The 264,553-nt window shown below is 44.5% G+C and overlaps 3 protein-coding genes and 1 long non-coding RNA gene across 6 annotated transcripts; 2 read left to right on the top strand and 2 right to left on the bottom strand.

The window, feature by feature from the left end:
• The first annotated feature begins 1,177 nt into the window (after nt 1-1,177).
• Nucleotides 1,178-11,820, top strand: Gem (GTP binding protein overexpressed in skeletal muscle). Its single transcript, XM_015993836.3, has 5 exons — nt 1,178-1,354; nt 2,639-2,975; nt 7,996-8,072; nt 8,833-9,037; nt 10,475-11,820. Exons 2-5 carry the CDS (start codon nt 2,648-2,650, stop codon nt 10,750-10,752), a joined length of 888 nt encoding a protein of 295 aa, XP_015849322.1. The 5' UTR covers nt 1,178-1,354; nt 2,639-2,647; the 3' UTR covers nt 10,753-11,820.
• A 9,214-nt stretch (nt 11,821-21,034) lies between these two features.
• LOC102915641 (Na(+)/H(+) exchange regulatory cofactor NHE-RF3-like) lies at nt 21,035-22,886 on the bottom strand. The gene has a single exon (XM_006974941.4). It carries the CDS (start codon nt 22,884-22,886, stop codon nt 21,327-21,329), a length of 1,560 nt encoding a protein of 519 aa, XP_006975003.1. The 3' UTR covers nt 21,035-21,326.
• A 28,150-nt stretch (nt 22,887-51,036) lies between these two features.
• Cdh17 (cadherin 17) lies at nt 51,037-146,720 on the top strand. 3 transcript variants are annotated; one of them, XM_076563887.1, is made up of 18 exons: nt 51,037-51,108; nt 87,312-87,381; nt 91,852-91,950; nt 104,996-105,130; nt 105,998-106,136; nt 108,067-108,225; nt 108,318-108,517; nt 109,685-109,816; nt 110,119-110,269; nt 113,747-113,962; nt 117,678-117,754; nt 119,664-119,855; nt 126,431-126,675; nt 129,878-130,008; nt 132,393-132,632; nt 143,042-143,158; nt 143,289-143,402; nt 145,789-146,720. In XM_076563887.1, the coding sequence occupies exons 2-18, from the start codon at nt 87,334-87,336 to the stop codon at nt 145,887-145,889; spliced, it is 2,496 nt and encodes an 831-aa protein (XP_076420002.1). In that variant the 5' UTR covers nt 51,037-51,108; nt 87,312-87,333; the 3' UTR covers nt 145,890-146,720. The 3 variants fall into 3 exon arrangements, with proteins under 3 accessions (XP_076420002.1, XP_076420000.1, XP_076420001.1); XM_076563885.1 differs by lacking the exon at nt 51,037-51,108 and adding an exon at nt 76,597-76,726; XM_076563886.1 differs by lacking the exon at nt 51,037-51,108 and adding an exon at nt 86,946-87,211.
• LOC121827538 (uncharacterized) lies at nt 59,656-68,262 on the bottom strand. Its single transcript, XR_006069836.2, has 4 exons — nt 64,807-68,262; nt 62,815-62,970; nt 61,723-61,876; nt 59,656-61,243 (listed from the first exon to the last, which is right to left on the bottom strand). It is a non-coding gene; the product is annotated as an uncharacterized LOC121827538 (long non-coding RNA).
• Nucleotides 146,721-264,553: the final 117,833 nt, after the last annotated feature.

The raw sequence follows: 264,553 nt of genomic DNA, 5'->3' as shown, positions 1-264,553 counted from the left end.
GCACCCACAGAGCAGTCCAGCGGCTGCAATAGACACTGGTGCTGCTGGCTGCTTCTCGGGAGCCACCAGCCAACCCAGAGCAGAGGCTGGCTAGAGAAGCAGATGGATGTGTTGGACAGGCTAGTACGGACTCTAAACACAGCATGTGGGAAATGCCCATGTCCCTGGGAAATACCCATGTCCTGGGGAAGGGGTCACTTTGAGGTGCAGTTTAAAAGTTACTCAAACTGGGCTCTGAATGCTGCCCCTGCCACCAACCCTGACCTTGGGCAGATTCCTTTGTAGCACCTTTTGTCCTCAATCTATAGCTGCAGTAAGGAGCAAGGTCCCCGGGGTCCACCAGCACCACAGGTATCTTCGTAAATGTTAGGCGCAGTTATGATCTTGTGTCCGTCCTTCACTCGCAGGCCTCTCAGGGGATTGGGACTGAGTATCTCCGCAGGGCTGGAAAGCCCAGGCTCCAGGCCACAGTTCCAGCCATGGCAAGCAGCTCGGTTCTGAGATGCGCCAACTGGGATGTGATTAGATTTCTGATTGAGGAGCTTCAGCATTGTGGCCAGGACAGGAGGGCAGCAGTGTTTATGGCAAGCTGCTTGGAGCCAAACTGCCCTTTTCAAGGTCTCCCCAGCTCTTTCCTCCAGCCCCTTGTCTTTGGGCCTCGGCCAGAAGAGGGAAACAAGGCAGTATGGTGCTCCCCGTCTCCCCAATCCAGACAGAGGGGCATAGGAAGCAGGAAGAGCCCGATTGCCTCTCAGAGCATGCTGTAAAACTGGCCTGCCCACCCAGAGTGGCTCTAGCCCCATCCTGGAGGCCCAAGTCTTGCTCACTCAGGCGGATCTGCTTTCTTGGCAAAGCTGGACTTGCAACTCAGGCCTGTCTCTTTTCCCCATCCTTTATTCAGACAGCTCACAAGTGCCCTGCCGGGAAGGGCGATCAAGTAGCACTAAGTGTATTTTTCCAGTGTCCACCTGGTAAAAAGAAAATAAAACAAAATCAAGGAGGCCAAGGACTGAACTTTCGTTTTTTTTTCCCCCCTCTCTCCCCTCAAGGGGCGAGGGGAATCACATGGCCGGGAGTAACTGATTTAGCCAAGTGGCTGCAACTCAGAGTTTGCTGCAGAGCCGCCCCCTCCCGGCGGGAGCGCTGACGTCACGGAAAAGCCCCGTCGCGGGGCCGCCGGGCGCGCTATAAACGGTGCCGGCCGCGGTGGCTTTGGGAGGCGGCAGTGCCAGCGGATACCACACGGCCTCGGGCTGCGGAGCCGGCATCGCAGGCGGGCATCAGGCACCGCAGCAGGCAGCAGGCTTTGTGCGGACCGACGGCGGACGCCCACCCAGCGGCCGGGTGCAGCCAAGTAAGGGGGCATCGCGGCGGGGCATCCCGGTGGGAGCCGCGGCGGGGAGGGGCGTTTCTGGTCGCTGAACTTTTTAAGTTGGGAAGGGAGCCCCTGGACCGTGATGTCTGTGCTGGGGGTTCTGCCATGGGAGAAAGAAGTTCAGGTGCAAAGGATGCGCTCCTGACGGGGATTCCCTAGTTCAGTCCGGAGGAGTGTCACCTTACCGATTGGGTGACCAAGCGGCCAAGTCCGCCAACCCAGGGACTGTTTTTATGACTTAAAAAGAAACCGGCTGGTTCTGGCTGGTGGCCTAGGAGTCGGGATGTGGAGTAGGGTGTGTGAGCTCAGTGCGATCCTCGCGCTCACTCGGGGCACTTGCTGAGTTAACCATGGATGCTTCTGCGTTCTCTCGGGCAGTTTTGGAAGAACAGACTGCTCTGTCAGGCGAGGAAGTCTTGCAAGGAGAACGTTGTAGGAAGTTGTTGAATGTCGTTTTGCTGAGTCTTTGACCTTCTGATTTACTTCAAGAAGGTGGAACTCTGAGCCAATGAAATCTTGGCGTGGACGAGATTTTGTTGAGAATGGAGCACTTTTTGTACAAGTTTGAAGTGTCCAGATGTGAGCAGGTCCTGCCACTGTCGGAAGGACTAGGCTCAGGACTCCTATGTTAAACAGTGTCCCTGAGCAAGAGGGCAGAGGCGAGGCATAAACCTCAAACAGAAACGGTCCCACTCCCCAGACAATGTTCTCCTCAGGCAGCTGGGGACCAACAGGGCAACTTTACTAAACATGGAAGTTCCCCCAAAGTGCCTGTCCAGTCCAACCAGGGGAGTGATGTCATTGCCACGTGTTTCCCACTGAGGCACAAAAGGCTGCGAGCCGCTGGTGCGATTAAGAGCCATGTTTAGACAAGAGCGGCTAACCTGGCCAGCTGGTCCCCAGCAGCACTGACTTGTTGCTGGCGTAAAGCTGTTGCTAGAGACAGTGGGTTCCTTCCAGCTGCCACTGTGCCAGCTCCCAGTGGGATTTTCAAAGCTCCTTTAAGGATGGAGGAAGGTTATGAGCATTTGGTGATGTTACGGGTATGGCAAATGACAGCCTGCTTCAGAAGCCAGTTACTGTATGTGTGTATAGTTGAAAATTCTGCTTGCTAAGGTCTTGGGTCCTGTTTCATGGGTGTTCCTTATATTAAGAGTGCTCAATTCACACCCATCAAATGGAATGCCACCGACAACAGCGTTTGTGCCCCCTTGGGCCTAACTCATCCTTATTAATATTGGGATCTTGACTCCTTCTTCCTAGGACCCCACAATGACTCTGAATAACGTCACCATGCGCCAGGGCACTGTGGGCATGCAGCCACAGCAGCGCTGGAGCATCCCTGCTGATGGCAGGCATCTGATGGTCCAGAAGGATCCTCACCCCTGCAGCCTCCGAAACTGCCACTCTGGCACTCACGAAGACCACTGCCGGCAGAGCTGGTCCTCCGACTCCACAGACTCCGTCATCTCCTCGGAGTCAGGAAACACCTACTACCGAGTGGTGCTTATAGGGGAGCAAGGGGTGGGCAAGTCCACCCTGGCCAACATCTTTGCAGGTGTACATGACAGCATGGACAGCGACTGTGAGGTCCTGGGAGGTAGGTAGCCTGGCACTGGTGGGCTTCTGTCTTGTAAGCTAAAAAAACAAAGGTGGGTGGGGTATTTTTCTGTAGAGCTGGAAGCCAGGCATAATGGCACACACTTACAGTCCCAGCACCTGGAAGGCAGAGACAGAAGGACTAGGAATTCAAGGTCATTTTCAGCTACATAGTGAGTTTGAGGCTAGCTTGTGCTATGTGACTCTGCGGCAAAAAACAAAACGAAACAAAACAACCCCCCCCCCCAAATAAATCAAAACAAAATGTATCTTAAGAATTAGGAGAAAATGAGATGCTTGACACTGAGATGGGTGGCAGAGGTCAACCCCAAGTCCTGGCACAGGTCCTCAGGACAAAAAAGAAAAGAGAAGAACATGTGTGCACAGCACCAAAATCTATTGACCTGAGCCATCAAGGGGCTTTCTGAGGTCAAGTCGGAGGGGTCCAGGGAGGCTGACCCTGACCTGGACCATTCAGTGCAGATACCTTTTCTGTGACTATGCATTTCGGGAAAACTGATTTCGGGAAAACAAAAAACCTGTTAGAGTGCACCGATTAGCTTGTGTCCACTAACATTAGAAGCATTTGCAAGAGTAACTAGGTCAAATGCTAAACTTGAAGTAATAGAATTCAGAAACTGAAATATAAAAATGATGAAAAATGTCCTGTGTAGAGTCCGACAGGTTTTCCACATGATTTTCTCTATATGGTCTTATTTCAAGTATTTATTAATTCAATCCTTACTTAATTCTAGACCTGGTTGATAAAAACATATATTACACAACAAGTCCTGTATATTCTGGGGTGGGAATCACAGCTCTAATGATTAGTTATTTTTGTGCAGTGTCCTTCAACTAGAGCTCCAACACATGCCCAGGTCAGCGACATGCCCCTGGTCACAGCTGCAGAAATGGAGGGAGACTGTCCAGAGTTTGATACCTCACATGGGCTGTCCCCACTTTCGGTTAAATGGACAACGTCATGGCAGACTTTGGCGTGGGGAGATTGAGGGTGGGAAAGACGGCTTAGTGGTGACTCATTTCTCTCTATTCCACTTGTTCGAACTCTATTCCTCACGACAATGGCCCACTGCATCCAAAGATTTCATTGTCCTTGGTTGTCTGGGTGTGAGGAAGTCCACTGCTTCAAGAGGCAGCTCAGGGGCAGGCCGTGAATGATGACTCACGGATGCAGCATCCGTTTCTCTCCTCACTTCCAGACTCTCAGGGACGATAGCTAAGCCAGAGTCAAGGGAGAAACAGGGCTGGTGTGCAGTTGTTTTGCTCGTAGTACAGGCCGGTGGGTTCTAGAAGGCAGCAAAAGAGGAGGAGGGAGCTGATACTCAGAATGGGCATTTGCGGTGGGAGGGGCCTCGGTGGAGTGCCTTCTGTTTGCTGGTGTTTACCTTGGTCCTCACAGAATTTGTATGCCCACGCATGAATGGAGTCTTGGAGAGAGTGAGTGGCAGATGGAGAACCACCCATTTGGGGAAGCTGGGTGTGGAGACTGGGGTTTTATAGTTTATGTTGGTGCTTTTTCACTCATTCTACCATGTGGGGCCATGCTATGTGGTGGCACTGTGCTAGGCATTTCACATGTGCTTTTGGCAGTTCAGACAAGGACAGAACTAATATGGCGTTAGCATCCCCACTTCACAGGTGTTAGGATGGAGGCTTACAGAGTTGGCTTGGATGCAAACCCACTGTGGTTTAACTAAAAACCCACATTCTTTCACTGTCCTCTGTTGCCTAGGATTTAACGTCCCAGGTGCTGTTAAGTACATAGCACGTGGGATGACCCTGTGCAGGCTTTGGGTACCCAGTGATGGCCGAGGATGTGAAGCTAAGCGCCAGTGGCTGTGATTTAGAGCAAGTACTGGGAAAGCAGTAATAAATTGCTCTGAGGGCTGATATAAGGGAGGGATTGGCTAAGCGTTGTTGGTTTATTTCTTTAAAGAGGGGGGAGTTGAAAAGTTAGTGGATAATAGGCTTCTAAATGTGTTTGCCTATTTGAAGGAGTGGTATCTATGCAGAGGGTAATATCCAACAGGCACAGAGGGATAGGCCTGATTTGCAACTGGAATTGGGGAAAATAGGAAACATTTTTGGAGAGAGAAAGGGAAGAAGGGCTTTTCCTTAACTGCCTACTCAACTGAGCATCTGATAACGAGAAGCTTCTCAGTGCTGGATTCACCCCATCTTACTTCTAATTGAGTGGCTTAATTCATTTGTTTTAGAAGTGCACCCTCGTTCACATTGACTTGTTAGCTCTGTGTTTCCCCAGAGGGAGGTTTTCCCAGGCACACCCATGCATTGTTCTCTTCCTTTCAGCATTAACCAGGGGGATGTACATGATAGTCTCCCCATCATTTCTCCTAATAAAGATGGATGCTGTTCCAGCCGATCGCAATAGTCTTATGGTTCTCTGTGCATATCTAATTCTATCTGTGCATCTACCCATTCATCTATTCATCGACTCATTCACTGTAAACAGTTACTTAATATGACCACAGCACTTGGTGAGGCACAGTGGAAGTGGAAGCCACGTGCAGAGCCCTGGAGCTTCCTCTCAGCAGTCTTACGATGTTCAATGCAGGTCAGACATACACCAACTGGAAAGCAAGCCAGGATGAGACACTATCTTGAGTTACAAGGAGAAAGTGGAATTTGGCTGTGGAAATCAGAAAAGGCTTGGTGGAAGAGGAGGTCTCTGAGCTGACCTTAAAGACAAGTAGGGTTTAGAAGCCCCGCGCTAGGTGAGAAGATACTCAGTACACGGGGAGTCTGGCAAAGGGCTCTGGATTTGGAATGGGAGGAGTGCGTTTAGATCCCCCACCCCTAGGTGACACAGACTAGCTAAGTGCTCTTGGGCCGGCTTCCTCACCTCAGGCGGTACTGGGGAGGTACTCCTAGGGTGGACTAAGGACAGAGCAGTGAGCATGTTAGCCCAGCGCTGGCCTGTAGTACACACAGAATAAACGTTGTTTACAGCTGACTCCGCACCTCCACTGCTCTGTGTTCCTGTAGTCTGTTTGTAGTTCAGACCCCATGGCCAGGAAACTGAGCCTTAGGAACTCACATCGTCTAGAGCCACGTGGGTAGGAAAGGGTAGCTCCCAGATGTGAATTCAGGTTTGGGTGCCCACGGCCGCAACACCGTGGCATTTGCTGCTCATTCGTTTAGTGCGCAGGTTTATACTGAGCGTATACAATGGGCCAGATACGTTATGGGCTGGAAGGGGACAGAAAACAAAGCAGGCGCAAATCTCTGTCGTAGGGAAACGCCTGCGGGGGAGGGGTAGGGGGAGGGGGGGAGAAGCTAGCACAGTGGAGAGTACCGGCATGTGTTGCTTGCTAGGTGAGATGCTAGTGATGCAGCGATGCATAGAGAGGAAAAGAAGTTCAGACTCTAAACTCACACCCAGAAAGCATCCTTAGCGGGGACAAGCCTTGCAGACAGCTAAAGAAACAGACTTAGACACAAGGACCAAAAAGAGATAAATTGTTATGAAAGCTATAGTTTTTAAAAGTTGGGATTAAAAACAGGAAACCCAGAGCAGGCACGGGGTCGTCGTACAGCACTGATGGGAAATCCTCTCATAAAAACCGCAGGACGGCTCACCCCTCCAGGCCTGGCAGCGTTTTCCAGGAGCTCCTCTGGCCCTCGACTGCTCTCACCCTTCACCTACAGCCAATCCAGGCCCAAGTTCAGAGAGAGAGTTTCCATTACCAAGGGAAGCTGCGGTTGTACTTCAGATGAAAACACAAGCTGTCTTATGTTAGGGAACGCGTTATGTGTTTATTTTTTAAAACGAAGAAGCCAGGTGTGATGGCACATTCCTGTCATCCCAGCTCCCAGGAAGCGACTCCAGGCCAGCCTGTGAATTCTAGGCTGGCCAGGGCTACTGGCGAGAACCCATCTCAACAGGCTACCGCAGAACCAATGGGCCGAGGGTCAAAGAAGATGACAGTCCAGTTAGGGACAGTCTCCAAATAGGGTTTCCTTGTGTTTCTGCAAAGAGGAGAAACATTGCTAAACTCAGAGTCCCTGAAGTTTCTACTGAATGAATGTTCAGGGACCACCCACTGAAACACACAATGGATTTCCCACGAGGCCTATGAAAATAGAGCTTACAGTTAAAACATCCCATGATGGAGCTTATCCTTAATACTTTCTCATAGCTTCATCCATTGGATTAGGGTCAAAAGTTCTTAGGGAGTTTATTTATCCTTATAAATGGTTTTCCTCCAAAAAGGCTCAATAATGATAAAAACAATTTCCGTTCAATTCAAGTAATTTAGTCATCCACATACAAAACATGTGGAAGATCCCTTAGTAGGACGGGAGGAATGCGTGCCACATGTTGAAGGAAAGCAATAGTTGTGTGTGTGTGTGTGTGTGTGTGTGTGTGTGCACATATGTGCATGCAGATACCCAGAGAGGTCAGAGGTCACTGAGCCATCTTTCTAGCCCTTACAATAGTAATTTATTTTTGTAAATGTTTGTATATTTACATAATTTGTTTTATATGCACTAAGTACATTCTCTGTCTGTCTGTATGTCTACCTTTCTCTCTCTCACTATGTGTGTGTGTGTATGGGAGGTACATGTTCATGTGAGAGCACGTATGTATGGATATGTATGCATATGCTCATCGGTGCCGGAAGTCAGTCTCAGGGGTGGTTCTTCCAGAACCATCCACCTTGTTTTGTGAGACAGAACTCCTGGGCTTGGAGCTACCTGAGCTGGCTCGGCTAGCTGACCAGCGGACCCTAGGGATATGTCTGCTTCTGCCTCCCCAAAGCAAGGAGTACAGGTGCTGACCACTGTGCTTGGCTTTTCGCGTGGGTGCTGAGGACTGAACTCAGGTTCCTGTGCTTGCCCAGTCAGCACTGTATTGACTGAGAGCTGCCTCCACAGCCTCCGTGGAGCGTAGTTTCTAGTGTGAATTTAACAGAGCCTCTTGTGCCAAGGTAATTCTTATTCACCTGACTCTGATATCAATGTTCTTTCTTTTCTAGAAGATACATATGAGCGTACCCTGTTCGTTGATGGAGAGAGTGCAACCATTATCCTCCTGGACATGTGGGAAAATAAGGTATGTGGGGCCTGTCACTGTCAGGGTGTTCTTTTAGGGCTTGCCTTTCAGCAGGCTACTTGGTGCCAGAGTGACCTTGTCCTACATAGTGGATGTTCCAGATGAGGCGGGCTCATTTTCTTGATTAAAAGCATTTACTTCTGAAGAACGAGACTGTGCCGAGGAACAGGTCGTTCACAGAGGAGCCCTAAAGAACAAACAGATTGCAGTGGTTTGCCCCGATTCTATTAAAAACCACAAGAAGCATATTTGTTTTAGGGAAAGTTCAAACAAGCATGGCCGCTTAGTTTCAACGACACCAAACCACCTTGTGTGAAGCCGGCCTTCTGGCACTGCTTCCAGCAGGCCGTGGGCAGGCTTTAGGCCTCCCCGCATGTACGCAAGATCATTTGTTTATTGAGAAGCCTCCTGTTCTCACAAAAGGGTTCTTAATTCTACCCCTTGGGGAAAACAAAAGGAAACCTTTAGGGAGTCAGAAAAGGCCTATTTTTGGCAGGTTAGTTAGATTGAAATTGGAAATACTTCTTGTCAAAGTCGTTATATATCATATCAGCTCAAGCTGTAGTAGTAATTGGACTACTAACAATGCAGACTTTTTTTTTTCATCCCTAGACATCTTGGAGGACCAATGCATTTTGAGGTGTTGGAAGCAGTTTTCTTCCTTTCTCTTAATTGGGATAGACATAGAGTTGTTTGCAAAAAACGACATCTCAATTTTCAGGCTAGCCTGAGCTCATGGAAGGCTTTCTTATTTCATTAGGGGGAGAATGAATGGCTTCAGGACCACTGCATGCAGGTTGGGGATGCCTACCTCATCGTCTACTCCATCACAGACCGAGCAAGCTTTGAGAAGGCCTCTGAACTAAGGATCCAGCTCCGCAGGGCCCGGCAGACGGAAGACATTCCTATCATTTTGGTTGGCAACAAAAGTGACTTAGTGCGGTGCCGAGAAGTGTCCGTGTCAGGTGAGAGGGTGTGCGTTCCTGGGCACTACCCTTGCACGCACACACTGGCCCACAGGCAGGTTCTCTTCCCCGTCCCCCTGCGAGGCTGCAACCAGGGGCTGGGGGTGGGGGGTGGGGGATGCTCCGTGGAGTTTCGTGTCGAAGACTCCCATGGTTCCCAACGTCTGTAGTAGTCATCTCGGGTTCTCCTCCTCATCCTCTGGTCTACCTGATGGGTTCCAGGCTCCCCACTGCCCTTTGGGTGTTCTCCTGGCGTTACTTTAGGGACGAGAGCATCCTCAGGAATCTACTGACAGTCTTAACCTTTGTTCCTTATCCTTCCCTTCTGAAGCAGATCCCAAGTTCAGGGAAGCAGCATGCTAATGCAAGGGCGGGGAGCTCTGGGTTGGGAGACAAAAGAAAGTACTCAGGTTGTTACTCCATCTAATACTCTCTAACCCCAGCCCCTCCTTCCTAAGCTTCTGTGAGGGCATCAGACTGATGGGACCACACATGCGTCTTCGTCCTTGTTCAAGGATAATTCCTAGTTGATGAGTGTGCCTCCGTATTCTTTTTAAGGGCCCTCGAGATTGTGTTGGCTTAATGTAGATTTAGTACAGCCCTAAAAATAAAACATGGCATTTTCAGTCCCTGAAGACAATTTTTCCAACCAGTTGGATTGTCTTGCTAGGACACAACAGTATTCAGTGTTTAGATCTGTTCAAACTGAACCTTGGATGCATGGTTTTTAAACACAATGGAGTATTTGAAATTGAGAGTTATAGAAAAGCTTATGTAGTTTTAGAAAGGTTTGATGTAACTGTATTATATATTTATAAAATAATTTTTTCCTCAAATGATCTCATCATACCTTTTTTATTTTTATTTTTTAAAGAGGAAAGCTAAGTAGTAGAATTAGAATTAGAGTTTTTGGTGAAGGAAACTGAGTCAGGAGAAAGAGTGTAAGCTTGAGTTTGGAGCAGGCCTGGGCTTTCTGTGTCTGTCAGCTGTGTGAGTTCCTTCATGGTTTTAAAAAGCCTTGCCCGGTTTCTTCATCTATGTGATGAGGATAATGGCATATTTTTTGAGATTGTCACGAGCAGTGGAAAGCGTTTGGAAGGAGCTTGGCCGGGTTTTGTGAACGTAGCAAACCTTTAGAAAGTGTAGACTCTGGCTTTTGCTGTTGTAATTAGTATTACTGCGTTTGGTGGAACTGCACTCTCACATAGCGAATTTGCAGTGAGCCGGATCTGGCTGGCTTCCTGCGATCCTCCCATGGCCTATTTCTACTCATCCTGGGGAGGCTGCATGCCTTAGTGCCTCTCTGTACCTGTCCTGTAGTCTACTGCTCCATGTCATCCTAGTGGGGTTTTAGAGAAGTGTCCTGCAGCTCCGCCACGCTCTGCAGGCTCATGCTCCGTGACCTCTCTGACTTTCTTCTCTCCTTCCTCTTTCCAGAAGGGAGAGCTTGCGCCGTGGTGTTTGACTGCAAATTCATTGAGACTTCTGCGGCTGTGCAGCACAACGTGAAGGAACTGTTTGAAGGCATCGTGCGGCAGGTCCGCCTGCGCCGAGACAGCAAGGAGAAGAACGAGAGGAGGCTGGCCTACCAGAAGAGGCGGGAGAGCATCCCCAGGAAAGCCCGGCGCTTCTGGGGCAAGATTGTGGCCAAAAACAACAAGAACATGGCCTTCAAGCTCAAGTCAAAATCCTGCCATGACCTCTCTGTGCTCTAGGCAGCCAGTGTCACCCAGATGTCTCCCTGATGGACATCGCTGAAGGCCTTTGGGACCAGTGATCTATATTAGATTGAATACATAAGCATTGTGAGCAGCGGGTTCCCCATTGCAGATGGGAACCAACAGGTTAGCCTCCTGGGCAACCACATGCACAGACAAGGAAAGATCTTTGTCGAGAGTCAGTATTTATTCATAGGAATAGCTTGACCTGCTACATGGACGCCTGAGACTCATTTAAGGGCATGTTTGGGGTTCACATGGGTTTTTTCCCTCTTTTTTGGGCAGCAGAATATTGAAGCTTATGAAGAATACCTAGAACAGGAGTGTCTCATCATTGGGGTTTTGCCCAGTTTTGTTCTATGTGGATTTGACGCCCGTGAGTCATAAAGCAATCTAGGGAACCGGTGGGAGTTTATCGGGAGGAGGAGGGCTTTCTGCATACCTCACTCCCTGGAAGGACACGTGTAGGGCTGGCCCCATCACATTCGGGACACCTACTGCCCTGTCCAGCTGTGAAGGGTCATGCTGGCATTCGCTGGAAACTAAGGCTTACTAACAGTTTTTGTTTAAAGACCACAGAGATTTGTAGACTAAGAGGCGATAGATGTAGCACTTATAGGTTCAAAAAATTGTTTACTTATGTGTCTTACAAGTGTTTATTTTGAGGAAACTATTTTCATCAAATTCTACTTGGTTAAATCTTCTTTTATGTTTTGTTGTTTTTGAAATCATGGAGCTATCATAAAATATTTTTTAAAAATCTCAACTATTGGTAACCTGGAGTGCAAAATGATTGCACTTTAAAGATAATCAAAGGTTTTTTTTTTTTTCCCCAAAGCATAAAAAGGCCTCATCCTTTGGATTGATCCTTGTATGCCACAGCTGTGTTCTATTTATTATTATTTTGCAAATAGCCATTTTAACATTTGATAAAGCATATTTATGAACATATTTCTTACTGAGAAAAATGTCTGTTTTATTACCTTTTTTATCTTTTTCAAAATATGCAAGTTTTTACCTATATGTCTTATAATAAAATAAATAAAATCTATGAGAAAGAAGGCATTCCGTTTTCCTCTCCAAAGGAGATAAGTGTGCTTATTTTCTCTGGCTTTTAGAACAAGCTGTGTTTCTAAGGGACAGTGACACACTTCTCCTGTCGTTAGTGGTGCCTCAGTCCTCAGCTGTTTTTTTCTGAAGCCCTGACTTCTATCCTTTGGAATCATGGTTCACAGTAAATAAGGGATATTTTTGGCTGATTGAGTTGGGAAGTATTTGGGGGTCATATAAAGCTGAGCTATAATCAAAGCCGATTGACCTTCCACTTTGGGTCTGGAAAATTCCTGATGGAACAGATGGACCTAGCTTTGTCCCTTGAGGGCTCATGGTCTTCGGCCGACCTAAAGCATGGGGATTAAAAACTCACTCTCTCTCTCTCTCTCTCTCTCTCTCTCTCTCTCTCTCTCTCTCTCTCTCTCTCTGTTAGCTGAGGGCAATGGGGACTGGTGATTTCCAGCCTGATATCTAGCCAGGCAAAGCTTAAAGCTTTTGCCCTCTCTGCCACTAATATGGCTTGACCTGACCCCCAGGACGCCTCTGCAAGGGCAACATGTGAGATTTGTTGGAATAGAACCTGCTGGTGTTCGTTTTCTGGCTCCCCCCAAAGCCTCCTTCCCTTTCACCCCACTGTCTTTCTGAGGTGTAGATATCCCAGTAGTGACACACCCACATGATCTCCCGAATCTCCGCACGCTTCTGCAGTTTTCAAAGGTGGCTGCCATGTTCTGTTTGGCGCTTCTTTTCCAAGTTGAGGGCGAAGGGTCCACGCCTATCCACTTCATATCTTTGAATTGCTCTTGAAACTGCCCAGCGAGCTGACGGGAAAAGCCAGGCCGCACAGGCCTGGGATGAACTTTGGCCCTGCCTCTCCTTGAGGCAGAGTGTGTCTCTGGGTTGACAAGCAAACATCTCTGGTTTTCCCACCTGTGAGACGGCCTTGCTAAGGATACCTTCCTGTGAGGCGGCTGTCAGAGTGACTGACATCTGTTCCTGCCGTGCAGTGAGGGGCTCTGGAAACGTCAGTTCTCCTCACTCCTTGTGTGTATCCTTCTGTGAAGTTAGAACCGGCTCGAGTCTGCTTCTCCCAGTTCAGATAGAAACCCCTTCAAGTCCGAGGCACCAGGCCTTTCATTTCCCGACACCTCTGCTTTTCAGTAGAGCACCTTGCACCGGGACTTTCATGGATGTTTCTTCTTGAATTTCACAAGTCTTTGGTGGCTCTATGAGGGAGACAGAGTTCCCCACAGCACACACACACACACATACAACATACATTGCCTAGTATGCACATCGTAAACACATAGCATACACACCATGCAGACGAACTGCAAACACAGCACACACGCTACATACATGCATTTTCATGTTAACTTTTCTCTGTTTTAATACTCAACTTTCACCAGGCAGTGGTGGCACATGCTTTAATCCCAGCACTCAGGAGGCAGAGGCAGGTGGATCTCTGAGTTTGAGCCCAGCCTGGTCAATAGAGTGAGTTCCAGGACAGCCAGGGCTACACAGAGAAACCCTGTCTCGAAAAACCAAAACCAAACCAGAACAAACAACAATAAAAACAACTCAGCTTCCTCAACTGTTTCCGAAGCCCCTCTCCTTCCCTCAGTGGCTAGCTATGACACACTCCTGCCTCAGCGCCGTGGTCCGTGGTTGTCTGCAGGCACAGCTTGACCCAGGCCCGAGACCACAGGCTGCACTACACCAGAGCTTTTGGTTAAGTGCTTGGGCTCCGGATCAGACAGACTTGGGTTTTGGCACACTAGGCACCACGAGAGTGACGTCTCTATTTCCTCCCAGCCTCTTTTTCCCATCTGTAGAGTCGGGAGAACAAAACACCTTATGGGATTTGGTGAGGCCGGTGCTGCTTCCCGAGAGAGCTGTGACCCGCCCTGAGGTGCGGCAGAGGCCCCTCCTCTCGCCCATGCTCCCTTTAACCTTATCACACACCCAGGCACTGCTGGGGGCTGGGAACATTATGATGACTAAGGCACTGTCCTTGTCCTCAGAAACCTCATTAGCAGCAAATTGATTGTCCCCAATGAACGAAGAAGGCGTCATTGGAAAAGGAAGAAAACAAAACAAAATATGAAGAGTATTATACATGGAAGGGATTGTGTTTGCTTCCCCAAGGTAAAATTCACATGAGAGAAACATCATGAAAATGATTTGATTAGATGTGAAGGAGGAAGCCGGGCGTCAACATTTACCTTCGAGGGTCGTAGGGCACTGGAGAAAGGTGAGTTTCTAGTCCAGTCTTGCTTACTAACCCATGAGCTATTGCATGCAGGAAAGGAGGCAGGCCATGAGACATTTGCTTGGTTAAAGCCAAGTGATGGGGTACATGCCTGTAATCCCAGCACTTGGGAGACTGAGGCAGGAGCACCATGAGTTTGAGACAAACCTGGGCTACAGAGCCAGAGCCAGTGCAAGTAAAAATAAATGACTCAGCCATACTTAGGGATCCAGCTGTGTAAGGGACCAGTATGGGTTATCATGGCAGGGGTAGCCATAGTGTTGATGAAGACAATTGTACAAGAACCCGGAGTGTGATGTGGACGATAGTAACATGTGAGACGGGAGTGAGGGAGACAGAGATGGAGAGAGAGACAGAGACAAAGACACACAGAGACAGACAGACAGAGACAGAGAGATAGACACGTACACATACACAGACACACACATACAGAGACAGACATGCAAACAGAAACAGACAGACACACACACACATACACATACATACACACACAGAGAGACACATAGAGAGACAGAGACAGACACATACGCACAGAGACAGAAACAGAGACAGACAGGCAGGCACACACAGAGACAGAAACAAAGACAGACAGACAGACACAGACATACACAGAGAGACACACAGATAGAGAGACAGAGACAGTCAGTCAGTCAGACAGACAGACAGACAGACACACACACACAGAAAGAGAGAGAGAGAGAGAGAGAGAGAGAGAGAGAGAGAGAGAGAGAGAGAGAGAGAATGTGTAACAGTGATCTTGGGTCATAGAGAAACGGCCACCAAGAGGCTGAGACAATGAAGTTACATATGGAAGACTACTTGGAGCCACCAAGGCTGGAAGAGCTATGGAAGGGTTCTCACGAAGCGGGTCTCAAATGGCGGTGTCTAGAACTGCAATAGCACTGATTCCTGTTATTTTAGGCTCTAAGCTTATGCTACTATCAGCAGTGCTAGGAAACTAAGCACCCCAGGACATTCAGAACAAGGGTCTTAGTTGACTGAGCCTACTTCATTCATCACTCAACTGCTGGGAATATCATGAGCTCTGAATGTGAAGACCTCACTTAGTTTCCTTATTAATTCATCTTCTAAGAGGCGGGGAGGAAGTGGACCGTCAGATAAGATGGGAGAAGTTTCAGGGTACATTGAGTTTCAAGCTGGGAACTCAAGTGACTAATATTTCCAGACAGGGTGTGCCCCTGAAGCTGTCTCAGGACCTCTCAAGAATTGAGGAAGTTGGCTGGAACTGGGAGGGGAGGACAGATCCACCTCAGGTGAGCAGCAGCAGATGCCACTGCTTGGACTGGAGTACTGAGTGAGGCGGTTTATGCAGAGCGGAGTCGTGAAGTCGTTAAGGCTCCCTTAGAATGCGTGTGCACTCTAGAAAGGACACTGAGGACACTCGTTCACAGCAGTAGAGAACACACGTGGGGTCCTAGCAAAGCAGCAAGACTTGGTCCCCACAAATGCCAGAAAACAGCACAGAAGGGCTCGGGGCGAGACAAAGATGCCCTGGGAGCAGGCCAGGCGCATGTCCGCCATGCTTTCACAGGAGTAAGGATGTGGGTTACAGGTAGAGGACTGCCCAGAGGACAGTCACAGAAGACCGGGTGCCCCCAAGTCTTCAGTGCCTGGCTGATCTAACCCACAGAAGCAGACAAATATGTGCAGGGCACCTGTTTTTCTGGTCAGTGGAGGGAAAACTAAATATATGCAAATCAAGGATTTAAGGTTTTCCATAAAGGAATATACAGGTGATTCTGTCTGTCTGTCTGTCTGTCTGTCTGTCTGTCTGTCTGTCTGTCTGCCTCCCTCTCTCTCTCTCTCTCTCTCTCTCTCTCTCTCTCTCTCTCTCTCTCTCTCTGTCAGTCTTCATTCATGTTGGAGAACTGAGTACAGAGTAGCTTCACATGTCAATGAGACAACTAGACTCTTATCTCACTTTACAATATTTATGTTCCAAAAATAAGGAGGCTGTCGGTAGCATAAACTATTTCAGAACACACCAAAGACACTAAGCATCTTAGAGGCACATCCCCTTTCTGAACTTCACCTAGGCCACCATTACTCAGGGTTACTGGAGCAGTGGTCACATAAGTAAACACCAAAGTGTCCCTACATCTTTTAGTCTATCAAGAGTTTAACCTCTGGGTTTACTATGAGCCTATAAGGAAAATCACAGCGTGAGAAATACTGAGGAGTGATCCTCTAGCATCATCCACAGGCCCCATGCTGGCGTCTGACTTGGAGAAAATGGCTAGCTTTCACATGATGTTGGTGGATGTCCCTCTGGGGAAATGACCTCCAAAATTCACCAAGGAAGGGCACATGTGTGACTATCAGAAAATGGACACGGAACAGGGTGAGGAGGCATCCCACTTAAGTCATCGGCTTTCATTTGGCTAAAAACACAATCATATATATTTGAAAGTAGTCATTTCTTTCTCCATAAACACTAGATCGGTCAAAGCAATGAGGTGGGAGTGGAAATCCAATGAAAAAAATCCAGAGGAAATTGCCGTGTGATTCATCTATTTGATTATAAGATGGAGCTGGTGGCCTGCCATAATGTGTTTCAATATTTGGAAATAGCTTGTGAGGATCTTGGATTATAGGAGGAATGATTGGGAAAATGGAGTTCTGAGCTGGGTTGGAAAAATAAGAATAAGTGAAACCAGGGCCTCAAGATATTTTTGGACAGGAACTGCAAACGTCCAAGAATAGAGACAAGGAGGCAGGCAGCCCTGACCTCGGCCATGCTGCAATTGCATGGGGCGCTGTGAAGGGCATATGCTAGCTGTCATGTGTGCATTATCTGAGTCACCGCCGACAGACTCTGTTGATGAGGATGGGAGTGGCTAATGTTTATTTTGGGCTCTGTCACATGGCAGCACATGTAGATCTCTTGACTGCAAAAGATGACTCAAACTTAGAGGTTGAGAGGACCTCGCTATGCCCCCCCCCCCCCCCCCCCCCCGCCTCCTTTAGAATTACCCTGAATCTGACACCTAGTGGTATTTGCTCCAGGTAACTCAGTAGCCCAGATGCCTGGAACCTTGGGCTGTAGGTGTCAGATCACCATGGAGACCTCAAGAATTCACTGCCATGTCACCTGGGTGCACATGTGGCAGGCAGAGGGACTTTTTGGTCACTGTGCTTGTGGTATATGACATTCTCTAGGCCTCTCTTCCTAGCACACACCTAACCACTCACTTGTCCCAGGCTTTTTGGCTTCTGCCAGATGAAAGTTGTTTTAGGGAAGTAGAGATATTTTATATCAGAGAACACTGGGCTCAGAGTGGGAAGACACCTGCCCTGGCTTTGCTATTAATGGACTCTTAAATTCCCGATGCGAAAGAACAATGCCAACTCCAGAGGGTTTCTAAGATGACAGACTGGGGTAAGTGATAAAGACTGGGTATTTATTCTCTCCAGGGTCATCAACATCCTGTGCACACAGCTGGCCCCAGGCCTTGCCCACACTTCTCTTGCATTGATATTTAGGGGAGAATTCCAGGCATTTCACTTGCGTGGGGAGACCCTTGGGGTGGGTGGGTCTCTTAATGACCACCTCCAGCTTGTCCAGCCTTGCCCAGCATAGAGACAGACACTTCTTTTTTTGCCTCCATTGCACTGGCCTTGATCACTGTCCCTCAGAATATATAAAGTCAGTTAAAAACATTAGCTGTTGGGAAAGTGCCAATGCCATCTCGTCTGGCAACCAAGGGAGGGAACTCTTAATTTGATTTCTTTGTTATGCCTTTGAGAGCCTCCTTACAGATTGTCAATTAGAATGCTATTTTTGGTGCTGAAGACAACAATCTTTGACTGATTAAAAACCCCAGTTTGATGGTGCTCTGGTTCATTCCCCTGCTTTTGAGGAGAACAATGCTCCACCCCATAGATAAATAGGTCCGGGGGCCTCACAGGTGTTTCTGTGAGTAAGGCAAGATGTTTGCCACAGAAGGCAGATGCGGGCTGTACACCTGTGTGGCAGGGTGTAGTAGGACTTTACTTTGGCCACCAACTTCCAAATAATGACACAGACACTTATTAATGATGAAAGCCTGGCCCTAGCTTAGGCTTGTCCCACTAGCTCTTATAACTTAGATTAACCCATATTTTTAAAACTACATTCTACCACATGGCTTTTATCTCGCTCCCATTCTATGTGTCTGACTTTTTCCCCATCTCTACGGTGTCTCCTGTGTGCCTCGATTATTCTCTTCCTTTCTTTGCTGGAAAGTCCTGCCTATCTCTCCTGCCTAGCTATTGGATGTTCAACTTTTTATTACACCAATCACAGAAATACATCTTCACACAGTGTACAAATATCCCACAACATTTCCCCCTTTTTGTCTAAGTAAAAAGGAAAACTTTTAACTCTAACATAGTAAAACTATATACAATAAGAACAATTATCAAATAAGGATTACATTTACAATATCCAGTCTATATTTGGACAATTTGGAGAAATTATTCTATTATCTATTTCATCTTGATTAATCTATCATTTTATACTAAAACCACTTTTTATTATAACTCGTATTACCATACTAAAAACACCTTTTAGACCTTCAAACATTTTCTTAGATTAAAAACTTAAGCTTTTATGTTTCTCAACCTTATAAACTTTACATCTCTGATGTAAGTTCCTTTTCTGAATTTGGTAACAAGGAAAACTATAACTATCTAATCTTCAACCCCACCAGAGACTTGAGGAGGAAATAATATTACCTGAGTAAACAGGAAGAGCAAGCAACTTCCAAAACTAAGAAATGACAGAGACATCTGGCTGCCTGGACAGTCACTCAAGTTTCCTTTGCAGTGTTAGAGCATCCATCTTTGGCCTACAGGTCTAGAATATCTAACAGACTTTTTTGTGAAGCAGGAAATTTTATAGGACTGTCGTACCTTGTCTTTGCGAAGTTCAGCAGTTGCCTTTTTGTGTGTCTTGCTTGTCCAATTTGGACAGCACACTGTCAGCAGTTGAGGCAAGGGCAGTTTCTTGCCCAGTGGCTAACTCTTCCACAATAAAAGCAAACTCTATATGGATGCCCATCATTCTTTTTAGAAGTAGATTGGTGCTGCCAGGAACAGACATATCCCACTGTCATGAAAAGCCTTAGATTATTAAAACATCTTAAAAGCTGTATTCTGTAGGCCTCTGAAGTGTTTAAAGACCATCTGTCTATCTAAAATATATCTGTTTGACCTCGAAAACATAACTAACATGGCCTCAAATTTGATTGTTTGATGACTAACTGCTAACTTGTATTTCTTAATTATCCTAAACAGTTTGTAGTAATAACTTTTAAAGACTAGAAATTTATATTACATTGTTAAATGAGCTGCATAGGTACAATACCTTAAACAAAAGTAGAAATATATATAATAACAAAAGTAATCTTAAATTTGTATCAATAACAAAATATCTTTTTTTTTGAGACAGGGTTTTTCTGTGTAGCTTTGGAGCCTGTTCTGGAACTTGCTCTGCAGAACAGGCTGGCCTTGAATTCACAGAGATCTGCCTGCCTCTGCCTCCCAAGTGCTGGATTAAAGGCATGTACCATTTGCCCAGCAACAAAAATATCTTAAATAAGAGTAGAAACATATTTTGAGTATTTTCTAACAAAAATAATCCTAAATTTGTATCAATATACAAAATCCATACCAATGTAAAATATTTGAGATTAATAGTTATTTTTTAGTTTAAAGTAGATTCAATAATCTACTCTTTTATCCTATCATTCTTACAGTTCCCCTTTTTTCCCTTCAGAAATAGCTTCCTGAATTTAATATTCTTTGCTCAGTTTTTTCCCTGACCATAACCAACAACAACTCCTAATCAATGCCCCCTAAATAATGACAAACATCCATAACCCACCAAATGACCAAAACCTACCCATCCTACCACTTGAGAATATGGGCATCATGTTCTGTAGATTGCTTCCTGTTGTCTGGGGTGGTGGCATCTTTAGGGGACACTGAGAAAATTGGGACAATGGTCAAGTCCTGGGAGAGCTAACTCTATTATTTTTTGTTTAGTCTCAGTGTAGTGGGAAAGTATAGAGCTTATCTGAAATCTTGGCTGTATAGTCTGTGAGGATGGACCATCTGAGCTAGCAGCTTGGAAGCTGTTCTGAATATAGAATTTCAAGAAAACTACAACAAAGGTATTCTGAGAGGCTGGACCACCTGGGCTACTTGTTTTTATTGGTGTCTGGTCATTTTTTTTCTTGAAAACACACAGACTTTTAAAGGTAACACACACACACACACACACACACACACACACACATACACGTTAACACAAGTATGAAATGTGCAGTATGCACAAGTCAGTTAAAGATGATTTTGTTGTTTTATGTTTGAACAGATAAAGGCATCTGTTAATGTTATAAGTTTGTATAACCGAACTGTAATATAAATCTCTCTTCATCCATATGAAAGGATGGCATATAATAATAAGTCACGAGGACTCAGTAGCCAACAAGATTTATCATGTGTCATTCAGTCTCAGAGCTGTTTCCATAGTAGAGGGATCAGCATATATGTCACCTGTCCTGTAGTCTTTCTTGGTTTCTTCACATCTATAGCCAAGATTTTCAGGAGGCCTCTCCTGATCAAATTTGATCTTCACTAATTTTGAAGAGAACCATAATTTTATGTTATGTGTTTTTGTGGAAACAAAGGCATAATCTCTCGCCCAATGCAACACATTTTCTGACTTCCATTCTGAAGCTGAGACACCTCTAAAGTATATAGGCTGGTTTACTTCATCAGTCCCTTTCAAAATTCAATGTCTCTCAGCAGTTGCCATTCACTCAGCAGCATTCAAAAAATTCAAAGTCAACAAAACACCATACAGGATCCAGATGCCCTGTGTATTTCCCATCTTTACATGGCTTTTTAAAATATTTCTTTACTCTCTCTTTTAAGATTTTATTATTTTTTTTTTTCTGCTTGAAACTTTTATTAGTCACACTCACACATACACAAATGAATCATCTCTGGTGCTCAAGATGCATACAGCAAAAATGGAAAGTTGTACTTGGGCAGATATCACATAGAAAGAACCTGGCCACTCCCTCCAGCTAAATTGAGCAGCCCTTACAAAGGCAGACCGACACTGGAATGAGTGATTCTAGAGGTCGAATGGGGCCAGCAGGGAGCGCCTTCCTTGAAAAGGCAGTTCCTGGACATGCAAGAGGAATTCAGTAGCCAAAACCACCGTTAGTTCTCATCACATCTCTGTGTCTTCAGAGTTGGAAGAAGAATGAGAGGCTGTGCTGTGAGTTCGTTCTCTTGCTGTGTGGGGGTCAAGCTCTGACTCTGCTGACATTCCTCCTCTGTCCTCAGAACAGGCGTCCAGGGGGTCAGCCATGGAGGAAAAGATGGGGATTTTCTTAGCTTGGAAGTAGTTGTAGGCCTTCTTTCCACAGACCAGGAGAGTGACGTGCTCCCCGCTGCTCTTGATCCTGTCCACCACTTTCTCGTAGGGTTCCTCCTGCACGCTCTCCCCGTTCACTTCAATGATGACGTCCTCGTTCTCCAGCCCAGCCTTGTCCGCAGGGCCACCCTCCTGTACCTCTTTGACATAGGAGCCTGGCTGACCCCGAATGGCATTCAGGTGGAAACCATAGCTGTCGTCGACTTTAATCAGTCTACAGAGCTTGGGTTTATGGTCCCCCGCATCCTCCACAGTGTCTGGACTTGTGGCCTCCAGAGGAGCAGCCACAGGAGCTGCAGCTTCCCCGACAGAACCATTGGGCAGTTCTTGACTTTGGCAGTAGAGAAGTGGAGAAAAACGAGCCAGTCCATAGATGCTGTCCGCCTCTTTGTCCACCACCAGCAGTGTGGTCTGCTCTCCGCCCTCCTTGATCATTTCCACTACACTGTCGTGATCGAGGCCTTCCACGGACACGCCATTGACAGCGACCACCAAGTCGTTGTTCTTCAAGCCAGCTGCCTCGGCTGGACTTCCAGGTTCTATGTCCTTGGTGATCTGACCTTTCTGTCCAGAGCCTGCCCTCAGGTAGAACCCGTAGCCATTGCTTCCCTTCCTGATCTCCACCACCCGGGGCTGGTGGGGCAGCAGTTTCAGACTGGCCGTTTCCCTCTTGAACTGTGTCTTCTGTTCATCATGGCGCTTGGCAGTCTCCTTGTCCACAAGGAGGAACACGATACGGCTCCCCGCCTTCTTCACCTTCGCCACCACTTCCTCGTGATTGGCGTTCTCTACGTTTTCTCCGTTCACTTCAACCAAGAGATCGTCGGCCAGGACCCCAGCCCTCATGGCCACTCCCTGAGGTGTGATGTCAGTCAGGTACACGCCCTTTTTGCCTTGGATGGTTTTCAGAGAGAAGCCGAAGCTGCTGCCCTCCTTCACCAGGTAGCAGAGCCGTGGCTGGGCGCACGTCTCCACTGCCCCATTCATTACAGGACCTGGTTTCTTATCATTCAAAGCTGGCTCCCTCTGGATCGGATCCAATTCTTTCAAGTCCACCTTTTTTTTTATAGCCTTCTCGTAGGAGTCTCCATCCAGAACCAGCAGAGTCACTGAATTCCCGCTCTTTCTGACCAGATCCACCACCTGTGTGTGCTCTTCCTTGTCAACAAAGACACCGTTGATCCTGAGAACTCTGTCCCCATCCAGGAGCCCTGCTTTCTCTGCGGGGCTCCCCTTCTCAATCACCCGGACCAGGTGGCCATCAGTGTCCTTCTCAATGCGCAGGAAGAAGCCATAGTTCTGCCCCTCTTGTTTGGACAATTTACACTCTCTGGGGCTGAAGGTGGAGGCCATTTCCTGTCTCCATTTGGGTACAAGGAACCAAACTCCAGTCTCCTGCAAGAGCAGGGCACATTCTTCACAACTGAGCCATCTCTCCAGCTTCCAAGAAGACTTTTATAGCCATCCAGATGTGGTAAATGTTCAGGGCATAATGCTACCTCATGTTGCAAAAATCCGTCCTCTTACTTCTGAGTGCACAGTTTCAACCAGATTTTATTATTTTTAAACTCTTAATTTTTTATGACTGTCTATTCCAAGTTTTTACTGTATCTGTTTAAAGGTTTTTTGTTTTTGTTTTTGTTTTTCAGTCTGGATCACTTTTTGATTGAGGGACTAGGAAGCCATGTTTGGCTCCATGTTTGTGTGTTTGAAACTTCTTTTTAAAGCTTTCTTGGGTCCTATGTGGAAATACATGCCCCACATTGGACGACATATGTAGATGGACTTTACTTTGGGCCGCCAGCTCACAAATAATGACATGGAGACTTACTATTAATTATGAAAGCTCGGTCTTAGCTTAGGCTTGCTCCTAACTAGCTCTTATAACTTAAATTAACCCATGATTTTAAATCTACATTCTACCACATGGCTTTTCTCTCTCTCCAATTCTATGTGTCTGACTCCTACATCTCCATGGCATCTCCTGTGTTCCTTGATTATCCTCCTCCTCTCTCTGCCTGGAAGTCTATCTTCCCTGACTAGCTCTTGGCTGTTCAGCTTCTTATTACACCAATCACAGCAATACATCTTCACAGTGTACAAACATCCCACAACAGCAGGATGGTTGACAAGAGCAGATGAAGTAACTGAGAAGGGGCAGGTTCAGAAATGCAGCTGCGTAATTCCCAGCTGGGTAAGTGGGGTAAGTAGTACCTTCAACTTTTTTTCTTATTTTCTGTGTGTGTGTGTGTGTGTGTGTGTGTGTGTGTGTGTGTGTGCATGTATGTGCACACACATCACATGTGCATGCTCTGGCCAATGTGTGCACATAAGAGGGCCACAAATTTGATATGAAGTATCCTCATCATTCTCCACCTTGTTGTTGTGAGACACAACTGAACTTGAAGCTTACCAGTTCAGCTAGTCTTGCTGGCCAGTGGTGCCCCAGGAGTCTCCTGTTTTTGCTTACCCCCCATGCTGGGGGTACAGACACATACTTGGCCTTTTTTTTAAAGTGTGGGTGCTAGAGATCCAAACTCAGGTCCTCATGGTTTTGCAGCAAGCACTTTACTGACTGAGTCATCTACTCAAACTGCTTCTGCTTTCTTTAGCCAGATCTTTACATCTTAATGAAGAAATTAAGTATACACATTAAGTAAGCCCTCTATTATTTTATATTTCTATTCTCTGGACTTCCCAGAGAACATACGCCTTGGCCAAAGATGTTCTCCCTTAGCAACCGAGAACAGGTTGAAAATGAAAAAAGCCTTTAGTAAGTTCTGAGATGATGAGGTGGCCTGTGCTCTGAAGGTGAACAAGATGGTCTGCCATGCTGCAGGTCAGCAGGCCCCACCTCTTTGAGGAATGTTTTGTGGCAATATTGCCAAAGGCCTCTTGTCTGTAATCTTGTGCCTAAGCTTCTCAACTTCCAATAGAGGGGTAGCCTTAACCCCTGTGTCCCCCAGGAGTACCTCATAGCTATCTGAGGTGTTGGGGGTTGAGTGCAGGGTCTTGTACATGCTGACAAGATTGAGCTGCACCCCAGCTCTGCTCCAGGATGCTTGAGGTGAAGACAGAAGCCTATTTTCTCTCTGTGGGTCTTACATTTTCCTCTCTTCCACAGCTCACAGAGTCGGGCATCTTCCTGTCATGAGGAGTTGGGTCTGTGTCTGCTCTTTCAAGCATAGGCCTTACTCTCCTGAGCATAAGATCTCACCCTTGAAGATTCAATAGCAGTGTCACATGCCAGTCTTTCCCGGAGTGTGTTCTTCAGACCATTTGCTCTCAGTTAATGTGAACTGTAGTGACAGACTGACCTTTTGGCACTGAACAACCAATTGGCGTGTTTTTCCCTGGGGAGGATCACCTCTCTCCAGCCCAGCTTTCCTCAGTTGCCTGTTGTTATTTGTGTAGGGTTGAGGCCCTGTGGACTTATGCCCATCCAGTTTGGCATGCTCGTTGGTGTCATCCTTGTTCAGTTCACATTTGGGCACTCATGCTGGTGAGACTTTGTGGTTATAGCTTCTGATTATTTTGATTATATTCTCTCCCCTCCTCCAACTCCTCCCAGATTCTCCCCCCTTCCCTTCCCACCCAGCCTCACTTTATTTCCTCATCCCTCTCAAAAAATCAAAACAAAAACAACCAGTAAGACAAAAAGATACCAAAACCAAACAAAAAGCACATAAAAACCATGGCACCTATTTTATACTGTCCAGTTACTCCTGGGCATGGGGCCTGTGCTGGAGTGTGGTTGATACGCTCAGGTGTAAACTGCAAACAGCTTCTTGGTTAGGGTTGGAACTTTGTGTCCACTTCCCTTTCTCGGTGCTGGATTTTTCTTGGTTTGAACCTGTGCCAGTCCTGTGCATGCTATCACAAGCTTTGTGGGTTCATATGTGCATCAGCCCTGCTGTGTCTGGATGGTGCTGTTTCATTGGAGTGAGTCATATGCCATTTCTAGCTATTAGTCTTTCTACTTCCTCTTCCACATGGATCCCTGGTCCTTGAGGGGAAGGGTTTGATGAAGATATCCCGTTTAGGACTGAGTGATCTAAATTCACTCACTCTGCACATGTCTAGTTGTAAGTCTGTCTTAATTCCTATGTCCCACAAGAAGCTTCTCTGATGAGGACTGAGCAAGGCACTGGTCCATGGGTATAGCAATATGTCATTAGGAGTCATTTTATTACTATGTTCCTTTAGCACAGTGGTTCTCAAACTGGTGGGTCATAAGCCCCTGTAGATCAAACAACCCTTTCACAGGGATCACCTAAGAAGAAAGGATCACCTAAGAACATTGGAACACATGGATATTTACATTACACTTCACAACAGTAGCAAGATTATAGTTATGAAGTAGCAATAAAAATTTTTATGGTTGGGGGGGTCACTATAACACAAGGAACTGTATTAAAGAGTTGCAGCATTTGGAAAGCTGAGAACCACTGATTTACAGAGCCTTTTTTTCTTGGAGTCCTCCATCCCCTCTGGCTCTTACACTATTTCCAGCTCCTCTTCTATGGGGTTCCCAGAGCTTGGAGAGGAGGTATTTGATGGGAATATCCCTTAGGGCTGAGTGTTCCAACCTCTCTCACTCTGTATATCATATCTGGCTGTGAATTGCTATATTTGTTCCCATCTGCCACAGGAGGAAGCTTCTCTGATGATGGCCGAGCAGGGCACTGATCTATGAGCATAGCAGAGTTATTAGGAGTCACTTTATCATTACTATTTTTTCTTTTTTTGGTCAGTATTATTTGATTTTACCCTAGGTCTCTGGGCTATCTAGTCTTTATGGTTAGGGGTCACCACAACATCAGGAACTGTGTTAAAGGGCTTCAGCATTAGGAAGGTTGAGAACCATGCTTTAGCAGAATAATAATAGTAGGTAGGTTTCCCCATAGGGTCATGACTTACCTAGTCTTTTGTTCTTAACCACTTTAGCAGTGTCAGGTATGGACTCCATCTCATGGAGCAGGCCTCAAATCCAGTCAGCATGTAGTTAGTTACCCCCATGACGTTTGTTCGACACTTACACCAGTATATCTTGCAGGTGGGTCACTGTTGTAGGTGGCAGGATTTGTGGCTGGCTGATACTGATGATAGCTTTTGCCCTCTGGTGTATAAAGTACCTCCCCATACCATGAACACTAGGCAGCAGTGGTGAAGTTTCTAGTTGGGCACCAGCTCAATCTTCCCATGCTTGATGACGTAAGTAAGCTGTGTCTTCAGGAACAGGTCTTACGTCAGTTTATAGAGAGTAGCAAATGGTCTTGGTAATAGCCTGTGATATTTGAGGTATTTGAGGAAACTTTGGGACCCTTTGGCCAACGGCTCAATAGGAAGTAGCCCATTCCTGTCACTGGAGGTTTTATTTGGGGGCATAAAATTTCTAGTTGGGGCACTGTCTTCCCTATTATTTGGTGACTCCATTTAAATTCTGTAGACAAAATTCTAAACAGTCTTAGTAAATAAGAAACACAGAGCCAAATACAGAGGTAATAGCCAAAGAAATCAGAGAGCCACAACTAGCTTTATCTTACCACCAGCAGTAGCTTCCCCTGAGAGAGAGAGAGCTTCTTCCTATCTGATTTGTCTTTTGATTGCCTTTCTGTTCTGCCTTCTCATTGGCTCTAAACCCAACCACATGACTTCCTCATCACTGCCTGTCTATACAGACCTCCAGGTCTCTATGGTTGGTACTGGGATTAAAGGCTCATGTCACCACAATTGGGTGTGTCCTTAACCACACAGAGATTAAGGGTGTGTGCTACCACTGCCAGACTTCTGCTTAATGGCTATTTGACCTCTGATCTCCAGCCAACGTTATTTATTAACATACAAATAAAATATCACATTTCATCATGAATAAAATATCACCACATTTTCCCCTTCATTCTAATAAAAAGAAAAAAGAAAAAAAACCCTATAACTAATATAAGGAAAACTATATACAATAAGTACAATAATCATATACAATAAATATAAGCAATAAATACCTCAACAATGTCTAGTCTATTTGACATTGACATTTGACAAACTCAGAGAAAATATTCCATTTTCTGTCCTATTTTGGTAAGTCCAAAATGTACCTGATTCATTTTTTATCCTAACTTATATTACTAACAGAGAACTATCTTATAATATCTTTCAAATTTATACACTTACACCTCTTTAGTGAGTTTCTTTTCTGAAATTCTTAACAAGGAAAACTATAACTACTAATTTTCAACTAACTATAACTATAACCATAACTATCTGATTTTCAACTCCCTCAGAGACCCAAGAAGGAAATAGTAAAATATCACAAAAATCCATATATACATGTGGGGTTTCCATATGGCTTTTCAAACAGCCTTTAGTGTAAGTTGTCCCTCTCCATATTCCCTCCTTTACCTTGCCCATCCCCCCATTTAATTCTCCTATTCCAGTTCATCCCCCATTCATCTCTTTATAACAGCATATCCTATTTCCTTGGAAGATCTCCTGGCCCCTGGCCCCTTACTAGCTACCTAACCTCAGTGGTTATCATACTGAAACATATCTAAATCTTAAAAGCTAACATCCACACAAAAAGACAATATTCATAATTTTGAGGCTAGGTTATCTCATTCAGGATCATTGTTTCTAGCTCCACCCACTTACCTGAAAATTTTAGAATTTCCTATTTCTTAAATAGCTAAAAAGTATTAAATTGTACAAATATAGTACATTTTCACTCTCCATTCATCAGAGGTCAGACATCTAGGCTGTTTCCAGTTTCTGGCTATTATGAATAGAGCAGCAATGAACATGGATGAATAAATATCTCTGAGTAAGAGAGGTATAGCTAGATCTTATAGTACATTGATTTTCAGCTTTTTGAGGATGACCACATTGATTTCCATAGAGCTCACAGCACATGGGTGCAGAGCTCATAATGCATGAACTCATAGTACATGGGTACAGAGCTCATAGTATGTGGGTACAGAGCTCATAGTATGTGGGTACAGAGCTCATAGTATGTGGGTACAGAGCTCATAGTACGTGGGTACAGAGCTCATAGTATGTGGGTACAGAGCTCATAGTATGTGGGTACAGAGCTCATAGTACGTGGGTACAGAGCTCATAGTATGTGGGTACAGAGCTCATAATGTCAGACATAGAGCTCATGGTGCCCTGAGGTAGAATTCATAGTATGCTAGTATAGAAGTCAATGTAAAGAGTCCATAGAGGCCTCTATAAAACTTGTAGTTCCTTGCTAAGAACTCACAGTACTCCTGAACACAGCACAAAGTTCCTAGGCCAGAGCCCAGAGCACACTGCGTAGGTGGCAGAGACTCCTATAAAAAGGTCTGAATGCACAGGTGTAGACATCATACTGTACAAATATACAAACCATAGAGCACATGTACAGAGCTCATAGCACCCATCCAACAATCACAGTGCATTGTGTTCATGACATGCACCTATACAGAGCTCCCACTGCTCATGCACAGAACACAGAGTACCCCATCTAGACATCAAGGTAACCTGCATTCACATCACAGTCCACCTATGTCAAGTTCACAGTGTCCAGTGAAGACATCACAGTGCCCCATGTTTATGACAGTGCACCTGTACAGAGCTCACAGTGTCCTATCTCAGTATCACAGTTCCCTGTATTCATGTCACAATGGACCTTTACAGAGCACACAAGACCCTATCTAGACATAATAGTGCCCCATGTTCAAGTTACAGAACACACAGTACCCTGTATAGATATCACAGTGTCTTGGGATCATGCCACTGTGCATGTATATAGGGAACACAGTCTAGGCACCATGGTGCCCTATCTGCAGATCACAGAGCACCTGTGATGTCTTGACAGGGTTCTGTGCACTCTGTACAGGTTAACTGTGACAGGAACACAGGGCACTGGATGTCTAGAATGGACACTGTCAGCTCTGTACAGATGAACTGTGATCTTAACATAGGTGTACCTTGTAGATATAATGGTGTCCCATGACACAGTACATCTATGCAGAGTTCATAGTAACCCATCTAGACATCAAAGTACACTGTGTTTGTATCAGTACATCTGTACAGACAGTACTTGGTCTAGACATCATGGTACCCTGTGCTCATGTCACAGGATACCTGTATAGAGTCCACAGTCACACTGTGGACTAGATGTCACACTGTCCTGAGATCATGCCGCAGTGCACCTACACAGAGCTTATGGTACCCCATCCAGACAACACAACTCCCTGTGCTGCTGTTACAGTGCACACGTACTGAGTTCACTGAGCTCTGTCTAGTCATCCCAGTGTCCTGTATGCATGTCATAATGAAACTGCACGAAGCTCAGAGTACCCTATCTAGACATTATATTGTCCCGTGTTCATGTCACAGTGCACCTTTATAGAGCACAGAGTACCATGCAGACAGCATGATGCCCCACGCTCATGTCACAGTGTATCAGCACTGACCACATAGTGCCCTGTCTAAACCTCACAGTGGTCTATATTTATGTCTCAGTGCACCTGGACGGTGTGGTGATACATTGTGAACCCTAATAAACTTGCTGAGAATCAGAAGACAGAGCCAGCCACTACATTAGATATAGAGCCAGGCAGTGGTGGCACACACCTTTAATCCCAGCACTTGAGATCTCATGCCTTTGCTTGGGAAGCACACACACCTTTAATCCCAGGAAATAATATGGCATGGCAGAGAGAGGTATATAAAGTGTGAAGAAACAGGAACTCACTCTCTTGAGTCTGAGGATTTTGTAGAGATAAGAGCTAGTGGCTGGCTGTTCTGCTTCTCTGATCTTTCAGCTTTCACCCTGATATGGCTTTGGTTTTTTATTAAAAGACCATCTAAGATTCAAATGACATCTGGTGTCCAACTTGTGGGGCACAAATTCACAAAAAAGCTGCTTGCCTGTGATGTTGCAGGCCCTGGCTCAGGCCCAAGCTGCATGTGGCTGGAGTCTCCACACCGCGTGGGCCAGAATTCCTAACCCACTGGCTAAGTTTCTGTTGCAGCCTCTCTGCAGCGAACTCCCCAGGCCCAGGCTCCAAACATGCAGGAATTAGCTGCTTTTGCACATTTCCCATGCACACTGCTGGCTCTTTGGCTTCTCCCCTCTCTGGGTGGGTCGTGGCTTTCTCTGAGCCCTCTGCTCAGACTGCTGCCACACCATCATCTGAATCATCACTGTCAGCAGACTTGGTGAGTCAACTGGGATTTCTTAAAGGGAGGAATTAGTTAAAAGAAAGTTTTTTCCCCACATTGAAAAATGGGAAACATTTTTACAATGGAGGGGGTTTGGCCGCTGTCTGACTATACATTAAGCAGTCTGAAAATGGAACAATTAAATGAGAGGATAATTAATGTAGATGGGATTTATGTAATGTCAATTATAAATATTATTTGTTTTATCATTTTTGTTTTATCATTAAAAATGTTGGTTAATATGAGTGCCAAGATAAAAGTTTTAGAAAAATTTGTTAAAACAGATCATAGATATATTGAGACCCAGACAGAAGAATTTAAAGGTGAACCAATCTCAGCATTATATTATATGGTTACAGAGAAACAGCCTAAGGCTTTCAAACAGCCAACCTTAATCTACCTAGTAACCTTACAGGAACTGCCAAGTGCTCAAGGCTGTGTAAGAGCTGACTGGACTCCTATGCAAATGTTAGATTTGAGGGGATTCAAAGAAGCTATACTGTCATATGGTATGCATTCTCCATTTGTGAAGCAGATATTAAACTTGTGGTCAACTTGTAACCGAATGATCCCTCAAGACTGAAGAGATTTGGTTACAGCAGTCTTAGAGGCTGGTACCCAATTACAGTGGAGGACCTGGTAGAAGAAGGAGGCTAAGACCATTGAACAATGGAATAGGGCTAGAGGTATGGGAATCTCCCAAGATCAACTTTTTGGAGAGGGAGATTGTGCTAATTAATGTAGAAAGGTAATCTCTATATGATGACCACACCCTGGCTTTATGCCAAATGGCAGCCTTGAATGCTTGGGACAAAATTGAAGATATAGGAAATAAAATTGAGTCATTTACAAAAGTTATACATGGCCCAAAAGAAACCTTCACTGATTTCTTACAAAGACAGACTTTAGCAGTAAATAGAATGATACCAAATTCAAAAGCTAGTCAGATAATAATTGAATCTCTGGCTTTTGAAAATGCTAATGCACAATGCAAAAGGGTAATTAGGCTGTTAAAGGGGAGATAAGCATCCTTGGAGGAATGGAGTTGAGATAAAATTAATATTGAATCTCATGACCATGATGATGCTTGAATAGGAGAGGTGATTTCCAGAGGTTTGAAGAAAAATAGTAATGTCAAATGTTTCAATTGTGGTAAACAAGGTCACCTAAAAAGGGACTGTAAACAGGGCATTCCTAGAAACAAGGTTTATTCAAGAAATAACAGCAACAGAACACTCCTCCCTTCTGGATTCTGCAGAAGGTGTGGCAAAGGCAGACACTGGACTAATGAATGCAGATCAACAAGGGACAGACAAGGTAATCCTTTGCCTTTGCCATCAGGAACCTCCCTGAGGAACCTCTTGCTGGCCCTCATGACAATTTCAGTTCAGTTCTTTCCTGCCATCATAGAAGAAATTCCTTCCCAGAGGAATTAAAGAACCTAGTGCCTATTGTAAAAAGCCATACTGCTTAAGATGATAGAACAACTTTAGAAAATAGAACAAGGACAAGCAGCATGTGAAGACTCCGATTCAGGCCCAGCGGCGGCCCACAGAGGTTGACAGGCCCGGCGGCAGAGACAAGCAGACGCAGGTAGGCCTGTGGCGGGGGCCCGTGGAGGTAGATGGGCCCAGCGGCGGCAACCGACAGGGATATTCAGACCCGGCGGCAGCCGGCAGAGACATCCAGGCCCAGCGACGGTCCACAGAGGTAGACAGGCCCGGCGGCGGAGACAAGCAGACCCAGGTAGGCCTGTGGCGGGGGCCCGTGGAGGTAGACGGGCCCAGCGGCGGCAGCCGACAGGGATATTCAGACCCGGCGGCAGCTGGCAGAGACACTCAGGCCCAGCGGCGGCCCACAGAGGTAGACGGGCCCAGCAGCGGCCCGCTGAGGTAAACGGGCCCGGCGGCAGCGGCCAACAGGGACATTCAGGCCCGGCGGCAGCCAGCAGAGACATTCAGGCCCAGCAGCGGCCCACAGAGGTAGACAGGCCCGGCGGCAGAGACAAGCAGACGCAGGTAGGCCTGCGGCGGCGGCCCGCGGAGGTAGACGGGCCCAGCAACAGCCCGCTGAGGTAGACGTGCCCAGCGGCGGCAGCCGACAGGGATATTCAGACCCGGCGGCACCCGGCAGAGACATTCAGGCCCAGCGGCGGTCCACAGAGGTAGACAGGCCCGGCAGCGGAGACAAGCAGACGCAGGTAGGCCTGTGGCGGCGGCCTGTGGAGGTAGACGGACCCAGCGGCAGCCCGCTGAGGTAGACGTGCCCGGCGGCAGCGGCCGACAGAGACATTCAGGCCCGGTGGCGGCCCCCAGAGGCAGACAGAACCAGCGGCAGCTGACAGGGACCACAGGCCCGGCGGAGGACCGCAGAGGTAAACAGGCCCAGGGACGGAGACAAGCAGACGCAGCTTGGAACAGGGACGCCCCTAACCCCAACAACTGGGGAAGAAGCTATCTCCGTGGGTCAGAACCAGAATGAATCTGAACACTCCATCTGAGGACAACCCAGGGCCCAGCTGCTGATCCTGTGAAACCCAACAACTTGGAGGTGTTGGTGAGACTACCCTGCTCAGCTGAAACCCATCTGGGAGAGGATTCAGATGCCTACAGTTTAAAGTCTGAAGAAACAAGATCAGCTGAGGAGTTGACAAATGAACAAAAAGTGACCTGAGAACACAGAAGAAGGCGCTACCCAGACACCAAACCAGATCACCAGAATCATAAGTATATAATTCACCGATCGAAATCAGCTGCCCCTGAAGAAATAGCCCAATAGCACCAATTTAACCAAGAACCACTACTAAACCAAGACTAAAAATTAGAACAAGAGAGGCACTCTCAGACACAGACACCACCTGCACCTCACAGAGGAAGAGATGAGCAGACGCCAGTGCAAAAATACAGGCAACAACATAAAGACCTATATGGCAACATCAGAACCTAGTGATTCTACACCTGCAAGACCTAAACATACCATGACAGAAGAAGCAGAAGAAATCAACCCTAAAAATGACATTAAGAAGATGATAGAGGCCCTTAAAGAAGAAATAAAACATTCCCTCAATGAGGAAATAAAAACTTTCCTTAAAGAGGAATTGAAAAACTACCTTAAAGAGGAAATAAAAACTTTCCTTAAAGAGGAAATAAAAAACTCCCTTAAAGAGGAAATAAAAACTTCCCTTAAAGAGGAAATGAAAAACTCCATTAAAGAGGAAATAAAAAACTCCCTTAAAGAAATGGAAGAAAAAACGAACAAAAAATGGGAAGAAATCAAAGAAAGCCAAGAAAAAGCAATTAAACAGATGAAAGAAACATTCCAAGATCTGAAAAATGAATTTGAGACAATAAAGAAAACACATGCTGAGGGAATGCTGGAAATAGAAATCCTGACAAAACGAACAGGAACTACAGAAACAAGCATAACCAACCGATTGCAAGAGATGGAACAGAGAATCTCTGACACTGAAGACACGATAGAGAAAATAGATTCGTCAGTCAAAGAAAACAATAAAGACAAAAAAGTCCTAACACAAAACGTCCAGGAAATTTGGGACACCATGAAAAGACCAAACCTAAGAATAATAGGGATAGAAGAAGGAGAAGAATACCAACTCAAAGGCACAGAAAATATATTCAACAAAATCATAGAAGAAAACTTTCCTAACCTAAAGAAAGAAATACCTATGAAGATACAAGAAGCTTACAGAACACTGAATAGGCTGGATCCAAAAAAAAAGTCCCCTCGCCACATAATAATCAAAACACTAAACACACAGAATAAAGAAAAAATATTAAGAGCTGCAAAGGAAAAGGACCAAGTAACATATAAAGGCAAACCCATCAGAATAACACCAGACTACTCAATAGAGACTATGAAAGATAGAAGATCATGGACAAACCTCATGCAGACACTAAGAGACCATGGATGCCAACCCAGACTATTATACCCAGCAAAACTCTTAATCACCATAGGCGGAGTAAACAAAATATTCCAGGATAAAACCAGATTTAATCAATACCTGTCCACAAACCCAGCCCTACAGAAAGCACTAGAAGGGAAAATTCAACCCAAAGAAGCTAAACACATCCATGAAAAATCAAGCAATAGATAATCCTACACCAACATACACCACAGAAGGACAACACAACACAACCAAAAAAATAACAGGAATTAACAATCACTGGTCATTAATATCCATCAATATCAATGGTCTCAACTCACCTATAAAAAGACACAGGCTAACAGAATGGATTAGAAAACAGGACCCATCCATATGCTGCATACAAGAAACACACCTTAACTCCAAAGACAGACACTACCTCCGAGTAAAGGGCTGGGAAAAGGTTTTCCAAGCAAATGGACCTAAGAAACAAGCTGGTGTAGCTATCCTAATATCTAATAAAATAGACTTCAAACTAAAATCAATCAAAAGAGACCAGGATGGACATTACATATTCATCACAGGAAAAATCCACCAAGATGAAGTCTCGATTCTAAACATTTATGCTCCAAATACAAAAGCACCCACATTCATAAAAGAAACACTACTAAAGTTTAAAACGCACATCAAACCCCACACATTAGTAGTGGGAGACTTTAACACACCACTCTCACCAAAAGATAGATCTACCAGACTGAAACTTAACAAAGAAATAAAGGACCTAACAGATGTTATGACTCAAATGGACCTAACAGATATCTACAGAATATTCCATCCTAACACAAAAGAATATACCTTCTTCTCAGCACCCCATGGAACCTTCTCAAAAATTGACCACATGCTTGGACACAAAACAAATCTCAACAGATACAAAAAAATTGGAATAACCTCCTGTATCTTATCAGACCACCATGCCTTAAAGTTAGAACTCAATAACAACAAAAATTATAGAAAACCCACAAACTCATGGAAACTGAATAATACCCACCTGAAACATCAATGGGTCAAGGAAGAAATAAAGACAGAAATTAAAGAGTTCCTAGAATTCAATGAAAATGAAAGTACAACATACCCAAACTTATGGGACACTATGAAAGCAGTGCTAAGAGGAAAATTCATAGCTCTAAATGCACACATAAAGAAGATGGAGCAATCCCATACCAATGAATTAACAGCACAACTGAAAGCTCTAGAACAAAAAGAAACAAACTCACCCAGGAGAAATAGACGCCAGGAAATAATCAAATTGAGGGCTGAAATCAATGAAATAGAAAACAAGAGAACAATACAAAAAATCAATGAAACAAAGAGTTGGTTCTTTGAAAAAATCAACAAGATAGACAAACCACTAGCCAAATTAATCAAAAAGCAAAGAGAGAACACCCAAATTCACAAAATCAGAAATGAAAAGGGAGACATAACAACAGACAATGAGGAAATCCAGAGAATCATCAGATCATACTTCAAAAACCTGTACTCCACAAAAATGGAAAACCAGGAAGAAATGGACAATTTTCTGGATAAATACCAAATACCAAAATTAAATCAAGACCAGATAAACCATTTAAATAGACCAATAACCCCTAAAGAAATAGAAACAGTCATCAAAAGTCTCCCAACTAAAAAAAGCCCAGGACCAGATGGTTTTAGTGCAGAATTCTACCAGACTTTCAAAGAAGAACTAATACCAATCCTCTTCAAAGTGTTCCACACAATAGAAACAGAAGGAACACTACCAAACTCTTTTTATGAGGCTACAATTACCCTGATACCCAAACCACACAAAGATGCAACAAAGAAAGAGAACTACAGACCAATCTCCCTCATGAACATTGATGCAAAAATACTCAACAAAATATTGGCAAACCGAATCCAAGAATACATCAAAACAATCATCCATCACGACCAAGTAGGATTCATCCCAGGGATGCAAGGATGGTTCAACATATGGAAATCAGTCAATGTAATACACCATATAAACAAACTGAAAGAAAAAAACCACATGATCATCTCCCTAGATGCTGAAAAAGCCTTTGACAAAATCCAACACCCCTTCATGATAAAGGTCTTAGAAAGAATAGGAATACAAGGAACATTTCTAAACATAATAAAAGCAATTTATAGCAAGCCAACAGCAAACATCAAATTAAATGGAGAGAAACTCAAAGCGATACCACTAAATTCAGGAACAAGACAAGGCTGTCCACTCTCCCCATATTTATTCAATATAGTACTAGAAGTTCTAGCTAGAGCAATAAGACAACAAAAGGAGATCAAAGGGATACAAATTGGCAAGGAAGAAGTCAAACTTTCACTATTTGCAGATGATATGATAGTATACATAAGTGACCCCAAAAACTCTACCAGGGAACTTCTACAGCTGATAAACTCCTTCAGTAAAGTGGCAGGATACAAGATCAACTCAAAAAAATCAGTAGCCCTCCTATACACAAATGATAAAAGGGCTGAGAAAGAAGTCAGAGAAACATCACCCTTTACAATAGCCACAAATAATATAAAATACCTTGGGATAACACTAACTAAACAAGTGAAAGACCTTTTTGATAAGAACTTTAAATCTCTAAAGAAAGAAATTGAAGAAGATATCAGAAAATGGAAGGATCTCCCATGCTCATGGATAGGCAGGATTAACATAGTAAAAATGGCAATCTTACCAAAAGCAATCTACAGATTCAATGCAATCCCCATCAAAATCCCAACACAATTCTTCACAGACTTGGAAAGAAAAATACTCAACTTTATATGGAAAAACAAAAGACCCAGGATAGCTAAAAGAATCCTATACGATAAAGCAACCCTTGGAGGCATCACCATCCCGGACCTCAAACTCTACTATAGAGCTATAGTAATAAAAACAGCTTGGTACTGGTATAAAAACCGACATACGGACCAATGGAATCGAATTGAAGACCCTGACATTAATCCATGCACATATGAACACCTGGTTTTTGACAAAGGAGCCAAAACTATACAATGGAACAAAGAAAGTATCTTCAACAAATGGTGCTGGCATAACTGGATGTCAATAGGTAAAAGATTACAAATAGATCCATATCTGTCACCATGCACAAAACTCAAGTCCAAGTGGATCAAAGACCTAAACATAAATCCAGTTACACTAAACTTAATAGAAAAGAAGATAGGAAGCACTCTTGAACGCATTGGCACTGGAGACCATTTCCTAAATAAAACACCGACAGCACAAACCCTGAGCACAACTATTAATAAATGGGACCTCTCAAAACTGAGAAGCTTTTGCAGGGCAAAAGACACAGTCAATAAGACAAAAAGACAGCCAACAGATTGGGAAAAGATCTTCACCAACCCCACATCTGACAGAGGATTGATCTCCACAATATATAAAGAACTCAAGAAACTAGACATCAAAGCACTGAACAGTCCAATTAAAAAATGGGCTAAAGAGCTAAACAGAGAATTCACAAAACAAGAACTACAAATGGCTGAAAGACATTTAAAGAAATGCTCAACATCCTTAATCATCAGAGAAATGCAAATCAAAACGACTCTGAGATACCACCTTACACCTGTTAGAATGGCTAAGATCAAAAACACCAATGACAACCAATGTTGGAGAGGATGTGGAGCAAAGGGAACGCTCCTCCACTGTTGGTGGGAATGTAAACTTGTACAACCACTGTGGAAATCAGTATGGCGGTTTCTCAGAAAATTAGGAATCGAACTACCTCAAGACCCAGCCATCCCACTCTTGGGCATATACCCAAAGAATGCTGATACATACCATAAAGATACATGCTCAGCTATGTTCATAGCAGCACTATTTGTAATAGCCAGAACCTGGAAACAACCTAGATGCCCATCAACGGAAGAATGGATGAAAAAAATGTGGTACATATACACAATGGAGTACTACTCAGCAGAGAAAAACACTGAAAGCATGAAATTTGCAGGCAAATGGATGGAACTAGAAAAAATCATCCTGAGTGAGGTAACCCAAACCCAGAAAGACAGTTATGGTATGTACTCACTCATTGGTGGATTCTAGATATAAAATGAACAATCAGACCACAACCCATAGAACCATAGAGCTATATATATAGCATGGAGGTCCCTAGGATGACTGTGGCATATAATCAATTTCAGTTTTACTCAATTATTGAAAAAAAATAGCCAAATGAATGGAAACACATGAACTATGAACCAAAGGCTGAGGGGCTCCCAGCTGGATCAGGCCCTCTGAATAGGTGAGACAGTTGATTGGCTTGATCAGTTTGGGAGGCATCTAGGCAGTGGGACCAAGTCCTGTGCTCATTCCATGAGTTGACTGTTTGAAACCAGGAACTTATGCAGGGACACTTGGCTTAGTCTGGGAGGAAGGGACTGGACCTCCCTGGACTGAGTCTACCAAGTTGATCACAGTCCTCGGGGGAGGACTTGTCCTGGAGAAGGTGGGAATGGAGGGTGGGCTGGGGGTAAGGGGAGGGCGTGGGAGGGGGGAGAATAGGGGAACCCATGGCTGATATGTAGAACTGAATGGTATTGTAAAATAAAAAATATATATCACAAAAAAAAAAAAAAGAAAATAGAACAAAAACTCAAGGAGAAACCACAAATCAAAATTGATAAAGATTAGATTTGGAAAGTACCCAAAGATAGAGTTGGGGGAGGGTTTTGTTTTTGTCTTTCAGGAGAATGAAGGTTAAGGAATCTAAAGAACACTGGACAAATGAGACATCTGAAGAAAAAGGACAAATTATCCAGAAAACTTGTCCTAAAAAAAGATTTTCTGCAGTGAACCATGACCATACCTAATAGTTACCTTTGAAGTCTTTGAAAAGATGCTGTGATCCCAAAATCACAATTCCACCTGGACTATGATAATGCCATCAAGCTGACAAACACCACCCAAAGATCAGCTTTGGACTACAAACTGCCCAGGACAATATCGAGATGGCTAGCTGAGATGATACAGCCTCATAGACTACTTCAATTAGGACTTGACCATAATCCTAAATTTTCTTTGTGTCCCCATAACACTACCAGTGCCCCCAATCAGCCAGAAGTAGCCTAGAAAACTACACACACATTCCCAAAATATGGATTATGGATGCTTGTCTTTGTTTAGGGATTGGTTAAAAATTGTTATTGGTCATAGTCAATCTCTTTCTAAAAGATAAAAGAGGATGTAGATAAGAGGTAGATTATTGAATCTACTCTGAATAAAAAAGAGATATAAAAATGATAGGATACAAGGGTAGATTATTGAATCTACTCTGAAAAAAATATAGAAATGGTGGATAAAGGGTAGATTATTGAGTCTACTCTGAAAAGAAAAAAGGGAAGATATAGATATGATAAGATAAAAAGGTAGATTATTGAATCTATTTTTTAGAAAGCAACTACTAGTTTTAAATATTTTACATTGGATTGGAATTTTATATATTATATACAAATTATGTATATTGATATAAATTTGAGATTTATTTTGTTAGAAAATACTGTACATATATTTCTAATCTTGTTCAAGGTATTATACCTATACAGCTCATTTAACAATGTAATGCAAATTTCTAGTCCTTGAAAATTATTATTACTAACTAATTTAGTATTTAGTCACCTATTACAATCAAACTTGTAGTCATATTAGGTATGTTTTCAAGGTCAAACAGAAATATATTTTAGATAAACAGGTCATCTTCAGACACTTCAGAGATCTACAAAATATGGCATTTAAGATGTTTTAATAATATAGATTGTTTTTTTTTTTGTGACAATGAGACATATCTGTTTCTGGCAGTACCAATCTACTTCAGAGAAGATGATGGGCATTAAAAAAACTCCATATGGAATTTACTTACTTTGTGGCAAGTTGACTACTGGGCAAGAAAATACCCTTGCCTCAAGTGCTGACAGTTATTGTCCAAAATGGAGAAGCAGGACACAAAAGAAAAGACTGTCAACTTTGCCAAGACAAGGCAGGAAGGCCCTTCAGAAAATCCTGCTTCATAGACGAGTCTGTCAGCTATATGCTAGGCCTATAGGACAAAGATTGATGCTCCAACATTGCAGAGAAATCTTGGATGACTGTCCAGGCAGCCGGCTGTTTCTGTCATTTCTCACATTTTTTGAAAGTCACTTGTTTGTACTTCCTGCTTACTTAGGTAGTATTATTTCCTTCTCAGGTCTCTAAGGGAATGAAGATTAGATAGTTATAGTAATAGTTTTCCTTGTTAACAAATTCAGAAAGAAACTCACTAAAGATGTGTAAAGCGTATAAGTTTGAAAGACATAAAAAGATAGTTTTGGGTTGGTAATACAAGTTAGGATAGAAAGTGAATTAGGTACAATATTTTGGACTCACCAAAACAGGATAATTAATGGAGTATTTTCTCTGAATCTGTCAAATGTTAATGAACTGGACATTGTTAATGTAATTCTTGACTGTATATATTGTATATACTTATTGTATATAGTTTTTCTTTTTTTTTTTTGGTTTTTCGAGACAGGGTTTCTCTGTGTAGCTTTGCGCCTTTCCTGGAACTCACTTGGTAGCCCAGGCTGGCCTCGAACTCACAGAGATCCGCCTGGCTCTGCCTCCCGAGTGCTGGGATTAAAGGCGTGCGCCACCACCGCCCGGCTATAGTTTTTCTTATATTAGTTATAACTTTCTTTTATTATTTTAGACAAAAAAGAGAAATGTGGTGATATATTGTGTACCCTAATAAACTTGCCTGAGGATCAGAGGACAGAGTCAGCCACTAGATTAGACACAGAGCCAGACAGTGGTGGCACACACCTTTAATCCCAGCACTTGGGAAGCAAACATGCCTTTAATCCCAGGAAATAATATGGCATGGCAGAGAAAGGTATATAAAGTGTGAGGAAACAGGAACTCACTCTCTTGAGTCTGAGGATTTTGTAGAGGTAAGAGCTAGTGGCTGGCTGTTCTGCTTCTCTGATCTTTCAGCTTTCACCCTGATATCTGGCTCTGGGTTGTTTTTTTTTTTTTTATTAAAAGACTGTCTAAGATTCAAACAACAGGACAGAGTACACAGTATTCTGTATATCTATCACAGTGCCCTGTGTTCATGTCACAGTGTCTCTGTAACAGAACTCACAGTGCTCCATATAGAGCAGTGATTCTCAACCTTCCTAATACCTGTTAGTATACTTTCTCCTGTTATGGTGACCCCCAACCATAAAACTATTTTTGTTGCTACTTCATAACTGTAATTTGGCTAATGCTATGAATCATAATGTAAACACCTGTGTTTTCTGATGGTCTCAGGTGACCCTCTGAAAGGGTTGTTTGATCCCCAAAGGGGTCATGACTCACAGGTTGAGAATTTCTGGTCTAGATATACCAGTGTCTTTATGTTCATGTCACAGTGCACCTGTACTGACCCCATGTATATCGTTCAGACATCACGGTTTTCTGTGTTTGTACCTGTACTGGGCTCCCAGTAATATCTAGATCAATGGTTGTTGACCTGTGGGTCATGACCCCATTGGGGGTCAAATGACTCTTTCACAGGGGTCACATATCAGATATTTACATTATGATTCATAACAGTAGTCAAACTATAGTTACGAAGTAGCAATGAAATAATTTTATGGTTGGGAGCCACCACAGAATGAGGACTGTGTTAAAGGGTCTCAGCATCAGGAAGGTTGAGAACACTGGTCTAGACAATACAGTACACTCTGCTCTTGTGCTGGCACACCTGTATAGAACTCACATTGCCCCATGTAGATATCACAGTGCACTATGTTTATGTCATAGTACACACATACATATCTAACAGTGTCCCAGCTAAACATCACAGTGCCATGCATTTATTTTATCATGACCTGCTCAGAGAACAGGACAGAGTGAGACATCTGTGTTATTTCGCAGGGCACCTTTACAAAGCACACAGTATAACACCTAGACATCACAGGACCCTGTGTTCCTGTCACAGTGCACCTGTACTGAGTTCATGGCACTCTGTTCACACACCCACAGTGCCCTCTGTTTATGCCACAGTTCATCTTTGCTGAGCAAACTGAATATCCTGCCTAGCTATTCCTATGTTAAGATCACAGTTCATCTGTACTGAACTGACAGTGCCCGTTCTAGATGTCCAGTGCCCTGTGTTCCTGTCACAGTGCACCTGTACAGAGCACATGGTACCCTGCCCAGACATCATGGGGCCCTGTGTTCCTGTCACAGTGCATCTTCACAGAGCCTACAGTGCCACATATAGACATCACATTGACCTGTGTCATGTCACAGGGCACGGGAACAGAGCTCACAATGTCATGTCTACACTTAACAGTGTGCTATGATCATGTCGCAGTTCATCTACCCAGAGCTCACAGTACCATCTATACATCACAGTCTCTGGTGATCATGTCACAGTGCTCGCAGGTCAGTCTAGACATCATGTGCCCTGTGTTCCTGTCAAAGTGCACTTGCATATACCTCAGTGTCCCATCTAGGCAGCACAGTGCTAGGCATTCATTTCACTGTCACCTGCTCAGAGGACAGTGTCCAGTGTAGACATCACAGTGTTCAGTGTTCACTTCACAGTGCGTCTTTCTGAAGCACACAGTGTACTAGACATCAGAGTGCCTCATCTCCACATCACAGCACTTCGCATTGTCACAATGCACCTGCGCCAAGCTCACAGGGCTCTCTCTAGACATGGTGGTGTCTTTATGTCTCAACATCACAGTGACCTGTCTTCACATCACCATGTACCTGCACAGAACTCACAGTATCTCATTTTGACATCACATTGCTCAGTATTCATGTCACAGTGTGCTGAGACAAAGCACCCACACCATCTAGAGAGCACGGTGCCTTGAGTTCATGTCCCAGTGGAACTTTACAAAGCATCATAGTGCCCTGTGTCCATGTCACCCGTACACCTGTGATACATGTGCACCTGTACAGAGCACACAGTAGCCCCACGTAGACATCACAGTACCCTGTGTTCATTTCACAGTGCACTGCAACGAAGCTCACGTCTTGACATCACATTTCTCTGCGTTCATGTCACAGTTCACCTCTACAGAGCTCACAGTGCCCTATCTAGACATCACAGGGCCATGTCGCCTGTCACAGTGCACTTGTCACAGCCTCCTACAGAGTTCTTAGTGCCCCATCTAGACATCACAGTGCCTTGTGTTCGTGTCATAGTGCATCTGCAGATGCACCCCATTTAGACGTTATAGTGTGCTGTCCTCCTGTCACAGCCCGCAGCCTCCTGCCTGTATTCCCAGTGCCTCTGTTCATGTCACAACATACCTGTTCAGAGCTCACGGCAGCATACAGACAGTAGTGTACGGGTGTATCTCATAGTGCCTTGTACAGGGCTCACAGTGAGATGTGCTGAGGCCATAGCAAACTTCATAGAGCTCATAGTGCCCTAGACAGAGCTCATTAAGACCCATAAAACACAGTGTCCTTTAGAGACTTCAAGTCACCCCACCCACACTCAGAGTACACAGTAGTAAGAGCATAGTGCAGCTTTCCCGAGCTCCCAGTGCTGTGTACAGAGTTCACAGTCCATCTCGTAGTGCCTCCTTTTCACTACACCCACATAGTGCTCACAGTAACCTACTTAGAGCTTGCTGTTCCTGCTACACATTTCACAGTGCGTTCAGCGTGTGTGTGTGTGTGTGTGTGTGTGTGTGTGTGTGTGTGTGTGTAGTGCCATATGTATAACATATAACCCATAATGTAGCTCCCCTGACACATAATGCCATGTATCAGGTTCATTCCGCACACACATGCAGTTCCTAGTCATGTACACAGCACACAGAGATCATGGACCTCTGTGCTGAGTTCACATGATCCCTGCATTGCTGTGGGATGGTCTGTATGTCAAATGTGTTGCTCTGATTGGTTAATAAATAAAACACTGATTGGCCAGTAGCCAGGCAGGAAGTACAGGCAGGACTAACAGAGAGGAGAATTGAGAGAACAGGAAGGCAGAGGGAGAGACGCTGCCATGACAAGCAAGATGTAAGGTACCCGTAAGCCATGAGCCACGTGGCAAAGTATAGACTAATAGAAATGGGTTAATTTAAGATAGAAGAACAGTCAGAAAGAAGCCATTAGGCCAAACAGTTTAAATAACATAAGTGTCTGTGTGTTTATTTTATAAGTGGGCTGTCGGACTGCCGGGGCTTGGCGGGACCTGGAGAGAAAACTCTCTTGCTACACTGCATGGGGCTTGTAACGTGTTTGTATAGAGTTTGTAATGCCATGTGCAGCTCATAGCACCCTGCGTAGAAACCACAGACCTGTGTTGCATCAGAGTGCACCTGTGTAGAGCTCCTGACACTATATATAGTTCTAATGGACGTCTTTATAATTCATAGTGATTCTGAATAGAGCTCATAGTGGCTGGTTGTCGCATATAATGAAATTCCAGAGCTCATAGAAGCCTGTGAAGAACTCACAGTGCATATGTGTATGTGTGTGTGTATGGGTGTGTATGTGTATGGATGGATGTGAAGTACACAGGTTGTAATGCATCAGAATAGAGCTCCTATTGCTGTGTGTAGGACTCAGTGCCCTGGCTACAGCTCTTCGTGTGTTTGTATATAGCACAGAACATGTACCCATACTCACAGTGCACTTTATAGGTCACAATGCCCGATATAGAACTTGGTGCCTTGTATAGTTGCAATAGGCTGTCTAGATCTCATGTTGCTCAGTATTGCGTGAACATTGCCTTTTATAGACTCATCATGTATGGAGCCCATCATGTTCCTGAACAGGGATTATTACTCACTTGCTGAGAGCTTGAGTTAGTTTTACATATGGTGGGGTTCCAATTTCATTTTTGCATGTGACTAATAGGTTCCTTGTATTAACAAGAATGTATTAGATCTCAAGCAATAGAAACTAACGGAAAAGGGAAAACGATGGGGGAAATGTGGTTCAAAGTGCTAAATAAGGCAGAATGCTTAAACCTCTGGTTGTAGAGGATGTAAGAAGGCTTGAGGAAGCTAAAATAGGAACTCACAGGTTGCTTCTGTGGGACTGTATTCTGAGAAAGGCAGCTCTGCTGGAGAGCAGATGAAGTCCCAGGTGAATGTGTATTATTGACATGCAAGGCCCAGTGTCTCAGACCCACAGAATGGCAAAGCCTCCCCCAGGCAGGCTCAGAGGATTGGAGAGACCTTGGTCAAGTAACAATGTGGACAGTGTGTGTGGAAAGTAGCAACCAGAGCTTCCTCCTCGTGGATGACTGCAGCCCAAAACTGCTCCCTTACAGTCTACAGAGATGATCAATATCATGATACAGAGATTAGGCAGCCCACCTCCACACTCAGCTGTATGCACTGAAGGGCTGAGTTCCCCAGCTGTTGGCACATTTCCATCATAGTGTGTGACCCACCTGACACCAGCGTTTCTATATGTGTGTCTGTTACTTCTTCATTTCCGTTGTCCCATCAGGTCAACCCCAAAGCCACACGCAAGTCGTGGCACAGCTCCAGAAATCCTCAGTGTATGCTTCTGCACCGGATGGACTAGCGGCCTGTAGGTGGAATGTGTGTGAGCGGCCAGGCAGTTTTGTCACTTAACGGTCTCAGTAAACAGGACCACGTGGAAGGCAGGGTTAGGAGAGTGGAAGGGGGCGTGGCTTCTCAAAGGAAAACCTAAAACCAAGGCAAAGGCAGGTCGAACAGCACACACCCTCTGCTCTTCGCCACCATGGTTTCCCCTTCTCTGTTTTTCTTCTTCCTTCTCTTTTCTGCACTGCAGAGCTTTTCAGAAGTTGAGGCTGCCTCATGATTTGCAGGCACCAAAAAGAGAGGATGTACATTTTCCAGGAATTATTTTTCCAAAACCCTTAGGGGCATTGTGTGGGAGAAAACACTCTCACATGTTAACAAAGCGAACACAAACTCTGTGTGCTCTTTATTTACTTTCTAACCTGGCACAAGCTGGGGTCATCTGGGAAGGGGGACCCTCAACTGATTAAATGCATTTGTCAGATTGGCCTGTAGGCAAGTCTGTGGGCATTTTCTTGATTAGTGATTGATGTTCGAGGACTCAGCCCACTGTGGGCAGTGCCATCCCCAGACACCCGGATGGTCCTGGTTTCTATAAGAAAGCAGGCTGAGTGAGCCATGGAGAGCAAGCCAGTGAGCAACACTCCTCCACTGTCTCTGCATTAGGTCCAGTCTCCAGGTTCCTGGCCTGCCCCTCCTTCATGATGGATTACAAGCTGTAAGATGAACTAAGCCTTTCCATCCCCAAGGTGCTTTTGGTACTGGTGTTTGTCACATCACTAGAAAGCAAAGCTAAAGTCCTCCGAACACCGCTTTGGTGTTCTGCTCTAGACTTCGGGACAAAGGCCTGGTTTCACTCTGGAGGCAGAGAGAACTATCTTTCCAATGGTAGCAGCTGACCTTCCAGCTTCCAAAAGATGTCAACAGCCTGCAAACAATCCAGTCCTCACAGAGCTGTGTTCAGAGGCTTCTGTAAACCAGAGGAGAGTCTGGAAGGCATGGCCTGCCAACTGTCAGCCTGACTGTGGCTAGGCACCTGATGTGCTAAGTCTGGAGTTGTCTCCCTGACTCGAAGGGGGTGAAGGTGGAAGAGGTGGGCTGTGCAGGAACCTGAACTCCCAGGGAACGGCTGAGTGGCCCCCATCTGCAGAGCTTGTGGCTTTCAGACTCAGTGCCTTTAGATTTTCTGTTGCAGCTTCTCTCCGGCAGGCGGCAGAACGTCCACCGTCTTACAGGTGCTGCCGCGCACACGGGGGAATGGTCTTCCACCAGGAGCAGCTCCCTCAGCAGAAGCAGACAAGCAGGGAATGTGATTGGTTCTAACCGTTAGCACCCAGTGACGCCCTGTGAATTGAGCTCTCTGGAGTCTCTTAGGGTCCAAGGCAGCTTTCGAAGTCTGTGATCTCCGGACTTACCTTGCTGTACAGAGATGCAGTCTGGGAGATTGCAGTCTACATACCAGTGAGAGCAGCTGGGCCCAGGACAAGTGAGAACCAAAGTCCTGGAAATGATGGTGCTATTCTCCAGGAAGTGGATCTGGAAGCCACACTGAAGGCCCCAGCTCAGCACCAGCTCTTCCGTAAGTGACTCATCACCTCTGTGCCACAGGACATTTGTCCCTATAAAAGTTAAGAGAGTTGGGCTAAATAAATGTATTCACAACCAAACATTTACCAAGCTTTGATTCTGGGCCAGGCCCTGGGCTAATGGGACATAACATTATATCAGGCTTGTCATGTGCCCTTGTGACATGCCTTCAGGGTCTATCTAAGCCTGTAAAACTTAATGCCCAATGTGCAGAAGCCCTTGGTCCCGAGCACTGTCAGACTACACTGAGAGGCAGGTTCTCCTTCCCACTGGCTGGAGACCCAGCGGCTTGTCCAAGGACACACGGCTATGAAGTAGGTCTGCACTGATCCCAGCCTTTTGAGTCTCGGGCCGGCCTGTTCTACTCTGTAGCTTGCGGTCACGCGTTCTATCCCCCTCCTAGACTTTTCCACCCACGAAATCACAGCTATCATGTGCTGCCACTTTGTGTCCTGTCACACGCATTGTGCCAAGAAGGCCTTAAAGCCACATCAGTAAGTGCCACTGTGTTGGTAGTTTATGGAGGAAGGAACAGGTCATCAAAGAGGTGGACTAGAGTCGCAGCTCTGATCTGAGGCCTGCGTGAGGTTGCTGTCAAACTGCCCTCTTGAGAAGAAGATGGGCAGGCTCTCTTCTGTCACAGAGGGAAGGCTCTCTTTGGTAGGATCCTTCTTGATCTTACACTGGAAGAAGAGGGCCAGTCCAGAGGAGTTCAGGCTTCTGGCTATGAAGAGACCTTGGTCAAGGCCGGTCCCTAGGTTAAAGGCCTAGAAAGTAGGGCCTTTATGGGAATGATCATGGGTGTTCAAGGTCCAGAAATCATTCCAGACCCCTCGATATTCCATAAGCCCAGAGACCTCTCCTAACAGCCAGCTGAAAGAGGGCATGCCGCTGCTTCTGAGAATGATAAAGTGAGGGAGGTGAGAAGGGGTTACAGCTCCCTTGCCTTTGAACCTGCAGCCTAGGCTCCTTCACCTTCAGGATCCAAAAGGCCTCTCTTCCTCCCCAAGCTTGGGGTTCTTGCTCCATCCTCTCTCAGACCTCTGAGAATGTAGTCAACTTCAGTGCAGCACCCTCAATGCAGGACTTCTGCTCAGCTCCACGCTGTCATACACGGCCCACGTGGCTCATGTCTGCCCTGTGTTTTCAGACACTGTTTCATCAGCAGCACCCACTGAAGCAGCTGAAGACTCTTTTGCACAATGAGGAGCCTTGGGCTTGGAGTAGTGCATTAACTTAGCCGTGGATGCACTGGTAAGGCGATTAGATGATTCTGGGTCCCAAGGCAGAGAGCCTATGATGCCACACCGTCTCTTCCCACTTCCCCAACTCTGGATCTTTCTAGATTCATAGGGCTTAAAGTCAGGCTCTGTAGCTAGAGTTTTTCTGCCTTGCCCACAGTCAGGACAAATCTTTGTCACCCGCCAGTCCCACAGCCGCTCAGACCCAACCAAGTAAACACAGAGACTTATATTGCATACAAACTGTATGGTCGTGGCAGGCTTCTTGCTAACTGTTCTTATAGCTTAAATTAACCCATTTTTATAAATCTATACCTTGCCACGTGGCTGGTGGCTTACCGGCGTCTTTACATGCTGCTTGTCCTGGCCGTGGCTGCAGTGTCTCTCCCCCCTTCTTCCTGTTTCCCCAATTCTCCTCTCTCCTTGTTCCGCCTACACTTCCTGTCTGGTCACTGGCCATCAGTGTTTTATTTATATAGAGTGATATCCACAGCACTTAAAAAAAATGGTTAAGAGATTTTTTTTTAAAGATTTATTTATTTATTATGTATACAGTGTTCTGTTTGTATGTATCCCTGCAGGCCAGAAGAGGGAGCCAGATCTCATTATAGATGGTTTTTTCAGCCACCATGTGGGTGCTGGGAATTGAACTCAGGACCTCTGGGAGAACAGCCAGTGTTCTTAACCTCTGAGCCATCTCTCCAGCCCCGGTTAAGAGATTCTTGTGTCCCAAATCAGAAGAGCCCTCTGGTGTGGGACAGAGAAAAAACAATATTTTTATTTAAAACAGGTTGATTATAAATGTGATCTCTTTCTAAAAAAGAAAAGGGGATATGATATAGATATATAGGAGGATATAGAGATGATAAGATAAAAGGGTAGATTAATGAACCTATTTTTAAAGAACAACTTGTTTAAAATGTTTTACATTGGTATAGATTTTAGTTTATGTTTAAAATGTTTTACATTGGTATAAATTTTAGTTTATTGATACAAACTTGAAGTTAATTTTGTTATACTGTATATATATATATATGTATATATATATATATTCTTGTTTGAGGTATTATGTTTAACTCATTTAAAATTGTAATGGATAATTAAAAATAGATTAATAATTAGTCATCTATGATAATCATATTTGTAGCCATGTTAGTTAAGTCTTCTAGGTATACATAGATATATTTCAGATAGATAGGTAATCTTCAAACACTTCATAGACCTAGAGAATATGGCATTTAAATAACTTAGAATTCTGTTGACATGAGACACAATTGCTCCTGGCTGCATCAATTGATCCCGAGAGAATGTTGGGCTTCTAAGACATTTCCATTTAAAAGTTTGTCTTCTTGGCACAAAATGGCCTACTGGGCAAAGAACTGCCCTTGCCTTGACGGCTGACAGTACGAATGCAATGCTGTCCTTTCTGGACAAGCGGGACACAAGGAAAGCGACCACTGTACTCTGCCAAGACAGGGTAAGATGGTCTTTCAGAATTCCTGCTTCTGAAATGGTCTGTCAGATACTCTAGGCCTGTAGCCAATTTGAATACACCAACAATGCTGAGAAACATTAGGTGACTGTCCAGGCTGCCAGCTGTCTTGGTCTACTCTTGCAAGATTCCTGAAAGTTGCTTGCATCCATCTACCATTTCTCAGGTACCATTATGTTCCTTCTCAAGTCTTTGATGTGGTTAAAGACTAGATAGTTGTAAGTTGTAATTTCCTCAGTTATGATAAAAGATAAGTTAGATATAAAACCTTAAACTCACAAATATAAGATAGATAAAACATCTTCTTTAATATTGTAATTGTAATTCTTGCTCAATAATTGTTTTGTTATATGTAATTTTACCATGTTCGAGTTAAAACCTTCCTTTTTAAAAAAAGAAGAAAAGGGGAAGTGCTGTGGATATCACTCTATATAAATAAAACACTGATGGCCAGTGACCAGACAGGAAGTGTAGGCGGGACAAAGAGAGAGGAGAATTGGGGAAACAGGAAGAAGGAGGGAGAGACATTGCAGCCACGGCCAGGATAAGCAGCATGTAAAGACGCCACTGGTAAGCCACCAGCCACGTGGCAAGGTATAGATTTATAAAAATGGGTTAATTTAAGCTATAAGAACAGTTAGCAAGAAGCCTGCCACGACCATACAGTTTGTATGCAATATAAGTCTCTGTGTTTACTTGGTTGGGTCTGAGCGGCTGTGGGACTGGCGGGTGACAAAGATTTGTCCTGACTGTGGGCAAGGCAGAAAAACTCTAGCTACAAGGCTGCCTATGTGTTGGAAGTGAGGGAGCCCCCCACCTATGACCCTGGGTGAGTGTGGTGGCAATGATGGGTCTTAACTGTTGACTGAAAGTTGAACCTGGGTTTTCATCAGCTCCCAAGCAGCTGTGGTAAGCCTGTACCTTTTTTAGGCACAGGAAATGTGTGGGATACAGGGAGCCTCTGAAGGAACCTTTTAAGGTAGCCAGTGGCTAGCAAGCAGCTACGGTGGAGTAAACAGACCTGCCTAGAGACGAATCTGCTGGGCCTTTGATGGCTGTGAAGTCAGTCTCTCTGTGACAGATGCCAAGGGAGATCCCAGCTGCCACAGAGATGGGAATGAGGCCTGTGTCTGTGAGTCACCAGGCAAGGGACTCAGCCATACCTTGAAACCAAGCTGGCCCCACAGCCAGCTTCCACAAATGCAAGACTGATTCTCACACACGGGAGGCTGCAGACCAGGATTGCTGTCAGCCTGGGACTAAGGCAGCACATTCAATTACTCTTTATCTGCTTGGCCTGCTGAGCTGAGGGCAGGGCCCCCACCTCACTGTGAGAATCAAACTCTGCCAGGGCCTCAGGGACTGCAGCTCCATGCTGTAGCCTCCAAGCCACAGGAGAACGGATTTGAGAGCTTCATAAAAAAATGAGAAAGCCCAAGCAGCTGGGGAGCAGTGGGTGCCGTTACCATTCTGTCCTGGGAGATCCAGGGAGCCCAAATTGAGCCTGTTTTCTTAGACTATGAAAGAAAACTCAGGTGGCTTTTCAAAAGCCACCTCAAGAAACGTATTTTGAGGAGGCATTTCCAGCAGGAGAGAGGGGTGAGGACATAGTTTCCTGAGGCTGGCTGTGGCCACAGCATGTCGGGGCTTTTCTCCTCCCCTCACAGAGAACCAGGAATCACTCGCCTCAGGTGAGGCTTGCTCTGAACTTAGAGAAAGCCTTCTCTGAGCAGGAAATGTTGGGTGTTGTCACCATCCCATTGCTTCTGAGTTGAAGACTAGCGATACCAGGTGAGGGCAGGGCAGACGAGTTGGACGGCACAGAAGCAGAAGCCCTGGGTCTCGTCACAGGTGGTGTATAAGGGGCCTGGGAAGCCTCTATATCATTCACAGAGGGCTAGTTTGGCTGGGAGGGTCAGTTCCAGGGATGTGGGGTCACGCTCTTCAGGGTATAGGCAGGCCTGGAGTATGGAGTTTTGAGAATAAGGTTCAGAACTTGGAGCACCAGCTAGGTACTGCCCGGACTTTCGATGGACACAAACCTGACTTCACCTGTCTTGGAGCAGCTGCTGGAACCCAGATTGCATGCTATCAGGATGATGGGTGTCTCCACTGGAGTTGGTGTGAGGGCAGATGAAATGAGATTGGATTATTGGTCTGGGGCTGCTGCAGACAGGTTTCGGAGCCTCTCAGCCTATCAGAATCATCCTTGCCTTTAGCATGTCTCTATGGACCTACCAAAAGCCCCTTCCGGGTACCGTGGCCTGCTCATCCCACTCCTTCAGGCTCTTGCAGGAGAGGGGTGTCTTTTTCTTGGTTGCTTCTGCATACCTCTCCGGACCCTCTGTTCTGCCCTCCACCCCATTTCTTAAGCCCCTGATTTTTTACTTTCTTCAGCAAGGAAAGCATCAGCAAGCAAGGTGTTTACTAAAGATCTGAACCTCTTTGGGGATGGTTCAAGCCATTCACAGCACAGAGCAGATGACAATCTAAAACTGAGTACTTGACACTGTCCCCAGCCACCTTTTCAATCTGTTTTCATCACAAATCACCCCCAGATTCCATGGTCACAGCTCTTTGCAGTCTGCTGGGTGGATTCTGGTTTCAGCTGAGGGTTCCCCCAGGTCTTCAGTGAACCATGGGCTGTGTGCTGTTCTTGCTGGAACTCATCTGTGAGACTCTGAGACAATACATTAAAAACTGTGTATCCACTGACCTCAGAACAGATGGCTCACTGCCTGCAGTGGTGAGCAGGACTGTCTCTGTGGTATGGTTAAAATCTAAAAGCTAAAAACTAAAGGAAGATGCTGAGTTAAAAGGAAATCTCCCCTGCATGAGAAGCAGCATGTCTGCATCTCAGTTCACTTTCTCAGCAGATCCCTAATGATGTCCTGTGATCTCAAAGTAGCTACGTAATTAGAACACAGGGCAGTGGAGTGGTGAGGCTTTTTGCCTTGAGAGTCAAACTTCCTGGCCAGAGCAGGCCGCTGGCGGAGTTCCTTGGTGTGAGTTTGTTCCAGCTCCTGGGTCTGAGGCTCCTTATCTAGAAGACTGTGAGAACGACAGCATGTTCCTCAGAGCCTGCCATTCTCAGACCCGGATGAGTTAATGCATCATAATTCTTGTTCCTGGTGCAAGATTCTCTTCCCACGAGTCCTCACACGATTACTGCTTTGTTGCTGGTGATGTGGTTTTAGAATTGAAGTGCCCCTCTTCTGCTCTCTATTCATTACTTTTACATCTAAGGGCCCGGGACTCTTCTCTGTGGCTCTGATTTAGTACCAGCACAGCTGCCCTGGCAGAGGTTTATCTCCTGCACTGTTTTCAGCTCAGCTGGGGTGTTCAGAGTGTTGGCAACTGTTCACTGCCTGGCTGAGGAAGGCAGGCAGGCATCTCTCCCACCCAACTCTCCCTGAGGAATGCTGTGCAGAATCGGTCATCCCTCACCCACTCTAGTTGATTTCCATTCCATGGGCTGATGGTTGCCTGTCATAGCTGTATCTGGGTTCTCTGCCAGGCACTCAGCCTCTCCTCCAGGCCCCTGCCTACTGAAGATCAGCTGCAAAATAGAGGAGGCAAAGGATTCAGTTCACCTCTTGATGTACCAGGCTACTGACAGGTGACAGACCTGTAGTGAGATAGCCTTCCCAGTCCAGATCCCAGCAGCAATCTTCAAGACGACAGCACCAGTGCTTCCATGACAATCAACCCCTTGATGTTTCCACCTCTGAGAACCAGCCAGGAATGGGAGCACATCTGAGGCAGGCCCGAGGACACAGGCTTCTAAGGGGTACCACCACTGCTTCCTGCCACTGCCTGGAACCAGCTGGAGGCCATGGAGCAGCTGTGCCCATGACTGGCTGCGTCTCAGCAGCTCTTTGGAAACCTCTTCGATGTTGATGGCAGCACCCATTACCTAAGTTCAGATGGGCAGTAATGAGAGCCCTGAAACTGGCTGTGTGGTGGCCTTTCTGGGGTTACGGGCAGAAGCCCCAACAGAAGACAACAGTCAAGGGTGTTGGGACACATGGGCATGCCTTCCTACCAGAAGCATCCTCAAGACTCTTTATAAGGGTTGCTCTAGCTTGCATAGGCTTGATGAACAACCAGCCAAGCACTCCTTCTCACAGTGAGCTCAACCAGAGATGAACCTATGGGTCTGCAGACTATCAGATCCCCACTTTACTTTTGAAGACAAAAGACGGCACATGCCATTTCTTACCAGTCTAGGTCTATAATCAATCTAGTATAATATGGTCACAACAGCAGTTACTCATGCATAGTCAGGCCCCTTGAATGTGTTATTTGTGTGTGTGTGTGTGTGTGTGTGTGTATGTGTGAGTGTGTATGGAGGGTGGGGGCCAGAGGTCAATCTCGGGTGCTGTTCCTTAGGAGCTGTCCACCATTTATTTTTTAGGCAGGATCTCTCCCTGGTCTGTAGCTCACCAAATAGGTTAGGCTGGCTGGCGGTGAGCCCAGGAATATGTTCATCTTGCCTCCCAATGCTGGACTTACACACGTGTGCCACCATGCTTGGCTTTTTACGTGGGTTCTGGAAATTGTAGTCAGGTCCTCATGTCTGCAAGGCAAACACTTTACCAGGTGAACTGCCTCCTTAGGCCTGCATGAAGGATTTTTTAACCATAAAATCTCTAGATGCCAAGTGCTCCCTGACTCGATGAGCACTGCTGTGGCACTGCTGTGGCTCCGGCCTGTCCTGCTGCACTTCTTCCTAGCAGCAGTGCGGTGTCAGGGAAAGTCTGTCTTCCACTCATCCAATTGCACAGTCTGTCCAGTCCAGCTCTAAGTCTGATTCTCCACAATCCAGGAGATGGTGTGTGCGTGTGATGACCCTGTTTAGATCCAGTGTCAGAAAAGTCAACGTGGTCAAGGGATGTGGCATCCTGGGTGCTCAGGTGTTCTGTTTCTGTGGCTGCCACATAACCACTGCTGCTGAGCAGTTTGTCAGATTAATTTGGTGAGATGCATTTGCCATTCTGTCTCTTTGGATATAATTGCGTTGTGATGATGAGTCACAAGCCTCTTAAGAGAGCATGCTGCCTTTGGGTCATTGGCCATCAAATTCTCACTGTATTCTGTCACTGCTTTCTCATCAATAGGGTGCTAAGTGCATTATCTCTTATTGCATCACTTGCCACAGGGGGAAGAGGGCCTACACTTGTCTAGAGTATTGTTCATGATCTGCTTAAAAGTGATACAAGGAACGGAGCTGGCAAGCTCCCTCCCTCCTCCTCCCTCCCCGCACCTGTCCGGCTCCTTGAATGCTCTCACCTGCCCTTGCTCTGACGCATGGACTGCTCTGGGCTGTGAGCTGTCTTCTGACTCACTGGCCTTTCCAGATGGCGAGGGTGCCTTTTCGTTCAAGGATGACAGTGGTTATCAGAAACTTCTCTGTGTGTGACTTTTATACAGCGACACTAATCAGTGGTGTCTGTAGATCACTGTCCCATGGCAGCAAAGGGAACTTCCAGGCAAGATCATCTTCCTGGGGTGCATGAGCCTGAACAAGTTACTTCTTTTTATCTAATGTCTTGTATTAACATCTTTCTTATTTAGAAAACCATGCTGCTACCCTGTCATGGCAGAGGAGAGGGTCACGTGGTCTATAGTCCTAACTCACAGGCTAGAGTTACAAAGGTTTGTAACTCTGCTGTGGGGTCACATTTTCCATGCAGAGATTCAGACAAAGCTTTCTATAGCCCCAGACATCCCCTGGTTCTGGCAAACTCCCATGCCTAGCCTGAAGAGGACAGTCACCTTGAGTTTCCATTCTCCTCTGACTGCTCAGCCTCCAGCTTCTGTCCCTGCTGCATTGACGGGGTGGGACACAGCTCAGCTGAGGGGCCACACAGTCACAGGATGACTGGAAAATCTGCCTCATGTTTCAGGGTCCTAATTCATCAAGCTTTCTGTGTGTCACAGAAGTGCACATGACACACGCAGAGTGAACAACCACCCCACACCCTCTGCCCCAGAGAAGTTAGTGGTGAAAAGAAAAACTCACCCCATAGCCCTCTGTGAACCCAGGAGAGAGGGAGGTGGGAGGGGCAGGCTTGCATTTTTATGTTTCAATGTTCTTATTTTTAAATCTAAAATCCAAGGTGGAATGTTCTAGTGTATCCTCATCCACCCTCCTCCTCCTCATCATCCGTTTTGGCCTGACCTTTCACCTCTGCTTACCCTCCACCGCTGCACCCACCCGAGGCAGATCCAGGACTAAAACCCATTTCATCCACAACTCTTCTATGTCTATTTGGAAATCAGTGTTTGAAAGCCCACCTACCACCATCAGTTTCTGGGGACACAGGAAGCGGTGGCTTGGGTGTGGCTTTGTCTTCAAGGGTTGGTGAGCATGAGCCTGTCCTGTGGAGTCAGAGTGGGAGGGGCCTAGTGGAAGGGGGTTGTGTAGTGGGGTCACGACTGCCTTTGGAATTTTGGTTTTTGGAGTGAATCCTAACAGAAGTAGGATGTTCCATGTTCCAAGGCAGGACTATCTTAAGAGCTTGGTCTCTTTTATATATGCCACTTGTTTTAAAACATTTTTTATATTCTCTCTCTCTCTCTCTCTCTCTCTCTCTCTCTCTCTCTCTCTCTCTCGTGTGTGTGTGTGTGTGTGTGTGTGTGTGTGTGTGTGTGTGTGTGTGTGTACACACACGTCTCTCTGGACCATGCATGGCACATGTATGGAGGCCAGAGGACAACCTATGAGAATCAGTTTTCTCCTTCCACTATGTGGGCTCTGGGTCTTGAACCTGGGCCGGCATTTTCCGCAGCAGGCTTCCTTACCTCCTGAGCTGTCTCTCGGCTCATTTTCTTTTCTTTTACTCTGCTAAGAGGCAACACATCTCGGGGCTCTTGCTAGGACAAGGTCATCCTCCAGTCACCAGAATTCTGTACCAAATAGGCCTCCTTGCTTTATAAAGCAACTGGGGGAAGGTATTTAGCTATACAACACAAAAATGGACCAGTACAATCCATTGTGCCAGTAATGGTTATAAAGCAATATTTCATAATTTCTTCACGTGTTAGCTAGAAGAGTCCCGTAAAGAATAACTTGATTAAGCACTGTTTGGTGGCTGAGTAAGTGCATCCGTGGTTGAGAGCTGGCTTAGCAGTACGAGGCCCTCCGATCTACCTACAGGATGTCACAAGCTAAAACAAAACCTGTCTACTTACCCGAGACAGTATATTAGCCAGCACGCTTGAATTCTTGATTCTGCTCTCTATTTATGCTTATAGAATAAGAAGTTGGTTGCCTAGCATTCTCCAATGGCGTTTAAGTGGCATATATTATTGAATACAATTGTGATTTCATGGATGCTTAACATATTCAATGTGTTAAATTCATTGACATTACTCATACCCCACCCCCCATTTTCTTGAGGTAAGGCCTTTCTACATCGCCCAGGCTAGCCTGGAACTCTAGATTTTCATGCTTTCATGCCCGAGTGCTGGACATTTGTGGGCCATCAGTCCTGGCTTGGAATCATTATCTTTCCTGCTTCTCTAGCTTTCCACATGCTTCGCCAGGGAAAGGCGAAGCTTTCTGGCAGGCTTCTGAGTGCTTGATCTGCCCAGGTTTGAAAGCTTGATGTGGTATTAACAAATGCCACAGTACATCTTGTGTGCTTCCCATCCTGGACCAGTAGCCATCAACTTCTTTAAATATCTGTAAATATTTTTTTTGCATAGAAGATTTATTTCTTTAAATATCTTTTAAAATGAGATTCAAAAATTATCAGCTGGTGGAAGGACAGCTCATTGCTGAAGAGTTGTTCATCATTTCTTCCTTCCTTCCTTCCTTCCTTCCTTCCTTCCTTCCTCCCTCCCTCCCTCCCTCCCTCCCTCCCTCCCTCCCTTCCTTCCTTCCTACCTTCCTTCCTTCTTTTCTCTCTCCCTCTCTTCCTTCTTTCCTTTTTCTGTGTGTGTGTGTGTGTGTGTGTGTGTGTGTGTGTGTGTGTGTGTGTGTGTGGTATGAGAGAGAGTTTGTATGCATGTGTGTTTGCATGTGTGCATGCGGAGGCCAGGCTCAATGTTAGATGTCTTTCTTTTTTCTCCTTTGGGACATGGTCTCTCAATGAACTCCTTGCCCACCAGTTGGCTAGCAAGTCTCCTAGCAAGCTATGGACATGCTCCTTGTCTCCACCCCACCGGGGCTAGGGCTGTAGACATGTGCAACCAAGCCTGGCTGTTATGTGAGTGCTGGGGACCCCCGCTCAGGTCCTCAGGCTAGCGTGGCTGGCCCCTCACCTGCTGAACCATCTCCCCACTTCTGCTGAGCATTTCCAGTCTTTTTCAGGGGGAGGAACTAATGACAATACTAAAGATTAAACATATCCTGAGTTCACACTAATATTGTGAATTTAGTTTTGCAGGCCTTTTATTTCTCATCGATTTTATAATCATCTTTTTTTTTTAACCTACAATCTTGTTTCTGAACAAGAGTAACAGTTATTTCCCCATTTTTATACTCCACGTTTCAGAATGGTAGATCAGTTCCTTGGTGACAGTATGATTTCTGAAAACAGCTTAAGAGTTTGTAAAGTTGTATTTTGTTCTTAAGATCTTCCTCATGGAGTATACAGTCAGATAACCATTTTGTATTTCAATTAGATTAATTCTTGAGCAATTAGACTTCCAGCTCATACAGTAAAGCTCATTTGTCTAGGTTTAACGTCAGTTCTTAGGAACTGATCCTTTCCATGTTAACATTTTATAATTATATAAGTCATTGGTACTGATATAATGACAGATCTGTACAGTACATTCTTATATTCAGAGACAGTCCAGCTTCTAGCCCTTTCCACTTGGTCCCTCTCTTGCTGTGGTAATCCAAAAAAGCAGTTTATCTTTCTGTTTCTTAAGGTAGACGCCAAGGCACACATGACTATTCGCATGCACACATGTACTGTTTATGCTTTGTTTCTCACCCCTTGTAGGTGACAGCATATTTGTATGCATATCTAGGGGGATATTAAGGATCAAACCCTGGGCCTCACACTTGCTAAGGACAGACTACTGCATAATTTTTCTGCTGTTTTTTCACGTAAAAGCCTAGAAATTGGTCTATAATTGTAAATAGAGGTCATCCTCACTATATAGCTCAGGTTGGCTTCACACACGTTAGTCCTCCTGCCTCAGCTTTCCTTGTGCTGAAATTACAGGCTTGCTTGACTTTAGTGTGGCATTTCAGTCCATGTATATAATGTGTAATGATCATGTTAGGGATCATATCCACCATCAGACCATGTTTATGGTGTACAATGAGACACCCATTACCTCAAATTCTCATTTCTTTGTGCTGAGAGCTTTATGAATCCTCTTTACTACTTATTAAAACATTCTATACTGTCATACCTTACTGTGATGCAGAATGCTAGAGTCTATTTCTTTACAAATCCTCTTTACTAGTTATTAAAGCATTCTATACCGTCATACCTTACTGTGTTGTAGAATGCTGGAGTCTATTACTTCTGCTCAAGAAAACCTGCTAACCATCCTCTTTATTCTCCATCCCCTACCACTTCCAGGCTCTGGTGGCCACTATTTTACCTGCTACATCTATATGGTTAGTATTTTGTCTGTTTTTTGCTTTTCAAGACAGGGTTTCTCCGTGTAGCTTTGGGTGTACTGGAACTTGCTCTGTCAACCAGACTGGCTTTGAACTTAGAGATCCACCTATCTCTGCCTTTTGAGTGCTGGGATTAAAGGCATGTACCACCACACCCAGGTTATGGTTACTCTTTTTATCTTTTACATATAAGTGAGAACATGCAGTATTAATCTTTTTGTGCTGGGTTATTTCACTGAGCATAGTTCCATCTATAAACAACAGGGTTTCAATTTTTTTAATAACCGAATGATATTCAACTGCACACATAAGCCACATTTTCTTTATTCATCTGTCTATCAATGGACAGCTAGGTAAGATCCATATCTTGGCTAACTGTGAAGAGTATTGCAATAAATGTAGGATATAGGTATGTTTTCAGCATACCAAGATTTCCTTTTCTTTGAATATATGCTCAGCAGTGGGTGGTGGGTCACATGGTCTGCTGTTTGCACTATAGTGGCTCTACTCAATACCCCCACCATCAGAGCTTTCTTTCTCCACATCCTCATAGCACTGGATCCCACCTGCCACCCGCCCTCATGATGTTACTTCCAGACAGAGCTGCTGTGCTTTGCTTTGTTTTTTTCTAAGAGGTCAGTCTGGATGCTTTGGTGGAGGGAGGGGATGGCTACAACAGGGAACAAGCTGAGCATTGCTGACCTCAGGTGATTGATTGTACATAGGGTTCACGATATTTTCTGATTCTGTTTGGAATATCCCACAGTCTGAGGTCCCATCACTGCTGCCTCAGGAGCCATGCCCTCCTCTGGGTCTAGAACTGCAATGTTTGGAGAAGAGCACATTTCTTGGAGATGAGGTACTCATGAAATCACAAACAGCTGTAAGTAGTGTTGCCTGGCCATGCCTGGGATAGCTCAGCTACAGTGAAGGCAACCACTTCTTCCTTATGGTGGGACATGACCTTCCAGCTGAGAGTGCTCCTAATAACCAGTTGTTCCATGGCAATGGAGGTCTGGAGGAAAGACAAAGGGTGTCCACTGGAGAGAGGATGGAGGAGACCCCTCCCCACACACCTCAGGCCACAATGGCTGGGCCACCTCTGAGTGGGATAGCCACCTGGGTAACTGCAAACTCCTAGAACAGAACAAAGTAAGAGAGACAGTTGGAGAGAATGTCATTGGGGTAGACACATTGATATTCTTTATAATTATTGTTTTATTACTTTTGTTCAGGTGTTTTGCCTACATGTATGTCTGTGCACCATGTGAGTTCCTGGTACTCACAGAGGCCAGGTGTTGGAACTGGACTTGTAGATAGTTGTGAGGTGTCATGTGGGAGCTGATAATTGCATCTGGGTTTTTTGGAAGAGCAGCCAGTGCTCTTAACTGCTGAGCCATCTCTCCAGCCCCCACATTAATTCCTATGATCTTTAAGTTGGTCAATCTTTTTAGTAGACTTGGGGAGCTCCCATAGCATTATCCTTCTTCATAGGAAGGCAGAAGAGGATGAGATTTCACCAAAATCCAGAACAGCCAGAACTCCCATGATTGCATGCAGCCAAGGTTCAGAAACTCTGAATGAAAGTCATTATGTCTATGAAGCAAACTACTCACAGGTGTAGGAAAGGCAGGTGTCATTCAGTCCATGTCCTGTTAACTGCTGTTGGTGTTCTTTGGTCTACTATGGTTATTTAGAAAAGGTGCAGCCACCTGTCTTGTAGGTCTGGTTGGGTATAATCCTGGTTCTATGAAATTGTGTTTCTCATGACTGGAGGAACAGAATTGGAAAGATTCCATTATAAAAGGCTTTTCTCTGAAGTATGCCTAAAGCATGAATCTAATTAATCTTAATAATAACAACCCAGAGTCAGATATTGGGGTAAAAGCTGAAAGATCAGAGAAGCAAAGGAGCAGCCACAGTCACCTCTTACCTCTCTGACTCCTCAGACCAAAAAGGCTGAGCTCCTGTCTCCACCCCACCTTATCACTTCCTCTCTGCCCAGCCATATCACTTTCTGTCTCCTGTTTGTAAAGACCTCCAGACCTCTATGGTTAACTAGTGGCTCTGATCTTCAGGCAAGCTTTATTTGTTAGAACACAAACAAAATATTTCAACATTTCCCCCCATTTGTCTAAAATAAAAAGAGAAGGTTATAACTAACATAGAAAAACTATATACAATAAGTATAATAACTATATACAAATATATGCAGTCAATAATTACATTAGCAATGTCTAGTCTATTAACATTTGACAAATTCAGAGAAAATACTCTATTACCTAGCCTATCTTGGTGAGTCCAAAGTGTTTTACCTAATTCACTTTCTATCCTAACTTGTATTACCAACCCCAAACTATCTTTTAATGTCTCTCAACCCTATACACTTTACACCTCTTTAGTGAGTTTCTTTTTTGAATTTGTTAACAAGGAAAACTATAATTATAACTATTTAGTCTTTAACTCCATCAGATACCCGAGAAGGAAATAATATTACCTGAGTAAGCATGAAATACAAACAAGTGACTTCCAAAAAACTTGAAAACTTACAGAAACAGCTGGCTGCCTTGACAATCACCCAAGGTTCCTCTGCAACATTGGGGTATCTGTATTTGGCCTACAGACCTAGAATATCTGACAGACTTTTCTGTGAAGCAGGGTATTCTGAAGGGCTGTCCTACCTTGTCTTGGCAAAGTTTGGCACTCACCTTCTTTTGTGTCCTGCTTGTCCAATTTGAACACCATACTGCCAGCAGTTGAGGAAAGAGCATTTCCTTGCCCAGTGGCTAACTTTTGCCACAAAGAAAGTAAAGTCCATAAGGAGTTTCTTCGATGCCCATCATCTTCTCTTAAATAGATTGGTGCTGCCAGGAACAAACATGTCTTATTGTCATAAAAAAAAAAGAATCTATATTATTAAAACATCTTAAATGTCATATTCTGCAGATCTCTGAAGTGTTTGAAGACTACTTGTCTACCTAAAATATATGTTTGGCCTTGAAAACATACCTAATATCACTACAAGTTTGATTGTAATAGGTGGCTAACTACTAACCTGAATTTCTTTATTATCCTAAATAGTGTGCAATAATAACTTTCAAGGACTAGGAATTTGCATTATATTGTTAAATGAGCTGTATAGGTATAATACATTGAACAAGAGTAGAAAGGTATATACAGTATGTTCTAAGAAAAATAACCTCAAATTTTTATCAGTATACAAAAGCCCAAGGCAATGTAAAATATTTAAAACTAGTAGTTGCTTTTTTGGTTTAAAAGTAGATTCAACAATGTACCTTTTTCCCTATCGTTTCTATAACATATATGTAGTATAACAAAAATAACTTCAATTTTGTATCAATATACAAAAATCCAAGCCAATGTAAAATATTTAAAACTAGTGTTTGTTTTTTTTGGTTTAAAAGTAGATTCAATAATCTACCCTTTTATCCTATCTTATCTATACCCCACCCCCCTTTTTTTTTTTTGGTTTTTCGAGACAAGGTTTCTCTGTGTTGCTTTGCGCCTTTCCTGGAACTTGCTTTGGAGATCAGGCTGGCCTCAAACTCAGAGATCTGCCTCCCAAGTGCTGGAATTAAAGGCGTGTGCCACCACCACCTGGCCTCCCCTTTTTTATTTTTAAACAAGAACCCTGGATCTAATCTCTATTGTTCAGCTTTTTTCCTGATCATTACCAATAACAACTTGTAACCAACCACCTTAAACAATGTTAAATATCCATAACCCACTCAATGACCAAAAACTACCCACCTCACCTTTTGGGAATGTGGGCATCATGTTCTTAAAATTACTTCCTACTGTCTGGGGGTGATGGTATTTTTGGGGTACCCTGAAAAAATTGGCATAATTATCAAGTCCTGGGAGAGCTAGCTGTATCATTTGTTGTCCAGTCTCTGTGCAATGATAAAATGCAGGGCTTATCTCAGGTCCTGCTAAAGTAGTCTGTGAGACTGGACTGTCTCAGCTATCCACTTTGAAATTGTCCTGAGCAGTTTGTAGTCCAAAGCTGATCTTTGGATATGCTTGTCAGCTTAATGGTATTATCATCATCTTTGTGGACTCATCATTGTGGAGTCTCATCCTCCTTTTGGAAACTTTAAAGGTCACTGTTAGGTATGGTCATGGTTCACTTCAGAAAATTTAAACATTTTAAATGTCATATACAGCAGATCTCAAATAAGTTAAAGGATCAATATTTGTTAGTACATCCAGAGTACAAAAATTTAATTCATATTTACCTGATAGAGACTCAAACTCAAAATCATGTACAGGAAGCTAGATGAAATCTTTTTCTAGAATTAGTTAGTACTCTATATGACCATTAATATCATGACAAAAAGTTCAATACAACTTTTGATATAAAATTTTTACCTTAAGAAAAGTATTAAAGAGTCAAAATAAAACCAAAGGATTATGAGATTAGTGGCAATAACATAGTCCCTAGATTTTGGTTTGATTTTTCTTCTGTCCCATATTAGATGGCTCTTCTAATATGAGACAGAGATTTTGGATTTCACTTTAAGAAGCATGCTTGGGTTTAGAGGAGGAGAGAGCTACACTCCAATTCCAAAGCTAGCTTTAATTTTCAATTGAACTGGAGCTACAAAAATACCATTTGTATTATATGTCTATAGAGAACAGCAGAAACAAACATTTGGGAAGATTTATGAAATTTTTACCTGTTGGAGATGTGACATACTAATAGGCCAATGTACTCTTTTTCTTGGGACACTTTCTGGATGATTTGTCCTTTTTCTTCACATTTGTCTGAAGATTCCTTAGCTAGATGCCTTCATTCTCCTGAAAAGACAAAAACAAAATCCTTCTCCAACCCTAATTTTTGGGAAGTTCCCTTTGGGAAAGTTATATCTGATCAAATGAAAAGCATTTGTTAGTTTTATAGGTTAGTTTAGGTTGAACAGCCCTGCTGTTTGATGAACTATCATCTCTTCTAATCAAGAGGTCTCTCTTGCTAAAATCTAATCTTTATCAAGTTTGATGATACACATAGCTTTTCTTCTCCTGTGGAAAGAAAAACAAAACCTCTCCCCAAAATAACATGTATTCTGGTTTCCATTCTGAGCTCAACATGTCTTTAAAGTATACAGGCTGATTTAATTCAGTAGTTTTTTCTATTATCTAATGTCTCACCAAAGCTGTTGTTCCTTTCTCATTAGCATTTAGAAAATTTAAAGTTAATAAAGCACTATGCAATCTATTTCTGGGGGGTATTTATTACTCCTTTTTATTAAGCATATCTTTTAGAGTTCAATTTGATCTTTCTATAACTGCTTGCCCTATAGGATTATGTGGTATACCTGTAGTATGATTTATATTGTAATATGCAAGAAATTGTTTCATTTTTCTAGAAACATATGCTGGAGCACTGTCAATCTTAATCTGTACAGGTATAACCATTATGGCCATAACTTCTAACAAATGTATGATTAAAGAAGCAGCCTTTTCAGAACTCAAAGCAGTTGCCCATTGAAATCCCGAATATGTATCTATGGTATTGTGTACCTATTTTAATTTTCCAAATTCTGCAAAATGAAACATATTCATCTGCCATAAATTTATTGCTGTGTTAACCACATATGGCTTTAATTTTCCTTTCTGTCATTCTGGCCCTATACATTTGACCCATCTCATGCTCTGTTTTACCTGAGATGATGTTCCAGTCCCTAAAACTGAACATTTACCTTTTTTTTTTTTTTTTTGGTTTTTCGAGACAGGGTTTCTCTGCATAGCTTTGCACCTTTCCTGGAGCTCACTTGGTAGCCCAGGCTGGCCTCGAACTCACAGAGATCTGCCTGCCTCTGCCTCCCGAGTGCTGGGATTAAAGGCGTGTGCCACCAACGCCCGGCTACATTTACTTCTTGAAGAGGCCAATTTGGATGCTTTATTGTTACATCTGCACCTGTGTCTACAAGACCTTAACTGACAATGTCCTTTATTTGTATTTTTAATTTGGTTTTTGATCATTTATGGAAGTTTGCCAAAATATTTGCTTTATGATTTCTCCTAAAACTTTTGTTTTATCTTCTATAGCTGTTCTATCATCTAGAGCAGTATGGTTTCTTACAAGAGGCATTGGGTCCTTTAATTGCTCTGGGAAGGAGTTTCCTCCATGGTGACAGGAAACAACTGAATGAAATATGACATGGGGACCTTTGAGAGGTCCCCCACAGGGCATTTCCCAATGGCAAAGGGTTATCTTGTCTGTCCCTTGTTGATCTATATTCATTGATCCAATGTCAGCCTTTGCCACATCTTCTGCATACTCCATAAAGGAGTGGCACTTTGTTTGGATTAGTCCTAGAAAAAACATTGTTTCTAGGAACACCCTGTCTACAATCCCTTTTTAGGTGACCTTGTTAGCCACAATGAAAACACCTAACATTTTGATTTTTCTTTAAGTCTCTGGAAATCACCTCTCCTATCCAAGCATCATTATGATTATGAGATTCAATATTGACTGTATCTTGGATCCATTCCTCTATGGGTGTTAATCTCGCTTTTAACAGCCTAATTACCCTTTTCATTGTGAATTAGCATTTTCAAAAGCCAGAGATTCAAATATTATTTGTGTAGCTTCTAAATTTGGTATTATTCTATTTACTGTTGACATCAATCTTTGTTAAAAAAAAATCAGTGAAGGTTTCTTTTGGGCCCTGTATAACTTTAGTAAATAACTCAGTTTTCTTTCTGACTTTTTCAATTCTGTCCCAAGCATTCAAAGCTGCTGCATGGCATAGAGACAGAGTATGACCATCATATAGAGACTATTTTTGTACATAAGCATGATTGCCTTCTCCAAGAAGTTGGTTTTGGGAGATTTCCAGACCTCTAGCCTTACTTCATTGCACAACCATTTTAGCCTCATCTTTCCACCAGGTCCTCCACTGTAATTGAGGACCAGGCTCCAAGACTGTTGTAACCAAGTCTCTCCAGTCTTGTGGGATAATTCTGTTACAAGTTGACCATGAGTTTAACATTTGCTTCACAAAAAGTGAATGCATACCATATGAGACTGTTGCTTCCTTAAATCTCCTCACATCTAACATTTCCACAGGAATCCCTTTAGCTCTTACACAGCTTTGGGGATACTCTGTCATTTGGCAGTTCCTGCAAGGTGACTGGATAAATTAAGTTTGGTTACTTGAAAACCTTGGTTTGTTCATCTCTAACCTTATAATGCAATGCTGAGATTGGTTCTATTTTAAATTTCTCTGTCTGAGTCTGATTATCTCTATGGTCTGTTTTAATAATTTTTTTTTTTAAAAAACTTGTATCTTGGCACTCATATTAACCAACTTTTCTAGAAATAAAATAAGAATGATCAAACTGATAATGTTTACAACTGACATTACATAAATCCCATCTAAGTTAATTATCCTCTCATTTTATTGTTCCATTTTTAAAACGTCCATTGTGTAATCATACAGAGACCTAACTTCCTCCATTGTAATAGTGTTTCTCATTTTTTAACGTGGGAAAAAACTCTCTCTCTCTGTCTTTTTTTTTTTTTTTAACTAATTCCCCCTTTAAAGAAATCCCAGTTGTCTCACCAAATAGGCTGAGGATGATGGTGAAGATGTGAGGCTGACTGCTACTGCATAGAACAGTAGAATACTGAGCAGGTTTTCAAGGCAGCTCCTTAGTTTGGCAGCAGCCCGAGGAAGGTGTCCAGGGAAAACCCACAACCCACTGGGAGAGGGAACCTGGCATCTGAAAAATGCACACAGGGGATTATGAGGAAGAAGCACACGCAGCAGAGGCTGCCTGAAGGTAGAGATGGCCGGTGATGGGGGGCGAACTCCGGCAGTGTTTGGAGCCCAAGTGCCTGTGGAGTTTGCCGCAGAGAGGCTTGGGGAAAAGAAAGGAACCTAGCCGGCAGGGCGGTGACTCCCGGCAGGAGTGCAGCTCCGGCTTTTGCCAATGGCTACAAAGCCACAGGCAAGAGGCTTTTTCATGAATTTGCGCTCCAAAAGTTGGACCCCACATGAAGCTCAAATCTAATTAATCAATAACAAAAACCCAGAGTCAAATATATATAGGGGTAAAAGCTGAAAGATCAGAGAAGTAAAGGAGCAGCCACAGTCACCTCTTACCTCTCCAGCTCCTCAGCCCGAAAAGTGCTGTCTCAGCCCCACCTTATCACTTCCTCCCTCGGCCCACTCATATCACTTCCTGTCTCCTGTCTGTACAGACTTCCAGACCGCTATGGTTAACAGTGGCTAGCTCCACCCTCTGATCTTCAGGCAAGCTTTATTTGTCAGAACACAAACGAAATATCACAACATATACCTGCCTAATCCAGGATAAACCGGGTGGGGTTTACTGGGGCTCAGCGTGTGCCCAGGTGGTGCGGTAGGAATCTGGGCCAGCAATGTACTTCCTTCTTCCTTTAGTGGAGGGCCGGTGGGCCTCCTTTACCCGGAACCCCGAGTAGGGGAAAGTCGTGATGTTTCAGTTCCTGTCAGGTAGCGTCTGGAAATTTGGTTGTAAGGTAGACTGGCTCTTTGGAAGTTCTCCTGGGTTGATGTGGGGCCTGGGCTTACTGAACTAGAAGGCAAAACGGAGGACAGTTTGTTTTCTTGGTCTCCTGAGTTATTAGGTTTAGTGACACAGAAGAGAAATAGCCCTGTGAGGGGCAAGAGTAATGGCCAGTTATAGCATGTGGTCTGGCTAAGCATGAGCCAGGAGGGCTGCCGGGACCATCATGAAGGGGTAGCATGCAAGAAGGGACGTGTTTTAGAGGAATTAGTAAGGCTGGGGCTGGAGAGATGTTTTGGTGGTTATTAGTGTTTGGAAGGAGTCTGGTGGAAGATCCACCTCAGCTCCCTTCCCATCTCTTTCCCTAAACCAGCCCCTTCAAAGTCTGCCAAACACAGCTGCTCCCCCAGAAAGGCTCAGGAGGACTCCCACAGGGGATATGTAAGCTGCATCCCAGGAAACATGCTCGTGGTTCTTCCAGTCTTGTTCTCTTCTCCTCTCTGCAGGGAATTACCCGGGAGCACTTTACCCATTAAACCTGGGAATTTCCTGATTCAGTCTAATTCGGTTTGTTGCTGCAACAGAGAGGCCTTCAGGAGGCCTAAAACTTATCAATGAGCACTTGCTGCTCTTGCAGAGGACTAGAGTTTGGTGCCCAGCACATACAGGGAAGAGTTCACAATTGCCTTTAACTCCAGCTCTAGGGGATCTAATGTCCTTTTCTGGTCTCTGTAGGCCCCCACACACATGTGTGTATGCACACACAAATGCATACACACACACACACACACACACACACACACACACACACACACATAATGCAATAAGACAAATCTTAAAAAATGTTAACTGTGGATTGTGGAGTTTGTTGTGATTATGGGATGTAGGTATAGCTGTGGGTAAATAGATGGTCAGACCTCTGATCAGAGAAGAGACCTGAGCTGGAGAGAGAAATTTGATACACCTAATCTCCCAGAGTGAGGTGCAAAGTAAGATAATCTGGGCTTGGACCCAAGGAGCCCAACATACACAGTGGCAAGGGATTGCCTCCACAGGCAGAAGAAAACCAGGACAGTTCTGGTGAGGACACCCTGGGACAAGGGTGACTTATCGAGAGCTAGTGATGGTGTTGAGTGCTATCAGAGGTCACAACGGCACAGACCAAGAGTGCCATTCTGATTTTCACAAGACAGTGGTTGGTCATCTTAGCAAGTGCTCTTTCTGGTGGTGACAGATGGATGTTTCTGTGTGGAGGATGCCAGACACACAGATATGACCACTTAACTAGATGTAAGCAAAAGCTTGTTTGGTGAAATCCAATGAGAGGTCTCAGAAAACCAAGATCACTATCAGCTCCTGGAATTTAAAGAACATGCAAGGTCAAATCAAGAGTTTATCTGACTGTGAGAAAAAATGTCTGTGGCTGACTGGGCATGCTGTGTCTGCCAGATCCGGCCTGATAGTTGTCAGAGATATCTCTGCAGAAATGGGTCCTGCATGGTGGGAAAATGTCTTAACAAGCACAGGCCTCGCTGAAGAGTGTTTACTGTGACAGAGCACTAAGCTAGTGCTGCTCATGTGAGGGCTCCTGCATCAGAAATCTAGAGTGTTGGTGCAATGCCAGGTCCCTGGGGTTCCAGACCTACTGAGCCAGCACCTCAGGATGTAAGCTAGGCTTGGAAAAACTCTTCCGGTTTGGAAGGCCCAGCAGGCATCTGACTGGTACACAGCTGGGAATATGAGTGCTTACTACTGGGGCCCTTCCCCAGTTTCCTCATGCGGTTAACAGGAGCCCGATTAAGGGTCAGCGTGGACTAGCAACTACAGATAATTCAAATATCCGTGGAATGAACAACTGCTGCCTGGGTCTCTATCTGCCAGGAGGACATGGGGCTTGGGGTTTTGTTATTAGCTTCAAACTTCTTTTTTTTATTTTTTTATTTTAAAGATTTGTTTTATTCATTTTTGATTATTTATCTGTATATGGATTTGTGCAGATGAGGCCTGAAGAGGTCAGCAGATCTCTCAGAGCTGGAGTTACAGGTAGTTGTGAATCGCCTGATGTGGGTGCTGGGAACTGATCTCCAATCCTCTGGAAGAGCAGTATGCATACTCAATTACTGAACCCTCTCTCCAGCCCTCAAAGTTCTCAACTGAATATTTTTAGCACCAGTATAAGGTGGCTGTCACTACAAGTATTTCAACAACAGTGTGGTGGTTTGAATGAGAACGGCCCCCACAGGCTCATAGATTTGAATGCTTAGTCACCAGGGAGTGGCACTATTTAAAAGGATGAAAAGTAACAGGAAGTGTGGCCTTGTTAGATGAAGCGTGTCACTGGGGGTGGGCTTTGAGGTTTCAAAAGCCCATGCCAAGCCCCGAGTGCCTCTCTCTCTCTCTGCCTGCAGATCAGGATATAGTTCTCAACTGCTTCTCCAGTACCATGTCTGCCATGAAGATAATGGACTAAACCTCTGAAACTGTAAATCAGCCCCAATTAAATGCTTTTTATAAGAGTTGCCTTGATTATAGTGTCCCTTCACAGTAATAGAACAGTGACTAAGACAAGCAGTGCATATGGTTCAATGCTGTTAGCTCATAATTCATTTTATTATCTGAGTTCAAAATCCTTTAATGGTACCCTATAGTTAATCTAGTTTAGAAAATTCTAACAAACAAAACAAGAAAAACAACAACAAGAAAAAGAGCCTCGGAAGACACTCAGAACCAGGTATAAGAACTATGGGAAGGTGGAAACCATGCTGTTTGAATTAGTCACGGAACAGATCCTGGCCTGGGAGGGGAAAGGAATCAGGGAAGATTTGGTTTTAGCTGAAAGTACTGACTAGCAGGAAATTAGTTTTGCTTCATCCAACGGAAAACATGTGGAACAAAAATAATGTAAACTATTACTTGGAAGGCATGCAGAGTCGTTTGGTTGTCTGGGTTCCTGCCAGCTGGTTGAGTCTGTGGTGAGTAAGCTTGACTGTTCAGAACTATTGAATTATGTAACCAAAGGGTGCTCAGGTCTAGAAAGTGATTCCTAAGAGATGGTGGATGGCACCATTGTCTTTTGTCATCTTCATTAAGTTAACAGATTCAGGACAGAGAGTAAGTAATTAAAACATTTCCATACACGTCTATTAGGGAAGGTGAGTGTGGATAGGCTGATGCACAGTATGTAACTCATTATTTAGAGAAATAGTTCAAGTGCTTGGAAGTAGAAAATGTCAGCACTAATTGATTGCAGTTTCCTGAGTTTTAAAGGCTAAATCTAACAGAAATGTACCACACTTTAAATTTTAAGAGCGATTCTCGGTTTTCATATTTTTCTGCAAGTCTACTGTACATTTTTTGCTAATTAACATGATTGATAAATGTGACATTATTTATGAAATTTCTATGGCTAATGTTAGAGGAGTGGCTAAAATATCAGCATGAATCCTAATTGGTCTTATTAATAAAAACCTGGAGTCAGATATCAGGGTGAAAGCTGAAAGATCAGAGAAGCAAAGCAACCAGCCAATAGTTCTTATCTTTACAAAATCCTCAGCCAAAAGGGATTGAGTTCCTGTCTCTTCCTGCCTTACATTCCTCTCTCTGCCCAGCCACATCACTTCCTGTCTCCACCTCCCTAGTGCTGGGATTAAAGTTATGAGATTCTAAGTGCTGGGATCAAAGGTGTGTGGCACCACTGCATGGCTCTATTTTCTCTTTTAGACTGGATTAATCTTGTGTAGACCAGGGGGTCCTTGAATACACAGAGATCCATCTGCCTCTGCCTCCCGAGTGCTGGTCTTAAAGGTGTGTGCCACCTCTGCCCGGCCTCAATGGCTAACTATTGGCTTACTCTGCACTCTGATCTTCAGGCAAGCTTTATTTGTTAGATTATACACAAAATATCACCACAAACAGACAAAAGTGCTAAAATGTTTTACCTTCATGAAGCTATCTACAAATAAAAGCATTTTTTTTGTTGTTGTTTTTACTTTTTCCAGACAGGGGTTCTCTGTGTAGCTCTGGCTATCCTGTGTAGACCAGGCTAGCCTTGAATTTAGAGATCTGCCTTCCTCTGCCTTCTGAGTGCTGGGATTAAGGCATGAGACACCACTGCCTGGATAAAAGCATTTTCATACCCTCTTGTTTACTTGTCTTTAAAAATAAAATATTTTGCTGGGCGGTGGTGGCATACCCATTTAATCCCAGCACTTGGGAGGCCGAGCCAGGCAGATCTCTGTGAGTTCCAGGCCGGTCTGGTCTAGAGAGCAAGATCCACGACAGGCACCAAAACTACACAGACAAATTCTGTCTCAAAAAATCCAAAAAAAAAAATTTTTTTAATTAGTATTTTGGGAATTTCACATATGTATACAATGTATTTTGATCATATGTACCCCACTCCTCCCATAACTCCTCTCAGATCCAGCTGACACTCCCCAGCTTATTGTCCTCCTTTTGTGTGTGTGTGAGTGTATGAGTGTGTGTGAGTATGTGTTGTGAGTGTGTGTGTATGTGTGTATATGTGTTGTGAGTGTGTGTATGTGTTGTGTGTGTGAATGTGTGTTGTAAGTGTGTGTGTATATGTGTTGTGTGTGTGAGTGTGTGCTGTGTGCTGTGTGTGTGTGTGTGTGTGTGTGTGTGTGTGTGTGTAATTCATTGAATCCAGTTTGTGCTGCTCATATACTCATGGATGTGGGTCTGTCCGCTGGAGTGTAGGTCAACCTCCCAGGGACCACACCCTGAAAGAGACTCTTCCTTCTCCAGAAACCATCAACGGTCCACAAATCCTAGATTAGGGTTGGGGCTCCTAAGCCACTGCACCTCCATGCTGGGATGTTGCCTGGCTTGACCCTGTGGAGGTGGCCCCAGGGGCCATGAGCTCATGAGTGCATCTTTCTTTTCATGTCGGGAAGACACTGTTCACTCCAGACCTCCCTGACTGCTGGCTCTTATGATCTCCCCATCCCCTTACCCCATAGTCCCTGAGCCTTAGGGCTGAGGGAGTGATGTAAATGTCCTGTTCATGGCTGAACACTCACACGGAGTCTCTGCACTTGGACTAGTTGTTAGTTTCTGAGTTAGCCTCTGTCCACTGCACAAATAAACTTCTTTGAGGTCTCAGAGCTGCACTAATCTATGGGTAAAGAGATAAAAATTTAGAAGGCAGTTTGATATTATGTTTATTTAGCAAAATAACAGTAGTAGATTTGTCCCTGGCCCCATGAGTCTCCCAACCTTGGGCTCTTGGCCTGATTTACAGCACCAGGTCCATGTTACCTCCTGTGGGGCAGGTCTGAAATACAATCAGAGAGTGGTTGGTTACTCTATCACATTTGTGCCACTCTTGCCCTGCTGGTTGTTATTGTAGCTCTCAGGATTTACAGTGAGACCCTTGATGACTTTTCTCCCCCAGAAGCCTGCATGGCATCTTCTAGTACTATTAAAGCTAGCCAGCAGAGGGGAGCTTCCTGGTCAGGACCAGCTTGATTTTCTCCATGTCCTGTGATCAAGGTGTGTGGAGCTGTCAGTAAGAGGGTCTTAGCATAAAGTTCTGGTGAGCAGCTAAGTAATAGGCTGTATTGTTTGGGGGTCTCTAGGATACCCCTGACCAACAGCTTATCTTATACTTGTTGGGCTTTTTGTTTTGGTGACCTATGGCTTATGGGAGGAACATTAGGTACCTACAATTGAACTCTTTTATATAAACATTAATTTTTCATGTATTGTTTGCATGTTTTTTGTGTGTAGATATGTATGCATGTGTGTACCTCAGGAATTAGTTTATTTGAGACAGGGTCTCCGAGCTGGGACTGAGGGCCAACTGATTAGGTAAGGCTGGTTGGCCAGCAAACTCCAAAGATGTTCCTGTGTCTTTAGTTCTGGGATTCCAAGTACATGCTGCATACCTGCTTGTCACGTGGGGTGGAGGGAGAGGGGGAAGAGGTCAAACTCTAGTCCTCAGCCTTGAACAGTGGGCACTTCACTCAGCTCTTTCCCCACCCCTAGTCAACTGTTTATGTCGTAAAAACCCTACATTCTTTGCTGTCAAGGAGGGAAACACTGCTTTTCATGGCCTGTATTGTCCTTGCTCCTGCTGCTACCAAGAAGGCTTTGCTCCATTGTCCCTGCATGGATGAATTTCTGAAACACAGTGGCATCCACCCTGACTTAACATGTAACATCAATCTTGGGAGTTAGTCTGGGGAATGACTGCTCTGATGAGTATTGATGTTGCTCTCAGAACCACATGGACCAGTTATTTCAGAGAACAAAGGAGTCCAGAAATTCAATCCCATGTTACTTGGAGGGCTGTTTTGGACTTTTCAGGGTTGACTCAACCAATTCTGAGTTGGGAGCCAAGGATTGAAGTAGCATAAAATAGGTCACACAAGCAGGATCATGGTCGCCTCCCAAGAATGGCCATGGGAGAGTTTACTGTGGTATTCACATGGAGTTGGAAGAGTCCAGCCATGAATGCTGCTGGGGCTTTAAATCAGACAGACGAGGTAGGATAGAGGCCTAACTGTGTTTCACAGGCCGTGCGAAGATTCAAAATCTCTTCCTGCTGTTTTCTCTGTCTAAGCTGGTATCTATTCATAGACTTGAGAAGACACCTTTAACTGATATGCCCACACACCATGGGCGCAGCAGCATGGTATTATTACTGAAAACAACAATGATCTAGAAAGTTATCCATCTGTGCCTTTTCTTAAAAACCTTTGCAGACTAAATTTACGCACATTATTAAAAGACTATTATTAGGCAAGAAGCCGCTCCTTCCAGAGAAGTCCTGTGAGAAAAGGTCTAGCTAATTGATTCCAGGAAGTGAAACATCAGGCAGGCTGATGCTACTTGATTTTGTGGTCATTTTGACTAGCAGACAGGAGAGTAGAGAAGATAGAAACTTGAGAAGTTCTTGGCCATGTTAATCTTGCTTCTCTAAATTCAGTGAGACTGAAGAGGAAGGGCTGGCTGTTCCTGAACCCTCTGCTCTGCCACAGATGCTGACATCCATGTGCAATGGAGCTGTTTCACTTTTGGGATACCCAGTATGTAGGGTCTTTCCATCGGTGGTTTGGAGGACTCAGGAAAGCTGCTCCAGAGATCTTGGAGGGAGGGGGCTTCCATCAAGAGCAGGCCTGATCTTTCAGGGTCCTGAACCCAGCAATGGAGGGAAAAGACAATGGTGGCTTCAGAAGGTCCGCAGAAACAGGGCAAAGTTTGACATATGGGACCTCTGACTGTCATGGCTTCACATTTTCAGGATATCTTCCCAGTGCCACTGAAGTATGGGAATTAGCTGTCAGTCAGAATGAAGCCTTGACTTAAGACCTATATAGCATTAGCTCTTAAAAAATGCTATTCTATAGTATTTTGCCTGGAATACTTGGTAAGACTGGAATTATCTCAGGGAAGCCCACTCCCTGAATTGTGTGTGGGGTTGGTTTGTGTTTTGGGGAAGTTTCAGTTGTCTCACATAGTCTTTGAATGGAACCCTTGGCTTCAGAAGCCTACAGCCCTGTGTCTTTTAGCATGCCATCTGGGTCATCTCCAGGCTCTCTTGCTAGTGGCTGTCAGTGGACTGCCTTGTCACCAGACTTGGTGCCTTGTCTTTTCTATTTGCATGGAACTTATACAAGTACTTGTTGACAGGGTCTCCTTTGCAGACACTGCACTCAGTGTTGGCGGAAAATGTAAACAACTCTCTGGGATGTCACAAGGAGCACACTCCAGAGATAGCTGGATACACAGCCAACTTCATCATTCCAACTTCTTAACTTCTAATTTGCTCATATATTGGACAACAATAACAACCCAGCAACCAGTTTTAAAGCATGCTCAGTATGAAAGGAACTCTTTGGCATATAAAGCAACTTCTTTCCTGGATTGAATGTACCTTTTATGGTACCCAGTGGCTCTCAGGGATCAATAAAAATGTTAGTGGTTAATGTTTGACTCTTTCACTGGAGGTGAAGGGAGAGGCTAGAGGAAGAGAGCAGGTAAAGGAAGTGTCTCTGGGGTTCTCTAGCTGCAGCAGGTGTCTCCACAGCTGAATGGAAGACGACAAATTCTAAGCAGTGTTTTCTTACTTGCAGAAAGGTAAGGGTGGATTGTCCTCACCTTTGGTTCAGTAACAACACTTCAGTTTTAGGTGGTGGGGTTGCAGGTGTGGGGGACTTAAGAAGGACTGGATAAATGTATTCTTCAAGGTGCAGTGTGCAGTATTGCCGGAAAAGGCACCTTTTCCTGGTGTCGTTAGCTTTTGGGGAGGACATAGATTCTTTCTCTAACAGTTCCGTCTCATGAGTCTGTATTTCAGACATTCACTGGATGAAGTGGCTTTGGTTGAACTGAGCTTTGAGTGGAATTAAAGGAAATATTGGGTTCTCTGAAGTGTAAATGAATATTAACAGCTGTTATTTGTAATTAGCATCTACAACTGGGTTGACGACACTCTAGAACTCCGTTGTAGAAATTGGAGTTAGAATCTTATTCTTATAAACTGAACATCTCTCAGATGTCTTTAAAGAGTGTTCTGTCTACTTTTCAGAGAAAACGAATCCAGTGTCTGATTCTTAGGACTAACTGGGACATGGTGGGAAGTGGTGGCACAGAGGAGAAGGAGACTTTTAAAGAAAATACTAGAATAAGAATTAAAGAGAGAGAACTAGTCCTGCCTCTCTCAGTCTGGAAAGGGAGGCTAGTGTGTGTGTGTGTGTGTGTGTGTGTGTGTGTGTGTGTGTAACCTTCTGGTTTCCCTCATGGCTGATGAGCTATTTGCTTATGAGGGATTCTTAAGATGTCATATGTCACTTGGAATCTTTGTAGTTGTGGTCTTTGCCTGTGTCTCTTGATTACAGATGACTTTGTAGGGATGAAGCAGGGGCTCCCTGTAGTAGGCTGCGCCAAGCCAAGCAGACTGTTCGGAAATGCCTTCTCTGATACTTTTCTCTCTTTATTTTTCTATAAGAATGCAAGTTCAAGCAGGGTTTGTTTAAGAGAAGAGAGTATACATTCAGATGACAAGGAGAAGGGCACCGTTGAGGTTTTCTAAAGAAGTAAGAGGAATCCTTTTCCTGAGAGTCTTCAGTTGACTGTGGGGCATATACTTCATGAGTCTCCGGGGTTAGTCAGTTGGGTTGGGCCAGTTTCATCTGTGACTGGCTAGAGTACATGAGGCAGAGCACTTACGCCCTCTGAACCCTAATCTTTTCCATTTAGATAACAGATAACCTGCCTAAATGGGGGACCATGAGGAGCACACGCACAGATAAAGTGTTTACTGCAAGGGTAGACCCTCCATGAATGTTGACTTCTTTTCCCGGAGAAAACAGGTGACTGAGCCAGGTAGGGCTGAGGTGTTGCTGTTTGCTCTGTAGGGAATACAAGACAAGCCCAATGATGCACAGGCAAGAGTCTTTCTAGATGGGCACTGCTATTTAGTGCAGTTTGTGGTTCTCTTGCATGCTGGGATGATAGGCATGTAACACCACAACCTTCTAGAAAGATCACACACACACACACACACACACACACACACACACACACACACACACACACACACACACCTATGCTAAGAACCCATGTTCTACTGTCAAAGGAAGGATCTAGAAAGAAAACCTGATCCACTTCCATGTCTAGAGAGGTGAGTCTGGGAAGAGATGCTGAGCATTGTGTTGTTTCTTTCTCACAAGGTCCACAAATAAACATGCACATAGGAGTGGAAACATTTGTTTATTTGTTGGCATAAAATTGTGTTCATTCAGAAATCTCTGGTGTTTAATTTAGAATGGGTTTAGCCTTTCTGTGGCCTGCCCACCTCAGCTTGACCTGGCTCAGTTACCCGGACTTTCTCCTGGAAAAGAAATCAACATTCACTGAGTGACTACCCTTGCAGTAAACAAGGAAAGAAGTAGACAATTTTCTTGGGGGCAGATCCATCTGACATTTGTAAATTGTGAGAACAAACAAACAGGAACATTTACTTCACTTTGACATATGTTAACTTAATGCAATTATTAATTATATTACAACAGATACTTTTGTGTAAGCCATATGTAACAGATTAATCTATGCTTGGTAGTGGCATGGGTGGTGAAAGAAAACCTTAATTTTTCTTCAAAGTATTCTGTAATGATGACAATTTGAATTTTATCCAAGCTATTCAGATTCAATAATTTCTTACCATATTTCAAAGATTATGACTTGTAGGTATTTTTTTTTTCTCTGATGCTAGGGATTAACTCCAGGGCCACATGCAGGTAGGCAAGTGTTGCAGGCAGCTCTTGAGTTGGAAAATCAGAATGCCTGATCTCTGTTCTGGAAGATGTTTAAAGATGAGCATCTTTCTCTCATGTATGCTGCTTAGTTAATGGTTCCTTCCCCTATCTCTGCATTCAGTCAATAAAACCTTTCCTCAACTTCTCTGAGTTTAGTTATCTGCCTTGTATGATAGTGGGACCCATATCACAGGGTTGTTGTATTTAAACAAATAGATTTTCCAAAGTGCTTAGCTTTAGCAAAAGTTTAGTAAACGCAAGCTTTAAAAGACACTCAAGTCATTATAAAGCTTTTAGGGTTAGATACCCTTCATTAGGCAGAATGAAGTTAAATTCACTTTTGATTCCTCTCTTCTGCATAGTCATCAGTTAAGATTAACTACCAAAGGGAGACTGTCAGCCTCCTGCACGTGAGCATGACTACCTGTTTGCTTGCCTATATATGTATGTTGTACTTGTCTCAAGGTCATTTTGCAAATTAACTAGTACAATAGCAAACGGTGACTTTTTTTTTTTTTACATCCTCCAATGTCTCCATCCTGTGGTATAGAATGGAATTTAGATGAACTCCTATTGAGTTTTGGAGGCCAACATGTGTGATCTTAGGCTTTATCCACACGAAGAAATGCTGCTTACCACAAAAGAAACCTTCATAAAAAAAAATCAAGCCATCTTTTATGAGATATAGCAATCCCTACCTCTGTCTTTAGGTCAGAGATGACCCTCATTGTAGTGGCCTACTATGTATGGAGTCTTTCTGCACCCCCTCCCAGGGAACCTGGGTTGTAACCTGCTCACATCAGGGAATACAGGGCTAAGTCCTGTCTCCTGGAGTAAGATAGGTGAAAAGTATATTGTTATGCCCACATCAAAGTCCTCATCCCTCTGATGACTTGGGACACCTTTCCTGGGGGCTAGAGTATTAGATGCTTTCTCCAATAGTTACATTTCTGTTGCTGTGATAAAATATCAAGACAGCTTAGAAGGAAGTGTTTATTTGGGTTTATGGTTTCAGAGAGAGTGAGTCCATAATGAGATGGGTAGGTGGGACTTGGCAACAGGCAGTAGGTAGGCATGGCAGCAGGAGCAAGGATCAGAAAGATCACATCTTCAACTGCAATATGAAGCAAAGAGTCAGCTGGAAAGCAGGAAACAGCTGTGAACCTCAAGGCTCCCCCTGAATGATTCACTTCCTCTATTAAGGCTGTACCATCTCCCCAAATAGTGACCAGCTTGGGATCAAGTGTTCCCTTAACTTCGGGTTTCTCCCTCAAGCCTCCACAGCTAGTGTGTCTTGGGAGACTTGGAGTGGAGAGCCTTTTTTTCTTCACAGCTGGCCCGATCCTTGTCTAGTTTGTGGGCATGCTAGGTGGAAAGAAAGCCAACCAGGAGACCATGAAAATGTTCCTCAAAATATTCCTGAGAGCTCTGTTATTTATCTAACAAAGGTAATTACATTAGTAATTCTATTATAATTAATCATGTAAATTTAAATTATTTTAACTTCTCCAGGGGAACTATCTGTCCTCTTGTGAATTCATGTATTACATGCCTCCAATTTTGGATACCTAAGTCCAGATTCTCATATTCAGAGAACAGCTTATCCACACTGTGAGGTTTAGTGAGACCAAAAGCTTGGTTTTTTAATGGGGTCTGGGGTAGATGTGGGGGTGTCTGTGCCCCTTCCCCTTTCCTTCTTTTCTTTTCCTTCAGCTCTAAGTAGACCACACTGCCGCTTCCCACCTCAGGAGTCATTAGTCAGCAGACCTCATTTTATGCCTGGGTGCTTGTTTCTAGCTTATTAAGAATTGCTTTAATTGGGTCTCTAATTTGTCAAGAGTGCAAATTGGTCAGCTCCTACTTAAGCGATGTAATTGGTGCCAGTGATTTGTGAGCCAGAGCAGGAAGATGGGCTTGGGCGACCTCGGCATGGCTTGGTGAACAATGGTGTGAGCCAGCTTTTAATCTGATCTTTATTCATATCTGGCCTTGCCTTAAATTTATGCTGCTCTTAGCAATATACAACGCGGCTGTAAAACAAATGACACACGGGCTCTCGGCGCTGCTCGGTTGTGGAGGCGCACGAGTCCAGTCACATCCTTTCCTGCCCACACCGCCCTGTGATAAACTAATCCGGTGTCCTTCTCCCACACCTTCCTTGCTTTTTGCATGGCTCATTCCTCAGTGTTGGATGAGTTATTTCAGAGCTCATTGGTGTCACTCTCTTCCCTCAAAAACCCAAATGAAAAGGACCACAGATGATTGACCTTATTTAGGACTTGCCTCGCACTTAGCTTTTCACCAGGTGTGTGTGTGTGTGTGTGTGTGTGTGTGTGTGTGTGTGTGTGTGTGTGTATCAGTGTTTGCATGTTGAGTTTTTGTAGGTTTGGAAATCGGAGACCTAGAAAGTCCCTGTAATTATGCAGAGAAGTAGAGAAGTGGAGAGAGTGTCTTCAGCTGGTGGAGAGCCTTTGAGAAGCATTAGAGACCAGCACGAGACGTGCTCAGACTTGTGCTTCCAATGTCACCTTGGGGATGCCCTGAGATGTGTGATAACATATTAGCACTGAGAAGTCTCCTTGGAGGCCACCTCTGTCATAGGATGGCAGCACCGTGTTCAATAAAGGTCAAGAATGAGTGGCTGAAGCAGAATTCACCATCTCATGGTTCTGGAGCTCATGTCTAAGACCTAGGTGTCTGCAGGGTTCCTTCTGAGGTCCATGGAGGAAATTCTGTTCCAGGCTCTCCTACAGATGGCTGCCTTTATGTTCAAGAGGTTTTCTTTCTTGTTTATGAATCTGTGTTCCAATTTCCCATTTTTATAGGGATAGCAGCCATCTTGGGTTAAGGCCCATCCTGATGTCCTCATTTTAACTCCGTTTTCTCCCTTCCTTCCTTCCTTCCTTCCTTCCTTCCTTCCTTCCTTCCTTCCTTCCTTCCTTCCTTCCTTCCTTCCTTCCCTCCCTCCCTCCCTCCCTCCCTCCCTCCCTCCCTCCCTCCCTCCCTCCCTCCTTTCTTTCTTTCTTTCTTTCTTTCTTTCTTTCTTTCTTTCTTTTTTGGTTGTTCGAGACAGGATTTTTCTCTGTAGCTTTGCGCCTTTCCTGGAACTCACTCTGTAGCCCAGGCTGGTCTCGAACTCACAGAGATCCGTCTACCTCTGCCTCCCGAGTACTGGGATTAAAGGCGTGCACCACCACCGCCTGGTTTAACTCCGTTTTCTATGAAGAATCTGAAATGAGGTGACATGTTGAGGAAGTTGGGAGTTAGCACTCTGACATATGAACTTGGGAGGAAGACACATTATTCCACCAATCCCACTGGGGCTTGGTTAAAGATTGGGAGGCTCCGGGGTGAGGCTCAGAGGGGATGTGAGGAAAGAACAATAAAAAAAAAAATACATTCTATACGAGAGCAAAATCTCTCAGACTGACACAGCTTTGGCCTTGGCATGGTGTGAGGTGTACGCGTTAGGGCAGGCGAGTCACGTCAGCGCAGGAAGAGGAGGAGCAGACATAAAGCACAAGCAAATCTTTTCAAACGTGTGGAAGTGTATATAATGGGTGGAAGTGATGCTTTCAGGGTAGACAGCCTGGAAGTGATCCTGGCAGTGCGACCTCAGCCAAGTCTCTTAATCTCTCAGACTTTTGCTGTTTGATGTTTTCATCTTCAATGCATGTGGTATCTGCTTCATAGGGTTCCTCAGAAAAAAAATCATAGGATAATTCATAGGAAAGTTTCAGCACCATGTGGCTTGTTGTGATCCTATACAGTCTGCAGGGATGTCTGTGGCTTCCGGGCTATGGTGGACTCTGGGAAGGCACCTCCCCGAGAGAGGTCCACATTCAAGGTCAAGTCCTGATAAGCCACCTGCTGGGTGAGGTGACTGAGGTCTTCTGTTCGAAACTCATTACGAGCCCAGAGCCTTTGATCTTTGTTACTGCAGGTACGCTTGACCTTCAGATAGTCACCATAGCAACTGTCTGACTTGGTCTTTGCACCTGAGGGAGACCCTGACAACAGCAAAATTTCCAAGCAGATGGTTGGGTCAGCCCTTCAGAGGAGACGCCACCGAGTTATGGAAAAGTCAACTAAGCTCTGTCCAGGTGATAGCTCCCTCTGAGTTGTCCTATGATGTGGGTGCTAGTGGCTTTAGACAGCTTCAGTAGTTTCCTGTCAGAGTCTGATATTCACCTAGTGAGTCATGCTCCCGCAAAGAGGAAGTAAAGTCAAGACCCGTCTGAGAGAACAAAGTTCTTAGACATAATTCTAGCATTGGTGTAGTTTGCTCTGAGTCATTTGGGGAAAGGCTTCAACTTTTGCGGTTCCATTTGCCTATTTGGAGGCTGCTTGGCAACTGTTCTTGAGGAGTGGGGCTGTCAGAAAGTGGGCTGTGAGAGGAGATGTCTGGGCCAGTGGTGTCTCAAGTGCTGGCAGAGAAGTGCAGATGGCAGGATGTCACACCCTGTCCCAGCATTAACCCTTGACTCCCAGCATTCTCAAAGGTGGATACTCTCACTGCCTTTTGCTTTAAGATGAGTGACCAGGGCCATAAGTCAGGGCAGAAGCCTGGCCCCAAACCAATCAGTCTCTAGAGTTCACGTTTCTTACAACTTCGTGGTGTGGAGGATTGTCCTCAGATATGCCATGACGCCCTTCCAAAGAGAGGACAAGTGGTCATTTCTATTTTCCGCAGGAAACCGTCCTGTGAGTGGTAATACTATTTGCAAATGATGAATAGGTGTCTTTTCATCACTACCTGTCTGAACACCCTGGCAATGATGAGACATTCATTTTATTCATGTTTTTATTTAATTATTACTTATCAATAAAATAACAAAATTAATATTTATTAATGATTTTTCTCTCATCCAACTTGTATTTCTTTGCAAAATTCACGAGTCCCCCCCCCAAAAAAAATCAGTTAAGTGAAAGAGGATATATTCTAACTGTTTCTCAACCATTTATTGGAGCAAAAATCTTACTGCATTTAAAAGAGAAATAACCCCTTTCATCAATAAAAAAATGAATTGCTGTACTATGCATTAAGATTAGGCTTTAAATCTCAAATTAGTGAATAGTTATTTTTATGAGAGTAATATTTATTCTGAAAGCTTAGAGATGAGAACAAATTAATAGGCTTTCCATGTTAGACAATGATGAATGTTATAGAATTTAACAAACATCTGTTGAGATCTTAATACATGTGAGTTATGGTATGAAGCACTCTGGGAGGTTAAAAAAGATCTCTGCTCCACTGAATTTTATTTTTTTAGTAGAGGCAGTAACACCAATAACTAAAGGGTAGATAAATCAATCAATAAATAAATGATAAATAATGAGAATAGGAAATTCGAAAGGAAGAGGCCTCTGCCAGGAGTCAAGGATAATTTCCTGAAGGAAGGAGGAGCAGGGCCCAGCTCCTTGTTTTGGGAGCCCAGTTCCTAGTATCCTAAGGAACATTTAAGAAGTCTGACTCAACATCTCTAAGTAAATGAGTGAGTTAGACCATCACCCTGCTGATGGCGAGAAGCAGAGGAAGTGTGAGAAAAGTGTGAGAAAGGAGCTCACAACCAGGCTTTGTTAAGCAAATTCCTGCTGTTCTTTGTCTATGCCCTGGGCTTGTGGCAGGTGGGAGAGCAGCGAGTGCAGGGCACCGATCTAGTGATCTGGGCAAAGTGCACAGTGGCCAGGGCGTGGGGAGGGAGCGGTAGATAAGCCCGGGCGAGCTGGCGAGCTTGTGAGGATCCCTGATCAGGAGGAATTTGAGGACTAAGGCCCAATGCCTCAGCACTGTTGATTTCCTTGTATCAAGAAACCAGAGGTTGATAACTGGTCGTGTGGCTTTTGTTCATGTTAAAAAGGTAGTTGAGCTTAAGAACACACATCCTTCAGTAGCCAGGAGGGTCCCTTTGGTATCTAGGGCATCTACACCTACCAGATCCAGGTCCTTAGGTAAAGGGAGTGATGTTATGTGTAACCACCCACCTCCTCCCATACACTCCAAACCAGCCTAATGTTACCTAAATTGAAAAATAATTAACTTCTAAGGCTACTCCAGCTGTTGTCCTGTCAGTCTTGTTGACTGTGTTCCTTTGCTCTATTGCCCACACCCCTTAAAATCTCTCCCTTCCCTTTTACAACTGCCTTCCTAATCTCCTGACTTCTAATTTCAAACACAAATACACGAGCACATATACATAGGCTGTTTGTTTGTTGTTTTGAGGCAGAGTTTCTTTATGTAGTTTTGGAGTCTGTCCTGGAACTCTCTCAGAAGACTAGGCTAGCCTCAAACTCACAGAGATCCGTCTGCCTCTGCCTCCCGAGTGCTGGATTTAAAGGAATGCACCGCCACAGCATTTAAGGCTGGGTTTTTGCATGTAAGAGAAAACATGCAGTATTTGTCTTCCAAGTCTGCTGTACTTGGCTTGACATAATGATTTCTAGTCACCCACTCATGGCAATCTTATTTTTCAGTACCACACTTTCCTTCTGGGATGTTTCACCAGGCTGAATGCCTCATTCATTATAAATGCTATTGGAATCATTATCATCTTGTCTTGTTTTGGGAATGATGGGAATGATAAACAACTTTCTTATATGTTTAATGCTGACACATGCCCCCTGTCCGTCTCCAATATGTTTTGTTATCTGTGGCTACTTGAATCTGCAAATTAGGAATTTGTGGATATATGGACTGCTTGTATTTCTATTCATACTATTCTAGAATATGGAAGACTCATAATTTGTTTCATTGATTTCCCAAATCAAATAAGCAGTCCTCAATAGTTAAAAAACATGACTTGTTCATATTTAATTATAATGAATTTAATTTAAAATATTTGGCATGTCTACCAAATTTATTCTGTTACAAAAGCTAAATTTTAAACAGTCAAGGAATTAATGAATCTAAGAGTCCAGAAGGACTTTAATTCTAGCTTTTTCTTAAAATAGTCATGGAAACTTTAGAGTGGGTTATTTAATTTAGATGGTATGTGAGGACTGTACATTGTCTAAATGTCTCCACCTATGTGACTACGTGTGTGTCTTTGTTGCTGTCATATCACATAGACGTAAAAGAAGGGACGGAAAGAGGTTTTGGAGTTTGGAGTTCACCTTCCTTGTGAGATGTCCACCCATGCCATTTCTCAGTTAAGGGGCTTTAGGCAAATTGCTCAACTTCGAGTCCAATTTCCCCATCCATCACATTCCAGCAACAATTCCTTATTATTCCTTACTTCATGCCTATAATTATGTAATCACTAGGTATTTTCCACATGAGGAAACTGGGGTACGGAGCAGTGAAACTGTTTGCTTATGGTTGAAATAGGGCGGGCTGCATCCTGGGCGGCTTGGCCCTGTGCCAGTGTCTGCCCCGCTCCAGGCCAGCTTTAAGGACTTGCCACCAGCAGGTCTGAAGGTGATGACACATGTTTTGTCTCCCAGGGCTTTTGTGAGGCTAAAGTGGGATAACATGTTCCTCTTCTGAAGGGTATTTACACGTTTTGTAATGATTGAAGTTTTCATCACTTTTCTATGCTATTGATATTAGTAATACATATTCAATGTAGAAAACCTGTAACAAACGAAAGGATGAACTAACCTGGCATCATTCATAATCCCTAGGTATAATAATAAACTGGCTTGGAATTTTAGTGAAATGAATACATGCTTTGGTTCCTTGTTTGTTCTTTTAAATTTTATTTATTTTGACTTTGGCAGTCCGGTATTATAATAGGCAGCCATGCTCCCTAGCAGGCCAAGGGGGAATTTTATTTATATACTGGAATCAGTTAGTCATGACACATGTCAGGATGAAAGTTAAAATTTCTGTTAAATGTGAAGCTTTAAGGCGGGCTGGGAAAATGGTATGAGTTCTTTGGGGGCAATCAAAAGCACAGGCTGTAATAATATCCAGAAGACCAAGGAGGCAGCTGGCGAGGTCTCCGAGGTTGTAGACAGTTCTGGCTTCCTTGCACTTGAGGAATCTCATGCATTTTGCAGCTTTGAACTATGAAAATTCTCTGAACTAGCTCTCCTGGCATCTGCCACAGAGCAGCTCCTCATCTATGGGAACGAATAAAAATCATACAAAACAAACAAAACGCAGAGCAAAACTGAGTGAAGGAGGTATGTTATGCCCATGACTTCGGATTCTCAGGGGAAATGAGGCAATTACAGAAGTGAAGTTACAGAGCCATTTGGAAACATTGACTGGTACACTGCCAGAGATGGGGATGAGAAGCTTCTGGAAGACTGGCCATTCCACACAGGAGAAAGCTGGCTTCTAAGGACCCTATTTTGCTAGGTTTGTGACAGGAAGTCATCCAAAGATTCTGACTATTGGAAAGACATGACTTGACAGTCTGGTAACTAATAAATACCCTTTATCTCTGGTTCCCTCCCAGGAGTCCAAGTGAAGATAGCAAGATGGCCTCCACCCTGCTTCCCTGCCTGTGTCTCCTCACACTTTATTTGGTAAGTGCAGAGGGAGTTTGTAGGATGTGTTCTGATCCTTCTACTCCATGCCATGGAAAGAATGGTTATCACCCCCCTTTTTAAAGGTAGCCTATCAAAATTAAGTCATTGTATAGAATGGATGTGCTATGTTCTCATGTGATGTAGCCAATGAAGTGACTACCATCCCCATGTTACCCATCAGCTGAAGGAGACACGTTTTTAGAAGGCAGTAAACCATGTAACGGGCCAGGCTTAGCTCGACGTTTGTAGCTTTATTTGTTTATTTTTATGAGACTGGGCCCAAACCCAGGCCCTTGTACACAGACAGGCGTTAGAGCACTGAGCAACAGCCCTGGGTTTACACTCTACCCACCCTCCACCTGCGGCCTCTGGCTGAAGAGAGGCCTTGTGGCGGTGTGCCTATTCTTTATCACTTAATCTTAACTTTAAAGTAATCATGAAAACCAGCTACAAAAGCACACCAGGAGACAATTCTTGCCTGTTTTTACCTTTCTGTACTCTGTATTGTTATTTTCGTAGTTACATTTGTCTTCAGCCACTGTCTTCTGTTGTAGTATTGGCTGGCGGGCTTTGAGCGTGGACCGGACAGGAAACTGGGCCCCAGCTGTGGAGCCTGGGTAGACAGCAGGGTTATCCGCCCTGCTTTGCTCACGCGGCTTCTGAGGTGCAGAAGACCAAGTTTCACTATCTTATGAAGCAAGACTTTAGGAGTATTGTTGCTTATTTTCCATAAAAGGAAGTGTTTAGATTTCTGCACCTAAAACCCTGCTTCCTTTTTTTCTGGTACCTCAAAGCAGCACACCAAAAAGCCCCAAAAGCCTCCTTGGGCCCGTATAGTTTAAATTTTTTAATGATTTTATTCACATACATTACACATAATGCATATGTACATTTTAGCACAGGTACATAATGTCTTTTGATCACTCCCCCATGCCTAATTTTTTTTGTGAAACAGAAGCAAACCAAGCCTTCCAAACCCTCGTTCAAGACTGAGTTGGGGACGGCTGCTCAGTTCCTAGGAGAACTCACAGCCTGGGGGCTGAATGAGGACCACACCACACATCCTTAGCTGACCCTTGTTCTTCCCAGCTTCTCAGACATCCTTTCCTACCTATGTTATCACAGGGAAACAGTAAAGTCTGAGCCAGGTTCAAATCTGTGGCTGCCACTTGCCCACAATAGGAAATGGACTGACGGAGTTGCTTTAGGCCGTAACTCTGTTTTCTGTCCTTTGGGATGGGTTTTTGTCCTTTTGGATTAAGGAGTAGCACAGCCTAGGCACTGAATAGATAAGAGCCGTGAGTATCACGGCATTTCAAATGTCCGGCACCTATAACCACATGGACCCTGACCTCCATGATGAAGGAGGTCGTTTTAGCAGGCCTTGCAGCCTCAGCACCCAGCACAGAGCTAGGAGATGGGGTAGAAATGAATGATGTGACTATGAATTCGGAAGCAGCATCGAGATTGAAGAGAGAATGAAGACTTGGCTGCAGTACTTTGCTAATGGTGTCTGAGAAGGTGACTTGCTTTTCTCTTTCTGGATGAGAGTGTCTTGTCTTTCTGCCTCTCCACCGTGCCATTCATCTCTGCCCCGGCGGTGTGGTTTGGTGACTCACATTGCACACATTCATTCTGAAATCTTTACAGCCCCAATAGTCATATTAATGGGAGGGAAGGCAGATTTGCTGCCCCGATACGAGGATGCAACTTTGAACCTTGGAACTGCCTCTCCTTTCCTGTAGTGTGCTAGCTTGCCTGTTTGTGCAAAGTGAAGCCTTGCTTGTGAGGCCCGTGGGCTAAGGAAGTTTCCACTGGTGTGGGCAATTGCAAGGCTGCTTGCTGGGTGGGTGGATGGTCTCAGAGTCGAGCCTCGGAGCTCACTGGTGGATTCTGCCTTCGTCTCAGACCCACCGTAGTGACACCGGACGCCTAGGCCAGTTCTCCTGCCTCCCCTTTCATGAGTAATGAGCTGGAGAAGATGTGAAGAGAAGGAAGGAAAGGTTCCCAAAGGAAGGACGCTCAGAGAGGAGGAGGCGGCTAAAAGTCTAGAAAATTATTGTGGAAGTTAGAAATGCTTTCAGCTGTAAATAACAGGAAACTGGGCTTTGGATCAACTTAAGTGTTATTTCACACAGATAACAGGAAGTCCAAGCGTTGAGTTCAGCGCCGAGTCAACCATAGCATGGTATATCAGAGGTGGAAGTGCTTTTCTCTGCGATCGTTTTAGCTCGTTTGTCTCCTCACAGCTCAATGCGATGGCTCCAGTTGCCGATACAAACCCAATTGCCCTTCAGAGAACCACAGGGAAGGGTAAAATGCCAGCCATGCCTGTCTTTTCCCACCAGGAGACAAGCGCCTCTTCATCTCCCTCCCCACCTCCCCACTCCTGTCGGGATCAAGAAGTTTGGGGCTCAGCCTCCATCTGCAAGGGAGCCTGGGAGGGAACCCTTGACTCTCCTACCTCTGTGGTGGGAGGCAGCAAAGAGGCTGGCGGGGGGGGGGGGGGGGAGCGGGGGTGTCAGGGCAGCTCATCGGAGGCACTGCCACACGGAGGGGCGAGGCGACCAAAATTCAAGCTCTCTGTTTCTGTTTGCCGCTGTCTTTTATCAGAGGAGCAGGGTCAGCTAGTCAAGATTGGGTGGCTGAGATGCAGTTTAGGACCTCTCCCTGTCCCTTGGGCGCTGTTTGCATTGTTCCCAGGAGGAAGTAGCTTGGTGGCAAGCACTCACCTGTTCTCCCTGAAGACGGGGCAACAAATCGTCTTCCCTTCAAAACTTACCATTAGTGTGTCCGACCCTAACTTAACCCAGCCCACACCACCACTCGATGGAGGCCCAGAGAGCGCCTACAAGGAGGAGACGCCTGCATCCTGAAAATGACACTGAGTTCTGGTCTTGGGTATAAGGCTGGGTCCCTCTCCACCCACTCAGCTCTGCCCCCTCTCCCTTCAGGAGCTGCGGTGATGGGCAGTAGTGATGGCAGCCATTGGCTGTGGAATATTTATTCTCCAGGGGTTGGGATGCCACACCTCCAGGCACCCCCCCACTACAGCCAGCTTTCCTTCCATCATTTCTTCACCCCTTGGTGGGCCGTAATGCCTGTGGGTTGAGACGGCTGGTTCCAGAGTTGCAGGTTCAAATCTTACTCTGTGGGCAAACAACTTTTCTGCTCCCTGGTCTCAGCAGGACTCTGCACAATCCTTCCCCAGCAGGTAGGGGCATTGCTAGGATGAGATGTGCTTAGGAGGGACTCCCATGAACACCAGCTCAGCAACTCTACACTTCCCTTGCCATCCCAGCCTGGATCCCAGTGGCTGTGGAGGCTGCCTAGATGTCTAAGGTCTTTGGACTTCAGAACCATGTGGGATCACTGAAGTAAACACTTCATGACTTTTTTATTTTTAAATGAGCATAAAGTGCTGGTCAATTGTGAGCTTGCTTTAGGCGTTTCTTTTTTTTTTCTTTTTTTTTTTTTGGTTTTTCGAGACAGGGTTTCTCTGTGTAGCTTTGTGCCTTTCCTGGAACTCACTTGGTAGCCCAGGCTGGCCTCGAACTCACAGAGATCCGCCTGGCTCTGCCTCCCGAGTGCTGGGATTAAAGGCGTGCGCCACCACCGCCCGGCGCTTTAGGCGTTTCTTTTTTTTTTTTTTTTTTTTTTTTTCACTTATAAACTTTATGGCCGTGGCAGGCTTCTTGCTAACTGTTCTTTTATCTTAAATTAACCCATTTTTATAAATCTATACCTTGCCACGTGGCTGGTGGCTTACCGGCGTCTTTACGTGATCTTCTCCTGGCGGTGGCTGCAGTGTCTCTCCCTCCTTCTTCCTGTTTCCCCAATTCTCCTCTCTCTTTGTCCCGCCTATACTTGCTTTAGGCGTTTCTTAACACTGCAGATCAGTTTGACTAGAATTTACCGTGTGACTATGGGCCGAGTGAGCATTATGCTAAACTATCCACATAGTTGCCCCCCCCCCCCCTTAAATCAGACTGCCTTTGAGGCGACTATAGACTTCAGGATGCTGGGCATATGTCCCAAATGTTTTCAGAGAGTGTTAGAAGGATGGGAGGTGCGGCCATGTACAATTGAGAGGCAGAGTGGCTCCTGGGAGGCCGCAAACTTGCTAAGTTAGGTTGCAGCACTAGGTCCCTGCTTGTCACACCCATGTTTCACCTCGGGCTTCATTTTTGGAAGTCTCCTGTGTACCATGGGAGTTGAATTCTCCCCGTGGGCTGGCAGCTTTCATGGTTAAAGAGAAAAGGCAATGCGAAACTCGCGGCAGACTACTTTGACAGGGAACCCCTTAACGAAACTAGACCACTTTCCGCCCTGACCCGGTTTACATTGTTTTCAGCCATTATGGAACCCTCTGCTCCACACACTGTTTCTGGAAAGTCAAATAATAAAACCATAAGTGACACCCATACACTCACAGTAAGTGCTCATCTTCTCTTTCTTTATTAACAGGCAAGTGGATATGGCCAAGAAGGGAAGTTCAGCGGTCCCCTGAAGCCCATGACATTCTCCATTTTTGAAGGTCAAGAACCAAGTCAGATCATATTCCAGGTAAAGGCTGCCTTTGATCTTTGGCATCTTGACTTCTGCCGCCCACAGTGGACCTTTGTTCCCGACTCTGCTGAACCTCAGGGAGTAACATGGAGGCTGGCAGTTCTTATCGTCTATGACTCCGGGAGCTGAGTTGTGGAGGTGGGTGGGTGTAGTGCCCATGAGTTGCATCTGGCATCCTTAAAACAGGCTCCTTAGTTGTACCTGTGGCCAGTGCTTCTGTTCCTTCCACAGGGAGTTGTCCTTATGGATTCTGCCTCCGCTCAGAGTGCTAAAGGTACTGATTTGGGGTGGTACTGGCCTCGTGACCATTAAGACATCTGCTCAATGAGCCTGGCCCATGAGATGTTTGAAGGCGGGGCTTCACCGTGTGGCACAGCCTGACCTCCCCACTGCGTCTTCCGTCCCTAGGATGATGTCCTTGCTGTGGGTTGCTCAAGGCATGCTGGACATGTTAGTCATCTTTTCCGTCACAGTGACGGTTTTCGTTTCATTTTCTGCTTCTGTGACAAATACAACTTAAGGCAGGAAGGGTCTGTTTTGGCTCACAGTGCCAGAGAGGATGTCGCCCGTCAGGGTATGGAAGACGTGGCAGAAATGAGAGACCAGCTGGTTACATCACCTCACTCCATAAGCGGAGGAGAGAAGACAGAAGTGAGGTCGGACTATAAAACCTCAAAGCCTCATTCTAGTGACCCAGTGAGCCCTACCTCTAGAAGTTCCCATACACTTCCAGAACAGGGCCGCCATCGTGTATCTGATACATGACCCTGTGGGTTACATTTCACATTCAAATCACAATAATGAGCAACTACTGGGGGTGGAGGGCGAATGACATCAGGAGAATGGATTTTGACTCACGGTTTCAGTCCGTGGTAACTTGGCTCCATTTTCTGGACCTGTGACAAGGTAGGACATGGTGGAGGAAAGCTGCTTGGCCTGTGGTGGCAGGAAGCAGAGACAGCAGGAAGGGTCCAGAGTAAGCTACACACTCTAGAGGTACTTGCCCAGTGGCCCATTCCTGTAAGTCCCCATTTCCTAAGAGCATTCAGCAAGTGAACTCCTTAATGAGTTAGTCTACTGATGATGCTCAGACCGTTACAGCCCAATCCCCTCAACAGCGTCACCAGCTGGGCACCAGGCCTTCTGCGTGTGAGCCTTTGGGAGCAGGTGATTCATATTCAAGCCATAATCTGGGAGGGGTTAGGCGTCCATGAAAAGCAGTAGGGGCTGGGAAGAGGGCTCAGCTGATAAAGTGCTTGCCACAGAAGCCTGAGGACCCGAGTTTGGAGCCTCAGCGTGCACACATGTAAGAAGTCAGATAAAGTGCCCATACTTAGAACGCCGTCACTGGAGAGACAGAGGTGGGACAATCCAGGGGTTTGCTGGCCCAGCTTGTCTTGCCAAGTCAGTGAGCTCTAGGTTCAGTGAGAGACTCTGTCTTGAAAAATAGAGTGTAGAGGGCCTAGGAAGATAGCTCAGTGGGTGAGGGCACTTGCTCTGCAAGCACAAAGACCTGAGTTTGAATCCTGAGCACCCACACAAAAAGCTGGACATGGCTGCATGTGCTTGTAGCTCTAGTGTTGGGGGAAGAGGTAGGCAGATCCCGAGACTGCACTGGCTGGCCAGCCTGCCACAAATAGCAAGTTCTGGATCAGTGAGAGACTCTGGCCCAAGGCAGTAAGGCAGACAGTATTAGGCAAAGGCACCCAATGTGCTGCCCTGGCTTCTTTGTATATGTGCAGGGACATGGACACTGTGTACACACACACTCATGTGCATGTACCACATGCAATTGCATCATTGAAATAATGTGGAGAATAAGAGACTCCTGATGTTGAACTCTTACCACACACACACACACACACACACACACACACACACACACACACACACACACACAATCATATACACATGCATTCACCATACATCAGAAGGAGGAGTGAGGAACTTCGGCTCCCGAGAGCACTGAAACACCCTGGGAATGCGTCAGGAGGTCCTGGCAGAGCATTCTCTATATAGATGGGCTTGTCTTCTCTTCCCGCTGCAAGCATCTTTGTAACGTGGGACAAACAGTAATGACCTTGGGTGGGAATAGTTTGGTTCTTAGCTGTTCTCAAGGACACAGTGTTTTTACTCTTGTGCTATTTTGCTCTCTTTCTCCCTCCTTGCTACAGAGTCAAGGAGGCCAGCTCATTTCCGACAAGTCTTAGAGGACACTTGAAATAAACATGTTGGAATCTGGGACAGGAATCCCCCTTGCTCTCAGAGTCCGTGTTCAGCAAGCTTAAACAGCATTGACAATTCTGTGTCCTGGACATCACAAATGGGCTTGACTCAGGTTTCTGGTCAGAAAGATCGCTCCTCTGGCTGCAAGCTGGTCAGGCCGGGGAGAATGCAGACTAGGCATCTCTAGCACAAGCCTTCCTCATTTCCAGCCCTGTCAGGGAGCACATGTCAGAGTCTCCCTGACATTCTTTACTTGTTTCCTTCACATACAAGACTTCACAATCTGATAAGACATTTCCACACCAGGCATTTCATTCGTTTTAAAAAAATTAAGCATAAACAGAATGTCTGCTGTATACAAAGCACCATTCCAGGTGACGGGAGCATCAGTAATCCCCTACCCTGGTCAGCTCAGTGGTTAGAAGCAAACCCAGGCATGGAAGAGTCTAGTGAGAGGCTGGCAGTCAAAGGGAGGTAGAGGAAAGAGTGCTGAGTTTTATTTAGTTTTGAAATGGACAAATGACACTTTTATGTATTTGCTATGCACAAGTATATATACATACATACATACATTGAATTGATTACTATATGTATCAGCTCAAATATCATTTTTTGTGATTAAAAACTGTAAAAGCAGAATTGATTTCTAAGGAAGGTGGTAGTGGATGAAGAGGCAGGTTTCAGCATCTCTGAACTGAGTATTGGGGTGAGAAGGTACAGAAGGAAGTAGTCACTGGGACATCAGGGAGCAGGTGGTAGACCCGTTTAGCAAGAAGGTGATGGACAGTCCAGAGCTGAGGGTGGGAGCTGGGGTGGACAGTCCACAGCTGGGATGGACAGTCCAGAACTGAGGGTGAGAGCTGGGGTGGACAGTCCAGAGCTGAGGGTGGGAGCTGGGGTAGACAGTCCAGAGCTGAGGGTGGGAGCTGGGGTGGACAGTCCAGAGCTGAGGGTGGGAGCTGGGATAGACAGTCCAGAGCTGGGGTGGACAGTCCAGAGCTGAGGGTAGGAGCTGGGGTGGACAGTCCAGAGCTGAGGGTGGGAGCTGGGGTGGACAGTCCAGAGCTGAGGGTGGGAGGTGGTGAACATCAAAAGTCCGTGAGCGGCTGACTCAGCATAGACTAGGTTGGCCCTTCCTTCTGTGTTCACTACTAGGTACTGTGGCTTTCAGAAAGACATTCCCTACATAGAGTTGTGATTGTCCAAGCTAACTCGGTGATCCTGATGAACACAGGCTGAAGGGTCTTGGGTGATGGCGATAGTCCAGTGGGAAGCAACAGGGTACTGCTTAAGGGCAAAAATGTTGATGTTTCTCCAAATCCATCCACTGAAACTCACTCCCATGCGATGCTACCAAGAGTTAGTTTTCCTTAAGATTTTTTTGATGTTTATTTGTGTGTGAGTGTACATGTGATGTAGGACAGGCATGGTGACCCAAGTTGATCCCTGGAACCCACGTAAAGTTGGAAGGAGGGAATCAGCTCCACGAAGTTGTCCTCTGACCCACACATGCATGTTGTTGCACACTCATCCCATCTCATCATACAGATACATACGCACAAATAATAAAATTAAAAATAAAATTATAATTCAGTGGTTTTCAGTGTGTCACAAAGCCATACCACTATGTACCATTAAATATCAGGATATTTCACTAGTGCCAGGGAAAACTTGGTGCCATGAGCAATACTTCTTCATCATTCCCCTGCCTCCAGCTCCTGAAACCATGAATCAGCTTTCAGTCTCTATAGATTTGCCTCCTGGGGCCTTCCATGTAATGAAACCATGCTACACATGGTCCTCTGTGCCTGGCTTCTCTTACATACCATGTTTCCAATGTTTGTTCAAGCTATAGCATGTATCTGAACTTCACTCTTGAGTGGCTGAGTATTGCAGTCATACCACATTTTGAGTACTCATGTATCAGTCGACAAACATGTGGGTGGCTTTTTCTTACAGCTGTAAAGGACAAGCTGCTATGGACAATCATTCATGTACAACTTTTTGTGAGAACAAGTTTTCTATCCTTTTGGAGAAACATCAAATTTCAGGGTCATCATTTTTTTTCCTTTTATTAAAAATAGATTTTTTCTCACATAATATGTCCTTATTAGGTTCCCCTCTCTTTACTCCTCCAAGTTCCTCCTCATCTCCCCTCTGATACATCCATACCCTTCTGTCTCTCATTAGAAAACAAACAGGGCCAGGCGGCGGTGGCGCACGCCTTTAATCCCAGCACTCGGGAAGCAGAGCCAGGCGGATCTCTGTGAGTTCGAGGCCAGCCTGGTCTACAGAGTGAGTTCCAGGACAGGCTCCAAAGCTACACAGAGAAACCCTGTCTCGAAAAACAAAAACAAACAAACAATAAAGAAAGAAAGAAAGAAAGAAAGAAAGAAAGAAAGAAAGAAAGAAAGAAAAGAAAAGAAAAGAGAAAGAAAGAAAACCAACAGGAGGGCCAGGCAGTCGCCTCTAATCTCAGCACCCTGGAGGCAGAGGGAGGCAAATCTCTGTGAGTTCCAGGACAGCCAGGGCTATACACAGAGAAACCGTGTGTCGAAAAATCAGTCTTCTAAGAGATAATAATAAAATGAAATAAGATTAAAAAAAAAAAACCCTAACACATTAGAATTGAGGAAAACAAACAGAAGGAGAAGAGCCCAAGAGAGGGCACAAACAAGAGACCCATTCACTCGCACACCCAGGAGTCCCCTGAGACCGGATCTGCGAGGCAGAGAGGACAACAGTATAGAGCAGCCCTGACATGACACGTGAGACAAGGAACCTCCAAAGACGCCACTGAGTCAGTTTTCGGTTGGCCATCTGCGGCTGGGCATGCAGCCTACAGGTTCATCATTTGATGTTTAACTTTTTGATGATCTTCAAAATTTCCCTCGGTTACCTGAGTCATTTCGCATTTCTGTTAGCCTCGCCTGTCTGTGTCTGCTGCGTTGCTATTTTCTTTCTTTTTTATTATAGCTTTCCACGTGTTTGTGATTTTGTGATGTCTTATTTCTTTGTAGTTAAGGTTTGCTTTTCTCACTGTGCTGGCTGGCTAGTTTTTTGTTTTTTTGCTTTTTTTTTTTATTTCAATTTGACAAGAGCTAGGGTCATCTGGGAAGAAGGAAGAACAGAGAATATGCATCCCCAGTGTCAACTTTTAGGCAAGTGTGTGGGGGCATTTTCTTGATTGATGACTGACGTGGGAGAGCCCAGCTCGCTGTGGCCAGTACCACTCCTGGCTAAATGTCCTGGATGCTATAAGAAGGCAGGCTGAGCATGCCACTCGGAACAGGCCAGTGGGCAGCTCTCTTCCGTGGCTTCAGTCCCCATTTCCAAGTTCCTGCCTTGAGTTTCTATCTACTGTGATACAAAAATATAGGCTAAATAAACCCTTTCCTCCCTAAGTAATGGTGCTTTATTATAGCAACAGAACTTTAGACACTCCAAGGCTAGTGGTAACTGAATGTGTTTTCACGGCTTTTTGTTTTCCTTGGTGAAATGTCTATTCAAATCTTTGCCCCTTTATTAAAGAGCATTGCCCTATTTTTATTGTGATAGTTGGTATATTTCTTTCTGGGAACCCTCTCTCCTCATCTCGGTCTCCCCACATTCTGTAGGCTCTGCTTTTGTTTTCGAGATAGTGCCCTTTTAACTTAAGTCCGTGGTTTTAATTGGTCTAATTGATTTCTTCTTCTGTTCATGCCTTTGCTGAGACATCTCAGAAACCACGGCCTCCTTCAAGGCAAAGGCATTCTGTGTGGTTTTCTCAGTGCTCTAGAGTTTTACTTCCTACATTTAAGGCTTTGTGCATTTTCAGTTTGTTTTGGTGCAGGCTGTGAGGTTGAAGGTGAGGCTGGGATCTGGTCACTCCAGCCCAAGTTTTGCAAACACTATTCTTGTTTTTTTCATTGTTAAATAAAGTTTATTCTAATGTAAGAAGAGTACCTGTAAACGATCGAAGTCGACAGCTTCATCACTTATCTCTCCTTTAAAGTTCAGTTTGACAACCCCCACTGGGCATTATTGTTAGTCACTACATTATACACTTAAATTTATCTTCAAATAATTCAAAGTATGAAACTATTTAACAGGCACTTTTTAAATAATTTCAATTCATTCCAAAGTCAATTATGCCTTATTTTTAGTCTCTTACAGAACCAGATTCCTAATAGCCGTCTTTTTGTGCAATTTAACCATTTGCATGAATTCTCCGACTTTTTTTGAGATTATAACTACATCATTTCCATCTTCCCTCTCCTCCCTCCAAACCCTCTCACATACCCCTCCCCACTCTCCTGCAAATTCATGGTTTCTTTTTCCACTGTTATTGCACACATATATGTACACACACACACACACACACACATTCTAAATAAAATCTATTCAGTATGTTGACATCACTAGAGGACACAATCACACAGTAAACTCCCTGATCTTACAGTCTTACAACCTTACAATCTTTCCACGCCATCTTCCACATGTTCCAGCTTTAGGCATGGGAGTGGCCAACTCTGTTCTTAACCAAATAGAATTACCCTGTCATCCAGCTATGTAGCTCCTGGAAATACGTCCGAAGGACTCTGTCCCACCAGAGAGCCTTGTGCATCCATGTTTATGCTTTTCTATTTATAATGGCCAGGAAATGGACATCTAGGATAGGTCCATTTCCACTTAGATTTAATCTTTAGCCTGTGGGTTATGAGAGCATATTGTTACTTCACTTATTTGCAAATCCCCTAATTCTCCTTATTATTGATTTTTAATTTCATCCCATTGTGGAAGTGAAAATATTTTTTGTATGACTTATATCCTTTAACATTTTTCAATGTTTTGTCACCTGGCATAGGATTTATCCTGGAGAACACTCTGCATGATTGGTTTTTGTTGGATGGAGTACTCTGTTGGTGTCAGTTAGCTTCAAGTTTGTCTGTGGTGTTATTCAAGGCTCTTTCCTTGTTGATCTCTGTTTGTTCTATACATTATTGAAAGTGAAGTCTTGAAATTGTCAATGATGACAGTGTAATTACCCTTAATCTTTCTGTCAACTCAGTCTTCAATGCATTTCAGGGACCATCATCAGGTACATAAATGTTTATAATAGCTATAGTTTCCTGGTATATTAACCCTCTGTCTTGTCTTTCCTTTTGAACAGGATCTCATTCTGTAGCTCAGGCTATCCTTAACTCACTGTGTAGCTCAGGTTAGCAAGTTCATGGCAATCATTTTTGCCTTAACTTCTTAAGTGCTGAGATTATACGAATGAGTCATCCTGCCTAGCTCTCACTTTTTATCTAGATATCTTAAGCTCTACTTTGTCTGATTTCATAGCTTAACTTCACCTTCATTCTGCAGAATTGTTTTATTGGAGTAGAAGCCTTACTCATCCATCTTCTTGTAGTGTAGGAGTCCAGCTCTGACAGGATAGTTTCGAGTGGGTCCTGGGTCAACAACCAATCACCTCGAGATTTATTCTAATGAGCTTTTTACACACTGCCAAGGGCAGAGGCAAAGGACGTTCCCCTTTCAAGATCAAAGGACAGGGCACAGCTAAGTGTAGACCCTTCAAAACACCTGATAGCTAAGTGTAGACCCTTCAAAACACCTGATAACCACGCCCCTGGCCAAATCATTCCATTATGCAGCCCTGGTAAAGCAAGCTCAGATTCTCTGACCTTGAGTAAGGTCTTACTAGAGAGCCTCTCTGGGTCCCCACACTGTAGCACTTGGGATGTGTGATTTCACTGCCTTTGACCTTATGGAGAATTCCCTTCATTTCATTGAGAAGTTCTTGTGGGTCATGAGCCCTCAATTCACTAGAGTCCTTCCTGCTGGTTTCAAGCTCCTTTGTCTTTCACATTATTTGATTGTGGTGCATCTGGGACCACATGGCTTTGAGTTCATCCTTCCAGAGTTCACTGGGCTGCCTAGATGTGTCTGTGAATGTTTTAGGTAGTCTGTCTTCAAACAATCTGTGTCTCCTTTGCCTCTCCCTCCTCTCTTGGGACTTTTTCAGCATAGGTGTGCATTTGCTCAATGGTGCCCTCTGGCCTTTCCAGGCATTCATTTATGTTGATACTCTTGTTTTCTTTTTGTGTTTTAAGGTAGATAATCCATTTTGGAATTTTCTACTTTTTCTACTAGGTCAAATATTTTTTCAATATCCTTCAATTTTTTATATTGACTAATATACTTTCAATTCCAGAATTCCTAATTTTTTTTGAAACAAACTTTCTATGTCTGTATTCTCTGTTTGGTAAGATGTTGTTTTCATACTTTCCCTAGTCCTCTAGAGATGGCTTCCCTGGGCTCTGGATCTATTTAAAATAGACCATTTAAGATCTTTAGTAAGTTCAACATCAGGGCTTCTCCAGGAACAGTTTTTATATTTACAAAGTACAATAGTTGTTATTTAGTTGTATGTCACACAGTCATTTGTTGAAGACTAGACATTTTAAATATATAATGTGGCAACGTAGACATCCTCCCTCTTCCTTTCCCAGAGCATATTGCTGCTGCTACTTCTTTAGTGGCCTTCGTGAGCTACGTCTGCAAAGTCAGTATTCGTTGTCATACTTGGCCACTGAAGTTCCTGCTCAGCTTGGTGCCCAGTTAATGACTGGACGGAGATTATTTTAGGTGCCCTGGACCAGTAAATCTCAGCCTTTACCAACAGGCACTCTGAGCATGTTGGAGCACACCTTCAGCAGTGTGGCTGGTAGTTTACAGCTCTGCCTTTCCAAACTTCACTTCCTGCCTGTGCGAGCCTCAAAGTCAGCCAGAGGGGAGAGGTTAGGGCCTTCTCAGGCCTTTTCTGTCCATGCTGGCAACTCTGCTACCAAGAGGTAAGGACAGCTCATTCTCCTGTGGACAACTCATTCCCCAGTTCTTCCTTTAAATGTTTGGTCAGTTTCTCATCTTCTTCAGCTAAAGTTCCTTCCTCAACTTCAAAGAAGCCATTGCTGACCGTTCTTAAGATTATTTATTTTTAAAATATTTTTATTTATTCTTTGAATTTTTACATGTACAATGTATCTTGTAAGCAATGTATCTTAATCATATCTATCCCCCACTCCCTACTTGAATCCCAGGACTTTCCCAATGTATTTCCCAAACAATCCCATGTCCTCTTTTTAAATGTTTATTTTTATTGATATTATTTTTAATCCCTGAATCCCATTAGTAATGCCCTTATATGTGTGCATAGGATGAGGTGCCCCACTAGGGCATAGGCGAGTTACCAGGGCCTCTCCTAAGATTAGTAATTCCCTCCCCACAGCAGTGATCAACTGCCAATATTTCCTAAACTAGGGATGGGCTCTAGTAGCCCCCCCCCCCCGATAGAATTTCAGCTCAGTTCATGTGACCAACACCACGCCATGTCTAGAGACAGCATTTTCCTTTTATTCCTCAGTGCTTACATTTTGTGTTTGCCTCTCTTCGGGGTTGTCCCCTAAACCTCTGAGGGATATTTATTTATTTGTGGCAGGGGCTTGCTATGTAGCCCTGGGTTGGCAAATGCTCACTATATATCCTAAGCTGGCCTAAAACTTGCAACAATCCTCCTGCCTCAGCCCCCTGGGTGCTGAGACTGCAAGTGTAAATTACTGTGCCCACCAATTGCAGACCAGTTTTTTTAATAAATGGCGAGGGGATGTTCCAGTGAGGGAGTGCCGACGCTGATTAAATAAGACACCCGAGGCTAGATAAGGATGGTTCCCTGGGAGTGGCTTTGGGGGAGCCTGCCCCTCTGTCCTCTGTCACACTGTCCCTCTGTCCTCTGTCACACTGTCCCTCTGTCCTCTGTCACACTGTCCCTCTGTCCTCTGTCACACTGTCCTCTGTCCTCTGTCCTCTGTCACACTGTCCTCTGTCCTCTGTCACACTGTCCCTCTGTCCTCTGTCACACTGTCCCTCTGTCCTCTGTCACACTGTCCCTCTGTCCTCTGTCCCCTCTGTCCTCTGTCCTCTGTCCTCTGTCACACTGTCCTCTGTCCTCTGTCACACTGTCCCTCTGTCCTCTGTCACACTGTCCCTCTGTCCTCTGTCACACTGTCCCTCTGTCCCTCTGTCCTCTGTCACACTGTCCTCTGTCACACTGTCCCTCTGTCCTCTGTCACACTGTCCCTCTGTCCTCTGTCACACTGTCCCTCTGTCCTCTGTCACACTGTCCCTCTGTCCTCTGTCACACTGTCCCTCTGTCCTCTGTCACACTGTCCTCTGTCCTCTGTCACACTGTCCTCTGTCACACTGTCCCTCTGTCCTCTGTCACACTGTCCTCTGTCACACTGTCCCTCTGTCCTCTGTCACACTGTCCCTCTGTCCTCTGTCCCCTCTGTCCTCTGTCCTCTGTCCTCTGTCACACTGTCCTCTGTCCTCTGTCCTCTGTCCTCTGTCACACTGTCCTCTGTCCTCTGTCACACTGTCCTCTGTCCTCTGTCCTCTGTCCTCTGTCCTCTGTCCTCTGTCCTCTGTCCTCTGTCCTCTGTCCTCTGTCCTCTGTCCTCTGTCCTCTGTCACACTGTCCTCTGTCCTCTGTCACACTGTCCTCTGTCCTCTGTCACACTGTCCTCTGTCCTCTGTCACACTGTCCTCTGTCACACTGTCCTCTGTCACACTGTCCCTCTGTCACACTGTCCCTCTGTCCTCTGTCACACTGTCCCTCTGTCCTCTGTCCTCTGTCACACTGTCCCTCTGTCCTCTGTCACACTGTCCTCTGTCCTCTGTCACACTGTCCTCTGTCCTCTGTCACACTGTCCTCTGTCCTCTGTCACACTGTCCTCTGTCCTCTGTCACACTGTCCTCTGTCCTCTGTCACACTGTCCTCTGTCACACTGTCCTCTGTCACACTGTCCCTCTGTCACACTGTCCCTCTGTCCTCTGTCACACTGTCCCTCTGTCCTCTGTCACACTGTCCCTCTGTCCTCTGTCACACTGTCCCTCTGTCCTCTGTCACACTGTCCTCTGTCCCTCTGTCCTCTGTCACACTGTCCCTCTGTCCTCTGTCACACTGTCCCTCTGTCCTCTGTCACACTGTCCCTCTGTCCTCTGTCACACTGTCCCTCTGTCCTCTGTCCTCTGTCACACTGTCCCTCTGTCCTCTGTCACACTGTCCTCTGTCCCTCTGTCCTCTGTCACACTGTCCTCTGTCACACTGTCCCTCTGTCCTCTGTCACACTGTCCCTCTGTCCTCTGTCACACTGTCCCTCTGTCCTCTGTCACACTGTCCCTCTGTCCTCTGTCCTCTGTCACACTGTCCCTCTGTCCTCTGTCACACTGTCCTCTGTCCCTCTGTCCTCTGTCACACTGTCCCTCTGTCCTCTGTCACACTGTCCCTCTGTCCTCTGTCACACTGTCCCTCTGTCCCCTCTGTCCTCTGTCCTCTGTCACACTGTCCCTCTGTCCTCTGTCCTCTGTCCTCTGTCCCTCTGTCCTCTGTCACACTGTCCCTCTGTCCCCTGTCACACTGCACTGGTGAGGTCGTTGGTTCCCATGACTACTTCTGATGTCAGGAAGATCACTGGGATGCAGAAGTCAAACAGCACACTTTGGTGCTGCTGACATCTAGTCAGTTCTAGTCAGTTCTAGTCGGTTCTGGTTAATTCCCGATGTTCTGACAAAGTCGATAGGTTGATGCTGGCAACTTTCTACAACATTTCATTGCTCTTACGGAGGAACATCAGTCTCACTCCATCTTTCCCACTGACATCAGACTCTTTTAAAACACTCACACTGACTGGTCTAGGTTTTAATAAACCATGTAATATCAACAAGAAAATTTGTAAAGCCCACTTATCCACGCTGTCCTCACTTCGTTCGCACACCAGTTGTTCTTGTATATTTTAAATGTATTGTCTTGTTTGCTGACATGTACACTTTTGGCTCCGTGACAACCACAGCCTGCCTTTATTCTTCAGTACTTTTGTTATTTACACAGTAACTCTACTGTCCCTTGTCCTTCGTAATGAACCTTTTGCTTTAAGAATTCACAGATTTGTAGATATCTGAGTTTTCAAATTTGCTAGTACAGGAAATAGTTCCCCTTATACCTAATCATGTAATTCATGTTTAAAAATTCCTTGACAAATTTTGTATAACATTGTTTACTATCAAAGACTACATTATGCTTCAAGTCATTTCCAGAGAGGTCATATAAATTATACCCCATCAGTAATATATGTATATCTTTATAACCTAACTTCTGTGAGATATATTTAAAATTATTAATGAAGTTGAACAACTTTTTTATATGTTTTATGTAAAATTCCTTTTTTTTTTTTTTTTTTTTTTTTTTTGCTGTTTTCCTAAAAGGAGCTCCAACTACCTCAGGAACAATGGCTGATTAGTTTTTCCACATCCTAAAAAGTCACCATGGGATTATCACTCAGGAGTCTGTCCATTGCAGGCACTTACAGGTTGTTTCTCTTAATACTAACTTGCATCTTCATCCTCGTCACAAATTTTAAAGGACCGAGTGGCATCTTTTTGTTCCAGCAACAAAGCTAGAATTTCCAATATTTCTTAGATGCTGGTGACGTCATAACTCTCAGATAGTCAGTGAAAAGTATCTTCAGCCTCAGATACAGGATACAGCATCGCAACCTTCCATCAGCATGGTGAATATTGCAATACTTTATTGGGAGAAACGTGTTCTGAACGCGCCATAGAGAATGCACAAACAAGCTTTTAGCATACCCCACGGTAAAGGGCTCAAGGTTTCTTACTCAGCGTTTGTATAAATAAAGAACTGAAATTGGCGACTTCCTGCAGGTTCTGCCACCATGTTTCCTCAGAGGCTAACCTGTTTGCTTTTTCTCAGTTTAAGGCCAACAGTCCAGCTGTGAGTTTTCAACTAACGGGGGAGACAGATGATATCTTCATGATAGAAGGGGATGGACTTCTGTATTACACCCGAGCCCTGGACAGGGAAACAAGGGCAGTTCATCATCTCCAGGTGAGCCGAGGCCAGTGGGGTGCAACTCCAGCCTCTGCAGCACCCTTGCTCCTGGAGTCCCCCGGCACCTCCTGAAATTTGCGCACCCAGTACAATCCTCATATGACCTCCCTCCCTCCCTCCTTCCCTCCCTCCCTCCCTCCCTCCCTCCCTTCCTCCCTCCCTCCCTCCCTCCCTCCCTCTCCCCCTCCCTCGACACTCCCCTCTAAAACCAGCTACAGAGTGGTGTGGCTTTTTGACCAGGGTAATTAATCCACTTTACGCGGCCAAAGTCCTCAGACGGCTGTACTCATTCAGGTGCTGGCGCTGAACCCCAGCAATGAGCCTCTGGTGTGCACGGGTGCTTGGCCTGTGGCTGTTGTGTGGACTCCACACTCACAATGCAGGCAGCATCGATGCTGGGCAGAGCCACTGGCGCCCCAGAACGCAGAAGGAACAGACAGTCAGAGTTCTATGGGAAATGCCCTTCCCTTTTCATTTCCCCATAGCTTCCCAGTGGGTGTCTGAATAGCTAGAAAGGCAGAGAGCTAACTGAAAAAGAGCAAGCGGGCACTTGTCTGTCGCTTTCTGCCATGGGCTCTGTAGACTGACCACTGTGCCAGCTCTGAGGAGTTGTGGCGCAGCATCATCTGCAGCAGGGTGTGCCCCGGGTCCAGTAGCCTTCATGATGGGAAAGCTGTGGCCATCATCATCAGGCTGGCTTAACTAATTGGACTCCCATTTTAGCAGCACACAGATTTGGGCTTTTGTGGGTTCTGCAGTCACCAGGCCATTGACCTTTTGAGTTTTAAGTTCCTTTAAGTGACTTTTGGGCATATGAGCTGAAGTCCAGGGACACTAAGGCAGTTTTCTTTTCTTCAACAACAGCTTGCAGCACTGGATTCTCATGGAAGTATAGTGGAGGGCCCAGTCCCCATCACCATAGAAGTCAAGGACATCAATGACAATCGACCCATGTTTCTCCAGTCAAGATATGAAGGCTCAGTGAGGCAGAACTCTCGCCCAGGTAATAGGCAGGAGCCTGATTATGTCTGTGACTAACGACAGGGTGTATGATAGAAGAGTGGGAGTGTGTGGCTGACAGTTGTCACACCCACGCCTTAAGAACTTACTTTCTTGTGTAAATTTCATAGCGATCTGAATATTGTTTGATATTACCTATTGCTCTGGTCCAGAATCCCCCATCCTTGGCCCTGTTGCGTCTTGTGTACTGTAGGATGCTGGAAACGCTCCCCACTCTAAGCTGTGACAATAAAAATGTCTGTAGGAGGGCTGGAGAGATGGCTCAGTAAGGGCCCTTGCTGCTCTTCAGAGAACCTGAGTTGAGTTCCGAGCACTCATGCTGGGTGGCTCACAATCACCCGTAATTAGCTCCAGGGGACCCAGTGCCTTCTGGCCTCTGTGGGCACATATTCATCCTCCCTACATGATCAAAAACAAAGTAAATCTTTAAAAGAGTCTTGAGAGCTTGCCAAATGTACCGTGAGAGGCAAAACTATGCTTCTTTAGTGAACCTTCAAATACCATATAGCTCTAGAACACTCAGGAATTGTCTGAAAAGACGAGCTTGCTCCCCAAAGCTTGTGGGGAGCTTACAGCCACCGTGGTCCCCTTTCCCATGGCTGTCCCCAGCTGCGGTCCACCCCTTCTCTTGATATTTCCATCCACTCCTATCAAGAGGGCATTTGTGTTACTTGACCTTTCCTTTCCCTGTCTTCAGTCACGGTTCGGGGAGAGCTGCACTGTCCCTGTCCCCTGTCCCTGGGAGGCATACCAAGACTCACTGATGCAGACTTCACTACATCAGAATCTTTCAGACAGTAACATCTTTTCTTTTCATGAATCAAATCTTCAAGACAAGTGATTTTCAAAATTTGGGGGCTCAGGACTTCTGTGTTAACTTACAAGTTGGGGGGAACCTACACAAAATTTTAAACCCATGGATTTTACCTAGTGGTTTCCTAGCTGGTGTTTAATAGCTGATTCTCCTGGGGTGAGTGAGCAGAAGAATGATTCGTGGCATTTGCAAGGTTTCATGGTACAAATACTCTACCATGGCCTATTTCAAATTACCAGTGCTGTTGATAAGTGAGTTTTATAGACCTTGGGTCTGGTTAGTTTTAGTGCATGGTGTTTTTATTTGCAACACTTTTTATAATACATTTTATAAAAAAAAAATTAAAAGTAATTGACTCAAAAATCCCCGAAACTTCAAAACTGTGCTCTCACAAGGGGAGTCCAGTGCAGCACTGGTTAACATCTACCAGCATGTATGTCTTAGAAATTAAAAGTTTATTAAATAATTTAAAAGAACACAGAGGGTTTAATGAAAAGTGTATTTTTCAAAACAAAATGATTTTGTCATAGTGGGAAAAATGACATTGTTTTAATCTTAGCAATTTTCTTCAGTGTCTGGAGGGATAAAAAAACAATTGGGTTAATGGTCTATTTCTACATTCTTGCTGCTATCAGATGCTATTTTGGTTGAAGTAGCATGTGACAAAAATTAGCCTCATACAGATCTGTAGTTTAGGAAAAGAATATCTTAATAGTGATTTCAGATATTGTGGAATTCTTTGATATAATATCAAAACTTGAAATGTGGGTGTTTCTTACAGATAAGTAGCAGTTGTTAATGGTGTATTTTGTACTATTTTTTACATTAAAACCCATCAAATTATCTTGGTCTTAAATAGATCTTTCTCACATGTGATTTCTAACATCATAAACTTCTTGAAATATGCCCAGGACTCTCATAGTCTCCCGGACCACACTTTGAAGAAACCCTGCTGCAGGGAGATGGAGCAAAATAAAGATTCATTTCTCCACTTAGGAACTTGGAACTTTCACATTTCATTTCTGCGTCTCAGGAAGCAAACATGGATATAGATGGCTGAAGCTTTAATTCTCCTTTTCTGTGTATGCTTTGTTACCAGGAAAGCCTTTCATGTACGTCAATGCTACAGACCTGGATGATCCAGCTACTCCCAATGGCCAGCTTTTTTACCAAATTGTCATCCAGCTTCCCACAGTCAACAATGTTATGTACTTTCAGATCAACAATAAAACTGGGGCCATATCGCTTACCCAAGAAGGTAAGTCAGGGCCAGTCCTTCATGAATCTGTCAGAGGAAGGGCTGTCACCTTTGGAGACATTCCCTTTCTTCTCCTCCCCTACTCACTTTAGGATCCCAGGAACTGGATCCAGTTAAGAATCCCTCCTACAATCTGGTGGTCTCAGTGAAGGACATGGGGGGCCAGAGTGAGAATTCCTTCAGTGACACCACATCTGTGGATATTACTGTGAGGGAGAACATCTGGAAAGCGCCAGAGCCTGTGGAGATCACAGAAAACTCAACTGATCCTCATCCCATCAGAATCACCCAGGTAGTGTCACGTGATGTGTCTACAGCTAACTAAGATCCGTACCTTGTGGTGTAGAGACCTATCCCCATTGTCTTCAGTCATTGTTCTACTAGATACCTTTTGCATTGTGTAATTAGCAAATTAAGTAACTAAGGCCCTACATCTCTGCTGTTTATCATCACCAGCAGAAAACTTGCACACACACACACACACACACACACACACACACACACACACACACACACGCACAGAGTCAGAGAGGAGACTTCACTCACACTCACTTTCGGAGGAGATGCTGTGGTGTTTTATTGTTCACATCAAGCAGTGTGAACATGGCTGCTTTATAGCGGGTTATGTGACATGTGGTAAACCCTCAGTCCATGTTGTTAGTAGCCATATCAGGGAAGCCGGCTCTATCGATGTATCACGTCTTACTATAGAGCACTTTCTGTTGCTGTTTGTAAAATAACTCTAGGGGTTGGCAGTTATTTTTAGCTCTGAAATCTTCCAGACTTAAGTATTTGAGGGCGGGCACCTCATGTATGCACCTCATGTCTCTACAGAATGAATGGAGAAAAGTCTAAGGTAGTTGTTCTCAACCTGTGGGTCGAGACCCCTTTTGAGGTTGACTGACTTTCACAGGGGTCGAGTATCAGATATCATGCTTATCAGATATGTACATTACAATTCATAACAGTAGCAAAATTACAGTTTTGAGATAGCAATGAAAATAATTTTATGTTCCACGACATGAGGAACTGTATTGAAGGGTCGAAGCATTAGGAAGGTTGAGGACCACTGGTCTAAATAATCTTCTATTGATCTTAATTCATCTTAATTGTGGGTTCTAGAAGCACATCATACATCATGGTTTAGTCTTAGAGTATTTCAGCTATGAAGTACACTTGGCTTCATAAACGAATGTTACATCCAGTCAAAGTTCTGGAAGAAAACAACCCACAGACTCTTCCATGTGTTTGCAAGGATTGATTTAGGGAAGGAAGAATTCCCTTGTCTGCTTTTTTAAAAAATTAGTTTAGGTTGAAAATTTAAAAAAAAAAGTAAGTCAGTTGTCCTAAGAAATCACCAGCAGGCAGGGTTGTGAGAAATCGTGAAGTGAGAGGCAAGAACTGGTTCCTTGTCAGTCTGTTTGTCCATCTCTTCTCAGCAGTCCCTTTGGCCACACAGGTGCAGTGGAATGACCCGGGGGCTCACTATTCCTTAACCAACAAGGAGAAGCTGCCACAGTTCCCATTCTCAATTGACCAGGAAGGAAATATTTATGTCACGCGGCCCTTGGACCGAGAGGAAAAGGATTCAGTAAGTAAAAGGGAAAGTTTCACAGGTTATCGCCTGTGACAGATCCTATGTCTGCTTACAGTTGAGGACGAAATTAACTCTGCATTGAAAAACCTGTGTTCTAGATCCTAGAAGTTTATGGGTTCTCGAAGACACGATAATTTGATAGCTTTCCCACAAGCCCATCCCATTTTATTCCCCTCCCCCATTTCTCAGTACTAAGTACATTGACCCTAAGGCCAGAGACGGTAAGCGAAACTGTTATTTCTCTACCTATTAAGGTGGACGGTGAAGGAGTCTTAACACTGATCTTGTTATTGCAGCATGTTTTCTTTGCATCTGCCAAGGATGAGAATGGAAGACTACTTGCATTCCCACTGGAGATTCATGTGAAAGTTATCGACATTAATGACAACCCACCGACATGTCCGTCTAAAATGACTGTATTTGAAGTCCAGGAGAATGAAATAGTGGGTAAGAAATGAGAGCTGTCCGATGCTGTGAGCCTGCCTTCCTTAGTGCTTCTGGACCCCTTTCTAGCCTGGAGCGTCTATTCTGCAGCCCCTGTCCACGTCTAGTGCAGCATAGAGATGGGCGGTACCTGAGAGTCACACAGGCACAGTGTCTTCAAGGTGGGACTTTTATAACTGCGCCAGCACCATTGTTTTTAATGGCAGCTACCCTCAGAACTACCATCACCGCACAACAGCAGCCTATGTACATCTCCAGGAGTGTCTCCCTTGCAAGATTTCCCTTCAGTTATCTTATTTGACTGCTAAACAACTTACTGTAAAGAGATAAAACCTCATTCAACTTGCTAAAGGACTTGATCATTTATGTCCACAGTCAGACACCCCACAATGAGTAGGCAACACCATGTTCAGCTTACCCCCGAGTCTCCTTTCTAGGAAGCCAAGGGTAACTGGGGAAGCTGGCCAGTGAAGCTGAGCCCCAGGCTTAGTTGTCCTCTTGATCTTCCAACATTTGAGAAGACTGTCTCTCCTGACAGCTTTAAGTTTGTATGGGAACACTGTAAGAGTGTTAGAGGCTTTGGAGTTTGTTGTCCCTTCCCTGGATTTGGGACTTTGGTCTGTTGCCTTCTTGGAGCTGAGCCATTGAGTAGGCTGGTGTTTCTTGTGTGTTTGAGTGGTGTGCTTTCTAGGTTTGCGAGACTGGCAACTTTGCTCTCCTTGTGGGTGGGGCCTACCTGTCTAGGGATGGATGTTCTCACTTGTGTCCTTGGATGCTTCTGCTCTGGCTGCACACAGCTTTGACACAGCAGCTGCTTTCCTGGTGGCTTGGCTGGTTTTCCTGCCTCGTGGTCCTTCTCTTCCTCTGGGGGTTGGATGTCACGCAGAGGTTGCTATCCATGTGTCCTGGGGAGGTCTTCTTTGTTTCATTTATTGCAATTCTTGCTTCAATGGGAAGGGTTAAATCATAGCTTGAGGCTGGGCGGTGGTGGCGCACGCCTTTAATCCCAGCACTCGGGAGGCAGAGGCAGGCGGATCTTTGTGAGTTCGAGGCCAGCCTGGTCTACAGTGCGAGATCCAGGAAAGGCGCAAAGCTACACAGAGAAACCCTGTCTCGAAAAACCAAAAAAAAAAAAAAAATCATAGCTTGAAAGATTTCAGTAGATATAAAGAATAAAGTGACAATTGTATAATGGTGTAGTACATAACAGCCAACAAATGCTTTAATGAAATCAGGGATGGCCTGTGGTGCTGAGGAAAGGTGGGAAAACCTGTACAGACCTGTGTAGATGATACCCTGTGTCTCTTTATATGGGGCTGCACATAGGTTATATTTGTTATCTATTGCCACATAACAAATTGTCCCCAAATTTAGCAGTTTAAAATGACAGACACTCATTACGTCAGTTTCTGTGAGTCATGAACCTGATTGAAGCTCAGTTTGGGCCTCTGACTCAGAGGGACAGGAAGAGGGAGGGAGACAGAGAGAAGCGATATGGAAGTCACAGCATTTCTCTAACCTGATCTTGGAGGTGACATCCCAACACTTGGACCACATGCATCCATCAGGATCGAGTATTGGGCTCCACTCACGACGGGAAGGTGGAAGTCATGGAGATGAGGAGCGTTGGGGCCGTTTGAGGGTGCCTAACTCATAGGGGAAGAGGACAGCGTAGTTTTCTTAGACTGGTGATGTCATTGTTAGTAACATAAATTGTTCAGGAGCTCAGTATGCTACCTGTTTCTTGTGAAGTAAGAATTTATTTTGTAAAAGTGCTTCATGAAGTCTTTAAAGGAAGAGGAATTCTATTATAAATCCCTAGATATATTTTCTGTCTGCAGCTCGTGGGAGGCTTAGATGATGCAGCTCCTTCCCGAGGGCTTGCTGCTCAGTTCAGCTATCAAGACACACACAAGTAGAAACATTAACACACAAATCACCGATTTACTTCTCTTAAGGTCACAGTGTCCTCTTTGGTGTCTAGGTACAGTCGTTATCTTATAGGGCTTATATTCCCAAGTCTTAGCAGAACCAACTGTAATTCCTGAATCTTACCTGGGACCAAGACCAGAAATTGTAGACTCTCCTGAGGTCCCTCAACTTAAAATATTCCTAGATGCTCTTAAGTGTTGCTGTGTATGTCCCCGAATCAGCATGGGTTGCCCTTGTCGTGAGTCCTTCAGAGGCAGGGTGCTCCTTTCACTTCCGGTTCATCCAGAGCCCCCCTGCTCTCACCAAGGGATGTCTGTGGTGCCGACAGTCCTCATTATGCCTCTGGCAGATGGAAGTTTCCTGTGGAGAGAATAGCCTCACGTTCTTAGCATCACATGTACTTACCTAGGGGAAGTGTTCAAAATGCTCTTAGGGGAACACGTGTTGCCACGAAGTTTCCCCAGTTGTGATGCATCTGGAAAGAAGCAGCTGCTGCTACATGAGTGCAAATTCACAGCGGTCCCCGAGTCTGGCCCACGTGTGCTGTGGGTGCCCGGTACCACTGCAGATACAGAGTCCCCCATCCGTTCTCTGAAACCCAACCCTGTAAGAGTCTAAGTAAGCCAGTGGAGTGAACTGATGTAAGTGAAGGGTGTAATCCAATCCAAACAAATCTTCAAATACTCACTTCAAATAAATCTCAGGTGGGATTCGTACTTCGTGTAAGGAAACCCACAGTTCCCATTCCCATTTTATGGATCTGGATGACCCCCAAACCTATCAGAACTTGCCCAAAGCTGGTAGGACATAGACTCATACCCACTGACCTCTAGAGCTCCTGGGGCAAAACACTCACAGGCATGGAATACACAGGGCCATAGCATGTGGCGTGTGTGTGTGTGTGTGTGTGTGTGTGTGTGTGTGTGTGTGTGAAGTGAAAGAGAGAGAGACAGAGAGAGAGAGAGAGACAGAGAGAGAGAGAGAGAGAGAGAGAGAGAGAGAGAGAGAGAGAGAGAGATCCCTCCTTTCTCAAAGCAAACAGAACAACAAATAAAAACCCAAGGTGGGCAGCTGCTGAGGAAGGATGCTAAGGTTACCCGCTGACTTCCACATCCACATGTAAGTACACGAACACCAACAGACACACAGGCACGTAGGGTGAAGACTCAATGGTGGGCCTCAGTCTAATCTGATGGAGTTCCTGTGATAAATTTGGATGCCAAGGTACAGAGGGAAAACGCACAGGGAGGAAGAAATAGGGAGCCAGCTTGGAGGAAAGCGGCCTTGCCAACACTTGATTTCATGTTTCCAATCTCCAGGACTCTGAGAAAGCAGGTTTTTGTTAATCTCTCAATCCACAATACTTCAGGCCAGTATTGGCTAACTAACCTACCCCAGTGTTCAACCAATCAGACCATGGAAAAATGCAAGGAGCCAAAATAATTCTAAACATCTTTGTTCATTACCCCAGATAGTTCCCCGTGTTTTCTCAGAAGCGGCTTACGAATCGCACGGAGCTGACGTGAGTGGTGGTCTTCCTCTCCACAGGTAGCAGCATCGGGTTCTTTACTGCCCGTGACATGGATGAGGCAAACACGGCCAACAGCATTTTGAAGTACAGACTTGCAGACCAAACCCCCAAAGTTCCCTCAGACGGACTCTTTCTCATTCAAGAATACGAGGGGAAGGTCCAGTTAGGGAAACAGTCCTTGAAGAAGCAGGACAACCCTCAATACAACTTAACAGTCGAGGTGTCCGACAAAGGTGAGTCTCGCCCTGCTCTGGTTGGTAGACACAGTGATTTTCCTTCTACTTAAGTTTTGAGAGGCTGTTCTCATGCCAGTAGAATCCTCTGATTCCTCTGTGAATCTGAGAAACCCAGATGTGGCTGTTTTTTACAAGAGCTGGCCATGTGGATTAGACATTTCCTTGCTTTGGTCCTCTGAGAACCAGGAGTCAAGGGGGAATCAGGACCATCTATCTCAAAGGGGACACCTTTGAGAAGAACAGCAGGGAAACTCTGCAGTCTTGGAGATCACCAGACAGCAACATTCGCTTGACCATGACGGACGGACGGACGGACAGACAGAAGGAGCACCGATGGTTCTGGACCAGGAGCACCCTGAGGAGAATTCCAAATGGCTGTCTGGAATTCCGCAGTGTGTTATCTCTGGGGATGGGCCTGTCTTAGCATCACTACTGGCTCAGTAATTGGCTGGGGGAAGCCTATGGGAGATGCAGCTTTGGTGCAAATGCAGTGTTGGTCACAGCATAACAGTGCAGCATCAGGCTATTGGTCTAGTTGCAAGAGTCTGCCAGGCACAGTCACACACACACACACACACACACACACACACACACACACACACACACACACACACACACACACACACCAGAAAAACAGATTCTCTTTCCTGGTCCTTGCTTTCAGTATCTGCAGATGACAGTGGTGGAGAATGTGTCTTGGAGAGTTCTGCCTTTTCCTGTCAGCTTCTAAGTGCCTGCTAGACAATACCAGGAGACATTTCCCGCCAATCCTTGTATACTGTCAAAGCAGGTAGTTCTTAACCTCTGATGGGCAGAGAAATCTTTAAGGATCTCATGGAAATTTCCCAATCTCAGACACATGTCCAAATCCACAGACAAATGTGCCACTATTTCTGGGGCATTAGATTCCTAGAAGGTAACTGTTCCATGAAATACTTCTGTGGTTGTTTTCCGAGGACCACAGCTTACATAGGTGTGGAAAAGAAAAGAATATTGGTCCATATGTATTTCTCGTTTTTTTTGCTTTGCTGTGGGTGTTGATATCCTGAGAGAACTTGAGTTTAGCAAGCTCTAATACAAAATGCCTGTCTGTCAAGTTCCCAGGGAAGCTAGTAACTTGATGCATAATGAGGATCTGAAGCTGTTTAGCACTATGTTAAAAGGTACAGTTAGGGGATTGTAATAAATCCCCGTACCCATGGTGAAGTGGCAGATTCACACTATCAGCCACCCATGCTTTCAGGGTCTGATCACCACACAAAGCATCAGGGATGCCCAGATGAACAAGACCCAGTATCTGTCCCTAAGGGAGTGCTCCTTTTGTCAAGAAAGTTGGACACACACATCAACAAGCTGTAGGGACACATACAAGGGAGACATACACGGACAAGGCGGGGGGGGGGAGCAGGTAAGGCCATCAGGGGTTAGTTTACCTAACCCCAAAGTTTAGGTGAGCTAGGTTTTGAAGGATAACTTATGGAAGAGTGGGGATTCCGTGTGTAAAGACATCAGAGTCTGTAGTAGTTGAAAATGTAAGAGTGTAGGGGAGCTGGAGGGACGGCTCAGTGGTCAAAAGCTCTGGCTGCTCTTCCAGAGGGACCCTGTTTGGTTCCTAGAACCCACGGTGGGTGGCTCACAACTGCCTGTGACTGGTTCCAGACGATCCAGCATCCTCCTCCGGTCTCTACAGGCATCCATCAAATGATCAAGGGTTGTCACATGCATCTGTAATCTCGGTCCTGGGGAGTCTGAGACAGCAAATGTTTCCTCAGGGCTCATGCCCAGCCAGCCTAGCCTATTTGTCATGTTCCAGGCCAGTGAGAGACCCAAGAAGAAAAAGGTGGATAGCACCTGAGGAATGACACCTGAGGTCACACACACACACACACACACACACACACACACACACGCACGCACGCACGCACGCACACACACGCACGCACATGTTCATGCGCACATGTGAATAAGAAGGAAGAGCCTGGTAAGCAGAAAATGCATCATTGTCCCAAACAAGTCTTCTGCAGAGACTAGAGCCAGCAAGTTCAGAGCCTTGCACCAATGTTGCCATTTCTATCTGTAAATGTTCTGGGGATCAGCTCCAACTTTAATCAATATCTGTTTGGTTATAACCAGATTAGGAATTATATTCAACTTCTTGGCCAATGCATTGAGCACAAGCTCTGGGGTGACTACGTGGGCAGATCAGTGAGGACAACAGCCGGGAGTGGAAGGCTTTCTCAAAGGGGGTGGCCAAAATAGGTTAAAGGACACACAGTTAAGGGAAGCTAACAGGAGGTATGATGTGTGTGTGTGGGGGGGGCGGTGAACAGGGGGTGAGTGGAGACGTTCACCTTGAATCTTGAAAGGACTTCAGGAGATGGGAAGACCTGTTGTGCTCATAGACAGGGACGAGGGACATGCCACCATTTTCTTCTGTCTTTCCTCCCGTCTCCTGCCAGCCCCCACTGGCAGAACCTAACTGTTAGTGGAAGGACAAGGACATCACTGGTGAGGTTGATCCAGCCTGGATCTGAGCACAGTGCAGAGTAAAAAGCTAGCACGGAATTCTGGCCCCACTATCAGTCATGTGACCTTAAGCGGGCTTCCTAATGTCTCTGCTTCCTGGCTTCTGCATTTAAAAAGTGAATGAGGACGATAATGGTGCACACATTATGAAGTAACTATGTCAAGAGATGGCAAGGCCTGTCACACAGGCGTGGGACTCACAGAACACTAACGTTTGTGTTGGGTTGAGGACCTTGGTTTTGTTGTTCTCCACATTGTGTAGCTGAGCTGATGGGCACAGAGACATACAGTGACACCCCATGTTCTCAATCTCTGGTGTATGAAGGGCCAGAATTCAAGTAATGGGGTTCAGAGCCCAGTGCATTGTATCATAGTTCAAAGATGGCAGCACCCTTCTCCCCCAGTAAATTACTCTCCTCTGTCATTCTGGCTTCCCCCTAGGCAGCCTCCCACAACATACCTGCCGGCCATGCCCATCTTGGACCTTAGATACAACTGCTGATTCTAATCAGTCTTTGACTTGTCAAACCACCCCCAAAGCATGTGCCATTTCCCCGGGTTCTGTGAGCTACCTCTCAGCCTCCCTTGGAGGTGCATTACGCCACTTTCTCCCTTACTTGGAGGAGAGGAAAGCCGGGGGCCTTGAACCTCTCTGCCGTGTCAGATGGGACTATCTGGGCAGATGTACTCTGAGAAAAAAAGACAGCCTGTGAGACGCTCAGCAGTATTGTTGCAAGGGACAGTTTCACTTTGGACGTCAGAGACTGCATATCATCCACCTGTCCCAGAAGGGAGGCTGCTTCACAGAAAAACAGCCATCTTGCATGGCGGAAAAGCCCTCCCTCGCATTGGGCAGTGGGAAGCTCAGGGAAGCATCTCAGGGCCCGGTCTGGCTTCCACATCCCCTTGATGACCTGCTTGTGGTGAGGTGGGGCGCAGAGCAGCCTCCATTCACATCAACTGTGAAATTGTGGCAGCGGCTGTCACGTCATTTGCCTATCTATATCTATCTATCTATCTATCTATCTATCTATCTATCTATCTATCTATCTATCTATCTATCTATCTATCTATCTATAGATAGATAGATAGATAGATATAGATATATGATTGTATTTTTTACCAAGTCCTGATGCTAATGCATGATTTCCAATGAGAATTTCTGTGGTATGACTTTGGTTTTCAGATTTCAAGACCCTCTGTTTTGTGCAAGTCAACGTTATTGATATCAATGACCAGATTCCCATCTTTGAAGTATCAGACGTGAGTAGATGTCACCATTTGTTTTATTGTTAGTTTGATCGTATTATCGAATCTGAATAAAACACAAAGTACCAGGTAGTCTGGTCAATGTACCAACAAAAACCAGGGAACATCTTCAGCATAAGTCCTCAGGGATGCTAGGATGTACTGATAGTACCTGGGGATATCTGTTCATAAACTCCTGCTAGCAACTCATTTATTCCAAAGGCTGCTTAAAAGCTACAGCCACAGTCCTCTTCAGATCGAAAGGTGAATGGCTGCTTGTGCATTGTCATAGCGTTTGCATGCAATAGACAGTAGGTGAAGAGCTACTTGATCTTTTCCAAGCATTTGGCATAAAATATTAGCATCAGAAACACTAACAACTTGCCGGGCAGTGGTGGTGCATGCCTTTAATCCAAGCACTCGGGGAGGCAGAGGCAGGTGGATCTTTGTGAGTTCGAGGCCAGCCTGGTCTCCAAAGCAAGTTCCAGGAAAGGCACAAAGCTACACAGAGAAACCCTGTCTTGGGGGAAAAAAAAGAAATACTAACAACTTTAACTCATTTTGTATTAAACCAGGTAAGAGGAAAGGGCAAGGGAAAAAAATCTCTGGCTTAAGCCTAAAAATGTGTTCCATATATTTGTGATAATTCGAATTAGGTGTAGAGTAAGAAGTATCAATGTAGAAAGGACATCAAGGAAAATGCTATAGTCATGGAGTGGCATTATCATTGCTCCCTTAAAAGGGATGTCTTGATTTATTTAGCTCAAGGGAGAGTGAAGACCATTTGACTAGCTTGTTATGTTAGAAGTCAATTTTGAGGCAGTCCAGAGCCCTCTGATGGTGTTCATAAATCAAAACAGGGACAAGGCTGTGACAAAGAAGGGAATTGATTTATGGTAGGGCTCAGAACCGTAAGAAGTGTGATGAGATGTAACTTGTCTAACAGGCACTGAGGTTAAACAAGCATGAAATAAAGAACTCATTTCTTCTCGGCCTCCATCCTCTAGGGCATTTTATCCCTTTCCCATGTTGCGTCTTCCCTGCATTTCACCAGACTGTGGTCAAGCAGATTGAGCAGAAAAATTCTGCAGTGGAGACTTTAAAAGCTTGGAGATACAAACATGGCTGGAGAGGAAGTGGGCTTTCTTATTCTGTTGCCAGCATTGTCTCTTGGACCCTGGCTGTTACCATTTTGAGATCATGATGTGGGAAGAGTGGGCTTCAGGGGAACCAGAATGCTTTATGGGAGAGTGAGGAGCATGGGCTCTGGAGGTTTGGGTTTTGTCACACCATGCTGGCCTGGGTGGGGGTGACCCTTGCCAAACGTCACTGGAAGGTTTGCCGCCTCCAGGGTATTTTGCTGCTCATCTTTCACAAGCACTGGTACCAGGCATTCAGGGGCTTTACATGTACCATCTCTCTTAAAACGATAGGTTGCATTTTCCCATTAGACAAGTGATCAAGCCCATGTTTAAAGAAATGTGATAACTACATCACTCAACCAACAAATAGCAAGTTTAGGATTAGTGGCCAACTCTGACTTCAGTGTTTTGAGCTCTTAATCTCTATTGCTTAGCAGATTCAAGAATTAGAAGTATCTGTCACTTCATAGGCATTTCACATATTATGACTATTTATATCATTATTATTCAAATAATTATAGTTATTAAGCGTGTTGGGTGTTGGAGGGGAAATCTATTTTAGAATCCTTCTAGAATGTCTAAGATGTTATGTTTCTTGGTATAGACTTCAGTTCACAAGTACAAATGATGTGAAAGCAACTGTATCGTGTTCATGGGAAGCTGTGCTTGGTGTTAGTGGCAGCTGTGACCTCAGCCCTGAACCCAGGGACACTTGTGCTTTGGCAGTTAAGCTCGTTGACAGTGGACACTGTGTTTCCTTTCCCTCCCCGTTTCTTCCTCAGTATGGAAACATGACTCTCCCTGAAGACGCAGCCATCGGATCCACCATCTTGGTCATCCAAGCCACAGATGCTGATGAGCCCTTTACAGGGAGCTCTAAAATCCTGTACAAGATCGTACAGGGAGACGCTGAGGGAAGACTGGAAGTCACCACAGACCCCCAGACCAATGCAGGATACGTCAAGATTAAAAAGGTAGAGAGCTCACTTAATGGTTTTTATTAATTAAATTTATTCATTTATTTTTATATCCCGACTGCAGTTTCCCCACCCTGTCCTCCTCCCATTCCTCCCCCCCTCCCGTCTGCCCCTTCCATTCACTCCTCTGTTTCTGTTCAGAAAGGGGCAGGTCTCTCATGAGTATCAACAAAGCATGGCTTATAAGACTAAGCTCCTCCCCTTGTATTAATGCTGGGCAAAGGGACCAGAGTGTTAGGAACAGCCCCTGCTACCACTGCTAGGAGTCCCACAAGTAGACCAAGCTGCTCAAGGGACCTAGGCTCCCATGCAGGCTCCCAGACTCTGTGAGCTCCTATGAGCCCAGGTTAGTTGTTCCTGTGGGTTCCCTTGTGATGACCTTGACCCCCGCCACCCCCCACCCCCCCAGCAGAATTCCTTGAGATTGGCCCAGTGCTTGGCTGTGGGTCTGCATCTGTTTCCATCAGTTGCTGGGTGAGCCTCTCTGATGACAATTGGGGTAGTCATCAGTCTATGAGTATAGCAGAATTTCGTTAGGCATCATTACATTGACATTTTTTTCTCCAATCATGTTTGATTCTATCCCAGGTCTCTGGACCATCCAGCTTGGGACTGGTCTGTCTGCAATATCTACTGTTCCTAGATTTTAAGGTGGCTGTGGCTGTAGGGTTAGGACAATGACTGGCATTTTCAGATGTCTTTTGGGACAATTTGGAACTCAATGCTGTAAAAACCTGGCAAGAAGATGCCTCAGTTCCTCTTCTATTTGTACCTTGAGTGAGGATGGGATTTTAGATTAATTTCTTATTTTTAAGTGTGTGTGTGTGTGTGTGTGTGTGTGTGTGTGTGTGTGTGACTGCAAATGCCCATGAAGGCCAGAAGAGGTCATGCAATGTGGGTAACTGGAAATCATTGTACTCCAGGGATGAGACTGTAGATGCACATTCCTTAAGTGATTAGCATGCCCACAAGGAGGCTCTGGATGCATGTTCCTTAAGTGATTAGCATGCCCACAAGGAGGCTCTGGATGCATGTTCCTTAAGTGATTAGCATGCCCCCATACAGAGCTAAGCAGGAAGGTGACCTGAAGTTTTAAGACAGAAGACACAGATGTGAAATGGGAAAGGGATGGCAGACTTTTATCCTGCTTTTAGCTAGCCTGTGAGTCCAAATGAGGGCTCAGTGTTTTCACCAAAAGGAGCTTGGAAGAACTGTAACTCCATCCTTCATGGCATTGCCCTGTTTTCCCCATTTCTAGAAAGATTGGAGAGTTTGGAGATAAAGTAGTAATTCAAAGTTCCCACTTCTTTCTCCAGGGTCCCTCCAACCTTCCCTCAGCCTACTCCTGTCCCTCACCATGTACCTGAGTCTTGATTGTTTCTTCTGTAGCTGCTGGGTTTGTGTTAGGACTCATAAGGGTTTACCAGATGTCTCATCTGGAGCCAACACACAACATTATCCAATAGGTGTTGAGCTGAAGCACTTTTCACAGGGGGCTTTCAAAGCCTTCCGGTTAAGCGGAGAGAGGGCAACAGAGAATCTGCTGAAATACTGCCTGCTGGTTGGGGCTGCAAAGGAAAAGCCGAGGACAGTTTGGAACTAGAGTAATGGAAAGCTGAAATCAAATGCCACAAGTGAAGGCCAAGTAGAGCAGTTGCCCAGAAAATGAAAAAGAGCAAAGGTAAAGATGATGGTGGCTCTGAGCCGAGCTACAGGCTAGCCCCTGATGCTTAAATGTGAAATGGTGCCCTCAGTCTTGTGTGTTTGCACACTTACTCTCAAGCTGGTGCCGTTTTGCGAGGTTGTGGAACCTCCGGGAGGTGAGGCATTGCTGGAGGCAGTGGTTCACTAGGGCCAGAGCTAAGAAGTTTTATAGCCCAGCCTTCCTGGCCGTCCAGTTCTTTGCTTTCTGGCTGCAGACAGGACATGGCCAGCCACACCTTCCCTGCTGTGGTGATGTGCCTCTCCTTAAGTGGTGAGCCAAAATGGGTCCTTCCTCCCTTACGCTGCCTCTTATCCAGTATTTGGTCACAGCAACAAGAAAAGATTGCACGGTTGTCACTCACACCCCATGTGACGAAGGTGCCCCCTGGGCTCTGCAGAGTTCAGGGTGTAACCCAGAGCCCGCGGAAGTCCGTCATTTGGAGGAGGAGCCATCACAGCTCCCCTTCCATTCCCGGCTAGCTCCACAGAGAGCGAACCTGGGGAGGAGAGGGAAGGGGCCCCTGCCACGCACGGTGGTGTGATTCTCTTTCTCCTCCGCCACTCTAGGCTGTCAGGGAAGCTAGGGGGACATATGTCATTTTTTTTCTTTGTGATATCTTATCATGTACCACCCCCAGCTAACTTGACCATGTGTGGTTGGATCCTTCTGTAGAGGAGAGCTATAGTTATCCTTCGGCATAAACCTTATATGAGGTGGGATTATAGTGGCCACTCACCAAACTCTTCTCATCCTGATTTGGTATGTTGCTGTACTTCCCATGTCTAGAATATCACTTGACACATGATACATGAAGGTATTAAGTGTTGCTAGACTGATGAATAATTGAAATTTGTTTCATGTACAATTACTAATAGTCACACAAGCAACTGCTGAACCTGCATGTTAGGGTCCTGAAGTCTCAGCTCTCTGTTCCCCAGGCACTGTAACAACAGAACTTGAGTGACAGAATTTGGCAGGCTGATCACTGTAAGGTAATCTCGGAACACAGCTGGAGTCCTGGAACTCTGAAGGGTACAAACTGTACCAGAGGCTTAAACTCCTGTTTGCAGTGATCAAGAGAGATACTGCATTTAAAACCCAACTAAGTTCTTAAACATGCTCTTCCCCATAACACCAAGCATATCTCTGCAAGAGTGTTTTGCCAATGGACAGACACAGTGCTGATGGACAAGGTAGCCGGAGGTTTCCATGGCTTCCTCTGGAGCAGGGACCTTAGATTAGGGTCTTAGTGCTAAGCAAAACAAACCCTCAGGGATGGAGTTTTGCTTAGGATGTATCAACTTTTAGCCCATTGGATATAGAAGAGCATGAGACAAATGTATATGTTCATATTTTGTATTTTGGAGTGTGGATTTGGTGTAAGTGTATGGTGTATGCTCATGTGTGAGGGTGCATGAGGAGGCCAAAGGAGGATGTTGAGCATCCTCTGTATTACTTGCCTCCTTATTCCCTTGAGACAAGGTCTCTCACTGAGCCTGGAGGTAGGCTGGCAGCCAGCAAGCCCCACAGATAGCCCTGTCTCCAGCGACACACATGGCCACGCCTAGCCCCAACCCCGTCTTATGACATGGGCACTGGAGATTGGAGCTCAGTTTCTTGTTCAGCAAGCACTGTTATCCACTAAGCCGTCTCCCTACCCTCACCCACAATGAGTGGTTTTGCCAAAGTGGCTCACACTGGTTACAAACTCCACAAGGTGGTTTCTTAAGAAACCTCAGTCTTGCTTGTATGCTCTTGTTTATGGATATGTCAAGGGCCCAATCAGTCGCTTTTAAAGGTCAATCACTTTGGGGTGTGATTAAACATACCCCTGAACCAGGGGCTGCACCACAGCCTCTTCAGAAGAAAGCCCAGAAACCAGGGATTTTGAAAAGGTTCCTATGCAATGCTCTGGAGCCCCGGGGCCGTGGATGATCAGGCTCTCAGGGCTGGGCTGGTATCAATAGCGAGGAATGGTGTTTGTTATTGTTTATTATCCTAGTACTTCCTGGTACATCAGTATTTCTCCTGAGACCTCCTTTCTCAAAATTTGGAGTTTGCTTTGGTTTTTACTTTTATATAATTTTTTGCCCCTTCCCCACTATGGGCAGTCCTTTTGAATTCTTGAGTCATGGATGCTTTAACTAGCTCGGGCATCAGCTGCAAAGCCAGTATGCGCATGGTTTCTGTGTGGTGGAAATGTGAAATGTCCTGCCCTGGACCCCTGCTCTCAGCATGTTGTCTGTTTCCAGACAGAATCTAAATCCCTAGCTTGGCCTTTTAAGGCAGTTGGGCGCAGAGGGGGAGTCTGGACAGAGGCAGGTTTTCTGCTTATCTGATGAACGTGTCCCCATGGGTCTCTTGGCTGGCTTCATCCACCATGAAAGCCTGCATGGATGGATTCAGCAGTGTCTGTTGAGAGTTGCTAATTTAATGCCTTCCATTCGAGCTTTCCATGGTTGTTGCAGCAGGGCTGCTTGGGTGGTGGTCAGATGTGAAGGCTAGGTAGAGAGTACAGCCGCTCAGCAGTAAACTCCCTTTGTTTCCTGTCTCTCTGTTCACTAAGTATTGAGGGAACACTTCTGAAACCCAGCCTGGCCTTGCAGGTCAAGAATCAAGTCTCATGTCTTTGGCTTGATGTCTAGCATTCTCTGCCATCTTTCTCTTTCGGCCTTGTGTGATCTGTTCCAGCGCCACAGCGCCTCTTCATCCGTAGACACGGGCGCTCATCACCTTACCCCTGTAGCTCTAGGGCCGGAGTGGATGGAAAAGCTAGGCAGGAGACTCAAGGCTTGTGTGGTGACCAGGGTGGAAGGCTTCATTTGCCTAGGTGTGTAGACAGTTGTGATGTCTACTTGAGACTGGAGTAGAGCCACTGCTGTGGCAGGCTGGTGTATCAAGTTGGAGTCCCATCTGTCTCTGTCTTCTTGGGTTGACTTTCTAGGGGGTTCTTCCTTCCTGCTGGGTTTACTGGACTCTTACTTTAGCTGGACAGCATTGTAGTGACCCTCTGGGATTTGGAGTGATTCCCAGGATTTCTGAGCACACAGGAGTCCTATTAGACCATTGATCATTAGATCAATAAGCCATTGATGCCCAGCAGCCAATGGGCACTTATTTCTATGAACAGCCTCTCCTTTTATTAAATAAATGTCATTGCTTCCTATGTTTTCCTGCAAGTGACCCTGACTGGTGATTCTCTCTCCCAGGTTTCTCATTGTGCTTATGAATTAGGGGTTTAGTTGTCAGAATATATGTATGGGTGAGGGATTTCTTAGGGAAAGGATGGTCTCCATAATTTTCTCTCCATTGAAACTGTCAAGGATCAAGCCTTATTTGTGTATCCTCTAGCTGCTATACTATGGGTACTGTGTGTCAGGAAGATGGGAAGTGAGAGGAACATGCCTCAGTTCTTCCTGTCACAGAGCTGATGGCCAGTGATGACACAGAATAGTAACACGGCTAAAGCCCTGGCTTGGGTGCTGTGTAGCTGCAGAGGAGGAGAACCTTGCCCGTTTCAGGCTCGGTGGTGGGATGAGGGAAAGGGATGAGGAGAACAGTACTGATCAACTCCTGAGGGAGAATTCCTTTGATGTCAGGATGGCGAGCTGAGTCAATGCCGTGTGTGTCTGTCTGTCGCTCCATGAGTGGCTATCACGACCTGTGTAGCTGCTGAGAAAACGACATAAGGTCAGGCCCACATATCTCAAGTCCTCCAGAGGCGTGTGTCTAGATAAAGTCACGGCTGCTGCTTCCTCCATATAGCTTTTAGCTTTGCTTTGGTCCTCCTTAGTTTTTGAGGTTCCTTTGAGAATTTGACCAGCTGACTGGGGCCAGCAAGATGGCCCGGTGGATGAAGACACTCACTCCACAAGCCTGACAACCTGTTTGATCCTTGGGACCCATGTGGGAAAAGGAGAGAACTGACTCCCACATGTTGTCCTTTGATCTTGGTACATGTATCATGCATGTATGTACCAGCATACATACACACACATACAAACAAATAATGGGATTTTAAAAGCCCATATGTCCTCATCCTAGAATAAGAAACACACACACACACACACACACACACACACACACACACACACACACACACACACGCAGTATTGAGATTTCAGTTTCCGGGGGTTTAGAGTCCTATGGGATCCTCGAGTCCAGAGATAGTGGCCTATGGCAGGGGTTATCAGCCCTTCTTGGTCTTTCTCCTCTTAGCGAAGTGTGGACTTTGCTTAGAGGGGGACATGCAGTCCCATGGGGCCAGTTGTTCATAAGATAGCTAAGTCTTCCTGTGCTGGCACATGTAGTTAAGCCTATGCTTGAAAACTTCCAGAATTGGGAATGGACCACTCTCTGAATCAACTCTTTCTTTCTTAGGTAGCCTGCTGGTTAAATTCTCCCACACATGAGCCAGAAACAGTGTCCTGTTCTCATTCCCGGTCCTCTCTGGCCACGTGGAATGGGAACACATCCTCCTCCTGGCATGGCCTCCGCTCCCCTCTCCTAGAATCTCTTACCTCGGGTCTTGGGTTCTGAATTCCCCATACCACGTGGACATCTCTGTTGTATGAATATTTTTCTAGCTGTCCTTGCCTGAGGAGAATAAAGTTTTTGCTGAGGGATGAGCAGGGTGTCCCAGGGTTAAATGAATCTGAGGAGGGCTGTGCTAGAGTCTTTCTTCCAGGACAGTCCATGGAAACACTCAGTGCCCTGATCGCACCTGAAGTAAAGCTGTATTTTTGGTTTTTCCCTGTGGTTTTCTTGAGAAGCACGTTTAGGTTAAGACTGTATGAGTTTTGAAGCAATGAATCCTTGAAGGGGCAACTCACTCCGAGGTTAACTTCTCTTGTCTTCTCCTCCACAGCCTCTAGACTTTGAAACTGAACCAGTTACCAGCATTGTGTTCCAAGCAGAAAACCCTGAGCCGCTGGTGCCCAACGTAATGTACAATGCTAGTTCTTTTGCCTCGTTCAAGCTGTTTGTGACGGATGTGAACGAAGTACCTGTGTTTCCCCAACTTATATTCCAAGCGAAAGTCAGCGAGGATGCTGCTGTAGGCACGAGAGTGGGCAACGTGACTGCCAGGGATCCTGAAGGCCTGCCTGTGAGGTACGGGACAGCAGAGCTGTGCAGGCCTGCTTGTGTGCCGCAGCCACAGCCAGGGAGCTAAGGAGGTCTGGGAAGTGGAGAAGCATCATGTACTGGCTTCAGGACTGAGCCAACGGAGCAGAAATCAGAAGCAAGGTCTCTGACCTTGGTTCAGTGTTTCAGACATGGGGCATCAAGTGCCATTCTGTCCCCTTGATGCAGGCCTCAGCTGAGATCAGTAAAGTCAGGAGGTGCCCCCGCCCAAGATTGGGTGAACCACGGCCAGTTCCCGGGTCTGAACTGTTGGGGTTCTGGAGAAAGCTCCTGAGAGAAAGTGGACTGGAGTTGTAGAGAGGTAAAAGCCCAAGTGAGTAGAGAAGGCCACCTTATAGGCCAAAGGGATTGTCTTAGTTGTAGGGATCTTGGGCTCCCCTTTTCCCTGGAGAGCTAGTCTGGGACAGTAAGACTCATTCCTCTCATTCCCAGAGAGACTAGTGTTCAAGGTGAGATGCTAACCAATGTGTAAATATTCCCATCTCAGCCATTCTCAATCTTCCCCACCCCCCCTTTTTTTTTGGTGCAACAGCCCCCACATACACTTGCCTCAACAATATACAATGATTAATTTGCTTACCACATGCACATATACACATTTGTATAATACCTATATGATCTTAAAGATCACATGGTTAGTAAGCATAGACAGGACTTGAACTCAGGTCTTCTGCTTGCCTTGTACAATATTGTCCAGAACGTATATGGCAAACAAATACTTCAGCATGACTAGCTGGTGCATGTAGTTTCAAATGACAAGTCTTTAAGTTTCTCTACACACTTGAGTGAAGTCTTACTTCCTATTGAGCTGTCCTAGAGACACTTAGGTTCAGTTATATGACTTAACTGATTATTTTGCATGGAGTGTGTTACTAGTTTGCTTACTAAAACAAAAAGTGTGAAGCAGGTAACTTTATTTTTAAGAAAGGCAGTTTATTTAGCTCATAGCTCTGGACATTATGGAGACAGCGCCAGCACAGGCAGGTGTGAAGGCCTTGCATGATTATTAGCCAAGGGCAACACCAGCAATGGGAAAGAATCGCATTGCAGACAGGAATCTGGACCGCTGAGGTCTCACAAGACCCAAGGACAGCCCATTTGGCCCTACCTCTCAAGGGTCTTGCACATGGCAAACTCACCACCTGAGAATGAGGCTTCTAACATGAGGACTTTTTTGGGCAACAAAGTTACCAAGGAGTGAGGGTTATACTGCATTATTCAGTGTAGAAATGACTCTATACATCCGATTCACAAGTCACGATGGGATCCAAAGTATCTAAATTCACAGCCCATTACTATCTAAGAGCTGCCTCTGCCTCCTTCAAAAATATTGGTTGTAATTAAAAGATAAAATTAATATATTTACTGGCCAGAGGTTTGTGCATGTCAGTACAGAGAAAACAAAAGCATTTAAAGAAATTCCTCTGGTGGGTCAAAAACTGGTATAGAACATAAAACCACAGAGTTGCAGCCAGATGAGGTGGGCAAAGAGAGCCGGAGAAAGGGTGTTCTATAAGATATGTTTCTGGACCGCAAATGAATGAGGAATAATCAAGCCAGCCCAGATGCACAGAATCCAAAGTTGTGGACTGAGGAGTTTAACTCTCCAGCTGGGTAAACTAGATGAGCCCATTAGCACCAGCCGACCCAATCCAGCCCAGCTTCAAACATGATAGACCCCATTGCTGACACAGATCCAGAGCCAAGCATTTCTGACTACTTCCAGTGTGGTCCGAAGCATTGCCAGCTCTGTTTAGAACCCAGCCTTTCCCACTGGCCCTACCTGCCCCATCTGAGTCAACTTGTGCACCACCATCTGCAAGAGTCTTTAAAACACAGCAGGCCGATTGTCCAGCTCCTCTTCAGATCCTGCCGGGGCTTCTCACTTCTGTCACGGTGAGATCCCAACTACCAGGGAGCTCACGTCTATCACCTACACACAAACATGAATGCAGTACTGGACATATACAACATGGTAAAAATATACTGAGGGAAATTAATTTGATTAAATATAATTTTAATCATTCCTATTCCTGGACATGTGGGCTAACAGAATTTTAAAAATTATAGACAATGTTTTGAAGCCATGCATGCATGCAGTTCTTTAATTCCTATTAAATTTGTATTGAGTTGGCACTTCCAGGAGTGGGAATAAATGGTGTATAGATATAGACAGTCATGATGTGACCCTTTACAAAAAGCTAAACTCACTGGTTTTCCTCAGGCCAGACTTGTTTCTCTCAAATCATCTTTCTACATCTCCCAGTGAGTTCTCTTGAAGACACAGTTTCAGCCAGGTCACTTTTCCACTCCGCGCAGCTTGGGGGCTGCCTCTGGCTTCTATGCTCTGCCTCCCCCAGTTTCCGCGACCTCATCTTTCCCGTCCACCGCTGCCCATGCAGATCGGTGCAGTGTGCATGCACCAGCCTGGTCTTGGTCCCTCCGTTCTGGCTTGTGTATCTTTGAGGCACCTTTTTGTCTGTGTCAACATCTCCTTCAGAAGCTTTTCTCAGTCTATTCAACCTTGTTGTGATTCCAACACTTACACTGTATCTGCCGCACTTTACTGGAATTACCCATGTGTCTAAAGGCCACTTCAGTCAACTGTTGCCTTGGTCCTGTCCACTGAAGTTAATGTAGGGGGTGTTGTACTGGAAGGTTTCAGAAGACACTCACTTCAGTTTGACATCTTTGATTGGTAGGAAAGGATAAACTTTTCTGCCAGAGTTTGTCACTCTGCCATGTATAATAAAACAATCACAGAACCATGCTGTCGGAGCAGTGGTTCTCAACCTTCCTAATGCTGTGGTCCTTGAATACAGTTCCTCATGTTGTGGTGACCCCTAAACATAAAATTTTCATTGCTGCTTCTTAACAGTAATTTTGCTACTGTTATGAATTGCGATGTAAATATCTGTGTTTTTCAATGGTCTTAGGAGACTTCTGTGAAGGGGTCATTTGACATCCAAGGGGTCACGGTCCACACATTGAGAATAGCTGCTATAAAGGCAGCCCTTCTTCTAAAGAGATGTGTAAATGTGGTGCTGACTTGGTGATTCTGCTCCATGGTACATCCAAATGATAATGTTATATAGTAGTATAAATGCACAGACTATCTTTCGTTTTCATTCAAAGTAACACATTTTCTTCTGCACTTCCCTTTATGAAGTTATTCACTGAGCGGCGATAAGAGAGGTTGGCTTAAAATCGACTCCGTAACTGGCGAGATACTCAGCGCGGCTCCGCTGGACAGGGAAACAGAAAGTCTGTATCGGGTACGAGTGGTGGCCACTGAAATAGGTGAGCAAAACCAAACCAAACCAGGTTATTAGGAAACACATCAATAAAAATGAGAGGGAGGGCAAGAGAATTGATAAGGTTAAAAATCACTGCTGAGTATAACCATAAAGACAGGGTGAGACAGGTACAAAGGTGTGCGTGCGTACATACGTGTGCATGCATGCGCGTGTGCATGCGTGCATGTTCAATTCTTAATGATTGTGTTAGAGAACACTTGGGCCAATATGGGCTTCTGCCAGCAGAGTTTCCCTGAGGCTGAAGGGAATTAGGGATGATGCCAGCTCTGGTTTCCTGCAGGGACTAGAGCCGCTTCTAGTAAAGTTCTAGAGTCCTTAGCTAACCTCTCTCACTACCTCCTCCAAGGAGATTGAGGGCTTCTACCAAAGAGGAAATTCAAGGCCCACTGAGCCTTACATTACAGCCCTCACTGCTCATGCTGTTTTGGAGCAGAAGATACTTCATGCAAGGCTGTCTACCAGAAAGCGCATGCAGTAGTGACCTGGGAGTCCATCCTTGGGGATTCTGATTCAGCAGGTATCAGGGGACCTGGGGATCTGCTGTTTGGATGAGGCAAGATGGACTTTTGAAAGAGAAGACAATTACACAGATATGCCAGGATGTTTGAGCCATCCCTGCATAATCCTTACATCCTATTTAATTCAGTTGTGATACAAGTTGTCTACTCACGCTGAACATGGAGTTCCAGGAAAATGTTCAGATTAAAGTAAAGATAACTCACAGGAATAGTATGCTAACCAGGAATTAAGGCTGGTAATTAAAACATTGAGTGTCTTTAAATGGAATTTTCCATCTTGCAGTAGGAATTCTGTTGATCTTAAGCTGATTAGCTAGTAATGTATCTGCTTAGCTTATTAAAAAGGATGAGAGTGGAACAAATGACTACCAAACCAATACAGTTTTAGACCAAAAAATAATAAACTTTAAAAATACAAAGCCCTAAATTAGAGGCAAACACAGGGAGCAGAGAAAGGAATCATAAAAATGTATGGGAAAAGATGGAGACCGGAATGACCATAGTCCCAGCGAGCAGACACACAGCTGTCCCAGCGAGCAGACACACAGCTGTCCCAGCGAGCAGACACACCAGAGCTGCAGGCTGTTGTTGGAAGGGAAGTACAAGTGGACAGGCCTTGGCTGAGACAGGCAGCTGTTTTCGTCACTGGCTGTGCATTCCACTATCAGGTTGTCTATGTTCACTTGGTGATTTAAAAGCTCCCAGTAAGTCCAAGGGAGGTTTCTGGCTAAACCTTGATGCCATGCCCTCCCCCTGAACCCACAAAAATCGACACTTCACTTTGCACGAGTTTCGTAAGTGGTTCTCACATTTTAGAAGCTTCATGGATTGTGACCATGAGCCAAAACCATGTTACATTTTCAGTTGTTGGCACTGAAATCATAATGTAAATAGACCAAACAACTTCAAGGACTTCAGTGGACTCGTCTTTGCTTTAAGAACAGCCAGAGACATTTTTGTGAAGACAAGCAAGAAAATAAGGCTTCCTGGAATCAAAGCAGGAGCCAGAAAAACAGCTTAGGGGAACGGAAGTAGTCCCGCCATTGATACGCTGTCTGCATGAGGTTAGGTGAGGACAGTCAGGGTCCACTACACCACATTGGACCTCCTGTGTGCTTCTGTTAGTGCCCAAACTTTATGCATAAAGAAACCAAACACTGAGAAATTGATTTACCCAAGAGCACACGGCTACCAGTGGGTCACTACCATAGCATGGCAACCGTTTGTGTGCAACCGTTTGCTGCCTTTGTTTACCCGTGAGACCTTCACAAAGCCACAAGCTTCTCAGCGGAAGACAAATGACGCTCAGAAAGTTGAGTTGGGATGCTTAAGGCAATGGTAAGTGATAGAGAGTTCACCTGGTGATCTTCCTCTCTCATGTGCACTCGCTGTATGAACTCAGCTAAGTTATACAGCTTCTGAGTGTCACTGTGCACACACACACACACATTCTGTTAGTATTACTATTTAAACATTTAAAACATTTTTATTACATTCTATTTGCGTGCGTGCACGTGTGTGTGTGTGTGTGTGTGTGTGTGTGTGTGTATACACATCAAAGATCAATTTATAGGAGTTAGTTTTCCTTCCTCCACGTGGCTTTCAGGGATTAAACCCATGCTGCCAGCTCTGGCAGGAAGTGCCTTCAGCCACTGAGTCATCTTGGAGGATCCATTTAAACCCTTTTACCAGTACTAAAATTAGGTCTGTAATTCTAAAAGCTTCTTTCTACTACTTTAATAGACCTGACCATTTAAATATTGATTCTTTTAAAGGAAAGAGAAACATGCTTCCTTGTGAAGGATGATGATAACGCTTGGAATGATGTTCTAACCTTTCAATTTCTCAGGTGGGTCCTCTTTGAGCTCCACGGCGGATTTCCACCTGGCACTCACTGATGTGAATGACAACCCCCCACGCTTGGCTAAGGACTACACAGGCTTGTTCTTCTGCCATCCCCTCAGTAGCCCCGAAAGTCTCATCTTTGAGGTAACTGATGACGACCAGCAGTCACTTTGGAGGTCCCAGTTTACATTTGCCCTTGGCAGAGAGAGCTTACAGAATGACTGGGAAGTTTCCAAAATCAATGGTGAGTTTTCAAATGTACAAGGAGAAAAATCAATGATGGATGAAGGAATAATGGTCCCCCCACCCCCTCCCTTGGCTGGCTTTATAACTCAACATAGAATTTTCTTCTTGCTCCAAGAAAGCAGTTCATGCTCTGGAAACACACAGGAAAAGTCTTCAAAGCCCCAGGCTTTGTGGGAAGGGAAGTTTGACACCCCACATCCTGGCTGGTGTACATGGATAGATGGACAATTTGAACATCAGTTGTAAATTTCTAGTGAAGCCTGAGAAACAGATTTTATAATAAATTTTATTCAAACACAATTAACATACAGCAAATAACAGTTGAGCAATGTATACAACTTTATAATAATATGTCTATCCATATATATCATTACATATATAAGATCAGCACAATCAAGTCGATATTTTGCACTCTTAAGTTTTTATCTTACCTTATTTTTTATTACCCCTGCCCACCCCATTAAGCCCACCCTATTTTCTCAGCCAGCGATCAGTCTTTGTGTTGCTCCAAATCTATGTTATTTGCATCACTTCATATTCTTCCATCTTCTTCCACCCGGTATGGTTATTTGGGGATGCATTCTTGTTTCATGTTCCAGAGCTTCATTTCTTCATTGTGCAGTAGTGATAAGACAACTTAGCGTTCATCTCTCGAAGACTGTTAGTTTCTGGGCACACATGTGGGCAAGTGTTTGGTAGGAGCGTGCCCTTCCATGTTTCTCAAGGCATTGAATGTCTGCATCGTTTAGAAGGTTACTGCTCTGCTAGTTAAGAACAGGTCGGACTATTTCCCAGCTTGCTCTTTGCATTGTACGTTCCCACCAGTGCACGGGACCCTCAGCTGCTCAGCACCCTCCTCAGTGTACCTGCTATGCTTGGTGATTTTTAGCCTCTAGTGGGTGGACAGCAGCCTCTATCATATTTTTGACTGGTATTACCCCAGTGACTAATGTTCGAAGCCTCTCCACATGAAAAGTGTGGTGAGCTGCCATCCATCCATACATCAGGAAGCAGCTGGTCAACTATTGTTTCCAGCTTCTTGGGCTTTTCAACTTCTATTGTTGAACTGTAGGTGACTGTGTGAGTGAGTGAGTGAGTGAGTGAGTGTGTGTGTGTGTGTGTGTGTGGTGTGCTTTATCAGGAAATTGAATTTTTATAGCAATATCTTCTCCTCCTTCTTATTATGTATGTGTGCTTTGTGAACGTGCACCGTGTGTGCAGGCAAGAGACTGCAGGGTCAGAAAAGGGCATCAGAGCCCTCGGAACTGGAGTTACAGGGCTTGGGAGCCAACGCGGTGTGTGTGGGGGGTGGGGTGGGGGGGCGGCCCTGGTCCTTTGTAAGAGCAGGAAGCACTCTTCATAGCCGAGTCGCCGCTCCAGCTCCTATTGCAGTATCTTCTAAACAGCAATTTTTTAAAAAATATTAAAACTGGAGTTATTGATTTCTTATATAATCTGTGATTTTTAAATGTGCCTGCTCTTTTCTGAAGAGAAACAGAGGGAGAGTGGAGGGAGGCTTTATCTTGAAAATCTCAGAAAAACTCAAGTGGAAAAAAATCCCTATCTTATAATACTACATTGTTTTGATTATTATAGCTCCATCTAAGACCAGAAATCAGTTGGTATCATTTTTTTTAAAGTTGTTTCATCCGTTCTAGGTGTTTTGCAGTTCAGTGCAAATGTCAGCATGCTGCTTGTCTATTTCTAGCAAAAGAAATCTGTTGAGATTGGGATTAGGTTCCTCAGAGTCTATATGGGTGTTTGGAGGTGGGGCGCCCTCAATTCATGAACACAATGTGGGTCTCCACTTACTGAGGTCTTCTTTAATCTCTTTCAGCAACATATCTTAACTTTCAGTGTGTAGCTCTGAAATGACAAAAATTATCTGCTCTTTTAAATAGTGTTTTAAGATTTACATTCCTATACATCTCTAGGGTCTAGACACAATTGGTGATTTTTAGATATTCTTCTCATATGACAACTCATTGACATTGTACACTAATTATTGTAGCCTTTGGATCCCGTCGGCTTTCTACACAGGTTGTGTTGTCTATAACGGACAGTTTTATTACTTCCCTTCCAATCTTGCCTTAGTACTGGCTAAAACTTTCAGTAAGAGGAGTCGAAGAAGTACTGAGCACCCAGGTGCTTGCCTTGTTCTCTTAGCGCAGAGGCAGGTTGCCCATCTTCACAGTAGTATATGTTTAGATGATCTGTATCTGATACTTCGGCTTTCTATCTGCAACTCACTGAGAATTGTTTCTCTTCGTATGATTAAGTTAGGTTTTTTGTTTTTTGTATTTTTGTTAGCAACTGGGTGGCTTATATAGGCTTTTATCTTGGTATTGCTGAGATAAGATCTATTTGAGGAAATATTTTATGCAATTTTGAATTTAATTTGTTAAAATTAAGTCTTTTTGCATTTATATTAATAAGGTGGCACACGCCTTTAATCTCAGCACTCGGGAGGCAGAGCCAGGCAGATCTCTGTGAGTTAGAGGCCAGCCTGGGCTACAGAGTAAGTTCCAGGAAAGGCGCAAAGCTACACAGAGAAACCCTGTCTCGAAAAACCAAAAAAAAAAAAAAAAAGAAAGAAAGAAAGAAAGAAAGAAAGAAAGAAAGAAAAAAGAAAAGAAAAAATCTACATAAATTGACCTGTATTTTTCCTTACAAAGCTTTTAAAAATCCATTTTTGATATCAGCGACTGCTAATCTAATAGAGTAAGTTAGAGGTGTTCTCCCGATTCAATTATCTTGAAGCCTGTCTGTGTGAAATTGGCAGTCTTTCTTCCTTAAAATTTGGGAGAATTTATTTGCTGATGAATACATCTAGGATCAGAAAGCCTTTTTTTCAGTGGAAAATTTAACTGTATACTTCGTTTATTTGTTATATAAATCTATTCAATTACACATTGCTCCTTAGTTGAGACTGCTAGTCTGTAGTTTTCAAATATTTGCCTAGTTCATTTTGTTTGTCTAATTTATTGGCATACAGTTACTCATGACATTCTTTTCTCATTATCCATAGATGTATAGTGATATCAGTTCATTCTGATGTTGGCAAGTTATTTCTTTTCTTTCCTAATCAAGTAGGGGACAAGTTAATTTATTTTGTTCATAGTGTCAAATAACTGGTGTTCCGATATCAGCTTGCCCTCTGTTTTTGTGTGTCCTTGCCTGGGTCTTTACTTTCCTTACTCATCTACTGTGCTTGACTAGTTCTTATTTTATGCTTACTAGGGTGGAGTCAGTGGCAGATAATTTGGTTTTATTTTTTCCTTGTTAAGATAGACATGCAGTGCCACATACTATCTCAGGGTTACTTTACCTGCATTCCACTGTACAAAATTACAGGATTATCTTTTGTGTCCTATGGGTTGCTTAGAAATATGTCTACAAATATTTTGCAAATGTACATTCTTTTTTTTCTGTTTTCGTGATGTACTTCACTTTGGGTAGTTTCTACTTCAATGTCTTTAGGCTACTGATTTTTCTATCATATTCTGTTTTCCATTTATTCAATTGAGTATATTTTTCACATCAAAACATTTTAGTTGTCAATGCTACCAGTTAATTTGGGTCTTTTTTTGTAGTATTCATTTCTATATGTCACAGTCTTAAATGTCTAGCTTCTTGAATATATGATTCTTTTCTTGTCCTCATCCATTCTATCACAGATTTAATTGGTTAGTTTTTTTATTATTCTATTTTCTAGCATGTTGACAAATTTTTATTAAATACAGGGCATTTTTCAATTCCTGCAAATATTGAGTTTTATTCTGAACTGTAAAGTTTGGTTAGCCATTAGAAAAAATCAGTCCTGGCCCTGCCTGAGCTAAACTGAGCCCCTAGGAGCTTAATGGGATATCTTCATGAGCTACAGTGTTTGTGAGTTTGCTTCTGGGAGCAGGAATCCATCCTGTGTGCATTCAAAGGACTCTTCCATTGTTCTTTTTTTTCTTTTTATTTATTCTTCTTTCATAGAATATATCCCAACAGCAGTCTCCCCCTCCCACTTCTCTTTCCCAGATCCACTGCTCCTCCATTTTCCTTCAGAAAAGAGCAGGCCTTTCAGGGATATCAACCCAACACAGTGTAACAAGATGTAGCAAGACTAGGTACAAATCCTTGTATCAAGACTGGACGAGGCAACCCAGTAGGAGGAAAAGGGTCCCACAAGCAGACCGTGGCTCTTTCCTGGGCTCAGGAAGTTCATTTGTGTGCATACCCTAACACTTAGCTGAAGACTTTGGGACTCTCTAATTTAATTACTTAGAAATTTTATTCACTGTGTGTGCTCTTTGCATGCATTTGAGGGGGATAGGCAGGCCAGATGCTGACCTGTCTTTCTCAATTGCTCACCACTGTTTTTTAAACTTTTATTTTTCTCTCATACCTTACATTCCTACCTCAGTTTCCCCCCTACCCACTCCTCCCAGCCTCTCCTTCCCCTCTCCCCTAGATCAGCTCCCCTCCATTTGAGCAGGCCTTCTGGGAATATTCACCAAACATGGCATAACAAGTTACAACAAGACTAGGCACAGACCCTCATATCACAGCTGGATGTGGCAACTCCACATGTGGTAGGTGGAAAAGGGTCCCAAAGGGTCCAAAGTGCAAGTGAAAGTGTCAGAGATACCCCTGCTCCCATTGCTGGGGGTCCCACAAGAACACCAAGCTGCACAACCGTAGGGCCTATGCTGAGGACCTAGCTCAGACTCCGTGTTTGTCACTAGTCTCTGTGACGCCATGAACCCCGCTTAGTTGACCCCGGGCTGTGCTCTCCTTGGCTGTGGGTCTCAGCGTCTGCTCCCCTTGGTTGCTGGATGGCACTCCTCTGATGACCGCTGGGCTAGGCACCGATCCATGAGTGCAGGGGATGTCATCAGGAATCATTCCATTGACTTTTTTTTTTTCCACTCCCCACCTTGTTTTTTTGAGCCAGGGTCTCTCATTGAACCTGAAGCTTATGGACTGGGTAGGGTTGGCCAATGAACTCCAAGGATCCACCAGTCTCTGCCCCTTTCTCTTCACGTCCCCTGAAGAGTCACAGGCACACGGCCATGCCTGGCTTTCTGGGGGTCAGAACTCAGGTCCTCATGCTTGCACAGCGAGAACTTTGCCCACTGAGCCATTTCAGCCCCAAGGGGCCTCCATAGATCCACAGAGCACATGCGGGCATACTCCCCTCCCCCCCCCCACACCCCTGCTCTGGACTAGAGTTTTGTGTGTCCTCTCCTTGATTCTGTGTTACTGAAGCTGCAATGTGAAGTTAAGCCTGGGTTCCTCTTCCCTGCAAAGAGATTAAAGAGCTAACAGCAAGCTGGAGGCAGTTGTTGGATTTATGCCATTTATCTTTCTTCCATTAACACCCACTGTCTCCATATATTCATCTGTTATTTTCTTTGTTTTTGGTTGGATGCTAAGCCTAGATCCTGCTATTCCAGGTTTGCTAGGAATAGAAACTTAAGCCATAATAAATAAATGCAAAAATCTTGTCCAGATTTGGAAATTTTCTGGGCATATAGGTGAACAGATTTTGTGTGTGTGTGTGTGTGTGTGTGTGTGTGTGTGTGTGTGTACTCATCTACGAGCTAAAACTTGTAATCAAAAGTCAATGTTTAATGAAGCTTTCATACAGACAGCCGCTGTCACAACAATGAAAAGTGTGAGGTAGTAGATAAATAAGTACCCAGCCTCAGCTCTGGGAAGTGACACTGGCCTCTTGCCTCAGTCTCTTATAACTTAAAGAGTTTTCTTTCTGTAATCTGCGTTGTGGCTTGTGTTTGCCTGTTTGTTCGTTCTGCTGATGATTTTTTCTGCAGACAGCATTTTGCCCTCCTTTGGAGCCATTCTAGTGTTCCTAAATGCAAAGACATTGTGATGTGCCTGGATGCATTTTGTGCAGACATAAGTTATGGTGCTGCTGGCCAGGAGTTCAAAGTCAATGACTTAATACATGTTAATAAGGTAGCTTTCAACAGAAACATGCAGGGAACAAGTTTACACATTTATCACCTGATTAAAATGCTGTGATTAAAGGTCATAGAAACTTAAACCTTATATTTCTCTAAGGAGCAAAAGTTCAGTATTTATTAATTCAGTGTTTGGGACAAATTTATAGAATTGTTGTTCTACCAAGAAACTATGAATTCAAAACTTAAAGGATGGCTTTATTTTTTAAAATTGGTTCTGTGAGGATTTTGTTCAATGTATTTTGATTGTATAATTTAATACTATGTTGGTTTATAAAAATAATAGTGCCAGGTTCTCCTGCTAGAACTCATGAGATGTCTAGCCACAGGTTCTTGGCCCCAGGACCCAATAGCAGTACTAGGTGTGGGTTTCATCTCATGAAGTGGCCTTAAATCCATTCAGAAAGTACTTGGTTACTCCCCTGACCTCCATGCCATTATTGTACCAGTGAGCATGTCATGCCAGATTGGTTGTTATTGTAGCAAAGGGTCCACAACTGGGTAAAACTGATAATTGGTAATATTTCCTCCTCTGGAATTGTGCACAGTACCTTCTATTTATGAAAGCTATCCAGTAGGTATTAAGATTCCAGGTGAATACTAGATTGATTTCTTCATGTTCCATGACTTAAATATGTGGTATGTACCCAACAACAGGATCTCACTGTTAAGTTCTGGATAGTAACCAAGGGCACTGGCAATAGCCTGTAATGTTTGGTAGTCTATAAGCCATCACTGACCAACAACGCCAACATGGTAACACATTACTGATACTAGGATTTTTATTTGTTAAACTATAATGTCTAGTACGAGTATTATTACCCTGTTATGGGTTATTACCATTTCAAATCTTTATATGTATTTATGTATATATAATATATATATATATTTATAATAGCAGGTTTCTATATGACTTAAAGAAAAACTAAACCAACAAACTAACCCCAGATTTACAAATACCAACACAGAAACAAAAACAGCATGAAAAAACCTGTCTAGTTCCAAAAATACAAATTTCATAGTAATGGTTCCTAATAAAAATGACATGGAAGGATATCCAGACAGAGAATTAAAAATAAGGACTATAATTATGTTCAAACAACTCAAAGACAAAGAGCTGAAAGAAACAAGGAAATCAGTCTAAGACATGAATACAGAGTCTGAATCCTGAAGAAAACCCAACCGAATGGAAATAAAAACCTCAGTGGAAAGCCTCACTGACAGACGACGGATTGTGCCAAAAGCAGAGTCGGGGTGGAAGACAAAGTAGAGGAGTCGGAAAGAGAAGTTGATGAGAGAGTTTTTTCAGATGAACAGAACATGGGAGAGTTTGGGCATAATATAAGAAGAACTAAACTTTGAATTGTGTACATAGAAGAAGGAGAGTACCACAGCACACCCACAGAGAATATCTTCAGTAAAATGATAGAAAAAATATCCCAAGCATAGTGAAAGAGATGTCCATCTACGTTTAGGGGACTACAGAACACCAAATTGGACCAAAAAGAATTTACTTACGACATATTATAGTTAGAATCACACTAAAAATACAGAACAACAACAAAAAAAGGTATTGAAAGTTGCAAGAGAGAAAGGTCAAAACCACTTATAAAGGCAGGTTCCATATATATTTCAAGTCTTAAAAGACAACTCTCAACTGGTACTATTGTGCCCAGCTGCACTACCTACTGAAATTGAAGGAGAAACAAAAACTTTCCATGATAAAACAGATGAAAGGAATTCATGACTACCCAGCCAGCTCTACAGAGGATACTAGAAGGAATACTTCAATTTAAAGAGAAAGATGAATACAATACACCCGAGATGTCATAAGGAACAACTAGACAATGCCTAGACACATAATCAAAAGAGATCTGGAAAAAAACCCACAAGATCAACAAGTTGACAGGAATTAGCACATAATATTCAATAATAATCATGACTACTAACCATCTCAATTCTTCAATAAAAAGACACAGACTAACAGATCGGATTAGAAAATGAAATCCATCTTTTTGATGCTTCTAAGAAACAAGCCTCATCATCAGTGACAGATACAATCTCAGGCTAGAACAACAGAAAAGACATTCCAACTAAGTGGAAGTAAGAAACAAGCAGATGTAGCTGTTCTTTTTGTTTCTTTCTTTTTGGTTTTTGAGACAGGGTTTCACTATGTAGCTTTGGATCCTGTCCTGGAACACTATAGACCAGGCTGTCCTTGAACTCATAGAGATCTGCCTGCCTCTGCCTCCCAAATGCTGGGATTAAAGGTATGTGCCACCACCACCTGGCAGGTGCAGCTATTCTAATACCTGGCAGAATAGACTTCAAACCAATAGTAGTCAGAAGAGCTAGGGTAGTGGATTTCATGCTCATTAAAGAAAAATCCACCAAGAAGCTATTATAACTCTAAATATCTCTGCACCAAACACAGGGACACCTGATTTCATAAAAGACATACTACTAGATCTAAAACCACAAACTGATCCCAGCACAGTGAAAGATAAACTCAGCACTGCTTGTATTAATAGACAAGTCATAAAGAAAAACTCTGGAGTTAAATGTCATCATAAATCAAATAGACCCAACAGAAGAATGCATTCTTCTCAGCAGCCCACAGAACTTTTTACAAAATTGGCCACATATTGGGGCATAAAAGAAGTCTTAACACAGATGGGAAAAATTGAAATTGCATCCTGTATTCTATCTGACCACAATAGGATAAAGCTGGACACCAATGGCAGTAGAACCTAGAGAAAGCACATAAATTCACAGAAAGTAAACACACTACTGGATGGTAATGGGTCAAGAAGGAAATCAAGAAGAAAAAAATTAAAAATCTCTATAACTTAGTGAAAAAAAAAAAAACCCACAACATACCAGAATCTATGGGGCACAGCAGAAGGCAGTTCCAGGAGGAAAGTTTATAGTACTAAGTGACTTAATCAAAAATAAAAATTTTAAAAATGAGATTGATGTACCTTGGAAAAGAACAACTAACACCCCAAAAAGGTAGATAAGAAGATGGCATACAGAGATGACTCAGGAATACCCAACACCCCAAAAAAGTAGATAAGAAGATGGGATACAGAGATGACTCAGCAGTCCAGAATCAAAAGCAGGGTTTGAGTCCCATTGCTGACATGACAGCTCACAGCATTCTGTAACTCCAGACACAGGGGACCCAGTTCCCTCTTCTGGCCTCTGTGTTCACTTCGTGAGTGTGGTACACAGACATAACTGCAGGCAAAACACCCATACATAAAAAGTAAAAGATGAAAAAAGACAGGCAAGGGTAATCAAAATCAGGGCTGAAATCCATGGAAGAAATGAGAGCTAACAAGATTGACCTTTTACCAAATTAGCCAAAAGAAAGAGAGGACCCAAATTAATAAAATTAGATATGCAAAAGAAGCATTACAACAGACACCATGGAAATTCAGAGAATCACAAGGACATACTAAAAAAAAAAGTTCCACCAAACTGGAATCTAAAAGAAACTGATGAATTCATAGATATATGACCGACCAAAGCTAAATCAAGGAAAAATGAGTAAGTTCAGCCCTAGCATCAAGTGAGACAGAAGCACTAAATACAAATCTCCCAACAACAACACAAAGTGCCCAGGGCCGGATGGATTCAGCACAGAATTCTAAGACCTTTGCAGAACCAACAGATTGATCAATAACTCAAGTTATTCCATAACATTTTTAAAAATTGAAAATGTTCCCTTTTCTATGAAACCAATATTACCCCGATGCAAAAACCATTCAAAGACACAACCAGTATCTCTGATGAACATGGACACAAAAAATTCTCAGTAAAATACTTGGAAACCAAACTCAAGAACCCATGAAAGGCACATTGATCAAGTCTGCTTCATTCTCGGGATTTGGGGATGGCTTCATATACATAAATCAACAAGCAGCGTATAAATGGACTCAAGGACAGGAACCAATAGTCACCTCATTAGATGTGGAAAGGCCATTGAGGAAATCCAGTATCCCTTCATGATGAAAGGCCTGGAGAATCTAAGGATACAGGGGACACATCTCAGTCTAACAAAGACAGTATACAGCATGCCCACAGCCAACATCATGCTAAATGGAGAAAAACTTGAATCATTTTCACTAAAATCAGGAATATGACAAGGATGTCTGGCCCTCCCCCAACTCCTGTTCAATAATAGTACTTGTAAAGTCTTAGAATAAGACAGAAGGAGATATCGTGATACAAATAGGCAAGGAAGAAGATAAAGGATGTTTTAGTCTATTTTTTAAAGGTAAGTGACATGGAAAAATAAAAGTTCAATTAATTAAAGTATTACCTATATCAGACTATTTTCCAGTCTATCTGATTACATACAATGCAAAAATGAGCTCTAGTCCTACTGAGCAAGGGTTTTGAATTCATTTTCTCCATGTTCTGACAGGCACACATGCTAGACTCTCCACCAAGCACACAAACTTTGAGGAACGAGTTTATGAAATCCCAATCCTCCTCAATGATAAGGGCCAGCCACCCATGGAAGGCACTGTCGTCTTATCAGGTAGGCACCTTGCATAGGTGACATGGAATATCTGTTATCATGATGGGTTAAGGGGCCCTTGTATTTAAAGTGGGATTCAGCAACTATTCACTTGAAAACTTATCCTACAAAATACTGTTCTGCTTTTTAGTTACTTTCTGCAAGTGTGTGGAAGGAAGCTGTTTCCGGCCAGCAGGCAGCCATGATGGGATACCCACTGTGGGCATGGCAGTTGGTATACTTCTGACCACCTTTCTGGTCATTGGTGAGTATGACTTCTAGGAGCCAAGGATTCTTGTCGCTGGCTTGAATGTGAGCTCATCGTATCTTCTTACTTAGGGGTTTCCTGACTTGGGTACTAACCAAGGATATATAAACAGTCAATCATGTTGAAGTGTCCTGGTCAGGAGGTACTATGTCAGAACCCCTCCACCTGTAGTTTCAATCCTTGGATTCCCTGCCGACATTTATACCACAAGACTCTTTGTATTAATCAGTCTTTCTTTAGTAGTAACGAATACCCGAGATAGTCAACTTGACAAACTGTTTCTTTTTGGCTTGTGGTTTCAGAGATTCTAAGCCATGACTGATGGGCTTGTTGCCTCAGGGTCCGTGGTAAGGCAGCTCTTCATTGAGCAAAGCTGCTCACCTCCCAGTTGGGGAGAAATGAGAGAGAAAGGGGCTAGGTTCCTACTGTCCCCTTTGAGGGCATGTCTTCAAGAGGGCTAGGGGAGACTCCTGATCATTGAAGTTCTTACCTGGTAATGCTGAAGTGGGGACCGGTGGAGCGCATTCAAGATTGAGATCCTATCAAGCTTTACACACAAATTGCTGTATTTTGAGCCTGGTTACCAGGCTTTTTTTCTGAAGGAGAAAGACATGCAGTCTCTATGCTCTTCTGTGTCAGGCACTGGGCTTGTTGGATTGGTATTGTGGTGGGCAAGGCCTACATGATCCTTTATTCAGAGAGGTCATGGGCTCTTCTGCCCTTGTGGGAATAGGTAGGAGTGTGGGCTTTGAAGAGAAGATGCTGTGACACCTGAAATGTTGCCGAGTTTTGCTTTGAGCTTGTTGTTGTGGTGGTATTTGTTTGGGTTTATGACTCTGGCTCTTTATAATCCAGAGTGACCACTGCATCACAGCCTTGACACTCTACCTAGCTGGATAGCAGTCCACTCTTGTAGCACTTTGCCTCCCACGATAGCCATGCTCTCTCTTTGGCTGTCCTCATAGTGGCTAATTAGAAAGATACTTGAATATTCACGTGCACATGATTGAATGGCTTAACACAGTCTCACGCTGTCTTCCGGAATAATTCCCATCTCCTCCTTTCTTTAAAGTCTTCTCAGCTATTCCCTTTATATCTAGACAATTGTTCTCATGTCCCAAGCTGTCATACTGGACTTCAACACAGGGCTCTGAAAGGACTCTCCTTTCCTCATGCTCTTCAGTGCAAACTCCTTATGACATGGGTGACATGGGAAGGCCTTGGCAGCCTGGCTGCTACTCACTTTATCATGCGTGGTGACTCGGTGACCTTGAGAACCACTGTCTGCTGCATAAACTTCATACCAACAGAGCTGAATTTCCTTTCTTTTGGGAGAGGGACACTCTTTGTAGTTAATTATGGCCCTGAACTCAGGTAATCCTCCTACCTCAGCCTCAGAGTTAGATATTTGAGACATTATTTACTGAACTCCTTCTGCTTTTATGCCTTTCATTGTCTTTCCTACCCACCTTGAAAGGATTGAGTTCATGCACCAAGTTGCAATTTTTTCACACAGTCTTATTTCCATGATCCTACTCTAAGTTAAAGAATGAGGGGAGTTTTGAGGATATGTAGAAATAGGATTAATAGGCATTTCTATGTCATATCCTTGTTCTTTTCAGATGGGGGGTGTATGAATTATTACAAGATTGTTAGCAAATTTCTGACCATCTTGTCTTCTCCATAATGGTGCCTCCTGTAATTACTGATGAGCAATTTCTTTAAAGCAACTCCTTCTTTTCCTAGTGAGCTCTGATAGTTCAGATTAGTCTAAAAAACACAATGTGATCTTGTCAGTTCAGAGAGGTAGGAGAAATCAGAAAGTGCAGGCAATCCACTCAAGGTCCCTTAGAATGGCGGGCCCTGCTAGGAAGGTACCCAAGGTGTGTATTTACCACTAGGCTACATGCCAATCCCTTACTGTGAAATTGAAATGGTTTTTAAACCATAAAACGATGCGTGTTTGGTAGGTACAGTGGAAGTAAGTTCTAGGTAGGTGGGCAGATCTGACAGTTCCCTGGTTCTTATTCAAACCCTTTCTCTGGGGAAGAAAAACTAGAATCAATATTTGGGGACGTACAAAGTTCAGACACTCATCCACATACTTTTCCCTCAGAGAAGTTAGGACATTGGTTCCTGTATTCCCCAGGAGAAATCCTATCAGCTTCCAGATTAGTTACAACTTGAGACTTCCTACATATTGATAGCAGGTGAGCTGGTTACTTATGCAAGAGGGCCAATGCCCAGAGTTCAGTACTCACTAGAACGAAGCCCCGTCAAATGGCACAAATGGAGGTTCACAAGTCATTCCCCACTGAGACACTGTGCTGTGTTGGTACATCTACAGCTTGCATTTGTTTGATCCTGAGATTTCTCTTTCCAGGTGTAATTTTAGCAGTTGTGTTCATCCGCATGAAGAAAGATGAAGGAAAAGATAACATTGAAAATCCTAAGTCCCCTGAAGCTAGACCTCTGAGAAGCTGAATTTGAAAAGAAATGGTCAAGTTTATGCACCAAGTGCTACATCAATGCCTCAGCTGTTTAATTTCATCCGAAATGTGAACTATAATTGGTAGAGTTTATGTATCATGTGCTATATCAAGGCCCCAGCTGTTTAATCTCACAATTTCATCCAAAATGTGAACTATAATTTCTTTGATAGCATGCCACTCTTGTCTTGTAATATTTTATACTACTTAGATATTTTATGTGCTGTCGACATTAGAGTTATTTTCCATTTCCCATGACATTTTCCTCTTCCACAAAAGGCTTAGCTACATAACCCAAACTTTCCACTCTGGGGCAGATGAGCTGACTGTGCTTTCTGTGCATTGTTGCTTCAGAGACCCCTCAGTTACCCATCACCAAACTCCCCAGACTCCATTTCTTCTTTTTCTAGTCCATCCCGTGTCCCTTCATCCCTTGGTGTTACACTGGATTTAGAATATGTCACACAAAAGAACAAAGTGAAGTCCCGGGAAAAAGAAAAGTGGGCAGCTTTGTTCCTTAGAACGAACAACAGCTTCTCTGTGTTATTAACCATCTTTAATGGAGGTCCCCCAACTTGGCAATGGCGCAGATCTTGGGGAGGTATTAAACACAGTTGCTCCATTCCCAGAGAGATTGACTTCACAAACCTGGGCACAGGAACTGATGAGCTGTCTAGGTTTACTCACTGCTACATGCTTATATACATGCTGCACATGTTTTATTTGTATGTTGAAGTTTTGTTATATATTTATCACATGGAGGAAACAAGGAAGCGTGGAGGTGGTGAGGAAAATCAGAAATAAATGATGGTTTCAGTTGTTTTTATTTCCCTGATCTGTCTGTTTTATTTAATTTGTGTGTGTGTGTGTGTGTGTGTGTGTGTGTGTGTGTGTGTGTGTGTGTGTGTGTAGAGGCATGTAGGTCCAGAAAGCAATGGTTATTGTTTTTCAAAAGTTTCTGCCATATGGAGTAAATATAAGAGGAATGGTGGATAAACTTTAAGTCACTGTGCCTCAGCTTCCGGGCCCAGGAAACCCTGACAGGTCCTGTCCAGACGTCCCACAGACATACTGGGACTTGGGGAAGGCAGAGGCACCACCAAGGAGAAAGTCGTCCCTCCACCTAAGAGATCCTGCATCCACTAGCAGCCTGGGTCACTCTGCTACCTCCAAACCTGTGAACCCCATGATGCAGCAGAAGAGGCTCTGTCCCATTCCCGCTATTCCCTGTTAGGTCAGAGCCAAGCAACCCAGTGGCCATGTCTCTCTCATCAGAAGAGACCCTCAAGCATGATCGTCTCCATGTGGTTGGAGAAGTGACTACTTAATATCCTTGACAATGTTTTCAAAGGATAGTTTTATAACACAATGACCTCCTATTTTATTGATTTATCCATGTTAGGATTTTCTCACCCAGCACAGTGTAGCTCCATTTAACATTTCTAGGTGACTTGCTGAGGACCTGCTATGTGTCAGTCATTTGTAAGCTATCTGGGCTCTTAAGGCCGCGGGGATAGCTTTCTAAAGTGACTTTGGGGACTAAGGACTTAATGATGATGGCTAAAATACAAGTTGTAGTTCAGGTTTCCATATGTTATCTGTCCTGAAAGTCGCTGATGTCTTTGGAGAGAAACTGAAGGCCCCCTTTCCCGGGAGTTCCTCACCTAGGAGTGCCAGCTGAGGGGACAGAGGGGCAGGAGAGTCACAGGATGGCAGGCTTCTGCAGCCAGTGCTCATCCGACCCAGGGGAGCGTTTTCAGGTTTGTCGTTGCAACAGCTGGGCTCACGTGGGTGGCTCCAATCCAGGGCTCCCTTGGAAGAGAAGGGGCTGTGTATAGGGGAGGTGGGGACAAGAATAGCACACATGTTTACACTGCATTTGTAGTCACTCTTAAATTAAGCCCAAGACTGAGAGGAAACTTTGGTATTTTTGGTAGCATAAAACAACACTGCCTCTCTGGCACTTGGCCGAGAGTGGATCCCAAAGGCAGAATTTCCTGGGGCCTCTGCTCATCACAGCCAAATGTGTTTATGGCCTCGGTTCATGGGGGCATTGAGAGTCAGAGAAATTTGTTGGAGGAGCTAGATCAGGCACAGGTCAGGAAGGGAAGGCCCTGGCTAATGTTCTTCCTTCTGCAAGGAGATCTCTGATGGCTTCATGAGCACACAAGGAGAGAGGAGGGATTTGCATGTAAACAAATATGACTAGTCAGTACCTGCCAAAGTCCTAGTATAGTCTTTCTTGAACATTGCCCCCCCCCCAAACTTCCACAGTATTTAAGTTCTTTGCAGATGTCTACCCCTCTTCTCAGGCTAGCTTCTTTGGCAGGGCTAGTCACACCCATGCAAGAAACTTTGAAATTGTTATTTGCACTCCAGAAGGTACCAGTATGTTCTAGGAGGCTCTCTAATAGGCCAGTCTGGCCCTTCAAGCAGCAGAAGCTAGCTGTAGAGACCAAGAACCCACAGAGAAAGGACCACTGGAGATACACAGGTCTTTAGGATTAGGTAGGAAGAAGGGTCATCAGGAGTCTCACATAGTTCTAAGGCTGAACTAGACCTATATAGAATCCCACTATAAAATGGTCTATTGTGAGACCACTGCTGGGAAGAAATCATTCAGCTCCAGGATGACCATGGTCCAAAGTTATAGCAGCAGGAGACTACTAACTTGCTAGCAAAGTCTGTCTGTCTGTCTGTCTGTCTTCCCTCCTCCCCACTTTGCTGTTGTTTTTTGTTGGAATGTATGTGTGTGGTGTGCGTCTGTGTGCTGGTGCATGTGTGAATATGTATACATGTAGAGGCCACAAGTTGACATTAAATGTCCTCAATCATGCTTCATCTTATTTGATGCAGGGTCTCTCACTAACTTGAAACTCATGAATCGAGTACTAATGCTCAGAGAAACCCCCAAGAAAGTGCCCTTCTTAGAGCTATTTTGTAGGTAGGAAATTTGTGGCTCAAGTGTTAAGGCATTTCACCAAAGTACACAAGCTTGAGGTCAGAATAAAGATTGGGCAGTGTGGCTCATTCCACCTTTCAGAAGGGAGTTAATTACAATACTCATCCAAACTGTTCTTGTCCACTAAACTCTCTGTTTCCTTGGGAAGCCTGATTGAGGGGAGACTCAGCAGAGTCATGCTGAGGTTGAGTGGTGGGTAGACATTTCTGGAAGTACCAACACATGTCATTTCCATTGCCCAGTTCTCTCAAGCCAAGCTCGGTGCTGGATGCCAGGACTGCTCAAGTCATGGCTAAACATCAGGCATCGAATGAAGTATAGTGCTGGGTTCTTTTGCTGGCCTGCCTGCTCTGATCCTCTCCACCTCTTGCTGCCTCTCTGTTGCTTACCAGTCTTCAGCCCCTCTGCCCATCTGCTGCTTCCTTGAAGTCATACTCTTTCCATTTCTATTTCTATTCAGTGTGTCTCTTCCTGGAATATTCTTCCTCCTTCCAATCCCTCATGTGGTGTTTCTGTTTCAGATCTCGGTATACAGATTGCCTCCTCAGAGACATCCTTCCTGTCCTTTTCTAGGATAGCACATTGTGAACTTCTTTCCTATGGCATTCCATGGTGTGTAATTACATCTTATATTAGTTTGCATCTTTGGGTCAGGGGCCTTGCTGACTGTCATCTCCCAGCAGGAGGTACAGTGCCTGTCTTATACAAGGAATGGTATTGTGAATTAACAGCTGGCTTGGTTTATTTGATGGCAGGGATGGAGAGATGGCTCAGTCTGTAATGTGTTTGTCATGCTATCATGAGGACCTGGGTTTGCTTCCCAGAACTCATAAAAACCTGGCCATGGCTGTGTGCTTATAATCCCACCACTGTGGCGGTGAAGACAGCTCAGCAGCCAGCCTAGGCTGACTGGTGAAGTCCAGGCTATTGAGAGACCCTGCCTCAAAAACAAGACGGTGCTTGAGGAACAACAGCTGACATTGTCCTCTGACCTCCATGTGCATGTGCACACATGACAGATGGCCCCACAATGCAGTGCACACACCAACACAAAGAGTCTGGTTATAGGGTCAAGATGTACATGTGACACAGGAAGCGATGTGATTTAAAGCGTGTGCTGAACTTCCAGGATACCTTACACTTGTAAACATGGGGGCAGAGTCCAGAATTAGGGGTGGCCAGTTCTCTCAAGCCAGTTGGTCAGGGAAAAGCATCCCACGAGGGGATAAAAGGTAGTTTTCTGTTCCCTGTGGGTTTGAGATGCCTTCATTATTTGGATCCATCCTGGCTCCTATGATCACCCAAGTCCTCCTTTCCTTGACTGGAACATGAGACTAAGACCATAAAGACATATTTGGCTCCTTCTAGTGTAGTTTTGGGGACTCCCTTGAGGGAGCACAGAATTGAACTTGCGTGAGGTCCTTGGCACAGGAAGGAGAACATTCTGGAAACACAATTACGGATGTTCTTACTCTTATGTCACATGACAGAGCAAGTCCCTGTGTCCAGAAAAGACTCTCATGTGACTGCATTTTGGAATTCATTCAAGTGTTTAGAAATATCGATAGACCTCACAAATTACAGTCTATTCTGTTAGTCCTTTTTAAAAAAATTCCATTAAACACAGAAATGTGCTCCTGCTATTTTGGATTTTCTATATCATAGATGTTGAAGGTATGAAAAAGTCAAGATTTGTCATCTGTGATGCTCTGGCTGGTGCTCAGCAGACAGTCATCTCCCTTAATTATCCAGAGAGATGCCTCTACAGCCCTTCAGGTCTTTCTATCACCATTAGCTCATGTGCTTGCCTCCCAGATCCCACCCATCAATTCACATTCTGTGCTGCTGAGGGTAGGAGGTCATGATTCATCATCTCTGTGAGTTTTCCATGGACTCCTTATGAATCTTCATTTTGTTTTTCAAGACAGGGTTTCTTTGTGTAGACTCAACTGTCCTGGAACTCGATTCTGTAGCCTAGGCTGGCATCCAGCTAACAGAGATCCACCTGCCTCTGCCTCCCAAGTGCTGGGATTAAGGGGGTGTGCTACCACCACCCCGAGGTAGAATCTTTAATCTGACAGCTGCCTGGTAAACACAGAATGAAGCCGGAGGATTCCAAGACCTCAGAGAAGCTCTGTTCTTGTCCTTTTGACTATGGCAGATTGTTTCTAGTCATTCAGTTCAAAGCTGTCATCTGTTAACCATTTGCTATATATAGTTTGAATCTGAAGTGTCTCCAAAGGCCACGCGTTGACAGATCACTCTACAGCCTGTGGCACCATCGGGAGATGGCAGATTAGGAGGTGGGTCTGATGGAAAGAATTGGCTGTGTGCCCTTGAAGGAGGTGCTGGGACCTTGTCTCCTCCTCCTCCCATTTCAGCAATTCCTGCACACCATAAGGTGAGCAGCTTTGTTCTCTGTTCCACAGTGCACTTCCTGCCATAGACCCCCAAACATCAAAGCCAGTGGACAACAGAGAAGCCAAAATAATCCTATCTCCCTTTTAAGTTGAGTTCCTCAGTTATTTTGTTACATTGATGGAAAACTGGTACAAACGCCATATAACCCCAAACCTGCCATGCTTGTGAAAGATAGCTAGAGAAGAAATCTTAACTGATTCATGTTTTAATTTCAGCATCTTTTCCTTATCCCAAATTAGACCTGATTGTACAAGAACAAAAAGAATGAGCCCAAAATAACTTTCAGCTGGACTAGAACAATTCAAAGTGCCTAACAAAATCTCACTGCTTGTAGAAGTTTCTGGCTATTCCAGAATTTGAAGGGAATATTAACTGCTACATTTTGGCCAAAACAAGGTCATTTGACAGAGCTAGGAATGAACTCATTTAGGTACGTGTTTTCTGGAACTCTGCCCTGAATGATTTCCCTTTTGACATATGTTCAGCCCCTTAAAATAGCTTAATATTAGTAACACTCATAGGATTCTTCCTTAATTAAATAATATTTAGAATACAGAGGAAACATGGCAAAATGCTCAGGGTGAGCAAAGGAGAGAGAAAAGAAACCAAGGAAGTGAGCACTCTGTAGTGTAGGCCGGAAGTGAGCACTCTGTAGAGCAGGCCGGAAGTGAGCACTCTGTAGTTCAGGCCGGAAGTGAGCACTCTGTAGTTCAGGCCGGAAGTGAGCACTCTGTAGAGCAGGCCGGAAGTGAGCACTCTGTAGAGCAGGCCAGAAGTGAGCACTCTGTAGTTCAGGCCGGAAGTGAGCACTCTGTAGTGCAGGCCGGAAGTGAGCACTCTGTAGTGCAGGCCGGAAGTGAGCACTCTGTAGTGCAGGCCGGAAGTGAGCACTCTGTAGTGCAGGCCGGAAGTGAGCACTCTGTAGAGCAGGCCGGAAGTGAGCACTCTGTAGTGCAGGCCGGAAGTGAGCACTCTGTAGAGCAGGTCGGAAGTGAGCACTCTGTAGAGCAGGTGATGCCTGCTGTCAATGGGGCCGTACCCAGAAAGCTCTCTCGTGGGCAGGGTGTTTGTTCCGAGTCAGCTAAGAAGCCTGTTTGAGTTTCCACAGCTTGACCCCCAAATGACCTTTATTACTTTCCTATCCCTGAGGAGCAATCACAACAACTTCTAAAGCTTTAAATGTTCCCGTTTACTTTGTAGCCCTATCTGGTCTTTGTGTGTAATTTTGGATGTACCTGGATTTTGTGTTCAAGGATTCTTCCCGTGAATGATCAGTTCATATTCACTGTGATGTTTGCCCATCCTGGGCCACTCTTATCTCTGGTATTTTACCACAGTCAGAGCCTCATTCTAAGACCAACCATTAAACATCACAATAAAAACCCATCTCTGTGAGGTCCAGCTGTGGGACAGCGGAGGGAGTTAGAAAAGTCTGCTCAACAGCTGGGAACAGGCAGTGGAGTGAAACAAAATTCATAAACCATGCTAAGAGTTTTGGTGCCCTGGAAAAAGCTCCCAAATGTTCCAGTCATTAAATTAGTTGCCTTAAATCACTTTCAGATGAACAAATTCGGGACAAACATTACCAACTTTTTAAACTGAATCATATGTTCCAAGAACAAAATGGAAAACAGAAAAAAGATGAATAATCCTTCCTCCCCACCTGCTTCTGAAGATGCTGTCGGATTGGGTAGCAGCAGGATGGGGTAGCAGACATCTCAGATGTATCTTCCTTTGGGGGCTACAGTCTGAATATATAAAAACCTCAGACCACTGATTCAAAGAAATCTGATCTTTAAGATGATTGTGTCATCTAAAGTGATTGATTTCAGAGTCTCTAATACATGTCGGTTGATCAGTAAATGTTCTTTTAATTGGTAAGTGAGTATATGAACTGTAGCTTCCGGAGAAGAGGATAAGGCGAGGATGTACTTTGAAAACTCCAGGAGTTTGTCCTAGTGAGATGACTCTTGGTGCATGGCTGGAGACGGTGACTGAGTGAACTCTCCCAGACTGTAGCAATGTCACTACTGACAATGTTCGGGCAGCCGCAGTGGGCCTGGGCTCCTTCCTTTAGTCTGAGGAGTCCATTGATGCTGGCACAGAGGAGCACGATGTGATGTCGCTTTACCATGGTCTAACAGCACCAAGGGGCAGGCCAGCAGACTTAAGGGCAGACCCAGAAGACATCACTGCCCAAAGGACCCGTGAGCTGGATGTCTCCATAGAGTTAATCTATATATATTAAGTCTCTTAATTCAGGACTTTAAGGTTTGGTAGGACAGTTCCAATCTAGAGCTGGCTGTGGTGGTATAACAGTAACCAATACTTGTGAGGCAGAGGCAGGAGGATCAGGATCAGGCCAGCTACATAGCTATTTCAAGGCTGGTCTGGACTTCCTGAAACCTATTTTCAAAAACAAAAATAAAGAAAATTCTAATAAATTCCAATCTAGTTTGATTAAAGAGACAAAATAGGTAACAGGTTGAAAATGCAATAGTTTTCAAATTGTGATCCCCTCTCCTTGGTGTGTCTCATTATCTTATTTACCGACCTCTTTTTTTTGAATGAGAATTTCACATATGAATGGGTGTGTTGACCAACTCCCCCCATCCACTCCCTCCAGTTCCCCCTCAGCACTTTCTCTTCACTTCCTCTGTCTTCACCCCGCCCCCAGTGAGTTGGCTCTGCTGTCCGTACGTGCACAGGTGAGGGACTGTGTGCACAGGTGTGGGACTGTGTGCACAGGTGAGGGACTGTGTGCACAGGTGAGGGACTGTGTGCACAGGTGTGGGACTGTGTGCACAGGTGTGGGACTGTGTGCACAGGTGTGGGACTGTGTGCACAGGTGTGGGACGGTGTGCACAGGTGTGGGACAGTGTGCACAGGTGTGGGACAGTGTGCACAGGTGTGGAACTGTGTGCACAGGTGTGGGACTGTCTACCGGAACACGTGCAGGCTCTCAGGGGCCACACCCCTGGAGAAAATATACGCTCCCTCGCCGCAGCCATCAATTCCCAGGAGCACCCCCGTTGCAGGTGGGACTTCACGAGCCGCTCTCCCCTGTTCAAGCTGAGATTTTGACCCTGTTCTTTTCTTAAAGAGATGGTATTTGCTTTAAACTCACTTTCTCTTAAAAAGACACCCAGGAAGAGACTTTGAGACTTGCACAGCAGCTACATGTACGCAGTTACTCTGACTCAGGAAACATCTTCACAGAAGCCTTTGACACCTGTCTTTTGAGGCTTCCTGCCACCAGGGTGCTGAGGGTGGAATTGGGAGTGTTAAGAACACAGGTGATCTCCCTACCACGGAGCCACATCCCCAGCCTGATTCTCCAAAACTAGTATTGCGAACTCACCCAGCACTCCCAAGCCCAAAGGACGCCACAGAACACTATAATGAAGTTCTAGAAAGATTAATGATGAGACTGAAATTTAAAGGCGGGTTGGGGGTGGAGGGTAGGGGGTGGAGGGTGAGAGATGGGAGGTAGGGGGTACCGGCATGGGCAAGTACAGAAGAACAAAGATACAGTCTTGGCATCAGAAACCATGCTGATGGAAATTTTTTAATGTTGAAATAAAACCTATAATCTAGAATTTTATGTTCAGAAAAAACAAACAAAAAACCAAAACCCATCAACAAACTTTCAATAATAAGAATAAAATAAAGCTGAAATGGAAGATAAGAAATTTGTCACTAATGATATTTCTACCAGAAATACTAAAAATTGTTAAAATAACATTTGAAAGGAAAAAGGAAAAAAAATTATACCTGAGGGAGTTTGGCTCTACAGAGATGTGGTGGTTATTTCATGTTCCACCTTGACTAGGTTAGACATGTCACTTGACTAGGTTAGGCAATCCTCAGATCTCTGGTCAAAACATTATTTCTGGGTGTGTCTCTGGGGATGTTTATGGAAAAGGTTAATATTTCAATCTGTTGACTAATACTAGTGCCCTCACAGTGTGGTTTGGGGTCATCTAACTATGAGCTGGAAAGGCAGAGGGAGAGTGCACGTGTTCCTCTGCCTGACCGGGGCGCTGTCTTCTCTTGCCTCAGACAATGCTTCCTGGACATTTGACTTCAGCTAGGATTTATGCCAGTGTCTCCTTTGGGGTCCTACACTTCTGATTTTGGCTAGAAGGACACATTGCTTTCCGGGACAAGCAGTTTGTGGATGGCTAGTCATAAACTTTGCCAGACTCCATAACCAGAAGAGCCAATCCTTACAATTTATCTCTTCCCATAGATTATATATGTCCTATTGGTGCTGATTCCCTGAAGAACCATGAATGTTACAACAGGGATGAAATATACTGGGTATAGCAAATATGCACATAAACATGAAAGACTTCTAATTTTTTCTTTGAAGCATAATATTGGCTATTTGAAACAAAATTACATATTTTGGATTCATGATGTGTAACAATAAAATGTATGAGGAAGCAATACAAGAGGACACCAGGTGATAAAGTATGTTGGTAAGGGACCTTACGCGTAAGATGGCATAATACTACGTGAAGGATGCTGTAAGTTGGCAGTGCACAGTCTACACCTCAATGTGGGAGTCCCTGCTGTGTTATAAGGCAGCACACTACTCACATTTGTGGGGATGCTGCTGTCTACAACCCCACTGCACTGTACAGCACACATACTGACACTTCAGTATGATAAGGTAGGTACTGTACCTTATCATTAGGACGTGTTCGTATTACTCATAGAAACATTTACTACACCAGCACTGCGCATGTGTATCTTATGTTTGCTGTATTTTTTCAATATATAAAGAGGCTACATGAAGTGATTTTTTTTAAAAAAAAAAAAGGAGGAGAAAAGACAAAGTATAAATGGAGAAAATAGAAAACACAGTCAAATGGTAGCTTTAAACTCAACTACATTCATTATTAGAAAAATATTCGAAGAAGTATAATTAGTATATGGCCAAAAAGAAGGCCTCAGCATATGGCTAAAAGAATAGTACCTCAAGAAGTTGTAAACATTGCAAATATTTATGAACTAAGTATTACTGTACCCAATTTCATAAAAACACTGGTGACAGAGAGGCCACAGTACAATATCAGTTGGTGGCTCCATGCTCTTCAATAGTCATTGAGACAAAAAATAATCAGCAAGGAAACATCAGACTACTCTGATGGACGTAGCAGACATCACTGAATGTTGGACAACCCAACACCTACAAAATACACATTTGTCTCAGCAGTCTATGAAACATTTTCAGAATAGATCATATTTTAGGTCTCAAATTTCAAGTCAAAATAAATATTATAAACGCCTAAAATCATTTTCTATGAGATCTTAGTGAAATAAAATAAGAAATCAGCATTACAAAAGCAGCGTCAGAATTTAACCAGGTGCTCCTGAACATTCAGTGGCTAGTGCATGGGGGCGGGGTGGGCCTCAAATCCCAGAACGGAAGGAAAATGCAAAGACAGACCGGTAGTACCTGTAGGACACAGTGAAGGCATTTCTGAGAAGTTTCTCTCTGAGTGCCTATGTTAAAAAAATCAGAGGTTTTAGATGATCTAGTCTCAAGGTCACAGAAGAACAGGAACATGCCAAATACAATAGAAGGAAATATGATAAATGTTCAGACGGAAATGAATGAAACAGAGACCATTAGAACGTGACAATAGATCAGGGAAACAAACCATGTCTCCCGAAAAGAGAAAATTGATCCTTAGTCCAGTAAGCCAAAAGGCAGAGAAGAGCCAAATTAGTAATATCAACATGAAGAGATGATGTCCCAACGTGTACCACTGAACCCAGAGAATCGTCAGGCTCTGCTCGAACATGTAATGAGACTGGAACAGTAATAAAAAGTCTCCCGACAAAGACAAGTTCAGGATTACATGGATTCATTGCTGAATTCTATCAGACCCTTGAAGAGCAAAAAATATATAATGGCTACACAGGACTACTTTAATATGTATAAAATAGTTTTTTTTTTTTTTGTTTTTGTTTTTTTGTTTTTTTTCGAGACAGGGTTTCTCTGTGTAGTTTTTTTGTGCCTTTCCTGGAGCTCACTTGGTAGCCCAGGCTGGCCTCGAACTCACAGCGATCCGCCTGGCTCTGCCTCCCGAGTGCTGGGATTAAAGGCGTGCGCCACCACCGCCCGGCTAAAATAGTTTTTTAAAAGATTGTTAAGAATGGCGGGCTGGGAAAACAGTACAGTCGGATAGTCTGAGCTGCTGAATCTGTTGTGTGAAAAAAGTTTCATTTCTTTAAACAGTTTTTACTCACTTGCAACCACATACAATCATGCTAGGAGACTGTGTCACAGTGTATATACCCCAGGGACAAGAAGAAAAAAATCAGACAAGGCAAGGGGGGAGCATGTATCCATTTAGCCCTTCCCTTGACTGATGGTAACATCTTAGTGCCATTCCTTAGCATGAACAAACCTGGGTTTTGATATCATATAGTAGCAACAGTAACAACAGAAACCCCACCTGATAAAGATGGAGTCGAGAGAGGGAAGCATACGGAAGCATCAGACTCTCCTTTGGTCAGTAGCTGGAGGCTTGCACAGCAGAATCTTTATGTGTAGGCTATGAGTCTCTGTGCTACATAATGGAACTCACTCACTATTCATTCTAGCATGGTGATGACTGGCACGTTGGAAATTTTAGAGGAATATGCACTGAGATAGAGACGGTTTTTCAGATGAGCAGAAGCACACAACTAGACAGTATTTTTCTAGCAGGAACCTGTGTTGATACTTTATGTGAAGGAATCTTAGTTTGTGACTCATTTGCAAATCCCATGACCCATGCTGCTTTTCTCATGAAAAACCACCCAGACACCAAGAAAAACTTCCTATTTAGCAGATATTTGTGGTCAAGGTTTAGAGATTTTGCCCATAAATGGCTTCTACTCTATTCATTTAGAAAGAAACAAATGCTCACAAAATTCCACAGGACAGCTACCACCCAGGAGAAACCATGGCCACCCAGGGGCCGGCAGGTCGAAGGAGCAGGACTGAGCTACCCACCACTTGCAGGAGGGAAGGGTAAGCAAGGAGGTGGTGCCCACACGTCCTGGTGCCTTACTCTTTTTTCCTGATGTCTGGAGCAGTTAGCTCATAGTTCGAGTTAGTTTCTTAAATAAAAAGATAGTCCCTGGCATCATCCAGTCCTTGCATTTTCTAGCTGGCTGGGTTAACACTAGTGAAGGAATTTAAACATGTAAGTTCCTAATGTGTAAAATGAACGTAATAGCCCCTTGCCAATAATGATGAAATAGTAAGCATTTATTGAGAGCTTACTGAATACAGAACACTGCTCTAAGCATTTCCAGTGTGTTAAGCTCACTTAACCTTTACAGTTCTATGGTGTAGAGTCCTTTATCATTATTACTCTTATTGTTCAGTGTTAAATAAAGAAACTGAGAAGGTGTGGGAAAGACAAATAGACCACGCAAGCTAGACACTGGGGTCTACTGTGGAGAACTAAGTCAAGCTGAGGAGGGGAATGAAAGCTGAGTTCCCCTGCTGCCAAGGGGAGTTGTGATGCACTGTGAAGAGTGTCCCTGCAACAGGATTTTCCCAACCCTTCCTAAAACAACCCACAGCGCTCTAAGCCTATTGTTTTTGTTTCATAACCAGAGAGGCATTAGCTAGCTTTCTCCATTGCAGATAACCCCGCTCTATTAATATGGTCTCTTAGGACATTTTTTCCATTACCCTAGATGTACTTAATGCTAATCCCACCCCTGATTTCCTCTTTTGCCAAGCTGAATTTTATGCATCTGTACTCATATTGCCTCTAACCCTGTTTAAAGCTTTCCACCGAGTTCCCATTTCTTCAAAGATGTTTCCTGCAATCAAAGAGATTTATTCTTCAGATGAACTTCTACGGAAACCATTGGAAAAGATTTTTCCTTACTTTATGACAACTATCCAGCAGAGTTTTGTATTGCTGCCGTTAAAAACCGATGTCAGGGATAGTCTTGTGATTTGCAGTATCTTCAGAAACATGACTCCCCCCTCCCCGAGGCCTCCTTCCTCCCAACCAGGCTGCCTCTCCATGGGTCCTCCCCTCATCCCTCCATTCTGTTCCTCCTGTACCCTCTGCTTCACTGGCTCTTACATCCTTTCTTCCAATAATGTCATATCTCCAGTTCTCGTCATGCTGCCGACTCCTCTAGCCCTCGGCCCATGTCACTCCCTGCAGTGGTCCATGCTCTCCAGTGTCACCACTGCAGCTGTCCATCCTCTCCAGTGTCACCACTGCAGCGATCCATCCTCTCCAGTGTCATCACTGCAGCTGTCCATCCTCTCCAGTGTCACCACTGCAGCAGTCCATCCTCTCCAGTGTCACTCTCTGCAGCGGTCCATCCTCTCCAGTGTCACTCCCTGCAGCAGTCCATCCTCTCCAGTGTCACTCCCTGCAGCAGTCCATCCTCTCCAGTGTCACTTCCTGCAGTGGTCCATCCTCTCCAGTGTCACTCCCTGCAGCGGTCCATGCTCTCCAGTGTCACTCCCTGCAGTGGTCCATCCTCTCCAGTGTCACCACTGCAGCGGTCCATGCTCTCCAGTGTCACCACTGCAGCAGTCCATCCTCTCCAGTGTCACCACTGCAGCGGTCCATCCTCTCCAGTGTCACCACTTGTAGTTTCAGCTTCATCCCTGCCTCAGTCACAGCAGCCTCAGGAATCCCCTCTCTTTGGTGACCTGTGACCCATTCGTTGGTCAGTAACCCTAGCTTTGCTTTCATCATCCAAGTAGCATCTGGTGCTGTGGACCCTCCTCTTCCTTTCTGATACCATTACCCCTGCCAAAGGTGACTCCTTCAGGCAGCCATCCTGGATATCCCCAACAAGAGGTAGTGCTTATGCCCTGCAATTGCTGTGTCTGCATCATACTTGTCCTTGCATAGTGCAGCCGGGTTCCTAGCAGGCAGTGGCTTGTTTTTGCTTTATCTCCCACCCTCACATAAACACACAGCCTGGAACTAATGCAGGACCTGCTCGTGTGCCCCCAGTATTCCCTTCATTTGCTGAAACCTCCTGCATGCTCCTGCAGAGCAGGCATGTTAGGCTTGAAACTTCTTGATCAACCTACCGAGGCAACTGAGCAGAGGGAGGAAGGGGTTTCTGAAAGTTCATCCTCAGCCTTGCCACCAGCTTCCACTGGGTCACCTTGGTGATGTCATGGTGACTGGAAAGCTGATTCTTATGTCTGAGCTCCCTGTAGCCAGCCTGGATCTGGAAAAGAATGCTTCCTCTAAGAAGTCATCTGGGAATGCTTCACCCTGAAACACACCTCCATTTTCTATGCCCCAGCATGCTATTGGGCTAATGCATTACTCCTACTGTCCAGCACTCCCTACACAACCATGTCTGCAAACTTATTAGTCAGCTGTCTATGTGCCTCCATCCTGCCAGGATTGCCCCTATACAAGCCCTCAATGCATCTTATAAGTACATACGTTTATTCTTATAATTATCAGCCTGGGGATGAGAAGCAGAGAAGGTAGAGATGGGATCAGGGAGAAGAGGGGGAGAAGGATGATGACTAAAGAGATTAGCTGATGTCTGTTACCAGGGCTGGCTCTCTGGACGAGTGCTACCCTGATAGAGAGGGCAGGCTCGGTGCTGACAGCAGCATCTGGAGGAGTCTGGACAGAACTATCTGACGGCCCAGAAGAGACAGGGTGGCCAATGGGACAAAGCATGATCTTCTGGCTTTGCATAGAACTGTTGCACCCTCTGCCCCCAGAGGCTTAGAGGCCAGCACTCTTGATCTGGGTGATGGCATCTGTGTGGCAGGTATGGCAGGGGAAACTTACTACACTAAAGGCTGTGGGGATGATATGGCATAGAACTGTCAGAATAAATGTGCATATCAGCCGCTGGCCGAAAGCACCCATGACACATCTTCTGGGGCCCCAGAGACAAGTAGGAAACACCTTCCTTAGGTGACACACACAAGGCTATGAGGCATTGATGGGCATGTGGTGTATGCTGACATCACCATTCATAATGCTATCCTAGCAGAGCCTCTGAAAAAGATGTTCAAAAGCTGGCAAGTGGGTTTCCTCCTTGTGTCCCCGAAGATAACTTAGTTTGTGATGAATCTCATAAGTCATAAAACATTGAGACTTAATACAAGTACACATTGCTCAGAGCCCCTGGGCTCAGAATTCACTAAAATGGCACAAGAAGCTTAAGATTATATTTGCTTATGGCATTCAATGAGAGTAATGAATGTGCAGTGACTTACTTTAAGCAGTAATGCATGCTGTTTTTAAGCACACATTCCTTAGTGCTTTTAGCAAAGATTCCAGCACAGAAGTGACTTAAGTGAAAAGTCAACTTTTGTCTCAGGTGAAAGTCTAGGACTTGGTCCAGGATGCTACAGCAGGTCCACATCCGTTAGCACCCTGGTTCCTTCTACTCTGCAGCTTTGAAAGAATCACATTTGACTTCCATCCCATGGTTCTAGGTGGTGTCTCCAACTCCTGCCGTTTTGTCTGCATCCTAAATGACAAGACAGAAATCAGGGTAGGGTGGGTGGTATTGCATCATCCAGAATTTTGTTATAGGGTCACATGTAGCTGCAAAGGATTCTCAGAAGTACAGGGTTTGTCTCGATAATCATATACTCAGTTAAAGATTTTACAAATTTGGAATAAGGGGGAGAATCAATATTGGATTTCAACTATCAGTTTGTCATATGACATCTGCCCCCAGTGGGCTGGAAACTCACTGTAGGCCAAGCTGGGGCCAACCAGATTTACCAAGCATTTATGTAATATAATACATAATTGGCAGTCCACAAACCAGACCTGCTGTGAAATCTTACTCTGGCCACCTGTGGATAGTGTATGCAAGCTAACCCTTACAGAACCCTGAGTTTTCTAACGCAAACCTACTATGGTTCACTGAGCAAGTCAGCCTAGACTTCAGTCAATCTTCAGGAATCTTTAGATTTATCAGAAATCCATTGCCAATAACAGGTATGCAGTGGTATTTGCTCCCCCCATGACCTTGGGCTATAGGGCTCAAAGGAGTCGTTGCTTCATGCTATTGTACATGACCTCTTAAAAGGAGGAAAGAAGGGTCACATGTCTCTTCTCCCTGCTGCTTGCCTGCAAGGTGGATTCACTCCCCGTCATATCAGAGGACAACTTCAGCTGTCTACTTCATTTTGTATTCATGAGTGTATTTCCTCAATTTATGTCTTAATAAATCCCTATTATCCATTAAATAGACTTGCATGGATTGATCTTAAAAAGTGGCACCCAACAAGGGGCACAAACCCAGGACCCTGAGATTAAGAGTCTCGTGCTCTACAGACTGAGCTAGCCAGATATGAGCTAGCCATAACAGCAAATAGTATAAGCCTCTCAGACCTACTGCAGATCTGCTCTAGGTAACACCCTTACATTGACAAAGCCTGTCTTCTAAGTCTAGGAGACAGACAGATGTATAAATGCATAGCTTTATTTCTTGTGCAAATGAAGCTCAGACCATCCCTTTCTCTCAGGTCTAGTGGTATTGCAAATCTATTGACTCAGAACAAAAGGGATTTTTGCATAACCAGGTGGAGTGAAGACTAGAAGAATTCCTGACTCTGGGTTAGGGTTAAAGTGGCTTGGCCAAAGGAGAAAGTGGTAAGGAAAAGCTTTTGCAGATTGTAGGTGGATTTGAGTCAGATCAAGGAGAGGAGGGAAAGATGGGAGACAGAGGAACAGAGGACGAAGATGAGATTGATAGCAGAAGAGCTTAGTTAGGGCTATGAGAGGACAGGAAGAGAAGGAACAGTGGGGAGCTGAGTGTGAAGATGGAACTGAAGGTGTGTAAATAGAATTTTGTCTTAGAGAAATAAAGTGGACGGATGAAAGAGCACCGTGTACTTAGAGTCTTTTCCCTCAAACTACCCCATGCTGGCTGTAGTGTCTTTGCCAGGATTCTGGAAGAAATCTTCCCAGGAGAAGTAGATGACAGGAAATAATCAAACTGAGGTCTGAAGTCAATAAAATAGAAACAAAGAGAACAATACAAAGAATCAATGAAACAAAGAGTTGATCCTTTGGGAAAATCACCAAGATAGACAAACCATTATCCAAACTAACCAAAAGTCAGAGAGACAATATTCAAATTAATGAAATCAGAAATGAAAAGAGGGACATAACAATAGATACTGAGGAAATCCAGAGAATCATTAGATCATGCTTTGAAAACCTGTACTCCACAAATTGGGAAATCTAAAAAAAAAATGGACAATTTCCTGTATAGGTACCACATAACAAGATTAAATCAAGACCAGATAAACAATTTAAATAGACCTATGACCTCTAAGGAAATAGAAGCAGTTATTAAAAGTCTCCCAATAACAACAACAACAACAAGAAGCCCAGGGCCAGATGGTTTCAGTGCAGAATTCTACCAGAATTTCAAAGAGGTTATACCAATATTCTTCAAATTGTTCCACACCATAGATACAGAAAGAACACTGCCAAACTCTTTTTATGAGGCTACAGTTACCCTAATACCCAAACCACCCAAAGATGCAACAAAGAAAGAGAATTACAGACCAATCTCCCTCATGAATATTGATGCAAAAATAATAGCAAACCAAATCCAAGAACACATAAAAATATCATCCACCATGATCAAGTAGGCTTCATCCCAGAGATGCATGGATGGTTCGACATATAAAAATCTATCAATGTAATCCACCATATAAACAAACTGAAAGAAAAAACTACATGATCATTTAGATGCTGAAAAAAGCCTTCAACAAAATCCAACACCCCTTCATGATAAAGGTCTTTGAGAGATCAGGAATACAAAGAACATACCTAACCATAATAAAGGCAATTTACAGCAAGATGACAGCCAATATCAAACTAAATGGAGAGAAATTCAAAGTGATTCCACTAAAATCAGGAACAAGACAATGTTGTCCACTTTCTCCATATCTATTCAATATAGTACTCGAAGTTCTAGCTAGAGCAATAAGACAACAAAAGGAGATCAAGGGGATACAAATTGGAAAAGAAGAAGTCAAACTTTCACTATTTGCAGATGATATGATAGTATATATAAGAACCCCCCCCCCAAAATTCTATGAGGGAACTCCTACAACTGATAAACACCTTCAGTACTGTGGTGGGAAATAAGATTGACTCAAAAAAATCAGTAGCTCTCCTATATACAAATGATAAATGGGCTAAGAGAGAAATCAGAGAAACAACACCCTTTACAATAGCCATAAATAATATAAAATATCTTCAGGTAACTCTAACCAAACAAGGGAAAGACCTGTATATAAAAACTTTAAGTCTTTGAAGAAAGAAATAGAAGATATCAGAAAATGGAAAGCTCTCCCATGCTCTTGGATAGGTAGGATTAACATAGTAAAAAAGGCAATCTTACCAAAAGCAATCTATAGATTCAATGCAATCCCCATCAAAATCCCAACACAATTCTTCACAGACCTGGAAAGGACAATATTCAACTTGATATGGAAAAAGAAAAAAAAAAAAAAAAAACCAGGATAGCTAAAACAATCCTATAGAATAAAGGAACTTCCTGAGGCATCACCATCCCTGACTTCAAGCTCTACTATAGAGCTATAATAATAAAAACAGATTGCTATTGGCATAAAAACAGACATATTGATCAATGGAATAAAATTGAAGACCCTGACATTAATCCACACACCTAGGAACACCTGATTTTTGACAATGAGGCCAAAAGTGTACAATGGAAAACAGAAAGCATCTTCAATAAATGGTGCTGGCATAACTGGATATCAACATGTAGAAGATTGCAAATAGATCCATATCTATCACCATGCACAAAACTCAAGTCCAAGTGTAAGGATTATGTCCTTAATTATGTCACCAGCCTGAGACAGCATCTCAGCCTAAAAAGGGGGCGTGCCCTCTCTTTCCGCACTCTCTCCTTCCGTATTCTCTCTCCTCTGCGTGCTCTCCCTCTCCCTCTCCCTCTCCCTCTCCCTCTCCCTCTCCCTCTCCCTCTCCCTCTCCCTCTCCCTCTCCCTCTCCCTGTCCCTCTCTCTCCCAATAAAGCTCTAGAAAGGTAACCATGGGTCGTGATTCTTCCGCCACGGCAACATCCAGTGCTCTCTTTTCTTGGCATAAGTGCAGCCATGAGCGCAGCCGCTTAACCAACACCAAGTGGATCAAAAGATTGCAACATAAATCCAGCTACACTGAATCTGATAGAAGAGAAAGTAGGAATACTCTTGAACACATTGGCACAGGAGACTACTTCCTAAATATAACACCAGTAGCACAGACACTGAGAGCAACAATTAATAAATGGGACCTCCTGAAACTGAGAAGCCTTTGTAAGGCAAAGGACATGGTCAATAAAACAAAACAGCAGCTTATAGAATGGGAAAAGATCTTCACCAACCCCACATCTGACAGAGGGCTGATCTCCAAATTATATAAATAACTCAAGAAACTAGACATCAAAATACCACATAATCCAATTAAAAAATGGGGTACAGAACTAAACAGAGAATTCTCAACAGAAGAATCTCAAATGGCTGAAAGACATTTAGGGAATTGCTCAACATCCTTAGCCACCAGAGAAATGCAAATCAAAACAACTTGAGATACTATCTTACACCTGTCAGAATGGCTATGATCAAATACACTGATGACAGCTGACGCTGGAGAGGATGTGGAATAACACTCTTCCACTGCTGGTGGGAGTGCAAACTTGCACAGCCACTTTGGAAATAAGTACAGTGGTTTCTCAGAAAATTGGGAATCAATCTATCTCAAGACCCAGGAATACTACTCCTGGGCATATACCCAAAGGATGCTCAATCATATCACAAGTTCACTTGCTCAACTATATACATAGCAGCTTTATTCATAATAGTCAGAACCTGAAACAACCTAGATGTTCCTTAACTGAAGAATGGATAAAGAAAATGTGGTATATTTACACAATGGAGTATTACTCAAGGGTAAAAATAAAATAAAATAAAATAATGAGATTTGCAGGCCAATGGATGGAACTAGAAAAAAAAAATCATCCTGAGTGAAGTAACCCAGACCCTGAAAGACAAACATGGTATATACTCACTCATAAGTAGATATTAGATGTAAAGCAAAGGATAACCAGGCTACAATCCACAACCTCAGAGAAACTAGGTAACAAGGAGGATCCTAAGAGGGACATATGTATTGCCCTGGGAGAGAAAAATAGGTAAGATCTCCTGGGTAAACTGGGTGGGGGGGAGATGGGAGGGGATGAGGTATGAGAACAGGAGGGAATGGTATGGCCAAGTAGGGGAAGAGACAGAGAGAGAGAGAGAGCAATGAAAGTGATTATCTTGATAGAGGGAGCCATTATGGAGTTAGGGAGGAACCTGGTGCTGTAAATTCCCAGGAATCCACAAGGATGACCCAGCTAAGACTGAAGAGGGGGCCTAAACTAGCCTTCCCCTGTAATCAGATTGGTGACTACCCTAACTGTCATCACAGAGGCTTCATCCAGTGAGTGATGGAAGCAGATGCAGAGATCCACAGCTAGGCACTGGGCCGAGCACCTGGAGTCCAGTGGAAGAGAGGGAGGGGGAGCAAGATCATGATGGAGAAACCCACAGAGACAGCTGACCTGAGCTAGTGGGAGCTCAGACTCTAGATTGACAGCTGGGGAACTTGCATGGGACCAACTAGGCCCTCTGAATGTGGGTGACAGTTGTGTGGCTTGATGTGTTTGTGGGGCCCCTGGCAGTGGGTGGCATCAGGATTTATCCCTGGTTCATGAACTCACTGTTTTGGAGCCCATTCCCTATGGTGGAATATTTTGTTCAGCCTATATGGGGCGTGAGGGCTTGAGCCTGCCCTTACTTGATCTGCCAGACTTTGTTGACTCTCCATGGGAGGTCTTACCCTCTCTGAGGAGTGGATGGGGGAGGGGATGTAGTGGGGGAGCAGGAGGAGGGGAGGGAGGGGGAACCGTGGTTGGTATGTAAAATGAAAAAAAATTAATAAAAAAAAATTGGAGCAAATTTATACCTCAGTTGGATTATTCAAAGAATCATAACAACTAAGGTCCTATCAGAAAAGCATTTTGTATATAGAAAAATGCTGCAGAAATGTATTGTTAATATTGTGACAGTGGTTAATGTCCTTTAAAAAACAATGGTTCTCAACCTTCCTAATGCTGCAACCCTTTAATACAGTCCCTGATGTTGTGGTGACCCCCAACCATAAAATTATTTTCCTTGTTACTTCATAACTGTAATTTTGCCACTGTTATAAATCATAATATAAATATCTGATATGCAGGATGTCTGGTATGTGAACCCTATGAAAGGGTTGTTCGACCCCCAAGGGAGTCTCAGACCACAGGTTGAGAACCACTGCTTTAGAAGACCCATGGAGATCCTTTCCTTTACTGTCCTTCCCAAAGACTTAGGGGGTCTGCCTCAGGCTTCCCATGTGATGAGAAGTCAGATCGCACCTTCTGATGATCCAGTCCCTTGAGTGTCTGGACCAGTGTTGCCCTAGCTTACCTTCTGGAGACTAGACTCCATTCTCAGATCCGTTAGCAGGTTAGAACTTATCATTACAGTAAAGACATGGCTTTGAACTCTGTCCTCCCTGGTGGAGGCTTTGCATGGGTTACTTAGCCCCTGATTGGATATGCACGTGGAGAAGATGACAGCAGTGCCTCATGGGGCAGGATGCCTTTGCCTCCAGGCAGCGGAAGCGTTCAACTCAAGCTGACTTAATCAGGAAGGAAACAAACAAAATGACACGAACAGACATCTAGAACCCAAGGCTGTTGACTCAGTGGCTCCCCGGTGCGGCTCAGGAATTTATTCCCTTCTTCTGGCTCTGCCAGGTTGAGGCTGGTTCTTCTTAGCTGGCCAACTCTTAAGGTGAACTCTTGCAGACCCCAAAGATAAATGAAACTTTCTGAGACAACTCCAGAAGCAACCTCCTCTCATCTCACTGTGCAAGTGAGGGGCACATGTGCTTGCTCTCAAGCCAGCCGCCAGGATGGAGGAGAGATTGTCCTGTATGGATCAGGCACAGTATGCAGTGGGGATGCATTTAGTCTGCCCAAGGCTATACTAGGAAGGAAACAGGGATTCAGTTAAAAGTGTGAAATTCTATAAGCAGGAGGCCATTTTCCTGTGAGGTGGTCTCCATACTTTGAGTTTTAACTTAACAAACCACAACTTAACTTAGCACATGAACTAAATCTAATCTAAGAGCCTATTTGGTAACACATAGCCAACTGGCGGGAACACTCCCAAATAAGGCGAACACTAGCCAAAGCCAGTCACACCAGTCAGCAACTTGGCACCAGTACCCAGCCTATAAAAGCTCTCTGACCATCATGCTGGGCAGAACTCTGAGTCTCCTTTGTTTTGAGGCATTCTTTGCTCAAATAAAACCATCCGAAATTGCCCCAAGTTTTTCCCTTAATAGAGAATGGGCAAAATGGATTTTAGATGAGCAACTGAGACTTCCCTGGGCCAATGTTATTAGAACTCAAAGCTTAGCTGTTGGTTTTTGTTCCCAATAGTCACCCACATTAAGGAAAAGACCAGAGAGAGAGAGAGAGAGAGAGAGAGAGAGAGAGAGAGAGAGAGAGAGAGAGAGAGAGAGAGAGAGAGAAACACCAATTTCTCAAAAGTTTGTATATTGGGGTCAGAATTAGGGAGAGAGGAATTCTCCACTTGTTTCTGTCTTGCCCATAGTAATGTGACAACTTATAGTAAAGATGGAACAAAATCCAGAGTTATACATATCGAGATTTAGCTGTGAGTATTAGAAACCAGAGCTGGTGGCTTTTGGGAAAGCCAATTCCCATCCTAGCATGGTAGCCTGATTCCTAGGGTTCTGGTACGAGTGTTCCATCAGGCTGATGGGAGGGGTAGAGGAAATAAGACAGTGAGCACTCTATAAATGGACTTATCTGTAGTGCTGGTCTCTTCCTTTCTTGTACCAATCCCTTTCCATCCTGGCTCCAGTTCCCTTAAGACTCAGGCAGGTGACCATGGAGCCATTCCAAAGAGCAGTGGCTTCCAGTATCAGTAATTATTACCGGACAATACTTTAAATCAAAAAGGATTTTTTAAAAAGGCTACCTTTAGATCACAGCCATCCAGAATGCTCCAATGCCGGTCACAGATGTCCTCCTGGCAGCTGGAAGGTTCTGGCTCTAGCTGCCCCATTTGGGAGGAGAAGGACTGCACCTGTTCCCAGAGGTGACTGGCCAGCCGCAGCTTGCTCTGTTTTCCCCTTCACACTGCTAGACCCTCCCTGCTGCTTACGTGTGAGCACGTGAAACCACCTGCCATGGCCACAGAATCCTTTTGACAGAGTTAATTTGAGCATCACTGTGAGTAAAACAGGGATAATTGATAAAAAGAAGTCAAAGGATTTCTTTACCGTTTATTATCAGTGAGATCCATGCACGAATATCATGAGACAGAATGGGGAATCCAAACTGAGTCACCAACCACCACCACTGTTGCCATCGCTGTTGCTGCTAGCCACTCATTCCACGTTTGAAAGTGCCACCCATTCCCTGGCCTCACCTTTCCTTTTGGTCACGTCCAAAGAAAACCCCACCTCTTGGACCAAAACACTCCTTCCAACTGGCTAGCAGACTAGTGACAGAATTCCCATCACATTTCCCCTTTTTGCTAATTAAGAAGGAAGAGTTCTAACTCTAACATAAAAAACCTATATACAATAAGAATTATTATTAAGTATTTTCCAGAAGAATGGAAAGATATGAGCTTAACAAAAATGAAACTACATACATCAAGAACAATTATTAAGAAATACATTATAAGGGGGGTGGGCTAGGGGGAGGGGTGGGCGAGAGGGGGAGAACAGGGGATTCTGTGGCTATTATGTTGAACTGAATGGTGTTGTAAAATAATAATAATAATAATAATAATAATAAAAAGTATTATTCTAATAAATTTAGAATACAAAAAAAAAAAGAAATACATTATAAATTCTAGTTCATAGGTAATTGACAAATTTATAGAGATTACTCCAATAGCTGCCCTCTCCTGAAGAGTCTAAAGTTTTGTACCTAATAAATCCTTTGCCAAGATTTGGGAGAACTGTTAACTATAACTGTCTAGTCTTCAATCCCATCAAAGACCTGAGAAGGAAAATAATATTACTTGAGTAAGCAGTAAGTGCAAATGAGCGACTTCCAAAAAAATGTGAGAAATGACAGAAACAGTGGGCTGTCTGGATAGTCATCCAGGTTCCCTCTGCAACGTTGGGGCATCCATCTTCAGCCTACAGGCTTAGCATATCTGACATACCCTTTTCAGAAGCAGAAAATTTTGAAGGACTGTCCTACCCTGTCTTGGCAAAGTTTGGCAGTCACTTTTCTTTGGGTCCTGCTTATACAGATTGGACAGTGTACTTACTGTCAGCAGTTGAGGCAAGGACAGTTTCTTGCCCTAAGGGCTAGCTTGTGCCACAAAGAAAGCAAACTCCATAAGGAGTGTCTTTGGTGTCCGTCATTCTCTTTAGAAGTAGATCGGTGCCACATCTTATGTCAAGAAAAGTTTAAGTTATTAAAACACTTTAAATGCCATATTCTGTAGGTCTTAGAAGTGTTTGAAGAAACATATCTCTGTACACCTAGAAAACCTAACTACCATGACTATAAGTTTGATAAACATGGGTGACTGTATTTCTTTATTATCCTATATAACTTTTAAGGACTAAACTTCACATTGTATAAACAAGCTGTATAGATATGAGCTGTATATGTAATACCTTAATCAAAAATTGGAAGAGATGTACAGTATAAGGACAATAACCTCAAGTTTGTAACAATATACAAAAACATCTTAAACAGAAGTAGAAACATATATACAGTATAACAAAATTAACCTTAAATTTGTATCAATATATAAGAATACATACCAATGTAAATTATTTAAAACTAGTAGTTGCTTTTTAAAACTGAAAGTAGATTTAGTAATCTACCTTCTTATTCTATCATATTTATCTCCTTTTTTCTTTTCTGAACAAGATTCCTGAATTTAATCTTTTTTGTTCAGCCCCATATTCTATTAAAACTTGTAACCAACCCCCTTATAAGATGATAAATATCCATAACCCTGATGAAGACCAAAAACCACCCATCCCACCTCTTGGGAAAGTGGATGTTTTGTTCTTAAATTACTTCCTTCTGTTTGGGGGCGGGGCGGGCAATGGCATCTTTAGGGGACCCTGAAAAAACCAAAACAATCGTCAAGTCTTGTGAGAACTAGCTGCATCATTTGATCGCAGCCACTTTGGAATTGTCCTGAGCAGTTTGCAGACTTAAAGCCGATCTTTGGGTGGTGTTCGTCAGCTTAACGGCATTATTATAATCCAGGTAGAATCGTTGTTGTGGGGCCCATTCATCTTTCTGGAGACTTCAGAGATCGCTGTTAGGTGAAGTTTATCATTCACTGCAGAAAACTTAAACATTTAAAAGTCATATACTGTAAATCTTAGGGAGGTTAAAGGATCATGATCTATTAAATACATCCAGGATATCCAGGCTTAATTTCTAAATACCTGTTTAAACTCAATTCTGAAATCACATACAGGAAGCTACATGAAGCCTAAGGTTAAAATTGGTTAGCACTTACACTATCATCATTATCAAAACAGAAAGTTTAAATTTTGAGATGGTATTTATACTTAAAAAGGTTTAAAAGAGTCAAAGTAAATTAGAGGGGAAAAAATCAGTGACAATATAACAGTCCCTGGATTTTGGTTTTCTCTGTCCCATACCAGGTGGCTCTTCTGATATGAGACAGAGACTTTGAATTTTCCTTTAACAAATATGTTTGGGTTTAGAGAAGGAGAGAGCCATATTCCTACTCCAAAGCCAACTTTAGTTTTTAATTGAGTCAGGACTACATAAAGACCACCTGTTTAACATGACTGTAGAGACCAGCAAAACAAATATTTCAAAAGGTTATAAAATTTTACCCTGTTGGAAGTATTTATACAATTAGGCCAGATTATCCCTTTTCTTGGTAATTTTTTTTGGATAGTTCTCCCTTCTTCTTTAGATACTTTATTTTTCCAAAGGTAATGTTGTCAAAATTAATCTGATATAGTTTTTATTGGCTTTCAGTCCTTGAATCGTAAGTCTGGGTGTCAGGGTCAGGCCCATTATTCAAGAGCAGGAGAAGGGGGAGGGTGGGTGCTCTAAAAATAGCAGAGATGCTGTTTTTACAGTTCATTCTTGGATATTGGTTTCCACATTAGAACATTCCAAAGTATAGACTTTTTTTTTCTTCATAAGACCATCTGGCTCAGAAGTTTATGCTTAAGGCCACACACTCTTAATGTTTTCCAGGGCAGGGCAGAGAGTTTCAAGAACAGCATCAGGGAATAACTCCTTGATGATATCAAGATTAACCCTTGTGGGACACGCACGCACGCACGCACATGCACTCCCTTGAACGCACACACAGCCTGTTGCAAGAGTGGCAAAGGAAGACAGCATTGAAAGTCCTACTCACACTTCCAAACCCTGAAGGGAATCAGGGCAGGCAACTGGATGGTTTGAAAACAAAGGAATCTACGGCAGACTTGTGAGATAAAGCATTATTTGATGATCTGGGACTTCTACCCTCCACAGGCCAAGAGCTAAATTGACATTTTAACTATTCAAAACAAGTCGATTTGGAGAATTAACATGTTAATTTTCTATTAAAAGGAAAATAAGAAATTATCAACAGCCAGGATTTATGACATGCGTCAGGCACTCTGATAGCTATTTTATAAAAATACTTAATCTTCCTAATACTCATATAAGACAGACAGTCACACTGTATTCAAAAGAATTCGAAGCATTTCACTCAACAGTTTACACATTTTTAAACTTAAATGGTTAAATGTTGGGCCAGCGGAGAGGCTCAGCAGGTAAGGACATTTGCTGCCAAGGCTGAGGACCTGAGTTCAATCCCCGAGACCTACATGCAGGAAGGAGAAAACTGGCTCCAGCAAGTTGTTCTCTGACATAAATACAGTCATTTTAAAATTCAAGTGTCCATTTCTGTGGTCTTTGAGTGTAGACTGGAAGGCAAAGGTCATCCCGGCATCACCTGGGATCTCGGGAAGTTGAGCCCAGTGCCGCAGGTCAGCGTCCCAGGCTGACCCAGTGCACACAGGTCCTCGGCTTTCCTGCAGGAAGCTCGGGTCTAACAGGAAGCTCATAAAACAACTAGGATGGGGCCACCCTGACCCAGAAAAAGACAAAGGACAAACACTTTTTCAGTCAAGTTCCAGGACGCAGCGGCTGCTGGTCCAGGCTGACAGGAGACAAGGCTGGCTGGTGGCTGCATCTTGTTGACATTTCTCAGTAAAAACTTCACACATCTGAGTTCTCTGAAATGCTTCTCAGGGGTCCCAGACCTTTTGGTTGGTTACTAGCTGCATTCTTTCTAGTTCAAAAATAATCCCCACACATCATAACACCCACTAGTTGCTCATACTTGATTGGTGAAGCAATCTTGGACTTTGTCATTATTCTGGAAAATTCTACCACAAACACATTTTTCTTGACAGTGTCCCTGACTTTTTTTTAACCTTGAAAAAATGCATGCTTATTTCACAAAAATTAAAAATGAATAAAGAGAAAACACTTTCCGTAAGAAGCACAGCGGAGGGTAAGCACTGGAGAAACCAACTGTCAATCACGTGGGCCAATTTTCTTCACCTGAGGAAATGAAGGAGGCCTGGGTACCCAGAAGGCTGGCGTGGATGCTGACAACCTCACTAGGTTAGAACTTTTTGCTCTTCTACGGAGCCAGCCTTCCTGGATCCCCCAATATCCTGAGCACTGCTTAGGCTCTAGTACTGAGCCTTGTCCCCCAGTAAACGGAACCCATCTTTATGAAAGAGGTCTCATATCTGCATCCTCCACAATAGAACCATTCTTATTCTTATGACGAGTCCTTCCTCTAGGCCCCAGCCCTGAGACTGTGTGCCAGCCAATAGAACTCATTCTTGTTACAAAGGTTACAGGTGCTTTGCTCCTGTGCTAGGGAGTTTCTATGGAGCTGTGCCTGAAGCTCTGTTGTGATAAGTGTCACGTGGAAACCTTGTCCAAAGCTCTACTGTGGTTAAATGTGTAAGAAGAATAAACCACGACATTTTGATCCAGTCTGACTGACCAAGGCCAGCTGTACCAAGCTTTCATTCTTGCCTCCTCACAGTTCGCTTCCCTGCCTGTGGTGAGACCAACAAGGACCCCACAACAACTTCAAGCCTGCCTGCTGAATTAACACAAGTTCTCATGCTTGGGTCCCCCAAGAAGATTTATATAGTGTGAACTACTTTCTAACCTTCCTTCTAGGTAACATTGTTTGAGTGAGGTTTTTTTCTCATGCCTGTCAGGATGTGACTGTCTCTAGGGGCAACACCCCTCTATGTATGCACAGCTATTTTGATGTATTAAGTAAAAGGGTTTGTCAGTGTCTGAAGCCTTCACAGTAGGGCCGACGACATTGAAACAACTGATTGGAAGAATTTTAAAAAATGTAATGTGACTGTTCTCCTAAGGTGTGTAAAACACCGGTTTGCTGGCTTTTCTGGCAGAAGGCAATGGCTTCATTCTTACCATATTAACTGGTTGGTGTCGCTGCGATTCTGTCTCCTGTCTAAAGGAAATATGAGAAACGTCTGTCAGAGCCAAGGCTTTCTGCTCTGTTGGCAGTTGCTTGCTGACCCGTCTCCTGGGCCACAGAGCATCATTCCCTAGGTGACACACATACAGGCCTGCTGTGGACTGTCATATTCTGAAACCATCCTTTGTCACCTGGGAGACTTCTGGGAGCCTCCCCGCTCTCCCTCCTCCTCCATCTCAGTGTGTTGTCAATCCCAAAGATTCAGGAGAAAGACCACCAACCCAAATCAGCAGCTTTTTTTCCTGTTTTTTATTAGTGTACGTGGGCCTCCCCCCTACCCTCCCACCTCCCCACCCCCTACCCCCCCACCCCCGCCTTGAGGCAGGGTTCGAGAGGCCAGCATTAGATACGAGGAAGACAAGGCTTTTATAGCTCAGGGGTAGGGGGTTTCCAAATGGGGGGTTGGTAGGCAAAATAGGCGGGGTTTCAGGGGTAGGACAGACAAGTCAGTCCTAAGGACCTTTTGAAAGGAAGGCATGGTTGCCGTTCCTGGACACAGGTGGTCCAGGACCATTTGAAGTTAAGGTTACAGCTGGGGCACAGCGCAGTCCTTGAGAAAGGCGTTTAATCCCAAACAGGAATGAGGAGCCTCGTTTGTCTTGACTCTAAGCTATCTTTTAAGCCTAAGATGGAGGCAGCTGGTCCTTCATTATGTGTGCTGCTCACCACAGTCTGAGGCTGGTGAAAGAATTGGGGGGCAGGGATTGGGGAGAACAGGAGAAATTTTCTAGAATTTTCAGCATCTTCTTTTCAGCAAGAGACTCAAAATAGCTGTGCTGCACAAAGCCACATGCTGTAAGTACAGTGAGACCCCGACACAGTGTGGACCCACATACAGTGCAAGCCACCCCGCACGGGGGTGTTCCGTGAGTTCTCCCTTATATTCAAGCACACAGGAGGAGGTCAGCTCTCTGCCCCTCTCAGTACACATTTCCCAGGAGGAATGAACAGCGGGCCACAGTTTTCCCTACTTTTGACCCCAAAGGAAAGACTGTCTTGATCTATGTTGGCACTTACTCTCTGCCTGATGCCAGAACAAAGCAGTTCTTGAAGAGATTTATGGCAACTAGTCCTTCGGCCACTGGTAGTGAGAGAGACGAGTCAGCAGCAGAGCCTGCTCTTGGGGGGAAACGAAAACAGATACTTAGGCTGAGGTGAAGGATTTGTGTAGGCTCCAAGCTACGTTTCTCCGACACCTGCCCTGAGAGTCTACTGTCTGTCTGCAGGCTGGGAAGCCTATCATCCCTGGCTGGGAAGCCTATCATCGCTGGCTTGGTCTTCCTTCTGGCTAGGCATCTTCCCCTTGCCTCACATTCATGATTAGGTAAGTAGATGACGTGTGTTGCACACATGTGGAGGATGGGAGACTGCTTTGAGGAGTCGGTTTGCTCCTTCTGGGTTTGAACTCAGGATGGAAAGATGTGTGGGAGGTGCAGTCCCCACTGAGCTGTTGTTGTTGTTGTTGTTGTTGGTGGTGGTGGTGGTGGTGGTGTGTGTGCGTGTGTTGTGTACACCTGTGTGCTCTCCCCACATTTCTAACCTCCATCCTGGCTTCTCTTAGTTCCGGAGCTCTGCCTTGACTCTGCCATTTCCTGAGTTGAACAGGATTTTAGCAATGGCTACTGACTTGTATTTGGTCTGTGTCATACGTGGCTCTTGCCATTGCCACCTTATCTGACCTTCGCCTGCCACCCTAGGTCGCATGTCTACCCCTCCACGCTCACCCAATCATGGGCCCAAACACCTCACTCTCTGCTGCCCTCTAGCCGTCCAAAGCTGTACTGCAGAATCTTAAGGTAGAAATCTTTTCTGGGGGCTGGACTTCCTTTTAGAAAGGTTTGGTATCCAGGTCCCTATCCTTGTTCAGCTGCTTTCCTTCAGGGTTGAGTCTTTCCTGCACACGTGCTCCAAGCCATCCCAGATGATCCAGAATCTTCCACGGAAATCCTAACAGTTTTGAGGTTGATTTTCAAGTATACTACACACCCCATAATCCAAGTCTAGTGTTTCTCAAACTTTCAAGACTCCTGGAGGAACTGGTAAAACACAGATTCCTGTCCCCACCCTCCCCCCAAATTCTGATTCAGTAGGTCTGGGGTGTGGCCTGGGAATCTGCATGTCTAACAAGTTCTTGGGAGCTGCTGCTGTCTCTGGAGCCCAGAGTATGCTTCCCTCCCCATCTACCTAGAGAAGGGGTGGGACAGATGGACATTTGTCCCAAGGTGAGACAAAGATTCAGTGTCATTGTCTAAAGCACACAGTACAGTCCTGTAACAAGACAGTAAGTTATCTATTGTATTGAGAAATGTTTTTCTGTATCTAGAAATCTAGCCCTCTTTTTAGTAAATAAGGAAGACAGTTCAAACTTGAAGCACTTAGCACACAGGCTTGTCTGCAGAATAGAGGAATTGTCCTTCCTATGGTCTAACCTGTGGCTCCCATGAGCCTTAGGATAGTTATGACTATGGCATGACAAAAATTGTAATTTTACTTAAGCATTAGAAGACCTCTCCCCCACCTCTCTCTCTGCCTCTGTCTCTGTGTCTCTGCCTCTGTCTCTGTGTCTCTGTCTCTGTCTCTGTCTCTGTGTGTGTTGGCAACCCTATTGTGCAGATTTTTTTTTTTTTTTTTTTTTTTTGGTTTTTCGAGACAGGGTTTCTCTTTGTAGCTTTGCGCCTTTCCTGGAACTCACTCTGTGGCCCAGGCTGGCCTCGAACTCACAGAGATCCGCCTGGCTCTGCCTCTCGAGTGCTGGGATTAAAGGCATGTGCCACCACTGCCCGGCCTATTGTGCAGATCTTGTGTTAACTTTATAGATGACAACACTGTGTAGCAAAATGTCAAAAGGTTGGTGCACCTGAGTCTGATGGAATTGGAAGCAAGGAGAACAGGATAGGGAAGAAGCTTTTCTGATTTCTAGACCCAGAGACTGTAGGAACAAGAGCTGAGAGAAGAGAGCATGGCTTCCTGCTTCCCCTTTCTGAGCTGTGGCCTTGGATGCAGGATAAGTCGAGGCACTTGCCAAAGGCAGAGATACTCGAGGAAGACCGGGGTCTGTCTGGAACAATCTGGGGACAGCTGCATCAACTTGGACGCATGGCATGACACTTTGTAGTTCTGGAGAGCTTACATGGAGCGTTATAAACATCGAAGACATTGGTCATGAGAACAGAGTCACAGAAAGTGCTCATTAAAAACCACCACTGACCAGACCCCATAGGAAGGGTTGAGGATCACTCAGGGCTGCCTAGGCGGTCCCTCGTACCTGACAAATCCAAGGGAAGCTGATACAGACAGCAGGTGCTACCCAATCCAGCAAACTGTGGGAGGTTAATGGACGCCAGGGAGTCTCTGGCCCCGGACTCACCTATAGACGTAACTAGTGCATAAGGATCAGTTGCCAGGGGACGAGGGGAGGTGGGAAATGCTCTGTAGCCTATTCGGTGTCTTTATGCACATTAAAACAAGGCAAAAAGACAGCCCTGTCTGAACTGGCCAGTGCGAAGAGCTGCCTCTTCTCCACATGACTCAAGTATAGCTGGTCAAGGCTGGGCACTCAAGGTTGAAGGCCCCACTTCAGCCACATCACAGCAAGTTCAAGGTACACACGGACAACCACTCAGTGTCTGGCCCAGACTCATCTCTGCTACATTCCTTAGACGCTGTCTTAGTGAGTTCGGAGGAACAAGGGCCACACAAGCACATTCTTATTCCAGAAAGGCACTTTCTGCCCGAGTAGACTTTGGAAGTGACCACGCAGAACGACTGCACTAGGCTTTAACCTGAGCTGCCATTTGATCATTCTCCAGCCCCCTTGGAGAAAAGGGCTTGGGAGAAAGGTCACATTGTGCATGGAGAAGTGGTGGCAGATTGTTCGCCAAGAGGACTGCAAACCTCTTGGCCCCATGAGCGTGGAGCTCTTCCTGTCTCACATGGAGACTATTTTCTCCTGCTTTAGAAGGGTGTGGCCATCTGACCTTTGACCAATGGGACGTAAGTAAACGTGAAAGAAGCAGGATTTGTCTCTTTCCCACTGAACCTCCCTGAAGGGTGCCTTTGGCCTTCTTTTACTGTGCATCAAGACTCTGTGTGCTATCCCACGTGCCAACAGGCTTGAGGAGGCAAAGGCTCACTCCGACAACACCTGCCCCCTTGGACGCCTTCACACTGAAAGACTTGAGCCGATTCCAACACAGCTGCTACTCCCACCACCCTTGAGTTTTCCTCCGGACCAATGCAAGGTTGTCCAATAGTTTGCAGATGTTCCCAGCACAGCTGAAGAAAGGCTCCTGCCCTCGCCTTCTGAGGACAAACAGCTACCAACCAGACTCCAAACAACCCAAACCACTTAAAACTCCGACTCCATCCTCTGGAGTATTCTGACGCAAGGAAGGCCAAGAGATCGCCAGGAGGACAGCGGCCCTGCTTCCCAGTCTCTGAGTTATGAATCTAAAAGCCCTCTTAGTTGGCAGACAGGGCCCTCCTGTGCTTGGCACTGATCTACCCTTAGACACACTTATGTAATTTTTTCACCTGGCTTTTGCTGCTGAAGTCACTTCAAATCTCACAGTCCCCCTCTGCAAATGGGGCTGGAGTTCTGCTCTCTCTCCCAATGCTTTACTAAATAAAATCCAGTTTTACTGCTCTTAAATAATGAATGCCCCAAGGACTGAGGATGCATCACAGTAGTAGAGTGCTTGCCTAACACGTGAAAGGCCCTGGATTCAATCCCCAGCTCTGCAAAACAAACCCATTAATGTGGCTTTGCTTATCCTCCAAAGGCCTCAGCTGCGCACTGCCATCCTTTGTCAGCTGAGAGCCCAGGATCCGAGGTGGGGGTGCGGGGTGCGGGGTGGGGGGGTGCGAGGGTGGGAGGAGATGCGGGAGTGGGGGTGTGGGGGTGTGGGGGTTGTCTTAGGCAATGGAGTGCTCATCAAGCCAGCTCAGAACTACCACTCAATGTATAACAAATACTTGATGAATAATAAAATTAGTTGTTTGTATCCACTAAACTTTGGGCTGGTATATTATACAGTAGAACATGGATTTTAGATTATCTTTTCCCTGCAAATTCATGTTATACAGCAAATTACATCTGTAGTTTCATTTTACTTACTATGATCTCAAGAATCCAACTAAAAGCATAAATGTTGGGGTCGGTAAGATGGCTCAGTGGTTAAGGTGCCTGCTGCGAACCTGAGTTCAGTGCCCAGGACTCGTATGAGAGCCAATTGTTCAAGTTGTCCTTCTGACTTCCACACATGTGTGACAGACAGAATGTGTGTACCCCACACCCCATCTTCCACACAGATAATGTAACAAGACAGAATTTAAGTATGTAAATTAAATTAATAAGTGTGTGTGTGGGGATTGTCTAGGGGTGGGGGACCAGGGGTCTGGGGTGTTAGACTGCATAACAAAATGCAAGTGGATACTTGGTATCATTAAACTGCTTTCTAGACAAAAGTCATTGGGCTTACTAAGAGCAATGAGGCTCTGGGTGAAACTGGCTGGAAGAATGCTGAGCACTCTCCGAGCCTGTCTTGGTCTGTTGGATCTGTATAACAAAGTATCACAGATTAGATAGTTTATAAACTAAAGAAATTTGTGTGTGACAGTTCCAGAAGCTGTTCAGGATCAAGGTCCAGTAGCTTTGGTGTCTGGTGAGGACTTTTGGCCTGGCCCACAGTTGTTTTTTATTTGATGAAAGGAAATAGAAAGCTCTCTGGGGCCTCTTTTATAAAGGCATGATTCCATGCAGGAGGATGCTGCCTCCCGGCCTAATCACCTCTTAAGAGGCCCCAGTTCCTAATAACCATCACCCTTAGGGTTAAGATTCCATGATTTGGATTTTGGGAGATGGGGCCATGTACATACAGGCCATAACAGTGACTATGTATGATTTACTTTAAATTTTCTTGAAGGTTCTCACAGACTTATAGCACATGAGTATATTGCAAGCAAGTGCAATATGAGTGCTATGCAGTTGATATCTATCACCAAGTGCACCAATGGCCAACATAGGTGGCCTCCAGATTTTCCCAGTAGAACAGTTAGCCTGTCTCCCTTGCAATAGGAAGCACTTTCAGAGGCAGGAGAGAATACCATCATGCTGATCGTTGCATAAGAAATAGAAGTTTCATGTCACACTGAAAAGGAAAGATTAAGAACTTTTTACTGGATCAATTGCCTGTCTGCCAACAGCAAGACAAGGACACAGCCTTGGTGTGTCCTGACTGCCAGTCAACACCTGTGTGTGTTTCTCATATCTATCTGGCAGGCCGTGATCTTATTCCTTATATTTTGCTGTAATTGATTTTCCATTTTTTATTTTCTGGTAAAAATACATGTATTTTATTTTTTCTTGAAGATTCTTATAGACCTATACACATAGATGCATTACAAGCAGATGCAAGATGTCTATGTCTTAGATACTTTTCTATTGGCATGAAAAAAAACACCATGACTATGGCACTTATAAAAGAAAGCTTTGAATGAGGGCTTGCTTACAGTTTCAGAGAGTTCGAGTCCAGAAACATCATGGTGTGGAACATGGCTGCAGGCAGGTAGGCATGGTACTGGAGAAGTAACTGAGCTTCCATCTGACCCACAAGTAAGAGGCAGGCAGAGAGGGGAGGGAGAGGGAGGGAGAGAGAACACTAACTGGGAGTGGCTTTTTAAACCTTAAAGCCTGCCTCCAGTGACACATTTCCTGCAACAAAGCTACACCTCCTAATCCTTCCCAAACAGTTCCACTAACTGCAGAGGGAGTGTTCAAGAGAGGAGCCTATGTAGGCCATTCTCATTCAAACCAGCACTGACTATAAGCAACTAACTCCTTTTGACCAAACTACTATACACTAATTAAAAAAAAAAAAAAGTTTTTCTTTTTTTTCCTTTTACATACCAAACCCTGTTCTGCCTCCATCCCCTTCTCCTGCTCCCCTCACCTACTCCCATCCTACCCCCAACCCCTCCTCATAGAGAGTAAGGCCTCCCTTGGGGAGTCAACACAGGCTGGCATACCAAGTTGGGGCCAGACCTAGCCCCTCCTCCTTGCATCAAGGCTGAGTAAGGCATCCCACCATGGGGAATGGGCTCTAAAAAGCCAGCTGGTGTACCCAGGATAAGTCCTGGTCCCATTGCCTATAGTATACACTACCATACACTAATTTTTACCAATGACCGACTTAAATGGCTTCCATTCACAGTAGACTGACTAGTCTCCCTCCCTTGCACTGGGAAGGCTTCCAGGAGCAGGAGAGAACGCAGCAATAGGCCTGCTTTGTTGCGGGAGGGTTGGTTGTTTGGAAGGCCTCGTGCATGCTAGGCAAATGCTCTGCCCTTGAGCTGCAGCGAAAGCCGCAGCCAAACCCAATTTTACAAATGTCGTCAGTTAAACTAATCACATCTGACGTTCTAGAAGAACTTGTCTAAAAATAAGTCGTTAATCTGCTGACTAGTTCAGAGAGACGCTGGAAATCTTACCTGCTAGAAGAAGGTGCTTTGGTGGCTTCTGTAAGAAGCCTGTGACCTGGAGAATTTGTGACTTGGAGAATCAGTGAGCTGATGCAATTGACCAGTAAGTTTGGAAACGCTGTCCATGAAATGAGTCAGCTGATATCAAAGATGTCAGAAACCTGGACAAGGAACAGACATTTTTTTTTTTCCAGTTCAGGAAAGCCATGAACCAGGATCTGAAATGCTGACTTTGTAAGCAAGAAAACCCCGCAAGTTGGTGAAGCAGGAGGCTACTAGCAACACAAGCATTGGCATATGATACATAATTTTAAGTCACTTGCTTTCTGATTATATTCCTTTTTTTAAATAAAATTTTTTATTTCATTGTTAATCACATATTTATGTGTGGCTGGGTGGGTATGTGCAGGTGCTCATGGAGACCAGAAGAGGATGTCAGATCCCCTGGAGCCGGAGTTACAGGTAGTTGTGAGCCACTGGACATGGGTGCTGGGAACTGAACTTGGGTCCTGTGTTAGAGCAGTATTTGATCTTAATTGCTGAACGCCCTCTCTAGCCTTTTGCAAAGGTTCTTTACAGCATAACTAAAATGTCCACTGCATTCAGAATTTAAAGGTCATTTTTATAGCGTCATTTTCCATGAATCTACTGCTCTGTGCCTTTTGATGGCTGCCAACCTTGGCATGTGTTTGCTGAGCACCTACCGTCCTGGATGGCAGAGCTTGGGACCCAGGTAACATGATAAAATGGAGAGAGGCACAAACCTCTGTGAGATGGGGAAAGCCACTTCTGTATTTATTCTACCCTTAATTCCTAACAGATGTGATCCTGCCAGGCATTTGTGAATCTATTTTGTTGTCAAGGAAACAGAGAGACAGAAACTGATTTTGCTTCTCTGACATTATTCCCAGTGCCCTCTTCATCCACACTAGCAGCAGTCACTGGAACTTGATGTTCACTTTCTCATTTCGTGTTCACACGAGGCAGAGGTTTAAAGAGATTTGTCCACTCAACACTGAGTGCCTACTGGTTCCTAGGTTCTGGGAATAGAAAGATGAAGACACAGCCTTGCTTTCAAAGAGTTTTTAACTAATTTACAAATGACTTCATAAAGTGTTAGAGCTGGCGAAGGCATGGTTGGGATTGGTGGCAGCATTGGTATCCCAGAATGCCAATAGGCATTCACTCATGCATGCAGCCACTTGCTTACTGGTGAGGTTCTGGGTCAGGTAATGCAATCAGGAAGTCACCAGGGAATAGGCCCTAGCCTTCCCTATCAGCTCGGCATTCCTGGTTCCAGACCACGACAAAGGAGGCAAACTCTGGTTTGCCAGGAATGCTTTCACTCAGTTCTGGGGCATCACCCAAAAGAAGTACCCTTTCCTGGTCAGAAGAACCCAGCAGCATCCCTCATCCACTGCTGGAGAGAGCCCCCAGCTCCATCCCCGACTCTTGCTTCTTCACCAGGGCTGTTTGCAAGATGCCAGGGACTCAGCGTAGACTTTCCTTATTTATTCTTGTCTCCTTGAGGTTTTGCTTATGTGTGCTTTCCAGTTTCCAAAGTGGTGAAAGATATATTGTTTTTTCTTTCTTCTCATGTGGGCAGTTTATTGCAGATCTAACTCACAGGAATAACATTTTAAACAAGAGATTGCCACAGAGGTGGCATCCACTTTCATCCAGAGTTGTCCTTATGCAGCTAAAGCCATCAGTTTGGACCTCAGGGATTTGTCTAACCCAAGGAAGGTTGCAGCAAATGCCATTTTTTTGCCTGGGTCTTTACATATTTAGAAGGGTATTTAAAATTGTTTAAACATAGACTAAACCCATTCATTTGAGTAGGCATTTTAAGGTCTATTGGAGTGTAATTGTAAATGATGGAACCTCCCAGGCTTGAAGTTAATGGGTAAGTGGTGATGATCAGGGCAGACTGTGCTTTCTGGGAAACAGACTTAATTGGAAGGGAGGTTGTTTAGTATTGTGTCAAGAACAGGACAGGCAAACCCTTTCTGAAGAGGGTCAGATAGTAAATATTTTAGGCTTTGCAGGGGCATACAGTCATTGTCACAACTGCCTAAATGTCTTTGCAGCATGAGAGCAGCCATGGAAAATAGCAAAGAAATGGTGAAATTATTTTGTGATAAAAATTTATTTATAAAAGTAGTGGGCCAAATTTGCATATCTACCATAGTTTACTTTTTCTTGGTTCAGAACAACATTTCCTGAGCTGTTGGAATGGATGCTCACTTACCTCCAGGTTCTGTCCCTCCAAGTTGCAGCTCATCTATAAAGTAAGGATAAAAAAGTAACTGCATTGTGGGATCCTGAGGTTGGAGAGGATGGTACTCACACTGGACAGCGGCTGACTCCTAGTAAGAACTCAATGTTAACCATTGCTGCTTAGCTGGAACGCACTCAGCAGACTCCAGCAAAGACACACAGGAAGACGACAGCCACAGGAGGGAAGGCAGGAGCCTCAGACTATAGTGCTTTGCAAACAAACTCTCCTCCAAGAGGGAGGGTTGAGCAAGGTCCTTCTGAAGAGGTATGTTGATAGGATAAAAGGGTAGATTATTGAATCTACTCTGAAAAAGAGATATAGAAATGATAGGATAAAAGGGGAGATTATTGAATCTGCTCTGAAAAGACAAAAAGGGAAGATATAGATATGATAAGATAAAAAGGTAGATTGATTATTGAATCTACTTTTAAAAAGCAACTACTAGTTTTAAATATTTTACATTGGGTTGGATTTTTGTATATTGTATACAAATTTTGTATATTAATACAAATTTGAGATTAATTTTGTTAGAACATACTGTACATACATTTTTAATCTTGTTTAAGGTATTGTACCTATACAAGTCATTTAATAACAATGTAATGCAAATTGCTAGTCCTTGAAAGTTATTATTAGAAACTATTTAGGGTAATAAGGAAATGCAGGTTAGCAATTAGTCACCTATTACAATTGAACTTGCAAGTCATATTAGGTATGTTATCAAGGTTAAACAGTGTAGCCAGAAGGTTTCTCTGGTCCTGCCCAGCTCCAAGCCAGATAATGGGATTAATCCATGGAGTCTATTTAATGATCAAAGGAATTTATTTGGGGGTAAACTCACAACCATAGGAGATTTATCATAGGGTCTGGGGAAGCTAAGCTATATCCCACGCTGAAGGGCTTAGTCCAAGATCTCAGCATCCAAAACTGCGAGGTAGTCAAGAGAGAGGGCGTATGTGCATCCCAGGTCTTAAGGATCCGCAGTGGTCATGCCCCAGGAGCAGGTACCTCAAGGTCACAGGCAGGTGTACCAGCTACAGCTGCCTCACTGGGGCGATGCTTCAGGGCACGGCTCAAACAGCACCCATTACAAAACAGATATATTTTAGACAGGTTGTCTTCAAACACTTCAGAGATCTATAGAATATGGCATTTAAGATGTTTTAATAACACAGGTTATTTTTTTTTTTTATGACAATGAGACATGTCTGCTCCTGGCAGCACCAATCTACTTCAGAGAAGATGATGGGCATCAACTCCATATGGAGTTTACTTTCTTTGTGGGAAGTTACCCACTAGTCAAGAAAATGCCCTTGCCTCTACTGCTGACAGTATGATGTCCAAATGGGGCAAGGAGGACAAAAGAAAGGATTGCTGAACTTTGCCAAGACAAGTCGGGACAGTCTTTTAGACTATCCTGCTTCACAGATGAGTCTGTCAGATATGCTAGGCCTGTAGGCCAAAGATGGATGCCACAACACTAAAGAGGAACACTGGGTTACTGTCCAGGCAGCTAGCTGTTTCTGTCACTCCTCATAATTTTTGGAAGTTGCTTGTTTGCAATTCCTGCTTACTCAGTTAATATTATTTCCTTTTTGGGTCTCTGAGAGAGATGAAGACTAGATAGTTATATAGTTATAGTTTTCCTTGTTTACCAGACTCAGAAAAGAAACTCACTAAAGAGGTGTAAAGTCTATAAGGTTGAGAGACATCAGAAGATAGTTTTAGATGGTAATGCAAGTTAGGATAGAAAGTGAATTAGGTACAAGACTTTGAACTCACCAAGATAGGATAAATAATGGACTTTTTTTTCTCTGAATTTGTGAAATGTTAATGGACTAGACATTACTGATGTAGTTATTGCCTGTATGTATTGTTTATAGTTCTTGTACTTATTGTATATAGTTTTTTCTCATATTAGTTATAATCTTTATTTTAGACAAAAAGGGGGAATGCGGTGATATTTTGTGTATGCTTTAACAAATAAATCTTGCCTAAAGATCAGAGGGTAAAGCCAGCCACTAGTTAACCATAGAGACCAGGCATTGGTGGCGCACACCTTTAATCCCAACACTTGGGAGGCAGAGGCAGATGGATCTCTGTGAGTTCAAGGCCAGCCTGAGCTACATAAGATTGATCCAGTCTTAAAAAGAGACAGAGCTGGGCAGTGGTGGCACACACCTTTAATCCCAACACTTGGGAGGCAGAGGCAGATGGATCTCTGTGAGTTCAAGGCCAGCCTGAGCTACATAAGATTGATCCAGTCTTAAAAAGAGACAGAGCTGGGCAGTGGTGGCACACACCTTTAATCCCAACACTCAGGATCACACACCTTTGATCTTAGCACTAGGGAGGTTGAGACAGGAAGTGATATGGCTGGACAGAGAAAGGAATATAAGGTGGGAGGAGACAGGAACTCAATCTCTTTTGGCTGAGGATTTTGTAGAGGTAAGAACTAGCGGCTGGCTGCTCTGCTTCTCTGATCTTTCAGCTTTCACCCTGATGTCTGACTCCAGGTTTTTATTTATAAGACCAATTAGGGTTCGTGCTACAGTCTGTAAAGACCAGGTGGCTCTTGAGGCTTTCTCTGACCTTCTCAAATGTGACTGGCTTCCACTCCCTTCCTTTCATGCTTCATGTCACCTGTCAGTGACTTTGGAGACAGCCCCGAGGTAGGAACGGTCAACACTCCCACTTCGTGGGTTCCTTTCTTCTGGGTCCTGGGAGATGCAGCAGGGCTGAGCCATGCTGACATACGTGTTGTTGGCGAATGGCTTTTGAGTTTCAGGCTCAGGGTTGGTAGAGTCAGCTCTGCATGAGAGGCACAAGCTCACCTGTCCAGTACTGTTTGGATGGAGTTTGGGGAGGATCTTCTTCAAATGAGGCTAATACTCTCTTGTGCAGCAGTTCCTCCATTGGATTCCTTTAGCATTCTGAGAATCAAGGATGACTCTGTGTAATGCCTGCAGCTTCCTTCCTTCCTTCCTTCCTTCCTTCCTTCCTTCCTTCCTTCCTTCCTTCCTTCCTTCCTTCCTTCCTTTCTTTCTTTCTTTCTTTCTTTCTTTCTTTCTTTCTCTCTCTCTTTCTCTATCTATCTATCATCTATCTATCTATCTATCTATCTATCTATCTATCTATCTATCTATCATCTATCTATCTATCTATCTATCTATCTATCTATCTATCTATCTATCTCTGTTTCTGACACACGATCTCAATATGTTTTCTTGGCTGGCCTGGAACTCACTATGTGGACCAGGATGGCTTCAAACTCACAGAGATCTGCCTCCCTCCGTCTTCCAGGTGGAATAAGTTCAGGAAGTAAAGGCATGCACCATCATATCCAGGTTTTAGTACACCCTTGAATAACCAGTTTCCCTCTGATTATTAAATGGACAGTCTCACAGGAATGAAAAACTAGCTAAAGCCTAAAAGTTCCACAAACAGAATCTGGCAATTTTATGGTAGACTGAAACCTCACCACTGTATATAGACCCAGATAAAGAGAGTGAGGGCAAGCCAGATTGCCAGCTTCCCATCCTCCCTGCTGTAGGCATTCTCCAGCACCTTTCTGGCATGGTACAGAATGGCAATGGCACATAAGGACATGGCTGCCATCCACCTCAGTTCTAACAGACACAGATCAATGGGTGCTGGCATCTGGTCCATCTCTTATTTGTATTGCTTTTGAAAGCCTAGAGTATCGAAAGCCAAAAAGTCCTGCAACAAAATGTGCTTTTGGCTTTGGCCAAATTTCCTTCAGTTGTCTGCCTCTGTGGTGAGTCATTCCAGACTAGAGGTGGAGAGAGTCGGGACAAAGGCCTCTTTCCAAAGGGCTAACATCCTAACTCTTTGTGCAGCCTGGGCACTGCCACAGAATTGGAGACAGACAGAAGGAAGGAGACAACGAGGGCCTGAGAGGGACAAAATGAACGTGTCCTTGTCCACAGACAAGCACAGTGCTAGATGCTGATGTGTATCCTCATGCTGACTCCCTGAAAGAAGGCCTTCCTTCTAGAGCACTTCCTGTAAATACTAGCTGCCTTGGCAATGGCCAAGACTTAATCGCCCTCCCCAGTTCTGTCCCTGGCTTAAGCTAACCCCACAGCAGCCAGCATTTGCTACATTGGCTTTCTCCAGACTCAAGCCTTTCCTGCCACAGGAGAAACCTGCACTTGTTAATAATCCTCCTTTGGAGGCTCTCTTCTTTCCCAGACTCCCCTGCTCTGGCCTTTCAGGGCGACAAGTCAATATCTGGGTCTCAGTGGAGCTTTTTACCTTCAGAAAAGTCTTCTCTCTCACCCTGAAGATTTTGTCTAGTATGCTAGCTATAAACTTCCTTAAAAAACCCTCAACTTTTTTAAATCTCAGTTTGTAATTACATGCTTCTTAGAGAGAAAGCAGTAGTTAATGCCGTGAGTGGCTTGTCTCTACCTTGGCACAGTTACTGCCTCTGGGGCCAGCTCCTGTGTTAACCACCAACACCTACCAGCTGTATGACTGGTATGCCACTCTCTATTTCTGAGCCTCAGTGTTTGCATCTGTACAGTGGGGTTTAGAATAGCGTCTCCCTTGTAGAGGTTGGGAGGACTAAGTGAGTAAGTACATTTGAAACTGTGAGTCAGCTACCAGAAAGGCAGCTACCTTTCTCAGGGACGACAGCCCGTAAACACCCTCGGGGCCATTCATGTTACTTTATCTTGCTCTTAATTTTGAATTTCTTCTTCCATAGACCTCCACTTTGGCCACTTAGGACTCAGCCCCAGCCAACTGGTTTTCCTGCCAGTGTGACTCATTTCTTCAGTCCTGCAGCTCTGTGGCTAAAGCTAACCCCCAGACTATAAGCTCTGGCTCCAGTCCCAGCTGTGACCACTGCAGAGGAATGAAGAGGAGCCCCGAGATCAGCAGGTCATCTGTCTCTGACCCAGGACACCACCATCTGTGGGCCAGAAGTGAGGAAGCGGCGGAGCTGCCAGGCTGTCCTTCTGCAGCCCTGACACCGCTCCCCAGGACGGATGTTTCCGAAGCCCTTACCTTGCCCTAAGTCCAGGGCTGGAGACTGTCCTGAGAAGGGGACAGTGAGGAGAAGTAGACTGGTGGTGTTTTCTATTATCGTCATTCTTCCAAAACAGATTTCTAGTTTGTTTGTTGTGCATTACTGCATGATCAGTGTTTGCTGCAGATAGTTTCTAACTGTAGCAACAATATAAATGCATATGGCTGAAAGGGTTCACCCTCATTAGAAGGCTGGACTTGTTAAAAAGCTCTCCTCTAACCTACACATATTCATATATCCCACCCCTTCATTGAGTGTCCTAGAAAAATATTCAATTTATGCAAATATATGCATTATCCATCCCGTTTTTTACAAATGATATAATACAGTCCTGCATAACATAATGGCTAATGAAGCATTACTTCTTTCATTTTTAAAGATGACTGAAGAGACAAAACCATGTAAAATACCATTTGCCAAACTGCAGTCTTCTGTATGAATCATTCTTCCCAGCACAATCAAATTCTACCACTTAAGAAAAGTCATTATTTTAAAGCCGGACTCTGGACTTAAGTGGGGAATTGATAGAGCGTGCACACAGTAGGTGCTTCTCGCTGGCATCATCATTACTGTTATGGAAGGAAGGCTTCGAGGAGGGGCAGGTGGTTCGCGTCTATGCTGCCACTGCCCCCCCCCCACACACACACACATACACAGGAATCAGGCTACACTGCTGGATTTGGAGGGACTGGATTTCACTTGCTTTCTTTGAGCATGACTTTTCTTCCAAGAACCACCAACCACCACCACTCTTCCTTCCCTTAATCCTCTTTTTAATTCCCCTGTGGTTATGTGTTGTCTCTGTGTATGTGTGTGTGTTTGTCACATATGTGCAGTTGGCAGCAATTCTCTTGGAGATGGAATGACAGACAGTTGCTTGGGAGCCACCTGATGTGAGTTCTGGGAACCCAACTCCGGTCTTCTGGAGGAGCAGCAAATGCTCTCAATAGCCGAGCCGAGCCTCCTCAGCCATCTTCTCCCATAATGCTTTGCTTGGGTATTTTTGTCTTACTTGTCTTTTGTTTGTATGTTAATTATGGTTTCTGATTTTGCATTTTTGTGTGTTTCTTATGTGTGTATATTTCTGTTTTTTTTTCTTTTAAAAAATTCTATTTTTTGTTTGTTTGTTTGTTTGCCTGTTTGTTTTCTAAAGAAAAGAGAAAGAGAAAGGAAGAGCATGGAGTTGTGTAGATGGGAAGGTGAGGGGAAATCCGGGAGGAAATCTCTCCCCTCCCATGAGAAAACCATGATCACAGTGTATTGTATGAAAAAAATTGTTTAAAAAAATTATATAAAAATGTAGTCAACTATAATAATTTAAGAACCTGCCATCTTTTATACCCATTGAATTGTCAACTTATTTATACACATTAAAATATACTCTTTAATTAAAAAAAGTCAACTAATTTTAAAAATGCATACAACTTCCAAATTTAAGTGAAATAGGCAGCCAACAATTGCCTTAAAGCTCTGTTATAGGATTCAGGAAACATGGGACCCAATGCAGGCAGGAAATGAAAGAATAACTGGGGTGTGGGAAGCAATATCCAATCCACTGTCTCCACAGCAGGCTGCAAGAAAGAGGGGAGGAAGACAGGGGCAGAGAGTTGTCCGCAAGGGACCCGTGTGTAACGAGCAAGTTACCTGACATGTTTGGCCACCCTGAGAGCAACGTTCCTCAGAGTAAACCTACCTATAAATTGATGATAAACACATGAAAAACTACGAGGCACCCAAAATAGAACGACCTAAATTAACTCCCGAATAAACAAAAATTTTGCAGGAAAGGAAACTGAATAAACAATGCCCTTGCAGCCATAAAAAATGTAAACACAAAACAGTAATTTCACTTCAGTTTCAGTATAAATACACACAGTAGGATTGGTAATTGAGATCCCAGAGGTTTAAAATGAAGTGTGTTTTCCAGAGTATGAAAAATCTGTTGAAGTACAAAATTGAAAACTACAAGAAGTATCTGTGAAATCACATTACACAGAAATTCCCCAATACATTGACAACAGGAGCTAGAAATAGAGCTCAGTGGTGGAGCCCTTGCCTGGCATTCACGAGGCCCTGGGTTCAATCCCCCACACAGGATTGCCACATATTCCAGTAATCCTATTCCTGGGTGGTTATGCAAAAGATTTGAATGCAAAAACTTAACAAGATGTTTCTGGCCTCACGGTCATCATAGTATTTTCCATAATATCTTAAGTGGAAGAAATGTCTAAACACACACTGGAACATTATGCAGCCTTAAGAATGAAAATTCCCCATCATCTATTATAACATAGATTAAACTGAAGACACCATACTAAGAGAAACAAGCTGTTTCTCAGAAGCAGACAAACCCTGCACAAGCCCGCTTTCAGGAGGTATGGAAAGAGCCAAACTGGTGGAAACACTAAGAACGTAGAGGTGTGGTTGCTAAAAGCAGGCCAAGGGAGAAATGGAAAGTTGTTCAATAGATACAGTTTTAGTTTTGCAGGATGGAAACATTTTAAAGATCTTTTGCCCAACCATATGAATCCAGCAGTGTTCTGAATTGTGAAGTGGATGATAGTTAGGGGAATACATTTTGTTTGTTTTTAACCACAGTTTGGGAAGCACTCAAACTGCACAGTTAAGACATGGACAAATTCTGTGTATAAATTATGTATTAGTAAGTTTGAAAAAGGAAACAAAGACAAAAGGGAAGAAATGACATGTCGTTTAGAGAAAAATACCAGAAGAAACAGCTGTGCACAGGTCTTCTCTGTGGTCGGGGCCGTGTGAGGCCAGGGCGACTGATTTACGTCACAAATCTTTGAATGTAGAATGTGTCACCCACAAAAAATATTCAATTAAAATTCATTCAGGGATGTGAGAAAACATTAAAGAGCCAGTGGAAAATGGGTCAAAGTTACTATTCAAGAAGGAAATACAAACAGCTAATGAAAAAAACCTGGCAAGTGTTCAGACACACACCTCACCAAAGAAATTGTGTGGTACTAGATGGGGGGGGGGAGCTTTTTTGTTTGTTTTTTAAATAAAAGTAGAGAACTGCCTCCCAAAGCAGCGTCCTCTGTGTGTGTGGACTGGGGGAGGTCCTGTGCCATACGCTGTTGGCGCAAGAGTCTTGAGATAACTTGGGAACATGTGTCAGCGTCCTGGGAGTTGTTCCTGCCCTTTCACCAGCGGCTCCATTCCAGGTGTTAGAACGGTAGATCTTTAAAATTATGTGTGAATGGTGGATCAGTACATTGCTGTCCCCCAATGTTTTGTTATAGTCATTTAAAAAAAATACATGTTGAAAGAGCATACGACGAACTCACATTTATCATCCATCTAACGTTTGCCCTGTTGGAAAGCAAGTTGCCGGGAAAACAGATTTTGTAAGTTTTCTCTCCTATGTGGAATGTAGATTCGTTTTTTAAAGACCTGAATAGGAGGAGGACTATTTGGAAACAGGAAGTGGATCAGCAGGAGGGAGACTGGGGACAAGAGAGGGAAATGGATATAATCAAAGTGTATTACATATAGCTATGAACACGGCATAATGAAACCCACAATTTTATAATTAATACACGTTAATTTTAAACGGGGGGGGGCAAATTATCAACATCATGACACTTTCTCTGCTGAAATACCTTCCATGCATGCTCTTACAAAAGCAAAGCTTATATATGACAGAAAGAAATTGATGGAGATTGCAGGACAATTATGCACGTGTAAAATATGTCGGTGGTGAACTTTAGTTACCTTGAAAAAGTTTATGGACTTCTGTCAAATAAATAAAGCAAAAATTATATAACTTCAATTTAAAGTAACAGTAGTTAACAGGGTTTTGCCTGGACATTAGAATAATAGATAATTCTCTCTCCCAATGCATGTGTATGACTCATGTGTTTGTTAGCTTTTACTTACACTATTACATATGTTTATTTTCCAACTAAAGTTCTCAGTGAAACTGTAGTTTTGTTTTTCGTTAGAGGTGTGACTGCCAGCACACATTACCGGACAGGCTCTCTTCCTGCCCTCTGCGGAGCAGTGCAGCCCCACAGTTAATATGCTCTCGGAGATCAAACGGCCTGGAGAAGCTCGAGCCTGACAGTCTCCTCCAGCTCTTGTTGACCATCTGCCATAGAGAGGGGTGATGATTGCACATCATTTACCAGAAAACAAGAGTAAGCTGCTGCTATCTGGGTCAATCCAGGATTGCATTCCTCACTGTCGTTCTAGCTTCTAATGGCTTCAGAAAGTGTCCTCAATTCTAGCTCGAGGCGAACTTAGCTGCTAAGAAGAGCTGGCTGCCTGAGTGTTGTGTCGGGAGCACCAGGACTCAGCTTTGTGGTCTTCACCCACACCGGGTGGAGCTTTCAATGAAGCAGCTGCCTTACTTGCTCCTCCCTGGAGGTCACCTCTCATCCATGCTCCTTGAGCAACACCCCCAAAACAAATTCACTTGGGTGGATTCATTTCTTTGGTCTATTGTTGGTACCCACCTGAGATTAATAGAATTTTGTTCACAGCTCCCAAATAAAGTCATGAAACATTGGGGTTGGTAAGTGTGACCTGGTCTCATTCTGCAGGACGAGTGCAAGCTCCCCATGGCAGGGACAACACTGTTGTCCTTGTGTTTTCTGCATCCCACACACAACATCTGCACAGAAACTGCCTAATGGAGGAGGCTCGTGGACCCGGTGCCTTCCCCGCAGCCAGTCTCTGCTCTCTGCTCCTCTCCGAGGCCTGCCAGCTCACAAAGCCACTCAGTCAGTAATGACAAGATTGCGTTCCTTGAATGGCAGACTGGCTTGGGGTCCAGTGGTTTGGGGTCTTTTCCAAAAACAGAAAATGGACATCAGACTCGTCGTGTGTCAGAGCCTTCAGGGCGTCTCCACAGCTGAAGGGGTGAAGTGGGACCGGAAGCTAGGTCATGATTTAGAAGGAAGCAGACGTACATGAAAATCAGTCATAACTAATCTCATTTGAACACTAGGGCTGCTGTGGTGTCTGAGAGCATGTTGAGGTGGAATGAGTGTTTCCGGTGACAAAATGGGAGAAATTACTACCCTGCAGCTTCCCCAGTGACGGTACTATGGAAACCAAGTGACCTGCCTCAGCCAGCCTGTGACTAACAGGAACTGAATGGGAAAGGCATGACTTTGCAAAGGAAAAATCAAAGATAGGATAGTAATAAAATAAAATTTATGAACATTTTCATAAGAATTTTCTCCCCAAAACCATAATATAATTTTTCTTTGCTGAGAGCCATGCTACAGAGAGTTAGGTTCCTGACTGTCAGTAATCAAGTATCTCAAACTTTTTGTTTGTTAGTTTGGTTGGTTTTGTTTTTGTTTTGAGACAAGATCTTGCTCTATACCCTGGATGTCCTGAAACTCATGAGATAGCCCATACTTGTCTGGAAGTCACTATATAACCAGGGCTGGCCTGGAACTCATGGTGTAGCCCAGGCTGGCCTGGAACTCCCTATATAATCCAGGCTGGCCCAGAACTCATGGTGTAGCCCAGGCTGGCTAGAACTTGTGGTAATTTCCCCGTCTCATCTTCTTGGGTGTTAGGATGACAGGGTGAACCACCATGCTTGGCTTTAAATGTTGACTATTATTGGTGTCTGACCAGAGAGCTGAGCAAAATGAACTTGTAGCTTTAGATTCTAATGAAAAGCAGAAAACAAAACAACAACAGCACCCTACTAGCTGGCTATTATCACACTGCTCATAATCACAGACCGGGCCCCAGCGTCTGGAGAAAGCTTGGGGGCTCTGGAAGTAGCTGGCCCTGTACTACTGGGCAGGAGTATACGCCTAATTGGCACCTTCTAACTGTTTCCATCCTCTGATTGCCTTTGACCTCTAGAGTTATCTGAAATCAGCTGATGTTTTGCTGTGGAAAGTTCTGTTCTTGGGACTATGCCCAGGCTTTGGATATGGAAGAATTGTTTGCATCTCTTGCTTACAACTAACTCCCTACACACATTGTAAAACTTCTAGATCAGGGTACTTTAGTTCATCCCACCAAAGTAAGTAAATAAATTGAAATCAACAAAGGAAGTCGATTTCCCACAGTGATTCAAGATGGAGGGAAGCCAGGAAAGCTGACGACCTGGGGCAGAGCAGAAGGTGGCCGTCTTCCATCGCTCTGAGGAGGCTTTCCTTTTCACTGCCGTCTTCGGATGCTCAAATGCTCAGACACTTGCTTGGGTGGTGAACAGAGGAGGCAATGGCACTGAGGTTAGTTCTCTCTGCAGCATGCTACTGAAGCGGTAAACTGAGTCATGGAAGACCGTCTGCTCGGGTCTGAATGTTCCCAACAGAACTCACACTGAAACTCAAGCTCCATTGGGAGGTATTTGGAGGTGGATCCCCGGTGGGATACTTAGGAGGTGACTGGTCTGACGGCCCTGCTCCTGTGAGTGGAATAACCTACTCATACATAGAGATCACAGGCTAGTGGGCAACCTTACAAGGGGGTCTGCCCTAAGATTCAGCTTGGCTCTGTTTGTGATGTCCTCTGTCACCTTGAGGATCCTCAGAGAATCCCCACCAGCAAGAAGGTTCTCACAGGATGGAGATCTTGGACTTGGCCCTCCTACTTCTACATACAGTCATAAGCTTAATGGGCCTTTATTCTTTACAAATTCTTGACTCTGTGGAATCGAGTTACAGCAACAGAAAATAGACTAAGCTTCGACTCATGCCTAGCTGAGCCTCTTCTTCAGTGGCAGAGGAACTGGTCATGGCCAGGTTAGGAGAAAATCCATACTCTCTTAGGAGCCAGGAAGAGCCAGGTTTTTCTTTCTTTTCCTTTTCTTTCTTCTTTCTTTCTTTTCTTTCTTTTTTTTTTTTTTTTAGTACTAGGGATTAAACCTAGGGCTTCACACATGCTACGCAAGCGCTCTACCACTGAGCTATGCTCCAGCCTTCTTATATGATTTGTAAAGATGGAGTCCTGCTAAGTTTCTCAGACTCTTCTTGAACTTAGATCCTCCCGCCTTAGACTCCCAGGCAGTTTGGATGACAGGTCTGTGACAGGGCCAGCACATGGAGGGGCATTTCTGCCTTTTGCTGTCAACTAGAGGGTAATAAAGCCTGAGACTGAGGCTGGACTCAGGTGGCAGGGCTGAGGTCTCTCCTGTTCCCAGTACTTGCTCCCAGACGGAGACTTTTTACCATTGTTCTCACAGAACAATGTTTCTCTAGGTTAATTAGCATTAGGATCCCGGAAGGGCTCATCCAAAGTGGCTAACTAGACCAGTAGGGCGAGAACTAAGAATTTGCTAACCAGTTCCCAAGCTACACAGGCGCCACAGTCCAGGGGCCACAGCAGCCTAGAATTCAGACCTGCCTTAGGCTATGAGAACACAATACTTGAATTTCTCTTGCAGATGGTGCATTCCGGGGCAGCTGGCTATATATACCTTTAAAGCTTTACTTTGAATCCTGAAAAAAAAAATGATAAAATCATTAAACTATCCCAGAAATACATGACTTGTTTTATGAATTAGCAATAAGGAATTTAAAGATTTTAATTTGTCAAAGAAGAAGCCACAGTCAATAACTAAATTCAAAGGCAGTTTGGTGCCTGGCGCTATCTCTTGGCGGAGCTCTGGAGAGAGGGAACCTCTCAGAGGGTCCAGGCCCGAGCCCGTTCACTCACTACCCTGGTCCTGGGAGGAGGAGGGAAGTGCCAGCAAACCAGAGGTGGGAGGCAAGGGCCCCAGAGAGAAAGTATCAGAGACGGAAGTGCTGGCGGGCCAAGCTGGGGCTGTGTGCAGAACAGGGAGATGGCCGGGTGGCTGGGAGCAAGCCACAGAGGGGAGGTCGAGGTAGGCTACAGAGTTTTGACTTTGTTGCCATTTCGAGAATATATGGCCACTGGGGGACACCAAAGGGTTTTAAGCAGGAAGGGCGCAGCTGGAGCCAGAGCTTAGACAGCGAAGAGCGCAGAGCGCAGGGGCAGGGGTAGCAGGAAGGAGGGAGAAGGCATTGCACACAACCACTGCCAAGTTCAGAGAACGGGGTGACGAAGAACGACCTTGTAGTGGAGACAGGGCTGGGGTAGGGAGGGTTACATTTACCCCCGAAGTCTGTACAGTTACACCATGTGAGAGGTGCAGGGTCTGAGTCAAGGTGCATGACTCCAGCCAATGTTTTATTCAAGAAGTTTAATCAAAATTGAGTTGGTGTCGTTTGGAGCTGTTATTCTGCATAGAGCTAGATTTTTCAAGAGGGCAAATTTAATAGAATTTTAGTCACAATTTCTAGGGCTATGTCTTCACCATAAGCAAGTACCACGTAGCCTTGAATATGGGATTTTTAGGGCTTTTTGTTTTTTCATAAAAGCATCACAATGAGGTTGTTGTTGTTGTTGTTTTGATAGGGACCACAGGAACATTTAGAAAATGACTCTTAAATTTCTACTAAGTCTTAAATCGATATTTGGGACTTGAGATAAATTTTAATTGTCAAACTATTGTATGCTTGTATCCTAAAGTGATTTAGCTGAAAATAAAGTCTGTGTGCTTTTAACAATGGCTCTGCATTGCTGGGAAGTGATGTTCCTCTTGCCAAAGACTGTGGTCCAAAGGGGAACTCGAAGAGTTTGTGTGAGATCAAGGAGGAGAAGAAGAAACATTTCTGCACTCTTAGATCTGGGTACCAAATCAATACATACAAAGAGTAGGCATTTATTTATTCTGCCTACGTTTCTGAGATAGTCTTGCATTGCTCAGACCCTCCTTCAAGTTTCTCAGGGCTGCGGATTCAGGCGCTAGTGGTATCTGAAGGGCTTGGCGCAGAAGAGGACTTTGCACCCGCCAGCTCCTTCACCTTTTCTGTGGGCATTAGTGGCTTATCTCTCCTTGGTTTGTAGACCCACATGAGTCATCTGTTTTCTCCCACCCTGTGCTTCTATAGGGAGCCACCACGTATTAAGTAGGCACAACACCTGCTTCTTTCTCTCTTCCACATAAGCCCTCTCGGGGTTTTTCTGCCCCTGGTGGTTCTATTTCACAGAGCTATGCCTAGCTCACGGCTCTGTAACACGCCAGGGTGGGCTAGTTAGATTGGGACTACACAGTTAGAGCCGGTTCCTAACTTTGCCCAAGAGACTGTGCTCTTCAGGAAATCACGTTCTGCTTCACCAAGCTGCAGAACACCTGCCAGGTGCAGGTCAGAGCTGCACAGAGAGAAAATGCAGGCTGCAGCCTTAGAAGGGCCAGGGGCACACAGCAGCTCAAGCAGGTCGGTGCATGTGGCCACTCCGGTAAGTAAACACTTCGCTCTTTCATCTACTTGTTAATTGATTGAGGTTCTGGGATAGAAACCAGGTCCTGGTGCATGCTAGGCAAATGCTGTACTACTAAGCCACATTCTCAGCTCTGAGCGATGGGTCTTAATCAGACAATAGGGATTATTATTATTATTATTATTATTACTGTTACTGTAACTCTAACCTGCACTTCTGCCTTTCCATGCCCAGCTCCTCAGCAAACTGTCTAGGCCAGAGAGGGTGCGTACATGGATGCTAGTGCTCTTAGGTATGATCAGGCAGGAAAGTTACCATTTGGGTTACTCCTTCAGTCTGAAGAAGTAAAGGAGCTGACAGATGCAAGTGCTTGGGCCAAGGCTATGAGTCACACTCAGGTTGAGTCTCAGATCATTCATCAGGTGAGCCCAGAACTGATGCTAGCCCAGAAGGGAGCAGGAAAAAAATGACTTCTTTGTATAGCTCCAAGTATTTGAAGCAGGAAGGTAAAAGATTTGGGCTTGGAGGTCAGGTCAACCAGGCTTACATCTCAGTTTGCCATTATGACCTTTATATATAGTGAATGAATGAATGACTTATAAGATATGACTTCATACTAATAAATATATGAATGACTTCATACCAATCACATTTGCATCTCAGTTTGTCATTATGAACCATAATACAATGAATGACTTCATACCAATCACATCTAGTAATTGTCCAATCTTGGGTATATTCATGAACTCTTTTGGTTCTTATTTCTTTGGATCAAAGGGAAATTTGTACAGATTAAAAATAACTTTAAAATAATTATGTAAAATGGTTGGAAAACATGATCTGGCATATGACTGGTACTCTAGGGGTGTCAATTATTATTGTGTGTATTATAGCTTTTGACCACGTACAACTCAGGCATCTATCAAGCGAGTCCTATGCTGTAGAACAATGCACCCTTGTACTTAGCACACTGAGCACATCACACTGTCCTTGACAAGTTCCTAGAATGCCCTCCCTCCCCACTGCCTGTAAACAACAAAAATAATGTTAAGTCAGAATGGGAATGAGTTCATCAACTGAATCAGACCGAGAAGAGATGAAATGAGAAGCTCTTGAGAGGAAAACAAAGGATGCTGCACAAATAGCAGAGCTGTTGACCACCACGGTGTCGCTTCCTGTGGTCTTAGCGCCGCCGAGGCCCCGCTCAGAGGGGCCGCTCAGAAGCAGTCCACAGCCTCGGCTAGGTAAGCAGAACTCTTAGCTTCATCATCCTCAGCAGAACGTGCCATTGCCAAGATCGAGGACGGTATCCCATGGTTTTCTGGACTCTTTGAGTGAAGTAATAAACTGAAAGGATGCCCTCTGTATTGCGGGAGACAGCACCGTTATCCCCCCCCTTAGACCCCCATCCAGAAACTCAGTCCCTTTCCCGGGAAGCAGTGTTACGGATGTCTTGTGAATCTTCGCAAATGCATCTGCACACAATCAAGCAAAATCCTCTTTCATACAAATGGTAGCACAGAGCAAGGAGGAATTTGGAGGGAAGGGAAGGGAAAAATGATGTGATTATATTATAATCTTAAAAATAAAATAAAATTTAAAATAAAAAATAAAACTGTGAATGAGGAAAAGATGATAACATAGAAAATGTGTTGTTCTGCACAATTATTTCACCTGGCAACGTACCTTGGTGATCATATTAGTAGTACACTGGTGTGTCCAGTTTTTCTAGGGTTGCTCAGGGAACATCCCAGAAGAGGAGGTAGGAGGATGGCAAGAGCCAGAGGAACAGAAAGATGCTGTGAGACTGTACTCCCTAGAATTGAGAGGGAAGCTTCCCCCATGACACCTCAACAGCATGCTGCCTAACAAGACCTGAAGCAGTACAACACCATCGATCTGCTCACACGGAAAGAGGAAATCTCATGGGGCAACAGCCCTAGACAAAGAGCTACAGCGACAAAGGAATGCTGAGAACGAGGGAAATAATCCTCCCCAGGGATGAGTGCCCTAACTGGTGGTCAGCCCGGAAATCATATGCATACGGTGGGGGTGGGGGTGGGGGTGGGGGAGGGGGAGGGAGAGAGAGAGAGAGAGAGAGAGAGAGAGAGAGAGAGAGAGAGAGAGAGAGAGAGAGAGAGAGAGACCATAATTCTGAGGGGGAGAGTGAAAAAATGCAAAGAATGATGTGATTATACTTTAATGAAAAATTTCCAGACCTTTATTACTGTCATATTTCTTATCTGTAGCGATAGAATGTAAAATGTCTATTAGTGTCTTTTAATCATAAGAGAGTGAGAATCGCATGTAGACGCGATTCTCTGGTACCAGGTCGGGACACTGCACTGTTGCTAAAATTCCTTCCCAGGTGGAGATGTAAGCAATGTCTACACCTCCTTCTCAGGTCCCAAGGACAAACTGAGGTATAGGATTCCAGCACAGTTCACTGGGGAGCCAATGAGTTTATTAGGCTTCTTTCCAGAGCTAGGGAGTGGTTGTGGGCAGGAGCATAGGTGACCTTAGAGCACTGGCAGGTCTGGAGGGATGGTGGCTTCCCTGCGGCTGCGTAGACGGAGCGCCCTCCCCTCACGCCTCCCTCCCCTCACGCCTCCCCACCTGTGTACTCTAGCCTCTCCCCCAACACCACACGTAATTAGGACAGAATTGCAGACAACTGGTTGGGACAGGTAACTAGATGCTCAGGTGAGTTCCCATGATCCTCTTGTCCCCCTCCTTCTGAGAGTCGAGGTAGGTTGTCAGTAATCCCACCTGTTTGTGCTCTGTGAGCAGGTCCAGCAGAACTGCTGAACATAGCACTTTCACTTTGAGGGTAACCCTGTACAAAAGACGCACCCCTGTGCTGTGGGCATGGGCTGCCAATAGCTCAAGTGATACCTCCTCCAAAGTGTCAGCTCATCTAGGAGGTTACAACAATACCCCAGAGGCCTGACAGACTCAGACCAGCACTGTAGTATGGTACACACTCTAGTTCCCACTGTCTAAAGTGGGGGTTTCAGCACCAGATGTATAAAGTCAGGGCATAACCACTCCAAGATATGGTTGAGAAGATGTTTCTTTTTTGTTGTTGTTGTTGTAGCTCTGAAGGACAGTACAGCCAGAGGCTTCTGGAAGAGTCCAGAGCAGGGAGAGAAAGTAGTAGACTAAACACAGTCAAAAGAATGACCCGGGCCATGGTGGGTGGCGGGGCAGGAAAGGAAAGTAAGAGAGATGGGGGGGGGGAGCTTAGAGAAGGGGCAAAGAGAGAGGGAGAAAGAGAGAGAATGGCCCAAACGGCAGGGTTATAGAGGAATGAGAAGCTGGGGGAAGGGAAGCCCATGAGCTGGAGAAGTTTAGGGCAAGGGTGGGGTGAGAAGAGCTGAGAGGAGCCAGGATGCCAGCAGGACTCTGTAACAGGTACTGGCTAGGCGGAGAGAGCTTGGAGGCCAGCATCTCTTTGGTATGCTAACAGGCATCACAGTCAGCCATTTGTCCTGAGTTTCTTTTGGACCTGACACCCACCAGGACCAGCATACATCACAACCTCTCTGGGTGTGTTCCCCTCACTTTTCCTGCGACAACACCCTAGTGCTCTCCATCTCTGTTCCAGCCTCTGCTTGAAGGGCCCGACATAAGATAGTTTCTCCTTCAGAAAAAATAAAAAATAAAGCATATACAGCTTCTCAGAGGAACTTTAGAGAGAAATTCAGAAAACTCGAAGGCCTTCCAAGTTCCACACAGCAAAGCTTTGGGCGGTGTAACTCACCACTTTAATCCTTTGCAAACAGATGCCACCGTACAAATGAAATTATATCCAACCATTTCCTCTGTATGCCAGCATCTCTGTTTCTGTCTCGGTGGATGTCAATATGATTAATGTTCTTTAGGGCGTCAAGTGCTTAATCAATACTCAGACTTTTCACAATCTGTGGGTAAGAGGTGGAAAGCTTCACTTCAAAAGTCTTCATTCTCAAATGTGGCACAGGGTGTTCTTAGCTCCAGGAAAACGGTGGAATGAGAGTGTTTTCCAACTTACCTCACTGTCCTGCTGCCCTTTAGGGAATACATGTAATGTTTTCGCAGTTTGAGGGGAAATGGATACAAAATACCTTAGAAATTTATAGAATTCTGGGGTACACATTTTGGTAGAATTCACTGATTTATGTTTCCTAATTTTCAAAAGTTTACCCTCCCCTATTTTGAAGTACCAGCCCAGAGCCTTGAACATACTCGGCAAGTACTCTACCACAGAGCGACATCCTAAGCCCCTCTCATCTTGAAACAGATTATAGCTATGTTACCCAGCTGGTCTTGAACTTTTGATCCTCATGCTTATCTACGTCTCATGACTAACTGGGATTTCCATCATGCCTGTCTGAAAAATGTCTTACTTTATAACTAGGAAACTCAAAAGCCAGATTCCACTGAGTCTGATGGGTCGAACAGACAGCTCATGAAGAATATCTTGACTTTAACTAACTGTGGTATAATAAGTATATTTGTCTTTCCCCCTATTTATGGTCATAGGAGTCTTCAAACTCTTCTAATCTCTCTAGTAGTAGGAAAGTCTTTCATTGAAATATACATGAAAGGAGTCATTGATAAGCTGCATTTTATGAGACTTCTGCAAAAGATCCTGTCAAGCGACCGAAAATGCAAATTACTGTGTGTAAAGAATATTTGCAAAAGTCATATCTAATTAAACAAAAAGATTGTGATCCAAAATATGCAAAGAACTCCCAAAGTCAACAACAAGTAAACAAACAACCCAGTTAAAACAGCAGACAAGTACTTCACCATGGGAGAGACACAGATGACAAAATCAGCATAGGAGAAGGTACCTGCCACTGTGCCGAAAGGGACACACACACACACACACACACACACACACACACACACACACACGCACAACAACAAGCATTGGCACCTCATCCCTGTTAGAAAGGCTTGAGAGGCCAAACAGTGCTGGTTGGTCACGGGAACCCTCTTTCATTATTGGTGAGAAAGCAAAAGAGTATGACCACTTTAGAAAACAGTTGGGCAGCTTCTCCCAAAACCAAACATACTCTTCCTCATAAGATGCAGAGATCACACTCCTTGGTATCCTACCAAGTAAACAGAAACTCAATGTCCAGTTGAAAACCCACACACAGATATTTATAGAATTAGCTTTATTCCTAACTGCTCAGATTTAGAAGCAATCAAGACATCCTTCCATAGGTGAATGGTGTGGAAATAAAGATAAGCAGCCAAATGGAAAAGCAAATAATAGTTACCCTGGACTTGGCACAGCAAAAGAGTAACCACCATCATGAGTAGATACTCAAAGGCGGGAAAGAGTAGGAAGTCTTCTAGGGAGGCAGGTCCCAGTGGGAAGCTGTTGGTGTGGGGTATCCTATGTGACTGGTTAGGGATGCATATTTATCTTTTCTGGTTGGTCCCAAACTGGAAGCAGGAACAGATAAAGAAGCTGTCAACTACTGGTCATGTCCTGGCCATCTGAGGCCAATAGCAGAAGTTATTGTTAATCTTCCTGAATTGCAACAAGAGAGCAATCTAGCTTTCTGACCTATGTCAAGCTGGCTTTCATTGCTATTTGTTCTTGTAATAAAGGAGCTGGTTTCCAGGACAGGTTGCTGCAGGTCAAGGATCAAAGCTCAATTTTTATAAAATATATGGCCATTGTTTAAATATTCAGTTTCTCAGTGGACAAAGTATGACACATTCAGACAATGAAATACTGGTTAGTGCTAAAAAGAAATGAACTGCCAAACCGTGAGAAGACATGGAGGCAAGTTAAAGACACATTGCTCAGTGGAGAAAATGGGTTTGGAAAAGCACATACTCTATCATTCCAACTATAATAATATTTTGCAAATGGCAAAACTATGGAGACAGCAGAAAGATCACTGGTTGCCAGGGTTTGGACAAAGGGAGATGGACAGCAGAGGACAGAGGGTTTTCAGGGCAGGGAACTCTATGATGTTGATGGTGGGTACATGTTATTGAGTATTCATACAGAAAGTGTACAACCACAAGTGAACCCTAACTGTGATGGGTTTCCAACTTGACTACATCTGGAATTAACTAAAACTCAAGTGCATGGGTACACTCATGAAGGATTCTTGGACTTTCCACTGGGAGACAGCCATTGTTGCAAAGGTTGGAACATAACCAAAAGGCCACTCTAATAAATCCCATATATATGTCAGTTCTGTTTCTCTAGAGAACCCTGACTAATACACTAATGTAAACTGTGGAAGGGATGATAGCGACGTGGCAACATCTGCGCATTGCTCTCTGGGGGGATGGACTCCTGGGGCTGCAGGGACAGCAGGGATTATGTGGGAAACATCTTACTTTCTGTTTGTTTTTGCAATGTTCCTAAAACTGCTCTTAAAACAGTCCACCCAGAAGGGAAAAGATGTTAGAACTAGACAGTGAGGGCGGGTGCATAGTGTTGTGAATGCACCAAATGTTATGGAGTTGTGGACCCTAAAGTGGCTCGTTTTTATGTTATGTGGATTCTGCCTTGGTTTAAAAACTGGGCAGCACTGAACACAAACACATAATGTGCAGTCTCATTTGTGCCCGAGCAGTCATTGCTGAGACCCAGATGTATTTGGGCCCTGTGGAGTCCTGCCCTGGAAGGGTGATGGAATTTCCATTCTGACTTTTCCCTGGCATAACGGTTAGTCTCTGTCCTCCAGTCCTCTGGGTCAATGTGCCTCAACAGCAGGACACTGCAGGCTGCAGGAAGTTCTACCAGGTGCGGGGAGGGGGAGGTGCTGTTGTGAGTGGGGACAGCTCACCACTTACACCAGAATCTTGCTCTGGATTTCCCGCAGGCTCTGAGTCCTATCACCTTCCTCCACATGTGCTCACACAGTTTCACTGACAGCTCGGGGGAAATGGAATCAGCACAGGACCAGGATCCCAGCTTGGGCTTTAGACCTCTCCCAGCTCTGTCCATCCTGGCCAGTTTCCAGACAGAGATGTCCCCAGAACTCAGCCCATCACCTTGCTGCTGGTCTGTTCCTCAGAACAGAGACAATGTTTCAAGTCTCTTTCCCAGAAGTTGTGGAACATCCCCTATTCACACATCTTGTAACTCTTTCGTTTTCTCCTCACTGGCCCAGAAAAAAACAAAAGTCAGAGGTCAGCAAAGCCAGGAGAAGTCGATTGTACAAACATGTCACTTTTCCGAAGAAAACACGAAGAAAAAAATCAAACCTCTAAAAAGAGTCCAGCCTCTCCAGCTGACTGAGAAATTCCAAACAACTTCCATTGTACACCCACTGGATTAACCAAACCAACAAAGGCTCGGTAATGCCGACTCTTGGCAGGATGTGGAACAAGTGGTGTTCTATGATGGGCGTTTTAGAACTCAATGCCGGTCTCCTGGACCTAGCTCCCAGGTCACGTTGGCCTTGAGAGTTTATATTCTTACCTGAGCCCCTTCCGTGGTCACCCTGTGTCTTCTCCTGCCTCATGTTTCTCCTCCTGCTCTTGCTATCCTCTCAAAAGGTAATGATGCAAAGGAGAGGCCCAAAATGGGGTTTTACACATTGGCTCAGAGCTCTTGTTACCCAAGGTTTGGGTTTGTTGCCTAGTTACCAGAAGAGTCTGGCTGGGGCTCTGAGAAAATTTGACACTGAAAACTTAAAAAGGCCAGATGTAGGCCAATGTTTAGACAAGCCTGGCAGATGAAGCATCCCAGCGTTGGAAAGCTGAACTAGCAAGAACCCCTCTCCAAACCCCCAAAGTCTGCCTGTGCTTCCCCCAGGCCTTCCCCCAGGCTTCGTGTTTTCTTCCCAGAGCCATTGGCCTACGGATAGGCAACAAACTTGTGTTCTGCCAAACTCTCCCCTAACCACCCCTGATTAAGTGTCAAGTAACCGTGTGGTCCAGAGTGGTCTTCCACAGTCTATAAAACTAGGAAACAGGCAAACGTGTCTTTGGAGGAAGGAGCAAGGAGAGATCAATCCTCCTGTTTTTCTACTATAGGAAATTCTAGCACACCGAAGTTTGTGAAAATGCATTGATGTGTATATTCTCCTGCTAAGCTTACGATTTAGCAGCAGAGCTGGAAGTTGGAGGCAGTGAGGATGGAGCAGAGCCCGAGGATGCCCCTCAAGTTGCAGGCTCAGATGACTGCAGGAGAACCACTCAGAAAAGGACAGTTCTGTCAGCCCTGGCTGCATGTGAGAATCACTTATGGTGTCAAGACTGAGATGCTGAAGCCACCTCAGAAGAACAAATAGTCACAGTAGGTCAGCAACACATTTGAATCACTCTAGGCCTGTGATTTCCAATTTTCAATGGGCATAGGATCGTCTGGGGTGTGGCTGGTGGGCAAAAGCTGGATGATCATGCTCCTCCTTACCTCAGACATCTCCCTGCTAGTCACGGGTTTCAAACCTCAAGGTTATTAAGATATAGTCAGTCCTTGGTACTAACAAGCTTCACATCTGCAAAAACAGCTGGCTAGCTGTGGGTTGAAGACATTCTAAAACAAAGTTGTACCTGCACAGAGTATGTACAGACTTTTCCTCCTAAATAATGCAGCATGATGGCTATTCACATAGCAAGGATGTTGCACAGTCCTTACAAATGACTTAGGACGATTTGAAGTATGTAGGCTTGGGAGATGTGGGTAGGCTCCATGAAAACACTGCTTTCTGTAAGGGACTGGAACTTCCATGGGTTTGGGTATCTACAGGGAGCCACAGAACAAATCCCATGAGGATACTAATGAGCAATCCGGGTGGTGGTGTAGCAATGTACCTGAGTCAGAGCCTTCATTGCTAGGCATACCGCTTTGAAAGGCATACTTCAGAGTCGACCCCAGCATCACAAGAACCCATTTCTTCTCTCCTGCCAAGTGGGCTTTCAAAGAGAGCCTCTGTGTTTGCTTATGTCAATGCTGGAACGGGTCAGAGGCATTGTTCATGTCCTTGGAAACAGGATCACCATGAGTGCCTTCAAGGGTGACTGCCGGGAAGAGCATGGGAGCCGAGGCTGCCATTTTGAATAGGACAGCATTTTCAACTGCATTAGGGAGGTGACATCTGAGAGACACTGAGCCAGACAGGAAGAAGCCTGGTGGTTGTAATGTGAGTTCAGTGAGACCTTGCTTAGTGTGAGGAAGGCCTGGGAAAGCCGACTCATGGATAAAACTCTGGTTGGCATCCAGAAAACAGAGAAATAAGAAGACTGCTTGCTCCTACCAGGCACTAGAAGGGCATTATATGAACCCAGTTTTCACCACCTTTATCACATAGATCTCTTTTTAAAAAAAAAAACTCCATTTCATTTATTATTATTGTGTATATATGATGAGGCATGTGCATGCTTTAGTATTGTGAAGTGTCCACTAGAAAAGACCACTTGGACACAGGTTTAAGCCAATAGAAAGTCTTTATTAGCTGGCCAGCGACTACATTGGGTGTCTGGGACCCAAGTACCATGCCAAGCCTTCCTTGGGGTGAGTTCACATCCTGGGTTGACATACCTCAGTTAACAGGAACAATTAGCCTAAAGTGGAACTACAGAAGCCAAAAAGCAAGGTTAATAAATTTAGGGACTTTCCCAGAACCATGGACTTGGATGGATTGGGTTTTTGTTCTTGTTTTGGCAGGTGGTGCTGCCTACGTGCTGGTTTCCAAGGCCTGCATGGTACGTCCATCATGGCATCACTTGTGCTAAGGTCCGGGGGCCTGTCACAGAAGCCTGTGTGTGGAGATCAGATGAGAACTTTGGGAAGTCAGTTCTGAAATTGAATTCGGGTCCTCAGGCTTGCACCATGAGCCTTTTACCCACTGAGGAACCTCGCTGGCCTTCTCCTTTTCACTAATTAGGAAGGAGGCCCCAGAAACCAGGGAGCCTGTCCGAGGTCACTGGGTCCTAAGTGGCACAGTCAAGACTCACCTCAGCTACAATACCAGTCAGTGCTTTACTTAGTGTCAAGAGTACCTCACTCTTACGTCTCCCTCAAGGCTGTGTCTGTGAGCATCCCAGAGTTCCACTGGCCATTCAAAAGAAGCCCAAGTCCTCTCCACTTAGAGTTCAACCAGAGTCCCTCCAACTGCAGTCCAGAGGCACAAGCCCCTCCTTTGTGCCTGGGGTCCACTGCCTTCCATGTTGCTTCAGCTGAACAGCAAGGGTTTAGGCTCTAATCCAGTACAGAGGGCAGCCATGTCTGCATAGCACCTCATCGGGAGACCTCCTCAAAGGCCATACAGACACTGTGTGCCTTTTCTGGACAGCCATCCTGCTTCACTGGCTTTCTCCAGACACAAATCACAGAGCCACAGCACAGGGACCCACCAAAAGTCCAGAGGGGTGGCCCCAGGACAGAACAGGACTTTGGCCCTTTCTCTAGCTCAGGTATTCTCTCCTGTTCTGTCAAAGAAGGTCTTTCCGACTCCTTCCTTTAGCAAAGAGATGGCTCTCAGAGTTTCTCCAACCAGCTCACTTTCTCTCCAGAGGAAAGCTACGCTTCACCCTCCTTGCTCTGGGCCCTGCAGCTCACTTCCACAGCACTTCAGAAAGAGGATGGGGACGTTTTGCTCTCTCGTTCTAGTAACTTGTTCCAGATTGTATTGGGTTGGCCAAGGCTGTCTGCACTTTGAGGTGGGGCTTCCGAGGGCCCTGAGCCTACTCAGAAGAACCTGATCGCATCCTGCAGCCAGCTGGGCCTCCCCTTGGAAAGAGCCATTTGGGAGGAGGGTTGCGAGCAGCCTGAGGAGAGCACCAGTGACTGTTTTCTTCTGGAGACACACAACTTCACAACCAAAGAGGCTTCTTCCATTCTGGACACACCTCCTCCCTCTGAGCCTGGCCATATATGTTCCCATCCATGTTGGTGAAATTATTAAGGCCACTCCACATAGTTAAAAGGATATTTATTTAATGGTGTAACTTACAAATTAAGGGATAGGTAGGTCGCGGGGTCTGGGGAAGGTGTATCGCAGTCCAGCGGTGTTCTCTGGAGCTCTGCTCGGTCCACCTCCACTGTTCAGGGTCCCGGAACAGAGAGAGCGCTGGCCCATCCAGATCTCAGGTCTCCAGGTGCCTCCCTTGGCCCCGCCTTGTAGGCGTGACAGTTGCCGAAGTCTCAAAGGGGATTGGAACTTCCAGATCCAAGCTGGAATGGCTACCCACTACACATCCATGTGTACCGAGTCCCATCCCATGTCCTCTGCTGACCTGGAACTTCTGGCTTCAGAGGAAGCTGCACTCTCTGCAAATGGCTCTTCATTTCCCTCCAAGGAGAAGAGCTCTGAGTTTTGCACCGTGACTTGTATAGCTTCCCCAGGCTTTCCTAGACTTAGGGGGAGGGGATGGCACATGCTCCTCACATGCACATTTGTTGGTGTTTGCTGTTGATCGTGGCTTAGAGCATTGTCTTTTCCATCCATCTTGTATTTGAGACACCCCAGACTCAGTTATCCAGAATAACCTGCACAATTGCGATGAAACATTTTTACAGAGAAAGAACAAAGCTACAGTTCTTTCTAGAACCGTGTTAGGGTCCCTGGCTTACACCTTGTGACCATGGGGCACCTCTCTAACTGTCTGTCTTTCTTTGGGATGTCTTTGATGGAGGTGCAGTACTCACGAGATTTAATGCTATGACTTCAAACTGTACACACCCGGAGCACTGCAGTTTCAATCATGCCCCTGCCCGGCTGTTTCAAGGCCTCGGTCTGGGCTGTCTAGATGCCACAGGCAAAATGTGAGCCTCTGGAGTGTAGCTCTGTTCTTTTAAGATTCCATGGCAATCTTTTCAGTTTGTTTAAGATAAGGACATGACAAATAGGCTGAGTTTGAGTTGCTGAAGGAAGACCGAAGGAAATAGTCTATACCTGTACTAGCTTGGATGACGTCACCTTGGAGGAGGGGTGGGAAGGGCTCAGCCTCCAGACAGCCTGGCAACTACCATTTGGAAGAAAAATGGCCTTTAACTTGTTTTCTTTTTTCCTCTAGCAAAGTCCCTATATGGCTAATTTTCCTACATGCAGTTTGAGAGTAGAGAACAGACCAAGAGCCAACGTGAGTGGCTGGCTAAGTGTTCAAAGTCTGAGTCAAAGCCCACCTCCAGCTGTCACTGACCTCAAGGTATTAAGCCTCCATAGGCGGAAACAACATGGGATTCCTGTTGGACATCAGTGTCCAATGGTCACCTCATCCTTCCTGTGGCCAATACAAGGCTCTTTACTTCTTGCTCCCCAGACCCTGCTCCCCACCATTTCCTCCAGAGGTTCTCTTTGGTAGTTCTCTCTTTTGTATCTCTGTCACCACCGTCTAATGCATCAGAAATGAACTCAAACTCACCCCCACACTCCTACCGCCTTTATCTAAGCCCCTCTACCTTGTTCCCAGACTATTGGCCCTCCCTCACTTTGCCCCCCCCTCTATCCCCACACTTCTCACTCTGGCAGGATCCCATCCATATTTAGCCTGTCATCACTTCTGTTGTGGTTATGCTGATCCTCTTCCTGTTTCCCGAGTGTACTAAACTCCTCCTGACTTGGGAGCACTGACTGAAGTTCACCTCCTCCTGGAATCCCACACAAAAGCCTCCGGCTTCCACACAGTGGAAGGGCGTGACTGGCACTCTCTGCTCAGCCAGGCTTGACTGAGGAACACCAGCAAAGGAAACTGCCCAAGACGACCCTTAGCCTGTGCCCGTTACCCATCCTGTAACACCTATGTGATAAATAAGACGAAGCAGGGACAGCAAGTTGTGATTTCTATGCAGTGGGTCCTTGGGAAAGGGTGGAGAGTAGAGAGTAGGCAGATTAAATCAATAAATATTTTGATCAATAAAATGTTTTGTCATACTCAACCCATCTTCCTTAGTCACCCAATATGGTCTTCAGTCATTTCCCCTGTGGTCACCTGAACGCACTGAAGGCTCATCTGAAATTATTTTTTAAATTGGACAGATAGGCCCAATTTAGGAACTCTTATGCCTGCTCCCATGCCCTCTGGAAAAAATCTCGCAGTATCTGAAAGCAGGAGGAACATGCGTTCTGCAGTCATTTGCCACTTCCAATTGTCTACACCGTGCCCTTGTTTTCTCATCTGGCCTGGTGGGAAGCTGAAGTTATCACAGACACTCAGGGAAACACCTTTGCTGCTATCTCGTACCACAACCCAAAGTGGGGGAACCCTGTGAGGTCATGTGACTGTGACTCACAGTGACTTAGCCGACCCTAGTGGAGCATATATCTCTTCCTGATGCCACTGGGTGATTTTCCGCTGAATTCAATCAACTATGGTACCATGTTACTGTCTTATCACTTCTTGCTAATTCTTATCACAGGCTCTTAAATTTAAATAATTAAATTCACAGTAAGCAACATCTTTAATACAGCCATTGTGGGAAAAAATAAGACAAAACAAAACAAAATTATGGAGGGCAGAAGGCTGAATTCAGTTCTCTTTTCTGGGTTTAGACTCAGGGAATGATAAGGAGGAGCCAGCATTTCCTCCCTCCTGCCAGCCTGGATGCAGGAAGCAGGGGTTGTGCATGCTTTGGCCACTGTTAGACGTCCTTGCTGCCCATCAGTGGCTTTTGAAGCTCCTTCTCCTAGGGTCCTAGAGTGCAAGGTTGAATTGCCAGCAACTAGAAAAATGCAAGCCGAGTTGGGAATTTTCAGATATCTGCATGTCTGCCTGGAAAATAAGACACAATGGCAAACAAAATTCATCTAGTCCCAGAAAGCTGTGTGGTCAGCACATTCCCCATCCCAGGGAAGGTCATAACCAGCAAGGAATGCAGAGATGTTGTTGGTAGAGGGTGTGCCATTTCTGATCAGCCTCCTAATAAGCCTCCTTTTCCTCTGCTACCCCATGTTACCTCTGTTCTGGTTTGATGATCCGAAAGTCAGAGGTAAAGCTTGTGCTTTTGATGGTAAACAACAAACAATGGACTGCTCCAAAGCCGAATGTTCAGAAACCATCCCAGGAAGTTTTAATTGGAGCATGGGTACAAATATGGATTGCATTTACCATTGGAATCCCCGAACAGAAACTCGAAATTTTCATTTTGAAATTTTCTATAGAATAGAAACAATAGTGAAAAGCAGGTGAGACTAATACAACACAGCTCTTAACCTTGCACTTGGCAGTGTCTTCCCAGCGACACAAGATCCATGACTGGATGTGAGAGACATTATATTTGGGAGGTGAAGCTGGGAGAGGATCCACGCCAGCTCATCAGCCTCCCCAGCATTTCACCTGCCCTAGCTCCTGTCCCTCTCAGTGGGGAACTCTTTCCCATCTGTCCCAGAAGTGGCTCTCCAGCTAGTCCTGGATTTCTCCTGTCTGCATCCTGATGGCTTCTTCTCATCCACTGTCATCAATGACAGCTACAGTGTGCTCTGGGCTACTGTGTGTTGGCACAGCGCCAAGCATGTTCTAGGTGCTCCTGGACTTATGATGGGGTTATTTATGTGACATTCATTGAAATCCAGGAATATATTTACTGCTCTTAACCCACTGAACATCCTAGCTCAGCTCTGCCTACCTCACATGTTCTCAGAATGCTTACATTAGCCTAGAGCTGGGCAAAACCCATTGAACCCCGAGCCTATCTTGTGCTAAGGGTTAATGGGATTCACTGAACACGGGGCTGAGAGTGCAGGGAAAGTAGTAGCGTGGGTGTGATTCTGCGCCATCACAAAGCTGAGGACTCCTAAGCTGCACGGTGCAGGGACCATCTGTTCCTACACTCCCTTTCATCTGAACGTTAGTGTTCACACTGTCCTACTAAGAGGTGTGATTATGCCCATTGAAGTGGTACAGAAACAGGCCTGTGATGCTGTAATTCTGTCTAGATCTTTCAACTCCGTGGGAAGGATGTCTGCCTGACTCTCAACTGTGTTCTCTGCACTTATTCTCAGACTCTGGAGTCAGTCTGAAGAGGGAAAACCTGCCTTGGGAATTCTAGTAGGTCTGTCCTCCCTGGTGAACAGGGGAGATCCCAAAGCCAGGAAAAGTCCACAGTGGTCATAGGGGAGCCAGTACACGAGTCTGCTGGAACAGGCTGGGTCCGCATGCTCCAGGCCGCTAGCTGACTGTGCTGTGGGCACACATAGAGTTATCCTGGTATCGCCCATCTCCCTGTCCAGCCTCCCCCTGCTTAGCAGTCACCCTCACATTCTCTTTTGCATTCCATTCACAGCATTCTGTAATGCTCCAGCCTAACTTTCTCATGCATATTAATTCATTTTCCTTCTGATACTCAGTGCCTAGAATTCTCTGTAACAACAGAATGTAACAAACAATGTAGAGAATGTCCAACCAGAGGCAGGATGAGAGGGTACCAGCCCATGTGGATCAGCTGGATTTTCCTGCTGCCTCTGCCACTCACCTGAGAACTTGGGCAGGTCACCACACTTCTCTGAGGGAGCCTCTGTATCCTCAGCTACAAAGGGGGCTGTTAATATGATGGTGATGCTGATGACCTGCTTAATGCTGTGTTCTGCAAGCAGCATAGCATTATCACCAGTGGCAAAGATGAGCAGCAACCAAACATATTGTTCCCAAGGGAAAACATGACACCCTGGGGAAAATGAGTTCCCTATACCAGGCTGCTGAAATCTGACTCCTAATTATCTAGAGAAGCACCTTTTGGAAATGATGGGCCATCGCTCTGCCTGCCTCTGCAGGATGAGCTGGGGTCCCTCTCTCGCCTTGTCACCAGCTCCAGCTCTGCCACCCCTGTCACCTCCAGAGAAATAGCAGGGAGATCACAGCCTCCGACTCCCATGTTTCCTCTGGGGCTCCTGAGGCTGGTGAGCGCTCACCCCTGGGAGGCAAGAACGGGTTGTTTCTGGGGAAATCTTGGCAACTGTGAGGGAGGGAGCTCAGGCCCTGCAGGAGAGGAAGGCTCCTGGGAATATTTACATTGCAGGAGACAAGTCAAGAGCTGGTGAGTTTCCCTGTGCCCTTGAGCTGTGGGGCTAAGAGGAAGATCTTGGCGATGAGTCTGGCCTGGGAGTCCCACCCCTGTACTCTGCTTTGCAGGTCCTCCAGGCTGAGTGGGCTGTCCAGAGCCCAGGGTCTCCAGGACACATCAGGATGCCATCACGCCCTTTGTGGATTAATTTCAAATGGTCCTGCCACAGCTGAATTCCTCTTTGCATGAGGTGAATCTTGAAGAACAAACTCAGTTCCCTAATTAGAACTCGGTGTTGATCCAAAGCTTTGTTACATCTTAAAGGCCTTTGGCCAAGCTCGTAAAGCTTCCTCAGTATCATGAAGATGAGCGTCATCAGGCTTCTAAAATCTGAAGCTTGAAGTAAAAGGAAATCCAGCTGCTGGTCACAGGGGAAACAGAGTCACCTGGAATTTTCAACATGTAAAGTGCACAAATGGTGTAAATACATTACCACCAAGAGTCAGAGAGAAGACACCGAGTTCGAGTAGGCATGTGAAGTAAAAGCTGCATTGCTGAGAGCCACTGGAGATATTTTCAGATGCTAAAAAAAAGTCTGAAGCCAAATAACAGAGAGACACTGGATTAAAAACAGCAAGCATGTCCCACACAGCGAGGAAGGTGGGCTGTGACCTCTCCTGCTCCCAGCAATCCCTCGGGTCCACCGAGTTTTTCGGTAGAATTTACGTTTAGTGGCTAAGCCAGAATGGTATCTGAGCCAAGGCAGACACTGAAGGGCTGTGCTTTCAGACGCGGCCTCCCTTAATTTCATGCAGAATGCTGTGCATTAGCCCTTCAGAAAACTTTGCAAAGGGCTTAACTAAGATAATTGCGAAGCAGTTTCAAATAACAAAATTGCTAGTTATGAGGAAATAATACTCATATTTATACACACAGTGAGAATTTAAACATATGACCTTAGCAATAAAATGGAATTGGCCCAATTCTCTTTGTCTAAGTCACAGAAAGATCAAGTGATTTGCCCACGATCAAACGTGCAGGATTGGGGATCAGAAACTGAACCCCTTACTTTATTCTGGGATGTTTTCCCTCTAGGACACAGACTGCAGAGTCCATGACAGAGCTGAATCAGTTAAGTCTCAAATGGAAAATGAATTGATATGGGTGAAGAACAATAGCCGTGAACTCTTAAGAAGGGTAAATGTCAGTAAGTTTGTTTCTTCCTTTGATCGGGAATGAGAGGCGAGGAAGCTAGGATAGACTTGAAGGGTTAGCTGGAAGGACAGCATGGAATCCTCTACTGCCGTGACTGACAGTCTCTAAGATGCAGGGTCCTGCACGAGGCATGGTCCTTACCGCTCACGTCATCCTCTACTTTCTTATCATCCTATCAGCAAAGAGAAACTGAGTTTTATTTTCAATTAAATGCCCTGCAGATGTGGATGCTTGGGTGAATTCTCAAGGGATGTTAGCAGATGGACTCAGATCCAAGAACAGAAGCTAAGGCTCTCAACATCTGTCGAGAGAGAGAGAGAAAGAGAGAGAGAGAGAGAGAGAGAGAGAGAGAGAGAGAGAGAGAGAGAGAGAGAGAGAGAGAGAGAGAACAAGGACCCCTTTTCAGTGTTCTTTGATAAATTATTCCCCTCCAAGTCCCACTGGCCACAGTTTATTTCCTCCTAACTCTCACCTTTTCTGTCTGTGAAACGGGTCTTATAACCATATCCTAAGGTTTAAGAGAGGATTATATTGCATGATGCTGGGCTGAGGAAGGCCTTTTATAAATTGTTAGGTATTCCTTCACACAGGAATTTTTCAAGAGTAAAGAAGGGGTGCAGAGGGGAATAGAGGGTAGGGGAGGAGAAAATAAGCTTTGTTGGAACCACAGAGTTTAAACCTTGCTGTTTTCCTAGAGAAGTTTGCTATTTGGGGTGAAGACACTAAAATTCTATGTATTTCCTTGTAAGTGTTTTCCTGTGTACATTGCTAAGGTATGCATGGGACCTCGTGGTTTAGGTTCAGCTTTCTTACGAAAGCCATCACCAGTTAAAACTTGTTGACAGACTGATGAAGAGGGGAGCTAAAAATGAAGACACCGAGCTGGCGCCCAAAGGGCTGTTTGTGTTGATCTGAGATTCTGAAGGCAAAGAATTGAGAACAGTGCAAAGTTCCCACCAGGGTTTGTGGAGAGATGTTTACATTTCCCAGCCTTTCCATCTCTGGTCCACTGCTCCACTATCCTCCTCACAGTGGAAACTCTGAGTCGGAATAGCTGGGGTGGGCTCTGAGTGCTTGCAGCCGCTGGGAGAGGGAGCAGGGCACGTGAGAACTCTGGTTTGCTCGTGCATCGGCACTTACACACTGCACCAGCTCAGTGCTAACGCCCAGGAGGTGAGTTAAAGGTCAAGGTAGCGAAGAGACCTGAGTACTCATGGATATATTTAATACAGTGTGTTTGTCTGTGTGTGTCTGTGATGTGTGTGTGTGTATGTGTGTCTCTCTGTGTGTGTATGTGTGTGCATGTATGTGTGTGTCTGTGTGTGTGTGTGTATGTGTGTGTATGTATGTGTGTCTCTGTGTGTGGGGGTCTGTGTGTGTGTGTCTGTGTGTGTGTGTCTGTGTGTGTGTTACTCGGTCAGTGACTTTCCCTTTCCTGAGTGCTAGAGAGAACTTTGTTTGGAGCACTTGTTTAAAATGGCATGCATTTCTTAGAATGAGAGCTAATCAAAGCCAGCAGTGACTTAATATCCTAAAACTGTCACAGTGACATGTTTCCAAATCCAGTCTGCAGGGCATTCCCACAGTGGAAAACAGAAAAGTCTTCAACTCCAGCTACATTGTCAGGACATAGTTGGTACTTTTAACTCAGAGAACTGAGCCTGAGCTAGCTTGGTGTGAGTCTTTTTTTTTTTTTTTCTTAATTATTTTTGAAGTTAATGCTTACATGGTAACTCATACAAACAAACAAAGCTCACAGCTGGAAGACTTCCCAAAAGAGAACTGAAAACAAGAGCATGAAGATACTGCCTGCACTTTCGAATAGTTCCACTGAGGCACACACATCTATGTTTAGCTGTCCCTTGACACCCGTAGGAAATTGGCTCCAGGATGCCCAGTGAAGCCCTAAGCCCCTAAGTGCTCAAGTCCCTCATGTAAAATGCTGTAGAATTAGCACATAAACTGCACACATCCTCCCGGAGGCTTGAAATCCGCTCTAGAGAGTCCACTGTAGCTATACCAAATCAGTGCATAACTGCTTAGGGAATAACAACAAGAAAAAAAGACCTGTATGTGTTTAATACAGAAGCAATGTGCATCTCTGAATAGCTTCAGTTGCTGTTGGTTGAATCTGCAGATGTGGAAGCTACAGGAGCCAGCTGTATTTGTGGTCATGAATACATCCTCTTGGTATTCGCCAGAGCCCAGTCCATCTGAGGCTGGAATGGATGCCCTCCCGTGCAGCATGGGAAGACAGGGAATGCCCAGCTCAATGTCTTACCCCTCCTGCAGGGCCACTTCCTCAGCTTTAGCCATGTGATGTGACCTTACATTTTCTCGTGTATGTAGTTAAAAAGATCATTGGGCCGGGCATGGCGGAGTACGCCTCTAATCCCAGCACTTGAGAGGCAGAGGCAGCTGGATCTCTGTGAGTTCGAGGCCAGCCTGGTCTACAGAGTGAATACAAAGAGAAACTCTGTCTCATTGTTTTTTTCTGTGAGCCAACTGGCAGAGTCCCTGAGGCCCAAGCCGAAACATCAGTGAGAGAAACACACATGACAAGTAGGGATTCTAATTCAAGCATTCGACCAGCAGACTTGAAACGGGGACCCAGGCATATCACATACAAATGTGTGGAACCGAGATGTCACATTAGTACAAACATGGAAAAGACCAAACATCCGTCCACTGATCAGTGAGTAGACAAATGGGTAGATTTACAAAAATGGGATATGATTCAGCCTTAAAAGGAATAACATTCCGATACAGCACAGATGAACCTAAAAGCATGCTTAAAAGGGAAGCCATACACAAAAGTCCACTCTCTGCGAATGATACTGTTTATACTGATATTCAGAGTAGAGAAATATCTAGAAACAGAACAGATTAGCCATTGCCGAGAGTTAAAAGGGGGTTAGGAGTGCAGATGAACTGTTTTGTGGGTGCAGACCTTCCTTGTTTGGGTGATGGAATGTTTCAGACTGGGCAGCAAGAGGCTGCACAGTAATGTGAAGGGGTGAAAAGAGACTCGGTTGTACGCTTGAAGTAAGTGACCTCTACAATAGGCAGATTTCACCTCAAGTCACGGGAGGGGACTCGCCGGAGAATGAAGTACAGCCCCCAGAGAAAGGAGGAACCTCGCTGCTTCCCACCGCTCCTTCATCTCTCCCAAACCTTGCTACTTCTACCAAAGATCTGTTTGTATTTTCTGTGGGTGCAGGGCCCTGCCCGGAGACTGAGAAACCTCCGCAGCAGCCAGTCGTTTGCCCAAGGACCAGCTCCTGTAGCCCCTCCTCATGTCTGTTGCCAGGAAACCATGGCCATAAACTCCGCTTAATCCTCAATTATTTACTGGGTACCTGCTCATGCCTGGCAGTATTCTAGGAGCCAGGCTACAGGGCAGTGAAGAGAACTCAGTCTTTGCTTTCTAGAAGCTCAGATCCCAGAGGGCAAGGACAGACAGCATGAAACATAAATAAATAAAAATATGAGATCAGGGTTAAGTGCAGGAAATGACAGGATGGAGGGTGACAGCTCACCCAGTTACCTTGAAAGCTCGGGCAGTGGGTGGTCTGATTTCCCGTCTGCATCTATGATTCAGTCGCATTTTCTTTAAGTCCACTTCAACTGCTTAGTCATACACAATCAAATTTTGAGGTGTAAATTTGAAACACCTTAGCGTGATTCATAGGGCCATATGACACACACTAGGCAAAATGTGAAAGACATCATTAATGCATCCTGTCTCGCATGTGTTACGTATTCTTGTCAAATTGACTTCCTGCAATTTCTCAGGTCTGCTTCCCTTTTAAGAAGAAGCCCTCCATCTTTACAGCATGTGTGCCCTGCTCTATCTGCAGTCTCCTGACGGTTGTCTAGACCCTGCTCTGTCTGCAGTCTCCTGCTGGACTGTCTAGACCCTGCTCTGTCTCTGTCCTCCTGATGGTTGATTAGACCCTGCTCTGTCTCCTGTCCTCCTGATGGTTGTCTAGACCCTGCTCTGTCTCTGTCCTCCTGATGGTTGATTAGACCCTGCTCTGTCTCCTGTCCTCCTGATGGTTGTCTAGACCCTGCTGTGTCTGCAGTCTCCTGATGGTTGATTAGACCTTGCTCTGTCTCTGTCCTCCTGATGGTTGTCTAGACCCTGCTTTGCTTCAAAGCTTCACCTTCTGGCCTCCAGAAGCCATTTCTCTTGGCCACTTTGGCCTGCTGTTCCTAGTTCTGCCCTCCAGGGACCTGAGCAATCAATGTAAAGGCCTCTGCATGGCTTCCCTCCCATTGCTGGAAAAGAACAACTCTTTCTTGTCTCCTCTCCATCAGGATCCTTCCCAGGTCCTTGCTTTCCATAGATCCCAGGCTCCCCCCTTCATCCTGTAACCAAGCACAATTAAATTTAGAGTTGTTTTTAAAATGTACTAAGAATCAAGCACAGTATCTCATGTGTGGCCTGAACAAAACACAGTGCTTCTATTTCTTCCTTTGATAACATTTATAAAACAGGTTTTAATCATCTGGGGAGATGGATTCCTGTGCAAAGTGTCTGCTGCACAAACGTGAGTTTGGATCCCATCACCTCCATAAGATGTCGGGTGCGACAGTGTGTGCCTGTGATGCTAGCTAGCACTGAGAGGTAGAGGCAAACAGACAAACCTCAGGGCTCATGGCCAGCCAGCCTACAAGAACCGGAAAGCCCCAGGTCCAGAGAGACCTTGTCTTAAAAAAATAAAGTCGCGAGAAATTGAGGAAGCTGTCTGGTATTGACCTCTGGCTTCCACACAAGGAGGTACAGATGAGTGTGCTGATACACACACAAAATAAATGTGTGTTTAGAATAGCGTCTGGGCCAGGGAGAGGGCTCTACAGGTTAAACGCTTGCCATGTAAGCCAGACTCCCGAGTTCATCCCCCAGAACCCATGTGAAGGTAGGAGAGAACCGGCTCCAGAGAGTGACCTCCACATGCACAGCATGACGTGCATGCACACACATATCACAATACATGATCATGATGATGATGATGGTGATGATGAAGACAAAAAACATAATTTAGTTTTAAAAAGTACCAACAAACAGAATCAAGATTCAAAACTTTCCCATTGCCCTGGAAAGGTCCCTGGTTCCTATACCACTGTAAAAGTCAAACTCCCCGCCCCCCCCCCGCCCCCCCAGGATCTCTAGGAGAAGTTTCGGATTTTCCTACAGTGTTGAAGTGTGTATGTCCTTTGGGGGCTGGATTACATATTCAACGTGCTTTTGGTGTGGCTGGACAGATGGCTCAGTGGGTAAAAGCATTTGCTGCTCTTGCAAAGGACTAGAGTTTAGATCCCAACACCTGCGTTAGCTGACTCAAAATACCTGCAACTTCTGACACCCTCTTCTGGCATCAGTGGGCCTTATATGTATGTGCACGCGGGGGCATGCGCGCGCGCGCGCGCGCGCGCGCGCGCACACACACACACACACACACACACACACACACACACAGAACTTTAAAAAACAAAGCCTTGGAAAGACTAGTATGCTTTGGAGACTCCGCCATGTTGCCCTTGCTGCAACTGTCCTGACTTTCTGTGTCTGGATCATGTTCTATTGAACATACTTCAGAATGTGTCCATTCATCCTCCTGATGCATATCTTAGGAGTCGCTTCCAGTGGCCTGTAGTAAGTAAATTTGCTATAAGAAACATAGTTTTGTAACTTTACTACAATTTGTTTGTTTGTTTATTTGTTTATCTATTTATTTATTTATTTATTTATTGGTGCTGAGGACCCAGGGCCTTGTGCTTGCTAGGCAAGTGCTTTACCCCTGAGCTAACTCCCCAACCCCTACAATTTATTTTTGATAAATGCCTTGATGTAGAATTTCCATGCCATAGGAAATGCTCAACTTTAAAAGAAATTGACAAAAAAATTTCCAAAATGGTTGTCCAGTGTGTAGGACAGTTATAGTTACTGTACATCTTTGTTAAACTATAATATGATCTGGTTATTAATTCTAGCCATTCTTGAAGGCAGGAAGCAGCATCACATTGTAGCGTTAATCATTCGGTGTAGCTAGACATCTCTCGGGTGCATACTCACTTTTTATGTATATTCTTTTGTGAAACATCAGCCCAAGTCTTCTGCTATTTTCTTCCCATTGGTTATTTGTGGTTTCAGTAGCCAGTTGTGGGCGCTACTTATGTTGTCCACATGGAGTCCCTTTGTCAGGTAGACTTGTGAAGAGTTCATTCAGGTGCAGTGTGCCTTTTTGTTTCCATAACTATATCTTTTATTGACTACAAATGATTAATTTTGATTAAATCCTATTTTGTTTTCCTTCTTTTACTTGGAGACATTTATTTCCTCTGTCAATGTCTAAGTAATCTCCACTTAAGATGTAGTTACGAGAGCTCTCTAGTCCAAGGCTGCCCATAGTTTTATGTTTTAACTTTTATATTTATGGCTACTGTGAAGACTGATCTTCACTGGCATCTTGAATGGAGTGAAGCACATTCCTGGGTGTCTCAGAGGATGTTCCCAGAGGACTTAATGAATGGGGAAGAGACACCCTGAATATGGGTGTCACCATGTGGGCTGGAGACCCCGATGACAGTGCAAAAGGAAAACAATCATTGAGCTCTGGCATTGCCCCTTCTGCTTCCTGTCCACCACCATGGGAACAGCCTCTCTCCACTGCACAGCCTCACTGTGGTGACGCTCGGCCCCAGAGCCCGGGGCCACAGCTAGAGACCGAATCCTCACTGCACAGGCCCACTGTGGTGACGCTCTGCCCCAGAGCCCGGGGCCACAGCTAGAGACCGGATCCCCACTGCACAGCCCCACTGTGGTGACGCTCTGCCCCAGAGCCCGGGGCCACAGCTAGAGACCGGATCCCCACTGCACAGGCCCACTGTGGTGACGCTCTGCCCCAGAGCCCGGGGCCACAGCCAGAGATCAAATCCTCACTGCACAGCCCCACTGTGGTGACGCTCTGCCCCAGAGCCCGGGGCCACAGCTAGAGACCGATCCCCACTGCACAGCCCCGCTGTGGTGACGCTCTGCCCCAGAGCCCGGGGCCACAGCTAGAGACCGGATCCCCACTGCACAGCCCCGCTGTGGTGACGCTCTGCCCCAGAGCCCGGGGCCACACGACTAGAGACCGAATCCTCACTGCATAGCCCACTTTGGTGACGCTCTGCCCCAGAGCCCGGGTCCACAGCTAGAGACCGAATCCTCACTGCACAGCCCCACTGGGGTGTCACTCTGTTCCAGAGCCCAGGGCCACAGCTAGAGACCGATCCTCACTGCACAGCCCCACTGAGGTGACGCTCTGCCCCAGAGCCCGGGCCACAGCTAGAGACCTATCCTCACTGCACAGCCCCACTGTGGTGACGCTCTGCCCCAGAGCCCGGGCCACAGCTAGAGACCTATCCTCACTGCACAGCCCCACTGAGGTGACGCTCTGCCCCAGAGCCCGGGCCACAGCTAGAGACCTATCCTCACTGCACAGCCCCACTGTGGTGACGCTCTGCTCCAGAGCCCGGGGCCACACGACTAGAGATGGAATTCCCTGAAACCAGAAACCAAAACAAGTCTTCCTGTCCTCCTTCGGTTGTTCTGCTAGGCTGTTGTCAAGCGCTGCACAAGTGTCCAATAGAACAATGCTGGTTCCCAAATTTGCCCTTGTTTGATGTGACACAGACAGTGAGATTTGCTGGATTTCCCATAAATCACTGCAGCACTGTTTGTTTAAAAGACTATCAGCCACTATTTTGTTTATTGAGATTTTTCTATTTCTGACTGGATGAGAGTATCTCTGGACTCACTATTACCATTTAAAATTAGGTCTCCTACACACTGGTGCAATTTATATACCCTACATTGTCCTCTGACTCTCTCTAAGGTAAGAGCTGAGTATAAAGTATGCAGAACTCTTGCTGGAAGAGTCGTCATTGGCAAGAACCCTATATACACTGCAGTGATGTCCATGTAATATCTCGGATGGTATAATGTCTTGGTGGTTTTGGGAAATATAGAAGACACATGGTACAGGAAAGAAGCACACTACAGTGGTTAGAAACCACGAGTTTAGGCAGAACTAGCTTAAAACCCAGGCCCCAGCATGTCCTGGTCACTAAGGCACACCTTGATCAAGAGACTCCACTTCAGCACAGGCCCATTTCCTTTGCTGAAGTGTTACATAACATAAAGTAAAGGGTGTATATTATGCTAGCCTGCTACTTAGCTAAGTACTCAATAGATGGCTGCCATTTTTAAGTCATGGAACTCAGGAAAGATACCCTGGAGGTGATTCCTCAGCTGAGCCTTGAAAATGTCAAGAAATGATTGAAAGTTTGCCTGATGAAGAAATGAAGGTTGGAGGTTGGGAATTCTAAGCATATATTGGAGTAAGTCAGCATGGGTAGGTGTGACTATTGCTAAGGTACAAATCATGAGGAGGCAAGTAGGACTCAGGTCACAGAGAGTCTCATTAGTCATATTCAGGAGTGCAGCCTGTATTTTTCTGTCAGTCCACCCATGGCCACCTCAGGCCACGTCAGCTCTCTCTTCCTTCTGTAAGGCTATAAGTGGTCCCTCAAATGCTGCATTCAGCAATAGCTCCATATGAAGGTTCACCCTGAAAGCTAGGACATGCATAAGAGAGCTTCCAACAGACCAACATGGGATGATACACTGTCACAAAGCCTTGGGCATCTTCCCCTGTAGGATGAGAACTGAGGGTCTTGCAGGATGCCCCGACGGAAGCTGATACCTAGTCTTGATGCTATCCAATAGTAGAGTGCTGTTCTTTACTTCATGCATAGACATAGATGACTCTCACCAGTATCTCCTCAAATGGGGCATCTTCCTCATCCCCATACATTCTTTATTGAAGTACTCTACCATATGGAGATGTGTAACGCGAATCTTAAAGGGTCTTATCAATAAAAACAAACCCAGAGCCAGGTATTGGGGTGAACGCTGAAAGATCAGAGAGACAGAACCAGCCACAGCCACCTCACCTTGTCAACTTCTCAGCTGATCCTGCTTCCTCATACTGGAAGCCTCTGAGTCCACATCTGAATGGATCTCAGCTGAACTGCTGCAAAAAGCCTAAAAGCTTAATCAGGCCTAGTTCCCGGTCTTCACACCTTATATACCTTTCTGCTTCCTGCCATCACTTCCTGGAATTAAAGGCGTGTGTCACCATGCCTGGCTGTTTCCAGTGTGGCTTTGAACTCACAAAGATCCGGATGGATCTCTGCCTTCAGAATGCTGGGATTAAAGGCGTGTGTGCCACCATTTTTTGGCCTCTATGTCTGTCTAGTGGCTGTTCTGTTCTCTGACCCCAGATAAGTTTATTAAGGTGCACAATATGTTGGGGAACACAATACCACCACAAAGATGGGTCTCCCTGAGCCCTACTGGTTTTGAGTGACGTGAGTCCTTTAAGCTGACAGTTTAAACATTCATTATGTGTCAGTCTCCTTCTGAGTAAAAGACATTGACTCCATCACTTCAAGTGGCTCAGCATCCCTGTGACTTGATTGACTTGATTTCGTTTCAGTTCGCAGATGAAGGCAGTAAGGCTCAGATGTTTTAAATAATTGTCTTCAGTCACATACAGGACATGGTGGGTCTAAAGTTTGAGTCATCATCTTAATACCAATATGTTATTGTCTCTTGTTTCCTGTGGAACCATAGAGGAAGGCATTACCATTGTCCCCTGCTTGAGTGGTCAGTGAGACATCTCAGCCTGGCCATTTCTGCATTCTTCAGATACACCTTTCTGGAAGCTTCTTCTTGGCTAAGTCTCTACAGGGGTGAGTCTCTTGAGGCATGCTTCTGCACGTGTTTGTGCACACACACATTAATTAGTGCAAAAATCTTATCATTGTCGTCATATCTCACATGCAGCCTACTGTTTACTATTGCTTATTACAAAGGAATTCAGCAGTGTTTGGATGAGTGGCTGAAGCTGCGTTCAGCGTCAGATTACCTAAAACACAGGTACGCATGAGGAGAACAGAGACAGGCAAGGCACAGAGTGCCAGATCGGCGTCTAGTCACTACATCTGATCAGAAGCAACAGCCGTTTACAGAATGCGATGGCTGTAGACAAGACGCAGAACCATTTAAGGTAATGCAAGATCACAAAGCCCAGTGTGCCAGGGCCAAACTTGAGTCATGTTGCTGAATTTATAAAGTTAAAACCCAAATCAGGCCGTTCTCTTCCATTGCGCCAGCTGCTTCTGTGAGTGTGCCACGCATGTTGGGTCTCCGGATGGCACATTTCAGTCTGTGTTCTGTTGTTCTGGCAGCTTTGTTGCCATGTGCAGGAAGTTGCCATGAAACAGCCTCACGGTGACAGTCAGGAATGGCTGCGGGGTCCAGTGCTTCCAGGAGTGATGTATGTAACTTGGAGCTCAGAAGAGGTATGCCATGGCTGAAGTGACAGGCGTTCTTATGGATTTAACAAGGAACCATGAGCCTCGGACTATCAGGCAGCCACACTGGGAGGTTCACCTAAATTGATAAATTCTTGAAAGCTTTGTCTAGCCCCATTTTAGAAGGTAATTCAGTAGATGGCATCCATAGACATTTTGCAAAAGTCATTCACATTGATCTGGTAGAAGAGACACATCCCTAGTTCCTAGCATGACACATAGTTGAACAGCAAAAAAAGGATGTAAGTAATGAGACAGAGACACACAGCTGATGTCATGAGGAGCCTTTCATCTCCATTCATTCACTCCTTTGTCATTACTCAATTGTCTGCTCTGGGCCAAGGACTATACTTCCTGGAAATACAGAAATGATAAATGTGCCCTCTTCTTTCAAGAGTGCTTGCGGCTAGTGGGAGAAATAGGCCTATGTGTAAGCAATGAGACCTAGCTGTGGTCATACAGGAGGTATTGTGGGATTGCAGAGAGAATATGGGTTCACAGAAAAGTCCAGGTGAGTATCACAGGCATGGTTGGGATGCATTGAAGGGTGTATAGGATTTTGTCAGACTGAAAGGTTATTGTAAGGTTCCAAACAGGGGAATTCCATGTGCAGAGATAAACTGAGGAGAGGAATTAAGAATTTGGAAAATGACAAGTGATTTAACATGGTTCAGTACTTAAATTTAGAAACACCACAGTGAGAAAAAAACCAAAAACTCTCTACAAAATATGTAAGCATATTCCAATGGAAAGCTATTCATCCTCAGTGTGTTTAGCATCAACCAAATCAGTAAGGACAGAGGCAGTCTAGGACTAAAAACAATAAGACAATCTGAGTTCAAATAGCATGTTGTATGATTCCAGTCAGTTCCAAAACTAAGAGTTTCTCATAAATCTTGGTGGACTATGTCTGGATTTTGATATTCCAGTCACAGTACATGTCATGTGTAAATAAATGTGTTAAGTTGCATCGAGTAACACCTAATCAAGGGTTCAGACATGTCAGCAAATCCTTCAGTTAGGCTCATAATGGCATGAAATCAGCAATGCATCTCAAGTATTGGTAATGTCTGAGAAATGGGTGGAATGCACTGATATCTGCCCTGTCTGTAGAATAGAGTGGTCCCCATAGAATGGTGCCTGCAAGAGTTGGCACATAGGAATTGTAGCTCAAGAGTGACAACTGAAAATTCGCAGACAGTCCAGGGAAGGTGGGCTGAACTTACTGCTCATCCATGGTTTTGAAGAGATCAACTAGCAAACATTGAAAATTCAGATTTGGGTGTGTTAAACGTCAAATAATTGTGCAATCAGTGCAGTTACCGAACCCTAAGTCATCAAATAAGTAAATATTAGAGGAGGACTGTCAAAAACTGAGTCTTGAGTAGACAGAAATGTCAAACAATCCTTTAGAGAGAAACACAAGTTTCTATGAACTTCCTCAGCACTTTTCTTAGAATGAGGTTGTGGTCGTTTGAATAAAAATGGCCCCATAGGCCTGTAGGGAGAGGCACTATTAGAGGTGTTACCTTGTTGGAGTAGGTGTGACTTTATCAGAGGAGATGTGTCACTAGGGGGTGGGCTTAAGGTCTCAGAAGCTGAAGCCAAGCCAGTGTGTCACTGTCACTTCCTGCTGCCTGTGGACCCAGATGTAGAGCTCTCAGCTACCTCTCCAGCACCATGTCTGCCTGTGTGCCACCATGCTTCCCACTACGATGATGATGGACTAAAACCTCTGAACTGTAAGCCTGCTCCAATTAAATGTTTCCTTTATAAGGGTTGCTATGGTCATAGTGCCTCTTTATGGCAATAGAAACCCTAGCTAAGACAGAGGTCATACTCAAACACTGCAGACTATATGAAGAAATCATATGGGGGAATTGGGAGGCAAAAGAGCTGAAAATCAGAGAATGTCCTAAAAATGTCAAGGGATTTGAAGATGATACAAATACTATAACTTTCACTCACATAAACAATTCAGTTGAAAACTGAATATTCTTTTTTTAAAGCTTAATTTTTTTTTTTAAAAAAAAGAAAGTGTGCTGTTGGGGACTAAACCCAGGTCCTTGTATACACTAGGCCAGTTCTAGTAACTCCCTACCACTGAGTTACATTCCTATTTCAGATCTGCAAGTTTTTTAACAGGCTTGATCTGATCTGGGCTTATGAACTGACTTGCATATCAACACTGAAATATAATTAAATACCAATCTGGCCCTTTAAAAAGGCAACTTGGGAAGATGGAAAATACCAAAGCAGTTAGATTAGAGCAGGCAGCTCCTTTTTCCCAGTTCATTAAACTAGCTGGGAAATTGTCACAAACACTTGTATGGATTCATAGTTCAGCTGGGGCTCTTGTTTTGTTCAAGGGTAGTTATCATCCATTTGCCACAACCAGGACAAAAACTGCTTTTGTATCTCTGTTTCATTTGAGAAACAGAAGAGAAAGGCTTTACAGAAGCTCCTAACTTGCACTGTTCTGAACTCTTTCCGTGACTGCCAAACCCAGTGGGTTAAAGGACCAGTGACAGTGAAGTCCCCACACTCCTGTGCGTGCATCTGGAACTCTCTCAGGGAGTAGTTCCTAAATGTGAGGATTTGTGGATGAACGGAGCTGCTAAGGAAGGCGCTGGGGTGGCAGTGGAGGAGTGGCTTGGCAGTTAAGAGCGCTGGCCGCTCTTCCAGAGGACCCCAGTCAGGCTCCCAGCCCCACTGGGTGGCTCCCAAGTGTCTGTAACTCCAGTTCAAGGAGATCCAGTGCCCTCTTCTGGCCTCCTCAGGCACTGGGTTACTCATTCAGGACCTTTACAAACAAGCCGGCAAAACACCTCCACACACAAATAAAATAAATCCATTTAGAGAAAAATTTAAGAAAGGGTGTTGAGAAAGTTGCATCGAATTTCCATCCTATTTCTTGTAGATGAGTAGGATTACAACCAGTATCTATACTGAGATAATCTTATATTTTAGTTAATTTTGACCATTTCATACATGTATATAATATACTGTGATCATATCCAACCCCACAACCCTCTCTGAGTCCCCTCCCTTCTGACCTTCTTCTAAACTGGTCCCCATCCTGCTTTCATATCCTGTTTATTCACCAAGTTTAAATAGGGTTGCTTGCACAGGCATGAGTAGAGGAGCTTTTTATTGTTGTATGGACAACTTACTTGTGGTTATACTACTGGGGGGAGGAAAAGGTTTCTACCTCTTCCTCCCAACCGCAACCGCCACTAGTTGTCCACAGTTCCTTGGGGAGGGATGAGATCCTGCATTCATGATGGAATTTCATATATATATATATATATATATATATATATATATATATATATATATATATATAAATTTATTTTACATCCCCTCCCTCCTCTCTTCCCAGCCCCTCTCTCCAAGTCCCCCTCTGTTCCCATCCCCAATCCACTCCTCTTCCATTTCTGTTTAGGAACAGACAGGTCTCCCATAAGTATCAACAAAAGATGGCACATCAAGTTGCAGTAAGACTAACCACCTCTCTATGTATTAAGGCTGGGCAAGGCAACCCAGTATGGGGAGTAGGGTCCCAAAGCCAGTAAAAGAGTTGGAAATAAACCCTGTTCCCACTGTTAGGAGTCCCACAAGAGGACCAAGCTACACAACTGTAACATATATTCAGAGTTCCCAGGTCAGTCCCATACAGGCTCCCTGGTTGTCGGTTCAGTCTCTGTGAGCCCTCATAAACCCAAGTTAGTTGATTCTCTTGAGTTTTCTTGTGGTGTCCTCGAACCACAACCTCTGGCTCCTAAAATTCTTTCTCTCCCTCTTCTGCAGGACTCCCTGAACTCCGCCTAATGTTTGGTTGTGGGTCTGCATCATGGTGGAATTTCCAAGGGCCCAATGTTGTTCAGGTCTTGTGTAGGGGGCCACAGCTGTCGTGTGCTTATGACTGCTATGGCCACGTCATGTCCACTAGAACTCTTCCCCACCCCTTACTCTTACAGTCTTCCATCTCCCAATTCTTTGATGTTCTCTGAGCCTTTGAGGAGGTGATAGAGATGCTCCAGTTAGGGATGAGCACTTAACAGTCACTTATTTTCAGCATGTTGACCAGTTATGGGTCTCTGCGGTAACCATAGCCCACCGCAAAAAGAAGCTTCTCTGACAGAGACTGAGCTCAACGCTACTCTATGTGTTAAATATAAATATTTAGAAGGCCATTTGACTACATGTCCATTGAGCAAAACATCAGTAGTTAACTACCCCCTCTGACCTGTGATTTCCTCAGTCATGACCTTGTGACCAGGTTTATAAAACCAGTACTGGAAATATGTCCCTTCCTTTAAAGTGGGCTTCAAATCCATTTAAAAAAATGGCTGGTTACCTCCAAAACAGTTATACCACTATTTCACCATAGTGCAATCTAGGTATTTTAACACCCAGGGGTCACACCTGGTGAGACTGATAACTTTATCTTCCAGCAGCCTGAGGCAAAGCACCTTCTGTCATTATGAATAGAAGCTACAGAGCAGGAAGCTTCCTGCTCAGTCCCAGCTTGATTTCTCCGTGTCCTTTATCCAAAGTGTGTGCTGTATTCAGCAATGAGGGCTTTACCATTTATTTCTGGTAGGCAACTACGAGCAATGGTAGTAGTCTGTATTATGTCAGGAGCCTCTGGGTCCTCCCTGGTCACAACTCATAAAGAAGTATACCAGACCTAGCAATGGGATTTTGCTTAAACAACCTTATTTTTATAATAATATCTTGACACAAAAAATTAACAAAAAGCATAATCTAAAAAATATTGTCTTTAAATTTGTATATAAGTACTTTATGTAAAAGTGTTTTAGAACATCTTTGCTTTCCTAGTTTTGCTGTCAGTCCTGCATTCCAGTTTAGTGCCCACCAGCTTGGGGATGTAGCACATGCATGATTTTGAAGCAGATGCTGCAGAATTCGTTAGGTAGATATTCGTTAGGTAGATATTCGTTAGGTAGATATTCAGCTTTGACATAGGCAGACTCTATAGTCCCAGATTTACCATTATAATGAGATCAACTATAAAACTGCTGGAATTTTGAGGCTTCTGTAGAACTGATGGGTGTATTCTCTCACTCCACCCACAAAACAAAACTTCTACAGCCAGTATGCAATGCTCTATTTGCATCTTGAGAAGCAGAAGATTAAACTTTAGCAGTCATTTGTTTGTTTACTGGGTCATTCAAATACACGGTGAACTTGGATTCAGTCTCTCTAGGTCCTGAGGCACTGTGCTAACTCACAGTGGTGTCAAGATGAAGAAAAGCCCCAGATAGTTTGGACTGACTCAAGACCATGGCTAGTTAATGGAAGAGTTGGGACTGGAGCCTAGGCATTCTGACTAGACATTCTGTGCTGCTCTGGAAGTCATGCTGCCCACCCTGTCTTTTCCTCCACTGTGAATAGTCCTCTTCTACACATAGCCCTGGACTCCCCTGTGCAAGAACTGAGCTTCCATGTGACTAGACTGAGACCCATGGAATTTCAGATGGCTCTGATTAAGTAAGTGTGCCTTTCTTGGACATTCGTTAGATATGTGTTAAGGGTGACTGAGCTCTGGAACAGTGTCAAAGACATAGGTGGGAAAAGAACCCTTAAGATCCAGAGGGGATTCTCTGAGACAGTGAGTAAAACAAAAGGCCTGTAGGGAATCATGAAATACAAGCCCTTAGCTCACACACACACACACACACACACACACACACACACACACACACACACACACACACACATCCTAGGCAGGTTCTCAAGACATTCCTCCTGAGATCTGTAGCTGTGGGTGTGTGCACCACCCCCAACGCCAAGAAGAAACCTACTAAGTGCAATTTCCTCCAATGCCTTTTGTTGTGGAAATACTTCAGATTACCACCTGCTCCCCTCACTTTTCATGTATCTTTGAATTGACCTTTCATTTGTCTTTGTTTAGTACCTCACCATCCAGTTTAAAGTCATAATCTCAGGAGGTCTCAGATTCTTGTGTTCATGTGCTCAAGGGTTATTCCTAGTCTTTACTCACCAGTCTGTGATTACCTAATTGCATGGTAATTACAATTTTGAATATCATATATATGCTATATATGCAATATACATATATATGGATAACATATGTTACAATGTAACCAATTTTTTGCAATGATAAAACTTACACCTGTTTCATAAGCCTGCCATACTGAGACTTAGAAGCCAGAGGCAATTTATAAGTAGATATAAGTATTTGTAATATGTCTGACACCATGCCAGATGAATGAATCATTATGTAATTTCTAAAGACAGTTTCAGAGTTAAGAAGAAAGGAAAAAAATTAGTTTCACCCCTCTTAACTCCAGTATATTCTGTGCAGTGGCCTGACTAAGCGATTCTTTTTTTTTTCCCCTAAAAGTAGAAAATGCTTTGTGTCACATAGAAATACACTAATGGGATGGCATTGGATTCCCCTTGAAAGGGACCAGTTCAGAAGAAAACATTCAAGAAATCCATTGCCCAACATCAGTCAAGGTGGCTACTTAGGCATATGAATGCTTACCCCACATCCCTGGCAGGTGAGAAGCTATGCAATTCACTTGGCTCTTTCACTGACTGTACAAGGCTCTCTGTAAGGAATACTTCTGCCATCCCCTGCATGTGAACTCCACAGCTTGTCTGAGCCAGTATTTACTCTGTCTGAAGGCACAGAAATACATTAGTAGGTTCTTCATGATGTAGAGAATGCGGACTTGGCAAGCAAGTCCATGTGGCTCTCAGTGATATCCCCAGATTTCACCTCAATGGATATTGAATACGTACACCTTCAAATAGCCCTAACTCATGTAAAACCTACCATCACAGTTTTCAAAGATGCCTTGTATGAGTTAGACTGTCAACAAATATTTGTGGAATAAAATCAGAATTAAATGAATTGAAGAGGACTTTCCGCAGCCATAAGTTGTTACCATCCCCTTTTACTATGTGCTGATGACACTTATGCTCTCTGGTAAGATGAGGCCTCCAAGCCATAGACTTGGTCAGTAACCAATGCTTCTCTTTAAGCTTTCCCACTTGGCTTGTTCTAAAATATAATAAAAGCCTACCTATATGAGAATTATAGGAACAAGATGAGTTTGGAGAAGCATGTTCTCCAATCAGCTATTGTAATTAGAATATCCACCCAGATTCTTGAATGAGAGTCTTTTTTCAGCTTATGCAAGCCCTCCATCCTTTGCTAATTCCTATTGATTTCTGAGTTGAATAATAGTAAGCAGAAGGTAAGTCATCGAATTTCCCCCTCACCAAAAGAACAAGGACCCTGAATCCTAGCATCTCATGACCCTGACACTAATGATGCGCCCCTAACCACTTCGATCAAAAAAGTAGAAGGAAGTAGATGCTCCTGCGGGGAGGGTGGATTCTGAATGAAACCTTCAGGAATCTTCCAGAGTCAGCTGAAATTATGCATAGAGGAAGCTGGTGCCAGTTCCTATCACGCCTTGGGAACATACGCTCTGTAACAAGGATGGAGAGGGAAGACAGACTGGATGTGGAAGCAGGAGACTGAGGGCAAGGGCACTGTGTCCGAGACTGACCTTCCCTGCTCCAAAGGATGAGAAAGCCCTAATGCCGAAGGGATTTATCTGACTAACAAGCTCTTATTTCAAAATGCAATTACCCATGGGATGATTAAGTCTACAGCACTGGGGATTGCATTAAACTCAATTAAGTCTCCTGTAACCTGAGTCATTATTTTGGAACAGAAAATTTTAAAAGTGCACATTCTGGTTAAAGAAAGATGAATGATAAAACAATCTTGGACAGCATTTCCCAAATCTGCTGCCTAAGAACCATCAAAGGACTTTGTGAAAATCATAGATCCTCTGTCTCTTCTTCTGACTTCATCTCACTCTGACTCAGGAAGGGCTGGAGTGGGGGCCAGGAATGGGCATTTATAAAAGCTTCCTGCGTCATTCAGTGATGCTGGCTCGGGCACCAGCTTGGAGGATATCCAAACCTTGAAGGCTGGTCCATTGCCCTTGACCCATCTTCACAGTCTGTTCATCAGCTTGACAAACACTAAACTTGATCTTACATCAGTAATGGTCTGGGTGGGAAGCATACATAAACCAGAATGCTAGTTCAGTAATTACAAGAAGGGGTCGCTGTTCTCAGAGATCAAAATGTTCATGTTTGCCACGCAGAGCACCTGAACAAGAAAAGTTTTCATTGGATAGTTGCCTGCTGTTGATCTGCAAAAGCACATGAAAGGAATGCTCCAAAAGGCATTTCCACTCAGGTCGCAGAGCATAGTGAATGATCTTGGGACTGGATGCTCTGGCCTAGATCTCTTTAACCTTGGTCCCAAAAGGAGAGACACTGCCACATTCTTGCCCCCTGGTATTTTTTCCTAGATTTTATGGCAACCACTGTTTTCCTTGCTAATGTTATTTGCCCTTCACTGATGCATCTCTGGCCACTTTTAATCAATCTGTCCACACCCATTCAAATCTTCTGGGTGACTCCTTAGATCAGCGGTTCTCAACCTGTGGGTTGTGACTCCCTTGGGGGGTCAAACAACCCTTTCATGGTGGTTGCCTAAGACCATCAGAAAACACAGATATTTACATCACAATTCATAACAGTAGCAAGATTACAGTTATGAAATAGCCATGAAAATAAATTTATGGTTGGGGGTCACTACAGCATGAAGAACGGTATGAAAGGGTCACAGCATTAGGAAGGTTGAGAACCACTGCCCTAGATGATTAAATGTTCCTCTGTCACTCTCTCTGATTTGATGCTTAGCCTAGGGGAGCTTATACCCAGAACTACTGGCCCAGGGACGGCCGAGGGGAATAAGTAATGAGTGTAACTGAAGTAATAAGAAGATCAAAAAAGTGTGAATGGGTTCAGAAGCAGACTAGAGCAAAGGGATGGAAAGTGATTTGGGCTGAGAACTGGAGTGTGGTAACTGTCCCTGTTAGGGGTACTGTTGCTATGATTAAACACCGTGGCCAAAAGCAAGTTGGGGAGAAAAGGATTTTATGGCTAACACTTCCACATTGTAGTGGAATGCCGGGGTCCAGCCATGACTCGTGTTCAGGTCCTGAGGTGGTGAAGGGCATCGGCTCAAGACAAACTTCTGACCACCAAGTGGGTTACACTCTAGTGGCCCAGAATAGCTCAGGCCACATGGCCTCTGGCCTCAGCATGTGTCATGGGACCTCAGCATGGTGTCCAGTGGCAGTACAGACCACAGACAAGGTCCTCTGCTGCAGCATGGGCCATGGACACCATCAGAGCCTCCACTCCACTGCTACTGTTCATGGTGCTCATCCCACTGTACTGACATCTCCAAAATGTTGGGGTCTCTTGCTGCAACTAGGCTGCACTTTCACCAATAGCCTTTGTGGGTTCTCTTCTGGGACTTCATCCCTGCCACACAGTGCCAAGTCTCAGCTGCTCTCCCTGACCCCTTCATGACTTCAAAAGCAGTACCACCTGGGGGACTCTTAACACTAACAAGTTCAGCTGCCAGCACAAGGTACAACCTTAGCTGCCTCTGGAATACAGCTTCTGTGTTCTGACCTTGCAGAAACACTTCCCAGAGTTTACCTCAATGATGCTAGCCTCTTTTTAATCACAGCTGACTCTTCAACCCCAGCTGACCAGCATTCACTGTCCCAGCAAAGCAAAAGTTTTACTGTGGTGGTTCTTGTCTCTTCTTAGTCACAGTAGATTCTTCAGCCCCAGGTGACCAGATACCACAGATTCTTCAGGCAATGGCTCCATCTTAGGTAGGGTTACTATTGCTATGATAAAAACACCATGACCAAAAGCAAATTGGGAAAAAAAATGGGTTCATTTGGCTTATCCTTCCTCATCATAGTCCATCACTGAAGGAAGTCAAACAGGAACTCAAATAGGGAAGTAACCAGGAGGCAGGAGCTGATGCAGAGGCCATGGAGGGGTACTGCTTACTGGCTTGCTCTTCATGGCTTGCTCAGTCTGCTTTCTTATAGAACCCAGGACCACCAGCCCAGGTGTGGCTCTACCACAAAGGGCTGGGCCCTCCCACATCATTCACTAATTAAGAAAATGCCCTATAGGCTTGCCTATAGCCCAGTTTTATGGAGGCATTTTCTCAGTTGAGGGTCCCATCTCTCAAATGATTCTAGCCTATGTCAACTTGTCATAAAACTAGCCAAACTGGGCCTTGTATATTCATCATATTAACAGGCCCTGACTAACTATAGGAATCAGTGTGTGGTTTTGTAAGCTTTTACTATGAATAATTATTAGACAAAATATTCAGCTAGATAATTTAAGAACTCCTCCAGCCGGACGTGGTAGCTCACGCCTTTAACCCCAGCACTTGGGAGGCAGAGCCAGGCATATCTCTGTGAGTTCGAGGCCAGCCTGGGCTACAGAGTGAGTTCCAGGAAAGGCACAAAGCTACCACTACCAGGAGAAACCCTGTCTCAAAAAACAAAAACAACAACAAAAAAAAAGAACTCCTCCACTACTAAATATGAGGAATACTAGATAAAATAAGACAAATATTTACACATTTACTCTTTTTAATGACATAAGTTTTTTAAATGAAAAGATGAGCTCAGAAAATCCCCAGGCAGTAACAATAACAGGAGAAATTAAAAATCAGAGAAACTTAGTAAGAACTGAAGGTGCCGTAAGGAAGGGGCTTCCCTGCTGAACCTCCTGGAAGCAGGAGATAAAGCTTGGGCCTGGAGGCGGGAAATCAGAACTAAAACCCAACATGAAGCCAGATGATGCAGTACAGAATTCGAAAGAAGTGAACAGAAAACAACCCATCAGCTTCAGAAGGGGGTTAAAAATATTCCGTGACACCCTCTGGTGTCCAAATTCTTGCCTATGGCCTCCTGGAAACTTTGTCGCCGTGAAAGCATACAGTGTGGCACTCACAGCTGCTGCCCGATCCTGGCATGGCTCCCAGGCAAACACAACACTTCCCTTCCATGGCCACCACCCCAGGTGGGCCCTGCAGGGGTTTTCAAAGATTACATCCCAAGTGAAGGCAGACTGATACTGTAAAATAGGAAAGCATATGGGGAATCGTACTATGGAAGAGGATCAACAAATGGCACGGGGGCAGATTTAGAGCTTTGAAACACTATAATTCATGAAAGAGAATTATTTTTGGAAATGTTTTTTAAATAGGACTTAAGGGAGAAAGTGGGAGAGTCTGAAGAAATGACTGGGCTGTTTGGCAATGGAACGAAGCAGAACTTTTAGAAATCAAAACTAAACAAGAACTGAAAGTCTATGGCAGAGAAAATCTCTGTATACCATATATCTAGCAAGCCACTTGTATCCAGAATACATGAAGAATCTTCTAAACCCAACAGTAAGAAAACATCTTGATATTCAAATAGTAGAACGAGGCAAAGAAAAACTTGAAAAGAGCCAACAGTGCTGGGTTTTGAGAAATGCAGCTTAAAACCATGTGAGAATTAACCTCATGCCTGCTACAATGGCCAGCATGAAAAAGAAAATCCCCTGACAATGCTAAGTGCTGACAAGGATGCACAGACGCCAGATCTGTTGGATATTGCAGGTGACAGTGTAGTGGTACAGTCACCCTCTAAATCAGCTTTTGTGTTTAGAAAATTAAACGCACAATTGTATGACAATCAACATGGCTGTTCATACAGAAACGTAGCCTAGATGTTCATGAAGCTCTATGTAATCTCACAAATCCAGACACATCTTACTTGCCCCTCAATAGGAGGAGAAAACAACCTCTGGCCATACAATAAATGCTACTTAGCAATGAAAAGAGATGAGCTGTGATACACATGTCTTGGATTGCTCTTTATATCACAGTGCTAAGTGAAAATACCAGCCTTGACAGGTCACATGGACTGTGCATTTCTGTTTATGGAGATCTCTCAAAGTGCAACCAGTTGGAGAGGGGAAGCAGCTGAGTGGTCATTACAGGACAAAAAGGGAAGGCGGTTCTATGAAGACACAGACAGGAAGGAGTTCATCTGTAAAAATGGGTCAATTCTGTATGTCACTTGTGGTGGCAGTTACATGGATTTATGGTTTTAACAAATGTTATCATAAGTATATGCAAAGGTACTGATATATAAGTATATGCATAAACTGTGACTTTTCTATTGTATCAGATAGCATGGTACCAATCAACATCTTGGCTTCAACATTGCATTATTATAGGGTGACACTGGGGAGCTGGATTGTGAGTGTGTGGAAACTTAATCTACTATTTTTACAACTGACAGTGATTCTATAATACTGAAAACTAAGGTTACTTCAGTATATATGAAATTCAATGGATAGGCTGTAAGCCAAAAAGAAACAAGGGGCTGGCAAGATGGCTTAGTGGATAAAGGCGCTTGCTATACAAGCCCAGTGACATAAGTTTGGTGCCCAGTTTTCCGCTGACCTACACACACATTCTGTGGTAACACACTCACACACATACAAGGAACCCACACACAATAATAATTTTAGAAGAGGAAAATAATTAATGAACTGAAAGATTGATTTGAAAAAACTATCTGAATTTAGCTCAGGGAAATGAAGAGATATAAATATAAGCATCAAAGGAAGGAGGACAAAGTGAGATGCCCAACATAAATCTAATGTGGTTATCATTGTTATTGCATACATCCCAGGCTGGCCTCAAACTTGTTATATGGCTGGGGATGACCTTGAACTTCCAGTCACCCTGCATGCACTTCCTGAGTACTGGGATTACAGGGGTGTGTTACCACACCTAGTTCTTTCAGGGCTGGGGATTGAACCCAGGGCTTTGTGCATGCTAGGCAAGCACTCTATCCACTGAGATACATCTTCAGCCTCACTGATGAGGTTTTATAAAAGAGTAACTAGAAAAAAAATAAAGGAAAGAGAATATTTTAATACATAATAGCTGAGAAACTTATAAATTTTGTTGAAAAATATAACCCTGAAGATTTAAGAAGCACAGCCATTTATAAACAGAATAAAATAAAGCAATTTGTAAACATGGTGATTAAAGAATACCAAAGAAAAAGTTTTAAAACAGCTTGTGAATTTTGTCCATTGCTAATCATAATTGTCTTTTAAGTGAGGAATCCATCCCCGGTTATCCTCTTGTATTTACCCCTGAACTCCCTGAGCCAAATGCACTGAAACCTCGACCATACAGCACCGGTTTCTTGGAGAAAATTACAATAGACCCTGTACTGTAAAAACAGTGCAGTGTCATTAATGGGAGCAATAGGCACTGAGTAGGCAGGCACAGGGTTCGAGCTGGGAGGAAACTTGAGAAACACAAGCCAGTCTGTAGAGTGTCACTTAGCTTGTTTCCACAGATATAAACAACAAGTAAATCCAGCTCACTGATTCCATAAACCCGGCCCTGGTACCAGTTCACATAATCCATGGAGTGTGGAAGGGCACAGGACCAGTCCATGCGTTCCTTCTTCTTTAACTACCAGCACAGCACTGAGCTGAGAAAACAAACTCTGAAAGAGCACATAGCCCCTGTCTATCTTCACCTCTTATAAGTAGTAGCTGTAATTTTTCAGCATCTCAGGCAGTTCTGGTGGAAATGCCAGCCCTGTGTGACCTACAATATAGAGTAGTGGGGCTGGCACTTGAAAGCTCAGGTTCTTTTTCAGAGTTTCCTTTTTACCCACCTCTAAATGTCTAAAAATGGAAGCACAATATGTTGTTCATCTCATAAGAAGTAGAGTGGTATCACTCTATAGTTCACAGATGTTTATTTTTATCAGCATAAGCTGTAGGGAGAATGGAAGTAGTTGCTTCATGTATTTTCCATAAACACTTACTGGGAGTGATCATTGTCAAATTAGAGAAGACACTCCTTGAGAAGAGGCTGTAGGAGAATCAACACAGCATGTTGAATCCTTTTGGTGAACGAGTGCATCAGACTTTCACAAAAGCAGATACACGTGCATTGAGCGTGCACTTAAGAGTGTACAAGAAATGAACTTTCATGTACAAGTGCTCTTACATGGGACTTCAGTGATGTCCTCATTGGAAACCTTCTCAGTACTGTATTAGCCACGGGTTCTGACTGACAAAGGCATTCCCACAGGCTGCAGAGAGAATGATTCTGAAGTTCTCAGGCCCAGAACTATGTATGACCCTGAATAACTATCCAGAAAGAAAGGGTGACATTGCTTTCCATACTTTAGTGTGTGGATGAGAAGGTCCTCAGGATCAATGGTTGGATCTGCTTTGTTCTGAGGATTGAGGTCATGTTGATGTCATGCAAAGAAGATTCCAAAAATCACATCTCTTCCTTCCTTCCTTCCTTCCTTCCTTCCTTCCTTCCTTCCTTCCTTCCTTCCTTCCTTCCTTCCTTCCTTCCTTCCTTTCTTTCTTTCTTTCTTTCTTTCTTTCTTTCTTTGTTTCACTTTTAGCTGTGTGCATATGTATATAGGTATGTGTATGTAAGTGCAGGTGCCTGTGGAGTCCATAAGGGGGCGCTGGATTTTCTGGAGCTAGAGTTACAGGCAGTTGTTAGCCACCTTGCTTGGTTGCTGGGAACCTAAATGTAGGTTCTCTGCAGGAGCAGTTTGTCCTCTTAATTGCTGAGCAATCTCTCTAGCTTCCCTTCCCCTTCCCCCTCTTCCTTCTTCCTTCCTTCCTTGGTGCTTGGGATGGAACTCAAGGCCTCAAGTACTATAATTGAGCTACATCACTGGCCCAACCAGAGGTGAGTTGGGTTTTTCATAGTTTAGTGGCTTATGCTAACTGGATAAAATAATGTATTTCATTGTGACATTTTCTTTTTTTTTTTTTTTTTTTTGGTTTTTCGAGACAGGGTTTCTCTGTGTAGCTTTGCGCCTTTCCTGGAGCTCACTTGGTAGCCCAGGCTGGCCTCGAACTCACAGAGATCCGCCTGGCTCTGCCTCCCGAGTGCTGGGATTAAAGGCGTGCGCCACCAACGCCCGGCTCATTGTGACATTTTCATACATGCATATTCTATACTTTGATTGCATTCAGCTCTTCCATTGCCTCTGTCGCAACTTTTCTCTATTCCCCCCAGTTCTCTTCCCAAATAGCTTGGGTGAATTCTTAATAAGCAAAAGTTTGACCTACAATTCGCAATAGAGAAACATCTGCAGGACTTTCACATCATTATACAAATTGGCGTTCAACTGTACTGTTTGCTCATCCCTTAGGTTTTCATGAAATCTTCCTCTCTTCCTTTCACTTCTTCCTTCATTCTCTCTTATATCATTTATTCAAATCATTAAAATCCTTTCAAATCCTACCATTAAATAAAAGTAATGAGAAATGGAAAATCACTGGCAAACATAAGGAATGACTGGAAATTCTGACTAGCCAACACACATGTGTATGTTGCTGATCATCACACCAATAAACTACAGCTGGCTGACATGATGGCTGCCTTTGAAAAGTAAACATTATAGCAATAAATGTTCTAAGATGACATGAAAGTATTCTCATCCCCCCAATTTCCCAAGCAGATGATTCTCATCTGGTTGTCCAGGCCATATAGGACTCCTCCAGGCCACACCCTTGCTTTCCACAACCCTCCAGGCTGTTTATTTCTGGGCTCTCTGCAGCTGTTAGATTTCTGCTACGTAATTGCTTTTTCTTCCAGCTATCTCTCTTGTCAAGAGACCTGCTCACAGGCTCTCATAGTCAGTGTGCAAAACAGGATGACTCTTGTGTTCTGTTCTTTGTGTTAATGTTGTAGTAACTTCTAGTCCTGACCAAAATATCTTCAAGGATGCTAATTACATTTCTATGGACCATCAACATAAAGTCTGTAGAATAAACGAGAACATGTGCCTCCAACTTTATCATGGCAATTTGAAGTCACACGGAACAAAGGATCTTGAAGGAAGTGCAATCCCATTTAGGACTGGTCCTCATCAAAGCGGTGGGCACGTGCTGAGTGCAATCTGCTTGCTCTCAGGGCATTCCTCATTTATCTCCCAGTAACCGTATGACTGACAGAGTGATACCAATGGCCATTTTCACAGACAAGAAAACTAAGGGATAAAAAGGACAAAGCATTTTCAAGTCCCCAGTTAGAATGCCCCATTGTGAATCCAGGCATCCTGGCTCCAGGGCCTGCATGTGAAGTTCTATACCACATCCTCAGGAAAGCTCTCTCTTTCCACACTGATGTATTTTAGAAGCTCATCATCCTACATACTTTATTCTAGATGAAAGAAGGAATAAGAAAAACACCTCCTTTCCCCACTTAATCCTAGTCCCATGCCAACCCCCCCCCCCACCTCATTCCATTCTCCACAATCACAAGAGAAGGGAGAAGTCTCAAAGAGTGCCCAGCTCCATGACTGCCACTTTCCCAATGAATCTCTACTAATCAAGAAGATCTGGTCTTTGTTTTCTAGATGTTTATAATTTGAACTTGGAACAATACAGGGAGGCATAGAACAAGAGCGTACAGGCATGAGAGAAAAACAGAGTTTATATCAAGTTTAACAGCCAATCTATGAGATTTAAGATGTGTAACTGGCAAGCAGCCTCCAAGGCAAGTCCAAAGTCAAGTTCCAAAAGGATTTGTCTCCTTGTTGTGACAGCTGTGAAGTGGCACTGCATTTGGAACGTTTGAGTAAAGCATCTTATGATTTTATGCATCTTTTTGCCTTTCTCTGGTCAATTTCACTGCAATTTCCCACCTCCCTTTGACTGGCCATCCTCCTCTGTGTCTGCCTTTATCACCTTGGTCCAGATATCCACTTAGGGGCCCTTAGTGGGACACTTGTCTTAGCAGCGCCATTTGCACTTCATCAGTGAGTAGAGCACAGGCCTGATGGTCTTGTGGGGCACCTATCCACGGCTCCCAGTGCATCGCTCTGCAGCGGCACACAAAGCCGACTTCAGCTGCTGCTCCTGTTCTTTCTCTAATGTGCTGATAGGTCTCTAGACAAAGAAGGAGAGAGAGAGCAGCCAGAGGAGCTGGGAAACAGGAAACGTGGTCACATTGCAGGGAGGGGAGTCAGAGCAGGCAGTGCCTCCTGTTAGGAAGAACAGAACATGGATGGGAATGTGATGCTATCCATCAACAGCCTGGAGAGCATGAGAGAAAAGTACCTGAGATCACCAGCCAGAGGAGGCCAAAGAACAGCTTCGGTGGGTAAAGTTCTAGGGAAAAGCCTAACTCTGGGCATCTTCAGACAATGGAGGTGACCAAGGACGCCGCTGCCCTCTGCTGCTAGAATTGATTTAATTAAACAGGGTAGGTTCTGAACTATTCACAGATCATCCTCCACAAATCAGGGACTTTACGCTTCTAAGTCATTTTCAGCACAGTCTTATGAAGGAGGTGTTTTCACTCATTTTACTACCAATTCTTAGACATTTTACAGTTAAAATGAAGGCTAGGCCAGGCTTGGTGGTGCCTGCCATCCTAGCTAGTTGAAACTTTGAGTCTGGAGGATTGCAGGTTCAAGGCTAACCCAGGCGTCTTAGTGAAACTATGAAAGAAGGGCTGAGGATGGGTCTCAGTGGTTGAGTGCCTGCCTAGTGTGTGAGGACTTAAATTCAATCCCAGGGCAGAAAAAAAAAATGAAACCCAGGACTGAGGATGGTGGTGTAAGTCTATGATGTCCAGCACTCAGGAGGAATGAGGAGATTGGGGATGGTATGTTTGAGGCAGCCTGGGGTTCATAGCCATATATTGTCTCAAAACAAACAACAGAATCCAGAGAAATACTGTAACTTCATAAGAAGCACAGACAGTGAAGTCCTTAGAGTCCAAGTTCCACCAGGACTGGAGCACCATTTAAGTCACTGCCCTCTTTGTCTACAACACGATGCTTGGAGAGGAGGATGTTCTGGACAAACAAGGAAAAATGAATGGAGCCCAGTGTCAGAATTAGGTCCCGGTGATTGCAACGTCCATGCACGTTCCAGGTACAGCCCACTGCTTCTCAGATTAGACTCACTCCAAGGCTAGGGCTTGTCCTGCTACCAAGTGAAAAAAAGAACAGAGCAGTGTTCCTGGGGTGGAGCGTTCAGAACGGAGCAGTGTCATGGGGTGGAGCGTTCAGCAAATAGTAACTTCATTTTGCAAATTACCTCGATGAGAAGTCAGTGAAACAATCAAGTTGATCTAAGCTGAATTCATCTTTTAAGAAGTTTTACTTTTGAGATGATGTGTATGCAAAGCTTACCAGCAATTAAGTATGTATGAAATTTAAGAAACATATTTCAGGAAGGAAGTACCCACACCCATCCCAAGAGACAACTATGGCCAACTTGTTTCAAATTATAGGAGACAATTTTCCGTGTGTTTTTTTGGAGAAGATTGTTGTGGTAAGGTGGCATTCCTGCATTTTTATTCCAGAAAACAAACACATGGGAAAGAGCATCACTTGAAACTAATTATTAGAATTTGAAAGGAGACTCGAATTTAACTTTTTTTGGATATATGTGTTGAGACATTTTAAAGAAAAAATCTGAAAAGGGCATTTTCCTACTAAGGAAACTTTTTGCTACATTCTTTTTCCAGTTATGTTTTCTAATTGTTTTGACTATGGAGCTTCATTCGTTTGGCCCAAACTGAGCTGTGGGCAGTGAAGCTGGGTGGTCCTCGGAAAGCACCGTAGAAGGAAACAAATTTCAGCTCTGTCTCCAGTTAGACGCAAGGGTGAGGGTAAGCTAGGCTTTCCAAATGTCAGTTTTCCCATCTGCCAACCAGGACCATATTCACTGTGAAGGTTGGTTTAAATGATAAGAGGAGACACTTATAAACTTGAAATCATTTGGTAAGAAATCTAAACTCATTGCAGAAATCTAAGACATTATCAATGTCTCTTTCCTAAAAGGTGCTTCTAACCCATTCCTGTCAGAAATATCTTCAGGCAGTCAAAGCTGCCATGGGTTTTCTTCAGCTCATCCTCGTCAGGAAACAGAATTGTGCTACTTCTCAAGAACCCTGCAGGCAAGGCTCCCCTGAAGCACTGAGATAGGAGAACTGTCTTCACTCATCTTAGGAGCTTTTGGGTGTCAGTGACTGCTTCCTGGGGGCTTCCAGGTTCCTGAGCCCTTGAAGCCCGATCATTCCGGAGTCATTTATTCCCTGGAGATCGGAGAATAGAGGAGGGATTCCACACTTCTATTTGTATATTTCCCATGGGGAAATTAAAACAAGAAAATCATGGCCAGCAGACTAGGAAAGCCCCTGGCATCTGAACCCTGGTCTGTGACTTTTTCAGAGTTGAGAGGTGAGTCTGCAATGCTCTGCTGGCCCCTTGCAGTGATGTGCTTAGAATCAGGCCTGGCTCGCACTCAGCCAGTTACTTTCCTATTGGTGTATGCAGTGAGTCTGCTTTCTCTCCCGGGGCCAGGAGCCAAATCTCCAGCCTTGGGCTGACACAACCAGGGCCTCCCTGATCAGCACAGCCCTTAAGCTGTTAGAGTACAAGTACAGATACAGCAGACCACAGGGAGAACACAGACTGGGAAGTCCCAGGTGCTAGGACCTAGGTTCACATTTGAGGATAACCTGGAGAAAGGTAATGCTCGATGTTTGCCAATCATCATCATCTACCATATAATAAAAACGGTTGGGGCTGGAGAGATGGCTCAGCCATTAAGAGCTCTGGCTGTTCTTCCAGAGGATCCAGGATCAATTCCCAGCACCCACATGGCAGCTCACAACTGTCTGTAACTCCAAGATCTGACATCCTCACACAGATGTGTTTCAAGACCCCCATCTTGAAACTCTGAATAGTATTGAACCTTACATACACTACATTTCATTCTTACCATAGACTTTAGCAATCTCAGCATGTTAATCTCTCATTTCTGTCCTTTTCAAGTCAAGAACTGTCACCTTTTCACCAGAGAACCACGTTACAGTTTTTCTTGGGTGTGTCTGAATTGCAAACATCACTACTCAAGCTTTGGAGCCATTATTAAGTAAAATAAGTGCTACTTGGGCAAATGCATTATATTCCGAGACAGTCCATCTGCAGAGATAACTACTAATGGGTAGCATATACAGTGTGGATATGTCACATAAAGATGATTGACATCCCAGAAGGGATGGAAGGTGATGGCGGGTACCATTAGACTACTCACAACAGTACACAATTTAAAACATACAAATTGTTTATTTCTGAAAATTGTTTATTTCTGGAATTTTCTATTTAATATTTTCAAACTACAGTTAACTGTAGTCAGCTGAATTCACAGCAAGTTAAACCATGAATGGGGGGGTCTTTAAATACATCATCCCATTCTTTGTAACAGTTAACCTCCCTTTTGGTCCATCTTTTGCCAATGAGTAAACTGAGGCATAGAAGCCAATACACAAAATATTCACTGAGTACTTACTGGTTTTCGGATTTGGGGCATATAACGCCAAGTTGCTGAAGAACTTTTGGCCAAATACCTTTCACAATACATTGTTGCCGACAGGATCTAAATGTAGACCTGCTTCCTTGCGATGTTAGCCTTTTTATTCATTCACCTGTGCATTCAGTCAGTAGCAAAGCTCTGCGTACCCACTATGTGCTCGGCACTGTGCCAGTGCACAAAATGAATTGGGCCTTAGGTACCTGATTCCTGTCCTCCTGGGGCTTTAACCTTCTCGTCCTGCTTGGTAGACATCTTGCCAGGGTAGAGGAGCTCTCTGCCCGCTCTCAAAAAGTCATGGCCCTACCTCCAGTTCTAAGATCATTCTATAAGGCCCTGGTTGGTTTCTAATTGAGCCAGAAGCACGGTAATAATGAATCTAGGTGATTTTTCTTTTCATTCGAGGACAAAAGCATTTTCTTTGTTAGAGAAAATGCCAGTTTTGAAGAGATGAGATCATTTATAAATGGCACGAATTTCCTGTGCCTTCCAAAGTGGGTACCCCCTAAGGTCTGGCTTCTGGCACTGCATGACACAGACCAGTGGAGGTTGAAAGGGGCTTGGCTGTGCGCTGGGCTGCGTCAGTGCCTCTCTGAGATCCACCCCCATCATGGTGCGTCAGCTGCCCACGCGTTGCTTAGGCCGAGGACGTATTTCTCTGACCTCCTTTACCGGATTGTGCGTGGCGTGTGTATAGATTTGATTAGTGTGTGTTGGTTGGCTTTGATTCCTGCCGCGGCAGGAAGCTGAACGCTCTGCGCAGACGCCCTCTGCCTGCTGAAACCAAAGGGGTTAGCAGCCCCCCAGCTCCATCTGTTGACTACTTCGGGCAACTGTCATTGGCTCTTTGAGAGCCCTCGGTCCAGAGGCTCTGACTCTTCTAGCACTGTGACTTCGACATTAATTCAGAAATAAATTATGCATGACTAATCCTTGCATTGCAGACAATGTAATTTAGACTTTGTTCTTAATATTCAGAAAGGAAAATATGGATGCCTTTATTTCTTATTCATGTCATGTAAGAGGTGGGCTGTGTGGCTCAGGCACCAGATAGAAAAACGACTACTGCTTGTCACCTCTTCTCCTGGGGACAATTAAACCTCTTTAAGAGTCTGGTTCTAGCCGGGCGGTGGTGGCGCACGCCTTTAATCCCAGCACTCGGGAGGCAGAGCCAGGCGGATCTCTGTGAGTTCGAGGCCAGCCTGGGCTACCAAGTGAGTTCCAGGAAAGGTGCAAAGCTACACAGAGAAACCCTGTCTCGAAAAAACCAAAAAAAAAAAAAAAAAAAAAAAAAAAAAAAAAAAAAAAAAAAAAAAAAAAAAAGAGTCTGGTTCTGTCCTTCCTTGCTTTGCCTACCTTCATGATGTCCCAAACCCATCCATCTCCCAGCCCCTGTGGTGGTCATATCCGCCACAGTGCCAAAATGTCTGCTTTGCTGCTTAGTAAGGTTTTTGGTTTTGTTTCTTTCGGTAATTCTTCCGAAATGTTATCCTGGCTTTTGCTGTGTGTGTCAGATTTCAAGCCAATCAAATGCTTTGATGCACAAGTGAACAGGTAGCTATCAGCCTTAACTTCTGCTGTTCTACAGTAAACAGGTACCGAGAATGAAGATGGAATTTTTCTTAATTTGCTTTTAGGGCAAACTTGACCTTGCCAGTCTAGATTGACAGATATAAGGTGAATTACATAACAAGAAGTTCTTGGCCTATTTTCTCACCACAACCACCACCCCACGAAATTTAAGGAATGCTATTTCTTTCCTTTCTGGAAGTCGTTCAGCCGGAAGCACCTTAGAGAGCATTCCTTCTCAGTTATCAGAAGGCCTGTGTCCTAAATTAGAGCAACCAGACCTCCACTCACACGTTTGCTCCTTTTCCAAAAACAGACTCGGGCCACCCAAATCTCATAGGATTTCTGAGATTTGAATAATGTCTCTCAGCAGTACTCAGGGATTGTCTCTATTGGGTCCTAGGCAGGCACTGTATACATAACTTTACAAATGTGTAGATGAGTGAATGGTGGCTGTGGAGAAGCTTCATTTGGGATTTCCTAAGATGTCTAACCGATTACAGAGTCCCTGTGCTACCTCTCCCTTGGACCTGCCTTCCCTGTCCATCAGATTTCATCTACTTGTTGCTTTAAAAGCCTAGCTGTTGACTGACATCAGAACACAGGAATAGCTTTCAGGAGGTGGTCTGGGGGAAAGGCATAGTCTTTGAAGTTGGGTGCACATGGATTTGAATTTCAAGGCATTTCCTGGTATGAAGCCCATGGTGAGGGAGTCAGTGACTTGTCTGGTCCCAACTTTGCTTAGCTGCAATGTAGGAAAATGAATCCCATTTGCTGAGGATCACTGGGAAAGTTAAAGGACTGTAGGTACACAAAGTGCCTGATGCATGCATTCAGTACCTTTTGTGCATATTTCTTGTTGCACATTTGAACATCACCATACTAACTAGGTTCATAAAAGGTGCCACCAACTCCATAGCAGGCCGCTGATAACGGGAAACGATTCAGGAAAGATTTCCCTCACCACAGTGAAGCTGTATCCACCGGTAGAAATGTTCCCCTAATAAATAGAAGACAGGATGTGAACAAAAGGCATTTTTGTTGTTTGAAATGATCAACCTCCATTTTTGTGGTGTAATTGCACATATGTGACCTTATTTTGTGTTATATCTGTATAATATTTTCTCCTTAGACTAGCTATAATTGACTCAGTACTCATTATGGTTTCCACTAGATGCTATTCATATAAAACACTACTCCTATGGAGCGGACATTAAACTACAAATAAATGCCAGAGAAATCAAGTGACTTTCCCAGGCCCCACAGGTCTGGCTGACTGCAAGACCCCCTCATGATGTTAGTGGATGTGTGCATGTACGTATGCATCTTTCCAAAGACTGCTCTTGCATCGTCCACTGGTTTGTGAGTTGATGAGGGCCTTTTCCAGGGTCCCAGCAAACATTTCTTGGATGCACATACATTCCCTTTCCTTGGGCTTCTTGTAAGCCACAATATGTCTTTGTGAATGGCTGCAAAGTTAGTGGAAGAAATGTCCTCCTTATGTGCAAAGGGTTGCTTTCACTTTGATGAAACCACCCTTGTAAGAAGTCTGGAAATCCATTGGGCATTCTGTAGGCATCGTGTATGTTCTTTCCACTTACTAGTCTAGCCTGAGTCTTGTCTAGCTCCCCAGCCTCCATTCTCCCTGGTTTGCATTCACACTGCACTGCTTCTTGTTCTGGAAGAAGCCATGCTTTTCCAGTCTTAAGGTCTCCACATAGTGCTCCAGGTTCCAGCCGCATCAGTGCCTTCCTGAAGACAGTCTGCTGGCATGTCAAGCCTTAGCTCAATGGAAAATTCCCAGAAACACTCTCTGACCATTTGGGTTCTCAATTCCTGTGCAACAATCCTCAAATCCTGATGGCTTAAAACAGCCACCATTCACTTCCTTGTTTATGATCTGCAATGGAGTTTGGTCTCATTTCTACCTCCTGTGGCATTGGACCAGCTTGGCCAGCTTTGGTCTTCACTCAGATGTTTCATTATTTATTGCCTGATCTTATGGAGGCGTTTTCTTAACTGGGGTTCCCTCCTCTCAGATGACTCTAGCTTGTGTCAAGTTGACATGAAACTAACCAGCACAGTGTCCTTTCTTTTTCATTCTAATAATCAAAGCAAATCACAGGGTGAGCCCAGACATAAAAGAAGGAGGAATGCCGGGCGGTGGTGGTGCACACCTTTAATACCAGCACTCGGAAGGCAGAGGCAGGCGGATCTCTGTGAGTTCGAGGCTAGCCTGGTCTACAAAGTGAGTTCCAGGAAAGGTGCAAAGCTACACAGAGAAACCCTGTCTCCAAAAACAAAAACAAACAAACAAAAAAGAAGGAGGAGGAGGAGGAGGAGGAGGAGGAGGAGGAGGAGGAGGAAAGACCTCAACTCTTGGGATGATGAGGAGAGAAAGCTGATGGTCATCTTTGCAGCTGTCTCACATGCTCCTAAAGCTATTCCTTGTGTTATACAACATACCAGCCTCTTCTCTACAAAACTAAGAACAGATACAAGTGCTCCTCAATGTCTGTCATTCTCTCATCACCTTCCACATCAGCCACTAAAAGTATAGAGTATGATCATTACTAACTATATGTGTGGAGTGAATTAACAAGTGAACAGAAGATGATCACACTATATAGTCCAAGCACAAGGTACAGTGTACAGACAAGTTAGCACCCATGTAAAATTTAAATTTAAATTATGTGTATGTAGTGGGAGTGTCTATCCACATAAGTGCAGGTGCTTGAGGAGGCCAAAGGCATTGCTACCTCCTGGCATTCGAGATACAGGTGGTTGTGAGATGCCTGATGTGGGTGCTGGGACTCAAACTCCAGTCCTTTGCAGGAATAGTGTACGCTCTTAACTGCTGAGCCATCTCTCCAGACCTTTTCCTTAAAAAAAAAAAATAGGATTTATTTTGAAACAAGGTCTCATGTATACCATGCTGGCCTCAATCTTGCAACATATGCAAGATCCAAGAAAGGCCTCAAACTTCTGATCCTCCTGCCTTCAAATAACTATGGTAGGATTATAGGCCTGCATCAACAGGTCTGGCTTATGCTGTGATGTGAATCAAACCCGGGGCATCTTACATGCCAGGCAAGTGCTCTACCAACTGAGCCACATCCCCACCCTAGATGTAGTTTTCTTCTCTTGGTGAGCATAAATTTAACGTCATGTGACTCTTCCCTGTCCTCTGGAAATAGTGACAAACACCTCACAGAGACTGAAATTCAATAATCTCCAAGGGCACAGAAGAGCTTAAGTCTTTACAAGTGTGTGGAAAATTCTGGCTCCTCGGGGGAAAAAGCAGCAATGATGTTGTCAGCAATTTGTCTTAAGCTGTTGCAACATGCCTTGTTTTTTGGTGCCTGGAAAGTCTTTGCTGCAATGTTAGAATAAATTGTCTTGCTGGTGTTTGTCTGTGTGTAGATGTTTTAGGAAAATGTTGGAAAATCCCTTTCCTGTCCCCATTTGTCTTCTTTTTTTTTATTATTATTAACAAAAACCAGAAAGGATTTTTTGAGAACTTCAAAACCAAATGTGGCCATGCAGCACTCATGGGAGTATGTTTTAGAAGCTCATATTTTAAATACTAAACTAACTACAGACTTAGAGAATGACAGAAAACTTTTAAAACCAGAAGAAAAGAGAGTGAGCGAGCAGGGGAAAAATCAATCACTATGCATTCCTTTTGATGTTGTTGTCCAAGAGGATAGAACAGGATGTGAGGCCCAGGGAAACTGGGCCCATTTCGGCCAGAGCAGAGCTTGAAAACTCTGGTTTTGACCTATGAGTCATGTGATGCATTAACGGCAAAGGCGCAGCCGGCTCTGGCTGCTGCCAGCTCTCCCATAACTGTCTTGCTTGACCAGTTGATCTGGTCCTAGGAGGATGACAAGCAAAGCCCGGATTATCACCATGTCTACACTGTGCTTCCCTCTGTATTAACCATGTGTAGCTGCCAGGAGTGCTCTCAGGCATCCCTGAAACCAAGCCTGTGGGCATTTAAAAAACAACAACAACAAACAGCTTAGTAAGGAAGAAATCTGAGTGACTTGAACTCACTCCCTGCAGCACACACGTACACACACACATCTACACGTCTGTGCATGTATACGTATGTCATGTGTGTGCAGAACTCTCCTTCCCAGCAGGTTGAAAGGATAGTGTTGAGTTAGAAGAAGGAAAGTGAGCAGAGTCTCCACGCCTCATAAACCAAACAGTGCAGTCTCAGCACACAGGGTGTTTCCCACTTGCATTTCTAGGTCTGGCTCCAGCATTTATTTCTTTATAAATATCTATAAACAACGTCTCTGGGCAACTCTCATTAACCAAAATCAACAAGTTCTGGAGGCAGAATAATGACTTTCGTTTGGTCCTTGCTTCTCGGGAAAGCTCCCCCGTTCTAAAACCACTCCGTCCCCTGCATACGCCTTCCCAGGAAAACAAGTGGTGAGCTTTTTACCCCACTGAAGAAGGAATGATTTCTTGTGCTCGGTGTATTTAAGTATCAGAGACAAATAACTTCAAAACATTCCATCAAAAAGCACCATAAATTTACTGATCTTTCCAATTAAAACTAATTTTTTTTAGAAGTGTGTTCATTGGCTCCTAGCACATCTGTCTCAGGATAGGTTGCCTAGCAACAGGCCACAAGCCAGCCCTATTCCTTCTTGCTCTTTTCTCTGCTGTGGTTCCTAGAGGCTCCTTTCCTGATTGTTGCTCTTGCAGCAGCAGGTTTTGAACACCCTGTACCTACAAGGACAGCTTGGAAATGGTTTGAGATAAGATCAAGGTGGCCCTTGAAGGCCAGTGTCATCGGAAGCAGGGTTATGACAAGATCCTAGCTGGCTGCTGCTTAGGAGACTGTGAGATAACAAACATCCCATAGCTATACGCATGAGAATCACACAGAAATCACACAGGATAGTGTCAGGCTGTGCCACCTGAAGAAGTAGTGGGTCAGGGAAAGACCTGTAAGTGCTAGGTGGGTGTGCTCAGGATGAAGAGTCCAGAGAACCCCAAAGCCTACCTTTTCCTCCAGGCTCTTCCATGAGGCCTGTCCCCAGAGACAGAGGCTCCTTAAATGACCATGTCACTTCCTTTGAGTCACAAAAACCTTGTTAGGAAGTTGACACATTGGGACGGCTCCTAATGATGTCCCCAATGTCTACTGTGCTACCACTCTCCCACACGGCTACTTCACAACCCAGACTGAGCCACATGGAGCTCCTCTTCCCAAAAGTCACATGACTAGTCTAAGCTGAGCAGTGGTCCTTGGCCTAAGAATCAGAGTAACCCCCTGGGAATTCTATAAGCATGCTTCCAGCCAATGGATGTAACTTGTCTTCACCAGGGGAGGATCAAACCACACCTTAGAGGTAAACCAAGATGAGACTGTGACCCAATGGTACTCCAGGCAGCTCTAAGTTCAGTATTTTCCCTGACTGGGTTACATGAGCTATTTGATACCCCATTTTGGAATAATCAAGTTCAAGTTGGGTCTCTACAACTTGCAGGTTAGGTAACCCTGTGTAGTGCCGTATTGCTAGGGAGCCCTTGTGGTACTGCTGTGTTGCTAGCTCAGACTTTTAGACAAGAGAACTGAAGCTTAGAGTTTAGTTGGATCCCTCATTACCCCCCCCCACACACACACACAGAGACAGAGACAGAAAGCGACAGAGAAAGACACACACAGAGAGAGAAACGTAAGTAGGTGCAAGGCTCTCAGCCTCCATTTGTCTGGGCTTTGAGGCTAGTGGATATTTTTTATTTATATAGTGTTGCCTTCCAACTAGTCCTACAACCATTCTGGCAAGAATGAAAATATTTGAGAGACACATGTGCCCTCCTCTTGGTTATCAGAGTACTGAGACAATGTTTCTAAAGAAACTGGGATTTCACCAGGAATCTCATGGTGGGAGGAGAAAAAGGCTGAAGCCTGGTGCCAGCCAGAGGGGAAAGCTGTCTTCCAGGAAGAGATTTCACACAGTACTGACAACTCATCAGAGAGTGTTGATGAGCTAGACCATGCCTTGACAGGACTCTTTAGCTCTGGATTCTGCTTAATGTCTCTTTAAACCTAGCCTCATGCTAACATCCTACTCATAGACTTGGGGTGGGAGTGAGTAATCAGATCTTTCGTTCTTCTCAGTGTGGTCACACTGAATAAATCTCCTTTTTCTTCTTTTCACTATTATGTGTTTGTTTAATTGGATTATTGAAGACAAATGGCCAAGTCTGGCTTATTAAGGCTGTCGGGACCCAAGCTCTGAAGCCTAGTAACTCTGGTAGCAGTTCCACAGTTGTTGCTTTCAAGAGGAGGCAGATAGGCATGCTTGATTCTCCGCACTTTACCCGTGGTCCTTTAGTGAAACCATCTGTGACATTGTCTACTGCCCAGTGCCATGAAAAGCAGATCTGCTCGTTTTACAAATGTTCCCTGGCTTCTCCAGATGGTAGCTCTCCTGCTTGTTCCAGTTTCCCCAGCTTTGGAAGTCACAGTACAGGCAATTTGCAACCTGTTACATAAGGGAGGAAATAGAGACTGTGAGTCTGGGAACACAAATCCTTAAGGACCAAGAGTGTGGAAATGTGTGCTGAGGGCTCTAACCCTGTATGGAGCAGGCCACTGCTTCATTAGGATGGGGGCCACAGAGGTTACAACCCTGAGAGATCACAGTATGTGATCATGAGCTGTTCTCATTTAGGAGCAAATGTTTGGCACAACTGAACATCCAGGGGCGTGGGGGTTGAAGATGGGAAGGAATTACACTCCGTCCTTCAGCTTGCTCACCTCTAAATCAGTGGACCCTACTCTACCTCACACAGCAGGCCCCCACTACAGCACACAAGTGACTAAAACAACTTCCAAACATTACAGCTGGGTCTTGGATGTGAACCCAGACAGTATGACCAGAGGGACTGTGCTTGTCAGTATTTTACTCAGCAATTTGAGTAAAAAAATAGTCATTGCTCCAATGGTGGTCCCATCTGCAGCAGCAGGTGATAGTCAGGCCTGTTGGACCCAGGGTGTGTGTTTGTGTGTGTGTGTGTGTGTGTGTGTGTGTGTGTGTGTGTGTGTGTGTTTCTGTTATTGTTCTTTTATATCAGCCTTAAATCACTCAACAAAATGCTTTTGAAGACGAGTTAAATGAGAAACTCTTATGTACGAACTAAAACACTTGTGATTTTAATGGCCTTTCTCCCCTATTCCCTCATCTTGCTAATACCAACCATGAACCATAATTGAACACCACCTTTTCTATGTATGGATGCTCATGGAGCTTGTTCAAGGGCATCAAAGCCTGGATGTGCATATTCACATCAGCACCAGGTCCTTCTAGAGAGGGTGGCATAGTATGTATCTGTAGGGAACCCATGGTTATCAGAAGTTGCTGCAACTGTTTCTGTGTGTTCTTCCTTGGCTTTCTTCTTATCCTTCCAGATGGCACTTACTTTTGAACCAGACCTTTACCACACTCATGTGCATCTATCAGGGGCATTCCTAAGCCAGCAAGTATAGATTTTTTTTAAATAAATGCATCCAGAATTCAAATTAGGATAGAGATGAAAAAGTAGCTTCTACCGTTAAAACCAACAAACCAATAGAATGAGTTCCACGGGGATACATCCAGGCAAAAAAGTAATTCTCTGTATTTAAAAGAAAAAAAAACAAAAAACAAAAAACAAAAACCTTGTGGCCAGGTGGTAGTGGTGCACACCTTTAATCCCAGCACTCGAGAGGCAGAGTCAGGCAGATCTCTGTGAGTTCGAGGCCATCCTGGTCTACAGAGCAAGATCCAGGACAGGCACCAAAACTACATAGAGAAACCCTGTCTCAAAAAAACAAAAAAACAAAAAAAAAACCCTTGTGGTCCCACCACACGTGTGGTAAATAAAGACTCATAGATGCTCAAGGTTTGAAAATAAGTAACAGCTGAGTGCTCAGTCTTAAACAAGATGTTTACACTACCACCTCTAAGGCTCAGGGAACTTAGGGGGAAAGCAACAGGAAGACCATAAGCCTGAGGATAAGGACAAGGGCTGAGAAACGCCATCTCCTGGGCATTACCCAGCCATCGCAACCATGGACTTACAGCAACTTCAGTTACTTTCACTGGGCCTAAAGCAGTCGGACCCTGTCAACAATCAGTCAAGGATGGGGAAGGGATTCATGAGGCCCGTACCCTCTGCTGAACTGTGGCTAGACAGACTCTGGGAGAGTCATCATCTTCAGTGAACAAACACTGGTGAGCCCAAAAAGCTCCTATAGGTAGCTCCAAACCCATGGCCAAACAGACCACAACACAAAACAGAGACATGAAAGTGGGAAAAAGATTTTTAGGAAAGAGGGGAGGTTGGCAGGGGTGGGACAGAGATAAAAGAGGTGAGTGTGAAAACAAATAGAATCCATTATACACATATATGAAGTTGCAGAAGAAAAAATTTAGAAATTAGTTTCATATTATTAGCACAAAACAAAAACATATGAGGTAATTAACAAGTATGCCCACATTCCATGCAACATGCATAGACCATGTAGTGCACCATAAATTTATATATTTATCAAGTGGAAGATTTCCGTTCTCTGAATATAAGAAATAGCTACTATGGCTTGATTAGTCATTTCTGCTTGAGAGAGGAGATGATAGCAATCATATCTGCAGTGCATTTACTGCACCATCAGGTCTGGTCGTATTCAGTTGACTCTTGTAGCTGCTCTGACTGTCAAATTTACCTCCCAGAAAGATTATAGCCAGTCTAGAAAAGTCAAAAGAATGTGTTTGAAGGCAGTCCCGTGATTGCATGTGTCTTCTGGCTTTGGAATAAGTAGTTCAGCATTGGTAACCTACAATCAGCCATCATGGAGCTGAAGTGCCCACACCACAAAACTAGTGAACAGTACAAGTAAGGATGCTATCCCACCACCCAGTGACCAATGGATGAATCTCCAATAAAATGTAATGTTTTCATGAAAATCAAACCAAACAAAATTAAAAATCCCTCTGAAGTCAATAAATAAGGTCTTCTTTCATTTTAAAAATTAATTATTTAAGTTAGCATACAAAGTAATGAGTTTTCATTATGGGATTTTCATGCATATATGTCATTAACAAATAAGGTGTTTACTCAAGAAGGAATATGGTCTGGGGCTAATGGCTGTCATGAAGAAGATTTGTCATTTACTTCCTGCATGTCTGGCTAATTGTATTTTCCCAGCTCTCCTTAATTATACAGACCAGATGCTTTATGACTAGAAAAAGACCCAGGAGAAGAAAGAGCCTCAAAGACAAAGTGTCTGTGGCAGAGAGTCATGAACTGGAAGAATAGTAGCAAATTAAGCAGCCTGGTCGATGCGGGACTTCACTCACGGCAGCCATCTTCTCTGTCCAAGGTCGTGGGGCTTGGGGCTGAACCCAGGGCCTCATGCATGTCAGACAAGCTCTCTACCACTAAGCCATGCCCCCAGCTCCTAGTCCAGGGTGTCTGGTGTAGCCAGAAGCATTTCTGTTTCATTGGAGCTAAAGAGTTTTAAATTCTTCATTTGCTTGATGCCTCTTCCCTTTGTAGAATAAGCAACAGAGGAAAAAAAACACATCAATACCAATTTTCCAAATTGTTCATGGAAAAATTCATCAGCTGGAGAACATGGGAGAGAAAAATTCCTTGGCAGTGCTCATCTTTCAGACCCAATTTTAACTATAAAAATAATGAATACATTCTTCTTGTAAAGAATAGCAATGGCACTTGGAGCTGAGGTGCTGGGACTGTCTGTGATTAGATGTGTGGGTTACCCCACTGGCTCTGTTTTCAGGAAACATAGAAGTGTTGGTGGTGACTAGAACTGAAGGACTCTTGTCTGAGTGCCCTTGAGAGAAGAGGAAGATGCCATTGGCATCACTTCCTCTTTGATGCCACAATCCTACCCTTCTCTACTCTCCCAATATTGCCAACTTCCCGCTCTCACAATGCCCTGAGTGATTTGGATGTGTTCTTCACTGGATTGCCAGCTGGTCATGTCTCCCATGCCAATGACTCCTACCGAATCTGACAAGGACATGAAAATGGCATTGACTGCTGGATGGTCTGGGGCAGCTTAGCCTGCTGGCCACTTTGAGTATCAGCTGTGGTTTTTGTGAACAGTGGTTTCAAAGTTGGGCTGAGTGGAAACCAATGAAGTTACTAGGCAGCTGGACACGCGTGGGTCAAAATTCCCGGCAGTTTCACTAAGCAGTGGCTGCTACTACTGGAAGGACTGATAGGAAATCACATCAAGAAGATACCACAGTTGACAGTCAAGGCCCACGCTCTGCAATGAGAACCCCGTTCATGTGTCTCACTTGAGAGTTGGAGATGGAGTGTCCATATGAGCTGACTTATCTTGTTGATGAAACAAGCATGGCTTTTCCAGCATTGACAGTGTCAACTGGACTTCAAGTGACAGTGTCACCCAGCTAAGCAAGTCAGATCATGTCAGTCATGGGTTTGTTTCTTTCCGACAGACACCAAAGCCTCAAGAATTATGGCCACTTTGCAACTACAACCAAATAAAGAACTTACATCTTATAATGCAAGCCTACTGCTGGCCCATAAGGAACAGAGCTTAAACTCCCCTTCCTCAGAAACCAGAGAGATGACCGGTTAGAGACATTTTTATAGTTTGGCTGGATCCAGATGGTTGGTTGTGCCATCTTGCTGGACTGAAGTATAATTACACGATGTCCCATCCCCTGGGTTCCCACTGATGATTTAATAAAATTAAGGAAAAACAAAACAGGGAGATGAGTGGTTGGTCACTCTGGCCTTCACCTGTTTTACTCCATTGAGCAATGAAAATTAAGGAAGTGAGAAGTATCAAATAGCAATGACCCTTTGCTAAAGTATATGTGATGTCCTTGGAGCTGTGGCAGATGTTCTCGCAGCATAGTTCAAGTCTCCTTTGAAGATACCTTTGGTCCCCTCACTGCTCTCAATTTTCCCAGGGTCAGTCATGAGTTCCACCTTATATTTGCTTTGAGACTTTCTCTAATGACTTATGTAGATGGTAACACTCCACGTGAAGGACAAGCCTCCCCTCAGAACAGCCTTATGAAATGTTAAAGCCCTGGACTGAATTTGACAAGCCCGCATCTGAATCCTAGATCTGCTGTTTCTTACATGGCCTGCTTTGGGCAAGCAACATAAATATGCTGCAAAGAGAGTTTATTACAAAAATCTGTCTTAGCCACCACCCATCCATCCATCTGTCCGTCCGTCCCGTCCGTCCATCCATCCATCCATCCATCCATCCATCCATCCATCCATCCATCTATCTGCAAATACTCATTGAACTTCTAAGCACCAAAGACCCAGACAAAGCTTTGGTCTAAGACAGCTTATAAACAGACAATTACAGTAGAGAAAGGTTAGGAGCATGTAACGGGAGCACATGGTATTCTGGGACCTTGGCACCCAGGGTCCAGGGAAGATTCTCCTGGATTTGGTTAGGCTTAATCTTCAAACTGAGGAATGAGAGAAATTAAGCAGGATAAAGACTGGGGGATAGGTCAGTGAGAAGAGGTGGGAAGTGGGGGTAAAAAACAGTTTTATGTCCTAAAAAGACTAATGTGCATTGTAAGAATTTTTTTAAAAAGTGTTTAATAAGGTAAATACAGCTGAGAGAGAATCTGCAGGAAGCATAAGTAGAGATGAGGTAAGAGAATAGCAAGAGCCACAAAGTGCCACGTGAAGATGTGGACCTGAATCAGTGGGGAGCCAACATGACCCGGAAATGGTAAGTACTTATGGTGTTAGTATGGGGAGGAGAACTCAGACTTTCTCTGCCAGCTCCATCTACCATCTGCTCTACTCTTGATGTCTCCTGTGACGGAAGCTCTTCTGGACAGTCTCCTGTGTCCTAAGAGAAAATTCTCCGTTCCCTAAGATCCAAGCAGAGATTGGGAAATGGCCCTGGAGAGGCGTGAGCTGCTCAAAAGCTAGTGAGAAGTGCAGCTAGCAGGCTCCACAGCAGAGTCCAAGTGAAATCCCCATAAAAGGAGTCACAGTGCTGGTTGGCACAGGAAGCCTTCCCAGAGCAGGCTGACCTTACCAGAGGAATGGCAGGTGACATGGGCTGTGAGTGTCTTCAGAGAAGACCCTCATAGGACCAATGCCTCTTTTCTAACACCACATGTACTAGCTCATGATACCAACCAAGGCTTTTAGATCATGGACTACATGAGGTTGAGGGAATAAGGGAGGAAGGAAGAATGTAGAGAGAGTTTAACTGTTAACTCTACACATGGCCAAATCACAAGTGAGGGAGTTAGCTTGAGGTACCAAGGTTACCTTTTCTACCCTAGACTGGGAATAGCAGACTTGCTGAAGTAAACTAAGTTCCAATACAGGAAAATAAAGATGCTTGGAAACACTAGAGAATGATGGAACTTGAACTCCGATACTTAGAAAAACGAGACTCCAAGACAGAGCATGACAAGGAGGCAGGCTCCCAAGGTGGGCAGTGTTTGAACCTAATGAGTTTTCCCACGATGTTTGTCCCAGGCTTCAAGTCACACACTCACTCCAAACACATCACTGATACTCAGTGGGATCTGGAAAAGGCATGTTTTGATTGTAAGTACTTAGTGGAAGACACAGGGCCATTTCTAAGGCTGTTTGTGCCTGCCTTACGCCTACAGGTGCCTCTCCTATGTGTAGACATTATCACGTTTACCAATTATTGATAGCGCAGGAACAGAGGAGGGAAGCCTGAGCAGAAGCGGCCTAGTGTTTCTAGCACAAGTCTTTGCACAGATTCTTGTTGCTCTCAAGGTAAAAACATCATCTAGCATTCAGCACTGTGCCCAAGTGGAGTACTGTGAATTAATTAATTACTTAATGAATATCTCTGCCATTTCCTCCTGCTTCAGTTACAAGCTCATCTCATCATTGTCCCATAGCAATTACCATGCTGCCTTGTAATTATGTTTTGTCTGGTGAATTGGAGAACAGAGACTACTGTCTTCTGTTTGTGGTTCCAAATGCATGCAAATAAAAAACATGTAAAGTGAATTGTGAACTGGCCAACCCCTGCTTACTGAGCATGCTGTAGAAGCCCAAGGAAGGGAAGCAGCTGCCTGTCTTCTGCCTGCACATGTCACACATCCCCAAAACCATGTTACAAGCCTGGCTAACCTCCTGGACATCTTCAGTGGAATACCTGAAATAGGGGATGGAATACTTATCATCACTTTAAGGTATTTTGGTGTTTTCATTCTTTCTCTACATATTTCTCAAATTTTTGGTTAGTAGGGCTGGGAATGTAGGTCAGTTGATAGATTACTTGCTTATCATGTGTCAAGTCCTGAGTTTGAGCTCAGAATCCCATAAACTGGGTATGGTGGTGCATGAATACAGTCTCAGAACTCACGAGGTAGAAGAAAGAGGACCAGGAATTCAAAGTCCTCTTCAGCTACACAGGAAGCTTAAGGCCAGCCTAGACAAATGAGACCCTGTCTCAAAACAATAGTAGCAGCAACAACAATGACTTTTAGCTAGGCGATTAACTCTGAACTTTACATAGATGATGCACAGTTCACAAAAAATGGTTGGGAAAAAATGGTCTGCCTCGTCAGCAGGAAGGGGAAGTGACTTTCTCACCTAGCCAAAGGGCAATACATTTTATAAAATGCCATGGCATTCTCCATGTCACAAATAGAAGTCTGAGTTACACCTAGAACATTCAAATGGAACATTCAGCAGAAGTAGCAAAGAGGCATAGAAAAAGACAAAAACCCAACTTCCACCACATATTAAAGATTTCCCTTGAGGGCAGTCATTGATCGGACCTAATTCCAACATCTGAGAAACATTTCCATGAACTACAACGGTTAGCAGCAGAACTAGACAATAAATTGATGGCCTGCCGGTACAGTTTTTCTACTGCTGTTGTTACAAATTACTGTCAATTCAGTGGCTTAAAACAAGACAAATTTATTGTATCACAGTTCAAGGAGTCAAGAATCCTGAAGTCAAGGTGCCAGCCGCATCATTCCTCCCGGGGTGGGGGGGTAGGGGGATGGGGGGGTAAGGGTGGGGGTGGGGTGGGGGGCTCTAGTGGAGGCAGACTCTGTGTCCTTGCCTTTTGCAGCTTTCAGAGGCTGTTTGCATTTCTTGATTTGGGGCCCTTCCCTGATTCACTCTCATATGGTAGTATACCCACAATCCCCAGGGACTAGAGACAGACAGCTTTGAATGGCCACTATCTAGCCTGACCCTCGGGGAGAAATCTGAGGTCTGGACCAAGCAGGTAATGAGCAACCAGGGCACTTTCCTTTCCCTTCTCCCTTGCACATCTTTCTCTACATAAAGTCAGAGGATGTTAAAACATAACTGAAGAAGAATTGAGATTGGGACTGGAGGGACATGCAGGGGCATATGACATGCTGGGAATTGTGCTGTGGTTGGGGTTACCAGAAGAATGCTAGAGAAGTGCATGCTGGGAGCTGTCATCTGTTACATGTGGCTCTGTCAGTGAATCAGACAGCACATAGTAGAGACAGGATTCAACCTGCCTTAGCCCAAGAGAGCTGCTCTAGGTAAATGATGGCTATGAAAGGCACTGTACATGTCCTCCTGCCATTGAAGGAGCTGAAAGGACTTCTGCTCTCGATTTTTAGAGTGGCTAACTGAAGCCTAGAAGCATATATATATATATGGATCTTTGTGCCAAGTATCCACATTATATGCACCACTCAGTAGTTTAGTCACTTAGCAGTGGTCGTAGTTATCAAATTGGCTATCACAGCATCATATGCTTGTGTTTAATTAACTCTTGTTTTATTTAATAATGTCCCCAAAGTGCAATGTTAAGTAAAGGAGTCACCAGGGCATAAGACATGGACAGACAGACTCTCTGACACTATGCAGCAACACTATAGAATAGATGGGAAAGACAGTATAGGGTGTGGTACCACCTAGAGTGTTAGGCATGCACCTAATATCATTTGAGGATGAGGAAGGACTGCCTTGTGGCTGCACATAGCAAAAAAAAGAATGAGGTACAAAGGTGATTTGGCTATGATGTCTGTCATCCTATTGATCAGTTGATTTAGCTGATTTGGCTGGCTGGGTGGATGTTTCCTTCATCCTTCACCAGTCCACATGTGTCCTTCCCAAGGCTGCACACGTGGTGGAAGAGGCCCTTTCCCAACACAGGAAGATCATTCTTGATTGATCTATGCATAGCTCAATCCCTTGTTAGAACCTCCAAACAAACTTTGAGGGTCCATTTGAAGGAGAATGTAGGGTGTTCAACCTGTCAGGATTCCAGATACATCCAAATGAGGTGCTACATGTGGCAGTCTGCCTTTCTTTGAGAAGGTAAAATAGATACATAAAATGGTCTCAGCGTGAAAATGTTCCCACCCTAGTCTTCATGTTACTTCTGAAAACTACTTTTCCATCACTAAGTAAAGTCACAATTAAAGCTAACAAGTCACAATTAGGAACCACATAAAAAGAGCAGAAACACCAGTCAAAGACCTCGTAGCTGATACTGTGATGTGCAAAGTATACAACTATGCTTACTGTGTGACAGAAATAAGACATAGGCTTAATAACCTTAAAAGGGGGTTAGGATCTATGTATTTAAAAGTAACAGTAGATTGAAAAAGAGCTAAATAGGAATTTAACCACTTAACAAAATGCAACAATCCCAGCTCTTGGGAGGCTGGTGCAGGAGGGTCATGAGTTCAAGGCCATTCTAGGCTAGACTGTGAAATCCTGGCTCAAGAACCGCAACAGCCATGCTATGAGCATAGATTCATAGTATAGCTACAGTATGACTGATATGTGTTTAGTAGGCTTGAGATATTGAGTTTAAACTCACATATTTCAAAAGTGCAGCAAATCAGTTAATAGCCAAGCCTACAATTTTAATACTAAATTATACATGGCTGAAGAGAAGATTGGTAAACTGGAATGAGAGACAATAAACTATTAGAATGTAACACAGAAAATACAAATGAAATTAAAA

This window comes from Peromyscus maniculatus, chromosome 2 (genome assembly GCF_049852395.1).
Source record: "Peromyscus maniculatus bairdii isolate BWxNUB_F1_BW_parent chromosome 2, HU_Pman_BW_mat_3.1, whole genome shotgun sequence".
In the NCBI taxonomy this organism is placed as follows: domain Eukaryota; kingdom Metazoa; phylum Chordata; class Mammalia; order Rodentia; family Cricetidae; genus Peromyscus; species Peromyscus maniculatus.
The sequence above is the reverse complement of the archived record's forward strand: the minus strand, read 5'-3'. Positions and strand labels throughout refer to the sequence as shown.

What these genes read in the sequence shown, in the direction of transcription:
- LOC102915641 (XM_006974941.4), bottom strand. Translation starts at nt 22,886, where the DNA reads ATGGCCTCCACCTTCAGCCCCAGAGAGTGTAAATTGTCCAAACAAGAG.
- Cdh17 (XM_076563887.1), top strand. Translation starts at nt 87,334, where the DNA reads ATGGCCTCCACCCTGCTTCCCTGCCTGTGTCTCCTCACACTTTATTTG. An exon ending in CATATCGCTTACCCAAGAAG is followed by an intron (nt 108,226 to 108,317) that starts GTAAGTCAGGGC and finishes TACTCACTTTAG; the next exon opens with GATCCCAGGAACTGGATCCA. An exon ending in GATACGTCAAGATTAAAAAG is followed by an intron (nt 119,856 to 126,430) that starts GTAGAGAGCTCA and finishes TCTCCTCCACAG; the next exon opens with CCTCTAGACTTTGAAACTGA.
- Gem (XM_015993836.3), top strand. Translation starts at nt 2,648, where the DNA reads ATGACTCTGAATAACGTCACCATGCGCCAGGGCACTGTGGGCATGCAG. An exon ending in CGACTGTGAGGTCCTGGGAG is followed by an intron (nt 2,976 to 7,995) that starts GTAGGTAGCCTG and finishes TTTCTTTTCTAG; the next exon opens with AAGATACATATGAGCGTACC. An exon ending in CCGAGAAGTGTCCGTGTCAG is followed by an intron (nt 9,038 to 10,474) that starts GTGAGAGGGTGT and finishes TCCTCTTTCCAG; the next exon opens with AAGGGAGAGCTTGCGCCGTG.